The 287257-nt window shown below is 48.1% G+C and overlaps 3 protein-coding genes and 1 long non-coding RNA gene across 21 annotated transcripts; 1 reads left to right on the top strand and 3 right to left on the bottom strand.

Moving 5' to 3' along the window:
* The first annotated feature begins 2015 nt into the window (after positions 1 to 2015).
* Positions 2016 to 33533, top strand: C10H3orf14 (chromosome 10 C3orf14 homolog). 7 transcript variants are annotated; one of them, XM_040569347.1, is made up of 6 exons: positions 2029 to 2144; positions 2950 to 2953; positions 3332 to 3406; positions 4112 to 4235; positions 8834 to 8908; positions 11523 to 15968. In XM_040569347.1, exons 3-6 carry the CDS (start codon positions 3354 to 3356, stop codon positions 11664 to 11666), a joined length of 396 nt encoding a protein of 131 aa, XP_040425281.1. In that variant the 5' UTR covers positions 2029 to 2144; positions 2950 to 2953; positions 3332 to 3353; the 3' UTR covers positions 11667 to 15968. The 7 variants fall into 7 exon arrangements, 6 of the variants coding, with proteins under 6 accessions (XP_040425282.1, XP_040425281.1, XP_040425280.1 ...); XR_005823141.1 differs by lacking the exons at positions 2029 to 2144; positions 8834 to 8908; positions 11523 to 15968 and adding exons at positions 2328 to 2419; positions 28105 to 29101; positions 29946 to 33533; XM_040569346.1 differs by lacking the exon at positions 2029 to 2144 and adding an exon at positions 2328 to 2419.
* Positions 20046 to 23926, bottom strand: FEZF2 (FEZ family zinc finger 2). Its single transcript, XM_040569342.1, has 5 exons — positions 23657 to 23926; positions 22425 to 23266; positions 22148 to 22282; positions 21904 to 22036; positions 20046 to 21448 (listed from the first exon to the last, which is right to left on the bottom strand). Exons 2-5 carry the CDS (start codon positions 23208 to 23210, stop codon positions 21186 to 21188), a joined length of 1317 nt encoding a protein of 438 aa, XP_040425276.1. The 5' UTR covers positions 23211 to 23266; positions 23657 to 23926; the 3' UTR covers positions 20046 to 21185.
* A 138-nt stretch (positions 33534 to 33671) lies between the features above and the next one.
* On the bottom strand, positions 33672 to 236786 carry CADPS (calcium dependent secretion activator). 12 transcript variants are annotated; one of them, XM_040569328.1, is made up of 30 exons: positions 236257 to 236786; positions 200065 to 200178; positions 196386 to 196718; positions 166011 to 166091; positions 161840 to 162076; positions 159664 to 159785; positions 142538 to 142649; positions 137922 to 138061; positions 135615 to 135681; positions 127200 to 127308; positions 126135 to 126347; positions 122692 to 122703; positions 115518 to 115654; positions 110028 to 110215; positions 99697 to 99798; positions 98750 to 98813; positions 97987 to 98110; positions 95516 to 95584; positions 86419 to 86525; positions 85176 to 85184; positions 80732 to 80888; positions 79559 to 79700; positions 69765 to 69920; positions 66720 to 66867; positions 61561 to 61635; positions 60409 to 60492; positions 56229 to 56261; positions 53336 to 53443; positions 36592 to 36696; positions 33672 to 34938 (listed from the first exon to the last, which is right to left on the bottom strand). In XM_040569328.1, exons 1-30 carry the CDS (start codon positions 236674 to 236676, stop codon positions 34759 to 34761), a joined length of 3948 nt encoding a protein of 1315 aa, XP_040425262.1. In that variant the 5' UTR covers positions 236677 to 236786; the 3' UTR covers positions 33672 to 34758. The 12 variants fall into 12 exon arrangements, with proteins under 12 accessions (XP_040425262.1, XP_040425266.1, XP_040425270.1 ...); XM_040569332.1 differs by lacking the exon at positions 95516 to 95584 and adding an exon at positions 94640 to 94657 and having other exon boundaries at positions 236257 to 236785; XM_040569336.1 differs by lacking the exon at positions 95516 to 95584.
* A 17689-nt stretch (positions 236787 to 254475) lies between these two features.
* LOC121075560 lies at positions 254476 to 259341 on the bottom strand. Its single transcript, XR_005823022.1, has 2 exons — positions 259062 to 259341; positions 254476 to 255468 (listed from the first exon to the last, which is right to left on the bottom strand). It is a non-coding gene; the product is annotated as an uncharacterized LOC121075560 (long non-coding RNA).
* Between the last annotated feature and the right edge of the window lie 27916 nt (positions 259342 to 287257).

Genomic DNA, 287257 nt, shown 5'->3' on the forward strand with positions numbered 1-287257 from the left:
GTGTTTGACTGTTTTTGTGTGTTGCAAGATTGAAGACTTTGTTAGCTGTGTTTAAGTGCCACCTAGTGTTACAATTCACCAACTTCTCTCAGAAAAACCCTTCCTCCTCAATTTTTCAGAGCAAAACCAAATTGCGGGGGTTAAGAAAAACCTAGGGTAACAATGCCCACATTTCAGTACTAGCATTAAGTCCTGAATTCGTATTTAGGCACTCACAGACTATGGAGAAAAGCTCTCATGCCTAACCCTCCTACATAAGCCTGCTGCCAAGCGAGAGGTAGGTGCCAGCACGTTAAGATATTAAGATATCTTAATATTCCTTTTGTCAGTCCCTCCTGTCCATAAAGCCCCATTTCAGCAATGACCTCATGGCCTTCACTGTTGGTGCACTGTTGTTGGTGCTCCACCTATTCAAAACAGGCTGCTATGGGGATTCCTGATGGTTGCTACCATATATATATATTTTTAGTAAGTTTAGAGATTAGATTCTTGACAAGTTTGGAACTAAAACAGGCTAGGCTGCATTTCTAACGGAAAAAGAACATTAATACTGAAAAACTAAATACAAAGTTTATAGCTCTTTAGCTATTGATGACTTATTGTTTCATCCCCCAGTCACATAAAGTAGTCATTAAGAAATTATGTTTTCCATCCTGCCTCTATTTCCACAACGCTGAACAACTGATAGCAGCTGCAGCTTAACTAAAATGTTCTTTGCACTGTCTACAAGTGGCGTATGTAATGGTTTACGTAAACCAAACTTCAGTTTGTCTCTATTCTTTCTGAAATTCATTTAATGCTACAAGAAAGATCGCTCCCATTAAGGACAACTGGTGTAGCTCAACGTAGACCGTGCAGCACATTTAGGCTTGCCATTAAACTTAGTGAAACTGTAACTATTAGTTTTTCAAACCATTAGAAATGAGGAAAGGCTCCACTTCCCTATCTCATTTATTGGAAAGTCTTGTCTTCAAATCACAACCGTAAAAAAAATAAAATGAAGATTTTAAGTACTATTTATCCTGAATGCTGCAATAAGCAGGGTAAATTGACAAGTACATTAAAGAATTTCTACTTAATTATATGTCATACAGTGAAATAATGTGAATTTGTTCCAGAAATATAAAATTAGGGAATGAAAAAAGAGATAAAGAGCTGAAGGATCAGAACAAAAAGCTTCCGATTAGCAGTCAGAAAGGCCTGCTATGAGGCATCTTTTAAAAGGATTAGATAATATTTTAAAAGAAGGCAGTGAAGATGAGCGCTTTCAGAGCAACTTTTAGGTATAACCTGCACCTTCAAATGTGCATAGATCTATCAGGCAACAATGAAGAAAGTGAAGAAAAAAACGTACTTTCAAATGTACTTTGGCTTACAATTTTCTCATTTGTGTTTTCTTTAAAGACTTTCACAAGAAGTGGAATAATTGGGCCTTTTTAGAAAGTACATTTTGTCAGAAGTTTGAATAAAAGGACAAGTCTGCCTCAGCAATTCTCCGAGCTTTGAAGCGTGGAAGAAATCCTGCTCTCAGGCAGAGGGCAAGCTCTCACCACAGGATTTGAAATCCCATGCCAAGAATCTGGCTGTAATTTACAGTATGCTTTCTGTGCCAAAAATCTAATGTTATGCCTTGTGTAGTGAAGTAGTAATTTGCCTCAAATACACATGTACGTCGCTACAGATCCCAGCGCCGGGATGAGTAGACCCTGAGGAACAGGCAATGCTAAATCAAAGCAACCACTCAGTGCCACTTTTGGGCTCGCTCTTCCTTGCCATACTCGGACTGCTAAGTCTATAAAGTTTATTGAAACTGCTGCCGACTGTTTCACACAGCGGATATCGCCCGACACAACGCCAGACATACAACGACCCAACCTCTCCGCCCGCCCCCCTCAGCGTCCCCTCAGCAATAACGGCCGTGGCGCGAGACCGCTCGGAACCGCCCCCTCAGCCCGCCCGCCGGCCCTGATTGGTCCTCGCCCCCTGTCACTCCTCCGATCCCCGAGTCAAGGTGGGGGGGCCGAGCACCGAGGCGCGGCTCCGCCTTTCCGGCCGTTTCCATGGCAGCGGGAGGGGGGAGGCCGAGGCGTCGCGGAGGCCATGGTGGGTGGTTGCTTCGCTTTTGGAAGCCGCCAAAGCTGAAGGTAACCTAAGTTTGGGGCTCTTTTTTCTAATTTTCCCTTGTTTTTTGCCTTCCCCTCCCGCGGTTTTACGGAGTGGCACATTCCGACGGGCTCCCGGATCCTCCCCCCTACCTAATGGTAGGGGCGGCTCCCCCTGAGGCAGCGCCCTTCCCGCCAATTCTGGGCGCCCCTCCCCCCCCCCCCCGGGCAGCTCCTGAGGAGAGAGGGACATTGGGGGAGGGGAGGGGGGGCAGTCATCGTCACAAGGCGGTGTATGCTTAAGTTGCAGTCCTCATGTAAATAACTTGCTCCAAAGCTATGTGTAAACCTCTGGCAGAGTCCCCTAAGTGTTCAAATTTCTTGATCTTTTATTTCTCCCACCCTTCATTTGGTGGTTTCTTCTATTTTCTTTAGTTTAGGTTTATTTCCAGGGCAGAAATGCAGTTGCCTCTGAGGGGGAAATTATTAATAAGCTGTAAAACACTTCCAGCCCTCTGAAAAGTGCTGTAGGCTCTTGACTCGCGTGTGGGCTGGGCATGTGATCTCCTTTACACCTCAAAAATCATGAAGTTGTAAAGAATTTAACCTTATGTTCAGTCATCTACTGTACTATTACTGCTACATCTACTATATGGTCATCTACCTTACTGAAGAGCTGAGCTTGAGGTTTTCCCTATTTTTTTCAAGTGCTCAAAAATTAAACTGGTTTAGTAACTTCAGTTATTTAAGTATGTCAGTACTTATCCCTATTGCCCTATGAACAAGGCACTGAGTCTGTGAGAAGTTGCTATAAATGTTAATTAAAGCTCCAATTTTCTGTTTGGAGTGACATGACAGAAGCCAGAAATCGGTATTGTAAAGAGTAATACACAAATTACACAAGCATGTAGTTTGCGTGTGGTTGTAAGCAACTGAAACTTGAGACCGCTTAATGTTAAATGTGAAACCTGAAAGTCAAATTTGAGTTACCTCAAAGTGTTAGAATTCAGCAAGATTTTCCCAAAATGTGTTGTGGGCGCTAGCAGTGTGTGTATTCAAACCACAATGTCTTGCAGTGAGCATTAAAATTTATAAGCAGACTTTATTTACAGAGCTGATAAATTATATAAATATCGTGCATGCAACTGTTAACTTGGAATGCTTTGCTACTGAGAAGTAAATGTTCACGTTAAGTCTTCGGAAGACTAATTTTGCTTGGTTTTCCTTTAATACAGTGACAGACAACTGAAAATGTCATCCTATTTGGCTCAGGAGGTTCACCTTGCTAGAAGACACGAAGAGATGTAAGTAACGGCCTCAATGGCATAGCCTGCCTCACGGCAGTTTGCCTTGTGGTCTTGGGAGGTCTTGACCGGCCATCCTGCGAACATTGAATCGTACCTTTAGAGAGCACAGCGGTATTTAACAAGGGGTCGGTGTTCCAGGAGGTGGCACTCTTCCTTCATTAACTACTGGAATTAGCATCCTTGACTGCTGTTAGGAGTATTGAGATTGAGGTTTTTGAATTCCAGTGGTGGTACTGGTTTAAGATCTCTCTTTAACCTCCTATTGCCATTGAACTCTTATTTGGATTCTGTCACTCTCTGCCTCAGTTACAGAACTGCTTCTTTGTTGCCCTGTAAATTCAGATTGTGAAGCAAATACAGTAATGATTAAGGAAAATCTGCTTTTCTTATAACAATTAGTACTTGCCGATGAGCAAGAGTAGTACTGATCGAGTCACCCCAACCCACCCTGTCTTTCCTGTTCTGAGAGATTTGGTGCTCCTAAGCACCTTAGCATATGAGGACTGCTGGTTGCAATGTTATAGCTTCATGCAAGCACAGCAGGTGGTGTCTGCCTGTACCTTTTCCCTCCCCCAGCACACCCACCCTACAGCCGGCTTAATTAGCCCCATAGTTTTGAGAAAACTGGGTAAGGTAAAAAGGTTATTTTCTAGCTCCTGAGCAAAATGTTCTACCCACTTAGCAAAATGTTTTCCTTTGTAGACTGTCTCAGAGATCAGTGTTGCTACGGCAGATGGAGACTTATCTAGGAGACAAAAAGACTAAAAAGACATGGCAAACTCAAGCAGCTGATGCAGCTCGTAAAAGGAATGCAGCACTTTTAAATGTAAGTTTCTGCAACTGAATTGAAATGTCATAGTTTTGTAGCTCAGAGAACTGAAAAAAGAAAGTGTTTGCTCCATTGTTACCATTAGAGTTCCTTTTCTTGAACTTGACCCAAAGTACTAAATGACAAGTCTCTATTATCTGATGACACCACTACCTGTTTTACATGCTCTTCTTGTATGAGCCTCGCGGTGGCAGCTGCTGCTATTTTTTTTAAAGTACACGGAAAGATTAAGCACATGCGCTTATAGATGTCTGCCTAAGACAGCCTCTGAGGCTGACAAGACTCAGAGCACCTTTACACCCCAATCCCAGAGAGATGGGGGTAAGTTTGGGGTTAGGGGCTGACCAACCGAGCATGCTTTTAATCCAGAGTAGGAACTCTACCCACACTGATTGTGTGAAGTTGTGGAAGAAGTTCTCGGTTTTTTTTAAGGAGGTGTAGAGTGACTTCAAGAATCTTACTCGCAAGTCTGTAAAAGCAGTGTTTGGTGTTTCTGGCTCTTCCTAGTGGTGATACTGTTAGTAATACTCTGATACACTTCCTAGTGGTGATACTGTTCTACCTACCGGTTATCATGTTTAGGTAAGATCTGTTTCCTAGGTAAACTCAGTGGATGTTTGAGAACTAGCAATTAAAAAGATGTGAGTTTGATGGCAGGGCCTAGAATGCTGAAACCTCTTCTGGAGCACCTAGCTTAGGCATCTGAGTTGCGTGTATTTTATCTCTCGAAATTACAAGTTTTACTCTAGAAAATAAAAATACTTATTTGAACCCTCAAAGACTTTTTCTTCATGCAGAACCTAGTGAAGGTTAAAAACGTTCATGTTTCAGCTAGGTACAAGTCTGAAGCAAGCCCTCTTTGTATTTAAATGGCAGCTATATTTAGGGAGTGGCAGACGAGGCAGAACAGATAATGTGGGATTTCTTCTTACCAATTGTGTGATGAGGAGGATGTTGCAGCTTGGGCTCTGCGAAACTGCTGCAGACTGAGCTGGGGCAATCAAACTCCTCTGTGGGTATAGACAAGTGTGGGCGCTTCAGTAGGAGGCCGGGTAGAAGGAGATGGGTTGCTTATTTCTTTGTTCTGTAGTTGGTGTTTGACTGATTTAGTACTCTCACCTAGTATAACTAATGGTTTTCTATGTGCATTTTATAATTAAAATAGATTTATTTTTCACATATGTAGTTTTTCATAAACAAGTTGTATCTTACAAATGCAGTCTCAGCTCACATACACAGACAAACATAATAAAGGCAAGATATATTTCTGCATGCTGAAAGCTTGTTGTATTGGAAATGTTAACAATAGCTTAGACATATACAGAGTGTAAATATTTTTGCAGTTACACAGATATTTGCCATCTTCTGTCACATCCTCAAAATTGTTCCTTTCAAGTGTCAAAAATGTTGGTGTTTGTACAGGAAAAAAAAGCAAAAACATATGTATCAAAACAAATTCTGTTGCAGAATAAAGTAGCATAAATCAGTTTAAATCTATTAATTTTATACTGGTTTTAACAGGCATGCATTCCTGCAGATGCTTTCTGATAACAGAATAGAAAAGAAAAAAAAAATCTATGCAGAATAATATATGAGAAGCTTGAAAACAAGACTGATTAATGTGCCAGCTTCAGAATATTGTTCCTGATACCAGGCACTGTACATTTCACAGTTACCATGTGGAGAGTTGTTGATTTGGCCTACTCAAAAATACATGGACATGATGAAGTGTTATTTTTTTATTTGCATTTCTTTTTTTCTGCATGTAAGCAAAATCAGTTGTTTTCAATATGTGATCATAGCAAAAGACATTTTTGTTTCTCTGTGCTAGTTGGTATTTATGCACAGGAAAGCATTTCAAAATAAATTAATTTTCTAATCGGTAGGAAGCAGGGAACTAAACATTTTTTAATTAAAATTTTAGCATTATAAGCACTTGTTCAGCATTTTAACATAATTACCAGAATATTTTTACTTGATGCGATTAGGATGCTATAGATTAGAGAAATCTGTGTCACTTGGTGCCCATATAGTGTTATCATAAAAGCAGAAATTCAACCAGCATTTGTAATCTAACTTATGAGCTTTTTTTGTCAGTAACATTTCTTGCGTTTAGAATTTTTTTTTGGTATTACGGTGTACCATCTTATCGCATATTCATTTTCTATTTCATGTTATTTAGTGGTACTGACTATGTAGGTAACTTAAACTGAATTTGCTTTCCTGTACATCATGCAATTCTAGAATTAAAGTGGGATTCAGCCAGACTGTTATCAATATAAGTGACAGCTGAATTTGGTCCCCTAAAAGTGATGCATGTGTCATGCCTTCCATTTTACCTCTAGGGAAGGGTCTTGAACTGTTTTTGTTCCAGTCCTTGTAGTTTCAGGGAAGGCGCTGTAAGATGCTCTCTTTTTTTCCTCTATACTGTGACATACTAAATTTGCTGCTTTTATTTCCAAAGAAGTTTACACTGCTGACGTATTTATTTTTATATTGATGATGGGGATTTCTTTTCCCTACAAAGTTTACCAGTTGCAGAGACATGAAAGAAGTGCCATCTAATCTTGGTTATTTTCTAAAGCATACTACACCTTCCAGCAAAAATTTTGTTCACTGTCTGTCATTAAATCAGTATTCTGAATGACAATAGGCTGCACAACATACAAACTCGAGTGAGCAACAAAAAGACACGTCCAATATCTAGGCTATGCCAAAGTGACCTTTTCTACTAAACATATATGCACAACTGCTGTCTCCTATTTTTGCCTGAAATGCATTAATTTCCTGTCACCGTAAACATTCCAATGCCTTAACTGGGTGGATGAAGAAATAACAGTTTTAATTGATACTCTTCCTTCCTGTGAGAATTTCTACAGGAATTAGGAAGAAGGGATCAAAAGGGGGACAATCCTATAGAAGGATGTGAAATGAACATTAATGATCGATTCTGCTCTTCAGTATGGTGATAACTTCTCCAGGCTTGGTATGAGCCATGCTGATAAGAGCTTCACTTGGTGCTGTTGAGGATATATCTGCTCCAAGCACATGCAACAGAGAAATCCCTTACTTAGGTTAATGAATTTGGTATTGTCTTCTGTTATTTTGACATTATGACTCCAAATGGCTTCCCGGTCTGTTCCCATTTCCCCCCCCAGTTTATGTTTATTCCCTTTTACTTCTCTCTCACCTGAAAAGAGGCAGCCACTTGCTACTTGCCAGGATTTGGATAAATCCAAGACTGAGCTTGCTCTTTCTCAGGCATCCCTTAGCTTTTTACAAGGATGTGCGCTTCCCTGTAGGAAAGGAGAGAACAGTTTTACTCAGATAAGATTTGTAATAACGTACAAGAGAATATAGTCGCGGTGTAAAAAGAATTCACGAAATAGAATTAAGATGAACACCATAGAGTGAATGAACCAAGTGTATCTGTGTTACTAAACAGAACTTGAGCTAGCAGTAAGGGTGTGTTTTGCTTTTATTAATCATATCTGACTGAATTTGTGCCATATTTCTCCAACTAAACTGGAGTTGAGCACTGTTTACTTTTGATGTATTCAGATTGGCTATTATTCAATGCGAGTAATCATGTTTGGTCTCTCTTGTGGATATGCTCCTCCAGAATCTCACTCTTCTTTTCGGCGGCAGTGGTGGTGAATATTTGGGAAGTCCCTTTGGGGAATTTCCTCTCTCATTTAGTTTTTCTGTTGTACTCTTCACACCCGCTCTCTGCTCCCAACTCTGCCATCTGCTATACTTTCTTTCCCCCTCCACTCTGTTCAGCTTTGGCTTCTTCACACCCCACTCCCACGTCCCTTTCTGTCTCTCTTCATCTGCCCACCACTCAATCTCTTCAATGTTTGGGTATGGAACTAAGCCCACAAGAATGGGTCAGAACTTTAAACGGGGAGGGGGGCTAATTTGGGGTGGTGTTTTTATTTTTGTTGCTGCTGTCTGCGGTTTTTAAATTTATTTAGGCCTTTGTGAATCCAGCACACATCCACTGGACAAGCAGAAATATACCCAAATACTGATTTTTGTAAGAAAGCAATGTGAGGTGCATTGTCATCCAAGTTTGTCTGGTGAACAGCTTGCTGCAGCTCTACATTTTTGTGCACATGTTATGCATGCATATTAGCAAATCATCTTTGTCTTGAGGAGTAAAGATCTTGCACATAATTTGCCTAGTTACTTTACAGTTACAGTAGCTAAAGTACAGACTTCAGTTCCCATGCAGCACAGAGCAAACTATTGTCATCTCCCCCCCATTTTCATAAGTTAAAGAGAACAGAATATAACTGTAATTTAGCCCAGTGTCCAGGGAGAATAATAGTGTTTTACAGCAACAGACTTATGCAGTAATAAAATGTATTCCTGTATCAGAAACTTACAGCAAACATATTTAGAAACCGTAGGATATTATTCTTACAAGCTGGATTTCAGAATGACTAAAAGATTTGAACCTCCAGTGTTATTATATGAATGCTGTCTAGGCTTAATGTTCATTTAATTAACTTAAAAGCCTTTATGTGAGTGTGTATTGTCCTTTTAATATTCCCAGAGTGTTTTTAAAATGTGCTTTGCCTGTGTTTTAGGATATAGAAGCAGCAGAAAAAAAGCTGCAAGAACGAATGTGTTTACTTCCACATCCCGATACTGTTAACTTAGAAGTAAGTCCTAGAACTGTCTTTTTGTTTGCTGTTTATGAAACATTTTGCTTTTTTTCCCCCTGAAGCATGTTCTTAAAGTGAAAATAATTGATTTTAAAATCCAGTGACTGGTATAGCCAAAGGCCTGTGTACTGTGCAGCAAGCTGAACCTAACTTCAGGGGCAAGGTCCTTAGATTCTAGAGCATTCTCGTGGAAACATTTTGCAGCTTTCAGGTTCTTATAAACTTAAAATTCAAAACGAAAAACACTAAAAATCAAATATTGTGAATATAAAGACTACTCTGATTATGTCAGAGCTACTTTGTTTTATATGTTTTTGGGTATGCTGCAGGATGTCACCTTTACATTTCAGAATCAGCAGTTTACCAACTTGAACAGAGAAGTTCTTACTTCTCAGTTATTTTGTCAGGTAGTACGGGATCTCAGGGAAAGTAGTGCTAAACCAGGAATTCTACGTCTCACCTGTAGTCCCTGGAGCATTATTTAAAGATAGCAATCTTGAAGAATTGTTGCCTGAGAGCTAAGTATTGTCCTGATCCAACATACCAATTTCAGTTCCCTAATCTCAGGACTGTTTTCTCAATGTTATGCGGTGATGAATGAATAAAGAGGACAAAAGCAGTCCTGGGAGCGGGTGTAGGGACACAGCTCTGATACAGACTAAGCATCCACCCACAAGGCCACTGAATCAGATTCCCGCTTGTGTTTCTTGGACCAGCAGTTTGTGGGTTCAACATTGCACGGTGGTTTAGTTTCCCCAGGCAATACAGAATGCCCCACACTGATCGGGGTGCTAGGATGCTGTCAAAGGATGGAAAAGGCAGGAATTGTAGCAGATGAGGAGAGGTGTATTGTATGTTGTTCTCACACCTGCTGGGCAAGTGCTTTAATACTTAGGCTGTTACTTAAATGAGAGACATCACTTCTCCGTTTGGTTGCTGTTAAAAGTGTGTCGTATTTTGTAAATGGCTTCCTATCACCGTCACAGGGTACGTGCTCAGAATGCTGTCAGTGGTTTTTTTGAGGTCTTAGGAAAAAGCATACATTTTTCCTAGATACCTGTATGTCTTGAATCGTGCTGAGAAAGATGCCAAGCTACTTGGTTGAGCCTATACTGGCAGTGCTCAGAAACACTTCTAGGGACTTTCAAGTCACCTCTATAGATGCTTGGATCAGTTTTGGACTAGGCAATTTTGTTTCTATCTGTCCTGTGTTAGGTGGCTAAGCTGCTTACAGGACATACACCAAGTCCACGCACGCTGGAGAGCACAGAGCAATTGCTGATGGCTGCAGAGGTCTGTGCTCTTCAGCAGTGGTGGAATTTTAGAGAGAATGGAGTTACTATTTGAAGCAGAAGATCCTATTTCAGTCTTTTTTATACTTCTAGTGCAGAGTGCTATAAATAGTAGAAAAAAGAAAACTTTCTTTCATGGTACAAAATTCTGGTGCATGCTTTGCTCCAAAACACTTCTGAGCATATTTCACTCAGCCATCTATGTGTCTGTATTAATATACTTTGAAAGTTATGGCTATAATGGATCCCCAGCTTGCTAAGTCAGAGTAGTTTTGTGTGACAGCACATATGCTTGTCAAAAAAGATTCTTTGAGTAAATCTGTTGAAGAAAATATTTTTGTAAATCTGCAGGAGCTGTAATTATATCTGAGTTACATGTAAGGATCAGAATGATTAGCCAGGAATCTAATTCTCTGCAGGGAGATGTTCAGTTTTGTGGTACACTTCTTCTACGTTATATATTTAAACAAGTAAAAAAAAGTTTAATACATATGTACTGTACATCTTTTCTACTATAAATTACTCTTTTTCTGAATGAGCATAGGTATCTAAAAATACCTATACTTGGTTTAATCCAGTTCTTGATCACAGTATCTGGGGGGAAGGGGAGAGAGGAGGTGGCACTTACAATTTCTTCTTCAAAATTCTACAAACAACAAAGTTATGCTTAGGATACTGACACCAAACATGATGAATGGCATTTCCATTCCACAAATAAAATGGAAATCAAGTTTCTTACTCAGAGGTACAAAGTAATGCAAAGAGTTAGATAAACCAGATTTTTTTCTGACCACAAGATAACCGTATAGCCTTTCTTCCTTTTATGATTCAAATACTGGAGCTGATTACCTAGTGGGTTAGCACATAAATTTTACTCGAAACAATTGAATTGCCTTATTGCAAACTTTCCTGGGAAAAGCAATTTATGCAGCACTTCTTGTTTATAACATTAAACAGATTTTTTTTCCACTTCAGAATTTTAATGTCACTGACGTATATATTTAAATATGAAAGGTGATTTGGAAAAGCTTACAATCATAAAGTAAGTATTTTTATTAAAGGTTTGGTGGGGATTTAAACTAATCTGTTGCTTACCACAAGAGGGCATATTCAGTCACTTCACAGTTCATGATGCAGAATGAAATCCTTCCAGGCTGGTGTTCAGTGCTATATGAGAGACCTGAAATTTCATGCATAAGTCTGATCTTTTGTGGATTGCTTCACTCATAAGGCAAGACTTAATAATTCATTGTCTATCTATATTGTTTTTAAACATGCGGTGCAGATTTTGAAGTTAAGTTGATTTTTTTCTTTCTCAGACTCTCTATTGGGCATCAGTAAAAGAGTCTCTTCCCAAGTGGGAACAGTTCCTTTTAGGAAGAGCAGAAGCTCCTGTTGGTTTTAAGAAACTGAAAACTACAAAACAGAACCTAAGCTATCCAGAAGAAGATTCACAAAATTAAACACTCCGACTTTGTTTTGTAACTTCCTGCTTAAGTGGGCAAGATCGTCCAGGTCACGTAATAAAATATATCACTAAATTGTAATGTACATCACTTATGAAATGAAAATGAACTACATTGGAGAGCTTGCTTTTGTCTCATGCCTAACACTTTACATTTAAACAGTGTTATTTTTGCTTTAGGAGAGCTTAGACTAGCATTCCTTACAACGAGAGAAGCGATCCTTCACGAAGGGACTTTGAGAATCAAAAGTGAGAAACACTGGTGGATAGAAACCCACCAAAGTGATTACTTCTCAGTGTAAGAAGTCTTAGATTATTTGTAACCCTCTGCTTTTCCATGTAAGTGTGAGAAGTAAAGACAAATTCATGCATTATCTTTCTTCACTCTAGTCATCTGTGCTGTGTGCCTCTTTGTGGATCGAGGAGAAGGGAGGAATTTACTGTTAACAGGGAAGGCAGGCTCTTTGCGTCAGAGTAGTCCCAGTTTAGCACTAGAAATCTGTGTAAAAACCTTCATGGCAGCAGATGTAGAAAGAACACCTTGAATTTGTGCTTTTTGCTTTCCCTGATTTTTTTTGCAATTGCTACTTTCGTTGCTTCTACAGCTTGTTCCAGTAACCGTTTCTGCTTTTCCCAGCTTCTTGCTGCCTACTTTATATTTCCTGTCTAATGGGTGGTTAAAGACAAGAAAAAGTAAACAAATATCTAGGCTATTTTTGCTACTCCTAGGCTGTTCTTAGTGCTATTTTCTCTATGTTGACAGTCTACAAGTGAGATCTCTTACTTAGGCATGAAAAGTTTGAAAGAAGCGAGCAGAAAGGTAGCCTGCAGCAAGTGTCAAAAAACCCTAGCGTATAGAAGTCTCGAAGATAACACTTTCTTTCTCAGCCACTGAACTGCTCCTCAGCATCCTCCTACAGAGGTGCAATATTGGTGAGTTCTGACCGTACAGTCAGCTAACTCTCTATGCAGCTTTTACTACTCATGCACGTGTGCTTTTTAAAGTATCAGTTCAGTGGAAGATTCTTCTGGGTGTGTGACTTGGCCTGAAGAAATTGCACCCTTCTGAAGCAAAGGATGTCTAGAAAAAAAATATATATTTTCTTTACATTAAGAATTTCAACTGGAGTCAATATGTTAAATTTTAACAATCTTATACACAACAACATTTTCTTACCCCCCTGACCTGGAAAAGGAAGGGAACAAAAAAAAAATGACCTTTGCCAGTGTCTGAGGGTATGAACGTGTAGTAATTACTAATTTGACTAGGCTATTAGTGAACCGATCTGTGCATCTCCATGTTACAGAGATGCAGATTATTTTTATATTAGGGATGTTTGAAGGACTTTTATTGAAACTGAGGCAGTTTTTAGCAACATTAATAAGTGTCCAGATTGCTTCAGATCTATGCACTAAAAAGTACGTGTTCACTTAATTAAACATAATTTAATTATTCACTGATTAGCAGGTGGTGGGGAGTTCATGGTCCAGTCAGAGCTGGAGAACAGGCTTCTAGCTGGAAACGATAGGAAGTCTGGGTAGCCTCGAAGGACCAACATCTGCAGCCACTGATCTTCCTGAAAGTAGGCACTCACTTTTGTCTGAATTTAAATTAGCTGAAGTATCACTCACACAAAAATAAATAAATAAAAACTTCATCTCTGATATAAAAACAATTTTACATTTTCAACGGGAATATTAAGAGTTCATTTAAAACTTTTTCTGTTGAAGTGTCCATTAAACTGATAAGTTTTTACAGAAACTGCCATCTTAGAAATATCCTGTTGAGTGGGTGTTGGTGTTTGTAACAATAACGTTGTTTTCATAATATGTGATGGCAGATTAGCACGCTTCTCTGCAGTGTTGTTAACAGTTGTAATTAAGGAATAAACAGTAAAGGGTGTCAGTCCGATGACAATTTCATCTATAGTGTCACAATACAAAATGTCACAAAATATTAGAACTGTTATATAACTACAAAAATATCAAATTAGGCTTTCATCTTACAAGCAGAGAGCTTAAAAAAACCTGGCAGAGAGACCATTGCAATTTTATACCTACTCAGTGTTCTGTCACAAAGACAACTTGGTAATATTTTCTTCTGTAAGATCACAATGTGGTACTCGGTCTGATTTAGCGGGAATGTGTATGTATCTCAGACTTAGCTCAAATTTAAAAAGGAAATAATTGGAACCAGTTGAGCAGACAAGAAGGATAAAGCTATTACATGCAGTGCCCCCCTCCCGGAAAAGGGATGGGTGAGCAGTTACTTGCTGACAAAGACTGGGACTCATCCCGGTCTTTGCATCCAAAGGGAAATCACTTAAACTAAAATCTGGGCCCCTAAGCACTTTCCAGGTGTGAATAATCGGGGTCTTTATCTCTTTGGGCTCCGCCTAAACACTGGGACACAATGCAGATGCTCGCATAACCTTGCTTCTTTTGGTTTTCCCATGGAAGAAAAGTGAAGTGTGGGCTGTGGGGGCATGGCAGCTGTGTGCAGGAGGGTTTTGTGGCGTGCAGTGCAAGGTACCTGCAGGCAGCGTTGGTACGGCTGCTGTGCCTCCGTTTAACTGCTGTGGAAGTGAAGGCAGAAACACTTCCCTTAGTCACAAGTATGCTTTGACGGTAATTGTATCAAACATTATTAGATAATCGATACTGTATTTCTGATTTTTTTTGTTATATTGGGCTAAGAGGTGAAGATGAAAATCAAATTATCTTATTTTCAAAAAAGGAAATTATTGTTTTTTCCCTCTGTGCTAAAGCTGTAGGAGCAATAGGACAGGTAGTGCAATGAAAATTATATAGGAACATGCCCAGAAAAGTGGGGAAGAGGATGAAGAGAAACTTTTGAAGTGGGAGGTGTGTATAGGCAGCTGCTCTGGGAGACAAGGGTCGTCTTGTCGGCCTGTGGTCTGACAGAAATAAATGCAATTGCATATGACTAAAGCAGCAAAGTAGTAGGGCATGGAGGCATGCGGCAGGGCCACGAAGGTGGAAGCGCGTGTCCTGATTAGTCACAGACCTTGGGGCAAGCAGCGGCAGGGTGCATAATTATGTGGTGCCTCCTGTTACGTCTGTCAAGCGCACAACTTCTACTACAACTTCTACTGTGACTGAGCTAGCTTGCCACCTGCCTTTGTATAGATACAAAATTGAGAAAGCACCTTAATGTTAGCTTAAGTGTGTTTAAACTCAAACCAACCAAACAAAAAACGGCTACCAGTATGGTTTAATACTGGCATTAAATGAGATGTTGAATGGGTATTCTTCACTGAGTCAAAGCTGTTACTTCAAAAAGACAAATTCAGTGCAGTTATCCCCCACCTCATCCCAGTTTGTTTGTTTTTAATCGTATGTAGTTTCCTACCCATTCCTGGGTGCATGTTTTTTCCTTTATAACATAACCCGTTACTCTGTATTCTTGACTTGCTGCTTGCCCTTTTGTGCTAAAGTGTGTATGTATGCGTAAGCTGCAGTGGTCCTGCCTCTTGCTCCTCGTGCTCTCCTGGTGGGTGGGGGAAAGCAATTGAGAGAGGAGCAGTAGGGGAAATAAAGGGTTTTGCCTTTATGTAAGTTAATGCTCGAGTATCTTAGAAGAAGAGCTAATTAATCACCCTTTTTTAGGTTTATGCGCAGATGAGTAACCACCGTACTAGCCTAGGAGCACAGCCTGTTCACCCATCTTGTCACCTCTACCATCACATTCCCCAGCTTTTGCTTTCTCAGTTATTCTGGCTGTGGGGGCAGTAGCAGAAGGCATGTTAGTTTTCCCTAGGATAAGAAATTTCTTACTCCCCAGAATCTTTCTCCAGCCTATTAATTTCATTTGAGAGTATATATGAAATAATAGAAGGGCTTAGAGACACAATATTTGACACTTACTGGAGTGTCCTCTTGAATGCATTTATTCGAGGTCATGTTTTCATAGAAGTTGGGAGCTAGATTCTAGACGAGCTTATGGTTCCTCCTTCCTTTTTCATTCACATTGTGTAGTCAGGGATGTAGGTGCTTGGTTTGAGCTTGTTGATACTGAAAAATAAGACAAAATATTAAATGGAACATAGTTTGAGAGGTTATGTCTGAAAGAAAACATTATTTACTCCATAATGGTAAGTTTCATAATATTTTAATAGTTGTGTTCAGATACAACTTGACCTTAAATATCACCCCAAATGCAAGCTGTTTTAACATATTTGTAATGCTAAGATCTTCATTACTGTAATACTCTGTTTGCTCAAGGATTATTATCCATTGCTATAACGTGTTATGGCTGAAATAAAGCTTTGATCTCGTATTCACCGACTCTTGGATTTTGGTGTTAGATTGCACAGACAAGGTGCGTGTAAATTAGTGCTCACTGGAGCCAAGTGTGTGGACAGCGAGTCTGTCAGTGGTAGCTGCTTTGCTTAGGTGAGCTGTTTATTTTCCGTAATTTTCCTGTGACACTGATCTGAAATATTAATCTGCTGAGTGAAGATTAGAATCTCAGAAGTTCATCGCTTAAAACTGAAACGTAATAAATCCTCGGTGGATTATTTACGCGCTTCCTATTGTTTCACAATAACCGTGTGCTAAATTACTTCAAATATGTGATTACTAGCAAGATAAGGATAGAGAGAAATTCTAAGCCCTTGCAAAGGAAATATAGGTAGGGAGAAGGGGGCGTGGAAAAAGGTTATTTGGGGGATTCTCCTGCTGGGTGAGCTCTTTGTCTTTGCGGTAAATAGGGTGATTTAATTTGGGAATTTGCTGCTACTTTGAAACATGGCTGAAATGGCTCTTAAAAATGCCCTAAACTGCATCCGCGGTGTATGTATCCTCCCAGCTGTATCCTTTTCGTTTGAGTTACTTTGCATACGTTTGTCATTACTGCATACAAGTAGGACGTACGATCATTTCTTCCCATAAGTTTTATCACTAGTGATGATGATCTTAAAAATAAATGTGTGGTGTTCTTTCTCCTCTCAGTCGTATCACCTACCAGAAAGCCCTAATAGGCTACAGAACAGTGTGAGACGGTATTTACATCACACTTTTGAAACAGATTCAAGCAGAGCCAGCTGCCGTAAGATTATTTTACAAATATATTGCAAATTAATAAAAAGAAAATTTCACCGTCCTTTACGTAAATTACAGTCTCCTTGGCTAATACCTAGCTTGAAGCCCCGGTAAATTAGCACCTGCCTCACGGTGGTGCTGGGAAACGTAATTTCGGTTTCCAGCCTAGCATTTCTTTACCCGTTTATGTTGCAGGTGTCCCCGGTGGCTGCCAGGAGCCCCGGTGCTCCAAGCGGTGCCCGGCGGGAGCTGCCGGAGGCCGGGATGCTGCGGGGACAGAGCTGCTGCAGGTCGGGCTCTCGGCGTGAGGACAGCCCCAGGCTGTGTGGCAGGGAGGAAGGAGGGGGAAGAGCAGCCCTCTGTCGTTTTCTGGTTTTGGGATGGGGTCGCTCTGGAGGCACAAAGCCTCACCCGGCGGCAGGGGGACGCGGGGGTCGTTTTAGGGCGCTCGGGCTGGCGGCGTGAGCTGCAAACCCCACGGACTTGGAAGCGAAGTTGGGTTCCTGGGAAACATTCCTAGTAATAACCGGGAGGGTGGAAAACCTACCCGTAAATCCACAGGGGAAGGGGCGGCGTGTGAACGGGATGGTCGCATCCCCCCCGTCAGCTGGGAACGGGGTTTGGGGTGAGCTGAAACAGCTTGAGCTGCTTTGCCCGATTTCTCGGGCGTTTCTTTTTGTTAAGTTTCTGGGTGCGGGTGGCGTTTTCCTCTGTAATCCGCTTGCTTTTGCTGGATTCATTCAGTTACGCGACAATCCGATGTTGGTAATATCTCAATTCATTACCATAATGAATCAGAAGGAAGAGGCTGATTATAAACCAGAAAGCTTCTATTTATGTGAAAGGGCTCGGCAACTGGCGGCGGGAGGGCGCCGGGCACCTCGCGGGACTTGGGGACGGGGTTCGGCCGCTCCGTGCGCGTCCCCAAACCGAAACCCGGAGGGACAAACGGGCGAGATTTGGGGCCGTACCTGCTGCTCCCTTCCCCCCCGCCTCCGCCTGACAAAACTGGGCAGGAGAGAAGTCAAGTTTCGTGGCGGCTCGGGTTTGTCATCCCCGTGCTGGGCTCTGGGACCTGAGCTCTCTTTCTCCGCGCTTCGACGGCGTTTTGGTCCCGGCCCTGCCGGGGGAAAGGGAGGGAGCGGAGAGGTGCCAGGGGCTGCCGGAGGGGCGAGGGGCTGCGGGTGCAATGTAAAGGGCCGGGGGGCGACACGGGGGGGTGACACGCCCGAGGGGACCCCGGGGGGCGACCCACGGGGGTGACATCCCCGAGGAGCGCGGCTGGAAGCAGGAGGAGGGCACCTGGGCCGGGGCAGGCATGTGTCAATTCAGCCGGCGTGTTGACTTAAGCGAAAGTGCTAAGCCATTCCTAAGGCTAAGTCAATACAGACTTAAGCCAAAATTGTTATTAACGAGCTCTAAGCTGATTTAAGAGCCCCCGGGCCAGCCGTGTCTACGCCGGAGGGTCGGGGGCGCGGTGCCCCGGCAGGAGCCGGCCCCGCTGCGCTTCCTCCACGGGAAAACCCCCCAAAACCCGGTCCGGCTCGGCCGCCTCGGTGTCCCCAAGCCGGGACGGGGCCGGGACAGCCCCGGGCTGTGCAAACGGCCCCGGGGGGCCGCGGGGCCGGGCAGCCCCGCTCGGCGGCAGGGGGACACGGGCACGCCGCAGCGCCTGTCCCGTCCCGGCGGGGCAGTTGAGCCCCTCCGCTCCGCTCCCTCTCCCCCCCCCCCCCCCCGGCGGGGGCCTTTCTTTTCTTCCCCACCAGCTTTGAGCAGCCCTGTTTCAGATTGGCCTTTTTATGTTTGATATAAAGAATAGTTGTTGGCCAATTCCATCTTTTCAGCGCTGCTCTCCAGGCCCGGGTCCAAGCGGCTTGTCAGATGCTCATTAACTCCCCCTTTGGCTCTTTCCAGTGTGTCTCCTAAGCTCATTGTGCCAAGAACTAGCGCTTCTTTCTCTTTACACGGCTCCCTTTCTCTGCTCCATCAGGGAGACAAATTACTTTCCAAAAGGGATCGCCAGGGATGGTTTAATGAGAATTTCTCTAGGGCTGGCCGTGGAAATCAATGTAGTTAACATTCGGTGCACTTAATTGGACTTTTCTCTTCTGCCTCCTTCAAAAAAACTCTGAAGCTATCCTGTTAATCTCTCATTTGTAATCAATTGTGTTGACTAAACAAAAGTCTAGGTCGTCCTTTCTTCCTGTCCCAGACAATCCTTTGTTGCCTCTAAATGCCTCATTCTTGAGTGCTCCTGGTCGTGTAGATGGGTTCGATTGTTGACAGTTCATTATTGCGCTTTTGTCCATTTAATCTCCCTCGCTGTGTTTTGCATGTGCATGCCTTAATGAGCTCCGTTGGCAATTAACATGTTTCTAGCAGCAAACTGGTTGCTCAGACGTTTGGAGAGCGGAGTGCAGGGAAAAGGGCAACGCAGCTGCCTTTGGCTTGGTCGCTTCCCAGTGCCCGGCGCCGTGCCTGGCCCCGCCGGGACGCACCTGGGCGAGCCGGGCCGAGCCGGGCTGAGCCGCGCCGGGCTGAGCCGAGCCGTGCCGAGCCCCCGGCCCCCCCCTCGGCCCCCCCCGAGGCACCGGCACGGCTCAATCTGTCGTGTGCGCGGCTGCGGCGCCGGGAAGAGGGGCTGCGTGCGGGTTTTGTGCTCGCAGTGAGGCTTGCTGGCAAGAGTGCTGAAGTGTGAGCAGTCGTGGACAGCAGAAACATCTTGTGAGGGAGAGGATAATTGGAGTCTCTGGCGTGTGTGTGTGTGCGTGTGCGTGTGTGTCTGACAGAGCCACCCTCCCCCGCCATCCGCCGCCTGGGTGTGTGCGGGGAGCCGGGGGGGCGGGCAGGGCTCCCCCCTCCGCTCCCGGCCGGCCCGGGGAGCTCTGCCCGCCGCCCCCGGGAGGGCCGAGGGGACAAAAACCCCCCAGGACCGGCCGGGGCTGCCCTTCGGAGCTCCCCGAGACAGCGCCGAGCTGCGCCGAGGCTGCCGCTGCCCCTCCGACAGCTCCGCAAACATCAGCGAAAACCCCGAAAAAAAAGAAATCCCCACTCTTCCTCGGCTTTCGGCCCCGTCCCGCAGCCCCGGGGGCGGGGGACACCCCGCTGTCCCCGGGACCCTCCCGCACCCCCGGGGGTCCCTGGCGCTGCTGCCGCCCCCCGCACGCCCCGCTCCGTCCCGGCGGCCGCTTTTTGCTTGGGGTCGAGCTGCAGCCCCTTTCCTTGGGGACGGATCAGCCCCCTCCCAGGTCCCCAACCGCGGTGACTTACGGCGACGGGGCTTGCTTATATTTTTTTTTAATTCCTTTTTAACCCGAAACTCTCCCCGAATCTCATTTTTTTTCCCCCCCAACAAACGGTACCACGGTGCCGGGCTCGCTGCGCGTCGCTTCCCGCGCCTCACCCGGCCCCGAAGCGTCAAAACTCTAACTTTTGGCACCGCCAAAATCCCAAAGCCGAGCAAGGACGAAGCCCCGCGGCGGGCTGTGGGGCCAGCCAAGCCCTCTGGGCTCCAGCGTCGCCGCCCGGTAACGAATCCCAAAAGGCGGTGCGAGGGGTCGGCTCCCGTCCGTGCGCTCGGCGGCGGGCTGCGCTTGTCCTCGCCTCCTGCCGCGGAACGAAGCGGGGAGAGGTGAGCTCCCGGCACGGCGTCCCCGGGCACTTGGGGCTCGCTCCTTCCCCTCTTCATTGGCAGGCCCGGCCCCAGCAGCACGCACGCTCCCGGCCACCCCGGCCTCGTTTCTCCGCTAGGATAATATTGTTCCTAACGACGTGGCCGGAATAGACACTTGCATATTAAAGGCAGGGGAAGGGGGGAGCCGAGAAGGGGATATTTAGTGTAATCCAAGTGCTTGATTATCCATATTCTGATCAAAAAGAGTTTCTGAGGCCTGCTGGGAGTGATTAGATTAATGTAATGCGCTTTGAAGGGTCTGTGTTTTCGCTCTTAATTTGGGTCATTACTCGGAAAGCAAGCGTGAGATCGTTTCATCTGCATGCAGGGAAGGACGGGCACTCGGGAGCGGCCGAAACACGCCGGAACGAGCCGGGCCCTTCGGGGGGGCTCCGGGCCCTTCGGGGGGCGCCCCCGGCCCTCCCCGCCGCTCCTGGGGGGCCCGGGCAGCGCCGTGCCGCCCGCTCCCGGCTCGGAGCCGGGGCCGAGGAGGGAAATGAGACACCTACGAAGGGCCGGTTTATTGTCCCGGGCTAGGTTAGATATATAGATATATTCCTCACTTATTCGAGCGTACATTTAAAGTGGAGATTTACAGACACGTATAAAGAGCGCTGTCCTGGCGCCGGCCCCTCCTGCAGCTCGGGGGGCTCCTCGTATGTACAGCTGCGGCCCGGGGCCGATGGCTGCCGGCGGCTGAGCTCGCTGGGGAAGAGACAGAAGCAAAAGGCTGGCTCGGATAAATAGTGCTGGCCCGGGGAGCGGGGCCGAGAGGGGCCCTTAGCTCTGCCCGCTGCGCGCAGGGTCCCGGGGCGGCGGCGGCGGCGCGCTGGAGACGCTGTCGTGCAACTTTCGGACGTGCTTCTTTAAATCAAAGTTTCTGCAAAATCCTTTCCCGCAAGTGACGCACGTGAAGGGCTTCTTGTCGTTGTGGGTGTGCATGTGGAAAGTCAAGTTATAGATCTGGTGGAAGGCTTTGTTGCAAATCGTGCACTTGTACTGCTTCTCGCCGCTGTGGGTCAGCTTGTGGTTCTTGTAGTTGCCTGCGGGAGAGGAGAGAGGGGGACGAGGGGGTTACCCGAGGGTGCCCGGGCACACAGGTGAGGGGGGGCGGCAGGAAGCGGCCCCCCCCCCCCCCCCCCCCCGGCCCCCTGTCAAAGCCGCTCCGCATCACCGCGGGGCAGCGCGCAACCGGCACGGCACAAATGAGGGGCAGGGGCGGCGCGGTGACCCGCGGCAAATGGAGGGCCCGGGATTAGGGCCGGGGCCCGGCACCTCTCGTTTAAAAAGCATTTATAGGGCCGAGCCGCCGGCGGGCCCCGGCCACGAGGCCCGGGGCTCGGGGAGAAAGTAATTGGGAACGGCGGCGGCTCGGCCCGCGCCCCTCGCATCCCCCAGCCGGGCAGGGCTCGCCCCGCTTCGTCCCCATAAGGATGGGCGAGGGGCCCGCGGGGGGACCCGGCCCCGGCCCGGCCCGGCTCGGCTCGGCCCGGCTCACCTTTCTGGTGGAAGCCCTTGCCGCAGAACTCGCAGACGAAGGGCTTGTAGCCGGCGTGGATGCGGATGTGGGTGTTGAGCGTGGAGCTCCTGTTGAACGCCTTCCCGCACTGGTTGCACTTGTGGGGTTTCTCCTGCACCGGGGTGGGGGGGTGGGGGGGTGGGTGAGAGGCCCGTTAGGGGGCTGCGGGGAGGGGTAACCCCCCCCTCCTCCCCCCCCCGCGGCCCGGCCGCCCCCCACCTACCTGCGTGTGGATGATTTTGTGCCGGCACAGGGTGCTGGCCTGGCGGAAGCCCTTCCCGCACACCTTGCAGACGAACGGCCTGGCCCCCGTGTGCACCGGCATGTGGCGGGTGAGGTTGTAGTGCGCGTTGAACACCTGCGGGAAGCGCCGGCACGGCCAGGTTAGGACCTGGGGTGGGGGGGGGTGGGGGGAACCTCTCCCACCGCCCCGCATCCCCCCCCCCCAGAGCCTCGTACCCTCCCTGGAGCCTCGTCCCGCCCCCGGAGCCCCTTTTTACCTTGCCGCAGACCTCGCAGGTGAAGTTCTTGGGCTTGCCCTCCGCCGCCCCGCCGCCTCCCAGCTTGGCGTGGCCTTTGGGGGGGCCCCCGCGCTCCGCCGCCTCCTTCATCACCTGGTCCAGGTGGCCGGGCAGCCTCTCCTTGTGCGCCAGGGGGGGCGGCGGCGGCGGCAGCTTCTCGGCCGCCAGCCCCGCCAGCTTGGCGTTTTCCAGCAGGAAAAGCTTCTGGTGAGCGGAGAGCCCCCCCGGCGGCGGGGCGCCCAGCAGGCCGGCGGGGAAGAGCTGTCCGTGCAGCAGGTCGGCCGGGTGGTACGCGGCGTCCAGGTAATTGAAGTAGTAAAGGGAGCGGGGGGCGGCCGGCACGGCCCCCGCCTGGTGGATGACCTGCGGCTTGATGAGCCGGCCGCTGGGCTGGCCCAGGGCGAGCTCTGCCTTGCAGCACACGCCGCAGTTGGCTTTGCAGAGCCCCCCGCCGCCCCGCAGGCTGCTCTTCCACAGCTCCGAGTAGTTGAGGAGAGTCTTGGAGGGCACCTCGTAGCCCAGCGGCGGGATGGGGATCACGCAGGGCAGGGGCGAGCACAGGCTCAGCGGCTTCTTGCCCGGCTCCGGCTCCGGCCCCGGGCCGCCTTGCCTCTGCTCGAAGGCCGGCTTGGGCTCCGACGTCTTGGCCATGATCCGCTCGATGGAGAAGGCCAGGCTCTTGGAGGGGTTAGCGGCGGCGGCCCTGCCGTCGTGCCGGGGGCAGGAGGAAGGCATGACCGTCTCCAGCGACCCCGAGCTCGCCATGGCGCTGCGCCGCCCGGGGACTCGGGGTGAGCAGCCGCTCGCTCCTGCGCTCGGCTCTGCATTCCAGAAAAGCCAGGAGACAAATCAATTTAATAAGCACCTTGTTCTTCCCCCCCCCTCTCCCGCCCCCCCCCCCCCCCCCCCACCGGCACCCCCTCCCTATTTACATTCAAATGAACATATCCCAGAACAATGGCACGTAGGGTACCAGATTACTGCTCATTAGGCGGAACGCGCTAAAGTAACATGCGAGCTAGACCTTGTTAGTATTTAAAAGAAAAAAAAAAGGGGGGGGGGAAGGAAAGGGGAAAAAAAAAAAAAAAAAGAAAACCCACCCCCAGGCACTGCCACCCTGCCCAGCCCCGCCGATGGCTGCGGGAGACGCAGGGGCGGGGGGCACGGCGAGGGGCAGGGGGTCGCCGCGGGACCAGTGGCCACTCACCTACCTAGCCGTGGCTAGCGCCGGCGAGACGCATCCGAGCAGCGCGCTGCGGCCACAGTCACATTTTGACGGCAAACATCTTCCCGAGCGCCAGCTCCCCGGCTCGTACATTTAAGGCTGACATCACATGAAGTCACTCGGAGCGGAATGACACGGGGATGCCACCGTGGAGCTTCCCCGAGCCCCGGCGCCGGGCTGGAGCGCGGTGGGCTGGGGCAGGGAGAGGAAGAGGAGCCCCCCCCCGCCCCCTCCACGCACAATTTCCTTCCAGTTTAAGACGCACAAATCGCTCGTGTGCGAGCTGTTTTTTTTTTTTTTTTTTTTCTCTTCCCCTCTCTCTCTCTCCCTTCTTAAAAAGCAACTTGCAAAGCAGAGGAATCGTTTTGCATGTGGCAAATTAGAAGGCAAGTGCGATTCACAAGTTGGGTGGAAAAGAGTGCTCCAGTTCTTGCTGGGGTTAGAAGAGCCACTCGGAGTGAGCGTGAGGATTTTTTATTTTTTTTTTCAAGAAGGGGGAGAATGATTTTTTTTTTTTTTTTTTTCCTAAAGCAACTACCACGCAACCATGCTCGAGTTATTTTGGCAACCCATCTGCAATCAGCTCCGTTGCAACCGAGCTGGAAGATAATTAATAAATTGTCACTTATCTGCGAGCCTCCCCAGCATGTATAAATTAATAGCCAACCCATTAATTAGGACAGTGTATTAATGTTAATTAAACTAAGTTTAATTCCACCCCCCTCCCCTCGCAGGGTAGCTGGTGATTAGCCTTAAATAAACGCGGAGGGAGTCGAGTCCGGGGCTGGGTTTTCTCGGAAAAAAAGGAGGAAAAAAAAAAAGAAAAGGAAAGAAAATGGGGAGGGAAAAAAAAAAAAAAGGCAGCCGAGCGCTGCGATCGGGAGTTTTGCGGCTTGTCACCCCGCGAGCTGCCCGCTCCTCCGGCCGGCCGGCCGGGCGGATCTCCCCATCTCCCGTCCCCTTTTCATCCTTTTCGTGCCCCCCCGGCTCTCCCCCCCCCCCCCCCTTTCTCCAAACAGGAGGCTCCGCATTATCGCGCCCGGGTGCCGGGGTTTCTCCCCTGCCTGCCTCTAATTAAAACGCCTTGGTGCGGGAGGGGAGGCTTCGCAGGCGGCTCAGCTGCGGGGACGCGGTAATTGGGGGAGCCCCGTGCCCACCTGGGTTTTGGGGGGGCCCGGCCGCCGCCCCTCCCCTGGCCCCATTCACCCCGAGCAATTTTCCCCGGCGATTCAGGGCGCTCGCTCCTTTCACTCGGAGCCACTATAGCGCTGCGTGAACCTGGTTTTGTGCGTCCCTAAAATAAAGGGGAGGATTAGCCGGGGGAGGCGGGGGAGCGGAGGGTTTAAGACCGAGCCTGGCCAGAGGTAAAGCAAGCAATGAAAAGGCCCCTATATATTATTATTTCATTTTTTTTTTTCCGCCTCCCTAGCACGCCTAAGAAAAGTTTGGAGGAATTCGGCGGTTTTGTGCGGCGCTGACAAAGCCGCGCCTCCTCTCCCCGCCGGGGCAGCTCGCCGGCGGCTGTTTGCAGGCAGGCTTTGTCACCTGCGAACCACAACACGCTGCCGAAACTAATTTGGGAATTTGGGGGAGCCACGGAGAAGGGGGAGGGAGCAGCCCCCCTCCCCCTCCCCCTCCCCCTCCTGCCCGGGCTGCGCCGCGCTCCCACCGCGGGTGGGCTCCGGGGGAGGGGGGACCCCCGGCCCTCGCCATCCTCCCGGCGGGGCAGCGAGGGAACCCCTCCGGTTTTGGGGAGCTGGAGGGAGGCGATGCCGAGCGCACAGGCACGAAGCACACCCGGGGGTTTGGCTGCCGGAGAGCCCGGCCGAGCCGAGCCGAGCCGGGCAGCGGGCAGGCGGCTGCTGGGCTCCCCGCTCGCTCCCGGGGCTCGCCGGCTTTAGCAAAGTATTTAATTAGCCTCCACAAACTTCTTTTTCCTCGCCTGCAGATTATACTGAGTGGAGGGTTGGGAACTATTTTACACCTTGCCACTCACATGTTAATTAATCTCTATCTAACCCTAATTGCAGTTTATTCAAGCACCGCTCAACAGCTCACCCACACAATAAACACTGGGGCTGCTTTTATCCATATTACTCCCCGCTCACACGTTGAGTAATTAACTCCAGTACCAACTAATAGTGCAAACAAATATTTTCTGTAAACGAGATGATTTCGGGCGGGATAAAAGAGGGCTGCGGAGCCGGGGCCGGGAGCTCGCTGCCAGCATCCCCGCGCCGCCCTCGCCCTGCCCGGGCTGCCGATGCCTGGCCCGGCTGCTTTCTGGCCCGGACCGGGGGGGTCCTGCAGATGCCGGAGGGGGGGGGGCGGGCGAGGATCCTCGGGGGGGACCCCCCAGCAGCAGCCCCAGGGCCTCCTCCTTCCCACGGCCCCGCAGGGAGCCCCCCCCCCGTGCCCGGGTGCATCCGTGCTTTGGGCTGGCGGCTCCGAGCCGCCCGGCGGAGCTCAGGTTTTAATTGCAATCGCAGGTTTGGGCACAGCTGGAGGCTGTCTCTGGCGATCCCGCTTGTGCTGTGCCGGCAAGCGTGTTGGAAATGACTGACTTTGGGACGGCCGCCCCAGCCGCAGCACTGCCCTGCGAGCGCCGGGACGGGGCTCTGGGGGATTTTGGGGGGGATTGGGCTGGAAACCTTCGCCCCCCCCCCCCCCCCCCCCGGCTTTTGCAGCAGGGAGATGCTCCCCGGGCCGCTTTTCCGTGGCAGCACCGTGCCGCAGAGCCGCTGGCAGCGCACCCGTAATCACTTCTGCAGGTTTTTCTTCATTTTTCCCCCCCAAAAAAACGAGTCCGGGTGCCCGTCCCGACAGGACGCCCCGACCCCCGGCGCCCCCCGCGCTTCCTCCCCCCATTTTTTTACCCCAACGCCCACCTCCACCTTGGGCACAAGGCGCACCGGGCGACCCCAGCCCCAAATCCTCCCGGGGCGCTGACATCGAAAACCGGCCGGGGTTCCCCCTCCGTGACCCTACAACAGCACCCCCGGCCCGGGGGGCTCCCGGGGGCCGTACCGCAGCCCGGAGCGGGGCTGCGGGGCTGCGGGGAGGGGGCCCGGACCCGCTGCCCCCTGCCACCGGCCCCGACAGGGCGGCCGGGAGCTGGGCATCCCCCCGGTGCTCAACGAAATCCCGGTCCCGCACGGGTCCCCCCGTCCCCGGGTCCTCCCGGCCCGTGCAGGGGGCACTGGGCGGCTGTGGGCCGCCGGGAGATAACTTCGGGCTCCTCCTGGTCATTTAACGTGGCAGCTGCTTAAACTCCCCGGTGGAAGCTGCCGAAAGTTATTAGCGTTACGCTGCGGTCTCCCTCTGAAATGGTGGCTTTGATTTCTGTGCCGCTTTCCTTTGTATATCTGTGTGTGTATATAAAATGCATTATTATTATTATTTTTTTTAATAGCAGAAGGTGAGGTGAGCCCAGGCAGCGGGCTGAGCCCAGGCAGTCAGGATGGGGCTGCCTTTGCAGGGGCAGCTTCAGGAGTGTGGTTGTGATGCTGCCCGATCCCTTGCCTCGCCACGCTGGGCTCAGGGCTGTCTCAGGGCAAGGCAGCGGCTGGGGCAGCCCGAGGTGTGTCTCTGCAGCTCAGTTTGCAGCCCTCAGAAACGCTCTTTTTGGACAAAACGGTGAGCAACGAAAGGGGAAACCAAGAGAGGAATATCCGTGGTGAGGCAGGCTGTTACCTCTTTGCCTGCTTCCTCTCTGAAACCGCGGTACCTTGTGTAGCGGGCGCAGCACACAGCCTCCCCGGGCTGTCCTCCCATCCCATAGGGCCCTTAGGTCGGTGGGGTGACCCCCCAGAGCCCTTGGGTTGGTGGGGTGACCCCACAGGATCCTTGGGTCGGTGGGGTGACCCCGCTGCCACCACCGTGCCACTGCAGGCTGAGGCCACCTGGGCTGGAGCAGAGGCACCGAGTCCCTGCAGAGTGTTGTTTCAGCCCGTTCACTGACTCATGCACACATCACTGCGTATACGTAGGCAGATAATTTTTTTTCTTAATTTTTTAAAGAAAAATAAAAATTGGCATATCGAAACACTGTACCGTGGAGCTAGGTTTTGGAGCACTGAACGGGTCCCGGAGCAAACACAGCGGGATTTTGGGCACGCAGTGGCCCAGTGTCCCTGCATGGCTCCGCTGTGCGACTGTCAGTGATGGCAGGGGCAGCACTGACGTTTTTAACCCGTGTCTCATTTTAAGAGCCGGAAATGTTTGAAATGTAGCCGCACTGCAGAGCAACTGGTAAGGCACCGTGGCACGAGCTGCCCGACGAGTGCCTCGATGGCAACCAGGCTGGGTTCTGTAAGTCTGAAAACGGCACCTCCTTGCTTGCCACGTCCCTTTCTGTGCACGCAGAGTCCTGCCGAGCTGCCAAACAGAAGCAATTGAATGAACTCTTTTCTCTGCTCATTCTTCCTTCCGCAGCTCGGAGAAAGTGAGCCAGAGCCTATTCTAGTTCGCCTGTCAACAGGAATGGCAGCGGACGGCTCCATCCCCACCGGGCTTTGTGCCCCCGAAGCGCTGCCTGCCTGCGAGGCATGGCAACGTCGCGGGAGAGTCCAGGTCCTGCCGCTGGACTTCTCTGGTCCAGGAGCCAGTCGAGAGTCAGCGGGGTCCACATCTTACCCAAAGCCCCCCGGCCACCAAGGCAAGCAAGAAAATGATGAAGGGGCGGCTGCTGTTCTCCTGCCTCGCTGTCGATGGAGCGATGCGGTATTTCATTTCTGAAAACCAAGCCCAAGAGATGTCCCTTCTTCCTGGTTTGAAGTGGTGTACTTCTTCGTTTTGAAAGAGTGGGAGCTTTTTAATTTTTTCTGGTTTTGTTGTGTGTGTTTTTTTTTTTTTTTCTTTTCCCCCTTATTTTCTATTTAGGAGAAAAGGTGGGAGGAAGTAGAGAAGGAGAATATAATGGGGGGATGGCCTTGTTCTCACTTTCCTACTGAAAACATTTCAGAAAAAGGAGCAAAAAGCAGTGAAAATGGGTAGAAGCCCACTTCAGTTTTGCGTTCCCATTCCTTCCCTTTTTTGCTTGAAAGAAGGATGGCCAAAAAAAATAAGTGGGACAAACCCCACGTGTTTTGAATTATTCTCTTCTTAATGAGTTAGAAAAACATCTTGTTTTCAAAAGTACATGCTTTTTCCATGAAAAAAATCAAATAGAGGAAGAACCTTTCCAAAGCCAATAACAGTTGCCATTCCCAGTCATTTTGCAACTCCCCACTCAGTGTTTTGCCATTTTTCTGGCTATGCCACGGCTCATATTGTTTGATGTTTGCATTTATCTTTGCTCGAAGGACATAATTTTCGTAGACGTCCTTGTTCTCTGCTGAGCAGGACTCTGCGGCAGTCTGCAAGGTACCGTGGGAGCAGCGGACGGTAGCATGTCACCTCCTTCCATCAGGACAAACCAGAGCCCCTCAACGTAAGAATCTCTTTTTAATTTTTTAATTTTATTTTGTATTTTTATGATTTCAGCCCCAGAAGATGGGATATGAAAGAACCACTAAAAAATCCTCCCAACGATCAGAGCCCAAACTAAAAAGCCAGACCTAGTTCTTGCAGGAAAAAAACTTCCATGCGCGACCCAAGTATTCCCTGAATGTTCAAGAACACCCACAAATTCTATAAAAATAGCTGATAATTTATTTATTTGATTTAATTATGAGCCTAGCTTGTGATTTTGGGGTGGGGACGGGGGTGGGGCTGGAGTTAATGCTGAAAAAATGCTTTAGAGAAAAACCCAGGCAAGTCATCAGCTCTGCGGTGCCGGGGAGCTGCCCGGGCTCCTCCTGAAGGCCCGCAGAGCTTTGTGGTGCCCACTGAGGGCCCTCAAACCCCTCGGGTGAGGAGGTGGCCACTTCTCCTGGGTGAAGCTGCGGGTCTTTGGCCCCGCGGTCTGCGAACGAGGCTGGTGTCCTGTGGCCGGCATGCTTTTGAGGGACTGTCTCATCTGTCCTTGCTGGCTCACCTGGTTTGAGCAAGGGTTGCCCCTCATCACGTTGTCCTCCCGTTGAGACTGGGCTGTGCGGCTGGCTGAGCCCTGGCACTGGGAAGGGGGCTGTGGGACATGTTCCCGACCCTTATGGCAGGGTCTAGAGAGGGTCGGGGTGCCGTGTGCTGTGCCCCCAGCATGTCGTGGGACCAACCCCTCAGTCCTTGCTGGTTGAGCGGGATAGGAAGAAATATCAGGCTTCCCTCTCATCGGCGTTCCCAGCCCTGTTCACTTCAAGCCTCCGAGCTCCTTCTCTCCTCCTTCCTTCCCCCAGGCTCTCCTGTCCAGCTGAAAGCCATCGACAGGCCCCGAGATCAGCTGCTTTCGGAGCCCCCTCTCTGCCGAAAGCGCTCCTAAACGGTGCGGCCTTTGTTCCCCCCAGCTGTCGCATCCTCCGGGATCGGCAACAAGTCCTCGCTTTACAGACCCCGTCTTGTCAGTCCCCAAGCTGATCTGACCACCTGGTTTGTTTTTGAAGCGAGCGCTCGAGTCATAACATTTCTGTTTATTTCAACAACTGTATTCCTTGCATAGGAAATGAGCCAAGATGGTCTAAGGCGGGGAGAGCGAAGCATGTCGGGGTTGTAATTGCTTTTGCTCTCCCAATATCAAATTTTACAGTATAATCAAAATCTTATTTTTGTACTACTGGACTCTGTTATTGACTTAATCTTCTTAAGTGCTCCTATTATTCCAGTGATTTCATCGTTGCATGTTGATTTTAATCTTTTGATCTCCATATTAGCTACTGCCTGCAACTAATTTGTTGCTCAGTGTTTTTCTTTGTTTTGACCTGTGAGGCATTTTCCTCATGGCACACAACTCTGCTGGCAGATTGCATATAATCTCTGCACTTTTTTTCTCCCATATTTTGCATAGTTACAACAAATGCAGATTTACAACTTGAAACAGAATATGTATCTTCTGGGGAGGCTGGGCAAAATATCACTTAGCGCCTTTAGCTCGGGAGCCCGAATGCGCTCGAACGGAGGAAATGCCGCCGAATGCAGCTCACCGGAGAGAGGTGTCGCTCAGGCTCCTGAGCCAAACGAGTTCAGAATTGTTGGCAACCGCAGCGTTTGTAACTTAAATTACACGCAGTCAGGTACCAAACAGCTTCTGGAGGCACGGCTAGGGCGAAGAGGAGGAAGGCTGGTTTTTGTGAATGGCTTAGGGGACTCCTAGCTGGCCTCAGCTTGGCATTTGGGGGTTCTGCTGAGTCCCGACACCACGGAGCAGTTTTTTCAACAAAAACTGGTGGCAGTGGTGCTGGTGCAGAGTCTTGAACTTCACAAAGTGCAGAGGGTGAGATACGGCTCAGCTGTGTTTCGGTTGCCCGTTATACCAGCGCTTTTCCCCTTGGTAGCTGCTGGTTTAACCTGTGCTGGTTTACTGGGGCTTTGTTTGCTTTAGCTTCTTCTTTTAAAGCTTCGAGGAGTAATTTTTGCCTTAGGTTTGCCGTGACTTTTTTTTTTAAAAGAACACAGACTGAACATTGACAAAATCATCTTTGCTTTGCTGCATGCCTATTTATGCTTCTGAAACCAAATTGTCTTCTAATATTTTTGACGTTTTGGTCACCAGAGAGGCAGAAAAGCAATTTCTAAGATGCCTATGGGCCAGGAGACATGCTTTACAGCAGAGGGGAAAGAATCTGTTAGTTGCTGAGATATAAAACAAATTGGATGAACAGCTGCTGACACTTGTCAGTCAAATAGTTGATAGCATTTTCAGTCTCCATGCCACATGCTTTAAGTAAGTCTGTCAAAAAAAGGATATTTTCGCTGGACTTCCCTGTAAATATGAGAGAAGTTTTGGCCTGATCTATCATTTAAAATTTTGCTGGCAGAGGAATGAAATTTTCCTCTTTCCCCAAACTGATTGACATAACTGTACTGGCAGATCCTTCATCTAGGTGCAGTTGTACTGGCAGGAAGTCCTTTGACTGTTGGAGCTCATTCCACGGCAGCAGCGGGTTGAAGTGAAACCAGCAGCAGACCTTTCCGTCTCCTCGGCAGGGTTTGCCAGAGTGCTCCCAGCCATCAGCAAACCCTTTTAGAAGCTGCCCTAGGTGTAGCTTTGCCCTACACGAGCCTGAGCCCCATCCAAAGGATGTTACGTGGCCGAGGAGGCTTTAAACCCAGATTGTGTTGTTCAGACAGCACCAAACCATTTGGGGTGATTCCTGCAGGATTTAACCAAGAGGGCACTCGGTGCTCCCGGTGCCGCCGTGCAGCACCCACACGGGACAGGGTCAGGCTGCCAGCACCACGTCACCATCGGCAGGGGGGCTCGGGGTGCACCAGGCTCCTTCTCTTGCCTTCATGCTGCAGGACTGGGAGGTTAAATCCTGCCTTGCAGCATTGCTCGTACGTGAGTTCTTCACACCAAAATTTGTAACTTGACGCTCATTTGGGTCCAAACTCCCTAAAAGAAACGATCTGCCTAATGCTTCCTCTCTTAGGACATGCGGTCAGGCCTGGCATAGCCTCAGGGCTCTTACGGAGTCCCTGAGCTGCTTTGCTGGGGTCTGAGGCCACGTGAAAAGCTGTCACAGGCTGCAGGGGCGCTGCTGCTGACGGGGAAGCTCCGAGGAGGAGCGTGGCCACCACCACCGCTGCAGGGCGGCACCTCTGCGTGCTGGTGGTGCGCAGCCTGGGATCAGCTCCCGAAGGCTGCGCCCACACGGCTTCATTCAAAAAAACTGAGCAGGGCTCACTATTTTGAAAGGTGGCAGGTGGAAGTGGGCTGTGTTTTCACCCAATAAATATTTCATGTAAAAAAAAAAGGGGGAGCCTGTTCCAGAGCGGAGTCAAGCTGTTTCTCTAGCTCTGCTCTGCCTGACGGGGAGCGGAGCTACAAATTTGGTCTTCCCTGGAGCTTTTTGCTCCCAGCCTGGTGCCTGCCCCAGCTGAGGCTTTCCCGGTGCCTCCTCTTGGAGGTGTTGCAGGTTGTATCAGTGTCTGGGGCAGGAGAGGGAGAGGAAGACAAGGATGTGAGCATGCATACGCATAGCTCAGGAGCCTGGCTTCTGGACGTGGCTGCAGGCTCCAAGCACAGAGATGTCGGGATACAGGAATTTTTTTATATATGTCCCACTGGCAGGCCTGCAGAAGCACCTGCCCTGGCCTTGGAGGACGTAGGTCTGACTTAACCATTCAGTTGCTGCCTCCATTCCTCTGGGGCCCTAGGGTGGGGAAGAGCTGTGTCGGTGGCCACATTTCTGCTGAGGTCCCCAGAGGCTCCTCTCCCTGTCAGTGCTTCTGCCTACCAGCACCGTAGGGTGAGACAAGAACCAAAAGTGATCTGCAGGGTTACAGTAAGGGTTCATAGCTTGTCTGTGCCCGTGCATCAAGTGGCTTACAAAATGTAAAGGGTGCTAAATGTGCCCACCACCCGCCCCTAGAGCAGAACCTGCTGATGCCCCCGTCCCCGGGGTGGGCACGGCTCACCACGGGTACATGGCAGGGCTGCAGGGCACCTCCAGAGCCGGGGGGTGAACTGCCAGTGAGAGGAGGGTCCCCAAATCCGGCACTGCAGATGAATGAGCTCCCAGCTCCGTAGCCATCCCGGGACCCAGCACCCCACCCGGGCTGTTCCCAGAGCCCCCCTTCCTTCCATTCCTCCCTTGGCTTCTGTGGGAGAAGACAAAATAAAAACTGAAGCCTTTCTTGCGGAAGGCAAGTGTCGGGTAAGGCTAATTGCCGTGTAATAACGGGGGCTGTACCGGAGCAGACCATCGATTAGCCGCCCAAGGACAGCTGACAGGGCGCAGTGCCCAGATGATGGTGGAAACGAGCGGGGTGGTGGCAGCCCACGTGCCCTTGTACCTGGGGAATATATGGTCTGGGCCCAGCCTGACCTCTGGGAACAAATCGGGAAACCAGCTTCTAAATTAATAAACTGTAAAAACACCCATGAGAAAAGAAAAAGCCTTTATTCTGAGAGGTGGGGGCTCTTACATCTCAGCTTGTAATTTCTTTTTTTTTTTTTTTTTTTCCTAAGGCAGACATAAAAAGACTCCATAATTTATTCTTAGGACATCTGAATAGTTATTTATTGAGAAGCCACAGTTCTCACACTTTTACAACTGTCGGCTTGTATAAGGCAAAAAAAGCAAGATGGATCACTATTTTACACAGAAAGTAAAAGCTCTGGAAGGGGGAGTGATGGACATGCAGTTACCAGTCAAAATGCAATGTACATGACATATATAAAAACCATTGTGAAACAGAGGAATTGTAAATTATGGTTACAATCTACCGAAATAAATATTCAATATATTATTATAAACACATTTGTATAGTCTAAGATTGTAATTAAAGTTGTCTTTGTACATACACGGTTATTGGAAATTTAAACAAAAATGTAACATTTAGAGGAGCAAACGTCAACATAAAACAACTGCTTTGGACTTGTAATGTGGCATGATATATCCATAATGATAGGATTAATTTGGTGTGGCAATTAGAATGACTAATCCTCTGGGATGTAGCCTCTATGGAGTTAACTGCATATTGAAGGGAAGAGCCTGATACATTAACGAGGATGCAGAATGATTCAAACGGCTGTCTGGGTTTGTTTGTTTTCTGTTTTTTAAATGAACAGAGAGAACAAAAAAATCATTTGTAATTGCCTCGTTTTTCTTTTAAAAACAAAGCTGTTTTTAAATTAATTTTAAGCAGTTGGCATCCACAGAAGAGAAACAAAGAAATGAAAGGACTCGATTCACTCATCTTCACAACAATTTACCATCAATGTATATACAGTACATTAATGAAGCATTGTTTAAACTTTAATTATAACAGGGACACACCTAGTATGTTTTCTATGTAGTTCTCCAGTAACAGTATTAAACAACGGTGCTCCATATTGCTTATGAACATATAGATATGAAATCAGGAAACCAATGAATCAAAGAGAGGTGCTAACCTTATTACCACACAGCTAACATGGCATTGTATTGGTAAACTTCTCATGGGCGTTTAGAGCTGACAGAAAATTTCCTAATGTGGCTAACTGAGTTACAGACGAGGTACATGCACGGACACCAGGCGAGCCCCGGGCGGTCCTGCAGGCCAGCTCCCCTAGTCGTCCTCTTCGTCCTCCTCATCGCTGTCCTTCATGGTGATGCCTTGGAGCCCTCCGCCTTCGCTGACCGACGCCGTGGCCTCCTCTACCGTCAGCCGGTTCCGAATGGTCTCGTAGGTTTTGCTGTTCAGGGTGGAGTCCAGCACGCCTTGCAATCGGAAATCCCGGTACGTTTTCTAAAGCAGGGGGAAGAAGGAGACAGCAGAGAGGTCAAGGCCGGTTTGGGAGCCACTCACGGAAGAGGCTGGGATGCCAAGGAAATCCCAGCCCCATTGGGCATTGCCCTGCACAGCGCAGAGCCTCTGTGCAGTAGCAGGGGTCCCTAGGGTGACCACGAGCCCCCCTGGAGCGACAAACTGCATCTGTCTGACAGCCCTGCCTTCATGGGACCTGCAGGTGGGCCGGCTGCGGGGCTGCACAGGGGCTTCAGAGCAGTGAGGACCCCAGGTAGCTTTACAGAAGGTGCGCTGGGGTCTAAAAACACATCAGAGCAGCAGAGTAAGGCTCTGTTGGCCCCACTTTCCTGGCTTCTAGATGCATTCATCTGCCTGTAAGCGAAGTTATTTTTCTTCACGTAGCAGAACGCCTATCGCCTGTAGCTGTGGACATGATTACACGTTCCTGGAATGCTCTGTATTAAATAATCCTACCTACAATATTGGGATTAAATACGCTAAGTCCAGGATACGGGAGAAAATTGTTCATGTATAAAGATAAGCACATGGCATGTATTTCTTAAATCTCTTTTTCTTCACCTGATTCTGAAACTGGAGTTGCATTTCCACAGCTAGCTGTACTTCCCTTGTTATTATGGTTTATTTCCTTGTGTGTGATTTTATGTTTAAAAACTTCTCGACTCTGTGCGATAAAACTCTGGTCCTGTAGTTCATTTAATTGTGCTCTGTGCTCTGCATGGAAGCTATTTACTGTTCTACTGTTTCAGAAAGTCCTTGGATTTGTTGTAGCTGCTTCTGAAAGTAATATTGGTATAAATAAAGCACAAGGAAGAAAGCTTTCCTCAGCTAGCTGACAAGTAGCAATAATTTGCCTGTGCCTGTTGTTTTCAGTTATGAAAAGCACATTTAATACATTTCAGTTTTAATTTATTCATGCCTTCAATGTGTTCACTGCGCACAAGACCATAAACATTATAAAATACTAGACAAAAAAGCATTAGATAGAACCTAAAATGATCAAAAATATATTTACCCCCTTCTGTGATCTTATTATTTCATGTAAACCACTGTGATTTCACACTGAAATAATTATCATTAGTCCAAGGCACGCACACACACACACATATACACATACACGTACACTCGTGGAAAAAAATGTTACTTTCAGGGTATGTTATCTCACCTTTGGGATCTCTTAGAGTTGATTATATACACCCATTGTAAAGGAAACAACTTCAATTAACCATGAGAACAATCCTCATTTGCATTCTGATGATAATCACAAGCCATAGCTGGGCTTAGATATTTCTAGTAAAACAGTGTTAAAAAACTTCTGGTTTGATTTAACCCATTTTAACACGAGTTCTTGGGTGTGATCGACCATAAAAAGACTAATTTTGGCGTGCTTATTGTACAGGTAGGGCTGAATAAACAATATTTCCCCTTTTTTCATGCAGGTAGTTACTTTCTTATTTACACATGTATTTTGCACCTCTGTGCATTTTAAGTTCCTGTTTACCCATCTGATAAAAATCTTCATTTCTAAGCATCTCAGTGAAGGACTGAATTTATCTGCCTAAGAGGACACGCCGCACACATGCACTCGCCCCTTTCAGCAGCAAGACGTTCGCGAAAAACCCAGCGGGCGATTACCTTGACTATCCTAATGAGGGTTTTCAGCTGGTAGATGTGAAGTTGCAGGTCCATGCGGTCTGTCAGCCAGGTGCAGACGACATTCATCGAGCTGGTGTACCATTGCTGCAAGAGAGACAGGACTTCTCCAGCAACCACGTTACGTGCGCGCGCCATGCCCTGCACACGCCAGCTGCACGCGGGCAGGCAGCGGGACCAAGCTGTCCCCCTGGTAATGGGACGTGGCAGGCTTCGGGGGGGAGACCAGCACCCTCTTTTACGCCAAATTTCCATGCACGAGCCTCTAACTTTTCACAACGACAGCAATCTTACTCGGACGGGTCCCGGCCACCAGCGGTGCCGCCAGGTTTTTGTAATCCTGTTTTGCCATTGACTTGACTTGGCAGCCGTGGCGGGAGTTTTGGCCCGGTCCAGCTTTTAACCCGTTCCCCGCCCCAGCAAGAGCACAATCCTGCCTTTAGGACCACACTCGAGCTACTTACCGTCTTGAAATCAAACGCGAGTGGTCACGGGGCGAGTCTGCTTCGGGGCAAGGGTTGGCTGCGGGTGAGGATGCGCAGGCGTGAGCACCTACAGGCACCGCGCTGCACGGGAAACGCTTTGGTTTCAACCTCGCGGTTAGGAAAAAATGGAAAAGCAGCAAGCAAATGAGCTTGTTTCAAGCTGCCGAATTTGCAGGGCCCCTCCAGGGGCTGAAATTTTGCTGCTTGCCTGTGAAAACGGCTTGCAGCTGTGTGGCAGCAGACTGCCAGCCCTGCAGCGCAGGAAGGCTCTGGCGGGCTGCAGATCAGCGCCCTGCTCACGCAGGGCTGGCATTGCACGTCTGACGCCACAGAGCCGAGCAGCGAGCCCTCGAGAGAGGCAGAAGCAGGGGCTATGTGCGGCGGGGGAATCACAAAACCTCCCCACTGCACTCAGCACCACAGCTGATTCCCGAGAGGGTCCAGAACCTCATCGCGGGCTCAGGCTCTGTGCACAGGCACAGCATCTTGCTCTCATTTACTCTTACATGTGCACAGAGCAAAACCTGTGCTGCACAGCTGCAGAAATTTACCTAGAACCAGTTAAAGGGGAAAAAAAAAAATCAATTTATAAAAATGCTGATCAAGCCCCATCCAGGTTAGTCTGTAACACAGCTTCCTCCCAGCTAGCCTAAAACCTTGCATCAGTCTAACCCAGGTATTTTTCCTCTCTCCACCACTCCTGTTCCTGGGCACCGGTGTCTGCCAGCCAAGCACACGAGCTGAGGCGAGGCTGAGCGAGGCACACCCGCGTGTCCGAGCTAACGGCGCACCGCGTAACACAGACGGGGGATCGGCACAGGTTACCCGACCGTAAAGCAACGCAGCCAGGAGCTGCTGCCCTCCAGCAGGACCCAGCACGGTGTCTGGGGAAGGGTTTTCCCCCACCGTGGTACCTCTTTATGGTGTAACACTGCAGTGTGCCTTATCAGCCCGTAGGGTTACCAAGGGTATTGCAGTGGTATAGGACCTGGTCATCGTGAATGGTCACGATGAAAAATTAACCTCTTATTAACCTCTTATTGCTACAAATGCTGTTCTAGCTGTGCCCGGGCACACCAGGCCAAGTGAAACCTAAATAAAAGACGCGACCGGGAGACCTGGAGGAAGCAGCCGCTGCTGTTTGCTGCTTGGTGCCGTCAGTGGGGCTGCGGCCGGGCACAGTGGGATGGAGCGAGGCCACGCATCCCCGGAGGGAGAGCTGCAGGGCTGAGCTTGGGACCGGCCAGGGAGCAATGCCGAGGGCTCCTGCGTCCCACAGCCCCTTTCCAGAAGTCCACAGACTTCACTGTGTGGCTGCAGCCCAGCTGCGCTGGGGAGGGTGAGGAAGGCAGCTCCTCTCGCCCCCCAGCTGCTGGGAGGACGACAGCAGAAGGCCGGGGCGGCCTCTGCCAGTAATCACTGCAGCCAGTACTGGGCCAAGGAACGATTCAGTGAAGATGCCCCTCCACTTCTAGCTCTAGAATAAGTTCCACCTCTTAATAAAATGGAGGAAATACAGGGACGGAAGAGTCACCCGGTAAACGTCCAGTGGTGATCTCGTGCTTGATGCTTACACCTCGTGCAACTTGCGGCAGAGACTGGCCCCTCATCTCCAGAACGGAGATCTGGCAAGAGCTAAGAGCGCAAATAAAACTAATTTGGACAGGAAAGGAGCTCTGTCAGTGACAGAAATCAAGCTCGGCTATGGTTAGCTGTCCCAGGCCTAACCAGAAGAGCAGCCAGGAAGGCCCACTGGGACTTTGTGTCCCACAGTCTTCAGACAACTATGAGCAGCCGGGGCACCCCGTGCTGGTGGGCGCTGCGCTGACCACTCCAGATGGCCGGCGGGGGGGGGGGGCACAAAGCGACCGCCTGGGGTCTTTAAATCAAAACCCACAGAGGAACAAAGCAAAGGTATGTTGCAGGCCCTCTCCCTTCCACTGCTGCCTCTCTTTTTCCATGGAATGACCTGCTTCTGGGTGCCTCTGCCTCCCCCAGCTGAATGAGATGAGGGCAGGTCCTGCCATCCCTGCTTGCCCTGCGCCGTGCACACCTGCACTGCTGTACTACAGATACGAAATAAATAGAAATAATACTTTCTGCCCCGAGGTTATCAGCAAGGTGACAGCATCCATGGAAAAGGTCACGCCGCGGCCTGTGCCCACTTCAGCAGGGCCAAAGAAAAGCACCTGTGGGAGCTGCTCGCACACAGCACCGCCACAGCAGCACGGCCGGTAACTCCCATCAGCCCTAATAACGTCCAGCTGCCTTTTAATGAGCACACACAATTTCGCTGCTGTGAGACCTTCAGCTTGAGCTAAATTAAAACATTTGGTTATGTTTCTGGTAGCTGAACTGTGGGGAGATGTGAACTCCCCGGAGCTGGATCCTGCCGCCCCGGAGCGCCGGCTCACTGGGCTCAGCCGCTTTGGGACTGTGGAAGGAGCGCTCCTCCCCAGGGCTAAGTTACTCCAAAGACTTTCTGCTTCATGAAAAGAAAAAAAAAAAGACAAAGTGTAATTCATTGATCTTGATACACAAAACCGTCACGTCACTTCATAGAGCACACACCAACTGCTGAATTTCAGCCCTGCATATTCATAAAAATAAGTTAGCCCATAAATTAAATGTTCCCTTTAGCTAGCACTAGTGTTGATGTGCTATAAGACGCACAAGCCCTCTGATTCATGACTAACCCACCAAAGAGGATAACATTTGCATATGATTATATTATTAAAAAAAAACAACAACAAAGCCAAATGCTCCCAAATGGGAACGTGATCACTTCAGACAAAAGAGCGCGGCGCGGTCCTGGCGTGACACCGGGCGGCTCTGCCCTTGCTAGAAGGGACACGGGGCTCCTCGGGGCTTGTCCCCATGCACGAGGTGCAGCAGGCAGAGCCCAAACGTGCCCACAGGCCATCCCATGGGGCCACAGCACACTTCAGGCACATTTCTGAAGTCTGAGCACCAGCTGAGCTATGGCACGGGCACACCAAAGTAACTAATACAGGTTTATTTTCTCAAAACTCATCACACCTGGTTATAAAAAACGATTAGACCTCAGCGATGCTCCCAAGTCCACAGACCCCAACTTCACACAGAGCTCCCTGCCACACACACGTTACTGATGGCACCTGCCATCCCTCTTGGCCACCCATGGATAATTTGCACTCACTCAAAGGGCACAGGGCAAGGGATAGCACAGCATGACCTGGCTAACAGCACAGGAAATGCAAACAAATGCTCTTAGGATGGCATCAGAGCCCAGGAACAGCAAGTAGACAACCTATTTGGACAGCTAGGAATGAAATCCCTCTTTGCTGCTGCTCACCTGGCTGGATGAGGTGGCCATGGGCAGCTGGGATGCTCCTGGACAGGCATTAGAGGAGCAGAAGCACGACACAGGGCTGGTGAGGGCTGCCCATGCAACGCCCCAACCAGAGCAATAGGCTGGCTCATTCTTTTTTTCTTTTTTTTCCTTTCCCCTTTCTTGAATGCAAATGCATGATCAATAAGTTGCTGAAATAGCAAGTTTATCTCTGAATATATAAATTGCAAAAATTGATATGAATAAATCTGCAAGTAACACACTGAGTGTGGCACATTTCAAAGAAAAAAACACAAAACACCAAAAACCAAACCCACCAACAAAAAAAACCCCGTGCTGGGTTCCTGCGCTTTCCGGGAGGTGGTGTCATTACACATACCCAGGAACATCTGCAAACCCCCGTCTTCTTTGGTGTGAGCTGAATGGAAGCATGACCTCCTGTTCCTTGCCATGAACCTTGAGTTCACACTCATATTTTACATGTTACAGGAAGCCGCAGCTCACCCCAGGGGTGCTGCAAACAGAATCTCGTAAGCCAGATGCAACACTGCTTCTTAAGGCACCTGAAGGAGCTGTATTCTGCATTCAAAAGCTTACATACTAGTAGCTTAAGGTCACTTCAGCTTTTGTAAAGAGCGGGACAAAACCAGGAATGCTTATAGGGCTGGGTTGTCAGCAGGGTAGCAGAGGGATTACAAGGAACCTGTGACTCTGCCTCTTTCTGCCTTTACTGGTAGTTTTTTTGTGTGTGAACAAGTGCCATACAACAGATTGAGGCTGGTATAAAGGCCTGGGACTGTGCAAGAGCACCCCGCTGAGCCTCAGCTGTGCTTGCAATTAGCAATAGGCATGAAATGATTATTGTTGTGGTGGCTGATGGCAATCTGAAGTGACAAGTTTTATGGGGGAAGTTGTAGTAGGGATGTTCAGCAAGTTTCTGCAAACCATTAATCGAAGGCTGCTGCACGGTTTAGTCAAAGCTATTTTATGTCATTGCAAAGTTCTCCCAAGGATGCTGAAAGAATATTTTGCTGTTCTCAGTGCCTCGGAATGGAGTTTTTCTAGGTCAGGGATTCTTTACTGCCCTATTTAGTGTCAAAAATACCCATTTGCCTCAAATTAGCAGAAAGCTTGTAGTTAAGGGCTGGAGATTAGGCATACAAAATTACTCAGCAGGTGACTGCTGGGTGGATTTGGGGGTTGAGAAGTCTTTAAAACTGACTACAAGACATTATATACTTCTGACAAAAGAACATAGTAATCCTACCTGCTTGCTTTAACCACTGTTGTTTGTCTATTATGATGTGCTTTAATGCCCATAAGAGCAAAACTACTGGTGATACTACTCAATTACCATAGTAACTCTCCCCTGTGACCTCTCATTTCAGTCCTTGCTTTCCAACCAGAACCAATCCAGGCAGGGCAAATCTATTTAAAACTGTGACACACACGGCACAAGGGAACTCCGAACGCCGGCTGGCTCCCTCTCTTTGTCTGGGACACCGGCTTGTTTTGAAACGCTGAAAGGGAGCTTTGAAATGAAGCCTTGAATCCAAGGTGTTTCGGAGGTACGCGGCTCGGCGCTGGGAGGCCGCCTCTGCTGCAGCCCCGGTCCAGCCAGCACGGGGCAGGGGGAGGAGAGCGCGACCTACGTGCTGCCTATGGGCCTCATTTCCCCAAGGAAAGCTCAGTCTGCTCTCAGGCAAGAGCCTTCGAAGCGACTTGATGGGCCAGGAAAAAAAATAAACTACAAGTTACCAAACCCTCGTGCCTGGAGCTGGTGCCCCCAGCCCACGGGCCAGCAGCGCGGCTGGGACGCGCGGTGGGGCTGCTGCTGGCACACGACGGCTCACCGAGCCGTGTCCGTCCCGAGTCCAGGAGGCTCTGAGATCAAATTTGGGATTTGGTCATTTTGGATGATGGGATCAGCTTGCACACACGGTCATCAGCTTTGCAGTGCCCTGCATGCCTCACAGCCGGAGCTGCTCTGGCAAGGTCTGCCCCTCTAGCGTGTCCCCCTGCTCACACTCAGCCTTGCTGGCACGCACGGAGCTGCCCGCAGGCCTGACATCCAGAGCGCAGGCTGCTCGGCAGCAGCACCGAAAGACCTCTCTTGTCCCTCTGGACTTGTGTGACCACCAGGGCTTTCCTCTCCACCTTCCCTCAATGGCTTTGTGGCTGTTGCAGTCATTGTAATCCTAAAAACTTGGTAATGACAGCAAGGAAGAAGTGCAGAGACTCCTGGCCAATAGTTTCCTACTTTTTTCTTTAAAAACGGAGAGGCCAAACCTCACCATACACTACAGTGCACACAATCCAGACTTGAGAGCCTCCCGAAAACTCACTGAGATGCCACCAGAGGACAACAGCGGTAGCTAGCCCCGCGCTAACGAGGTCCGTGATGGCCCCGCAGGCACGGCCCCGCAGCTCGGAGACGGGCACAGCCCTTCTGCCACGCAAGAAAGGAGGGAGAGGCACACTTCTCCCCTGCAAACATATGTTTTCTGGATGGTAAGCTGAGACCTGCCCACACAGCGGTCCCCGCCACACTTGTTCACAAACTTCTCTTTCCACAGCTCAAGGAAAACCACGCTCTGCTCTGGGCATCGCTACACGCCGTCTGCGAGGGGACCCCTGAGCCTGCTCCTCTGAAGAGCCGCCGCGAGGCAGGCCGAAATTTCGGCCACAAAACCTGCTCAGGGGACCGAACCGGCCCCACAGGCTCAGACCATCCATCCGGGTCACATCCTGCCCGCGTCGGTAATAAACCAGGCACTGTCCTGACACGGAGGTGCTGAGGATTTGGCCCACTCTGCCACGTCTCGTAGGGCCAAGGCTCAGGGACCCCTCGCGACGCCACCGGGTGCGCCCGGCCTTCCCCGAGCGAGGGCATCGGCGCGCCGCGTTACGGGCACGAAGTTTGGCGGCACACAGCTAAACAGAAAATACGCCATGAGTTAATATCATGGGCATTGATCAGCTAGTCTTACAATTAATGCTTCCAATAAAAAAAAAAAAAAGCTCCCCGCTTTTATTCAACAGAATAAGAAATTAAACACTTGTGGGCTCATTCTAAAGAATGAATGAAATTGAATAAGCTACCTAGCACTTGAGATTCCCAGCGAGTGCTTGAATAGAGCAAACCTCCTGAGTTGAATGGATTGCCTTTTGGGACCAATTTGTCTCTTTTCACTCTTTATTCCTCCTTTTTTGCTGACAGATGTACAAAGGCGGAACTGCGCTGTGCAGCTTAGCTACATGCACCCACAGCAGCTGTCACTTTTGTCGAGCAAGTTAATCAAGCAAATGCCACCATATCCCACTTTCTATAAGGAACAACATGTTATAGACAGTAGTCTTGGGAGACGGGGAGGGAGGGAGAGAGACTTTATTTTAACTTTGAGTAGCTGTTTTTTTTTTTCCCCCCTCTGTGTGTAAAAAAAAAAAAGAAAAAAAAAGAAAAAAAAAAAAGGCAGCCAAACCCGGTAGCACAAGCTGACACTTTTGTTTTCCCGGAGAACAAATATTTAATATGATTTTAACTCTAATTTGTACTACGGGGAGAGCTGTCCGGTTTTAATTAAATTTAAGGGACTTAGGGGACGCGACTGAAAAAGAAATGGAAGCTTTTTGTTTGTGTTAATGCTTGTTGATAATAATATATTGATTGTCAATCGCTAAGCCCAAAAGATTAGTGGAGCAAATACTATTATCTGAATGCCACAAGTGAAGTGCGAGCTTCCCTTCCCTGCTTGTCCCTTTGTGCGGCAGTTTGAATCGCGGCTTGTTATTTATACATTTTCTTTGATAAAACCAACTTGTGTGGCTGATTTTTTTTTTGAAACCCTGCCTCATTAAGTGCATAATGGCATTTACGTGTGGGGCTTTCTGCTTTTTAGCCCGTCAGGCTTAAGCTGATATTCCTCTCTCGCAAGCGTGTTTCAAAACTTGGGATGCTCGCAAACAATCGGGGACGCAGCAACATTGCAGCTATCAGCTGCTCTCCTGCCACTGCCACGGGCTCCAAAAGAGCAGAACATTATCTGCAGGGCGTAAATAAACAAACAGGTACCTTCCCGCTACGCCTGACCGTAACGGGGCTGCTCGCCGGGTAGTTTTTCTGTCGCAGGCAAGGCTTTAAGTGGGCACACTTCGAGAAGTGTGTCTTTCCGTGCCGCTCTGCCGAAGGCACAAAGCAAAGCCCCGAGAGGTCTGCTGGCAGCCCGCTCTGCTCCCTCGAATCCACAGACTTCAGAAAGCATCTTTTCTTTCAGAAAATAAATCTAAGTTTTGGTAGTAGACTGCGTCATGCTGATTTAACGTCCCTGGAGCATCTTTGGTGGGGTTTGTTCGGATGCAGAGCGCACAGGTCAGAAGGGTTTGGGGTACGTGAGCTCCCCAACACACTCTGGACCCTGGGCTTGCCCCTGCCCCCCAGGAGCAGATCCTCTCATCGGCACTGCTCTGGCACGGCTCGGCATACGGGGGGCAAAAGGGCCTCATGGGGGCAACATGCCTCTTATCTTCTGCATCAGAGCTCTCTATATTAAACTCTACATTAAATTCTAGAGGTCTAGAAAAGTGCTAACAATTCAATAAAAATCCCTTGAAACCCCAGGGTCTTAAAAAAATAATATATATATATATACATATATATACATACATATATATATTACTTTATTCTATTAAAACCTCATGAATGTGTCTGGAGTGCCCCAGGTCAGGAGCACACTCAGCCGTTACCGAAATAAATGGCTGTACATTTTTTCCAACGTGACAGACTTCCACTTTGGCCCCGGATTTGTCGTATCCCTGTACTGGTATCAGTACGGGTGCACGCAGTGCACTGAGCATCCACCCAGCCCTGTGATTTCTGGATGCCTTTTACTCTCTACTATATTTGTTAACCGTGAAATTTCATTCACATTGACAACGTAGCTATACGAGGGAGTTACAAAGTCAAAGGGGCTCGATATTAAAATAATTTGTAGTATTATTTAATAATGTCACAGTCCCAGCGTTGCATAATAGGGTTAAGCTGCTAGCCAGAGCGCCTCATCATCTGTCTAGGATGCAAATGGCATCACCGAATTACATTATCTTTTTTTTTTTTTTCCTTCTCTTCCCAAAAATAAACCACAAAAAACTTTGAATCGCGTAAGAGCTCTGCCTTCAAACAGAGAAGAGAATTCAGAATGAAAGCAGACCCGGGCGCGCCAAAGTGCCGCACGCTTTTTGCAGTACATATGGTACCTGCGCTCACCCACTGCTCGGGGATGGCAGCCCCAGGCTGGCGCTTCACCCTCAGCTGGTGCCACGGCGGGTGCGAAGGGGCTCGGGCACGGCCGTGCCACGGGGGCTGGCGTGCGGGTCAGCCCCTCGTGGGTACGGTTTCAGACTGCACACAACTCAGCCTGCGCGCTCCTCGCCGCGAATTCCTAACCCCGAAGCATTTTATTCCTTTCTGGGGAGGAAAGGAGGATGGGGCATCTGTGGTGCCAGCGGGGCCAGGGTCTCCAGCAGAGAAACAAGCCCAGGGACATCACCTCTCGAGCTCCCTGCACTCGGTGCCGCGCGGCACCAGGTAGCACCCAGATGTGCTCTGTGCAGCCGCGACCCCACGCACCCGGCTGGCTGAGGGGCTGCTTGCTCTGAACACCAGCACTTCACACAAGGTTCCCCCACGGCAGCTCTGCAGCCAGCCAGAGCTACCAAGAGACCTGCAGACAGCTGCTGCCGGGGATATATCGCCTTGGGCCTGCAGCGCCCAGCCCTCGGGCACCGCATCACCCCCCTGCAGCAAGCGCCGCCTTTTGGGTGCTGCGTGACGCCCGTCCTGCCTACAGATATGAGATGGAGGAGCCTGCCGTCAGGGGTGTGCTCTTCCAGAGCAGCCCTGTGCCTGCATGCGTAGGACCGGCTCTAAGGGGACCCAGCTCCACCGGCTCCAGGTGTGGGGCTGGCGCTGGGGCCCTCGGCTCCTCCTCTGCAGCGGCATGCCCCGCACTCGCTGGGGAGCTGTCAGACAAAACCCCAAACCTGCTGCTGTGCAGGACTCTGCAAACCTCAGTTTTCCTAAATAAAAGAGCTTCTGCTGAAAAGCATCGAAAGCAATGCAAAACCACTTCTGTATGGATTACTGTCCTCAAATACTTTTTTTAACCTGTAAAATATTCTCTGCTTATTTCCATGTTTCAAAAAAGAAATGAAGTTGACATGTTAAAATCCAAGTTTCTATATAAAGAAGCTCGGTATAACACCGTATCCACACAGTGTGCTGCTTTTTTTCTGTCCTGATTGCAGGGCCTTGGGAGTGCAATGCAATCCCTGTACCGGTGCGTGCAGGGCTGATCAACAAGGTGCACTCCAGTCCTAAAATGGAATATTTTAATTACACCTGTTATTAGGTCGAATTGGAAGCCGTCCCAAAGTGGGAATTGGGAAACTTAAGCTGGCTCCTTTACAGCCTGCAAACTCCCCAGAGCAGCAAGTGGCTGCCCAGGTATCTCGGCCTTGGAGGTTTCGTGGGTGCAGGAGGGAGCAGCTCTGCTCCCCGCATTGCTCCCGATGGAGCGGACCTGCTCCCTCCCCAGGCCTTATGCTGACAGCCTAAGCCCCGGCTGAGGTTGAAACCAGCACAGGAAAAGGAAAAAGCTGCAGATCAGAAGCAGCAAAGCGACCTGTGACAGCGGCTAATCCCCCAGGCTCCTCTGCCTGGTGCAGCAACAGCAGGGGCTGTGTGGGGCTGGGCTGCAGAGCAAGGAAACGGGTGCACGGGGCTGTTCGTTCTCCCCTGTACACACGGCCAGTCCCTTTGGGCAAAGGGACAGAGGATGCCTTCTCCCTGCAACGCACCTCTTGCCCTAAATCTGCCTGGGGTACTCACTGCTGGGGGGAATAAATGCCTTTGCGCTCCGTGCCTGCCCCAGCACAAACAAGCCGAGCTCTCCGGCGCTCTGAAGTGCCGTGCGGATCATGTCAGCGAGCCTGTGCTGACCTTAGAGCAACGGAGCAATCAGTCTGCCTTCTTAGAATGATTAATGGAAAATCTCCTCTGGAAAAGAAATCAAATTAACTGTCTTCAACCAAATGTCTACTGGAACAGGAAAAGCTGTTCTGATAAAGACATTTAGGAGGAAAAAACCCTTACGAGCATTTAAAATCCAGTGACAGATCTAGGACTTATTTTATTAAGACTCTCCCTACAATAAATTAAACGGAGCCTACTTAAAGGAACACTTCATAAAGGAAATGCAGCTGACGGGGATGTAGGAGAGGCCACTCGCAGCGTGTGCCTGTGCCGGGAAGCTCTTGGATGGGACCACACGGGACGAGGGCGATGCAGATGGTGATGGCTGCGCTCAGCTCTGCTCCACCAGGGACAGGGGAAGAAAAAGAGGCAGCCAGAGCAAAAGGTGCAGGCTGTGCCTCCTCATGGCAAAGGGAGTTTGCCCCACTCCCTGAAAATACACGGAAAATTGCCATAATTTCAGACCCTTTTTTCTTCCAGCAGCACAGGTACAGGTCCCTGCCAAGACACGGCGAGACAAAACGCTGCGCTTCCTCGAGATCCCTCTGCCTAATTGTCTTCGTTTCACAACTCACTCGGGGGAAAGAAAAAAAAAAAGGCAAAAAACAGCGAAGAAGAAATAGCTCAGTGGAGGCCATATCAGGATGGGAGTGGGAGAGAGTTAGTGCCCTAATGAGCAGTCGAGCTGCGTAGGAGGGAAGCGGGTTGTTGTCTGTCTCAGAAAGCGCCGAGCGCGGCTGCAGGCAGCTCTCAGATGAGCCGAGCCCAGTGCGCAGCCTGATATCCGTTCTTCCCCTGATCCTGCAACCCGTCCTCCTATGAGTAATTCTAACTCACAGTGAGTAGCTCCGCTGACTCACGGCCAGGCTTTTGGGCTTGAGGACGGGAAGGCGAAGATGGGGTGAGAAGGGCGCTCTTCTGGCATGTGGCTGTGCAGCGCGAGGCTGACACGCGCCGAATAGATGCCACGATCCTGCAAGCACTCCCTGAAGGAGCTGCCAAAATTTGAGTGGGTAACCCCGCTGAAGTCAAAGCTTTGATTTTAAGACCAGGCTAATGCCTGGCTGCCTGCACAGGGCTCGCTGGATTAACTGATGTAGCTGTCAGCCTGTGTTGGGTAATTTTCCTGGATGCTCAGGTGTGATATCAGCCTCCAAACAGCAGGTACTGAAATGTACTGAGCTGCTGTGAATCCTCCAGTAAAGCAGCGAGAGGTGCCCAGCCAGCTCCCCGGACATCTGTATAAGGATTCTGTTGAAGACTGAGACTCACGGGGCTCTCTGCATCCTCACGGCCTCTGACATTCCCAAGTCAGCTACCAGCAGACAGCCTCGAGCACTGACTGCAGGACCAGCACTCCTGCTGGGCTCTTGGCTGGGGAAAAGCAACAGAAAAGCACTGGATGTGACCCTGGGATGTCACTGCTGCCTCCTGAACAACCCCGCTGAGCACAGCACCCGCCTGAGCCTCCGCCTGAGCCCTAGGGATGGGACCTGGCCAGTGCCCCGGCTGGATCCCGCTGATGCCACCCCGACGCCGAGCTAAAAAACCGCCTTCGTCTTGCAGACACAGAGGGACCTGCCTGCTTGTTTCATGCGAACTGCTCCGTCTGCTATCCCGGCTGTGACACAGACCTTCGAGGAAGCAGAACATACACAGTGACAGTGAAGTGGTAAAACCGCCTTCTGCAGAAAGCAGCGCGCTCAGCGCTGCAACTCCTGCCGCCTCCCCAGGCGGTATCAGTGCGTGATTAAGTTCTTACCAGACTTTTTGGTAAAGGCAACCTTCCTGATCTGATAACTGCCAAGGACAAGCCAAATACACAGGGTCAATCTATGCACGTTTAATCCTCAGAAGGCAGATTAAGTGTATAATTGACCCGTATAATCCATGTATCATCTCCAGTGAAATGTTTTCTACGTCCGGTTTAGGCAGACGTGAGGCCCATAAGAAAGCTATCAGAGGCACAGAATTACCATGGCAGTGGATTTCATCAAAGTTGGAGATGGCTTTTTAATCACTGATCTCAGAGACTGCTAGATTTAAGCAGATGAACTGGCACTAAGCACATCTGTTTTAATCCTTATCTTCTACTCAGGCTGGTGTCTTCAAGAAGTACAAGGAGGAGAGAAATAAATTAATTTTTTTTTTAGGTCCTTGCAATCTTAGGAGCTTCTCTTGGTGTTTTGATCTCTCATATCAAAAGCGTGTTTTTGTTTTTTTTTTCGGTAAGATATTGAATTAATCATCAGAGAGAAAAATGCCATCTGCGCTATTTCGGGACTGCCTCGGGATGCTGGAATTCGCAGGATCTCGGGCAGCTCGCTCAGCGCTCGGTAGCCTTTTGTGCACACGATACTCGCCTGCGACCGGGTAGGAAATATTCTGCTCTGGTTTACATTAGTGTTTACCAATTTATCAGGAAGAAAGGTTGGCATTCACCCTAACTACTAGTCAGTCATTCACTCTCTGGATCACATATGTTCTGGCGGGTTGAAATCCATCCTGCGTGCACCTCAGGGCATGTGTAAAGACACACACACGTACGCACATATAAATAACTTCCACTAAAGCGAGCCTTTACAAGTGAAACTCCTGCTGCCTTCAGCAAAAATTATGGATGCATAAACTCCGATCCTACCAAACGTGAGTGCCCAAGGGGAGCTGGATTTTGCAGGATTGGTCTGAAGACGCAAAATCCCTCTGCAGGCATTTTTCCAGGTTTAAAATACACCTGCCTGCCCCTGTCCGATCGTCCCTCTGAGCAGCCACATCCTGCATGTCAGCCCCCATCCTTCTGGGGAAAAAGGGATAAAATTGTGCTCTCCATCAGGCACTAAAGAGAGCTTGAGATCCGTCTGTGCCGCATGCAAAGCCTCGCAGTGGTTCAAATCACAAAGCACACAGACATGCACAGAACCACAGGGAAGGGACGCATGCCACGATGCTATTCTTAAACTCTTCTGTTACCAGTGCTCCGTACCAACAGGTCTTATTACAGTGTTTTAGCTTTAAATGTTATCAAATTAGTAAGCCAGGCCAAGTAAATAAGTCATGTTACTCTGCAGTAAACAGCACTGCCAAAAAGCTAGTTAGGTTTTGATTACCAGCAGAACTCCACGATCAATCTGTTCGTTCAATGATCCCAAGAATACAGATTTTTTAAAATTAAGATGATGACTCTATTTTGGGGGGATAAAAAAAAAAAACAACAACCCTGACTAATTTGCAGAATTAAGAGGATTAACACACAGACCACACAAAAATACTACAATAATCTTCCCCAAACACCGTTATCCTCCGAAGAGCACAGTCCTGTACGGCAGGTGCAAAAAGCGGAAGGGGTGTGGGGAAGGAGACAGAGTTTCTGAGCTAAGAAATATTATCAAATGCCAAAAAATATGCACTAAGCCAGCTTCTGTTGGGAAATGGCCTGACAAGCACCCTGCAGCCTCTGCTACGGGGAGGAAACAAAGAGGGGAAATGAATGGAAATGCTGAGCAGGGCTGTGGAGGGATGTTGGGGATCGGGAATAACCCAGGACTGCAAACCCCACCGAGCACGCAAGGGGCAACCTCACCCTGCACGACGCTGCTCTTCCACTACTCAGAGCAAAAAAAAAATCAGAATTCTTTCCCAGACGGCACAGAAAGGCGATTTAGCCCTACACTGCGACCAGAGGAGCTGCCTGGCGCTGTTCACCCGCTGCTGGAGCGCACATTGCCATAGGACATCCCGACAGGACTAACCTCCCGGCTGGGGTAAGCCAGCACCGCTGCACTAAGCCAGCTGGGGAGGCGCCCTCCGAAGTGCCAATAATCTCATCACCTGGAGAAACTCCTCAGCTAAGAGGATTGTTCCGAAGCTATGCAGGAAAGAGCGAGAAGAACCCCAACCCAAGTCTAATTCAGCGTCATAAATATTGCTTTTGGCCATTGCTCTGCTCTTTCTTATTAAATAGATAGCTAGCGCCTAAAACCCCCTTGGGAAAGGAGACAGAGCTTGAGGGCTCCTTGGCTGCATCCCCCTCCCTCCTACAAGCCAAGGGCCCCCAGCCCGCCCCGCTCGAGGGAGCACACTTTGTGGGTAAAACACCTGCAAAGAGGGAGGCTGGCGGCACCGGGTCCCACCTTGCCTTATCTCACTCCAGGGAAGTTTGTGGGAAGCAGCGAGGGAAGGAAAGATTTTGCACTTTTTGCTTTCCACCAAGGTAGCTGCTCTTTTTTTGTTGTTGTCAACCGTTAATTTGTTTAAAACGCGCCTTGGTAAAACTAAGAACTGATCAAACTGAAACCAATATTTGTGCTAATTACAGCTTTTGGAAAATCGGCAATAATGGCCCAAAGGGTATAAACACACCAACTGTGAATCACAGAAAACCGATGAGGGAAAAGGCAGTGTGGGCATTGAAAAGAACAGTCCAGATGAGCTCTGGAAATCTAACTGCTCGCGGAATAAATTTCCCCACAAACGAGCAGTGCACTTGCAGGCCCGCTGCAGATGGAAGCGACAGTCTTTTGTTTTGTGTTTTGTTTTGTGTTTTTTTTTTTTTGTTCCTCCCCGTGCCTGCTCGATGGGTGATGCGCGGCTGGTGCTCAGCGCTGCGAACTCTCCCGAGAGGGGCCCGGGGAGGCAGCGGCGTGCTCCGTGCATGAATGAGGCGTTCTCAGTGGATATGGGTCATGCTAGTAGATGTACACAGTAAGATTATTTGACTCTAATTCATGCCACTTGATATAATGTGATAAAACATTTGACATGAGAGATAAGTTCCATTTTAATCTGATAGGGTGCGGGGGAAAGAAAGAGTGGGAATTAAGAAGGAGGAAGAGGTTTCCGAGGGAAAGGGGATGCGCAGAAAGAGAGGTATTGAGTAAAAGAGAAGGTTGATTGGAAGGAAAGCAGCTTTCCCTACACACTGAGGAAGCAAACGAGCGAGTAGAGAAAGCGAGTCAGATTGTTACAGTGCCAGAGCTGGGAGCTGGAGATGGCACTGCTGAGAGATGAAAGGAAGGAGAGTGGGAACAGAAGCTGCTTCAAACAGAAATCGCTATATGGACAGATACCCTAAGAGAGACTGAGACACTAATGCTACAGGCTGGCCATTAGCAGAAAACCTTCGCTATAGAACAGCTACAAGGACAGAAAGGCTGTAACACAACAAGAGCAGCAGAAACAGATATACTGGTTAACATGCATCCAAATCCAAAACAAACGGGCAACACAGGTCACTGTTCTCCTAGAGTCCAATGAATTTATTTCATGCAAAAAACAAAAACAACAAAAAAAAACTTTGAACCTTTAGGTCAGCCTCCTGCCATGCCATTTTCGCAAAGACCATGTTTGAACTTGACCTTTGGTGTCAGGAATCATCGCATGGACCTCTGGAAATGTGAAAGTCCATTCCTAACCAGGTCTGTTTTGGTTAGCTTTTTAAATGAAAATTTACCACGCTTTAATTTGCTGTCAGTTTTGGAGTGCTTGTCAGTGACAAACATTGCAAAATGTGCAGAGGAGATGGTCCTTAGCAAATGCATCCGCCAGAAAACTGGCTCGGATTTCAACAACGAGAACAATGACCAAGATGTGTTGTTAACGAGAGATTTTCCACAAGCTTAAACATAGTAAGGGCTCTCTTAGAAGATGCTGTTTCCTTGAAATCCACACACAGACAGACCAAGACACAGTACACTAGAGTAGAGATTTAAAGCAGGCAGAGAGCAGATACGAGCCTTAGTCAGAAAGAAAGGAAAGATTTATTTATTTTTTAAAGCTAAAACCAATAAATTTTCTCAAAATGTGACTTATCCTCCTGTCTTATTTTGTCACATTTTGGGTCTCTCCTGCTTGGTGTCCAAGGAGGAGAAGGCATTTACTTACATCAAATAACCTTTCTATATACATCTCCTCATTGACCTTATCACGCAGGACATCCTGAGAGTGGCGGACAAATGTCACATAGGCATCAGCAACATCCATCCCCGGCTTCTGCATGGGGGGAGAGAAGAAGAAGAGAGAGAAAGAAACGTGAATACGCCGCAGGGGCAGCTCCTCCGTGTACCCTCAGCGCTGCTTCTCCTTTTCCTCCGTCTCTCTCCTGCCGCCCTCATGCAATTTGCCCCTTCCTTACCTGCCGTGGTGGGGACGGACACGGTGTGCCCCGCACAGCCCTGTGCCCAGCACAGGACCACGCAGAGACACCGGCTCCACCTCTTCTTTTGCCTAGAGCGCAGGCGGTCGGAGGAGCACAGCTCTCCCTCACCACACCGATGCCAAGAAGCTCTCCTGCTACGCTCGGTGCCGCTGACCTAACCAGCGAAACAGCGAGCCGGGCTGCGGATCTGCTGCTTGCTCGTGGCACCTGCCACATGTGAGCCCTCTGGGTTCTGAAGGCAGAAAGCCCAGAGCTGCCCTCTCCTTTCTTCTCCCGAGGCGTGGGGATGTGAGCAGCAAGCAGCTGGTGCTGCAGGAGGCATGCCAAAATCCCACCGCTTTGCCCGCTCGGACCTCTGCCCTTAGCTCACACTTACTGCTGCTCTTAGGGATAAATTGGGTAAATGGTAAGTCAGGGATTTTACAGGAATGGTCAGGACACTGCTAAATGCCAGGAATTCAGCTCTGCAAGATCCAGGGGATAGCAGCATATCTACATGGAAAGTGGGAACTGAGGCAGGCTGCGGGGAAAACACTTAAAAACAATTCCTGTTTGAGTTCATATCGCCTGTTACATTGAAATCCAACTTACCTCAAAGGAAACCCATTAAAATACTGTAACACGAGTCATTACAAGAGCTGCCACAAAATCTTAAATTTCCATGGCACATTGTAAGTTTGTTAATAACTAGTGTCATTAGTTTCCATTACTGTGATTTACCTCAGATCACAGAGTATCGTTTCTCTGCAAGATACGATTGTCAGCCACTGCAAATTGAAGTTAGTTAACACATCTGTGTAATTTCCAGGGTGAAAATGAGGACAGTTTGGAAAGCAGTAGGAAGGGAGTTTTTTAATACAAAGCAAACAATTATCAAGCAAAGGGCCAGTGCTTGGCCCTTGGGAAGCTAGTAACATTTCTTAACACCTACTGAAACAATGACAAGGTATTAATTTGAAAAACAATGAGGACAACACAAATGTGGCAGTAGTCAAGTGTTACACTTTCAAGCAATTTTCAGCACGCTGATCGTGCCCGTTGCGAGGTGGCATTGAAGGGATTGCTTTGTGTCAGGCAATTGCAGGAGTGCCTGGGGAATTAGATTTATCCGGTGGGCATCTGCTCAGCCACACCGTTTCCCCTCTTTCCTCTAAAACGGGAACCTAAAGCAGCATGACACAGCTTGCTGGCTGTGGGGTGGCCTCTTGCAAAAGCCTGGGAGTTGTGCGGGGCCAGCTGCTGATTTCGTTAAAAGCAGCATAAAAATACAGGAGAGCAAGTGGCAGAAAGGCGCTGTGAGTGCGAGAGGGGCCACGTGGATTTGGCATCACTTCCTGCAATAGATGCATCAGAGGAGGCCACGCTTTGGCACAAAAGTTCCTTAAAAATAGCTGTTCTGTGCTCAGGCTCCTGGTGATGAAATATTGAACAGTCACTCACATGACCAGGAATTTCAACTGAAGGCTCTCCACATTTTCTAGGGTGAAGAATGAATTCCGAGCCTCCCTCTCTTATGCTCTCAGTAACTTGTTTCTGCTGCTCAAAGACAATCTCTGCACTGGGATATTCCAAAGCAAACAACACCTCTCACTTTTCAAGAGTTTGCCCTCCCCAGGCTGGACTAAAGGTATTTTGTAGGAAAAGTCTGTCTTGGGAAACACTGGGCACAGATGACGTAGTCCATGATGTCCAGTACATTTGTCAGATTGTCATGTGGGAACATGCTGACCAATTGCATCCGCATTAAATGCCTGTACATTGCACATACAGGTCATCAAACACAACTCAGTTACTCTCGATTTACACTGCCCTGACTATCTGAATGCAGGATTCGGTGTGGGATATTAAGGACTACTCTTTTTTATTTGTAATTTATTTGTAATTGCCTCTCTGCCTGTAAATGTAACAGTAACTCCTTATTCCATCCAACACTCACATATTACATTTCAACTCCATTTAACTGTAAATTTCTGGCAAGTTAAGTGCTCTGTCTAAGGACATTAAGGGCTCTTTTCTCTGTGAATCAAGGTCTAATTAGAGGAGACGATGTACAATTTTCCTATACCAATTAGAGAAAAAAAGGGGAAAAAATTTTATTAACAATTTCCCAAACACATGTTGCTAACTCATCGCCATTTCCCGAAAGTAATGAAAAAGTCATTTTTCTGAAAGAGTAAAATAAACCAACAATTAGAAGAACAAAAATAAAATAGATTAGCTAATGTGTTAGATGTGTGTTGGCTCAGTTCTAACATGTCTGGACCTTTTTGTTTGGAAATTATTCTGTATTTGTACAAGTCCAAATGAAGAATTAACAGAATGAACTGCTCCTGTTTTTTTTTTTTTTTTTTTTTGATGTGATTCAAGCCAATTGCATAAATGTGGTACTTTTTTTGACACCATCTGCAAATTATTGCCTTAAGAGCCTCATAGGTCCCCGTAAGAGGGTAAGTGCTGATTATTAGCGTCATGGAGACATTCTTTCCAGTTCAAATGTTAGAAGTGCGAGGGCCCACGGTTCAATCTTGGCTGTTAATGCATAATGTGGGTTGCTACACATGCCATAAAACAAACCACGAAGCAAATTACTATGACAGAAGTTGTTTAAATTGAGCTTACGGGTACATCCACGTATTTAGAAGCAGCCTTCACCTGTAAAAGGAACAAGAACAGAGTTTCCACCATCAGTACGCTTTCAGGCTTTTTCTTTAAACATCAGCAGTAGCTTCTGCACCCGGACTCAGAGCAATGTAATGCTGAGAGGGGGAAAAAGGGCGACAAAAAGTAAGCATCTAAAAGAATAGGCAAGGGTGGTATTTTTGTTGTTGTTTTGGAGAGGTAACTTCGCTGCTGCTCAGGCTCTAATAGCAACAGATGATAGTGTGGGAGTTGCGCTTCTCCCTCTTCTCCTTAAGCGAGCGGGGGAAGACGGGGTTCGTCAGGAGACATCGCTACTTGCTTCGGAGGCCTCCTTCCCCACCTAACGCCACGTGTCGCCCAGGCAGCCCGTGTCTGTCCCCTGGGGAGCCACAGGCCAAGGCCCGCGGGGACGGCCCCACCAAGCACCCTGAGGACCACGCTTCCCTTTGAGGGGTGGCACCGGTGATGGGCTCAGGGCACCTGTGCTCATCCCAGCTTAAAGATGTTATTTTCGGGAGGGTACCAGGGGGCGGACGCAGCACACCGTGTGTCCTCACAAGCCCGTAAGGCCCCGAACTTACTTGGTCTCTGCTTTGCCCTGGGGCAGAGCCCGCTGCCTGGCACGGAGGCAGGCGGCCCTGCCGCCAGGTCCAACTTTTCCAACTGATCAGCTCCCAGCTGGCCAGAGAGACCCTTTTACCACTGCAGCATAAGGCACCGTGTCTAGAAAGTGTACGGCTGGGATTTTCCACAACGCTTCTGCTTTTAATTAGGGTAAGCGTTGCCGGCCATCTTTGTTTGGGTGTAAAAGCTCACCTGCTTTTAAATATTTCTAAAGCTACCATTAAAACAGCCTAAATATAACACGCACACAGTTGCATCTTGGGATGAATAAATTATGTGTCCCGAATGAGAGAATGAATGTATGTGTGAGACAGAATGTGAGAGTGGGTGGAAGTACTCATATGGTGTGTGTGGGGGGTGCATAATTAAGCACAATGAGGCGATACAAAAGACCAGACTGGTGGTAATTGCCGAGGTGAACGCTGCGAGTGTTCGCAGCGCCCAGGCTGGAGGAGCAGAGGGGAGGGCAGGAGGGCGGCGTGGTGCTGCCTGTGGGCACAAGGGGCCAGAGGGGGACAGGGCAGGTCCCCAGCCACGCGTTTATGAAGCAAATGGCAAAATCGATGCCGAGCCTTGGCTCCCCGCGAAGAAGCGGTGCTCATCTTGCTTCCTGGTACCCCCGTGCCCAGCTGGCTGGATGCCTTGCCCTGGCGATGCATTTATCCTCGCAACTCCTTGCCGGGCAGTGAAGTGCTGTCCTTGCTCCTGCAAAGCGGGAGCAGAGCAGCCCCGTCCTCCCTGCATGAAGGAGCCCAGCCAGCGGTGCCAGCTCTGCACCCACTGCCCCCAAAGGAACGAGCTCTTTCCCTCCCGGAGAGCACTGAGAGCACTGAAGCTCTGCAGCCTCAGCACCTCAAGTCTTGGACCACGATCGGGGCAAGCCACACAGCCCACAGCAGGCATCCTCAAGCATCAGCGTGTGAAACACCACGGCTGGACCCTCACTTGCCCAGCTCCTGCAGAGGAAACCAGGAACCCGAGAGCTCTTGGGTCCAGCTCGGTGCCACTGCCTCTTCTTCCCCTAAGCCAACAGGCAACAAGAATAACTCAGGCAACTTCCTGCCATCTCTTCCCCCCCTCCACCCACAAAAAAACTGAGCTTCTTCTCCTGCCCACTCCCCTTTAATCAGAATAATTACTTGTTTTTCTTTAAACTCAGATTTGGCTACATTCAGTGAAATTTCCAAACTGCCGGATGTTGTGTGATTTTTGCTAGGCTGCCGTTTTTCACAAATTATGTGACTTTGCCATGAAACGTCTCAGTTTACCATACAAATTTCGTGCAGAACAAAAATAAGATCTTTTACTTCTGTCTCCCTCGGGTAATATGCAGTCTTTAGTTTTAATTACCGTAGGTGTAATTCTCCGCCTACAGAGGCCATCCAGATTAAAGGGAATTTTAGCAGCTGTCATTCCTGTGACTCAGTGGAGCTTCACATGCAGACACCCATCCAGGGCCTGGGCTGCTGCTGCTGAGATGCACTTAAATGTAGCAACAAACAGAAAAAAAAAAAAAAAGTCTGGCCAAATTTAGAAGGGTATTTTCCTCCCAAAGTGCTCTGCAAGGAGAAGTGGCTAGTGAGAATTTATTAGGACAACAGATGCATTAATTTTATCTTGAATTTCGAGGCAAGAATTGGAAATGAGGATAGCCTACTAGGTGATAAAACTGTCTGTCACAAGACCCCCGATTACATGTCACTTGCCGAGAGCCTGGAAAACATGCGATGAAAGAAGTCGGTAGAAGGGGGTGGGAGACTAATGCTTTCTAGATCTCGGAGGCTTGGACCATAACACTTTGTTGTATTTGTTCAGACAGGGAAAACGTGGGAGGTGGTGCAAGCATGCTGTAACAAGAGAGAATTTCTCTATTTATCGCTGCAAAGACTAAACACAGCGAGTCGCATTACTCCCGCAGGGAACGGTGCTGCTCAGCAGAGGCTTTCTAAGCCCGGCACTGAACGGTTTGGGGCTGTTCCTCAGCTTCCTCCTGCCCAGTGCATCCCAGCTGCCCTCCCAGCAAACACAGGGACCAAGAGAGAGATGTGTCTTGCCTGGCAGGCAGCAGCCCTGCTCCTCTGCAGTGCGCCACGGCCCTTTGCAGGGGTGAGGGATCAGAACTGTGATGAGAGGGCAGGGCATCCTAAAGCTCACCCAAGCAGGAAAATGTGGTAAATACCATCCCCGCAGAGGGAGGATGAGTGACCCCCATGCACCCATGTGCTGTCTCCTCAGGGGTGCTCAGAGCCTGAGCACGGACACGAGGTTGGCAATCGAAGGGAGCGGCACGGGGCCGTGTACACAGCAGGGCGCGGTGGGAGCAGTGCAGCAGCAGCCGAGGAACAGCTTGGCTTCACCGAGAAGGAAGGGCTGCACATCACTGCCTGCCCGGGCTGATGCTGGTATTTCCAATGCCTGAAAAGCAGCCGCCTCCACATCCCCTGCTGCTGGCACTCGAGCACCTCCTAACCCCCCGTGGCACCGAAGCGAGGGAAGGCAGCCACCCCGAGGCCTGCCCCAAACCCCCAGGCGGCAATGCTGGGGTTATGCTGCAGAGGGGCTGTGCCGTGGGGCTGTGTGTGGGATCCCTCCCCTGCCTCCTGCTCCAGGAACAAAGTGCCTCCAGCACAGCTGAGCATTTGGGGTGCTTAGCTGGAACCCAGCACCCACGGCAGAGCAGGGACGCAGCCAGAGCCTGTGCGCAAAGTTTCTTGCCTCGGCTAGAAAGTCTTCCGACGTCTATCTTCACCACCCCTGCTTCCAAAAGGATGCTACAAAACTGCCTCAAACCCATCAGAAAGGGGCCAAGAGCAGCAAACAACAAACAACTGCAAGGAGGTATGAGTACTCCTGACAGGGATTTTGGAAAGCCTTTCGAGCTTGCAGAGCAGAGCCTTCTGCCTCCTGCCTGGTCTCTGAATGACTGAGCACACGACAAGGCTGCATGTGTGAGGCCAGGCCAGTCAACGAGTTTTTTAATGCAACTTTCCAAGCAACCCCAGACACGTGCATTTGGTTGCACACCTCTTTGTGAGCCCAGATGAGAGAAGTCGGGCCTGCAAACAGGTGCTCTGGTAAATTCTGGGGCATGCATTTTCAGAAGGCCTCTGGAAATCAGCTGCTGCGTGTTTGTCCTAAGAAACTGTCAGAAATATTTTCTGGAATACAGCTCAGATTGCTAAACTATGGGAATTGAATTTACAGTGCAGTGGTTCTTCTTCAGCTTCATATGCTTCCTCAACAGAATAAACTCCACCAACCCGAATGATGACTGACCACAGCTTTACCCCGTGCTACAGGATGACAGCCTATGCTTCTTGGGTGTCTAAGTACCGTGTATCTGTAAGCAGGATGTTTGCCTATTTGTGTGGGGGTTACAGTGTCATAGAAATCAAATCAAAATCAAATATCATAGAATGGCAGAATTAATATTATTATGTAGCTTCTCTAGTCCTGAGAGAGCAGGAGATTATAACTCAGGAAAAAAAAAAAGAAAAAAAGAAAACAAAGAAAGGAAGATATGGTCTGTACTTACAGTAAATGACAGGAAAGAAGAAAACAAAGTTCCTTCATCGTATCTAGATAGTTTGGCCAAGACTCCTTCCAAAATGGTGACAAACTACAAACACAAAAAACACTGCAATTATTTTTAGTAATTGAACAAGGGTATAAAAATCAGGCTTGGCTTCAGGAAGTGGAGCTCTCGGCATTGCCAGAGGAAGGGACAACATGCACCCAGCAGGCTGGGGAGCGGGGAGAAAGGAGTGTTGCCTTTTGGGTGCTGTGGGGCGCAGTGCTTGCTGGGTGAGAGTCACCCCTTGGTGTCTGGGGTGATGCTGGGGACGGGAGGTGGGTGCAGCGGGTGTGGAAGCCAGCACGGCCCCTCCAGTGGGGGAAGCCGGTGGTCCTTGCTCCAGCACGCAGTGTCAAGCACGCAGCTAGCTGGGTATTCTTGCAGAAGAATTGATCTGGCATATGTTGGCAGAGTATGTTTAAAGGTCTCCACTGTATAATAGGGATGACTTGTTCTCAGAAAGTTTGAAACTATAGGAAAAAACACCCCACCATCCTTCTCCCTACCTCCCAGTTCCCCGTGTGTTAGCACAACACACCAGACCTACACAACAACCCTTGGGAAATGCTGGCAGCTGAACTAGAGGAGCTGAGTCTGATTAAAAAAAAAACAAAAAAACAAAAAAACAACAATCTCCAAACAATTAAACCTGACATTTGGGAATGTACTTCCCACTACTGTCGCCTCTAAATTAATTTCTTAAGACGAGCATATGGTGATTTTGAGCAAGACAAGCTATTTTGTCCGCACAACCTTCGGCGTAGGAGGGGTGACCACCTCTGAGCGACACCCCAACGTCTACACAGCCGCGCTTTGTAGTGCCACCCCACTGCAGCGGGGTGATGCTGGCCACGGGGCTGTACCCCACAAACATAAACCCCATTCCTCAGAACCACTTCTGGCCCAGTATGTCAATCCTGCTAACAGCGTACTGCATAGCATGCAGTTCCTAATCATCAAAGAGTCACCATGAAAGAACGGGGAGATGTATGATCTTTCCTGTGAGAAACGAGAAGCCAATTCAACATCTTAATGTGTCACATTTTAATGGAAACGCACGTATTAAAAAAGCAATGTTAACAGTGAATCACTTCACCTGAAGCTGAAGGTTACCTTTGCCACTAGGAGTGTTATCATTTCTTTGACGGTTTCCTCAATTAGTTCATCTATTTTTGAATGGTACTGGTGCTAAAGAAAAATAAAAGGAGAGGCGGAGGAAAATATTAGCATTGATCACAGGCGAGAGCTCTACGGTTGTCAGCCTCTTCTCTGGCAAACTACGATATGCAGTAGTATTAATCTGAAGAATTACGCAGCTCGTTACCGTGTGCTCCACCACAGGGGCTGGAGATTACTTACACTCACAGGAGAAACCTCGAATTCGGGAGAATCCTCCATCAGTTGGCGGAGCATGGGCAAACCCTGCCCCTCTTCTGCATGGCTGCAGCTCCAGAAGCCACAGCCACACATCGGAGGGGAGGCTTTTGCCACGTCTGAGAGCAAGCCACAGGATGCTAAAGATCCTCAAGTCCTTGTGCTTCCCCATCCCTTGCCTAGGGCTCCGCAAAACACCCAGCCCTCAGAAAGGGAGCAGAGAGCATTTTCTGCACCGGGGGAGTTTGCAGTGGGCTGAACCCCTGGAGAAGGTGCTTGGCACTTCCAGTGTGCTTCAGCAGAGCACCCAAAGGTGGGTTACGCATCGGGTTCAGCGGGCACACGGTTAAAATTAAGCACGTGTTCAAACGCTTTGCTCAGTGACTATAAAATATATTTTAAAGAAACCCAGCAGACTTGGATCGGTCTTTTTCCTCGTGCAGAAGATGGCAGCCAGCACAGCCCCGAGCCCTGCACGTTAGCAGGCACCACGGCACGCGCTCAGCACCGCTCACCGCCGCCGCTGCCTGCAGCAGCAGCATTGCTTCTGTCTGCAACCCAATCTCTGCACATGCCAAACCTCCCTAAGCTTGGGAGCTCTGATGCAATCAGCTGCAATATGGCTAGAATAGGTACTAAAATACAGTCTTCCACTAATTTAGAAAAGACCTGTTTCCAATACAAGATTTAATTAGTGAAAACATACAGTATATTCTTATTTTCAATGGACTGAGAAAATACTGATTATGACTGCTTTCCAACACAAAACATTTGATTTTTCAGTCAAACATTTCAAGCACTGGTGCTAGTCACTATATTCATTACCACTTGGCATTAATATTGTTTTAAAATGTTAACATCAAATCACATTGAAAGAGACAAATCTGCTTTAAATACTAATCAGACTTTGGGAACGAAGACTGCGAGGGCTTTACAAATGCTAGACGTTGGTCTCAGTGTCTGATCAGCAGTCTGAGCTGCTCTCTGGTTTCTTTTTTTTTCCTATGACAACAACACATTAACACAGGAATTTGGAACAAAGAAAAAAAGTCGGACACACTTACCCACTCTTTAGCAAACTTTTCAGATGATTGGGGACAGAAATAAAGAGGAAAGTGCGAAAGACAGGAAAAAGAAAATATGAAGATAAACAATAAATAAAACAAAATCTTAAAGAAAAGGGGGGACCTTTTAACTGTGGTTATGATAACAGCATCACGCACAGAAACAATACGCAGGGGGAAATGAAACATGACCAAAACCTCCTCTCACTGTCACATCAGAGCTGGCTGCCCGTAGTATGTGCAGCAAGGAACACGGGGAAGGGGCAGGATGTTGGCTACCTGCTGGCAGTCCCCTGAGGCTTTCTCTTACTCCGAAGGGGAAGGAGCCAGGTGGGTCCTGCAGCAAGGCAGGGGCATGCGGTGCTGCCCCCACGTCCCCATGGGGCAGGACAGGAGTCCCTCTGGCCGGGCATGCACACCAACAATGTTTGCTTTTGGAGATCCCCTTTCAGTGTCCTGCTCTGCAGGTCCAGACATATACGAGCACCTTGCAGCAAGCGCAGTTATCTGTGATTGAGCTCTTTAATGTAGGGTTAGGCCTCATCAGCTTCCAGGATTGACCTGGCCCAGCTGGAAGTGTGACTCCGGGGTGAAAGGGACGGGTAACAGCTGGATATGGGGGGAGCTGCTGACGTTCTCAGCACACACGGCCAGGACCTCCTAAGGAAGATGATGAAGGAGATGCACGCGTTGGGGTTGTCTTTCCCACGAGGTTTTACTTGCTCTGCACGTGGGAGACCTTGGACTTGGCTAATTCCCTTTCCTGGGAAGGAGGCAGCGGGCAGGAAGACTGGGAAGGCAAGGAGGAGAGGAAGAGAAGAGCAGGGCAGCTGAGGGGCTGCTGGGGCTCTGGGATGGAGCAGAGAAACGCAGGAGGCGTGGGAGAGGGCTGTGAGGCAGCTGCACAGCCAGGGCGGGCTGGCAGCGCACGCGCTTTTGGAGATGGTTGCCCATTGTAAAGGATGATTTATCAAATTCAGAGCAAAATTCCCCCAATTCAATAGCAAGTTTCATATTTTACTCCAAAAGACATGCTTATTTCATTAGTGGGCATTGCTAACTGGGGTTTTTACATTGGGTAAATCATGAGTTTTAACTCAAAAATAGCTAGGTACATGCAAAACAGAGCGCGAAACGCCTTCACCAATGCGTTTTCAATTAAAAGCTAGTTTAAAAAGCAAATAAGAGCGCTGATGGAATAAGCAGGCATCTCTGAGAGCAGGAGAGGCCCTGTGCAAGCACCACGCTGGTGTCTGCAGGGCTCTGACCGCACCTTCCCACCAGGGTGCAAAGACCCCGGGGCAGCCCCGGGGCTGGGGACCCTGCAGGGTATGGCCCGGGCAGCCCCGGCTCCTCGCCCTGGGAAAAAGCAGTCCCTGCCAGGACGGGGCCGGGAGGACAGCGGGATGAAAAATGGTGCCCGGGGAGGCGTTCAGAGCTGGCTGGCTCCGAAACTAGTGGTTCTAGCAGCTCCCTCTGCGTCGCCTCGGAAAACGCCTGGGGTTAAAGATCGCGGAGCCGCTTTGCTTCGCTCGGCGCAGCAACCACTGCTGGTGGAGTTCATCGCAGCTTTCTATTAGCTCGATTATTACAATCCCTAATCAGTGCACTACAATGATTCAACTTGACTTTATGTGATGAGTATCTTGCCTTGTCATGTAACAGATTGTGTGTACGTTGTATTTCTCTAAGGACCATCTGACCTTAGATATTAAATAGAAACATACTAGACCAACTGAGAAACATTTAATACATACATTTATCCCCTAAGATGTATTAAAAATTCAGAGGAAAAATAAATATTTAAGATGGTAAAGTATGTTTACCAAATGTTTTAACAGCTGCCTTTAGAGACAACGAAATGGAAATGAAATGATGGGTGTTTGTTTCACAGGGTACTGCTCTCAAAATGCATTCAAGTGTCTGTTGAAGTGCGTGTAGCCGAAGGTAGGCTTCGGAGAAAGGCCACGGGGTGGGAGGGAGTCCCCGGGAGCGAGGTCAGATGGTGCGCCAAGTTTGTCTTTGCCCACGTACAGCCCTGACAGTGAGAAAAATCAGAGGCTTGTTTCCCATCAAAATGTCATCCTCGGCACGGTCTGGGCAAACTGTGACGTGGGAACGGCGCCGCGGACAATTTTAGCCCTTTTTGCTGCTTTTGAACTCTCTGCAAAGGGACCTTGCCTCGAGGGAGCGTAGCTGCGGATGGTGCTGGGTGAAGGGGTGCAAGGTGTGCAGCAGCCCTGGGGACACGGGCTGGTGGCTGCAGCTCTGATGGGGGCTCCTGGCAATGAGGAGCATCCCTGCCTTCCAGCCCTCCCTCACAACCCTGTCTCTCATCTATCTGCTGTCGATCTGTGCCATCGTTTCCACCGGGACTGGAAGAGTTGGGGTGGCATTCTGTCCTGTGCATAGGGAGAGCTCTCCTCCTTTACCACGACCCCCAGCCCGAGCATCTCATAGCATGAGCGAACAGAGGGGGAGGTAGGAACACTCATTAAAAGGAAGAAAAGAAAAAGGGAGGGTGTATAAAATGCTGCAGCCCTAAACGGTAACTTATGCACTGATAATTTACATCTGCTTTGCAGCTCTATTAGTTCAGCTATCTGTTAAAATCCTCGTACCCCAGCAAGTGCTGCTTGCCACGGGAGCTGCGCTCGCTCAGGGCTGCTGTACCAAACACCTCCTGGAAGCAGCCCAGGCAGATTTGCAGAGACGAGCACTCAGCCCTGGCACAACTGAGATGTGCCCGTGCTGCTGCCCGCTCTCCTCGTACTCGCCACCCAACTATGGCCCAACGTGCACGGTGACCGATGCTCAAAATTTGGAGGAAGCCGTGGCAACCACCGAGCACCACACGTTAGCATGGGAAGATGCAGCGAGTGCCTGGGCACACGATTTACAGATAGAGCTAACATCAGCCTCCTGCCATCCTAATACTTAACCTGGTCATTTTCTGAATGCAACAAGCTTGCTCTGTCACAATACTGGAGTTGGTTTGATCTCCAAAACGCCACCGTAAATAGCTAAAGAAAACAAGTAACTTGCAAGGGCTGACTGTAAAACCTGACCACTCAAAGTTGTATGAGAGGGCTTACCTAGGAAATGCTGACAAGCAGCAGGATAGGAGAGGCAGACAGTATTTGTGAAATTATTCTAGACTGGTTTATGAATATTTAATTTGGCTTTGAGCCACTATAACAAAATGATCATTATGATGCATTTAATCAAATCCAATTTAGCATGTCTTTCTAATTCACAGAAACTTCAACCTGCAGCTATGGCTTCAGAAGAAAAACTACAGCAGTGGTTAATTAAAACAGGTTTGTTGTGTGGAAACTTGAGTCATTAAGAACCTGGAAAGCCAGGATCATCAGGCTTGCTGATTTTAGCCCATATTCGAGGAAGTCAAATTTCAATCTACTTTTGTAAGTCTTTTCTTTTCCTTACAAGAATCTCAGCAACAACTTGGCACTTCTGTTTTCCGTGTGTTTGTCTCCAGAAAACAGTCATATACAAGAAGTCTGTTGCCTACACCTGGCTCCAAAATGCGGTTAATGACTTAATATATATGGGCAGCACACATCAAGCAAGCTTTAGAGGTACCTTATGCACACCACAGCCCTTGCAAAAAATCACTCCTAAGTGGCTGGGATTCTGAATGTTCATATTCATCGGGTTTGTTTGAGAGCAACACCCTGCATATTCATCTGCACACTCTATATGGAAGGCTAAATCCACAAGTGCTAACATGCCTCTTAACTTAGCACAGAGCAGGATAGGAAATTTCATTACATTGCCTTTAAAAGCTGTGAAAGGAAGAACCTGCATTTTTACCTCTTGGCCCATTTCCATGCTGCAAAGCTTTGTTGACTGAGCTTTGGCATCTACCATGACATTAAACATGGTGCATATTGATTGAGGGACTCGGAAATCTGTTGATCGGCTGGTTTTTTGCAGTTTTACTTCAAACGCAATCCTGGTTCTGTTAAGGGAAGTAGAAAAAGATGCTTCAGTTACTTTTTAAAATACTGAAGCTAATAATAATGTGAAACACACGGCTTCGAAGAGTTCAACAAAACAGAAAGCTGAGTGCTACTGGGAGCGTTCCAGTACAATTGTTACAAACGTGCTCTTACTAAAAATGATTTCCCAGTTTAAAAAGAAACGCGCTCCCCAGAATACACACTATTTATAAAGTGTGCAACGGTTTCAGAGAAACTATGACTTTCTCGTGCTTGATAAACAGTGTGATGATGTTGCAAACAGCAGTGTCAATGTACACCTATAATTTGGTTGCATTAGCTGATTTGTAACCACAGGCAAACAGCAAGGCTGGTGAGTTCAAAGAAGCTCCTATTACTCCATAATATCCACTACAAAAGCCAGGAACTCCTTCATTGCTCGACTGAAAGGACGCTGCCAGATCATTGTGGGTTTAGGTCTACACGACTTTCTTTGCTTGCCAAAACTTTCTGATTGTCTCGTAAGCTCACAGGAGTGTTTGTCCAAGGTGCACACACTCCCCACAATACATCTGCACCACGTGCACACGTCCAGTCGTGCATGGATGAACACACACGTTGCACGAGCCCACACAGAGCTTTTTTGGAGCAAAGGCTACAGAACGTGATCCCGTGTCGCATTTTAAAACACCGAGATGTTCGGAACCCTAGCGTTGGGAAGCCTTGCAGATCAGTGGGCACCGCCTTGCCTTTCTTGAGCCCCTCTGCAGATTCCTGAGGTACTTCACTAACCTAACCTATCACAGAACAATTATCATATCCAACAGAACCCGCCAACAAATTAACATAGGAGCTTCAATTTAGAAATAACAAATAATATCAGCTGCAGCTCAGGAATAACTTTGACCTTGAAAGATCCCCCAAGGGTTATGCAAATGGAAACTAATTTACAAATGTGAAACTCCCGTTCTTGGGCTCAGATCCGGGCTGGTGCAGAGGTCCTCCTGCCTGGATGTATTAGCAGAACAGGCCTGCCTTGCAAGGGCTGCTTTCCTGACAGCCCCGAAATACAACCAAGTGTGGAAGGCGGGGTGGCTCCTCCATGGCATTCAACAGTTCAGAGACAGACGCGAAGAAAAATGTTGTGTCAAACTGAAATTGCTAAAGAAACCTTAGCCAGGCCCTGTTTGCAGGTGATATAAATAGGGAAAGCAGCATATTGGTTTACATCAGCAGTGGCATTTGAACTGATTTAATTACCAGTGCCAGATTTAGCCTGGACTCGGGGACTAGAATCTTGATAATTACTGAAAGGACCAAAAGTGACTGGGATTTTCCATCTCCTCGCAGAGATGAGCATGTTCCTACTTACTTATGCTCAGAACCATTATATATAGTCACACCATTGCAAGCTAGGCCAGGTTTTTGTAGGGGGCAATATATTTGTAGAAAGGTTGGAGCAGTTGGGAAAAAAAGCCAGCTTTCAGGCACAAAAACCCTTCTTCAGATGTACCTGGAAAATGGCTTATTTTTCCCCGTTATCTCAGCCAACCTAACCCAGTCTTATTTCTGCAGATCATCGCAGCTACAACTGCACTGCAGGTGCAGCAAAGGTGTCCAGTTTCAAGTGTTTAAAAAAAGAAAAATCAGTATTTTGCTGGTGGTGTTGGGGGCACAGTGGAGAGCAGAGCTCCACTGAGCACACTGCTGGCCTTCAGTGAGGCTGGTGGAGGCAAAGCACGGAGGAGCAGAGCCCAAGAACTCCACCGATCACTTCAGATTGCAAACCAGTGCTTACACTGCTGCGGGAGGATCCCTGCACTGCCTCACCTGGAGCATTTGAAGCTTACAGCACTGCGTTTGTTTTTAAAGAATGGCCTGGCAACTGGAGCTCAGCTGCCGTGCCAGCCAAGGACATTACGGCCATTTCATTGTATTTCTAGTGCCCAGGGTTTTACTTCAAAAGGGTGCGAGAGCAAGCCTCGAGCTGCCCGCTGCCAGCAGGCGAGCCTGCTGCCTCCATCTCAGGGACCGAACGTGCCTCCTCGTGCAGTGACGTTGAATATCCAGCCTGCGAGGACGTGCGAACAACAAATCCCAGCTCGCGCTTGCAGAGCGGCCAGGCAACTGTGGTACAGAACAGCCACATCGCACATTGCGGCTATTATTAGCATGTACCAGCTGTATTTGGCACTCATTTTTCCTTTGGTCTGTCTCTTTGTCTATTAATTTTTGCACGATGGAATGCAAAGTTCATTTCTTCCTCCTGCCTGAACAGCTCTGACACCAAATGAACATGAATTGCTGTGGGAAGTTTGACAATTTAACCGTAACATTTTGTTTTCAAAGTGACGGCTGCCTGTATGTTTGCAAGTTTTTAAAGAAACCTCTCTCTTTTGTGAGATCTGCAGGTGAGTATGCTGTGATGATACGGTGCCTTTTCTTTTTCAACAGCAGATGTGAAGCCTGTGTGCCAAGCTACACTATTGACCTTTTTGGAATCGCTTTTTTGCTTGTTTATTTTTTTCCTGGATCTGTGTTTTCTGGGTGCTTGCTGGGATCTGCCTTGGGGCTGTGCCTTCAGCTCTTGGCCTCGCTGACAAGAAACTGATTTTACAGAGATTCGACCTCAGGTGCAGCATGAACAATAAGTTAACAGTCCATAAAGCTCAAAATAGTGGGTGATTTATTGCCTTATTGTGAATAGGCACTCCCCAGAGTCTCAACAGACAAACCCTTGTTTGGGGAGCCCACAGTTCACAGCAAGAAGGTGTCCCTCCACCCAGCCTGTGCTGAGCTGGGGCCACGAATAAATAACGGTGGGAGTGATGCTGAAAGGCAAAGCACAGCGCTGATACCGAGACAGAGACAAATGCTGCCCCCGGTGAGCTCCTGCCTCGCTCGCGCGCACACGTACCTCTTCACGCAGGACTCGATCATGTCACTTGCCATAAGCTTCAAGCGCTGCTCCAAGTGTTTCCCAAACTCCTCCTCAGGCCAGTGCAAATCCCGAATGAAAGTCTGTAGGGCGTCCAGTTTCCAGAACAGATCTTCCGAGGTGCCTGATCCATTGCTGGCAGGGCAGAATGAGAACAAAAGTCATAAGTGGCACCAGACTCTTTGCCACCTGATGTGGAGACCATTCCTGCAACAAGTGTGGAGCAGACAGTAGTTTCATACACAGGACAACGCTGGCAATCTCCACCATCAGGATTTTGAGTTTTACCATACAGTTGCCTAATCTACCTTGCTGTCATAACCCACGAAACTCTCCAGACCAGATGAGTAAGACAACATTATGAGTTACACATATTAACAGGAAGAACGTGTGTATGGTAAAAATCAGCCTTAGTTAATAACCACATTAACGTATGTGGTTATTAAAAATTAAGGCCAGGAATCGTGGTAGAAAATCCTCGATCGGTAATAACTACCATACTGGAATGTATGCAGTTATTAAGATTTGGTTTCATGCAATTCTCCCCCTTCCGAATTGTATCTTTAGGTGGCCTTGTCCCTCCCGCCGAGGCCCCGGTTCCAGGGAAGGGACAGTGCTAACAAGTGGTGAGCGAGGACACGCGTTAGCTCTTGAACAGCTGGAAAAAAATGGGGGTAAGTCAATTGAGCTAAGGGCACTGGGCATCTCACATCCAGACCTTCTGGCTGGATTGACTGCTGCACCTTTCCACAGATCTGCCTCTTGCAAAGGCATCTAGAGGATGACAGATTTCCATTTTTCAAAAAATTTATTTTGCAACTTCTTTGGTCTGTCACAAAACTCTGAATTTCTCTCCAAAGCTTGCGTTCTCGAACCCACACCCTTGCCCAGATGGAAGTCTTTGGTCCTGCAGTGCGTAGCTACACCGGCTCTTTTCACAGTATAATTATATCCCAAACCTCCACTGACGGAATAAAAATACAGAACTCGATTGTGCTCTGCTTGTGCAGAGAAATTTATGCATCCATAACCCTTTTCTCTCCCTCTCTCCTTCTCCCTCGCTTTTTTTTTTTTCAGAACAATTACCAAGGGAGCTTCAAGAGTTCCAACCCCCTCCTCGCGTACCACTAATGCTAACACGGTAATTTAGAAGATATTTAACACACCATGCATTACCACTTGTGCCGACATCATCTATAGAAACAGGTGAGGGAGGGTGTTTCTATTGCGACAGATGCCAGCTGCATTGAGTTAATGCTAGAGGAGACCGGAGCTAAATGCATACACGTGGGCTACTGCGAGGTGAAAACCATGTCCCCAACATGCCAGGGGCCCTGCGGGTCCTGTGCCAACGGGGAGGACGATATCAAGGATGGGTCATCTCCATTGTAAGAAAAACGAATCTGACACTAAGCGACAGGTAACACGTCCTCGATGGAGGGGAAGGGTGAGGAAAAGGAAACCAGGAAAGTGAAAAGATAAAGAATCAGGCATTTCCTCTGACCAGGGGACAAGCTGGCAGAAGTCTCCAGTGCTGCTCTAACCACCAGTTTGTAGCTTCTCCTGATTCAAACCTGTGCTTGGGTATAAGTAAGCTTTAACAGTCTAGTCTTTAACAGTTTTAGAAATGCAAGAATTTATGTCTGAAATAATAAATATGTGCAAATACAGTAATTGGTATTTACTACAGCAACATTATGACACCCATTTGGTTTCAAAATTTCAGAATTATTATTTTTGGTCTTTTTCTCACTTTTGATTAGGGCTTCGGGCGAGGTAAACAATATATTAGATTTACTTCCAAGTTGCACTGTTAATATTTTGCCTGTGAGCACTGCACTTAACTCTAATCACCAGGCAGCTTGCAATACACCATTTACGTTCAAGTTTTCAGAGGGATTATCCAATTTTCTGCCATGACATGATTCTTATCTTTTCAAGGGTAATACCACAAAGCATGCACAGAGAAAAAGATTAAAACTTTCAAGTACTCTTTACAGGCAACTGCCTAATCTAGCCTTTAATATAGCTATCTTAGCATGAATATGAGTTGTATAGCTTTGAAACACAAATGACCATGATAATATTTAAAGAGTTTAAAAACTCTAATAAAAAATTAAATATCGGTGTTTGCTTACTTGTGGTTCATAACCATTGCTCTGCAATAAAGCCTGTGCATGGCAGGGGCATTTTGGTGGACCCCAGGTGTAGATGCAATCGAGGGTGTTTCAGTAACAATGATGGGGAGAAAAAAAATGTGGGAGGCTTCTTCGGTTTTATCTTTTAGGAGAGAGGAGACGGTAGGGAAAAAGCAACACAAATGTGCAGAACTGGCTGAGACCATCCCAGAACAGCATAAGCTTAAATGGCCCAGGGGAACTGCGAAGATCTCAGGTCCTATGCTAGGACATCTTGTGAGACCAGCTGTCTCCAATGCAGATTTGGTATTTAGCCACCTGTACCTCTCTCTGCATTGCTTGGTGGCTGGGACTTGTAGGGGAAATCCGCTCAAAGAGCTGAAGCTGTCTGATGTGTGCTCAGCCGGGGATGTGCAGTTCCACCCTCCTGAGCACACACCTTGGTCTCACACGGGGAGCATGAGATAAGAGCCCGAGGCTCCTACAGTGACTGTGCTGACACAGTGTCTGATTTCTGCAGCCACAATCAAAAGCTCATGCTGAAAAGATCTTTCTTTAGCTGGTCATGGGATTACCCAGGCTGTAAAGATGGATGTGGAGTTTCAAATGGGCCTCCCACAACCTGAATAAGAATCCTTGCAGGGTGTTTCTCTGTGTTAAACTGGTTCAAAAAAAATCAAGACAAAATTATTATCTGAGGAATGCGGAGCTTGCATTAAAGAAAATTTACTTTTAGATCTACATCTGGTCCACAGAAATTGGTTTGACTGGCATTGAAATTGGTTCATCTTCTCTTTTGGACAGAAACTCTTTGCTGAGACACATCAGCTCACATTAAACGCTGTGGTTCGTATGTTGGCCAGACCGTGTCCTGTTGGTGACGGCTATTTTGTAAAGCAATATGCTTGCTCAAATTCTCAGTGGGAGAAAGAAAATTTTTCGAGATTTATACAAGACACCCTCAAAATGCACATGCCAGAAATTCACTAGTGTCTCATTCAGAAAATGTCTAATTAACTGTACCACTCTTTAAAGTTTTATATAATACAGAAACAAACAATACATATCCATGCCAAGATGACTTTAAATTTAAATGAGATCTAATTTGAACTGAATACACACTCAGAATCATAAATAGCAGCCATCCATGACGGTGCAGAAAAGCTAGGCATTTGTGGGATGCCTAGCGGGATGTTAACTGGTAGATTTGGTACTTTAGGGAGATTCACATTTGGTAGATTCACATTGGGCAGATTACTTGTTAAAACTCCTGTGGAAGAAACAGACAGAAAGAAAAAATACCATAACAGTGACAATGCAGATGTAGCAGAAGCACATGACACTCATAAACAAATCTGCAGAGTTCACAGCACGACAACAGTTAAAAAACTAAAGCAAAACATTTCAGAAAGAAGCATGGTATGGAAGCTTAAGTGTACTGTTTTGCAGTCTGCAATAAAAAGCAAGTTACTTAAAAAAAAAAAACAGAATGAAAGAAGAAGAATCACAAAGTAGCAAATTAGCAGAGTACTCAAACACCCACACAAAATAAGTTAACCTTCAAGTCCTGATACCATTTCAAAGTGCAGAGAGCAGCCTTTGCTTGGAAAAATCTACCTCATAAGGAAGCGAGTCTCGGTTCAGCATACTCAGGTTGGAGGGATACATGAAATCGCTAAGCTAAGCCAGCTACTGGAAAAGTCAGGGAGCTTTTCTTGGAATCAGGACTCAAAATAATACACATGGGTTGAAATTCTAGCTCTGCTCAAGTCCTCAACAGTATTTGCCACCAAATTCAATGGAGTCAGGATTTTACTCCCAAAACTCCGTTTATCTTGTGCTGTACAAATAATAAAAGTGTGCTAATCTGGATCAGCTGCTGGGTTCTTCCTAAATGAAGACTCGTGCCCTAAGCCTACCCTTGCGTTTCTGTATGAAGACAAAACGTGTCCCAGGTCTACATATGTGCAGTGAATGAGTTGCATTTAGTAAATCCAGGACTGGTATATGAATGTTGCTTAGCTGGAAATGGGCCGTGGAGTGATTAAGATATTTAAAGATTAATTTATGAAGCAGGTATACTTGTGCATCATGATGTTAATAAACATTTTCGGATATGCAACTGTTATGCAGAAAGAGATCTCTTAAAAATGGGCTAGTGTATTAATTTAATCCAAAATATTGTTTCTCCTGAAACAATGTGCGGTGTAGCAACACCACATGCTTGAAGTTTTCAAAACACCATCTTTACCGGATTATTATTTAGGCTTAGCAAAAACAGAATCAAGACTTCAGGATTTCAGCTTCATCCTGTACTGCTGAAGTTCCTGGAAGCTTCTCTGTTGATGTGCAAGGACTCAGCTTCAGCGTTTCAAACTTCCCTGGTCCTGGTGACCGTACCAGAAGATGCCACCTTAAAAGGTCTCCCCCATTCCCCTGGATGCAATTAGAAGGTGCTGTACAGGCAGCTTTATCAGGACTCTTGGAGAACTATCAAATTACACATTTTGTCTTTCAAGGAATGTTAAAATTTTAGCAGCTTTCTTGAGTCATATTTTGAGCTGCATTTCTTACTATAAGTTTTATGTATAAAAAATCCAAAGTAGTGGAATTGAGCTGGATATACTGAATGTTTCCTAATGCAATAGAAGATATGGACTCCGTCACTACAAGAGCTGTTTGTCATGGTGGCAACTCTTAGGGAATAGACTGGGACTTGGAACCTCATTCTCTCTTCGTGAATAAAATCCCATGTGTGGGGAAAAAAAAATCTATATACTTTTTCTAGTGAAAAAAATGTATGTTCTTGTTTTCTTTTGTTTCTATGCCTCTTAGTAGATTTGACTTCACTTTATCTGCTTGTTGTCTTTGTTAGGCAGCAAGGAGATAGGAGAATTTACTAATGTAACAAAGCCATCCATTGTTTCCATTCATACGGTGTCTGCCTATTAAGATGATATGATTACTGAATGAGACACAGACTCCACAGTGATTGAGAGAGTGTTAAATCTTCAGAAATGGCAGTGCATGTGGTTAAATACTGATATGGAATAAATAAAGAAATAGCAAGAGGTGGACAACATATAAATGTATAAGGAAAAGCAACTTAAATAACTTAGCCAGATGGTAAATACATAAATCAGAGGACCTTTGGTTTAATATTAAAATTCAAGAAGTGACAGTGTTATATTAATAAAAACACTGTATTAATAAAATATGACTTCTAGAGTAAACAGTATACTATATTCACACGGAAACATATTTCTTTTATACAACACATTATTTTGCTGATGCAAGGATATGTTGCAAAGAATAAGTTAGTACTCTTAAAAGAAAACAAAACAGCAAATAATGGAGTATAATATGTTAACATACAGTAACTAATTTTAAAAATATTCTCCTGAATTGACATGCACAGTTTTGCAGGTTCAACTGATCTAATTATCTGACTAACAGTTGCAGTGAGACCTGTAAAAAATGATTAATATTACCAACAAATGTTCCAGCCTGCAGTTGCTCAGACCATAAAAACTACAGGTCCAAGATGAGAAACTGTTTCTAAAAGCCAGCCGTGCCTATTTAATATAGACGGCTAAATATAACCTCAGCCATCAGGCAGGGAATGTGGGCATTTGATCAACAAGATGAGGGCTGTCTGATTAAGAAGCTTTGGGACTGGCTCCTGATACGTTTGATAAAGACGCACGCTCTGGAGCTGTACTGCTTGGTTTCTTGGTTTCTTCTCATTCCCCACCCATTTGTGTCTGTTGGCGATGCAAGTGCTCTCACCTGTACTGCCTGCTACCGAAATCCTCTGTGCAAGCAGACTGGCAACATCCAATGCTCACGCTGTACCGTGGGTACTGGTCAGAGTTGCCCCAGTACGGGAAGGAGGGCAGAAAAATCACCGTGTTTTTTACTGGGGAGTCTCTCCGGTTTCAGGACAGAGCTAACCGAGAGCCTTGTCTGTACTGAAGTGCTTGGTTCCTACGTGATCCCTGAGATGATTTACTGATGGGAGAGGCAGGACGCCTGTCTCTTCCATCACTAGAAATGCTCGCTACCTTACTGCCTAGGCTGAACGAATGCTCGAGAGCAAATCTTTTCACAAAAGCCCTCGATGGGAAGCAGAGAGCTTGATAGTGAAGTAGGCAGTCAAATCTGTGTTCTTCCTCTGACTGACACCCAGAATAGTAACAAAAATACTCATGTTCACTACAGCAGTGCTTCTTGTAAGGGGAAACGTTTTTCACTGGCATTTTATAGCAGTGCAACCTCTTCAAGTGGTTAATATAATCACACTGTTCAATTTCTTACATCTTAAATGAATGATACATTTATAAATAGTTTGCAAAGGGTTAGTGAGCAATCAATCGATGTTAAAGCCAGGACTACAGTGTGGTGGAGACAGCCATAGGTCAGTGAGTAACTTCCTAGTCAAGCAATTGAAACTGGTTGTCGCTGCACCGGCTTTAGCATTTGCTCAGAAAGATCTTTCACACAGACACACACAGAGAGACGCACACACCACACGTACGTGTCTGCTGGCTGCGAGATAAATCAGCGTTCTCTGAGAAGCTAGCATGAAAAAAAAAACACAACACACCACCATTGCACAACCCTACTTTTCAAGACCTCTCAACTCACAGAGAACAGACTGCTCTGTAGCCTCACGTACTTGGATGACTGTGCGAGGGACAAGTGTTCCACGCTTCTCGGCGTGGATTCATGCGAGCACACCAGCTGCTCTAGCGATAGGGCAAGGACCCCCTGCAAATTCAGAGCTCTGCAGAGGCAGCTTACAGAGCCCTCATGAGCACATTACCTCGGTGCTTTTTCCCCCATGTTTTCAATACTTAACAGTATCTCCCTCACTGTTTGCCGATTTCTATACCTAACTCCTCGTAGCATAAGGTGCAGAGTATTTAGCAATGAAAATAGAAGAAATACATGCTTGCAAACTGCCATCTGGTCAGGTTATGGAGGGCTACGTATTTTCAGCCTTGATTGCAAGCATGAGTGCAGAGAAACCCTTTCAAAAGACTCTGTACTGTGGAATAATTTCCTGCTTTACAGGAGATAATGAGACTTCTTCCTTCTTGCAGTGACTGTAATGATCCACAGTGGGACAGCAGCAGGCTCAGTGGAACAGACATCCACGACGATCTGCCTTTTCGGGGCCAAGCTGAGGGCCTTTCTTCAAAGCAGAGGAAAGCCCTGGAGCCACATGCTGCAGTGGTGTCCAGTTCCAGAAAAGCTCTGCTGGAGAGCCTGCAGAAAGGCCGTGACTTGGATAGGAATTGGTTGGTCCACGATATTTGGGATCAATGGCCTAAAAACTCAACTGTGCTGCAGTCGGACATGTAGGGGAAGAAGGAAGTAGATACAGGAGGGCAGATCAAACCGAATACGCCTCTGACCTGAGTTTTTCTGCAAGTTCACTGTAGATCAGCCAAAGAATCGCAGGGGTCTGCCCAGGAGGCAAAAAGATGAAGACGCTTAACATTTAGTTCTGAAAGTGCATCAACACCGTCATATGAACGACTCCCTCTTCTCCTTCACACAGCATGTGCCACCCTCTGTGCATTCGCCGGTACCTCCCTGTGCTGGGTCTGATCAAGTGAAGCCAGCATTTGCAACTCGCACTTCTGTGTGCGAGACACAAGAACAAAATACCGACTAGTGAAAAAAAAACCCAGAGTGCATCTTTTCAACAGATGGACCACAAGCTCTTGTGAAAAGCACCACTTTCCTGCTGGAACAAATTTTGTAAATTCTGGGTCTGACGACATCTAATCATCTAATCATAACCCACCCGGGCTTTCGCTTGAATCTGTGATGCTCAAAGTGTTCTGCAACTGAAGCTCCCCAAAGGGCAAAGACACTACAAGATCAACTAAGAAAAGACGTAGGCAAGTATCAAAGTAACTTGAAATGATAGGTTTTGGCATCACCCAGAAACAAGGCATTTTACAGGCAAGTACCACAGCCAAGTACTCATGTACATCTATAGTATGCCACGAAAGTCAATGAATGCCACAAATAATATCAGATCTGAAAAAAGATAAATCAGAATGAATTGATTATTGACTGCCCGACTGAGGTAGGCAGTTGCACTGAGTTCACTGCCTCTGTTTCATAACAACAAGGAAATACAAACAGATTCATTGCTAAGCAGAGCTCTGAAACTCAAGTTAATGCTAACTTCGAAGTGCAATTCTGCTTGAAGGAGTGGCTGTAAAAAATGGCATTTCTCCTACTCGAAAGAATCTATTTCTTCTATGTTTTCTGGGTCACATCGCTTATTTGAAACAAGATTTTTTAGGATTTTTAATCCTGTTAGCCTGCAGACCAAAGACAGCAAATGGAAAGTGAGAGAGACTCCTGAACGCCAGCCACTTAACCCCACTCAGAACAGAGGGGATGCTCAGGTGTCAAGAAAAGGCCCGCGATTTGGCAGGCAGAATCCTCATGGATGCTGCGGATGCACAAGAAAGAAAGGAAAAAACCTGGGTAATCAGATTCCAGGTTGCATATGGGAGGCTGGCTGCTGAACAAATCTCTTTTCCTTGTAAATTGAACATATTTGGTGTGAAAAGCCCTGAAAGACCACACGTTCTTTTACACAGCAACCTTGGAGTGCAGTGCCACTTAACTTTGCTTAGAGAATAAGAAAAAATGCAGGGAAAATAGTCTCTGTAGAAGTCATCCGGTCAAAATCCCTGGTCTGAGGCACTGTCAGGCTCACGGTGCTTGCACAGAGTCAACCCTTCTCTTTTAAGTCCTTTGTTAGAAGGAAAAGTCAGTTCTTTTCCTTCACAGGAACCGACTTGGGCTTTTACAGCAAGCACAGCAGGGTTCAGCAGTGCTTCAAAACCTGTCAAATAACAACAGCAATCTAAAGCAAATGTCATGGTTTCACCATTCACTAGCTCTTGGGTTCAGTTTGGGTTTCTCTCAGACTCCCTATTTCTCGCTGGCCAACCCCTAGACCTCCACATCTATACCTGATTCTGTTTCAATCACCTTCCCTAGGTCTCACTCAGGTTTCTGCATGCTGGCGGCCTGTTGGGTCACCATGTCCCGCTGGGCTGGTCCCTTCTGCATCTCCGTGAGCCGGTCAGGGCTGGGACCCCTCTGGGCTGCCCGGGGACACAGCCCACAGCCACCAGCCATGGGGACGATGTGCTATCCTTCCACGGGGTGGGTGGAAAAAAATGAGTATGGGGAAGAATAAATACATCAATGACTCACTCAGGTTACAGGGCTGGACTGAACGCAGTAAAGCAACGGTTTTGTTCTGAAAAGAAGCTGTTTGAGTTCAAAAGCAGCATCGGGGAAGGCCTTTTAGGATGGGATCCAAAAAGCCATGCCAGCTAAGAAGGTTTTCACATTTTCACGCTTCCATGTCCAAAGGCACACAGTTTGAACTGAGGCAGCAATGCATTTCAAAAAGCAAATACCATTTCCTTCATTAACTTGAAAACCCTGAAGAGATCAGGCCTATTTTTAGCATTCAACTAGAAAATATAAAGCACTTTCTGCACGTCCAATCTAACGTTTGCTAATCATCTCTGCATGAATCTCGATCCATTTGCACCCAAATTCCGATTGTATCAAAGGAGGTTTCCTTACTTTACTGGCTCCCATGACTCCCGCTCAAAGCCCCTGTGAATTGACTGTGCAATTGAGGACTCCATCAGATCGACATATCTAACAACAAGTGGAGCAAACAGGTCTTGGAGGTGTTTGTGGAATTTTCCATTGCACAAATTATCTAGAATAGATAAATAAAAGTATAGTAAGAAACTACTGTTACTAAAAGCTCTGTAACAAACCACAGCGTGGCACTTCATTACACAATGAATTTGTCAGCGCACAGAAAGAAACTCCGAGAACAAAACAGGAGCTGGCATCAGGCACTGATGCTCATGACAAAGACAGGAATGGCTTCTTAATCAAAACAAATAAACAAACAATGAATCTTCTTTTCCATTAATGTCAAACTTACAGGTTACAAATACATTATTACTTCCTGTGAATAAAATGGGTGTAAGAAATACAGCATGGCAAACATTAGGACTTTGGCAGGTAGGAGGATCGTTTTCTTATTCAGTTACTCACTACCATGACACTGGAAATTGCCCTCGGAGGATGAGTCCCGCTTTTTTATGTGGTGACAGAAAGCTGGTCGGGCCCTTGGCTGAGGACGTTAGTGAAGGACAGAGCCAGCTCAGCCACCAGCTCCCCGGCAGCAGTCACACCACCCTGGGGAGTGCCAAGTCCCCAAGGGTTTTGAAGGTGTGAGCCCATGTGTGCTTTGGAGAAGAGCCTTATTTCACAAAGCACTAGGCTTCTGAATTACTCTTGCTCTCATTTACTTTAATTTGAATCTTTTCCTCCCTTCAGTAAAGTCTTTTAAAGCAGGGACTGGTTTACTCCATGCTAAATAAATGCAGTACACACATATAAAACAACACACACATTTAATGACAGTGAGATAGGGTACAAAATTCCCTGCTTGTCAGGCAGCCATTACCAAGAGACTTGAGAAGATGAAGCAAAATAAAAGTTCAACTTCTCACCTTCGGCTGGGGCATTTGATTTAAGGGGTGTCTGTGTGTGCATCAGAGAATTGCTTTTTTTTTTTTTTCTAGTGGAAATGGAACAAAATCAAGCCGATGCTACAAGAGTCTGTACTGTGCATCTCTACCCATCTCAGTTCTCTGTGCAGTGCGGAGAGGCTGAAAGTGTTAGCAGTAACCTGAGCCGCCCACTGAAAAGAAACGATCAAAATACAATACATACAGTCACTACGGAGGAAATCGTTTAGAAGCTGAAAGAGCGGAAAGCTGTCCCATGTGTCTGGGGGTTGCACCTCTAACGCAGCATCCATATCCACTGCAAACAGTGACAGGAAGGTTTCCGCGTGCTCGACCATTAAGTCTGACCACCAAGCAAAGGCCTTCAGGGTTGGTAGAAAAAGATAACAGAGCAGTATGTTAGTTCTAATAAAGCACAGTCAAAGATGCTAGGCCACATACCTTAAAAAAATGTGCATCCCCTGGAAACTACCTTTATTGTAAAGAGAACAGTGCTTTGAAGTGCTGGCTGCACGTACAGCGCTAATCACGGGAATTAGGCACTGCTGTTTTCATACAAAGGTTTCTTGCAGAGGATCTATTCAGAGCTCCACCGTAAAGGCAGGCAGTTGTAACATGGCAGAGAAGGTTTTGTCTGTTCAATTTACAATAAATGACTTCACTCGTCTTTAGTTATGCTAATTATCAGAAAGATCAACTAATCATTATTCTGAAGTACAGAAACCGGGGACTTTCTTCACTACTTGTGGGTCTTCTGCTGTGTTTTTCAACAGTTTAAATTTTATTTGGATTCTCTACTTCTATTTGTCTTGAAAAACTAGAAGCCTAAGACATTAGAATCTGTCCTAAATCTTTCACACTCTTATCTGGAAATGTTTCAAGCATCACCTGTAAGAGTTATTAGAGCACTGTTCATTTTACATGGTCAGCTACACACATCCATCTAAACACACTACCACCTTCATTAATGCTACTTATCAGGAAACAAAGCTCTATCATCAACATGCCAAGATAAAAAAAAATCTACGACAAGCCTGTATTTTCACAGAGGCAGGAAAAAAATATATCTAATCTTGAAAGCCAAAAAATATCAGTGAAGTAACTCATTCTCATGCACACGGGTCCTTAAAATTCACTGGCCGGGCCCTGTGACGTGACATTCACATCGTACATGGCTCAGATGTGAATGTTCCCGACGCATGCATGCGTGTTTAGTAATCACTTCTGGCTGGGCACATGCAATGTGAGAAGTGCTGCCGTTAGGACCATGTGCTGTAATTTGTAAGGGAGAGGAAATTACTCAGTGACTTAAAGGATCTGAGAAATGTCTTTCCAGCACTCCGCAAGAGAATGAAACCTCTAGCATAGGGACAAGACTAGAGATGGAACAGAAAAGACCAAGAATAAAGAAATTGGTTCAAAGAGGAGTTGCCGGTCAGGGAGGGGTATTTTTTGCCTCCTGGAAGGAAGCTTTTGGCAGACTTGAATAAGCAAAATGGACTTTAGTTTTCTTAGGGTTCAGTTTTGATTCACTGATGTTTTCCTGCTGACACTGATGACAAAGCAGGATGCCTTTGACGAATCCTGTTCTACATGGCTGCAGAGAACAACGCCAGCTCTTGGTTCTCCTGGCCATGGAGAGGGATGCTGGCAGGAGGACTTTGGGACTATTTCCACTCCTTTGCTCCCCCAAAATGCAAAGCAGGCTGACATTACCCTGCTATTATTCCATGAGTTGATATAAACTGGTGTTGAGACATGCAGAGGTTGGATGTGACACAGGGCACTATGCATTCAGAGCACATCCAAGATGTAAAATCACCAAAATAACCAAATAACCCCCAAGAAGGCACAGCTTTGGAGTGCCCAGCCATGGAGGTGCAGGGGTGCCAGGGCAGGCTGGGCCATGCTCTGCCCGGAGTAGCAATGCCAGCAGGTTACAGCATCCATGTGGTCATGGCATGGGGAGGAGGTGCGTAAGTTGGGCTCCTTCATCTGCAAACCATCCCCAGCCCCACACACATGGAGGAAAGTGTCAGGCATCGCTGCAGCAATGCCTCCCCTGGGACACCTGGACAGCCCAGGCGCAGCTATGACAGAGAGTTTGTTATTCAGAAAAAGCCAAAATCGAACGCAAGGGAGTCTGACAGGGCTGAGGGCATGGCAATGCTCTTCAATGCTTCCTTCTGTGTCCAACCCAGCCCATGGACACCTGTGAGTGCTGCGACGAGAGGTGTGGTGTCTCTGCAAAATCACGCAGGAACCAAAACCATCAAGAATCAGGTCTGCTTCGGATGCCTGCCCAAACATCCTCCCAAAAAATGTTTGTGGGAAACGAGTGGACGCTGAGAAATGTGGCTGTTGAGGGTCCTCTTAAAATTAGCAGCGCTTGTCCATGCTTTTGAAGGAGGGTGATGAGGTTGTCCTTGCACAGACGTGGTTCTCTGGCTGCTCCTCTGCCTGCCAAGAGCCTGCCACGCTGCCTCCCCACATCTGTGCCCAAAAAGCGATCGCTACAAAGGGCCAGCAGCAGTCAGTATTTGGGGAGATGGGAAAGGGGAGGCCAAAGAGTATCTTCTGCAACAAATCCAACATAATCACTGCAGAGTCCTGCAATAAAAACCTGCTTCCATGAAAAAGCAAAAAAAAATGCTATTTTAAAAGAATGAGGAAGAAAAGAATACGATCATTTGTGGAAAAAAAAATGCCCAAACCAGTCATAGTTTCCCTTTTACCGGAAAAGTAAAATTTTAGCTCCACAAGTCTGTAACTTAATGCCAGACTCCTCAACCTCCTCCTCCCTACTCTCAGTGAACAGGACCTTCCTGCAGTGGAGCATAACACCACGCTTTGAGGAACTCCTTCAAGATGGTAACATTTCCTTTATTTACCATCTACTTACCTGCTTCACTCAGAACACGATGTAAAGGCAAAACAAAGTGTTCTTTCTAGCCAAACACACCTATTAGTGTATGTTTTACACATGGATACACATGTATATATGTATGACCTCAAGGAGTTAAAATACATATATACATATACACATACGTATACATAGAGAGAGAACATGGGTTCCAAAAGACTCGAAGGCCACGGTCTCTGGCGTGTGCCATCAGTCATCCAAGGGAAGGAAATCAGAGCTGGGAGACATCTGAGGAGCGAGGTGACACACGGCAGAGACCTCCTGCTCTACACAGTAGCTACCAAGGCACCACTGATTCTCCTGCATTTTTGTCTCTGCTGCTTTGCTTCTTTCTGATGGGTAAGGCAAACCCAGCTGACAAGGCACAATGCTCCTGCTCTAATGTTTTTTGAACATACTCCGTGCTCTGAGTTTTGGTTTCTGGGTTCCCATTTGTGTGTCTGCCTGGATGGCCATGTTGGGAAAAAAGGGATGTGTTTTAATCACAAAAACTGTTGGTTTTCAGAAAATAGGGCATTCCTTCAGTAACCGATGCCATTTAATTCTGCTGAACATCCAAAGCAGACCAAAGAGCTGCACCTTGCAGGCTGAACTTTCTCACCCTCAGGCGAATGGACAAGAAGACAAAAAATCTCACCTGGAATAATTTGGAAAAAAAAAAAAAAAAGGACAGTACCTCAGCAATTCTCATCGCACAGGAGCAGAATAATGTGGCCATGACGCATAATAAAAATGATGTGCTAAATCCGCCAGCCTCTTGCCTCTCTGCTCCTTTGGGTGCAATTCCAAGCGTGCAGAGAGCTGGCCAACTGCCTGAGCACTGCTGAAGTGCCACAGAAACCCTAGGGGCAGGAGTTCAGTAACGTTCTGACAGCATCCGGGGCTTCTGGACAGAGATGAATTTCACCCTTCCAGGTCACCATTCGGAACAAGGGACCAGGAAGCCTCCTATCCTTGTTGGCATTAACCTTCTGTCTCTAATCACAGCCTTGTGACACAGAAGATGCTGAAGTACGGCTTTGAACGTTTGTCCTTGTGAGGAGCAGCACAGCTGGCTGAACACCACGGGCCCTGTAACTGCCTGCTTCAGAAGGGTACTGTTTTCAAAATTACTTGTACTTTAAAATCAGCTCTTTCCAGGCTGGTTGCACAAACAGCCTGTGCTGGTGATGAGTGGAATAAAATATCGTTATCCTTGGGCAAGTTATCGCAGTGCTCTCAGGCACCTCCTCACTTTTGCGAAAAAAATGAAGTTTATTTCACTCTTCACCACGTATATTCTCTCTCTACATATAAATACTGTATATCCAGTACAAGGCACATACAGACAAAACCATAGGAAGAACACTACCATTCTAGTCACTTGTGTAGAACTCAGTCCATCTCCACCACAGTGTACTATAGATCGGGTGAATGCAAAACAACAGAGGTAACAACAGGCTGAGGAGAGATTCCAGGCAGGTAGGGTTGTGTTGGGATGTAACTGCAGCGCTCGTAAAAGATACCCATTGCTACATGCATGGACTGGACTGCTACGCCACATTGACCCTCCTGTGTAAGGCTACCAGCTCCACAAGCAGCCGACTGGGAGTTGCTGTTACATTCCTCGGTTAAAGTTACGGAAGCGAGGGCAACCCAGGTAAAATCCCAGGAGGAAACATGGCACTGAGAGGGCATGCACGAAATATGACAGGAGTGACTCGTGTCATTCAGTTTAGTCACATACCTCTTTCCCCTGCCAGGATCATCCAAGATTGAATGAACAGTAGAAAAACAGGGAGGAAATTTAAATATGCAATCAGGCATTAGTTGGGTGTTGTGGATTGTTGTGTATTATCAATAAGTTAAGTTATATTGCAAGTTTAATATACACTGGAATGATTTTTAGGTGATTGTGAAATTAGTTATCAAATGCTTTTAATGCAAAATATAGTGAGTATATCTAAAAATGGGAAGGAAAAGAGAAAAGAGCGCATGAGTGTTACAATACCTACAGTCATAAACAATAACTGTTCACTCTGATTTTTAGAAATGATTCACTTTCCAACACTTAGCCAAGAGCACCAGATTTACAGAGAACACCGGGCTCAATCCTGCAAACACTTACACGAGTGGGCAAGTCCTCATGGGCAGCCCTGTCCGGGCATGCTGACAGCGGGGCTACACCCAGCACTGCCAGCGGCCTCGGGATCAGTGTTTCCAGGATCGAGCCTCAGGATTTTCTGAAATATACCTGACTCTAACACAGTTTCAGTGTTTTAAAGCATAAATCTTTCCATTAAAGTGCTTTGAAGAGTTAAGAGTAGTTTATCAGGCATTAGGTACCTCAAATAATTAGTAACAGAGAATAATTTGTCCTGATCTCCACAGCTAGTAATTGAAGTTATTCCCAATAAACCAAGACAGAAGTGGCCAACAGAAAACCAAGCGAGCTAAAACAGCAGTTAATCATGTACCACAGGGGCGAAGGGAAACCCCTGGAAACGACCTGAATGCTCAGGAAGGGACCAAAAATCCTTGTTTTGTTTTGTGATGGTTTCACTTGCCACAGCTCTCAACAGCAGGAGCGGTTTGCTGCTGACAGTGACCGCCGCTAATGCTGTCTGGAGGTACAAACACAGGACATTTTGGGCAATACGACCTTTCTCAAAAGTGGACGGGCTTGGTCTTGCACGTAGCTGGTGGTGAATATATTGGGCTCTTGCTGGCGCTGCATGAAAGGCTGCAGACTGATGTAGACAACAGCAGGATTTAATTCATTCCTCCTTTAGCCCTCCCTCCCCTCTGAAAAGCAGTCTTCCTGACCTGTCCCATGCCTTCACCAACACTTTTATCGCCATTATTGGCTTCTAAAAAGATAACCCAGCACCTGTTTGGAAGACATCCCATAAGTACACAGAGCCACCAGCAACCGACCAGACCCTGCTCAAGACCTGCGGGGCACAAGCTCGCAGGGCGCCGCTGCTCACCTCTGCATGGTGTTCTTCGTTTTGTTGGAGGACTTCAATTACCAATTCTGCCAGACGTATTGTGTCTTCTAACTTTTTAGCTGGTGTGACTAACCGGCCTACATTTTCTGTAGTACAAGAACTTGAGTTAAAAGGCAGGCAGAGTGAAAAGCTAGATGCACAGTAAGTAATTTTAGAGGTTTAAGAAATCCCATAATATTCTACAGCTTTAAAGATCTTTTCATGCATATGTTAAATGCTTATATAATTAGTACTGAGCAAACCAGAAAGCCACATTCGTTATAATACTATGAAAATACAGTGCTCCAGCTCCAAATCTCACAATACTGTCAGAGTTGTTTTGCTTTATGGTGAGGTGGTGGCACTTTATTAGCTCAAATAGGAACATTACATTCCCTAAAGACAGCATCTGGCCACTAATGTATGAACAATATGTGTCCTTCAACGTAGATGATGCATTACAAATCACGTCTGTACGATTTTAACATTTTTTTAAGATCAATTTAAACAAATCTCTCTGCACTTTTACTAAATTGTCAAACGTGAGCAATTTAAATGTTCACCTGCTACTGAAAGCAAAAACGGCAGGTCTGACCTGCTCCAGGATTTAACTTCACAAAGGTCAAGGAGTTACGCATGCTGGAGGGAGTGGAAAGTGGTAAATCCCACTAGGTGTTCATACGTAAGATTTATATGGGAAAAGAGATGCAACTTTACAGCAAAAACCCCGCAAACAAACCAAGGAGTTTAAATCCTGGAGCTTGCTGTTTAGCTATATTGAGTTATTTTGCAGCATTTTCTGAAGATTTTTCAAAACAATCAAATCATATTCTTCCAGGTAACATATTACTATTAGCATATTAAACATCTGAGGTGCGAACAATCTGGGCCATTTAGAGTATTTCAACAGGAATAACAGAGAAAAAAACAAACTAGATGCATTTTTATCGAACGGCAGCTTCCACAGAGCTGGCTAGGTGCAACCAAGGAGGCTCCTGTGACCTGACCCCATGGCTCACCTGCTTTGGTCACCCTGTGGAGAAGCAGAGCAGCAGCCCTGCTCCCTGGGGATCCACCTGTGCTGCAGTGTGTCACCACCTGGAACTACAGACATGTCCCTCTGGCTAACGACTGGGTGCCAAACCTGGCTCTAGCATAGCTAGGGGGAAGGACAGCACTTTGGTGCTACATCAGCTGCTTCATACTTCTCCACCTACATGTATTTTGGTCTCTCCGTGATATTAAAGCTGGAGACTTTGCAAATAGGTGAAGTACCAAAAAAAAAAAAAAAACCACCACAAAAGCCAAATCAGTCTGCTGCAATTATACAGCATACAACAGACTGTTTGAGCTCAACAAAGCAAAATGCAAGACGTGCACGAATTAAAGCTCCTTTACTAGCAAGGATTTCATCCCAATTCACCTTGGGATGCCCAGAGCTAAGTCCAGCAGCTTGGGTTGTGCTGTGATGCAAGGCAGCTGCACACCTTGCTCCAGGCTCCTGCATGCATTAGCATTTTGTTAGTGCTTAGGTTTTGTTTTCTGACGGAGCAGAAACTTGGGGTTGCACAGAGATGTCACCACTCTGCTCTGCTGGGTCCCACGCTGAGTACTGGGGCAGAAATCCCTGCCTTGCTGAAGGCTCGCTGAAGTTTGAGGACTCGGCTCTTCGCCTCAACAGCATGCCTGCTCCTACTTTTCTCTGAATGTACGTCTACAGGCAGTGAATTTCCCATGAAAAGGAAAGGCATGCTTTTCGGAATGGCCACACTCAGGTGGCTGTGTGAGAGTACATGGTGCTGTTTTCAGAGGAGCTGAGCAGCCAGGCCAGCTGAAATCTGGCATTGCGGGTGCTTGGCTCAGCGGAGAGATGCAACATGGCAAATTCTTTCTCCATTTTTCCTGATTGATACCACAGACAGGGGCTCTGGGATTTCTTCTCAGGTTTCCCTTTCGTCTCTTCTATCACTGGAAACAAAAAGAAATCCAGGTTCCCCTTATCCTACTTTATTGGGCAAATACTGATACTGGTTAACTCGTCCTTCCTTCTCCTATTAAAACCAGCACCTCGCTGGGTACAACAAAAAGAAACTTGTTCCTCTTATGCAAAGAGAGTCCAAAGGAGTGTCCTTCAGTAAGCTCTGGTTGCTTCTGCACCTCCAAAGCCAGGGGGAAGCTTTTCCATTGATCAGAGCAGCATCAGACCCATTCTCATTTGCAACACTGATCTGCTCTCAAATACAACTAAAAGACAAAAGTGTTAATAAGAACAACTGCTCAGAGATGCTGTCTTTAAAGAAAATATTGATGCTTATACAACTTTGGCAGCCAGCAGATGTCAATCTTAATTTTTTTTCTTCTTATTTTAAATATTTCCCTGGTTAAGTTACTATACATCAGAATATTCTGCTAAGATAGCTGGAGCACTGACAGTTACATCAAACGTATACGATATACTTATCAAACATTTCATCCAACATCATGTAAAGCTCATACATATTTATAGTTTTCATGCAAAATGTTATGCAACAACAATGTTATTTTGTGCTGACGTTGATATTTGAAAATGTTGCATATGTCAGACATTGCTAGACAAAAAAATGTGGACATTTTGAAATAAACGCTACCTCTAAATCTCTAAAAACCTACCACGTCGCGCTAGGTGTTTCGTAAAGCTGCACACGAGAACTAGCTCCCTAACGCTAAACAAGCAACTGCTTAATACTAAACAAGCAACTGCTAGACTAGGAAAGCACTGAATAAAAGGAAGGAAGACTATTACAGTACTTGGCGTCTGTTTGGCCATGCCTTTGAGCATATGATTTATCATGTTAGTCTGCGTTTGAGGAGATGACGGTGGCCCAGCCGGTGGCTTAGGCTTGGATGGACGGGCTGCTTGTGCGTGACGGAGAGAGACGCCAAAAGTAAAGAGACAAGGGACGTCATAAACAGTGACAAAAAGATGAAAACTTTTGACAGGAACATAAGCAGGAATGGTCAAATACAAATGGAATAAGCTGCTGGGTTTTTGCTCGTTGGTACTCGAAGTATTACACGGGAATGACACCGTTTAACAACAAATATTCTAGAAGTCAGTAGGTTCTTACATCCTATGGCTGCGTGCAATCAGAAAGCTAAAAATTCAACCCCAGTATGGAACTGCCTTTCACGCAGCCACGTGACAAACCTGACTTTGAGTAATTCAGCTAAAACTCCGGAATTCAGAGCAGGTGACTAAAAACCATCACTTTAAGTCAGCGCTCCAGTGCTTAGGTACATTTAGCAATAGAATAACGAGCCACATGAATTAATTGCTTTACAAATATCAATTACACATTTTAGAATTAAACGTCACTGTTGGTTAAAGGGAGCTATAAAATATTCTTGTGCAATTTAAACATGTAAAAAAATCTGTCACTTAAAAATGTGTGGTTCCTGATCGTTTCCAGCTCATTTAATTATTTTCAACTTGGAATTCTAGTGGCTTTTATATTCTGGGTTGAATCATATATAAAAACTTGCCAGCTCTATCAAATATGTTACTTGCTATTCCAAATGTTAGAATACTGCAATCAGGACTTGACCCATCTGTCATATAGTTTACAATATCAGCATAGGAAAAATTCAAAGAAAATAGCCTTTCCTTTTACATACACTCAGAGAATAATTATATACTGTGCATATATTAACACAATAGTTTCTATTACATTTAATAACAGTTTTTAGCAGCATTGTGACTATTTTTAATAATGCCATTTGCAAGGATTCTGGCATATTTATCTGGACATTCTATTGCCAAAAGTCCTTGCCATTTTGATTGCATTTTCCAGTGGAAAAAAAAAAATCGGTTGGCTTGTGCAAAGTAGATTTCTGATTGCTTTTAATTCTCACAGAATTACAACACTTATCGGAGTATAATAAAGAATATTCGAGTAAACCCTTAGTTAAAGAGTATGAGTTAGGTTTGTTCCCTCTCTCCATACACAGAGGTACACACGTACACAAACACACACACAATGCACAACTGTGCACACGCACACGCACACACACACACATTTTTAGTCTTTTAAGCTGTAACGATTTAATTCAGACTCTTAGATTTGAGCCACTGGCTTCCGGCTTTCTTTTTTCGTTTGTTTTGTTTTGTTTTCCGCTAACAAGAAAAACAAATCTATTTGCTTATCTCTGGAGTTGCCCTGCTCCTTGTTCAATGTTTACCCAGGGTGGCTTTGTCCCCAGAAATCGTACCTCTCAGCCTCAAGTGACAAAAACACCAGCTTTTTGGGCATTGGCCTAATGACTTTCAGTCTCATTTAAAACATAAGCAAGAATTCAATCTGGCTACTCGCTGATGGCTCCTGAGCCCAGCATGTAATGGTTAGGAAGGATATTTTACTGCTCACCACTTGGACGAGCAGTTTGCGCCACGGTCCCGGCGCGGGCAGGGGTTGTGGCACGTCTCCTCCCACCTGCGTCTGGCAGCCAAGTGACAGGAATGCCTCGCCACAGGAATGTCAGTCCTGCTGGCTCCAATGTTGGGGAGTCCGAGAGAGAGAGCTCCTCCTAGCAGTGCCAGAGCCAAGGAAATCTGCACCCCATTGTGCCTCTGTGTGCTGCGACCCTAAATCACCCCTAAATGCGAGCCCAGCCTCTGCACCGCCAACCACAGAAATACTCATGCTAAGGAGGGGGGTGCCCACGCGGACCCCGGCAGAAAGCAGATTTCAGACCTCGCTGACATCCAGCTCCTGCAGTGGCCTGACTTGTGCAAATGTTTTCTGCCCTGGGGAAAAGCCATGAGCAGAGAAGGATGAGGAGGAAGCAGCAAGAGATGCAGCACCTCCGTAACTTCAAAATTCAAACAGGGACGGGGTGCTGGGGCAAAGGCACTCCTCTGGGAGTGATGCTGAGAGCTGTGGGCAGCACGCCCCGTCCTGCCTGGTGCTGTGGTGCCTGCTTGAGATTTATGTGTGTCTGGAAGGGACTTCAGTGAGGATAACACTTTTTCTCCCAAACCAAGATGCATTATCTTCAAACTAAGAAAAATTCACGGAAATGGTTTTTTATCAACTCAGGAGACTCAACTTCAGCTCTCAAAAATTCAATATTCTGCAAAGAAAACTGATCTCCTGACTTTCTGGCGGTTATTTAGCCTCGCGAAGAATTTTTGCACATCTGAATTATATGTCATGCCTCAGGCAGCAAGTTGCTTTGGTAAGAGCTCTGTAGAAGGATAATGCCACAGTGCAGAGCATCGTGTAACAACTTCAACACTGCCCTAAACACGGGCTTTTAAAGGACAACAGAAAATCTAGGAAGCTGCGTAATGACTCCTTGTCAAATGCAACCGAATGCCACTTCAAGGAACGAAACAAGTAAAGCAGCAGTTCAGCAAGCAAACAAACACGGGTTGCATTTACGTCTGAGTTACAGTCATGGTTAAATATATGATTTATTAATGACTTCAGTCTCTGTTCCTGCCTCAAAGTCTGATGGTATCATATATTTTGCATCCGTATTTATTTGGGGAATATCATTTGATTTTCTTGATGAGCTCTGTGCTTTATCACAGATGCTGGGGGTGATTCCCTAGTGGTGGCTGGGCTAATAAATCCCAGGGGACCTCTTCTTGTCTCAGGTTGGGTTAATAAACAAGCAGCTGAGCCCCTATGGCTTCAGTGCGCTCTGTAAAGATTACGGGTACGTGCACGGAGCTTCCCAGGCTGAGATCCAGAAATAGGCAACGCGAGTGACGTAAAGTGAGCGCAGGGACTGTGACAAGGGCCAGTACGAGTGCCTTGACAAATACCACTGCTTGTCAGCAACCTGCTGCATCGCTCCACTCAGACACCGACCTCTCCCGCACCCGCTCCCCCAGCCCAGCACGCTTTCCACGCCTGCCGGGGTGAGCGCCTTGCTCAAGAAGCTCCGCGGCCGATGCCAGCCAAGGCTGACGCAGCCGAGGCCGCCGTGCTCGGTGCCTCTCCTGCCGGCGTGCCCGGGTCCCCAGCCTGACGTGGGAAGGGACAGGCACCAGGGCTTGGGAACTGCACCCGCCCTGGCCAGGATGGGTAGCTCAGGGTTGGACGGTACACCCAGCGGTGCTGCTATTTCTTGGGCAGGGGATGAGGAAAAATTGCATTTTTGGTCCCCCAATGGCCCAAAACAAGCTGATTTCCCCTAGGGACAGAGCAATGGGACGTCACTGGGTCTATCTCAAGCTGCTTTCTGTCTGCAGAGCTGCCCTGCTGGTGGTCCTTGCCCCGTGCACCGAGGCACCAGCTGTCCCCAGCCCTACATCTCCTTCACTTCTCATCTTCATGCATCAGCTCGGGGGACCACAGGAAGCCTCTTTTTTACAGAGGCCAAAACCAAATTCACTACATTTCACTACATGAAATATAATCTAAAACCTAAAGACCAAAACTCTTACACTAAGCACCAGGAATGACCGAACTGACAGCTATCACTGTGGCTGGCACCAGCTCTAAAGCTGCCTGTACTCAACTCCAGCAGAGCGAAGTGGCATTCGTGTTCATGGGAACGGGATCCCTTAATGCCACTGCACTCCAGCACAGTGCAGTGCATTTCTCAAATCCTGTGCATAAGGGACAGGGAAATTCTTTTCTAAAGGAAGGATGGACTCCCAACTTATATAGATATGCCTTCAAACCCTTATTAAAAGGTTGCAATTATTAATGTGAGTGTTAGTAGTTTTGTCTGATTAATAATTAAAACAAGCCATTAATCTTTAATTATTGTAATGTTCTGTTTAGCATTCTATTTTAAGTCCATATTTTTATGAGACTACAAGCAGGAGACTACAAACTTTTCAGGGGAAAGGAGAACGAGGGGTGACATTTGTGTGTTTAAGAAGTTGTTTTCAGTATCTTATTTTTATTCTTGCTTTTGGCAAAATAAATAAAAAGTCAGGCCAAAACCCAGTCACTTTTGACTCCACTTAAGCTGAGGAACTGATTTCAAGTTGAGTCCTGCTGACCTTGCCTGAAAATTTTTCATTTAAGACAGTGGTAGAGTTGTGGGCATGAAGCAGGGCAGTCGCAGCTCGCTTTGTCCTCTCACTCGCTCCGAGCATCAAGAAGCAGTTTTATTTTTAAACGAGCTGGGCCAAAGAAAGGTCCTTCTGAATTCCCAAACTTGCAACACGTGACAAGCCTTTGACAGCAAGAGCGATGCCCAGTGCTTGCGCTGTGCTTAACACACAACAGCCCGCTGTGGCCATCGGAAATAGCTCACTTGCCATGGTTATATTTGCAGTTTGTGTACCTGCACCTCTCGCAGATGTAGGGAAGAATTAATCTCTGTTGCCTGAATATTGCTAGTCAAAATTGGGTTTAGTGCCATGCTGTAGATCCTGGGCCAAATGTGAACTGCGGAGGCCTGGGGAAGCCTGGGCAGAACTAGCCCAGTCCCTTTTCTGCTTTATAAAAGCAATTTCCCTTTGCAAACAGCTGAAATCAACCGAATCCTGTTATTATTTTTTTTTCCACAAAACATAACAATCTACTCACAAAAAGAGATGAACAGTTCAGGTTTCAAGGACTTTCAAACCAGGACTCTGGTGTACAACAGAAACGAGAACAGGGGGCTGCAGACCTCCAAAACCCCTTCTGAAGAGACAGGCACTTCGGGCATTTTGGTCTGCGCTGAACCTTTGCCTCATCACATGTCACCACAGGTTATAAACGAGAGACAAACACGACTTCTGTCTGACCGGATTGTTTGTCACACATTAACGAAAAAAATTGAAAAACAAAATAAAAAAATAAAAAACCAGTCCTCCCAATAGGGCATAAAACAGAAGATATGAAAAACAAAAATGAACGTTAGTTTCGTCATTAATGTGCTTGTTGGGTGTGTTAAATTAATGGCCAGATCACCAACATTTCTGTGCCAAAAATGAGCTGCAGTTCTTTTGGAAAACAAGAAACTTTCTCTTTACAAAGGCCAGGTTCTCCATTAAAACTGTCTCTTAAGAAGACACTCGATTTCTATGAGGTATTTCTAATCTACACTCTATTCTAAGGAAGGAGGCAAAAGAGGTTACGTAGACAGCACAAATTAACTCCTTAAGTATCAATGCATCTCCATTTTCAGCCTGAAGGAGTACATATCTTAAGGAGCTATGAAAAAAAATAATAAACAAAATAAATATAACTCAACAGTCCTAGTAATTTATAATGCATATACAATAGTTCACCTGCATCCTTTTGATTCTCTATATGAAAGAGAGAAAGCGACAAGGAGAGAAAAGAGAGAAACAAGAACAGATAGGCAGGATTAATGAGCAAGTGGACCGCACAGCCCCCCAGTTATGCGTGATATATGACATTTGAAAAGAAGAAAAGTTGCCCCGTCTCGCCCCCCCGCCCAGCAGCATGGTGTTACCAAAAGAAGCTCCTTTCAAAGAGGTGAAAGAAAGTGCTGCACAAATAGAAAATCGGAGAGCGCGAGCTCTGCGAACGTGCAGGGGCTCCCCAAGCGGCACCTGGGCTCGTGTGTCCCCTCCGGAGCTCGGCGGAGAGGAGCAAACCAAAAAATCCAGGAGGAGAGCAAGTACAGCGCTTCCGCTCGAGAGAACGGACAGGAGACATGTAAGATCTGATGTACAGAGGAAGGACAGCCTCACAGGGTCTTATACACAGGATTGGTTACAGATCGTGTACGCAGGAGAAGGGACGGCTTTTCCCCACGTCCTTTATCTGACCGCTAGCTCGTTTCTCCCCGGTGTAGCTGCTGCCCTTTGATTGTGTACCAGTGACAAGCACTTTACAAATTGGGGTTACACGGAAGCAAAGTAAAAATGCATTCAGGTCACAGACATAAAGAGTAACTGAAAAAACTTACAGACAGTCTGAGTTTATCACAAACAAATGGCTAAATTGTCTAACCTGTTTTAGGCTGATAAAAAGTGACTGGACTTCTCACACTGGGTTTCACAGACAGAAGCAACAGACAAGCCAATGCTAAAAGACTTGAAGCAAGGAGAGTGAGTTGGTTTGGATCTGGACTTTCTTGAGGTAATGAGAACAGAAAGAGTGAGGACAGCATGGAGAGGAGGGTGGTAGGTACTCACGAATGGTTAAATCCATCACTTGAGAGGCCAAGCAGAAGACAGGATGCTCATACATTTCTCTCTTTTTCCCTATAAAAGAGGATTTGGGCATGCAAGAGGCTTAGGTCAGAGGTAAAGAGGTTATAGGTTATAGGTCAGAGGAAAACTTTATATTAGGTTAAAAGGAAAATAGCCGTAGAGTATTTTGGGATACACACAGGATAAAAGGAAAAAAAAAAGGGGGGGGGGGGAAAGGAGGGTTCAAATCGGAGGTCTACTGGATTAACCATTCAGCATGCCCATGAGTCACAAGAGAGGTTGTGACCATGACTCTAGAGGTTTGTTCGGAACTGTTTGCAAGAATATGGTCAAAACGTCATGAATAGAGGAAAATAGATTTTCATTAGTTTAAGGCTCCAAGATACTAAGGATTTCAGCCTTCAGTATCTAAGGCTCTCGCAGGTATTTCTTCATAAACATAGCCGCAAGCACTGCCGCCACTGATTTTGTTTTGCATCTCTGAGAAAACTCTTTTAAACGTGGCTATTCAGATGTCAGCGTTTGAGAGCAGGATTTCAAAACCATGCACGGCACGCAGAGATGCACCTCGCCAAGGCAAATTTGTCCTTTGCTCTTCCAAGGAGCTATTTGAACACGTAGTGGACTATGCTCATGAGAGAAAACCTGATGCATGCAGCTGGCGGATGTTGGGTTGTTTGAACTAACAAGCCCAGCATGCTTCGAAATTGGTGTTACAACCACTTTTACAGAGATAGGATAAAAAAGTGGCTGTGGCCAATCACGGATAAAGGAGGAGAAAAGCAGAAGAGAGCAGGTAGTGTGGAATGAACTATTTCTCTGAAAAGGTAGCTGGAAAAAAAGTTTGTTGCTTCAAAGTATTCCCAGACCTACAAGTCACAGTGCAAAAAGAGGGCAGATAATTAACACAACCAAGAAGAATTGAGGCACAAAAGGAAAAGTACACACTAACTGTTCTACTTTGGAAATGAATGCATTTTTACTTACAGATCATAAAGTTTGTTTTTGCATAGATTTATCTGAAAGAAGAGAGCAAATCTTACCAACGAGTTAGTGATATTTACACAGAGAACCTAAGGGAGCCAGCACTGGGTAGAAGCATCCATCACAGAAAAGCTGCTTTTGATTCTCAGTCCTTCTCCAGCCTTGTCAAGTATATTTAAACATTGCATTTTACAGAATACACCAATTAAAATATCCTGTGAAGTTGAGTACTTCGATAAATTGCCTGATAATACAGTGCTTATGAAACCTTCGTTCCTTCTCTATTTTTGTCACTCATTACCAAGTCAAGAGTTGATAAACATCCTTTTAGTGCCCAATTCTTAAGTGTTTCTCACTGGATGCATAACAATGAATTCATTACCACTGGTACACAATTTGCATCGTTAGACAGAAAAAAATGGAAAAAGAGAGGACATGTCATGTACAGAACCTGGACAATTTGTCATATAACAACCCAATTTTTCATGTAAACAAGAACTAAGAAAAGATCAGAGGGAGCAGTTTTTTTTTCTCCTCTCAATATTGTCCTAGAGGCATACAATGATAATCTCAGCTGTAGGAAAGCTTCACATCACACATGACAGAAACCCAAACTCTGGAGCAGAACATACCATTCATCTGGAACATACGGGTTTAAGCAATTGCAAACTTGGATACAGTTGGGTAGGAGTTTCCAGTTGGGAACAGCAGCCCACAAGGTAGCAACATAAACTGATCAACATGTAAAGAGCTACTGGATCAGAGAGCTTCAGCTAACACGTATCCTCCAGCAAGCTTTAAAATGTCTTTTTGATGGCTACATGTGTCTCTGGTCACTGGTTATTATTCTCCCATAACTTAAAAGGTCAATAATATCAGCTGTGCCGGATTTAGAGTGACAAGAAAGAAATCTGATGCAAGTATGGGACCGACTGATCAATGCCTGCTATGCAAAGTGCAAAGACAATGAAACACTCCCAGAAAAAGACATTTTAAATTGGTTACAAATGATTAAGCATAGATTAAACAGTTTTTCAGCTTCTTATTTTTCATTTGTTTCCTGAACTCCACTGTCACAAGCAATTAGCTGCACTATACCTTCAGCTGCAAAGATGACATCCCAAGTATTTCTCAATTTGTTTTTTAAAACCACGACATGAGTCTGAATACTACACCACTGGCCAAATGCACTAACGATCAAAGAAAAAAAAAAAAAAGAGAGAGAAAAAAAAAAGAAAAGCTACAGTTCTTTTTAACTGTTTCCTCTCTCTTTTCCAGAAAAAGAAACATTTTACATAGCTTCCACTCTTTACTGCTTCAAAAGCCAACACTACAAAAATGATTCATAATCACATCAATTTTATTGACAAGTGAATAAATAGTAAATGAATTTCTCTCAAATAGCTCCCAGCCACAGTTGCCACCTAGAAATATAACAAAACTGTAATTTCACAAAGAAAGAGCCTTACCTTCAATTTTGGCATACTCTGATAGTCGAGTATAATTGACTAGAGCTGCCTGCTCCAAGCATTTACGGATGACTGTTTTTACCTCCTCTTGAGGGACTGGAGTAACTATGTCTTTCATCAGGACCTTGACACAAGAAAATCTGATTTGTTGTGGCATCAGGCGCACATAACCGTTTTTTTTTCTCCAAGCCCAACAAACACATCCATTCCTACTCTAGCGCTGCATGGCTCTCGGGGTAAGCATGCAATAGGCAGGATTCACAACAGGGTCACCTTGGCCAGCCTGAGACGTGGGACCTACCCCTTCCCTAGTGTTCTCTGTCTCTATCCATGCCCTATGGCATGCCCCAAAATCTGTGCTTCCTGTTCCTTAGGGCAAGACACTAAGACCTCCTGCAACTTCCCCAGGGCTGGGTAAAGTTATGCCATTCCCAGGCTCTGCTGATGACTTGGGTTTGCGTCCAGGTTCGGCTGTGCTGCAGGTTAGCAGCAAGGTATCACTTTAGGAAGGGTCTGCAGTGCCAACGCTTGTCAGCGAGGTAGCTGGCCCGTAACTATCGACACACAGATAGGCTGTGCTGCTGTTTGTGCCAGGCTGCGCCTGGCCTCCAGGCTGAAGCAGGAGTAATCAACAGCCCCAGTTAATATTCCAATATTAACTACCACTAATTACACATAAAACAGTAGTTCTTTAAGCTCTTCTGGATGGAAAGACACATGAATGCAGGTAATTTCAACAACTCTTTGTTATTCTTATGCTTACCCTTTCCAGCAGTGAGAGAGTAGCTTTTAGAGCACCTTCTGGACGGCCAAATGGAAAGCAGTACCTAGAAAAAACACATCACATTAACATCAGGTGCTTGTCAATATGACTTTCCAGTGCTATAAAGATCCTTTCCTGAACAGGACCAAGCAATTCTCTGTTCCCTCTGTCTGGTATTAGCATTCTTTCCATGGGGCAATTTTCAGAAAGGCTCTGATGGTGTGGATGCTAAGACAGCAGAGCAGAATAAGGGGCGGTTGGGAAGGTCAGCCAGTTTTAGCTTACTAAATCTGGGTGTCACCTGGGGAGCTTTTAGGTCTCCTGGTAAAGAATTAACCATCCTCTCCTCGCAAAAATGAAACAAAGCCCCCTGGAGAGGACAGCACCAGTTACCTCCAGCCAGGGACCTGGTGATGCACAGGGCTGAAGCAGCCACTGTCCCAGCAGGGTGCAGGTCCGAGGCCCACAGACCCTACATACAAACCCACGTCACCCACTCGTGTGCACATGTGTGTGATCCATGCAGGGCCAGGCTGGTGTGCTGTGAGCAGCTCATCCCTTTTTATGGGGGCAACATCCATTATTTCTGTAGTTATGACATCCCCCCAGAAAATGCTGCCTATCTGTATGCTAGGAAGCATTAAACATAAATGGGTAATAACTGAGCAGAAAAATAATAAGGGATTTTTTTGGGGGGCGGGGAAGTTAAATTTCAGAAAAAAATCACAGCATTACCATGAGTATGGAAGCAGGAGTTCTGCAATACCCTTTAAAGGTTATTTCTTTCAAATCCCTCTCCAGCTACAAACACTGCCCTGCTTAGGTCTGTGCCACTCATGCAGGATTCCCTCATGCATTCAAAACCTGCCTTTTGGCTTTACTGTTTACAGGAGGGAGTTTGGAGGAAATCAGTCCTCTCCCTTTCAGCCTGGGGTCTCTGCCTTTACCTAAAATGCGTGATCTGATTCTCCAGAAGCAAACGCAGCCGCTCCTTGATCTCTTCAAATCGCTCTTTCTCATCTACGGTTACCGTTCCTATCCCGTCCGGCCTGAAGGAGAAATGCCGTGAATGACTCAGGCTCCACCTCACGACCCTGGGAAATCATCTGCGCAGCAAAGCACATGCTGCAGGTTGGGACACAGATGTCACCAGCCATTAGACCCAGGACAGGGCATGTGCCAAGCCGAGACACGGCGGTCACGGCAGCACGACCGCAAAGGTATCAGAAAGCAAGAAAGCAAGAAATATCCCCCCTCTCAGAATGATAATCTGCACATGGACTTCCCCCCACACCCTCCTCTTTCTTTTTTTTTTCCTTTTTTTTTTTTTTTTCTGTGACAGGAAAACCTTAAAAAACAGAATCCCCTCTTAAATGTAGGTATATAACAAGGAGCACAATGCCAGCTTTCACGCAGGATTGGGCCCACTGCTGGCAAAATATGGACTTCATTTCTGCAGAAAAATTCAGCTGCTAATTTAACACAATTCACAGTGTAAAGAATATCGACAACAGCCTTGTATACGAACAGAATGTAAAATCCTGCACTCCTTCAGAACCACTGAATCACCTTATTACAATAATTTCTCGAAGTGAACCATCTTCAGTATATTCTGCTGAAATGCACCTAGAGAGTGGTAAGTATTTTATACCTGAAAATGCAAAGCCTTTTCATTCATTTCAGTCTGAGTGACAAAAATCAACACGCGTTATCACCGAATTTTAGGGAGTATGAGTTACTACTCTCTGGCATTTGGTGCGTGCACAGGAGTGCATTGTAAGACCCCAGGCTCCGCTGCCTCGGGTGCTCCTCGTCCGTCACCGAGCACAGTGTGCAGTGGGCGCTGCCGCGGCGCTGCCGGGGCTGTGACGGGTGTCCCCGTGCTCCCGCGCCCCGTCCCACTGCCGACGCAGCCCCAGCCGGGAGCTGAAAGCAGCCGTGCCCTCCTTCCCCCCGCAGCCCCACGGCAAAGCTCGCTGCAGAGGAAGGCAGGGAGAGGAGCTCGCCTAATCCATCCGCCAAAGGGATCGGCGAGCCAGACAATCGGCAGCGCCGCTCCCCATTACCGACGAGCAAAGTCTACGGATTTGTGTACTCCTGGGCAACTCTGCTGGCATAGGCTCTCTGTAGGTAATGTAAGGCATCTTAAAATTGAACAAATGTTCTTACTTAAAGGCCTCCTCCAGTGTTCAGCCTAAGCTGCATAAATCCTCAGCACTAGACTGGTTTGGTTATACAAAAGACTTGGCAAGGGATTACAAAGCTTCTAATGAACCTCCTGTCAGGGGTTAATTGGTTGGCTTTATTTTCCTCTTAAAGAATCAAAGGCCCTAAACTTAGGAGAAAAAAAAAAAAAAAAAGACTATAAAAATGAAAAGCAATAAAATCTGTACAATCACTTCTCCTTGACCCTGTATTTAGTAAGCTCTCAATATCATAAATACAAACTCTGATATTCCAGTACAGGTGAATAAATGATTAAAACATTTCAGGAGAGTAACTAGCAAACCTTACACGATATTCACGGCATATTCTTAAATCTAAATATACATTAAATAAAACTTACAATATGGACATAAAAAATACTTGAATATCAGGGGATGTATTTAAATTTAAATAGCATTTCATCAGAAATTGTTATTTGACTGTTTGCCAAATTCAGTTGTGCATTAAGGAAAAAAAAAGGAAAAAGATTTAGGCTAAAACTTAGATAAAATGTCTTATCTGGGGAATACATTTCATAAACATTTTTGGAAGTATGGATCTGGTCTCATTAGTACCTAATTAGGACTGGTTATTTTGAAGAAATGAGCAAGCCACAAAAAAAAAAAAAAAAAAAGAAATTATATATTGAGCAAAATTTAATGTCTGAAGATGCTTAATATATTTTTATTCTAAAATTCCATAAAATATTTAACACTCAGATAGATACGTCCCTGCCTTTTGTTATGCTGTGCACCTCGTAGTGCCGGGTTTGCTGCCAAGCAGATGAGCAGGTAATTCAGGACAGACAGCGATAAATGCTGTACATGAAGGGGCAAGGTTGAAACCCTCATTTGACTTTTGGCACCCAGTTCTCGCCCTATACCCGTAACAACTCACGGTGTCACTGGGTTAATTGTGTCAGCGCTGACAAACGAGGCAGTGAAAGCCGCCTGCCCTGGCAGTGATTTGCTGGTGGACTGGAAATGGTCTGAAAGTTGTGTTACCCTTTGCAGGGTCAGTAACCTCCGACAGCAAGATTTACTGACAGGCTGGAGGGAGCTGCGGTTACCTACGTGGATCTGGATGATGTCTTCTCCCAGAGAGGACAGTAAGCATCCAGACTGCCTTTAAAATCATCGTCAGCTTTAAAAATATATATTCAAGGGATTTAATCGAAAGCAGAGTGCAGTGGTGTGTGAAAAAAAAGCTGGCTCCGTATGCAAAGATCTGGGCGACTCACTGCTGATGCTGATGAAGGCAGGATCAGGCCCGTGTCTGACAGCTCAGGTTGGGTCGCAGCCCGTCTACCCAAATCATAGCTTCTCACTGTATTTAAGGGCTTCGGTTTTGTCAGAACCGGCTATTAGCACGTTAACGAGTGGTGTGGGACACGTGCTGACATACCACCATGGGCCGCGTGCAGGTTGCGCGGTGTAGCTCTGGAAGCACTGGTTTTAAAGCACTGACCCACACGAAGAGGAAGGAAGGGTTTGGAGCATGAAGTCCTGGCCAAAACAGCTCTGTCACCACAACCCTCCACCTTCACAGAGATGCAAACCCAGCCCAGGCAGGCGAGCGGCCTGCTCCCCCCGCGCTCAGCCCATGGCCGCCGGCTTGCCGTGAGGCAGTGAGATGTCCAGCCCGGTGGCCCTGGCCACCACTCTGTCACACAGGGCCTGCCGTGCGGTGTAAGTGGCACACCGCCCTCCTGTATCATGCTCCTGCAAACTTGAGACAATCTACAGGTCAGCTGTAGCCACTTTTGGAGCAGCGCGGATGTCTGGAAGGGCCTGCCAACCGAGAGCCATCACCACTGCAAGGACTCCCTTTCTCACCCAGCTGTGGACTATATTGCATCTGACATGATGAGCATCTCTTGAATCTACCTTTCAAATTTTCGGCAAACCATTTTCTCACTGTCCTTCACAAAGTTGACATTTTCGGCAGCATGATAGGAAAGATGTCATGTCGGCTGCTTTTCAAGTTGTTGTCACAGTGGTTAGCACCAGTTCTGTCATCTTCGCTTTCCTCACAATCCCCCATCTTGAGCCATGTCACAAATAATAATACTTCCCATGTTTTTGTCAAATTTCAAATACTATAACCCAGCTGCACATCTTCGGATTTACTAGTTATGTTAATCTTTGTTGCTCATCTTCCCAGAAGCTGAAGCATTAGGGACTCATTAATTAGTGACAAATGCAGGATATACATAGAACTGGAAAAACACCACCAAAAGCCTTGCACTTAATTTATTAGCTGGATAATTTTGAAACCTAATTAAATATGCAAGTCAAATATACTTTGAAAATGCAATCTTTTTGAGGGAACATATTTATTTTCCCTTCGCAAGAACACAAAGGGTATATAGCTTAGCATTGCGATAATTTAAGATTCACTTCTGTGCTCTAGACAATTCGAGTACATGGCTGATGGGGCTGAAAAAAATCTGCAAGAGAAGTTTAGGTCTCACCAGCTCGTCCTGATGCTTACTGGTAATTTTCTTTTCAACAAAGATCTCCAGCTCAACTTTTATATTTGATACTTTATCTGGTGGACAGCCTCACCAACTCCTCCAGCACGCAGCATTTCTGCAGCAAGGCTAGCTCGAATGCAGCCAAGGGAAACGAATGTGCTCACACACAGTGCACAACCACCTCCTCCTAACACTGGGCTAAGCAGTGACGGGCACCGAGAGAAGAGCAAAATGGTGAAAAATAGCTCTGCTTGTACATGGTATGTGCAGAGGCACAAATGGGTCTGAGTCTGTGAGTTCAGGTCCACAAACAGAACGAACGTCTCCATCTGAGTGGAGACACCATTTCGTCTGGTTATCTACAGCTCCTGTTCACGGACACTGGAGGTGCACGGCATAAGTTGTGGGCAGAGAGGAAAGCAGAAGGGCAAAAAAGGCAAGAAAAATAAATAAGGAAAAATTAAATTATAAGTAAACAAGTTTCAGATCACTCCTTCTGCTACAGATTCATTATGTTGGCTCAAACCTAGTCAACTCACAATGTAAATATTTCATATGAAAACTTTTAAATGCTGCTTTCCTAATCCCTCCTTGTTTTTAAGTTTTAAGCCACAAAAACAACAACGTCAACAAAGCAGGTGGTGAAATTAGAAAAGGGGTTGCAATTTAAACAGCGAAAACGATAGTCCTTGTTTAGCTTGGATGGTTTGTGCAAATTCCAGGGTTAATTATAAATTATAATTAGGACCTGTGATCCTAAGGCCACTGCTTTATTCTACAAGCCCCGCCTCCCCCCATGCCCTTTTCTAATTATACCCAGTGCCCCCAGGGCTAGTTATGCTGCTAAAACAAATATATCAAAATGATTTTTAACAAAGACTAATCTATGAAGCAATAGCATGCATTTGTATGCAATTATAAATATACAGTATAGCTCCAGTGGGTTAATCTCTTTGACATAAGCCTGCATGAAATACCATGGCGGCTTACAACTGAAAAGACAGATCATCTTTTACACCTTTTATGTTTAACTTGTCTACACTTTTTCTACTGGGGAAAATATTGCTTACACGTAGCAAACAGATCTTTGCATGCACTGTGAGCCCTGGCATTCAGAGCCAACGAAAAAAAAAACAATGTCAAAAACTGATGCAAATAATTTGATTTTTTAAGTAACAACTCAAATATAAAACACGTGCTGCCTTCAGCTCCCTTGCCGCTTGCCAGGTGCAGCACATATGAGCTATACAGTAAACATGGATGATTAGTGCCTTGGACGGCGTGTGTCAGGAATGGCTTTCGGAGGCTGCCTCGTGGGAGGACTCGCCCGCGCCAGCCCCACCGGCCGCACGGGGACCAGTCCAGCCGCAGCACTGGCCACACTGGGATGTGGGCGGGAGCACTCTGCCTGTCCTGCCCTCCTTCATCACCCCGTGCAAAGCTGATCTGAAAGAATCCACCTGGTTAGACCCCTTGAAAACGCTTATTCAGCGAACACCAGTTTTGCCCGACGTCCCTTTCTTCTGGGAATTCACGCCGCGCACCCAACGCCGGTTGAAAGCCCTTTGTTTGGCTCAGCCCTCCGCCTGCTCTCCTCGGGGCTTCCCTCGACGCTGCCCAAGGTGCGAGCCGCTTCGTCCTCCCAGCCCTGCCTTCGTCCTGCTCCCGCTCCCCTCCACGCCAGCGCCGAGTCACGGCTCATCGCTCCTCATGTGCGATCCACAGCCCTGACGCCGCGCGGCTGAACCGAATGGCTTCTGAGCACTGCCATCCTACACCTATTGCAACGAATCACGTCAGCTCGAGCCGGTTGTCTGCCGGTCGCGGGCGATGCCGGATTGTATCCGACAGACGGCCGCAACGCACGCCGTGTCATCACGGGTCTGGCTGCGATACGGAGCCGGCACCTAACGAGGGGTTACGGCGCTACGCCCCGCGAGGTCTGCAGTCAGGGCTGCTCATCTGAGCGCAGGGACGTGTTGATGGATTTATCACTTCTTTTATAGGACCAAAAATACGCCCCCCCCCCCCCCCCTTTTTTTTTAAAGTAGCTGTGTGGAAATCTTGCCTTTATGTGAAATAGCCAGATATGCAATTAGAATATAAAAGAAAACATTATGAATACGTTATGCAGACTTTTCAATTCCTCGAGGTCTATGACAATAATATTATTTCTGGTGGCTTACAGCTGATAAAGACTAAGGGGAGCTAATGCTAATGCTCGCTAATGAGAGCGCTATTTCTTGAAAACAAGTTTTATGCTGCAAAGCATAAAACAGCTCAGAGGGCAAAGGGCAGGTCACTGACATACCAAGACACTTAACAGAGAGATCGTAGTTGTTCGCACTTTGGGCAAAAGTCACCGAACAACTCACAAAGAATAACGCTATCAGACTACAGGGGATCCAGGCTGGCATCCTGATTTTGATAAGCTCCATGTCTGCTAATACTGCACATTCTGCACATTCAATATTTTAGATTTATTTTTAAAAGATTGAAATTAGCAAAGATGGAAAGAGTCTCTTTTGGTGCCAACTTAAACTTTTAAAGAGAAAGCTAAGACACGGCTACATCCAAACAAGCCACATGTGGAACCAAGGTCACCCCCAGATGACATTTCCTTCCAAAGGGACAGAAACGGAGGTTGGAGGGCTCAGCACCGACTTGGCCCTGGGAAAGCTGAGCTCAGTTCTCTGCTCTGCAATGCCTCTTGTGCACAGACGCGGAGGAGCGAGGCTCCTCCACCACACTGGCTCCCTGCGTGTCAGACGGCGCTGGAGCACTGCCGTCCCCCTCGAAAGTCAGGGAGGAGACGAACATGGAAACAGAAGGCAGGAGAAGACCTTGGGGTCATGTAAACCCTTTCATTATTTTAGCTAAAGCTATGCCTTCTTAAAACTGTGCCTGTTTTTGCCTCCGCTACTTTTTTGAGGACTGTTGATAAAGGCAAGCGACAGCCTCAATACTGTCGTAATGGTACCAAAAGCACACAGACATCAATAAACACACAGCCGGTGTTGTCGGGTGTCTGAATGCTACGTGTTTCTTGCCTTTCGTGTAGGTACAGACATCAGAAATCCTAACAGTGTAACAGCAGAACTTTAAAAAAGGCAGCCAGTGATACCTAGCTGAGAAAACCCTTCTATGAAATCGCCGGTGGCCACAATAGCGAAAAGCCTCCAGTTCTTCAGCTTTGGCGAGTAGCAAGGAACTGGGGGCCAGCAAATTGTTCAGGTTTTAGCAGTCTTGGCTTGCTCACTGCTTGCCCCTGCCCTTCCGACAGCCTGTGCATAGCACATGCAGGTACCTGCGGGAGGTAAGACTCAGGACAAGCAATTTCCATTTAACCACATTTTTTACTCCAAAAAGGATGAAATGAACAGAAAAAATAAGGGGACTGTGATGCAAATGGCAGTGATTTACAGCCTTTTTTTTTTTTTTGGAGAGATTATGTCAGGCTTTCAGGGGTCTGAATAAGCTACAGGAGCCCAAAGGGAGGGAAAAAAAAAGAAAAAAGAAACCCTTATATCTAAAGCACCAGGGCTCCAAACCAGCCCCAAAATCTTGCTTTGACCGCGTCACCTGCCTCGGCGGCGGGGTCAGCCCGAAGCTGGAGGTGCATTTCCACCAGCAGCCGCCCCGCTCCCGTCCTGGGCGCGCCGTGGTGCCGGACAGGCGAGGCAGCGTCCCCGCGCTGACGCCTGTCATCCTGTCAGCCCCGACCTCCGGGCTGTCCCCTGCATCCGAGCGCAGCCTCCCCGCACCTCCCCGCTGACTGCGAGCGACTGGTGTCTGGCCGCCTGACCTTACACAAACGCGATGCAAACAGACAGCCCACCTCAGCTCCATCACTGTCTGCCGCTAATACCGGAGATTGATAGCCACATGGAGTTATCTCCCTGCTCGACCTTCGTTACTGGGTGGCATATTCTGACTGACAGCCAACCTCCTTCTGGAGAAAGCTAAACTACCCAACGTTGGTGGTTTTTTTTTTTTTTTTTTTTTTTCTTTTTTTTCTGTCGAAAAGTGGATTAACTTCCTCCTATAGAGAAAATCAAATCAACACTTTCTTGGGTTGGACAGAAAAAAAAAGAAGCCTTTGTTAAACAGAAAGACATCTCCTGACTTGAATCTGCTGGAAGATGCTGTCGGGCGCGGTGCTGGGTGCTGTGCCATCCCATGCAAGGGCACGTTCCTGCCTCTACAAAACACACACGGGAAGTTTTCTGCTCTGCAGTGAGCTATAGGTCTGCGGGGCAGAGTATGGCCCCCGGCTAGCCCTAAGGTGATGAGCAATGCGTGGACGTGGGAGGTGCGAGGAAGGGATGCAGTGAAAGCGAACCCAGCTTTACGCACAGCACTGCACGGATAAATACTGGCTTCCCTGCGTGCTCTGCCACCCAGCTCTCCAGTGCATGATGCAAGTGGCCTAAGCAGCTTTCCGAAAAGAAATCACGACTCTTCCACTTCGCTATTCAGATTTCTATTAGTAGAAACAGAAGACACGGAGTCACATTTTCTCCCGCGGACCCCCTGCGGTTCTTTATGGCTTCCTGATGGCAGAGGCCAGGAAACGCAGCACCCCGCAGTCTCCACACCAAACTCTTGCCGTGTGTGCTCGCAGTCCCGGGGACAAGCGTGATGCTGCAGCCCCGCAATGCCCAGGTCCCGACCGAGAGAGAGCACGTCCCTTCGGCTTTCTGGCCTGGAGTCAGCCGTCGGCTAAAGACAGCTAAGTCAGGGTGAAGCACATCGTTCCCTTTTTGGAATATTTTAACCAAATTTAACAGCCCAGCTGTCCATTTGGAAGCACCTGGCTGTGTCCCAGTGAGGCACAGCCGCCACCCGCAGCTCCAGGGACCAGCATGGGCACGGCACTGGGCTCTGCGCATCCCATGAGGCTTGAAGCACGATGGATTTGCCAAGCCCTCAGCTCTCCAGCCCCAGCGGGAGGGCATCCCCACGGCACCATCAGATACCTCCTGCCACTGACCCGATGAAGAGGAGGCTGTGGCTGTGGTTGTGCTGGACCCTGTGAAGAGGCACACGGGGTAGCCGTGACCAGCAGCCACCCTCCTCTCTGTTACACGCTCCCGGAAAACAGGCTTCGAACCAGGTGGCGTCCCCAAACAAGCCTCCTTCCTCACAAGGATAGGAGCTTTATGGGCGGCCAGGTCTGCACGCAGTCCCCTGAACACGCCGGGAACACAACGGTCCCTGATGCCCAGGGGACAGGGGCACCCAAAGGCGTCCCAGCAGAGGCCAACCCCGGCTGCCGCAGCCCCGCAGCCTGCCCAGTGTGCTCGGTGACCGAGGAGCCCGCCAGCTACAACGCACTGCTGTGCACTGCGCGCTTCGCTTACCTTTTCGGCTCTGGATTCGGCTGGGATTTGGAATCTTTCCTTTTTTTGGACTCCTTTTTGGAATCCTTTTTTGTCTCCACTTCAGCGGCAGAGGCATGAGACACTTTGCCCCCCTCGCCGTCTGCGCTTGGCTGTGACCCGCCAAGCAACTCTGCCATGTGGTGGCTTTGGGGAGTGATTGGGACACGTGGGGGGAGGCCAGCAGCAAACGTGGAAGAAACAGAAAAAAGCATGAAATAAAAAGCACAAGACAAAAGGAAACTAAACCAAAGGCAAACAACTGAAATCAAAGAACAATTGGCAAGGAAGGAACAAACGAGCGAAAGAAAGTCGTAACTAAAAAAGAAACTAAGGAAGCAAGGACTCGGTTTCCATGACAAGATGTATGAAACTAACTGCAAAGCAAGCGGCAGCCTTGCAACGTGAAACCTGGGCAATGTGTGCCATAATTCAGGATGCTATTTACCAGAGGGCTTATGAAAACACATAATTATAACACTCCTTTCTTCAGAAGCGTTTGCAGGATAGAGAGCAATATCTCCAAGTATATAATGCAACTTAGCAGAAAAAAACAACAAAACCAAACCAGAAAAAGAAGCTGCAATACATACCACAGCTGTCAACGAAATAAATAGAAAAGGAAAAAGCATAGCTCCGCTCCCTACCATCAAAGATTTGCCACATTTGAGAGAAAGGAATGGGCTGCTTCTGGAACTGGAATTCCTTTGCAACAGCAGCAAGACAAAATTTCCAATTATGCCTAAGCAATTCCAAGGCTGACGTCACGCCGCCTGCCGAAGAGACAGAGGTGCCCGAGGGCTTCGAGCACTTCTGTGCACTGAAGTTTGATCCTGCTGAAAATTTCACTGCTGCAACTTGTCAGATCCTCTCACGCAGCAATTAAATCAGCCCAGTATATTGTTTACTTCCATTATATTCAACCCATGACAGTCACATGTAAGTCAACTCTAGTTTGCCCAGAACTGCATCTAGCAGGTGCCTGGGTAAGAAAGTTAAAAACCCTGATTTCTGGATCCCCTACGTGCATTTTTATTGCTTACATTAAACAAGCAATGAAACAAACAAACAAACTGACTATGCCACTAGAAGCGCTGCTGCCAAACATCCAATGTGAAAACAAATTGGGGACTGTTGTGCATTATCCAAGGAAACCTATATCTGACAAAGTCATCCCTTGCTGGCAGGGAGCTGCTAGCCAAAAATAATTCCTTACCTGTTGCCATGAACATGTGATGCACAAAAGGCAAAGCTGTAGTGAAGTAAGGTGGGGTCAATCATAGCTCCATTTTCTGCGCGCTCTAGCAAATCTCTGAGGTAGCAGAGATGTCTGTGACAGCCTCTCACTCCATTACGTGCACAATACTCATCTAGCACAAAGACCTGGCCAGGACTAAACCAGCCCTGTTTAGAAATAAAGAGACTTGATTTTAAATATAGGTTATTAAATACAAATGCTATCAGATTTGGAGGTGTAGTGGTCAACTGTTCTAATAAAGAAATACAAACCTAAGGCTACATTAAGAAAAAAGGAGAGAGGTCACTCTTAAACAATACAGTCTGCATATCATCACCTAATGACAGCATATACTCAGTGCAACTGTTAACAAAAATACATTATGCTACCATTAACAGAAAATGTCATTTAAAATGCTGAAAAGTGAGGCCAGTTCATGTCAGTGTCTAGCAAAAAAAAAAAGAAAAAAAAAGAAAAAAAAAAGATTCACACCTTTAAAGAGATGACAAAGATTTGATTATTTAAGCAACATGAAACAGTGATCTCATTCTGGGGAAGGGACTGCACATTTGGCCAGGAGCGAGAAGAGTGATCTGGGGGAGAACAGGGAGGATTACACTGAACAACGGTTTCTCTTGCATCTGGCACGTAGGAACATCCTGAAGATGGAGGAAGGCAGCTCCCCAGCATCACACGGGGACGTTTCACATCGTCCTTGTTGTGTACCCTCGGCGATGCGCTCTGAGATCGCCCACCAGCCGGCAGGCCAGCGCTCCTCGGCATCGTAGCAAGCATGAGCTCGGCTCACGGGCACGGTTTCTTTATACGTCCAGAAACCTCCAACGACTGCTGTCTGTCAGTCCTAAAGGCCTGGTGACACACGGCTGGCGGTGCAACGACCATGCTCCCGAGGAGGACGTGGTGCCCTGCGAGGGGATGGCACAGCGCTCCGGCGAGCATCCCAGGACAGCCGGAGCCGAGCGCGCCTCTGCCTTCAGCGAAGGCGCTAGTGAGAACGAGAATATTCTTGTAGATCGTAGATTTTCAAAATGCTGCAAAACCGTCAATATTTACATGGAAATTTGGGTGCTAAACAATTGCTAAGACGCAGCTCTGGAATGCATCAAGCTGCAAAATCTTTCATCGTTTAATTGAAAAGTTCCTGCAGCGGGCGGGAGAGTAGTTGAGGCAGAGCACTGCCCCTATAGGCAACTTCTTTGCCACCCCATCTGTTACCCCAAATGCTACATCTTAGAAACAACACTGCTGTGAAAGATTAAAATATATTTTCTACCACTCAGATGACACCAAATCTTTTCTAGATGCCAAAATAGCTGCTTTGAAAAGAGTTGAAGAAATATCAATTAAGAGCTCAAAGACATAGAGAAGGATTTGCTCATCCTTATTGGGCCAACTCCAAAACAGATTGAGAAAAGAATTAAAATAATGAGGGGAAAATGATAGATATAGGGAGTAGCTACAGTTCTGGGATCACTGGAAGTGCACATTTCAAAATGAAGACACAGAACAATGCAGATGGGACAGCACTCTGGAAGGCTATTTTTTGGGAGGGGTATATTTGCTTTCACTGCTTTTAGTGATATTTTTGTTTGCTTTTTGGTTAGCGGTATTGTGCTTGATTCTGGACTTCTTTATGTTGCCTGTTTGCTACATCCTTGGACCTTCTCTTCACCTTGTGTCTTTTCACACAAGTCTTTGCTGATTTCGTATGATAAAAATATAGAAATGCTGCAACTGCTCTGAAATAAAAAGATGTGTGCGTTTGGTTACTGGGGTAGAAATGGGGTTTAAATTCTTATATTCACATACTATATATACAAAGGACTTAGTCCTTCCTACGGGGTGAAATCTTGGCACCACTGACATCAGTGGGAAGGCTGGCACTAATTTCCCTGGAGTCAGGTATCAAGCCTGGAGTTTGGGCTGAAGGAAATAGGAGGCTAGACCTGGTGAGCAGGAGTGCATCACATCGCTCCCTTGCACCAGGGTCTGAGAAGTGCTGCTCCTTGGTCAGACAGAAAAGATGGGCGCAAACACTTAAGATCACTCCCATGGCTCAACAAAGGGAAGCCTGAGCAGAAGCTCAGAGGTTCAGTAACAAACCTCATACCTTGACACCTCACGAGAGCATGCCCAAGGAAACTACAGGTAGAGAGATCCAGAGCCCAGGAAGACCAGGAGGTTTCCTTTTGCATGGCAGAGGTATGAAATAAAAATCCTGAACAGAGCTACAAAGGGGCATTAAAGGCTGTTCCCAAGGCCCCAGAAAAAAATCTAAGGTTTGAATAAAAGGCTGTATTCAGACAAATCCCCCACATCTTTAGGCAGATCCTGGCTCTTGATTAAGATTTGCCTGGCACAACCAACTGACAACCAGCCAGTCTGGCAAACGCAACTGATAGTGACGCACGGGGTGTTTCAACCCAACACAGCTAGGTGTAGCTCAGTTTGGTCTCCCAGATGGTCTTCAGTGGCATGGAGAAACATAGAGGGGACATTGGAAGAAGGCTGTAGAGTGCAGGGAGCTCAACTGTGTTTGAGAAGCTGATCTGCATTGAGACAATGCCACATGTTCCTGGCCCCAGTAGGGAGTGCAATGGGAGCTTTTCAACTAGGTAAGGCAAGGCTTGATCAATCATTGGAGATTCTTCCAATGCAAAATGCAGTTTCTGTGAAAACCAGGATTTTTGAGGGAAAATATTCACTTGTCAATACCTGTATTTTCTCATTTACCACGGGAAAAAAACAGACAATATAATTTTGGTGGCCTGCTTTCTGGGCCTTTTCATGTGATCCCTTCACACATCATCTCTGCTAGACCGGGCCCTCCAGAAGACCACCTCTGGGTAAATGTGATGCGGTGTGGTGTGACTCCCATGAATGCTGACACAACGTGGGAAATACTGCTCCAGTAGGGATCTTGTTGCATGAGCCAGACGCTGGCAGTAGGTTGGGAAGTCTTGGGAAGAGTTGAAGGGCAGTCTCAGAAATAACACGTGTCCAAGCAGAAAGGAATGAAGATCCACGCACATGTGGGATTGATATTAAGCTGGAAGAGCTGCACTCTCTTTCCCTATCAGAAAGTCCAGGAAGAGCTGTGAAAGCAATTGTGCATTCAGCTTGAGGACGATGGACAAGAGCCTCGGAAAGCAATGCCGACGACGCTCTTCCCCTTTCCCAGCACGGTCCTCTCTGCCAGCAAACATCACTTCTGCAATAGCTGAGATTAGTCAGACAGCCTGTTTGTTTTCATAGGGATGCCTGGCTCAGCCAGCGAGTGGGCTCACAATAACATTGTTTAACCTGGTTCTGCGGAAAGGAGGCAAAGCTGAGCTATTCTCTGTGTCAGGGTAAGCCACCGTGTCTGCCTAAGTCTTCCCTGGCACCTCCATGTCCACAACAGAAAACAAGACATGCAACAAGACAAAACTCTTCGCGACCTTGCATGTGAACATCCTGTAGGAAGAATAACAATCGCCCAGCAGCACAGAGGGGACAGGGCAGGCTTACCACAGGCTCACAGCTCCCACAGGCAAGCCAGCACAAGGGTATCACCAGGTTCCCACAAACACCTCAAGAGCAAAGGGAGCTCCTTGCAGTTGAACTCAAATTTTGCGGTCAGTCTGATTTAACTTCAAAATTAGGACAAACCCATACTAAAATAGAGTAAAGAAGCAGTTGAGATCCAAGAGGAGGTGAACACAGCCCATTATTCTCTTCTTGACAACACTGTAATGGGTGATTTGAAAGAAGACGGTTAATTGGTGATGCTCTACTCTGAGGAGGCACAAGTCTTGGTGCTGAGGGGAGCTCCATCATTCCAGTAGTTTCTAGCAAGGGTCTAAACATCTTGATAATAAGCAGAAGTATGGCTGGTGAGTGTCTTGAAGAGAAACATTATTAATAATTTCCAGTGACGGCCTCGTGACTCTCCTTCAGCCGTGACTTTAATTCAAAGGCCTCAGCTCTCTCACCAGGCCCGAGGCTGCACAGAGACACACCAGCTGCAAGCCAACCTGTCAGACATGCATGGATGGGGATGGTCTTCCTAGTGCCAGCCATGCGTGGAGAGCAGAAGCCGCATGCCAAACCCACTGCCTGCCGGAGCAAAGACCTCGGTGGAACTGGTGAGAAACCCACGGCAGGTCAGCTGACGCTCCCACCGAGCCTACATGTACCACCTGGGGATCTGCAGGTCAGGTGCACACTGCAACCTTCCCCCAGCCCATCCTTACCTCAGGGGACGTCCACAACCGCTCCTCCTAGCCCTGCCTCTCACTAGGAAGGTGGTAACTCACTGCTGCTGCTGGCATTTACGGGATCTTGGTCTTTCTGAGATCAACCTTTGTGTGCGGTGCAAGGAGCTGAGCAGATGGGAGGAGCACCCTGATGCAGGGCACTTGGAGGACAAGGTTAGAGCCTGACAGGCTTACTGGCTCAGCTGTGTTCTCATTTTGCCACTTTTAACAGAAAGCCACTCGATAGTGCCAGCTCCAGGAACTGCACAGCTGGCTAAAGGTGGAGACTACTGTCACAGGGTGGTCCTTCTGCTGAAGAAGTCAGTGATGACACCCCAGTGTGGAGATTTCTGTGCAGCATGAGGAGGACAGCAGGTCGGGATCTGTCCCTTGCCTTTCAGGACAGGACATATATTTCAGGCCTCATCCAACCCCTCTAGAAAGGTTTCATCCTGTTATTTTCTCAAAAACTAAGTCTCTTCATCCTTCTCACCAAAACCGCTGGAAATTCATTGTTCAAGTTGTACTGGTAAAGGTTATTTGTCATGTAAATCCTCACACTGCCTTGCAGCCCCCAAGCACTGCACTCCAGCCAAAGACTACAAGCTGTCCTGGAGCACCTCGGAGCCACCGCCATACAGAGCACGTTGTACGGCAGTGGCCTGAGAGCTGCGACCTGTGCTCATGGAATAATCAGGATGGGCATGCGACTGCGTGAGCAAGGACTGACCGCAGGATGCCTGCAGTTATCCATCTAGTCCCACCTGTTACCTGTTTGGGATCCCTGCCCATACACAGACACAAAACTGGGCCATGGTTATTCCTGTAGTAATTCCATTGTCATGGGAAGTGGTACCAGACCTTCACCTTTCCCCTGCAATTTCATCCAAAAGACTCTGGAAGGCAGCGTAGGAAGCTGCAAAACACTGCTTATGCTCTCTACTGCACATCCCCACATAGGAGTTTGTCTTTGGAGGAAGAAACATTTTAAACATTGCAAACAGAAACGATAAAGACAGTGCTACTGGAGAAGAACAGCAGTCAGATCACTGGAGGTAGCCTCTCAAAAAGAAAATACCTCTGGCCCAAATTCAAACCTGGTGTAAACAGAAGTCAATCTTCCAGCAACAGGGGGATTAGCCCCCACTCGCACTAGCTTTGACTTTGCTGCTTGGTGTTTATATCACTAGAGACCAAAGAATATACTTGCCAGACAAGAATAGGAATCATTAAGTCTGTGGTCCAAAGTGAGGCGCTGAACCATCTCAAAGAGTGAAGCGTGGTCAAAGTTACAGGGATTGGAAGAGATAAATTCATCCATGCCATGCTTTTGAGCTCTATCTGCATCTGTTCATTTATACATATAGAGAAAGACACCATTTAGAGAGATATAACATATTTTAGTTGACAAATACAACAGAAAAATATACAGTATGAAGCATGAAAGCTAAATATCTCCTCTTCCCTACATTGCCATTAACTTTTCTCTTTGCAGGCTACATATACAATCTTCACCTCCCATTGTCAACTTGCATCAGTTATGGACGATCTTATTGCATTTAGGCAAAAGATTTTAGAATTAACATCGTGTCAACGGCTCGTTATAGTGCATTTATTCTGTACTTAAAAACAGAACACAAACCAAATAACTTACTCTGTATCTTACAATACACTATCATTTAACGGAGTTTTGGCTCACAGAAGTAAATTAGCTCCTATTTAGTTAGTTGTGGTTAATTATAATAGATTCTGCCATTCTAATGAAGTTATAGCTGTAGCATTTTTCTCTAAATTTACTAGCTTTTCTAGGTATCAAATCATTTACATTGTTCTTTATCCAAATGCCAATTTCTGCCTCCGAGGGCAATTTTTTTCTAACGGCGACTTTAAATGCTACCTCCAAGAAATAAAAAGACGCTCTTTTAAGCATTGCTAATAAGCTAAATTGATGTGTAGTTCGTTATCACTGAGGAGGTAACCTGATAGCACGCTGGAGCTGCCAGTCATCCTGACAGGGACACAATTTCCTCTGCTTGGATTACGAGCTGCCATTTTTTTTGTGAATTAACAGCCTCACCGTATTCACACATCTCTGCTTTGGGTGACGTTTACAGGCACTAACTCCTAGGGGCTAATTAATTAATCTCAACATGGTTAACTAAAAATACACCAAATTCACCGGTTGAAATGAAGCCGCTGATGCAGCCTGGGTGCGGCCAGCCGGGACCCTGCTGGGAGCAGGCTTTGTTCCACCAGCAACCGGGGAATTAAAAGACACCTTTCACTCGGTTTTGTCCGTGCTCAGCTTCCTACTATATGGGTTCTTGCCAAATCCTCGACAAATAGAATGGGATTTAAATCCTTCCCCTGTTTATAGCCTCCTAGGGGAACTGGGTGGCCTTGAAACAATGTGGCTGAAAGGACACAAAAATGCAGTTTTCCGCAGTAGTACTAAAAGGTAACTGTATTTGTTTTAAAACAAAATCGCTCTTTACCAGAAGAAACAGAAATCCTTAATTAAAAAGAAAAGAATAAAAGGAGCTTTAAATGATAATGAGATAGCATTCTTTTATGTATGTTTTATTTAACTATTTATATTAATCTGTGAAGGATGGCATGGCTTCCTAAATACTTCGTTCATGTCTGTGCTCTCACATATTGCTGATCATTGAAAGCAATCTTTGCATTTTCTGTATAGTCTGTCGTTAGCTATATACAAACTATATAAATAACATCACCCACTGGAAGGAAATCAGACAAATTAAAACATGTAACATTTCAATTAGCTGCTAGCAATACTTAATTCAGCAGTGGCTGGCAATCTTCCTCATTAAAACCCTGCTGAATAAACGCTGTGTATTTTATTTTTTTTAAGCGGGTTCTACACTTTTTGAGGGTCTGTTCCTCTATGTCACTTCATGCACTGACTCCTGCCCTCCTCCCCTCTGCCTCTCCCTCCAGTCCCAAATCCCCCCCTCTGCCTCTGCCGGCGGCTCCGTGCATTCTGCGCGGGGACAGGAAAGCAGCCGGCGGTGCCGAGCGAGATGGCGGCACCAGGGCTGGCTCTGGGGATGGGGACAAGCTCCCTGGCCAGAGCATCACCTCTACGGCACAGACAGTCTCCGGCATCCTTGGGTGGAAGGCATGAAGCCCACCCAGCCCCGGGTCTCACAGCAGCAGGCCAGATCCCGCCCATTTCGACAGCTCTCTGCCCCGTTATCTCTGTCCCTTTGGGCCAGGATCGATCTGATAGAGCTTCCTCCCAAAGAGTTCGCCTCTGCTGCTTCTGACTCCATCCCTAGCGCCCACAAAATGCTTTAGCAGATATTAAAAATAGTCTGATAATGGATTGTTGCTCTCCCGGGTTCCTCTGAGTTGACTGCAAGCTGACAAATTGGCTGGAGGCCTTAATTTGCCAGCTTCACTCAGAGATTTTATTACTTTTCAATTAAGAGCCCTGATACACTGTCAATCCTCTTGCTCTGCAAGCAAGGCTCTGCGATTTGAGTAAATCAGCTGGAAACGTGAAGAGTCCCCTAGCCCTTTAGCTGGTGAACTTCTCTGAGCAGATGTGTGAGAAAGCATGTTGGAAATTATTTTTTTTTTTACTCCAAACTAATCAACTTTCCCCATCTCGTGTTCTCTGAAGAAGGCGGACACGGAGCACACCTCTGGGTGGTGTGAGCAGGCCGAAGCTCTGTGGTGCTGGCCGAGCAGAGGCTCTGGCTCGTGCTCGCTAAGATCTCTCTGCCCAGGGCAGGAGCACGGACAATTTCTGGCAATTGCTGAGAACTACAGGGCACTTGAATGGCCTTCACGACTGCCCATGCTCAGGGGAAATTTTGCTTGTGGGCATCACTGTGTTGGGTGCCTGCTGGCAAACCCATTTCCCCAAACCTCCCCATCTCAGAACAACCACCGAAGAGGGAGGAAGCGGGCATGGCACCGCATGAGCCTGCAAGACCAAAATGCTTTTCAAGGAAATATGAGCATGAGTTCTGCTCAGTCGGTGATTTGAAGTGTGGTTTTCTGACATGAAAAGGAAGACAAACAGCTGCAGTTCCTCCCGCACCAGCCCAGTGCTGCAGATCCCACACCTCCAAATCAGCTGGGATAAAGCAGGTGTGGCTGGAACTGGAGCTGTCCCTGCGGGATGATGACACACACACATGTATTTCTCTTAAATGTCACACCTGCACAGGTTTAGAGGCTTAAAATTTTTAAAAATAACTAGGAGCAGGTTAAAAAGGACAGTCCTATGCTAAACTTAGCTTCCCTTAATTATCAGAAGATAAACACATAATTTGTAATTTATTTTTGCATTTTGATTTTTCTAAGGGACTCACTTTTTAGAATGAAATTTAGGTATCAAATAGGTACCAAATTAGGTACCAAAAATAGGTATCAATTTAGGTACCAAAAACATTTAATTTCCTAGAAAATACGAAAAGACAAGGATAGTTCTAAATATATTGTTCCTCCACTCCAGACAGCTGACCTGTGATTTAAAATACTCCTGACATCCGCATATAAAGTTTTATATATAATCTTCCTCTTTCAAAATGGTTTGCCCAGTCTGATGAGATTTTAAATAAAGTACAAAGTGCGAGTGGCTAAGATTCGTACCCAAACTGTACAGCTAATTTGTAAGTACTTTAAATTAATTGTTTCAGTCAAATACAGCTGCTTTTTTGACCCTGTTCTGTTATTCCAGTCAAAAAGAAAGGAGAGACCAAAGAAAGAAAGTTATATGATGCTCCAGTAACTTACAATCCCTTTCCAAGGTGCCGTGCCAAGCTAGCTGGTGCTTCTTTGTTCAGGCCCCAGACAAAATGCTGCTGCAGGCCTCCAGAAGTTATCTTACATATTTAGACAAGCTGCACACAAGCGCAGCTGAAAGGTGTTCGATGGTGGTCTCAGAAGGGAGGCTGCGAGGAGAGGTAAATTGGCAGCACAGACTCCACAAACCTTTCTTCTTGAAAACTACAGACTCCGGCCTTTTGTGCTACACTCGGGGGCTCACATTATTGTCTGCTCTTAACTACTGCCTTTTTCATTTTGTTCATCTTTATCCAGTTTGCATTTTCCACTGACTCCATTAACTAGCCCTCCGTCAAACACGCACCCTGTGCAAGTGTTTGAAATCAGACCCTTCAAGGTTTGCCAGTGTCGGGAACACAAAGACTTCAACAACAACAACAACAACAATGAAAAACAAAGGACTGTCCCACCATTTTGTCCTATGTCCTCTCTTCCTCTTTATCTGGCTGTTGTTTAAAAAGGAAGAGACAAAACGGTCAAATATCTCATTCTTGCTTTTTTTGTTTGTTTGTTTGCTAGTTTGTTTTTTAAATGTATTTCACTGCTCTCTGCATTTCTTTGGCTAGAGTAATGATTTTGGCAGATTTTGCTCTGCGAGTGATGAAGTTAATATTGGGGGACAAGCTCCATAAAAGAATTCTTGTTATAAAAGGCTGTAGGTAGCCATTTTATTGTAAGAATTTTTTACTCCAGATTTCTTTCTTTTCATTAATGAATGACTTTTAGTACCAAAGGCAACTTAAAAATCCAGTAAATTTTACGACATGTTTGTTTATTAAAACAAAAAACAAAACCAAAAAAAAAAACCAAAAAACAAAACCAAACAAGTGTAAATTAAAAGGTGACTTTGTATCTTACTCATCTGGAAAATGTGTGCTTGTCATATCTGCTTGACATTACAAGAATGAAGATGTGGTTTGGACAGTAACAAACAATGACACTAGTCAACCTCATCAGGAGACACGAAATAAAGGAATGACAATGATTGATGGCAGCTATTCATTTACAGATACGTCTAGAAAAGTCTTCACTGGCACGGTCGGGCAAGTGGGAGAAGTCCTCCCGTCCCGGGGGCGAGGGGCGGCGGTGTGCCCACCCTCGACTGGGCGCTCTAAGGGGCGGCGAGGTCCCCTCGTGCTCTGGCTGACTGCGCAGGGCTAGCTACACGCTCGGGCTGCAACTTGTGAAAGACGTACAGAGGGGAAGAGCCTGGAACCTCATTTTGTTTGGCCGCATGGAGCGAGAGGCTTTACAAGCAGATAGCGGTGTTCTGGGGGAAAGATAACGTGCCAGGCTTAAAAATGCCAAGAGCGCTGCTTACGGGCGAGCTGCTGGCAACGACGGCTTGTGACTTACCCGTCCCCTTCTCGGGTGCACCATGGCACTGCCACCGCCGAAAGGGGACCGTGCGTGTCCCAGGCTGCGCCCCCTGTGCACAGCGCAGCGAGCGGCATCGCGGCAAGAGGCATCGCGGCGAGCAGCATCGCGGTGAGCTGCATCCCACTGCTGCCGCCCTGCCAGCAGTCCCGGCGCTCAGCCGGCTCAGCTCGCCCCTCAGCTGGGTGCCTACGGCCTCCTCTTTCATTTTGTTCCGTCCTAGAAGGTAGCTTGAAATTTAATCGGCTGCTTGTTCCTTTGTTTTATTGCTTTTCCCTTGCTGCAAACAAATTCCTTCCTGCTCGAGTTGCAATTTTAAGAAATGGTTAAGAATTTTCCTGTACATCACCAGACACACTGTGCACTGAATTGAAACCTACATTACCTGACGTTTGGTAGTTAAATGAAGAAGAATTTGTACTACGCACTTATGTAATTCCTCGTGTAGTAAGGTAAAAGCACATTTTTAGAACAGCTATTTATAATAGAGAGCATTGTTTTGCAGCTTTTTTATAGCTATTTAAAGATATTTTGAATTGGATGACTGTGGAACCCTGCGAATTTATATTTCATAAGTTAGAGCCCCATGCTTCTTAAAGCACGTTGAAGTGATTTACAGGCTATATTTCAAATTCATGCAAGTTGTGTGAGAACTGAATTAACATTTTAATTCTGCATTCCTGCAATGAAGCATCTGCAAGTTGACAATACAGAAGACACAGCAGCGTTCTCATGATATCTCTATCTATCTAACAAAAATAAAGCAACTAAAGCACAAAACCAATAAAAAAATCTAACAGGATAGCAATGCATTGTAGTGCAAATACACGTAATGTTGCCAGACCCAAGTTCATTCATTCGTTCACTCTTTCTTTCTTTCTTTCAAAGTGGCAAAAATCTGTATTTCCATCAAATTAAACTTTTTGCGGTAAAGTCTGGTAAGAATCCTCTTTGGAAATCCAAACATTTAGAAAAGAAAAAAGAAAGAAAAAAGGAAGTGTCTGCTGAGAAGGAATTCTGCCTGCTACCCAGGGGTATAGTTACACACACGTACATACTCACACACAGAAAAAAAAAGAAGAAAAAGAAACAAAAGGCGAAAGGAGAAAAAAGGAGTCTCCATTGATGGCCAGGAGGGATGACACCACCTGTTCCTTCTCATAATTGCATTCAGATACTCTGGATACATATTTGCCAGCTCTCATGACCCACTGATGCTATTCCCTCCTAAGGAAAGCAGGCACTCACCAGGTATTAGAGAAGCAAGCTTTTGGCACCAATAGAGGATTTGTGTATTTAAGTATGTGTTTATGCCTGAACAAAGACTAAAGGGAAGCTCTTTTACAGCATGAGTTTGTGCTTTTATCTTTTTGAAAGCAGATGTCCCAGTAGGAAAAGGTAACGATACAGGACAAAATAATAATTCCTCTGCTTTATCCTTTAGCAAGCATTGCTTTGATTGGTGGCTGAGACCCCCACTAAAAGATGTTTTTACAATTATTTGGGGGAACAGCAGCAGCCCCTCTGTGCCTGATGTATTTCGCTGCCAAAATCATCCCCTGCTGTGTTGACTTCAGAGGAAACTACCAAACCTGGATGACTCAGGCTTGCTCTCACAAGGCATGCGTGCAGGTGGAGGGGCATTTTTTGGCTTCTGTGGAGTCCTGCACCTCGTCTAGACCTCGTCGGGTCTCCTGCCCTACCTTGCTAGGCTTTGAGGAGTCCGTGGTTAGCCCCGCACGCTGGTGCACTGCACCAAGCTTGGCATCGGAACGGAAGGAAAGGATATTGTGAGAGTGCAAAATGATCTGTTTTCAGGCAGTAAGCAGTCAACTAGATGTAAATTCCATGAAACAAAAGAAGGTATTATTTACAGTTTTATTGTGATGTTAATTAATATTTACATCTTGGAATGAAAAATAGAAATGTTAATGATTGGCTTTACTAAGAGGATCACTTGATGCCAATGTGAAAGCCAGGGAGAGAAGGCAATTATGCAAACATCACATGCATCCTAATTTCAGTATGGAAACTTACATTTCAAACCTAAATTCAGGAAAATAACATGGAAAGTTTGTACTACAAAATCTAAACATGAGAAATTTAAGAGAAGAAAAAGCACATTGCATATGTCAGATAATCTAGTCTGATTATCTGAGCTGTGCTAGCTACAGGGAAGCACTTACCCTTGAGTCCAGCTAGAAGTTAGCAGGGTAAGAAGGAACAAACCAGAATAACATAAAGACTAGCAACAAGGCTCAGGAAAGCAGACAGGAGCCCTAACCTAGCAGCTAAATATTTGGGTTCAAGCAAAGAATGAAAAAGAAACTTAAAGAAAACCAAACCAACCAAAAATAAAAAAACACAGCTGAAAAATTTCTTATGAAGCTCAATAAACCTAGCTACTTATTATGGGGGAACAAATCATTACAAATTCGCAAAACAACCAACTCTTTGTATATGGTGTGATTAACAGTCATTAAATATAAACAGACATTGAAAATAAAATATAACCACAAGTGATACGTAAGACAATTACTGACCAATCTTTCATGTTAAAAAGAAAACGGTTTCAAAAAAAATGAATGCTGAGCATGTTTGGGAATTTTGTTCAATGCATCACTAACACAGAACGAACAAAGGTTGGTGCTTTCAGACAAGTGACCACTTTTATGAAGCTTAAATATTGCCAAAAGGTGTAGTATGTATTGGCAGCATTATTGACCATAATACTGTGCATGATTTCAACAGTAAACAAGAACAGTTTTGTTTTTTTTTCTTTTATAATGCAAATATTGGAGAAAAGCACAACTTTGAGGTAATGAATTTTTTCTTTCAAATTGTAGCAAAATAAAAAAGCAAAACTTTTCACTCTAACAGGGATTGTTCACCCACATAAAAAGGACTGTACTCATACAAAAATTAATGAATAGCAGGATCTATTTTTTCCGTACTTCAAATGCAAATAAAATATATTCCACCCTTGTTCGGAGCTGTCTGCTTACTTCCAAGACAAGTGTTGCTAATGAAAGCCCGATGAGAATTTCAGTAGTGCTCTGAGTTTGTATTTATTAATTCAAATGAGGCGGGAACCAAATGAATTCACTATTGCTCCCAAGTTTCTCAAACAGCAAAATATGTTCTTCTCAAGTTTGTTTAACAGGCAGCTCCGTTACAGGAGTGGAAGGCTCGATTTTCTCTGCATGTGCATGCATGCGCATGTGCCATCTCGGACTGCTACAACATGAATGCTAGAACGACGGTTACTCATCAAACTGCTTAACATTTACTTCTTTGCAAACCCTTCATTTACCATAGCCTCTAATAAGCACAAAAATATGACACGTATAAAGATAAATAAAATGTCTTGCAAAAGTCCTTACCTTTCTGCAGGTCAAAAAATAAAAATAATTAAAAAACAACAACAACAACAACAAAAAACAGTAACAAACCAAGACCCTTTAAAAATGCAATACTTGATACGATTGAATTTAAAGACTGAAGGAGCTGAGAAGTGTATTTGTGTATTTAAGACTCGTGATAAGCCATCATGTGTGGCATGCATGATTCACTTCTGCTGCTTCTTATTAAACTGCTGTGCCCAATGACTTTTTTCAATGAGCATCGCTGCATACATACATTAAAATATGAAAAACGAGCAGGCCTTGCTGCTGAGATGACGGGATACTGCGGCATGCATCCCTCCTCCTCCTGCACGATGAAGACTCGGTGCACCAAGAGGTTCCACAGGGATCCAGATCCAAAGCAGGAGGAGGAAGGAATACTGAGGAACAAACACTATTTGCGCAGCCTGGGGGATGCTGAAGAAGCAAGTCATGACCAGGGTGAGGAGCCGAGCGGTTTCCACGCTTTGGCACAACACATCTGGAAGGATTTCCCAGCAAAAAGGGGAGCCTGAAGCTGCCCAGCTTGTGAGGAAGACACATTGCTGATGGAAAGAGGGTGGTGGCATGAAGAGGCTGAATGATCTGGATTTGGAGCTGGCATCGAGTGAGGGAAACAGGTCAGATCCTGACACCCAGATGCCCTGCAGGTCCTGGGGTGAAATTTTGGGTTTGGCTCTCCTCACTCACACAGCACTTGGCTGTGCAGGGTGACAACACCTCATGGCCCTGAGCACCTCCTTTCCTTCCCCAAAATCCTGGCAGGCTTTTTGCTGCAGGTGCTGCCAGGCAATTACGATGTGTCTGAGAAAAAGATCTCCCCTCCTTCTCCAGGAGACCCCATGTACGGGTCTGGCAAAATTAAGACTCCATAAACTCCAGCAGAAAGTGCCTGGTATTTCCTACAACTTTTTGACTCAACATTTTGGGTAGAGGTAAACACAACCCACTTGTAGGAAGCCAATGCCTACCTCCCATCTTGGCTTTCTAAGATGTGTTCTTCCCTCCAGACCCCAATCCTTTACACCTTTTGCCCCCCCAAATCAGTTACTTGAATGGGATGAACAGGATGAGGGGCACTGAAATGGAAATACTGCCTATGTGTCTACCAAGCTGCATCATGCTACATCCTCATTCACAGCAGCAGCAACGCGAGGCAGACAGGAGTCCAAAATAAGCAGAAATGTGGAGGACACACACACAAAAACGGCAAACAGCGGTTTTCTGCTCTAAAATTGATTGTACAGATGTATGTCTTGCACTGTTATTTTTTATAAATATTGCCATGAAGAAGTTAAACCCATAAAAAAGGTGTGCAGATGATATTTGTAAGTCGGGGTAGATTTTCTGAGTTCCTTATAACAAGGGATTAAAAATCATAACAGCCTCCTAGAGACTATTTTAACTGTTAAAATCTGATAAAATTATAATTTACTAATATTTACACTTTTCCTTATTTTAGTTCTATTTTATCATACTAATTCCTCACTTTTGCTGAAATGAACGAGAACTGCTGTATGTTACACCACAAAGGGATTTGAGATGTGCTACCGAGGTTCCATCAAAAAAATGAGCGAAGAGAATTTGTCTGGTTCAGAATCAAACTACATTTTCAAGACAAAAGAAATTGCTCTAAATTTGAAATTAACAGAACTGGGTATAACTGCACAGGACATGCTGCAAAACTACAACTTAAAAGATGATTGCTTTAAATTCACATCTAACTGGCCTGCAAAGCAACCTGTTAAAAATACCATATGTTTTCCTACAGTTGAATATTCAACAGTAGACCTCTTTTTTTGTGTGCATTTCATACTTGCAAGATTTGCACCTGTAGTTCTGAGCACGTGATACATTTGATAGACAACTAATGGCACTAATGAATTGCTCTGATCTCGGTCTGCAGTTTATTGTGTGGGGGTAAAACAGGTGTCTGCAGAAAGCAAGTCAGGTCTTGGGCTCTCAGATCCCAGTCTCTTATATATCAAGTATTGCACTTTCAAATAATCATTGACAATTTCCCCAAGGAATTTTGTTTCTTGGGCTTGGTTGTGTTAAACACACACATTAACTGGTTCTGGATCCATTGATGTAAAAAGCAGCTTAATGATAATGAAAAAGAACTGTTTGGGAATCAAAAACATGTGCGTGAATATTGATTCATATCAGTGCAGAAAATCTTTTCATCAAAGACTTCTGCCCTCTAGGAGAACTTATTTACTTACAAAATTGAGAGATTGGGGCGTCTAGCTGGGGAACATTTCCTCCTTTAGCATTTAGCTTTTGCACTTGGGTAGGCGGCACAGGTTTGTGAGACTGGCCGGTGGCTCGGTACATGGCTTGGACCCACAGGATGCGGTCCTGCTCATCGTCACTTGCAAAAATCACCGTGTCTCCTTCCTTCACGGCGTTGAAGAATGCTCTGCCACCTTCCAAACCTGCCAGGAGAGGAAGGCAGGCTTAGAAAGTGGCACCGGATTTCCACAGACTTTGAGGCTGGCAATGGGCATTCCCCGGCCACCCACAGCCCCAACGCTCTGGGTGCCCCCCAGCGAACCCAGGGCTCGCCCTGCACAAAAGCTGCTTGGCTGGATGCTCGTTTCCATCTCTGCCCCAATTCAGCGCCCTTCTTCCCATCTCCCCACCATCAGAATAAAGCTGGAATCAAGTTCTTGATGACAAACCTACTATGTCTTTCATCGTCTCCTCTGGGGGACACCGTTATCCAGGGCATGGGGAGGATCAACACGCTCAGTGTGTTGCCCCTCTGAAATAAAAGAAAGGTGGTGCTCCTCCACTTGAAGGAGTGTCCCAGCACCATGTACACAAGCAGGCACCTCCTGGTACCTGGGGCCTTCCTGCCCCTTCCCCTCACATACATCTACCAGAGAGAAAATGGGAGAGGCAAAAATGCTGGGTCGGTCCCATAAATATTTTCTACAATAAGGACAGGCACAGCTGCTAACCTTTTATTTAGAGAATATAATCTGGAGGCAGAGGTTAGGATTATCACTCAATCTGTGCATTCAGTTCCCAGCCAAATTGCACTGGGATGTACGCATCTAATTCACTCAGGCTCCCCAAAAAAGACGAGTCTTTCCCTCCTCTTGTGCAACTCCTTCCATCTATTTATAGTAAAGTCATGCATAGCTAATGATCAGTCTAAACACAAACATATTTACAATAAATGCTGATCACAGTTCAGCTGCAAGCAGGGAGGGAGGATCCCAGCTGGGGAGCTGCGTTCAGCGCCGCGAGCACGAGCGGCAGCAAGCAGCCGGCTGCCCTACCTGGCTGCGGGTCGGTGTAGTCCACAGTGTATCCGTCGAGCTGCAGCAGCTCTTGAGGTTCGGCTTTTTTCTCCCGGTAGCTGCACATAGCAAACGTATATTGACTAACCTGAAGGAAATCACAAAGCTAAGATGGCACCGGGTGACCACGACAAGGCATTTCCGAGCTGCTTACGAATGTGGTTTACAGGGACTGGGGTGTGTGGGGTCATTTTGATAGTCATTGCTTATGAGACACACTAAACTTTTACCACGCTTTCTCAAAGCACTCTCTTAACATCCCCTACCGAGGCAGGCACCTAATTCCCCGCATCGGTACATACAGGGGTTTAATTTCCTCCCGACGAGGGAGCGCCACGCTTTAAAAAACTCTATCACTCATCCCCAGACAAGTGCAAGAGTGACACCCTGTCACAAACAATGCGAGCTAAATTGCTAGGTGCCAGTCATATTAAAGCAATCTTAAGATCCCACTGATCTCGGCAGTTGTTGTCATCAGTGCTGTAAATGGCAGCTCTCACTCCTCTGAGGTACCATCTGCATGACATGATGCATTCAATGTCAAGCTCTTGACGGAAGCTGACTCGGCTGCGGGGGCTCTGCCAGGCCCTCCCATCGCCGTCGGGAGGCCATCAGCCCGCATCAAGGCCCCGCTCACGCTCCCCGCGCCGCGATCTGGATGGGCGGCGAGGAGCCCGGCCGGAGAGGAGAGGGGAGGAGAAGGGAGGATTCTCCGTGCTCCAGGCTAGGAACTCACGGGGGAATTTACTGTCAAATGATTTCAAGTGACTTTGGGAAGGTTGTGTCACATCTCGGACGCCTTACGTAATTTTATTAGGGTGGACATCTTCTTGACCTCTGGAGGAAACTTTGACTTCCGAGGGATCTTTAAAACTCTTGTGGGTGGCAGAGGATCGTACTCGTCATTTTTTGGGAGTTGGGAAAGATCCTGAAAGATGGGCTTCACGCGAGCAGCTGCTCCCTCTGCATCAAGCAAGCAGCTGGGGGATTTTGCCTCCAAACTCCAGAGAAACCGTTCTGTTATAAATACACACCCAGCATATATTTTGGTGGCATCTATCACTAATAAAATGTCATTTATTTAAATCGGGGGAGCCGTCTATTGGCTCAGCATCCCCAGCTGGCGCTCGGTATCTTGCTGCCCTCTATGGGCCTCCGCTAGCTGCCAGCCTGCGCTCAGCAGCCCCTGCCTGTGCTGAGCCTTCCTCCAGGAACAGCTCCAGAAACCACCTAAGAATAAACCCTATCATTAACACGTTTGTGGGAGTAGGACTAAAAGTGATGCTTTCAGCATCTTGCATCTTCCTTCGAGCTACCAGCTCGGATGAAAGATTGACACGTAACAGACCAATAGCAGGAGCACACCGGTGCACATTGCATGCTGAATGCGTACCCTCGTACCGGCAACACAAAAATTAAAAAGATTAACGCAAAGAAATCTAAAAATAACCCAGTGCCCCTCAGCACAACATTCAGGCGACTCCTGCTCATTCAGTCAGACTTGCAGTGTGTTGCTGCCATCTCCTGGACAAACTCCTGAATGAGCTTTATTTACGATAAGATCCTGCTGCTTTCGTCCAAATGGCAGGGGTTTGGTTTCTCTGCCTTAGACAGCCTGAACTTAGGGACTGCAAGATAAATTCAATTCCTGAAATGATTCGCTGCTAATCTACGCTGACATTGATGGAAAACATTGATACAAGTAATGCTTTTTTAATCCTGTAAACTTTTAGCAACAGGTAAAATCCTTTCAGTAGGTCAGAGTTTCTTCTGCTCTGGCTCTGAAGATGAGGTCTGAATTTCCAGCTCCTCCTCATGTACAAATAACTCATCTCATCTTTGGACCCAGTAAATATTATTCATCTCTATCGATAAGGCAACCACACCAACACAACCATAACAGACGGAAACACATAGAGGCTTTTCAAAGCTTACACCTCTCATGTTAAAAGTTACAGAAGAGATGTGGATGAAAGACTTTGGCGGAGCCATGCTGGGATAGGTGCAAAGCAAGCTGCTCTCTCCTGTTAGCATTCACATGGTTCCCTTGGAAGAAGCTGGTCTACATCATTACTACAAGAAATCTCCAACAGACACCTACAGGCCAGTCTACAACGTGTGGGGCCAGCTCTCCTCTGGGATCACGTCCAACTGCTGCTCCACTAATGCAGCTCGAGCCCAAAGCCCAAGACCCAGGTTGACCAAGAGGTCGCTCACGAGCCTGGCAGTAGGCAAGCTCGGATCAGGCTGGAAGGAGGAGACAGCTATTTGCTGCTGATGTCCTCCGGAAAAGGAGCCAACAGTGCTGTGCAGAGTGCCCGCACCGAAACAACTCGAGCTAGCAGCTTCAAGGGCTGACATGCCACATCTTGCAGCCTAGAGCTTTACTGCTTGGGGTCAGAAATAAACTGATGCCCTGGCTACCAGTGAGATGTGGCTCCTTCCATTTATGAGTGATGTTAAAGAAAAATCCTACAAAATGAGATCCTAGGAAGCGTGGTATGTCCCAATCTCGCATTGCTGCTGAGCAGTGCTGCAGGGTCAAGTGGAGATGGCAGCTTGCCTCTCATCAGTCCTCTAACGGCGTGTTACAGAGCCTGCCTTCTGCAGCAGCTTAGAAGTGGCCAGACAAGTGAAACAGTTAATAGCAGAAATTAATCTTACAGCCTGCTGAGTTCACACTGAACCGTAGCTGAGTATGAGGGCGACCAGATGGGATGGGCGAGATGAATGGTTTGAGTAATTGAAAAAAACTCGGGTAGAGAGGAAACCGAAGGAAGACAGAGGAGAAATCTCTGCCCAGGAAGGGACAAACTCTCAGAGCAACTGGGACTTCATCCAGGGACTAGATGAGGGCCAGGAAAGGAGCATCTAGGGAAGCTGAACTGAGTGAAACTAAAAGAAGGGAAATAATCCAAGGCTGCCCTGGCTGGTTCCTTACAAAAAAGGGAAAACGCTTTGAAAAATAATTTGAGACAGAAGAACAGGAGAAACAAAGTAGGAGAAAAAAAAGAGAAAAAGACAAAGAAATTGAGAAAAGGGGAAACAGACAGCTGTAGACAAATGCCAAAGTTCACTATTCCCAGACTGCTAAATTAGATGTGACTTTCTTGGCACTTGACCATATTCTGTCACCAGCTATATAACCCGACTGATTAATACATACAGAAGATCTGTATTAACCAGTACTGACTTCATCCCTGTTTTTCCACCAAGTACTCCTGCCCTAGCCAGCACCACGTGCCCGAGAATCCTGCTCAAACCTGTTAATTGTCATCCCTCGCACTCCGAGCACCACACAGCTCAGTCATTCGCTTCCCCCTTTCCCCGTGTTGACATAACACCGCCCCGCTTGGGTTAAATTCTTAAATGGACCTTTCCTAGATTAACGGCATGCATTTTGTCCCAAGGGAGAGAAACTGTGCTAAGATACTGCCAGTTGTAATACAGCTTTCCACTTTGATGGGAGACTCTTGTCCTCTGGTTGCAGCTGTATGTTGCCTCCCGAGCCCTTTACTGACACAAATGAGCAGAGGAGATGATCTGGCTTAAAGAAACAAATGTGAAAACAACGGTTTTCACATCTCAGCACATCCGTTCATCCCTAAACAATTGCACATAGCAGTTGTCCTAGCCTCCAAGCGGGAGGTGTGCGTGTTTTCTCCTCGGGCAGGTCTGCGGGATGGGAAGCCGTGCCCGCTACAGCAGCTCGCCCCGTGCAGACAGGACAGCAGGCTCTGCTTCAGTCAGGTGGAGCCAGCTGTGCGGCTGTTCAACCAGCAGTTCCCAAACGTTTTGTATCATCAACACCCAAGGGTTTCTCAGGAATCACCACCTATGCCCAGTTTTCAGCGAGGGCCTAACTGAAAACATGATTTAATACGATGACAGGGACCAGCTATGGGTCATTCACCTTGACCTGAGGACTACCATCTAGGACTGCTGGTGTAGTATACTGCAATTCTGCCAAATTATTTTCCAGTTCTGCTGGTTATCTGGAGTTACTGAATACTTACTTCATTTCATTTTATCCCGAGTCGGCTGAGTTTTGCTAAAAGCAGGAGCTGTCACCATTAGTCTAAACTATAATGAGCGCAGGGAGTCTGTCACTAGAACAATAGATCCAGGCGAAGACACTGCAACTGGTTTTAATCTGCAGAGAGCTGATCTGCTTCCAACAGCATTCTGCAAACACCATCAGACACACTCAGCTGAAAACTGCTTCAAGCTACTCAGCAGACATGTCATCCAGGTACCACGGAGTGTTACTTCCCATATGCTGCCAGAGCACAGAAATGGGGTTATGACAAGAGTAAAACAGATTCAGTCTGAAATCTCGATGTAATTAATTCATTTGCCCTTAAGAATCATTAGAGATTTCCTATTGCAAAGCTGGCAAGCCCACCAAAAGCAGCAATAGTGTTGTTGCCAGTAGAGGACATCAGACCTTGCAAAGAATTAATACAGGCTCTGTCAGCTCCCAGAAATCCCAGCTTTCGTGTGAGCAAGGGTCCAATTGACAAACTGGCTGAAAATTGTATTTTGTGCTCAGGCAGCCGATATAGCAACTTAGGAAACAATTATAACATCTGTGCTGGATGTACAATTTCTTTCCTAACCAGTCACAGAGAACGCTGCCCTAAATTGTCCCACTGCTTTCGCTTACCACCGCCACTGGCATGACTACTGCCTTTACGAAGCATTTTCCTCACTTGCGATGCTGCGGACCATTTCCATCCAAGCTCAGGGCCATATTCTGCCATCGCTTTCACGCTGCATATCTCAGGATTTAAAATTAGGCAAGTAACGAGTCTCTGCCATGTAATTTACATCTAATCAGTATTCTGCTCTTCTGCTGCTCATCTCAAAGGGTGTCTACGAGAAGGGTGGGCAGCGTGCAGAGAGGACTGCGATTCATTCGAAAGAGGAAACTATCCCCTCCGTCGCATGGGTGCACACTGGAGGAGTGCATGCACTGGCTCTGCAAGCTGCTCCGCGCTGCCCACCCTTACCGAGGGGCGAACGAAGCCCCCCCAGCAAGGCATGTGCTGAAGAGGTAGGGCCCAGCTCCAGGAGTGGCACAAAGGAACTGCTCTCACCCACTACACCCAAACAAACCATCTCCTGTACTGCCTTCGCAGCTACACAGACACAGAAGGTGCGAGGGATTATTCCACCCAAATTACAAGTGAGTTATTGCTCCTTTCCCCTTCTCTCCAGGGCTTACAGAAGCCAAGCCGCAGTGGGAATGCTCCCTGTAGAGCTCCTTTTTCCATGTACGTGTGCAAAGCCCCCGTTCATCCCGGCGAGGCATCGCTGACAGAAAAGAGCCAAACTGCCATCAGCACCTTCCTCCACGGTGCCGCCTATGCAGCTTGGCACCTTTGAGCCTTGTTTAGATGGCTAGGAAGAGTCTGAGTATTTATTACCGTGAATTTCTTAACCTCTGGCACAAGACACCACTGCACAGCACTGAAGGAACCGAGGCTGGACCAGCTGCCTCCACCTGAAATGGGGAAAGAGGGGCAGGAGAGGACACAGGACCTGGAGGATGAGGTTACTCCGCGAGGGAGGGGAGAGGAGATGGAGTTACAGCAGAAGATGCTACAGGTAAGGGACAGAGACAAGGGATAGGAAAGAAAACATTCATTCATCCAGACTTAGATCCCTGTCCTCTTAGCTGTGTCACGCACTGACCACAATACCCCACAGGAACTTTATGGGCTCTAACTCTTGGCTCCGGTGCCAGCAGGAGCCTGGCGTTGATGCCTGAGCTCCTGACACGCAGGCTGCTCCTCGTCCATTCTTTCTGTGAGTAAGCCAGCTCACCTTCCTGCCAGGGTTATTCCCTGTCTGTGCTTCCGCAGAGTTCAGAGCATTCTGGACATCAACACCTTTGCTGCCAATCCCTGTTCGTATCAGCACCCATCCTTTGCATTGCATGAAAAGCAAATGACAAACATACGGACAGCAAAGTATTTTTATTCCATCTTTATTGCCTGCTGACATGTTCAATATGCTCAAACTACATCCGAGGGACTGCATAGAGAGTGTTTCTTGTTTATATTTGATGTACGGCAGAACACTTTACATTGCACCAAATGTTGAGCAAACGGTAACATAACAGAGAAGCTGCAGCGGCAGCTGGAATTTCTGAGGTGGGCTACAGAGACTCTCTGGGGGCAAAAGTCTGCTCATCTTATTCAAATGAACTGCTTTTCTGGCCAAACTCTGCTCGTATATGCCAACTGACGAATACAGACCTAGTAACAGGAGAAAACATGGAATAACTGAGCAGTTCAATTCCACTGCAAGCTGAGAAATATATGGCAGCTAAAAATGAGAGCTGTAACTGCAGCCCCACAGAAAGGCTGGACTAACGGCTCCTGAGAGAGACATGGGGATTAATGCCCAAACCTGCAAACCCTCGCACACAAGAATACTGATATATTTATTTATGGGAGAAGCTATTTGAGGAAAGAGGAATTGTCCTGTCACACACAGGCCCTCTCTGAAGAAGGAAGGGCCCTTGGAGAACCCCTGCTCAAAGGGGAAAAGGCCCTGAGAGCCTGGTTCAAAGGAGACGAGTTATCTGTCAGGGACAAGCCATACCAGCTGCTTTACAGGTGATCACACATCGTCACAGCATTTTTAACTTCAGCACAGACCTTAATAAAGAGAAGCAATCCCTCAGCTCCTGCACAAGAACAGGGTTATTGTACAAGACCCCAAAGGCTTCTCCTAAATTATGGCTTCTGCCAGCTCTTTGGGATCCCCTTCCAGCAGCCTAGCCCTGCAAGATGTTGGGTTCCCCCATGAGGTGCCAAGCACCCACCCAGGACCTAGCTGGTCCCTGCATGGAGACCATTTGCAAACCAGGTGTCGCTGGGAATGGATTACAACAACCCTACACCCATCATTTTTACCTAAATCTAAATATACTTCCTGGGCAGATATAGGCATCTCCTGTGGCTCTCTACACTAACTCCCTCCCTTTTGTGGCCATCTCGACCCCACCTGGAGTACAAAACAAGCACTTCAACTGTCCCTGCTGATTGAACTTGGTTGTTGGACTACGTATGCAGCTGGTCGGTCCAAACGGGCTTCTGTTTGCATGGGTCATGCAGTCATAAATCCCTTTTGCCACCCCAGGATGGACTTCCTTATCTGCCACATGGATTAGGGCTATGGAAGCCAGCAGTGATGGAGAAACTGCAATTGAGCTTCCTACTGAGACAACTGAACTTGGAGTTAAAACTAACTCCAACCAAACTCACCAGTTTGCACCGGGTGATTCGGGACCAGAGAAGTGAGAAGCCAGCTGTGTAACGGGGAAGATGGACTACATGGATTCCTGCCTTTACCCGCACAGGAAAATCAGCACACAAGCACACTTCATGCAAAACGTGGAGCCTGGTGCCTCTGGTTTGCATCTTCCCTGATCTTATGCATGGATCCCATGTTATTCCATCTCAGCATCTCTGTGGTACTTGCACCACAAGACCCTGCACAAAATTTTTATTTCACGTACTTGGAGACGACACGCCCTGGGGAACTCAGAGAGGAGGGAGGGAAGAGAAGGACCCCAGAGTACCCCCTGCGTGGTTTATCAGGCTGCTGTGAAGATGGAGCCACCCAAACCAGGACCCCACACTTCTGTGATTTACGCAGTGCTTTCAGCTGCCCTTGGGAAGGTGAGGGAAGATTCAACATGCCAAGTACTGACCAGATCCTTTTAGCTCGTATAAGACATCTTCTGCCTGTTTACTTGAAATTATTAACCAGGGTCAAATATACAGGTCTACTGGAACTGGGAGGGAAGAAAGTAAAAATCAAAAAAAAAAAAAAAAACAACCCACACCCAAAATCCCAAAAAACAGCGAAGAGAGAAAAAAGGGAGAAAGACATTGCAAAATGATCAATGACAGCTGCAGACAATGAGAGGCATCAATGAATATATGAGTATGAAGACGAGATAACCATCAAGAATGAAATACTGACTTCCGACATAGTCAATGATAAAATTTCTGTAGACTACAAGGGACTTGAAATTTTACCTGGAGGCTCAAACGAGAGCATTCACACCCAAGTACCTCCAGCCAAGACATAGTTTCCTCCTCGTCTCACTAAATTTCTCACTAAAATTGTTCCTCCATTTCACTGAGTGTTGCATTGCATCAAGAAACTCCTAAATAGAGACTGCAACTGGGTTGTCCTTGAGATGTACGTATTTAAAAGAAAAAAGATCTATGAATTAACAAAGAACCTATGCTAAACCACAGTTCTGCATCAGTAACACAGCAGTGAAAATGGTCAGGATAAACAAACAACAAACAAATAAGAATTAACTATTTCTTGTTGTAATTTAAGATCACTTCTAGTTAAATCTGTTACCTGGACCAGGACAAAGAAGCGTTTCTTCCATCTCTTCCAAACGTTTTTACCAATGGCCCATAAATATCTAGGAGAAAAGAATCAGTGAATTCAGTACACAAGTGACAAGATGTTGTTTACGGTATCTTTTCTTTATAGCTCGAAACTGAAGTTAATGCAGAAGCAGGAGTAATTACAAGACTCTCAAGCTTGGCAGCATTACTGAATGCGTTTCTAGCCTGAACGAATAACCTGTAAAGAGAGAGACGTAAAAAACTCCCAGAGTCTTGATGTTACACAGTATTATTTTTCTCTTCTTTTTTGTCTCTTACAGCTTGCTCAGAATTCAGAAGCCCTTTAATGCCAGTGAATAGCCACTATGTGGTCAGATGGGCGCAGAATACATTTTCAATGGAAGAATTGAGTGAAGGAAGCCCAAGTGTTGCTTTAAGCCTTCACAAAACCATTTGGCTGAGGGGAGGTGTCAAACAGAGGGCACCTTACTGCAGCAAAACCAGCGCCAAGGACCCCAGCACACACCAGACTGACTAAAGCAGGTCACTTCGCTGAACAGCTGAAGATGAATTCCTTGAAATCGCTTGGCTACGAGCAAACTGAATAATTTCTAAGGAGGAGTGAATTTACTGTGTTTTACAAAGGAAGAATTAACTTTTAAAATTAATGTCAAAATTAGCATTTAATCTCTGTGATGAAGCAGCTGCTGTGACACTGTAATACAAACACTGGCAAAAACAGCAGCAGCACCAGACTCATAGTAATTACAAAGACATTGTTCAACACTAATACGTTTTATGTATCATTATAATTACTTTGGTTCTGGCTCAATAAATAGAAAAACAATTCCTTTTTGGTTATGCTCGTGTTTTTTATGCAGGAAGAGATCCAACATATGTACATAGTCTTAGTGAATGTTCAAGCCACAAAACTCCAAGTATTGTGCTGATGTGGGCACTGAGTCCTTGGCTTAGAGTTCAAGAACAGGGAAATAATTGTCTGTCTTACTATTGCCACTAAACCCGGCAGAAAAATAACTTCAGTTACAAAAGCAAGCTAATAGTACAACCCATGTAGCTTTCAGCACCATCTTGTTAATTAAATGTTAGTTGAAAACAGGATGAGAAAAGTCAGGAGTGCTCAGCCCTATTGCTATCAGATATGCTCAAAGAAACAGGTATGATGGGTGAACTGTTCTTTTTTGCTTTTGGCGCCTGTGTTCACGGTGGAAAAATTAAATTGGCCAAATCTGGCTCTTGGCTCTGATCTCATTAGCAGAGAAGACAGGAAGATGAGGAAAAGGAACTAAAAGAAAGATGAGTGTTTTAATCCATCTAATAATGGATTGAACCTAACAAAACATTCTGAAAACAAAAACGAAGTAGTTACTTTTATAGCACCAAAAACATACTGGAGAAAGAGTTAATCAAAGCAGTGACTTTCCTAGATAGTTTCTATTTTTTATCACATCCTCAGCTCTGAAGAGTAAACAGAGAAAAGCCTTGCCAATGGCATTAGCTAGATCTTCCCAAGGATGATCTAATTTGTAATTGCATTACCAGTGAAAAGCGTATATCAGCATTTGCTTCTGGGCACCAGGAAAAGATAGGAATGATTCCCTTTTGGCCAACTCAGGACACGTTAAAGTGCACAGGAATTACATAATCCTGAATTTAAAAATTTCCTTTCTGCTCTACAATGTCACAACCTCTTCTGCCCCTGCGTGGAATGAAGGGGGAGGCCAGGGGAGGCAGTTCGGGATCCCCTGGCCCCAAATCCTCTGATACTGACATATGAAGGGGAGAGGTTTCCCTTTTAACATCCCACTTCATTAGTCCTACTTACACTCTCTTGACCTGCTGCAGGCAACCGCTGTTCAGTTGTACTGTGCATCTCTGTATAAATAATGATGATCACTTTGGAGTTTATTTCAAGCGGAAGGTGCACTGATTTTTTAGTTCTGAGAAGTCAATACAGGGAAACACAGAATAACTTAGGAAATTATACCAACCTATCAATAAGAGAGGCAGGCAGTTTGCTTCTTATTTCCTTACAGGAAGAAAATAAACCAGCAATTTCCTGGGGAATGCTGTTTAAAATTTAAATTGTTTGACTGACATGCATTAAAAAGACTAGCTAAGAATATGGAAAATGAATTAAAAATGACTGAACTAATGCCGATTCTATATTTAAATTTCTTTTGACCTCCTGTTATCTTGAGAAAAAAATAGAGTTCCTCTTCCAGAATCTTAAAAAAAGAGAAATTTTCTAATGCACATGCAAAACAAATTGAGTTCAGATCAAGACACTTACCCAGAGTGCTTCATGTTTTGAGGTTTATCCATTCGTACGGCAAGCTTGATCTTCAGATCCTGATCCGGGCAGTTTTTGGAAACTGTCATTTTGTGCCACTCTGATTGCTTTGGGCTGTTGGGAGTAGGGTGGAGAACAACCTGCAAGCATCAAAATCAACAATGTTAAAAATTGTTCATAAAGTGGGTTTTACTGAGTAACAAAAACACAGGAGATGAGCTACCTTTCTCCTAAAAGTCAGTGTGGAAATGACTACACACATCACTGAGATTAGCTTTTCTTTATTGTTTTAAAGTTCAGCTTATTATTTTGAGATGAGTTCATATATTCTCTCTGCTGTGCTGTTTTTCATGGGGTTGTGCAGAACAGAACTGCATTATCAGTTCCCATCTTGCAGTCATTTAAGGAAAGAGAGCAATAAACAAGCTTGCAGCTGTGCAGGTAAACCAGCTTAGAAGTGTTGGTGGACTGATCTGATGAGCAAACCAGCAACAAGTTTTTGCTGAGGTTACCCCCTACAATACTCTGCTTTCAGAGCCATACCGTCGGCCGCTAGGCTTCCTGACATTTCCACGTGAGGTGTGCTGTTTGAAGGCTTCGGAAAGTTTTACCTAAAACGGTTCATCAATTGCTACCATCAGGCTGTGGTAAATATGGTCTGTTTTTTTGCTTATTGGTAAGACTGTATGCAGTAGGCAGCACTGCAGATAGGTCAGTTTGTCTGACTGTGCTAAGACAACAGATCAAACGTGCATCACATATCACGACAGTGATCGTTGCAGGACTTTCTGCTTCCATTTCGTGCAGAGAGGAAATGATGGGGCAGTCTCCAGCTGAGGTAAATCAATGCGACAGCAGTGACTTCAGTGGAGCTGTGCAGATGAATACCAATGGAAGTGCTTGGCAAATCAAAGAAACTAAAAGGCTCCAAGAGGCAAGTAATCCCTTCCGATCATAGCTGTGCTTTTCCTCTCACTCATTACCCCCCAAAGCAGGGCATCCCCCTCAGCCAGCGAGCCACAGAACATTCTTCAAGAACTATACAGCATTCACAGTTTTCTCCTCGTGCTTCCACATGTGTCCTCTGACGTGGCTTACCCCTGTGACTGTGGGACGTGTGTCCATGTGCGAAGGAAAGCACACCAGAGCCGTAGCTGTCCTCACACCAGAATGATGCCCTCTCCCTTCTACGCCCATTCCTCTTCCAACACTTTCTCTCTCAGAGGTGACTTTGCCTGGAGCAAATTTATTAGTCTCCACTGTCCTGCAGTGAGATGAATCTCCTTTAAATCCATTAACCTTTACGCAAGCACGCTCTTTTACAAATGGCAGCATTCATCCTTGTTATTTGCTGTGCTTCCATCGCTCCGTGCTCCTGCCAAACGCCAGCCAGACTATAATGTTATATTCCAGATACTCAACTTCACTGCAGAGTCAACAAAGTAGTTTGTTGTTTTTTTCCTGCCACCAAAATATTCTTGACAGCATTACCCTCTGATGAAGGATTTTAAAAATTATTTCATTGTCTCCTCCAAAGCCTGAGGTTATCATCAGTAGATTTTGGAGTTTGTCCTTATTCATCAACATTATTTAAAGCATCGTTTATTGGGTTACATTCATGCTTTCTCTGGCAGGAATCTGTTATTAGTTACCTAGATTAACTGAGCAATGCTGGTCTCTAACGCTTGGAAAAAAATGTATTTAAGCAAAACCTGAAGAAAAGAAACAAGTCCTGCACATGGGGTGTTGTTAGAGAAGTGGATGATGAAGTTGGATGCCCAAGCTCTGTGCATCATACAGGCATCCCCATTGCAAGGCAGGCCGGGCAAGCACACAGACCATGGCCTTGCACTAAACCTCATCTCTCTGCGAGGCAGCAGCCACTCAGGGTGTTTGGGATACTTTGTATTTTGATTTCTAACTCTTTTTCATCGAAAGGCGCATAAACTTTGTGCGGTGCTGTTGTAATTCATGGCTCTTCCCCTCCTTGCTCTCAGTGGATGAAGCCTTGGCTTGGCTGAAGTCCACGGGCACTTTGCCACTGGCTTCAATAGGGCCAGGATGGATTCCCATGGCTTCAGCTGCCCATCCAGCAGTTTGGGGCTTGGGAGCGATTTCCAGCTCTCCCTTCGACACAAGTGGTGCAATGAGGAGTGCCGGCCGGCTGCCAGCTCAACACTTGCAATAGAAAGTGAGCATTGTGTGCGCCTGGCAGCGCACAAAGCTGCTTCTCAAAAGGGCGGCTAAGCATGGGTGTTTTTGTGTAGAAATGCTCCTCAGAGACTTACTTCTCTCTCCGCAGACAGGTTTGCACCCATTTGAACAGCTAAATCAGGGGCTTAACGCGCTCCTGATTTCTTTATTTCGTTAAAAAGAAATCCCGATGCGGCCCGATCGGACACGCGTCATCTCGGCCGCTCCAGGCACCCCGAGCGTCCCTTTGAAGTTCGGCCGCCTCAAAGCGCCGGTGGCCGCTGGCCAGAGGAAATTGCCGCCCCGCGCCCGCTGCTGCTGGCCTGCATTCCTGGGATTTCAGGAGCTTACCCTGGGTGATGGCTTCCCGCTGGACTGGGAATTCAAGCGCGTTGGCACGGCCGGCTTTTTGGCATCTCAGGGCCAGGGGGGTTGCGTTGGGGCCTGACGTCTTTCTCAGAACAAGGCGCGAGGCTAATTGCTTCCCCGGAGCAGCAAAGTCAGCGCTGCTCATGGCTGCCAGTGGGAACAAGGCCTACAAAGCAAGTGGGTCCTCCAGCGAGCGCAACCACTCAGGGGAAAAAGGCCTGAATGGCATTGTGGGCGGCTGGGTGAAAAGCTCCGCTCAGCATGCTGCAGTGGATAAAGGGAGGTACCGGGCCGTCTGAAGAATGTGGGTTTGAAAATAATCCTGAAAATATTATGATGCTGTGCGGCAAAGCAAATGGAGGCCTTCGGCTGGAGTGCTGCAGCCTGGTGAGGTCACCCTCCTTTTGAAAAAGAGATGGGACAGGGAGAAAGGCAGGATCGTGTTGTGGATGAGGGAAGTCTGAAGGGGCTGTGACTCTCTTTGAAGAGAAAACTGAGATGAGGAAAACTGAGATGAGGAATGGAGGGATAACTCTGCTTTTCTCTCTCTCAAATACAAGAACGAATGATGTTATGTGAATGTGAAAAGACAAACAGTCAAAATGAACGTAAATTATATGAGACAAAAACACCTGTGGTGCTCTCCACCATAAAGATATAAATTAGATCAACAACTCAGTAGGACCTAAAAGAATGTTTGGCATTTGCATGAACAACATGAGTTAAAAATCACGTTAATTAGGACAAACTTTGTTTTACAGAGGCAAACTCTTCTGTGTCAAGGCCCAAAAAGCTGTGGACTGCAGGGGTCAGCAAAAAACATCCCAACAAGAGGTTAGTCCGTAACTGGAAATGTCACACTTGCACTTCTTGGGGTCTTCACCATGCAGTTCAGAAGAACAGATCTGCTATCTACTCCCTTGCTGATTAAACACCATTTGCTCTTCATTTGCTGGTTCGTGGTCTTTTTAATAATGTTATGAAGCCACAATGTGGCTGTGGAGCCTCCCTCATGACACCAGCCCTGGGAAACCCAAATCAGACTCGGTGTGGTTTCTGTCAGCCACAGGTTCCTTCACAGCTTTGCATACCCAGTTTGCGGGTTGTCTCTGGACTTGGGCTTTTCTCCCTAGGTAGGATTAAAAGGCTGCACTCTGCATGTGTTGTACAGGCTCCTAGATGCTGCTGGGGACACCAGCCCAGGCCACTGAGGCCTCCCTTGCTGAGAGAGCTGAGGAAGGCCTGGCAGAGAGCTTCCTGCTGCTTAGGCCTGGGGCTAAGACAAACTTACGGCTGCACGATGCAAATGTCCACAGAGATGAGCTGAAGTGTCCTAACATCCCAGGAAAGCTGTTGTCCACAGATGCTGTGGAGCTGTGGGCTGCAGTCCTGGAGGGCCACCAGCTCCAGGGCCTGGGACTGCAGGCAAGGGGCAGGGACAGGGCAGGAAGGTTGGCTCTGATGCTCCATGGCCGGTCCCAGGGCAATCTGAGCTCTTTGCTATTAACACCACTGCTGGAGGCAGTGGAGCCCCCCATTTCACCCCCTAGCCCAGCCCCACTGAAGCCACGGCTCAGCCACAGTTCCTGGGGGAGCGAGGATTTCAAGCCTTTTGCCATGAGAACTGCTGTCAGCACTTTCAAATGCTCAAGCCGTGCACTGGCTGTTCAGCAGATATGAGAGCAGCTTAACACACTCCTGCCAAACTTAAATCCTCTCTTTTTGCTTCAGCATAATCCCCTTTTCTGCCTCAGGAATGTCCATTTCCGTAAGCAACTTCTAAAGCTTTCCGGACTGCCAATATCGCACACAAGATCCTCTGCCTTTGCTCAGTGCAGGCACAGCCAGCTGAAATGCTGCCATTAAAAACTAACAACAAAGACAGCATGCGAGGTGCATTACTTTCCAGCAGTGGAGAGCTTGCTTTCTTTCCCTCCTGAAGCTTGGCAAAAAAGCAGAGCACGTTGTGCTCCAAAGATATTTCCGTACAGGAGAGATTTCTCTAGAAAAGCAGGGCCAGAAGGAAAAAATTACCGAACTCAAAATCTCCTTACCCTCCCAAGCTCTTTGTCCTCCAGCGCCAGCACGCCTGTGCTCTCCGTGAACAGCTTCACCTTCACTGCAGGAAGCGCGTGTGTTGTCGTGAAGTCTCCTTGGGTGCCCCAGCTGCAAAAACAGAGACACGCTCAGCTCCAGCAGCAGCCCAGCAGCGCTACTGCTCGGGTGAGCAATGGTTAACAGAAAATGTCGTGCCTGGCACAGGCTGAAGTGGCTGGGCTGAGTGACAAGGGCATTAATTATCTTCTTAGGGAAATGCAGGACAGATGTTTGGAAAAATCATGATGTCTCTTTGGGGAGAAAAGAGGATATTTGGGAGCAGCATGAAACCAAATTTAAGGGAACTTATTTAGAAGGAAAGAACAATACATCTCCAGCAGTGACAGCCTGTGTAGTTACAACAGAATCTGAGGATCGAGAACACCTGCACGTAGGACATCTGTGATCGCTTGTGCCTCTGCTTTTCTCCTGGCTAGTTAACCTCTCCTTTCCAGGTTTATAGTGAGGTTTGTTCTCTCTAAAGAAACCCCACATTTAACCTGAGTCCACTTCTGAGTCTCAACCCGGTCCTCCAGCCCAGGTTGAGGTTCAAGCCATGATGTCTGCAGTAAGCCTAGCTGGGTGGATCTGCAGAGCAGGACACCAGCTCCTTGGGGATGGGATGGCAGCGGCCATGAAATGTCCACCTCTCCAGCCCCGCAATGAACAGGAACTGCCATCTACTATTTGTACACCATGAGTCATCTCCCTGGCTGGTACTGTGGCTTGGAAAGCAGTGCTATGGAAGCTGAATGAACCACATGGTAAGGCAAACTAGAGCAACCTACGACCCGTTCCTGAAAAGTCTGGTACACTTCAGGCTATTTGCCTCAAGCTACAGTACTGTAGGAAGATGTTAGCAGCCAGCAGTTCCTTGGGGAGTACAACCCCATGAGCTCCAGTGAGGCTGCAGGCACAGGGTCCAACCCGCAGCCTGGTGACATGGATGGCCTAATTTGCCATTTCGAGCCTTATACGGGGAGCCCCCCCTGCAGCCGACCTTCGTCAAATCCTCAGCAAAGAAACCTGCACACGCTGTGGGACTGAGGGGTCACTTGTGCTGGGCACACGGAGGGTGCTGGAGGTGCCCTGCACAGAGCGGTGCCGCTGGAGCCACAGCCCTGCACCTCACGGTGCCGCTGCGCTGGGCAAGTGGGAGAGCGGCCGGGGCCCTCCGTGCCGACCCGTAAGCGCAGCGTGTGGCACGGAAAGGTCGCCCCTTTCTGCCCTGCCCGGATTAGCAGCTTTCCTGCTATGATTTCTAAACGGATCCCTCTAGTTCACTTACTCCCTTTCTTCAGCTAATCAGCAGTGACAACCTGCCGGGCTCTAGGGAGCCTTGCCAGACTCTGGACCCACTGCTAATCCTTCTCGCAACTTCTGGGGTTTCCATGTGCCCAGCACTCCCCCAGACCTGCAGAACACGAACACTGAGTGAACTTCAGAGGCCTCGTCCCCTCCTCTCACGAAGCAATATATTAATTTAGTCTCGGGTTGCTTCTATTCGTTACCACCCCCAGTTCTGCTCTATTTCAGTTACAAGAGGACTTTTCTTTTAAAGGTACCCAGAACAGTCAGCTTTGATTTAGAAAGATCATAGGCAAAGGAAATCTGTGAAACGCCAAGTCTCTTCAACATCCTAAAGGCCGCAGCTTTTCAAACAGGCTCACTAGTGGTACCACTCACACCAACAAATCAAATTATTCACCTGTGCTAAGGTTTTTGAGATACAGGAAAACTCCCCTCTGGTAAACAAGAACAGACTGAAGAGGGTCATGGAACAAAAATTAAGTGGAACTTGAACTAATGCCTATTTGCAAGCTTTAGACAAGTTTGAAAGGAGTGGAGAAAAGAAAAAAGAAACTTTCTACACTAAGAGGTAAAATAACACGGTGCTTTTATGTTTGAAAGTTTGCAGTTATGTTTCAAGATTTGTTTCTACTTCTTAGAGAGTTAGAAACTTATTAAAATAAAGTGAGACACAAACTTCCAGACAAAGCTGAGCAAAGCACTCCTAAAATGGCACTTGCTCTCATTAGCAGGCAGCAGCTCAGCTGAAGATGAAGGGCATACGGAGGGCTGAGGAAGAAGGCACTGCTGCAAGGAGGACACTGCTGAACATTTGACCATGCAGAAGCCTGTTGTGAAGCTAGTAGATAAGATCTGCTTGGTTTTGTTGTTGGTGGTGGTGGTTTTTTTTTTGTTTTGTTTTTAATTCATTGTCAACCAGATTTCCATGTTGTTTCCGGAGACCCTGAATATTCATCACACTTCAAAGCTCATGCAAAGCGTACGAGCAAGCTTGAAGGATAATCACAGAGAAGGTGCTTTCTACAAACTAAAAGAAACAAACAGCATGCCACGAGCAACACATCAGGGTGACATGACAGAATACACAATGCAACCTAAAATACTGCAAGTCAGATGAGAGGTTATGCCGTATCTCACTAACCACTTGTATTCCTCCTCACTCTGTAAATGACTTTCTCTTTCACACTGACCTCAAACTAGATCCTCTGCTGAAGAAGGGCAGTACCCTTGAAGTGACTGGGAAAGGCTCAGACTATATGTGTCCAGAACATGCATGTTCTTCAAACATAAATACCAAAGAGCAGGTTTTATGTTTGGAAATTTATTGGGAAAAATACTTTACCCCTTTTATGCATGAGGAGTATGGTTTATGCTTTGCTCTCTGAGCAAATCTAGTCCAACTGAGCTTAGCAGATGAGCACGTTCAGCACGGAGCTGATTAACTGGGTTTCTTCATCGGTTTTGCTCCGATAGCCTCCCTTCCCGTGTCCCTATTCCACATGTTTCATCTTTTATGATGATGCATCCAACTGCCACCAGCGCAGGGAGCAGAGGTTTGGTGTGAATTACCTACAGCCCTGCAGTTCAGTCAGATGCCCCAACGTTACATCTTTTTCATGTCTGATCCCTCAGCTTCCTAATAAATGTTTTAAACATGAGAACCAAGAAAGAGCCTTATTTTCTAATTACAGATTCAGGTCACAGATTATGTTTTCTCTCTTAAAAAAACCTGCATTGTCACCAGCAGGGAAAATTAGAAAGATAATCTTGCTTTGGATAAGAGGAGAAAGTAAGAAAATATCGAACCTTACGCTGTGTATTTTGACAGCATCTGCTTTATAGAACTCATATCTCTGTTTACTATTAAAAAGCTCTTATTTGCTGAAGCATTCCCAGACCATATGTTATCAACAAATGTTACTAACCAAATACAAACAGTAATTTTCATTAGGTTTCCTTCATGAGAACAACATTAGCCACAAAGGGAATAAATGTTTCAAATGACAGTAAACATACATAGCAAACCCTTGACAACACCGTGATGCTTGCTTATTTATCCCCCCAAAAGCCACGAAAAGATCCATGCCAACGAGCAGAGACCCTCCGAAGTTGGGTTTTGTGCAGGTTGGAGCCTGCGGTGATGTCATTAGTTGCCATAGAGATGCTCAGCATAAGGCCATAATTCATGGCACTGAAACATCATTTGTATTCAATCTAAGTAGGCAGTTTATCTGTGCCGCGTATTAAATTATCGGTCATAAAATTAGCTCTGGACAGTAGTCAGGTATTCGGATCTTTTGAGGGAATAGCAATGTAGCGGTTTCATTTCCGTGTTTAATAATTAAGCACGTTATCACTGCAGGAGTTGATTTGCTGGGAAAGTGCCCTGGGATCCATTCTGGGCAAATGCTCTCATGAACTAGCCACACCGTCTTGTCCCCATGCCACACAGCCCATGCGTACACTTCAAAGCAATAATTCACCTGCAAACCAGGAGAAATAATATTATAGCCAAAAGGATATATATATATACGTTTGTACCCATATGCACACATACACACACACCACAGAAAAGAAGTATTACAAGCAGAAAATCCTGACAGTACTTTCTCAGTTAGGACCATATTCATTATCCGAATCCCACCTGAAACCCTCAGCCCAGCATTTCTTACTGCCTAATGCATCCCAAAGCCTGAAGCTAGCCAGGAAATCATGCTATGCCTCAGGACTCTGCTAGAATTACAGCCCGATTTATGCCATCTCTGCTGCTCCGGTAATATAATTTGGATCTACTCGTGTCTCCAGGGTTTCTCGTTAGGCATCAAACTCAGGATCAAACTCTTCTGGCTGCAAAGAGCCAGAGGATGATGCATGCCCCAGGTGCTAGCCTGAGAACTTGTTTTACCTTCTATGAGCTTAACTTAACTTGTTTTACTTTTTACAAGCAAAATAAGCAGATCAGCACTGTCGGCTGTGTGCAAGCTTTAGGAACAGAAATTTATTGAAAGGTACCATTGCGATAGTTAACCGAACAGCCTAGAGCACTGAGAGTCACTTTTGTGAACCAAACACAAGATGACACATACCCAGAAGTGACCAGACTACAAGGGAGGGAGGTTCTCCCTGGTCCCCCAGCCTCTGTGGGCTCATGTAACACGGAGCACTTGCAGGACAGGCTCACCTCTCTCGTTTCAAGGAGCAGCCAGAAACTCTCGCGGGTGCTGTCCTGCCTGGCACCCGAAGGGAAAGCATTGCCATTGCTGATGCAGATGCCAAGCTGCTCAGACCAAGCTGCTGGGAGGTGTTTCAAGCTACACACTGGCAATCATCTGGCAAACCCTCAGTGTGATGTTACCCAGCCCTTCCCAACTTACAGACGGAACAAGATCACTTGGTCTCCTCACCTTGCCCTGCACCATGCTCTTACCCATTCCTGCCATAAACTCTCTGCAAAAAACACTTCTCCCCAGCAAACCACTTACGTGGCCTAATCTAGAAATTTCTCAGCTGTTTTCGAGAGACATTGACTTTGCCATTGTACCAATGACCTTACAAGCACTGAACATACATACAAATACCCAGGGGTATTCAGTTCTTCAGCTGAGAAATTTCTAGATTAGGCTGTGTAAGTGGTTTTTTGGGGAGAGTTGTTTCCCATTCAATTCTTTCATTCATGTCCTGTTGTCTCCAGCAAGCCCACTTAGCCCCTGCCTAATTTAAAACAGAGAGCCTTCCTCCATCCTCGGCCTTGTAACTAGATCTAGCAGAACATCGATGCCTGTGATTTCTCTACACAATGAACAAGTGCAACTGAATTATATCGCCGGGCCATGAATCAGCCCTGCTAAGCAGCTCAGCCTGTCCGTAGGCTAACATGGGAGCAGCTGGAGAGTGATGTGCTTTAGACAGGGCTGACATTTAAATATGATCTACGACCAGTTTTCATGGGCTTCAAAACTGCCAGAGGACACCTTTTCTCTCTCTCCAGATATATTCGCTGAAAGAAGTTTGCCTGGCAGCTTGCATGGAGCAAACGTGAAACATATAAAAGTAAAAATGTGTCTGAGAGGAGAGCTACATTCACTGTGTTCGCTCCAGAGGTGCGTTATGCTCAACACACACAGCAGCAGCCTGGGGCACGGCCCCTCGCTGGGGTAGATGTCACCCTTCTGCCTCCTTCCCGTAAGTTTACAGCTTCAGTAACGTCTTGCCGAATGAGCAGCCCTGCATCTTGGCCAGATTTGCATTAGTTCATTGAACCACCTGCCCGGCATCGTTTTTTAAACGTAACTAGAACAGCACTGAACTGTGCTGGGATGCAAAATGCCGCATGCAGCTGCCTCCTGCTGCGTGCTGCCACTGCCACCAAATGCCACCTGCCTGTGTACAGAGGCTAGGCAGTCCCTCTGAAAGGCCTTCAACAGATGTGGTCATGTCTGGGACAGAATCTGGAAGGCCGGCTGTGTGGTGGGATGTTTTTAAGTGGTTTCTCTGCTTACCACTGTGTCTGGCCTGGGCGCTTGCTGGAGCCCATCTCACTCTGAGGATGGAGAGGTCCGATTGTGCATCACTGAAATGCCACAGGCAGTCTTGATTTACTTCTTCCAAAAATCCTGCCTAACAAACGATGGTTTTCCTTCTTCAGCCCGCTCCCCACCTCCCAGCGGAGACCTTGCTGGGCAGCAGCCTTAACTCTGGGGCCATAAATCACGTGTGTCCACAGCTCCAGCACTGGGAAAGCAGCACTGGACAAGAGGCCCACCAGGCAGAGCTAACTTTCATGCGGCTGATGGAACGGGCAACACCCGCTTCCCTACCTGTGATGCTAAGGCTTGTTTTTACATATTTCTTGAGACAGCAGCAAGAAATAAAATGAACAGTTCTTAGAAGTTTTTAACGGTGTTTAACTGTTACCTGTATGCGAAGAAGCCTGCAGTAAAGCTTTTTGTTACATTCTCTAACGCATTACATATACCGGTTATTTGAAACCAGCAAGTAGAGGCCAGTGACCAAGGTTATGGCTATTGGTGATCTCCCTGGGCTCCCCTCCCACGTCTCTCTGAAGCAGCAGCTCATTACAGCACAGATTTACTCAGCTCAGCAGGAAAACCTGGCGCAGCGATGGCATTAATTCCACCAGGCTGAAAATGCTAATTTCATTTTCAGAAACGAGTCTTTGTGAATTTCTAGGAAGGACGGAGATCAGCCAGCAGTGCCCAGCAATGCCAGGGGAGCAGAGAGCTCGCTCCTCTTCGGGAGAGGTGTCAGCGGGGCAGGGCAGGGGACGTGGCATCATGGACACGTCTGCAACACCTGGCAGAGGCTGGCGCCCACACCTTCAGCAGCTGGCTCACAAAGAAGTGATAAAAAGAAGTCGGGCATTCTGACAGAGAAGCCTTCCAGCCCCCTTGCCACGGAACAAGCTACAAACTCCTAGGTTTTCCTGATGAGCCGAAACCTTCTGCCTCTGTAAACGACAAAGTGAACACCCCGGTACGCCCAGAGGCTGGGGCCGTGCCTGCCCTGAGCTCTGCTGTGTCAGGCCAAGCAGGGCCAATTCTCTGCCTGGAGCACTGAGACCTGAGACCTGCCCTGCCCGACAACTCAATGGCTCAATGAGGGAATCCACGGTTTCCTGGGACATCCTAATTCCAGCACTTCAGGGACTGCCCAGTTTTTGTTCCCACAGCTCTGAGACACGATTAAAGCGTCATGCACACAGACATCATCCTGCAGAACATCCCGCAGCCAGCAGTGCCGGGCAGCTGATAAAAGGCACCATCTCTCCCTCCGGGACCTGCAGCTCCCACCACTGGCTACCGCAACGCTGCTGCCAGCTGAGAAATGCATCTGTGAGAGCACCACGTCTGCATCTCAGTGTGCAAGGTGCAGAAGGGACAGGATAAAGCTGGCGGAGACTGCAGCAAGGCAGAGCCTGGGAAGGTCTGCTCTGCTCTCAGCCTCCTGGGGGCTCATGAGCAGGTCCCACAGACCACGCTCCTGTGCCAGCACCGCATCAGACGGCTGCTGGGGCACAGCAGCCAAGAGGAGCTGACGAGGCTGATGGCACGACTTCAGCAGCCCAGGAAAGGATGGTCTTCATTATACAGAAAATAAAGTGCTTGGTTTCAGCACAAAGTGCTTCCCGAGCGCAGCTGATAGGCACAGTTATGGGGAAGCTGTAAGAAGGGATGGGAGATGGATTTAATCACATAATAGCTATTTACGGCCACGAGATGGCATTCCTGCCCCAGCGATGTCCCTCTGACATGCCTATGCACGGCACAGCATCACCCGGCGTGCCCAGGACCTCGCCGTCCTGCAGCCGGCTTCACCCCAGGCTCTGCTTTACTGCAGGAACGCTGCGGCTGGTTTGGAGGAGGATTTACGGCAAGGCTATTCACCACGATCTTCGGGGTATTTGCAGGAAAAATAAGCAGCACGATTACTTAGCGTGATTTAAATGATGACTGCTTTTAAAATGCCCGGTGCTTTCGCTTAATACTATGATTTTACAATTAGAGGCAAACTGCTCAGCAGGAGGACATGGAAATGTAAGCCCAGCAACCTTTTACTGGGAGGTCTGAACTGAAAGAATAATTGCTTTACAAGGGCTGCCTAGCATATGTACTTTACAATACTTCATCAGTGTGTCAGCTACGGATACAGCAGGAATGAAAGTTTCATTCATGAAATCGGCCTGCGTGCATTTACTGCCTGCGGTTATTAGCACTGCCTGTGGAAGTCCATTGCAGCGCCACTCATGGTCTGGCTGCAGCGCCACACACCTGCTAACCAAAGATTCCTCGTGCCAAACCAGAGCAAAGATGCCCCACCGAATCAGCCACAAAACCACCCTTCCCACACAACAACTATTTAATAGAGATGCGGCTAATCGCTTCTATCAAATCTTACCACCCCAAAAGAAAGCCAAACTGCAGAGGGGAGCCCTGCAGATAGCTCAGGCCTGGTGAGGAGTTAACACTGCCAGCTCTGCAGAAACTCAGTGTCTCACAAGCACAGACAAGGTACCCTTCCAAAATCAGCTACAAAACGGAACAAGAGGTGTGATGCTGTCCCTTGTTTCTGTGCCACCACTCACATTTTTGCTCTCCTGTGTTGCTCCAAGCCAGGCTCCAGGACAAGAAGCCCAGACCCAGGCACCCGGGCACCTCCAGACTCAGTGGGGAGGAGATGATGCCCACCTGGCCATCTCGGTCATCCCCCGGTGATGGGATGAGCTGCCTTGAAGGTGAGCCCTTTCTCTACATTGATTATTGAGGAACTTTCTTGAGCAACCGGCTTGTCCTTAAGCAGCTCCTTTCTAAGGGATGCTGCTGGAGGTGTCTCATTAAGCAGCTGTTAGGTGAGCATTTTCTCTGCTGTGAAACACAAGTGTTTGACCCAGTTTTATGGAGAGCAAGCCCGACGTAAGGATACACAGCCACTGGGAATAGCTAGAGCAAACATGCTAACACCGCATCCTTCATTTCCCTCTGAGATCTGTCCCAAGACAGGCATTTTGCTTGTCTGGTCAGACAGAGAGGAGGGCTCAGCAACCCCTGGCTGCAGGAGTTTGTCCTTCTGCACCCACCACAAGGGGCTGTTGAGCTCTCTTCTCACCTCTGGAGGGGTCCCACAGCTGCTGGAATCCTCTTCTCTAAGCCAGGGAGAGAAAGTTGCTCCAGATGCTCTCAGCTGTGTTTGTCTACAAGATCTTTTGGGAAAAGTGAGAAATACCAGCAAGCCAGGCAAGGTGCTCCTGTGTGCTGCATCCCACCCTTCATGGACTTCTTCGATCTGGAACACCTTGGAGTTGCTGTGGAAAGGGTTCAAGAAAATGCTGCTGCATCCTTCTGGCCTCCTTTGCAAGCTCCTCTTTCCATGAGCATGCCTTGCAGTCTTTGCCCATGTAGCAACAATAGTGCACAGCTCCCTTTGAGTGCTTGCTGTTCATTGGGAAACCTCAGCATGTTCATAAAAAGAATGGGACCCTACCTTCATTTCACAGAAAAGACAACTAAAACGTTGAGAAATGCTAGCCGAGGTTAGCCGGCCCATGAAACCATTCCCTCCTCTGGAGCTCTGTCCAGGCAAGAGTGGGCACAGCAGCAAAATTGCTCTGTATCTCCCTACAATGCTCTGCAACAGCAGTAGCAGTCCCCCTCGTTAAATGATAATGTGCTCTACTTGTACACAGCACTTAATAAATAAACCAACAGCTGGGCACTTCTACATGTCTGCTCCCTGCCTTTCGCCTGGTGGGTGACGTGCAGAACTTGGGCGAAGGCATGGCTCGAGTTTTTGGTTTTTTGTAGAACGCCAACCACGGATATTAAATAGGAAGACTGCATGTACTCCAGGACTTTTGTTAATTTATAATGTCTTCTTAATTTAGCAATTATTTCACCTCACTGGATCGCAGTCTCGTTCCAATGTCCTTTTGGTCTTTGCTGGCCCACCTTAAGGTTGGTTGCACACATGGGAGTGATGCAGCAGACGGGTGTAGATGAAAATTGCCTTGGGCATCATCACACCTTCTGGACTACTTAAATTTGAATGTATGTGCTATCACAGGAATACATAATTCCCAAATGCATAGGAACATTTGAGAATTCAGACAGTTGGCTAGAAAAGGGAGACTTCTTCTGTGAAAGAAAAGGTGCAGGAGCGCAACCCTTCGTAGACACCCGAGCATCCATGTGAAATCAATGCTACGTACATCCCAAAGGTCAGGGAAAACAGCCAGAGCTCGCACTGACTTGCTACCACAGGTAAGCGTATAGAAATAACTACAAGAGGTACGTCTGTAGGAACAAGACTTTGTTATTCTTCAACACAGATTCTAGTGTAACAGCTACTGATAGCACATAGATGGGACCACGAGTTCACTTTGCAGGAAACAGCCATGGAAGAGAGATGGATGTCTTATAGGTGGTGCCTGGTGTGGGTATGACTTCCCCTTGTTGCCCCAGAATGAACAAAAAAATAACCAAACCCAAACTGAAACCAGGACTAAATCATGGAGGCCACCTGCACGTCTGCCACACAGCCAGCTGGTGCTGGGAGGGAGGACAGAGACACGGGCAGGACTAAGCCTTTGAGCTTCCCACGTGGCAAACACCCCCACGCTCCTCTCAAAAACCCTGCGCAGAGGGAGGAGGCACACTAGAAGGAGCAGTGGTTAACAACACGGGGGCACCAGGAGGGAAAAAAGAGGGCAAGAAAGCCTCCCAGGACTTACACCACGCCACTGTGTCTGTCTGAGTGATGCTCAGTGTCAGGGAATTGCGGTGAAGGCTCGTGTTTATTCTGGGAAAAAACTAAAGTGCTTAAACTGAACCAGTTTCTTCCATCCTCCCGTGAGCCATATAAATACCACTGGCTCCTCAAATGCTGCAAACCTAGGAGAGAAATGGAATTTCCCCATCCAGAGCTTGTGGGAAGAGGCAGCGCTTCCTGTAGGAGACTCAGGCAGATGGAAACAATTCCCCAAAATGACAGCTTGGTAAATTTACCTGGCTAATAACCTCTTAGTGCATTTTTTTGCTGTGTTTAATGACTTGTCCACAGCCTCCATTTTCAAAACTGGGAACGTCATAACAAACCTCGGGAGCATTATGGAAATGCGATCATGCACCCAGGTGTTTGAAAAGCAGCTGATACAGAACTAACAGCAGGATCCTACAGGAGCAAAGCCACGCACGGTCTCATTGGAAAACAAAAAAAAAAAAGGGGCTCCTAGGCATCCTAAATAATTGTATATGAAGAAACCATGTGCAGGGACTTGGATGCTACTTTATACACTTCAGTCCTAGACGGAGGTGGCTTAAAAACAAACCACCTGATGGCGTTTGTGTCCCTGCCACTGTCACCTCTTAGCCCAGCAGCAGCAGGACGGGCTCAGAGCACCTGCACAGAGCAAAGCTGAAGATGTCTTCTGGAAGACATTTCCCCCTGGGGCAGCCTGACTCTGCTCAGCACCTCACCCACGGGGCCAGGCATGTGGCTCAGAAGCAGTGGTGTCTGACATTAGCGGTACCCAGGGCTCCATCACCTACTTTTACACATTCGTAAGGCTCCTGGTGGTTTCCTGAGGGAAAAAGAGCTGTAAACATCTGCACAGCTATGAAACAAAACCATGCAAGTGGAAAGGGAAGCCAATCAGTCTGGGTAATTACGGCAGCTTATATTTAATGCTGAAGCAAACTCAAAGAGGGAGGGGAGAAGAAAAATAGCAACGCAGCCTCCGTCTAAATTTTCCTATTGCTTTTTTTTTTTTTTTTTTACCCAGCATCATGAATTTTGCTTACGCAGGGCTTAGCTAGGGATGAAAACTTAAAAGTGGATGACTGCTTAAACCCACGTAACCACACAGGTCCTACTGAGCGTTGGCAATACCTCTGCAACACCGCGATAGATGTGGATGTAGCATGGACTGGGAGCACACGGGTTATGCAGGCGAGCATCCAGCAGCTGATCCTCCTGCCCGGCCGTGCCATCCCAGCAGCAAGGCAGCGAAGCCACGAGCTGCACAGCCCCTGGGCTGCAGGACTGCACCCGTCTGAGAGCCACCCACTGCATGGGGGATACACAACGGGAATTAGGGGCTCCGCTCTGCTCCTGCCCACGTTGGTATAAACCCCTTTAGTTTAGCAGAGTTAAATTTGTTCTACAGCGCACAGAATGCTTATTTGTCATTTATACATGAGAGCTCATCTCAAAAGGACCGTTCTGATTTCACCACGGGGAAGTGCTCACGGCATCTCCCAGCTGGCCGTGGCGACAAAACACCGACTGCAGCACAATGCTCTTATCACGCTCCTACTCCACGCAAAGCCACTGAGCCTCCCTTCAAACGGCGGGGCCTGAGGCAGGGGATTCCTGCAACAAAAGCCCCAATTTTCCCCCACTGCAGAGAGAGGGCATCCCTGCTCTGCAGCCTCCCTTCCCGCAGGACTTCTCACTTGGCTGCCCAGCGCCCATCTCCCAGAAGGGGACCGGCACCGAATGGCACCGCGGGAGATGCGCTGTGGTCCTGCCCCTGCTCGCCATCAGACAGCAAACTCTGCTGGATGCTGCACACCGAGCTGAGGCTAAGACATTGATCAAGTGATCAGCTTGGTGTAGGGACCCAAAGCAGGGCAGCTTCCTGCAGCAGAGATAAGCAGCCAAGCCATCAGGGCACCCTGAAAGCAAATCGGGGAGCAGCATCGGGAGCAAGGACAAAGGTAAAGCAGGGCTCCTGTCTCCTGACAAAATAGCCGAGGGAAGGGAAGGGGACAGAGATTGAGAGGTTTAAAAATTTACCAAAGACATTGCTTTATCAAGAGTAAATTTCCGAAGAGGGAATGAGGCCCAAGCCCTTGGCTGTGATGAACAAATGTAAGAGCAGACATGGAGTCAGCTGAGAGCTGCGTCCTCTCTCCAGCACTGCCCCACAGCACATGCATAAGAAAAATGCATGAAATAAACACGAGGCAATGAAGAGTGATCTTTTTTCCTTCCAAAACACAGAATCACAGAATCATCTAGGTTGGAAGAGACCTCCAAGATCACCGAGTCCAACCCCTTTACTAAGCTCCACACAAAATAATAAGCTTCTCATGCTCTGAGCACAGCTCTTGCACTAGTCCTGAAGAGGCCACTCAGCAAGGAGGAAGATTTAAGCTCAAAATGAGACCAGTCCCAGAGCCAGGGGAGCAGCACCCACCTCAGCCCCTTCCTGGGCACGCAACAGGCACAAAGAGGTTTCCCCCAACCACTTTGCTTTTAACCCAAACAGTTCAGATGAGTTCCAAGCAGGTGCACCTGAGTTTCACCACTGTAAACATGGGGAGAACGCGACTTACCTCTGTGCTGAAGTATGCCCAGGTGACCACGCAGCCTTTATTTACAAGGCACGTAGGACCTTGTTGTTGTTGTGGTCTCTGTTTTGTTTTGTTCTGCTCACATCAGAGAATTGCGGTACCGTAAGATGAATCACTGGTCCAGCCCGTGAGCACTGCTACGGGCACAGGTCAGTGTTTAAATATATCCAGCAGCCTCGCTGGGACCGCAGGACAGGGGTGCTGTCAGCGGACCTTGTGTGCAGTTCCCAGCCCCTCGGCCACCTCGCTCTCTGCCCGCAGAAACAGCAGCATTAAAATCGCTGCTGGAGATGTGCAGGAGCCACTTCACCCTCTGGGCTTTGCAGAGGGCAGCCATCAAGATAACGGGCAGGGAAGTAAAACCCTCCAATATCTGCAAGGATAAAGATCCAGCACAAAAAGCAATAAAATGCTGCTTGGCCTGGGATTTCAGATATTTTGTAGAGGCATTTGTGGGATAGGGCATAATACAAAGGCTTTTTCTTACACAACTTATTAAAAGCGCTACTAATAATACACTGCAAGCCTGATCTGAAATAACCTTTGCTATTTCAGGTCTGGCTCTCTCTAGAACTGTGCCATCCTCAGTACCCGTGCTGAGGCAGATAATCCTTACATGAAGGGATTGTGCTTAAAATGTCGGGAATCCAACGTGGAGTCTAAGAAGGAAAAAAGGACAAGCAGTTAATGCCAGGCCGAGAGCCAAACCCCTCGCACACGGCCGATCTGACTGCTTGGTACACTTCACTGCCCACCCCGCCTCTTTCAAGATCCACAAGCACGATTCGAGCTCCAAAGGCACTACGATGCTTTTGAACATCTTATTCTCAAAAACTGCTGGTTTTGCAGCAGCAAAGGCAAATCTCTCACAGAACTGGATGGCAGATAAGCTGGACTGGTGCTGTTGGAAATCCTTCCCTGGTTGGAAAATCGTCTTTCTCCCCGAGGCGTGTGGGTGCCAGCCCGAGGCATGGAGCCCAGCAGCGAGGTGGAGAGCAGCCCCTGCCACCAGTGTCTGCAGCCCGGGCGTCTTAGCTGAGGGCTGGCACTTCAAGCACACAGGGGAATACAGGGAACAACTCCAGGAGTCACTCTTAAGCAAAAAGGAGGTGTCTGACATGGTTCCCCGGCCCTGCGATGCTCTCCTTTCCAGCTCCCCAGGACATAGGGTTGTCACAAAGAATGGAAGTTTTCCAGTCAATCTTGCTATTCAAATGTAATGTGTTTTTTTTTTCCTTTTTTTTTCCCTTGAGAGTAAGTATGAGAAATTTAGTCTTCCGTACCTCAGGCAGCCTCCAGAATGATGGCAAAACAGAATTTGGAGCAGTTTGAAGAGCTACAATTTAACCTAAGACAACACTGCCTGTTTTCAGGACTGCATTCAGCTTTTTCACTGACCGCAGACACTTAGAGCTGCAATTCTATTTTTAGAGCCTCTGAGATACAGAAGTGTTAGGATACACAGGGGTAAACCTCCCTGCTACAACACCCACACTTTCGTAGCACTGAGGCTCAACATACCCCAGGGTTGCTCGGCAGCACCCAGTGCAAAAGCACCCAAAAACTTCAGGTCTGCGGGACACTTTGGGGAGCAGCCTTAGCATGCTTTGGCTGACCTAGTTCCTTTACCAATGGGTGTTTTTCTCACAACAAAAAGTACCCGAGCAGATGTGCTGTGAATGACCTCAGTGAGAGCGACGTTGGCATCTGAGAGACACTTCTCAAGCCTGCAACACAGCGCAGCTCCAAAATGCACCAAGGACTTTTCTGAGCTGCTTCTATCACTGCCTCATCACCGCAACACCTGAGGGCCTCCAAGTCACGTATTAAGCAACATGACAAACGTGTCACATCTCGTTCGTTCTCTCCTTCCGTCTTGTCAGAAGAGGAGAAGGTAAGTGCAATAAATTGCTTTCACGAGGCCTTGGTGCTCCCCGTCTGGGCTGTTGTGTCTGGCAGAGGACACGTACTTCTGATGCAGACAAGAAAAAAGTCAAGGTTTTCTGTGATGGTCTCTGGTTTCCGTGGAAGGTTTTTCCAGAATTTTTGGCTTGGGTGGCCTTTAATTTTGGAAGTAAAACGTCCCAGAACCTTCAAGGAATGGAACCGTCAAGCCCTTTCGAGGATTTTTCTTATATATTGGCCCAAGTGTGGGGCAACCTAGAAGACTTCAGACCTGACTCGCACCTCTGTGGGAAGCCAGCGCTAAGAGGATGAGTGTGATACACTGACGTAACTTGTACCACGCCGTAGTATGTTGGCTGCATGTTCCTCAGGGCTGATGGCTTTCTGCCCAGACACTGTACATTTCATTATGATAAGAAGAGCCATTCAATTAAAGAGCTCACTCCTGCATCCCTTATTTTCCAAACAACACTTGTGTATACAGATCTATCGCTTACAGCAAGAAGGCTTGAGTAAGGACGGATCCTTTGAGCAAAAGTAGAATGAGCACACCAGGCTAAACAAGTGCACGTAACCCAGCAGAAGTACACTATTCAATATGGGTAACAGTAATTTCCCCTAAATAGAGCCCAACTTTCCCTACTGAAGCAATAAAAATACCTAAAATAGTGACAACTGCAGGTTCTTATGGAAATTTTCTTCCATGTACAGCTCTCCTACTTCCTTCTCCGAAGCAGATTTTAGAGCATTTTGAAAAGTAAGGCAGGCTGCAGCACTTCCCCTGATTGGGAATATTGTTTTTAAATTGCTTACAGCAGATTCCTATTCTGCCGGTGCAGTGCAGGGTGCAAGGCATCAGCATTTTGTGTGCCTCCGCGGGAGGACAGCAGCTGATGGAAGACGTTAGCTGACACCTCCTTGAGAGCACTGGTCTCGAGCCATTCGCATGCAGCGCTCGTGCACTTGCACATGATGCAACTGTGCAGGTTCAGCCGGTTCTCAGCTTCCCTCCCACAAGCTTGGGAAGCTCCTGGGGAAACGCCGCTTGGGGACTTGTCCCTCAGAGGAGATGGGACATGGGACCAGAGAGGGAACATCCCAACAGCAGCCCCGCTGCACCACTTGGCATCTCTGGAAGATGCTTTATGTCACCCCAGGAGTTATACGCTGTGAGGATGTGCACTGAGAATTTCATTAGGGTGTGAAATCTTTGCAGTGAACCAGAGGAAAATGGTCTCACATCCATGTGAAGAGTGCTGCAAGTCACTAATCTACCAAACCAGAAAGGAAATAAGCCGTTCATGATCTTCTCCTTCCAAACTAACAAAGATTAATGACCACTAGCAGTCTAATGCAACAACTGGAGAAGACAGGAAAAGCAACGTGTTGGGCTGCAGCAGGGCATTTGGGGTCCAAGTCAAAGAGGACAGAACAACACTCTACCCTTGAACTGAACCCAGACAACGTGGCCTCAGATAAAGCTTTGACCAAGCAACTTGGAGCCTTCCCCTCCTCTTCTGTCCCACCTCTGGCTGGGGCTACCAGAGCATGTCTCTGCCAGCCGTTCCCCCTCCTTGTAGGACTGCTAAAACCCTGCCAGGGAGGAGGAGATTATGTACCCACACCTGACGGCACCAGTTCAGATGGACACTCAGACAAGCATTTATCTAAGCAGCTGCTTAACTCCATCCCTATTTAGCAAAGTACTTACGTATAGGCACAAATTTATGTCTCTATGGCTACAAGGAGACATAAGCCTGTCATTAACACTTTTTTTCCCCTCTCAATCAGGGCTTATGTGCCATTCTTAGTCGCGGGGTGATGCTCTGTGTATGTGGAAGGCGTTTCTCCTCCGCAGGAGGAAGCCCTCACCACAAGTTCTCACAGACCACTCTGGCCTCACCAAGCAGGAGCCAGTTATCTGTAGCTACTCAAAGCAGCAGTAACTTGGTTGAGAAGAGCATGGTGGAGAGAGCAAAAGGCAAAACGAGACTTACGTCGGCTTTGAGGCTTCAGCCTGGTCAGTCTGCAGCTTCTCCCCACCTTCCACTTCCATGGTGCAGTACACGATACGGTTGGGGGCCAGCGACTTCAGCCCCTGCACCTCCATGATGACGACCTGCGGGGCAAAAAAAGGCGGTGGAAGAGGAGCAGCCTCCTTCAGACCCCGCTCTGGCTGCTGATCCCGAGGGGTTGGCCAGTGCTGGGGTCCTCCAAGTGCTGCCGGGTGGGCAGGATGGTGACCATGGCCACCAGGGAGACCAGCAGGACTCCTGCTCCCTGCACATGGCCCTGATAAAGCCCTCGGGTACCCAGGGCTGTACTGGGAGATGGGCCTCATAGACATGGTCCTGAACCACCTGAAAGTGCCTTAATACGTGAAATCCAGAAAAACAAACCACCGAAACATACAGCCACCCACTCTGTTCCAAAAGCCTACTTTCAAGATTAAGAAATTGCCATCAAAGTTCTTGCAGGAAATTACCTTCTCTACTTTAAAGGTGGTTAACCTTGTTAACCACGTACCTTAAACATTTCTTCAGGAAACACTGTGGGAGTTGCTGTTCATGCATTATTACAGCTATCTATGAAATACATACACAGGATTTAAAACTCCTCTCCTCAGGTTGTCTGATGTGCCCTGGCACCGAACAGAACACAGAACTCCACCAACCATCTGATGAGCAAAAACTCTTGCAGCAAGAGTTTCGTGCACAGAGCAGTGAAGAGACCTGCCAGCTCCTGAAGTCAGTGCTTCACTGAGCTCCTGCTTCCCACCAGATGGGGTTCGGCTGGAGCAAAGTGTTTCAGACATCCCATTGCAAGGACAAGTCCCTTTTTGTATGGCTATACGCACTGCACAGGCTTTTCGTACAGAGAGGTCTAGGGCTTTGTGATCGTTCCCTCCGTATGGAGACACTCAGAAGTCAGGCTTTATTTGATGCTGCCACTGAAGGCACTGTCTCTGGGTTCACAGCTCTATTTATAGTGAGACTGAGCTGAGTATTATAGGGATGGTTTCAGACATCTACCGAGTTAAACTGAATCTGGACAACCAGCATTATAAGTTTTGCATTGGCACAATATATATAACAAGAGACTTCTTAGGGAGGGAAATAAACAGGAAACTACACAAAAATAGAATTTTCTGACTTCCCTGCATCCTACATTTTTGACCCCATCCTAATAGTTGTTTTGACAACGTAACAAACCCACTCATTGACAGTCAACAACTCTGTATGGGTGTGTCTGAAACGCTGATGACTCCATGGAGTAAATGGCTTTCCTAGACTACCAAGATGTTTGCAGAGAACAATTAACCCAGCTGAAAAGAGCCACGGCAGCAGCAGGGCTTCCAGGGCTGACACAGCCTGTTTGGATGTAACGTGGGTCCCTGCAGCACCCTGCCTTCCCCTGGGTGCACGGACAAACCCCTGAAAGCAGGAACTCAGTGCTCGACACAAAGCAAACAGCGAGCCAGCAAAGCCCAGCACTTCCCCACAATCTGTTGGGTGCATTCAAAGCCCAGCAATTTTTAACAATTCTCCAAAGAGAAAGCACGGCGTGCAGAGAAATAAAGTGACACCTCTAAGTGGCAATAATTAAACACTGACATTTACAGTGCGTTTCAGTACATCGGGAACTAGACGTGCCAATGAGGAACCTCTGTAATGTTATGCAGGCAGACTTGCCAGCCTGAAGGTCTGGTTTTGTTCCCTTAGTGTTGCAGAAAACAAACTGTGAAGTAGCCAGGCAAGTGTGAGCACATAAAAATTAGAGTCCAGACCAAACCTTGCATTACTGTGGTGGTTTCAGAGGCAATACAGGAGATGGGTTTTGTGGTACGCTCAGAATCAAGCCTTAAGAAGAGGCTGGTTAAATACACAGATTTCCAAGCCACCTGATGTACATCAATAGGAAATTCCAGATGGTTTATCTTACACTGTTTTTTCCAACAAGATGGTAAGAAAACAGAAAGGACATAGTGCTTGACCACAGGCAAAGCTTCTGGTAACTCAGAGAGGAGCTGTTCCTCACGGAGATCAGAATAAGACTTCTACTGACCTCTCTCCACCTAACTGTTATGCTTGAACCCAGCAGAAGCTTGCTGCTGAGATTTTTATTCCCAGCTCTGCACGCTGTCTGCTGGAGCAGAGACAGCACAAAGCTTACCTCCAGGGAGAACGACAACACCACGTCCGACTTGGAAAGCTGGTTCTCGTTTTCTTCTCCCATGTCAATTATTGAGGTGTTGTGGCTACGTTTCAGCTTCTGCAGCTTGAACTCGGAGCCTCCTTTAGACACAGGCATGCTCTCTAAGTTTGCCATCAGGAGATTGACGGACGACTTCAGCTCCTCGATGTACATGTTCTCCATTTCTTTGGACACAAACTTTGGAAACTTGCGCTCCTTGGATTCAAAAACAGAAGCAAGAGAATGAGTTGTGGTGACGAGCAGCAACCACTTGCTGCACTGGGAGAATCCCCCAGGAGCATCTGCAGAGAGGTCTGCGGGCAGGGAACGCCCACAAACCAGCTGAGAAATTGCAGCTTCCCCCTGTGTAATGCAGAACCATTATTGTCAGCTTCCCAAAGAATTACTGCTTGGTACTTGTCCAACTTTACTGTTTCTTGCATGCACTTGCATTTCATTTCTTTTCTGTCTGCATGTGGCCTCCTTCATATAAGTTAATTCACAATCATGAAAACCCCAGGTTTCTCAGCTGGGCTTTGTGACCAACAGCAATTTACTAACGAGTCAAAGAGTGCTGGTGTTCTGGGACTTGTTTCCCAGTCTCTCAGATGCCCCAGCTCTTTGTAAAAACATTTCTGAGCAGTTGTTCCATTGGTTTTCTAGAGGTGAGAGGAGCCTAAGAAGGCAAAATCGACAATGTGTGGGCTGGAAGGCATAGTCCCAACTGCAAGGAGGGGTAAAACACCCTCCAAACGTCACTAATAGGACTACACTGGATGTTTAAACATTAGAACCAGGCTGACACTGAGAGCAAAATGTGATGTTCCTCAAAACATGTTCTCAGCTTTGAATTGCTTCCTGTGCTCCAGCTCCATTAGGAGCACTGGTCTAAGCCCTACGCCATCTGACAGGTCTGCCCATCCCTGAGCCTCCCCAGGCTCTGAACACCTCGCAGCGGGTGACGACAGACTGCACCAGGTGTACGACAGCGAAGCAGCATCTGCAGCCTCAGAACTTGATGCGACATGCAAAGTATCTTCTCAGTGGCAATTCATAAAAAAAGCAGTTCGTAAAGTGTATGCTAGAGAAGAAAACAAGGTCACGTTTTTTCCACAAGACTGTCATAAGGCTGCTGAAAAAAATACTCCACGGCACTGGTCCTTGCATCAACCCTCAGCAGCTTACCCGTTAGAAGCCCCACTCACGGCTGCACTCCCACCAAGCAGTTAAAATACAGTCTCACGCTTCAAGCCTCAATCTCAGGAAGCAATTCTCTCATGTAAATTAGACCTTGTGTAAGAGACTACCTGATCGGTCTGTGTTACTGCATATGCATTACAAAAGGTGCAAGCCACTTCTAGGAAAAGAAAAAACAAAGCAAACACACCACTGGTTTAGGTTTTGAGGACTACTGCTGAAGCAATGATGTTCAAACATGATTGCTTTCTCACCCTGCTGCTACCAGTCTCTCCAGGGACTCAGTTTTGGCACAGCCCCCACAAACCTCTTCACCAATGCAGCAAGGACTGACATTTCTCTGCGTGCTACCAGCAGCTTCTCGTACCAAGGCTAAAACCAGGTAGCTTGAAGTGGTGCCTAACAGTTCACCGGGGATTGGGTCTGATGAGGGAAATGCAGAGATGCAGGGGTGGTACCAAGTTACGCAGCTAACCAGGGGTGGAGCTGAGGGAAGTCTGGAAGAAGGTATGATCAAGGGATGCAGACAAAGGCAAAAAAAGAACGTCAGTCACCTCTACACGTACTTGGAGAAGGGAGAGGCCCAGAAATGGGGACGAATGTGGGTGAAAGAGTTAAGATAGTGCAAGGAATAACCAGTCCAGCAGGCTGCAGCAGAGTGGGTCCAGCCACAGATGGACATATTGCTCAGGTGCCATCACAAGGTCTCATTTAGTTGCCCCAACATGTGCTCCTTCTTGCCCTCGAGGCCAGGTGGCTGGGTGGGAAAGGCACCACAGGACAGTGGCGCACAGGAGGCTGCAGAGAAAAAGGAACCTCGTCCTTGGCATCACTGAGCTGTCAGCTGCAAGTCTGCTTCCGTTTAGCTACTGGAACAGTACAACACGCAGAGTGAAAAGCCTGTCCGGATTCAGCTTTACAACATCTGCTTAGCTTCGGGCACGATCCTCAAGCTCTCAGGCTCACGGCTGTGTGTGTGTGTGTGCGCGCACGTGTGTGTGGGCCACCTCAGTGTCGGTTCAGTGAGCCCTGCAAGTCTCCCCGTGCAGCAAACCTGCAGTAAAAGCTGTGAAGTGGAGATAAAATTGCAAATGCTGTCCTTTCGCAGAACCGAACTGAGAGCCTACCCTCTGCTAGAAAGAAAGCTGCCCGGCCCAGGGAGGAGGATACAGAGAAGGACTCAAAGGTCATTTGGATGCCTCTGAAAGGCAGCGTCCGTGGGTCTGAAAGAACAAGGATTCTCGTAGGCAGGTGCTGGCGGGATCTGACATTCGGGAGAGAGGGCCCGCAGCAGCAATGTGAATGAGAATAAATACCATTACCTGCCAAATGGATGAGAGGTAGGCTGTGTTTACCTCAAACCTCCCCCCAGGCGGCACCGCTGTATTTTGAAGGTTGAGTTCTGCACTGGGAAATGTCAGGTTGTGTTCAGGACTTTCTCGTGACTGCCTCTCGCAAGGCCAGCAGTGGCATGGTTTGTTCTCAGCATCCTTGGGGGAGAGTGGAAATGGCAAATCCTTGTTTGCAAAAATAATTCACGAAGCTGCAGCCCTTGCTGGCTGCTGCTGAACCATACGTACTGTCGTCCCACATGCCATAAAGAGAAAATCAAACAACAAAATCAGGAGATCTCATTTTGGCACCCGGTGCCTGGCCGCCCATCTCAGAATCAGAGCAGTAGTGCACCACGCGGGGGCTTTACATTTCACTGCAAATAAAAAATCCTGTAGATTTTCTTGAAAATAAAATGGCAGGGGGCCAAGTGCCGAACAAAGGAAAGGAGCTGCAGTTACTTTGCTTCTTTGCCGTGCCATCATTTGGCTGCCTTGCTGCATTTATCAGTGAGGTGGGGATAAACCAGAACCCGCCTCCCCAGCAGCTCTCTAAGTGTCAGTGGGGAGTGAGCAAGCAGGTGCCACGGGCATCCTTGCTAACACCTGGCCGTAAATGAATGCGCTGTGCTTTTTACACTCGGTGATTTCAGTGAGGTCGCAAACAGCTCTGATATTACTTTGCCCATAAAAGCCTCAGCACTTGGGCTCAGCTCCTCACAGAGTGTGCAGGGAGGCTGCCTGCTGGAAAGCAGGTCCCCAGCCTGGGTTAGACCTTTTTTGCTTTCCTTCTGGGAATAGTTTCTCAATTATCAAGAAGCCAGATAGATCACTCCCAACGTCTTCAGCCCCATTAGGGCTTTATCTGTGACTCAGAGCATCTGATTAGAGGCGAGGATAAAATCTTGGCCATGCTGATGTCAACAGGATCCAGGATTTCTCTCTGCATGTGGTCTATCGGAGGCCAGGTAAATCTGCGCCATGTGAGGGTGCAATTTGCTACAAGGGAGATGTCTCCTTACAGAAGGGTCCCTGGGCAGTTTTGCTGAGTGCTTGGTTACAAAAACTGTTTGGAGCTCCCCCGTCTGCTGCTCTAGGTGACAGTGATGCCCATAGGGGGGCAATGCTGGCCTGAATGTTCTCATGCAAAACGTGCACACCTCTGGGACAGCAAACCTGGCGTGAGGCAGTATCTACCCGCAGGCAGGGGACCGTGGCTCCCAGCAGCCCACTGAACAGCACAAACCCCTGTAGTGCAGTTCCTGGCTTCCCGTTGCATGCCATCACCATCCTTGTTGCTCAGCAGATAAATTCGACAAACAGGGCTCAGACGTGCACTTGCAGATCTAGCTGCCGCAGTTAAGGACGTTTTCTTCCCCACTGCTGAGGACTCATCAGGCACCTAAACATTTTGCAGACACCTGAACCGGCCCAGCTCATCAGGGACATTCCGGCAAAGTCACAGAACAGCAGCATCTGCAATTGTTCTTTCTTTACAGTTAAGGAAATGCTCATATTGAACTGGTGACTATTGGGAAAAGAAACGTGAGGGAACGACAGGACCTGGAAACTAACAACAGATGACTTGTGTGCTCGTTAGTAGAGAAGATTTTTTATTTTACCTTGGCAATTTGCTCTGCCATTTGAAGACGCCCATCTAACTCGCGTCTGATCTGTGCCGCTTGCTCGTCCGGGTTGTCCAGCTGTACAAAAACAACAAAAAACAAATCAAGGTTAGAAAGTCAACCCATGCAGCACCTTCAGGAGCTGCTCAGTGTCTCCCGTTACTTGTGGTGCTGTGAATGCCTCGAGGTGCCCCCTGTGAGCTGGTTCACCAGAGCTGGGAATTACGCAGTGGTGACCGAGGGGTGGAAGCCCTCGACCACGAGACCAGCCCTTCAGCCAGGAAGCCCCCAGCCTACCTGAGTGAGGACTTACCTTTTTTTCTTCTTCAAGGTTAATTCCCCTCATTTCTTCCCTTTCTTACTAAGGATTACACGAAGCAACTGTGATAAAGTACTCTGGCTAGGAATCGGGACCGAGGAGCAGTCTCGCAGCGACTCAGCAGCGATGCCCTGGTGCTGGGGCAGCTGCAGCCCCTGGGGACAGGACACACCACAACAACCAGACCCCCTCCTGCCCCCGCCTAGCATCCAGAAAAAGACAGAAACAGCCAGAAAAAACTGAGCGTGAAATGAACAGCATTTGCTTGTCTTCTTTCCCCTTTCCTCCCCGTTGCTACAGCCACGCGCCAGCAGCCGATTCATGCACCCAGCCTTCAGCAGAGACCTTCGCAACGCCGCACACAGCCCCGTGGTTTGGTGTTTGGCATCTGCCTGGCCCTGAGACGTCCTCTAAGGGCAAGAAGTTGTTTCTGCCCGCTAAGCTGGCAATTGCAGCACACGGGTAAGGCACAGGTGACTGCGGCAAGCAGCTTGCCACTGGTAGGACTCGCTGATAGGTACGTTATTTTTAGTGGGAACGCACAGACATAAATTACAGAACAACAAAAATGCACAAAATCAAAACCAAACCCCAAAGAAGACGAGAGCTGTTGTAATGAAGCAGCAATTTTATAGCGGCTTTCCACTCCAAGCAGTCTCTAGACCCCTTCAGGGTAATTTTGGCCACAGCACAGGGCTAGAAAAGTACAGCAGCAGCTGGCAGCAGGGCAGTCACGGCACTGCTCCACCCGGGAGCTGCAAAACCACGCTCAGCTTGGTGCGAAACCTCACCGATTTGGTTCACCTCTTCTTGCAAACCACGACTCCACGAGGGAGGGCTGGCTCCCAAACCAAGCGCCGCTTGCTGGCTCCTTCTGGAGGAGACAGGCCACTCACAGACCCAAGGTCAGCCCCCACGAATCACTTTCTGAAAGCTCCAAGTTCATCTCTGCCCCTTTTTAAAATCCTGCCTACAGACAGCGGCCTCCTGACCTGTGCCTGGAGCAGCCGCGGGCTTTGAGGGGATCCCCCCGTGGTTTCACAGGACTGACCCTTTCTGGCTACCGGCACACAAAACAGCCACAGGCTGCTGTGTGCTGGCTCTCCAGTGACGGCCACACATACACGAGGTTTATACACTGGCCTGGGGTCGCTCTCACCACCTCCCTGCATTTTATCTTCCTCCGGAGACAAGCTGCTTGACAGAACAGACGCCGGGCTGCTGCAGTGCAGTCTGCAAAGTTACGGCCACAGCAATGACAGAAGTTTCGGTTCTCGGCCTGGCGAGTTACGAGCTCTTCCGTCTGAGGTTCCCAAGCACGTGCCAAAATACCTCGATTCCCCCCAGACCCGCAGCTGTCCACGGCACTTCTCGGCTGTCTGTGGAGACCTGCATGTCTGCAGGAGGACATTCGCATGCTGCTTCACCACAGCTGATTTTCCAGAGAGCTGACATTCGTTATGGCTGAGAGTGAGGGAAAATATATTTTTGATTAGTTGTTGAAAGCCTCTGTTACAGCTTTAATTCGAGCTGGAAAGCTACATGGTTTTAGACCCTGATCCAAATTCCACCGAAGCTTCAATGATCTCTGGCTTGGCCACCCAGATCTCGCTCACTCCAGCTGCACTGTATGCACTTCCTAACCTGCTGTCTTCATCTTTATACTCCTGATCCCAAGAGCAGCATGGAGCCAGGAACTACCAGCACCTTTTGGGATTAATTCCGCCAGTAATTCCTCCACGAGCAAAAGCATCACGCAACTGACTTCCCCTGATGTGCGAGCATCTCAGAGCTGCTTAATGAAGGGTAGGAAATGCACAATCCCAGATTTCCATGGCTCTGCAGCTCTGAAAAAGGGGGCACTATTTGAATTCCATCTGAGCCGCAGTAATTGAGGCTAATCGCACATTACCCAAAATAACTCCCAGGCTAAATTTAGAAACCAAGGATGCTGCAGGAGGAGAGATGTTGTTGCGGTATGCTAATGAGCCAGCACACTGTCTCACACTTCCCGCACTATCTTGGTCTTGCAGATGTTTTCTAGCGATGCTACAGGTGTCAAAAACTGTGTCGTGGAGAGATCTGACTGCAGAAGATTATTTTTCCTGGGAGGCAACAAACAGCCCTGGCACCTGCTCAGCGGTGGTCCAGAGGAGAAGGCGTTCCTCTCCAGAGCTGCACGCTGCCGAGCTTCCCAACGCACTGATGCAGCCAAGCCCGCTAACCCAGTGCTTAAAAGAAACAAAGAGCATTGCCAGGCTGCGTTTTCGATGGCTCCTCGTAACAGCTCCACGGCAAAAACTCATCAGAGCATCTCCTCCTTGTTACACAACGAGCGGGACTAACGAGACAGCCCCCGCCTGCAGTCGGCGTGTATGGTCCTGGCAAGTTCGAGCAGACCTCTCGTGACGAGGAGCAGCAGAGGCAGCAGCTCAGTCACTCGCTGCTCCTGCTGACATCAAAGCAAGCTGAGGAGGTTTTATGCAGTCATAACGCTACGTAGGGCCATTAAGAGAGCAGGGCTGGTGCCCATAAAACATGCTCTGCTTGTGAAATAAGGCAAGGGGCAAATGTAATCCAGGCTATCTAAGCAATACCAAACGTCCAAGGAGGGCAACGTCGACCCTAACATCATTAAAACTCAGTTTCTTAACTAGAGAATCAGCTATTTATTTTCTGCCGTATGCATGCCCACTTCATATTCAAATACTTGACAGCCAAATATATAAATGATTTACAAAGTCAAGGAGAAATTGAATTAGTTTCGTTCCGCATTATGACTATGTTATGGGTATGCTATGAATAAAGCAAAGATATAAATCATAAGGTTGCCCCAGTCAATTAAATGTGAAAAGTGTTATAAATTTCAGTATACATATGATTTGTCATATGCACCGGGCTTTTCTTCAGCAGCATGTCACAAATATATGACGTACATAATTTGCAATTCTCAACTGATCATTACCCAACTGCCTGCTGGTAAATTAGATGTTTTCATACGTCTACCCGCATACAATATTATTTCTCTCTGCTTGCCCTGCAGAGATTATCTACGTTGGTGTAACAGTTGTTAAAGTAAAACAATAAAAATAAAATAAAATTATGCAGATTAGATTCTGAGCGGAGCCCAAAACCTCCCAGAATCACAGCTAGTCTGTCACTGAACGCATCGCAGGGCATATGCCTGCTTTTAACCACACGATGACTGCTCAACTGCAAGAAAAAGATCTTGCAAAAGACAATTTCTTACATATAAACTGCTAATCGGGAATAAATTTTAATGGGCACTAGTAACATGAAACAAGTTGAAGATGCTCATGATGTGATTTTGAATGCATGGCAGTAAAACCAGGCGTCCGTATGTACCCCTAGGCTTCCTCCCCTCTGAAACAAAGACTTCTCCTCGCGGTACCCTGAAGGGACAGCAGGTAACCTCTCTGCTCCTTTTAAAGGTGGAGAAGGGAAACCAAACAGCCTAACCAAGACGTAAGATCTGCAATAAGATGCACCACCCCTACCCCATCCCTGCCTAAACCGTGTGCTTCCCCTCACCTCCCTGGAGCACTGAGCCCCGGGAGTTTTAAAGCCACGGCCCTGGCTCGCCCCCAAAAAAGCCTTCGAATTACTGCTCCTTAAAGCCGAGCCACTACAAACCCCTGGCTCCAAAAGTGATGCTGGGGCAGCGGAACGGGTCCATGCCCCCGAGTGTGCACTGGTGGGGCTCTCACCCAACACTTTTAACACAGCGTGCGAGTTTTACAAGCATTAGGGGAGCAGACCAAAACACTGCGCTCTCAGCACCACGAAGCTTCTGAGTTTTAAGCCATCGCAGTGAACAGCGCCGACGGAAAGAAGTTTGTTGTAAGCTACAAGGACTGATAAGGACGGGATGCAGCGCGCAGGCACGACGCGCAGCGATTAGCCTGGCATTTACACCACGCGCCGCCCGAGTGACAGGCATTGTCGGCGTCATTGTCACCAGCCACGGGAGAGGAGCCAGAAACCACCGGGACCACTCAACGGTCTAATCCCTCCCTGCCAGTCACTGCTAATGCTAACACCAGTTCCCGGCACCGGGGGCAAATGTCACCAAGTCCCGATTGCTGGGGCCCGTTGGAAAGTATTTCCCCTCCCTTAGAGGCAGTTACGCTGCCTCTGCAGAGCACAAACCAGTTGCAACACTGTGATGGAAAACCACGCTTTAAATCCACTGGCAACACATACGTCGAGTTGTAGGAACCTGCTCTGCGCCACTTGGGGAACAGAAATAAATCCACCTCAATTTTCTAGGTGCCTGACCCGTCTGTGTCCTGGCCAAGCCCTGCTGGCACCCAGCACTGCCCTGGTGCTGGTGCGGAGTTGGGCTTTGCCAAACCCGGTCCAGCTGAAATAAGTGAAGGTTACTGACACAGAGAGCTGAACCTGCAGCTTAAGTCCTCCTAAAATAATAAACTAAAACTGGCTCAGTGGTCGCGCTGATTTTCCAGTGCGTTGATTTAATAACCCCAAAAATGCATCCCCTAAGATGCTGAGCTCCTGGAAAGCCTCTGAAGCACTGGTGTGGTCACCCACCCACCCGAAACACAGCCCGATAGCTGTGTTGTGCATGGCTACTGGTGCCAAAAGCCACCAGGAGAAAGCTTCAGGGCTCTCGTCCTTTGACACGCCGGGAGCTATGTAGCTCAGCAAACGGTAGATTAAATATTTCAAAGCAAACACGCCGGATGTGAAGGCTGAACAAGATCACAATACGGGTGACAACTTTGCAGCTTTGATGCAGGGCTTTAGGAGAGATCTTTGTCTAAGGAAAGATGGTTTCACTTTGTAATGCACAATCAGAGAAAATACTGAAAAATTCATAAGACCCCTTCAATTAATAATTAATCTCTCAGTCAAGGCGTGCTAGTAACTGTGGTATCCGGCACCACCGAGTGCTCCAGCTGGAAAACATGTGGCCCCCAAAGTGATTCACTGCATGGAGGCCCTCCACTTCTTATCAGAAAACCACTGCTCTAGGAGAGAGCGACACGAGGCAGGACAAACCCGCACCCTGAACAGCCCTGATCGACCCGTAGCATCCTTTTCCCACAAACGATGCTGATGCTTGAGGAAGTATTCTTCTGTACGAGCAAGGAAGGGAAGCTGGTCCTGAAAGCCCCCAGCTCTGGTGGTGTCTCTGAACCACAGCTGAAGGCTCTGTCCCTGCATGAAGGCAGGATGCCGAGCTCCCTGTTCAATTGGGAACGTGAAGGACATTAAGCCGTCTGCGTAGCTTAAGTCACTAATACCCCAGGCATCATGCTAATCCTCTCTGCAGCAAATTACAACTCGAGGACCGCCAGCTGTCTTGGGATTTGAAATGAGAGGAAAAGGAAGCAAGGACAGTGTCCCAGGGGGTACCCACCTCTTGGGGCTGCCTGTAAGGGGCTGGGCAGCATCAGCACGGCCCCAGCATGGACGGGAGCATGTTTTCCTTCCTGCAATTTTGTTAGTTTTACAATGCTGTTGGTTTCCAGCTTGTGGTGAGGCAGGGGGGTCATTACAGGGCTGTCTCCTATTTGGAAGGGCTCTGCAATGGCCGTGCCTCGCCCTGCCCTGCTCACTGCACGCTCTTACTGCAGGGGGGGGGGCACTTGATGCGCACAGGCAATCCCTTCTTTCAGGGACTGCAGCCAAAAAACGGATTGCCAGAAAGCAGCTGAGCCTCACTTACCCTCTCCAGGCCGATGGATTAAAATGAAAAGAGAGGTTTTTGTGGTGGGGCCTCTCCAAAACCCTCTGGATGCACCAATCTAACAGCAAAGGAGATGCCGGCCTTCCCTGCGGCTCACTCAGCAGGATGCTCAGGGAGGATGCTCAGGCATCAGCGTTTGCTCCAACCCATCCAAGCCCTGCCTGGCCCACCGGGACAGCTCCAGGGATGTCAAATGATTGTCATCCAGAAGGGAAGAAATCAGGGGGCAGAGCCAGAGACACCTTTCCCTGCAGCAAACCCCTCCACTGAAAGCAGAGGCCAAGTGCAACACGAACAAGGCTGGTTGCAAGGAATGCCTGAGGAGGGGTTTCTCTTCAAATCGGTCCGTGTGACCCTGACTGTTAAATGGACAGAAGGAGGAGCTGGGCACAGCTGCTGCCAAGGGGGAGAGGCTTTTAACAAAGCAGCAGCCTTCTGCAAGCTGTTTTAAGGAGGATGTGATTACGTACCAGCACACATCCCAGCAGCAGGGCGCTCCAAGTGCCACCGCGTGACAGAGATGCTCTGGGCTGCCTCTCCTCTGGCCCGGCAGACTTCCTAAAATCAGTCCTTCAGCCTAAGAGTCACGCTGAATATTTCTAGTACAACGTAAAATTTCCATTAATTCAATGAATTACTCTCTGTACCTATTACCATGCCAAAATTTTCCTCTTCTAAGGCACACAGTATTTTTGATCAGCAACAGTAGCAGAAACAAGATTTCAAGCAGAAAAGCTCAAGTTTCTTGAGTGGTGTACCTTTTTTTTTTTTTTTTTAAACACAAAAGTATAACAGCTCTGTTAAGAGCATACACGTTTTCTTATCAGCTAGAAAGCAATTTTCAAAAACTTTGGGAAAGGTGAAAAAAAAAATCCATCAACCCCATGAAAAATTCCAATAAACTCATTGGATATTTGAGAGCAGGAGAGGCTTAACATTGATTTAATTCTTGGCCAGGCTGTGTGGCGATGTAACTGCCAAGTGCCCAACCGGCCTTATGTTGGGCAAAAGCCATTCAGTGTTGGTTTTTCTCTATCTGTAAATGTTATAACATTCATCAAGTAATCCAGCATGCAGGCTCCCGCAAGTGACAAACGCCCTTGTCTTTGCTGAAAAAGAGCTCTGCACCATTTTGCTCTTACGTACGCAAACCCGATCTTCGGCAGGACGCCCATCGTGTCCAAACGTGCGGTCATTTGCTGAGCAGCTGCGGATCAGTGCCTGCTCCCTTCATCCCAGCAAGCTCCTGCTTTACCCAATGAGCCTCTGCTGCCATAAGACAGCAGTCAGAGTGTCCTGGGGGGGAGTGATTTAAAGCTGCACAAAGGACTTGGACAATTCGGTTAGGGCTGGCGCTTCCTTCCCTACGAGAAATCTTATTTCACAGTTCATAAGCTTTGGGGCTGTGCTAGATCTGTCGGTAAAAATATTCCCTGGGATGTACGAGTGGCCCCTCCCTGCCCGAGTGTTGTCTCTCCTAACGGAGCCGTAAAGTGCTGTGTTTTAGCAGCTGCCCGGCTGCCCGGGCTCTCACACATCACACAAGCACACAGCAGCTGGGGCCGAGCGTGTTTCACCCAGCAAGGTCAAAAGGTCTACCCTCCGACTAACTCCAGCCTAAAGGCTGCCTTGTTGGTAAATGCTTACCACACGAGCTGAGCAGGTTTCCAAAACATTTAGGGGGAGCACAGCATCGCTGTGTGCCCACACGTGGAGAGCTGCTGGCACCGAGCAGAGATTTTTTATGCCGTCCATTGTGCTTGGCAGCAGCACCCATGGGTGCCCGCTGCTCGCCTGCAGAGCTCTGCAGGATGAATCAGTCCTTGTGGCTGTGTAAGGGGAGGTGGCAGCCAGGCTACCCACACAGTAGGGGTTTGAAATGTGGAAATCCCCCCCTGCTATCTCAGCTACCGATCCATGTACCAGCACACCCTGCTCACAGTTTTGCAAGGATGCACTGAGCTGCAGGGCTGGGGAGAGCTGAGGCAAGCACACCCATCGTGCAGCTTTCCAGCAGGTTGTGCAAAGATACCTACAGATTTACGAGTGGTGATAAATCAACATAAATGAAAAACAGATGAAGCAGAACAGAGAGGGGAAGAAAAAGCACCGTCTGCCTTTGCAAACGCTTTGCAGGCTATGAAAAGGACAGCAAAACACTTCATCCAAAAGGCACTTTCTTTCAATTTGTCTCCGGAGAACTCCTGAACCCCACAAATCCCTCTGCAAGATCATCCATGAGAGATGTGCGACACCAAAAGGGCTTAAAAACTAAGCTGTCCACAATCTCCTGATCTCTGAGCACGCCTTCACACTCGCTGCTTATGGCATTGCATAAGGATGCTTTAAGGTGTGCGTGCAGCATACACTGAGCTACGGCACCACGAAAGAAACCAGGGCTCTGACTAGTTCATGTGGCCCAAGGCAGATCACTACACTTAGCTTGCTCCTGTTTCTTTAGAGTTTATCATATCCCGATCTTCAATTGGGAAGTAAATCACCTGTATTTCCAACACATGACACAGTACTATTGACTTCCAAATAATTTGTATGGCTAGAATTAGCTGCATTAGCTCATCTCAAACTACATGGAAGAAAGATCTACATATCCTCAAATCCCAATCCCTTGATTAAAAGCTTAATGATAAATACATTGGTCACATAACTTGAAATGGGCTTCAGTCCATATCCAACTGGCATAAGGACCTGCTGTAGCAAAGCCACAGTATGTTGTCACTCTGTGGGATTAAAAGTGACAGAATAAGACATGGGAACATTTCCAGAGGTGTCTACACAACCTGCAAGGCCAGGCTATGGGCCCTGCATAGGAATTCAGGCCTCCTTCAAAAGTTTCTCCCTCCCTGCTGGAATGTGCTTGGGGCCCGGGTTTCGATTCCTATTGATTCAAGGGTTTCAATTCCCATTGATTCAAGCAGAGACCTCCAAGTTTTCCTGCTCCTTCATCATCAACTGAGAGATCTTAGACTCAGCTGTGGGACAGAAGCACCTGAAAGCCTTCTACACACAGGATAAGGCAGTTCCTGACAGGCTTTTTCCAGTCACAGCACATTAATGCATTTCAAGCCAAAACCTCTACTTGCTGACGCTTGGCAGAGGTGGGGATGTGGGGACAGAAAGGTGTCCTGGCAGGAGCTCCCGTGGGAGAAGTCTTTCTGAAGTGCAGGTCCACGTTCCCTGAGGTTAAAGTTCCCTGACCCTGCCGTGCAGCCCTCCCCATGGAGATCTTTGCACCACTGCTTCCTCTGGCCGAAAACCTTTTGTGCCCAGCTCTGACAGGCTTCTGGGCTCTGTCGTGATGGCTCAGTGATCAAGCCTGAGCTATGACTTTTACATTCTGAAGCTGGCCTCCCTGTTGACACGAAATCAGACATCCTGCAAAGGCTGGGACCAGGCCTCTCCCAGGACAGTGCAACCAGCACAGAGCTTGTGAGGGGTGATGGTAGGACCAACCAACACATCGATAGCTACAAATCACGGGAATGAGGATCATTTTTAGTCTTTGAAAATAATTACGATAAAATGGAAAGAAAAACCATATTCAGAACAGAAACTTGCCTGCCACAGAGGCACAGCTTGGAACTGGGCAGCCATTCTTCAAAATAATGCTCGCGGTCTGTGGGTACATGCCTTGGAATGTGAATTATGACATTGGCTCCTGAAGTAGCATGACAATGACTGAGTGCATTTCTCTTCTGCAGAAGCTTGGAGCAAAACACAGAATTTGTTCATTGAGAGCAAGGTTTTGGTTCCCTTTCAGGGCCAAACAACTGTGTATCAGCAGAAAAGAAAGGAAGGAAACGTAGAGGGAAGGTTACATCTCCCACTTTTTCAAGGACTAAGATTAGCAAAAAATGCCATGCTGCCCGTTATAGTTCGTTTTGGTATCCATGAAGTTTAAATTATTACAGTCCTGCTGAATATTACAGGCCGTCCTGCTGAACAAGCTGATGTCTTCCACATTGGTTTGACAGAACAAACCGACTGCTTCAAGGGCACTGACGGAGCAGATGTCTTTCTGATGACGAGTTGCTGGTCACGCCTGTGACTTGGACCACCAGAAACCTGTGTGTGTGTTGCCTTCAGACCCCTTCCTATAGGGATGGGGCATCCCCATGTATCAGAAGGGAGGTGACTTCCATGGCACTCGCCTATTTTTAGTCCCTCAGAGTTGCATCTAACAGTCCACTAAATTGTGCCAATTTATCAAAGTCCAAAACAGAAACACCACATTTGTAAGACCCTTCAGTCAGTATATAATAATAACAACAAGACTAATAGTTATTAATGATCAATATAATAAGCATCGCTATGCTAAATTATTATTACTAGGCTAATAAAAAAAATCAGTTCCTTGCCCTAACATGCTGTGCTCTGACTCATCCAAAGGTTCCAGGGAAATTTGCATCTGGGGGAATTTCCTCTTCTTAAACAGAAGCACCACTATTAGCCATGCAATAACCTCTAAATTAGTATTGCATTCCAGAAAAGCCACCTCTTAGAAATAATTAGTAGTCAACAACATGATGAGAAATGCCTGTGATACAGATGCTCCCCTTCCACCTCTCTGGAAACACCCTGGTGGGGGTGCTAAGACTGTACTTATGTAGGAAATACGCCCATCCTTGGGAAGCCAGCACTGCAACAAGAGCAGTGCTTTGGACAAATCACCTCCTGCTATGCCAACACTGACGTCAAAGCATGTAACATTTAAAAAATAAACATGGAGAAAAAAGCCAACGCTTCTTAATAAAGGCAGGATATATTACTCTTGGTGGGAAAGAAGGATACTGAGAACCATAAAATAAACAAAAACATAGAAAACCCCATCTTATCCCAAACCAGGGCTGATCCAAGTCACAAGCCAGGAAAAGCAACCAGCCTTCTCTCTGCCTGATCACCCACAGCAGAGCCCGTTCCAGCCCGAAGAACCGGTGGATGAACAAAATGGATGACAGGACCTGTGAGAAAGGTCGAGCGGAGCCCTGAGGGCTGTGGGGGCACCTTAAGGACCAAGCCAAGCAGCTACAGAGCACTTGGCTGGTTAAAGAGCTTGCTGAGATGTTCAGTCTTTATCCATCACTACGTAAACCCTGCAGGAGCCCTGCCAAGACAAATATCCCTATTGCTGGGCGCGGCCTGCCCACAGCCCCGCCTGGGCACTGGGCACCCCCCTGTGAGAAGAGGAGACGGGCTTCAGGGTCCCGGGCTTCAACACCCCAGAGAGCAGCACGGAAGATTTCAGCAGCTCCTCTATAATTCCTCCTGGGCTAGGAGCCCTAGGTTGCCCTCCACGTCTCATGTTTATGTTCGGAGCGTGCGGCAGGAGCGGGCAGTACAGTGGCATCACGAGAGCTGAGCCTTCGCTGCGTCACCCACCACGCTGCGGACGATAAACGTCTGCTTTCCTGTTTGTCAGGCAGCCAAGCGCATCCTAATGGCTTCCCTGGCTGGAGCACGCAGGCAGCCCCAGCTCCACGCGGCGCTGCACCCAGGCGCGGGGCCGACCTTGGTTTCTGACGCACCCGCCGTCAAAGGCAGAGGCCCCGAGATAAGGGGGCGCCGGGGCTTGGGCTTTTTGTATGCCTCGCCTAATAGAAAGCATTAACTCCCTTTACAAATATTTATAAAAAGTGAGATGCGATTAAGTGATTCGCAATTGAAAATTAACAACCTAAAAATTCAGCCACGTAGACAGCGTTAAATATAACTGCGGTTAATGCACGCTAATTTAAATCGAGATGATACAGCAGCACCGGCAAAAAGGCAGGCAATTGCGTTCCCCATCATTAGCATCCATCCCCACGTGGGCCATTGCTCCCGGGGGGCACAGGGCTGGGTGCTGCAGCAGGAACCAGGGACCAGGGACCACCGCCTGCCCCCCACATGGCCCCTAGGCTCACCTCACCACCACAGGATGGCGGATGGAATCAGCACGCAGCACCCAAAGTATTGGGCGGTACCGCAAAATATTGCCTGTGAGCCCCGCAGCCCCCTCCGAGGCTCTTTGCGGATGCTGTGCAACACAGCTGGGGGGTGGCACGGACCCCGTCGCCCCCTCCTGAAGAAGGGAGGACCACGGTGGAAAAGAGACCGGTGCCTCCCCGAGGTCCTGCAGTGCTCAGGATCGCACTACTAACTCTACCCTGGCTCCCCATCCAACTTCCCCCCCTGCCTGTAAATTATTTTCCCCTAACTTAGCACAGACAGAGCCCCCAGGCAAAGCCTTTCCATCCCCGCAGGGTGGAGAGCTGTTTTTCGCACTGTTAAACGAATTATCCTTTTAATGAAAACGAAACCAAACACTAGCTGCTCAACACCTTCACCACAACCCAGGTTGGACTTCGGGACGTGCCAGGATGCAGCAGTGCTGGAGAAGAGGGAGAAGCACCCACCTGGCACGAGCTCTGGAGCCCACCTCCAAGTTTTACTGAGCAGTGCCAGCCCGAATGGCACGTCTTTGCAGACGGACAGGCTCAGGAGACACTCCAGAGCCCCTCCTCACCGAAGAGAGCTCCGTGAACAGAAGAAGATTGATATAAGGATGGGACATGAGCTGGGCGGTGGGTCACGCCTCACCGTCACTCTTCCAGACATCTCGTCTGCAAGGAGCACTCTCATCTCCTGCTTTTTGAGGCAACGCCGCTTATTTCAAACTACATTCAGCAAGGCGTGACCTCTTCCCTTTGAAAATGTTACCAGGGCAGGAGGCTTTTTGCTTACTGAGTTAGGGAAAATATATTGGACATTGAGAGTATGGCATGATAGTCCCTGCTGCTGCTGAGGTCTCCTGGTGCCTTCCGAATGGCAGTGCACGGCGAAAAGAAGGAGACGACCTGCTCTCTGATCCCACCTCATCTGTATTCCACCCTCAGCCTTCCCCTCTAAGCTTCCACCGAGGGCAGTGCACTTCGCATGCAGGAAGGGCGTGCAGGAGTGCAGAACATGCAGCTGGAGGCTGGAGGTACGAGTGCACAGCATTTGTACCTGCCCATCTCCAGTGGCAGATGGAGCTCTTCTCAGAAAGAAAAAATAAATAAATAACCAATGAAGAGATTAAAGAGAAATGCTTGGAGCACTCTCAGGGGATTCAGCGCTTTTTGCATTCTGCTCTGTAACCGCATCAAAATTGTGCTGCTAGAGCCAACCTGCTCCTCCAGCTGAAGGTGCCATCGGCTGCTACAGGCTCTGAAGCTACGGGAACGTACACACACACAGAGCCTGCAGCTGAAATCCCTTCCCTCCACATCTCACTATTAATCAAGTTGTTTGCTACAGCAGATTTATGGAAACCAAGGGACTGCAACCAGTGCCCAGGGCATCGGAAAAAATATTGAGTGTGTGCAAGGACCTGTGGGGTCAGCTTGCTCCCCTTGCCACATTGCCATGCAGAAAAGCAGCTCCCTCGCTGTCCTTCTCTCCCTCCACCTGGAGCTGTGGGGAAAAACAACTGGAAAAAGCAGCCTCAGAGGGGAGTGACAGCCCAAATGCTGCGAGCTGTTAAGGGCTGAGGGCAGGGAGAGAACTCTAGCTGAGAGCTGGCACAGCTGGGAAAGGCTCCGGCACCTGCCCCTGCTGCCCCTCAGACGCAAGGGAACAAAGTGAGGCTCACCCCGTGACCCTGCATGGAAGCCGAGGGAAGGACTGAATCACTTGGCTTAAAGGCTGAGCAAAATCCAAAACCGTTCCCACCCCCTCAAAAGGCATTCGTTTTCAGACAGTTTTCCTTACTATATTTTCTGCAATCTAAAAAAACTAATCTGGTCTGTTCCTAAAATGTTTAGATCAGTCCCTGGTTCACTTTTTTTTCTTTTTTTTTTTTTGTCTTTAGAGTGGCAGTGAAATATTCCTGAAAAAAATTCAACCAGTTCCTTGAGAATCTGCGAAGTGCTTAATTCATCCCAAGACTGCATGAGCTGCTACAAAGAAACCGTGCCTCCAGGGACCATTCCTCCCAGCTCTGCCCTCTGCATTTTAATGTCTCTGGATGCGCCGCTTTCCCCTCTTCTCCTCCTGCTTTCCCCGCTAAGCTGCTGAAAGGTCTACACGGGCTGTCCCTGCACGGGCAACCCGCCCCGGGGATGCAGGTGAGCGATGGGGAGCCGAAAGGCTTGCAATGCTGCGGAGATGTCCCTGGGCACCGGCGGTCCCCAGGGGCACAGAAACGCCCCCGGGGCTGGCAGGGAACAGAGGCTGCCTACCTTACAAACCACTCGTGTGCCTGCTCTGCAGGATGTGCTGCTGAAAGCAGAGAGATGCAAGACATTCCTCCAAGACCAGCACGGGGACACGCATCACGCCGTGGCTGTGCTGGTAAGCACCTCCCGTCCCCACCCCGCGCATCGCGCAGAACTGCTGCCAGCTTCCTCGGCTGCACAGCGACACACGCTAGAAATACGTGTGCTTGGGCCGGATTGCGTGTTTTAAAACGTGTAACAAATAATTATTTGCGCGGCACAAACCGTATAGGCTCTGCTTCCGAGCAGATGGGAATTTGTAACAAACTTTGGCAAAGCAGGGTCCCCTCGCGTGCCGTCACCTCATCTGCACCACGCGAGGCTGTGTGCGCCCCGCGGAGCTGCCCGGTCCCCTGCACGTCCCCGTCCTGCCCCATCCCCTGTGTGTCCCCGTGCCAAAGGCTGCAGGTGACCAGGGAATGGCACAAACCTGCCTGGCTGCAGGGCCGGTTCTCGGAGCCCACCTCATTGAAATAATCGTCCTGGACAAAGTTCAGCTAAAGAACTGGACTGTTCCAACGCTGTGCTCAGCACGTATGCTGATGCTTTCACACAGGTGTCCGAAACCTGCCCAGCACTCAAGGCTCATGAGACTGAGCACGAAATGTACGGCTAGCACCTTCCAGCACAACCTCCTGCATGCCGCTAGTAAAACAGTCTATGTCTGCGATGTCAAGGCCATCCCCTCCGTTCAAACGTGAGCTTATCTGCCAGAAAAACATACGGCGTGTGCTTCAGGAGAGGGGAACACTGTGACAGCCTTTGCCCGGTTCCCCCAGCACTGCCGTATCAGGAGCACGGCTGGCACCTGCCTGCCTTCACCCTGCAGCATCACTGCTGGGTGGTACTGCACTCGTACGCCCCGAGTTAAAGAGTGCTCCAACACATCTGCAAACAGGTCAAATCACCTTGAACCATTTCCCCAGGTAAGCCAAATTATCAAAGGAGGGACTTCCTTGTCCCTCCATGCAACTGCTAAGATCTTTCCAACACATTTCTATAGCATGGATCCCACACCTGGATGTAGTAGAGGTCTTTCTACTGCCTTACAGATGGACAACGGTATCCCCCAACGTTACCTAGGGCTCCTCTGTGTATCTAGCCAAGAACTGAGCAGCTATCACAGCTGCAGCATTGCCCACGAGTTCAACCCTCTTCATGCACAGTTAGCCTCACAGTTTTTTCAGACGCTCTGAAAGTTAAATTCTCCCTGGTCCATCCAGCAACCCACGTGTGGTCAATACCTTACACTCACCAGACCCCAAAACATTCTCTCCATCCTCATCCCTCCTTCAGCACGCTTCCCCATCTCCAAAGACATATTCTCTTCCAACGAGTTGTTCAGTCTTTCCATCCTCGGCCCTGCCTTCCTCCTGGACCCATGCAGAGTTCAAAGCCTGGTGCTTCTTGCCTGCAAAAGCCAAGGCTTCGTGCATCCTGGGGGCTTGGCAGCAGGGCCTGAGACCTCAGCACGCCCACCGTGGCTGTACTCCGTGCTCCTTGCTTGCGCCAACGCTCTGGAATCACTCGGCTGACGGCCCTCAAGCGTCACACACAAGCACCTTGAAAGCCCTTCACAACTCGGTCACCACCTCTCCTTGCATCTTGTTGCCCTACTCCAAGTCTGACTCTTGCCTGAACAGCACTCAGGACAGGCCGTACATCCCCCTCACCGCACCTGCACGTCCCCTCCAGACTGTGATATCTCTTTTGAAGCAGACAAAAAAGAAAAGGAAAAAAGAAAGGAGGAGAAAAAAAAAATAAAAGAGTATCTTCCTCTAAAGTTTGTTAGAAATTATCTTGGGGATTACAGACTTGCATCTGGAGAAAAGCAGGGATGCCACGGTTGCTTCAGACACAAAGTAGGCAGACCGCTGTAGCAGCACAGGACCGGCCCCATCTCCAGCTCACCTGTGCCCACACGTGCTCCAGGAGAGGCAGATGGGGTTTGGGATTTCTTCACATTAAGCGCAGATGGAAAAGTGTCCCCACGGATCAGTGCCATCAGACCAGAGGGAATGGCTTTTGGTCAGTCTCAAGGCAGGAACGCAGGAAGCATTACACTCCTGGACAGCTCTCCAGCAGACAGCTCATGTCATTTTTGAAAAGCAACCTTCTCATTTCACGCTGAACTTTTTTTTTTTTTTTTTTTGCTTGGTGAACTTCTCTGAGCCCTGCCCTTGCATTTGCTGCTGCAGGAGCACTGCCGCTGCCTTCTGCAGGGGCCGTGCTGGGCACAAGCCAATTCCCGTCCAGCAGAGCTTACAATCACAATCACAGAACGGCTCGGGTTGGAAGGGACCTCAAAGATCACCTAGTTCCAACCCCCTGCCAGGGAGTTTGTCCCTGTTGGTTTCCAGTTACATCTGATTTAATGCTATCTGTGGGCATTTACTCCTTCTCCAGCAGGACTTTATTTGACCCATTTATTTTTCCTCTGCTCACCCTGCTAGCAGGCCTACGTAACCCTTCTGAGCAGCCTCCTCGAGTCTGCCCAGGACTTGACCCACACCGACAGTTTTATCATTAACGATTCTTATGAACTCTCCGTCTTTGAACAGCGGCGATTTGCTCCTGATTCGTGTCTGGCATCCAGCAATTTCACGCAACAGCGGGGAGAGATCCCCTTCTGCTGTGGCAGGTTGGTGCAGCACGGAGCCCGTCAGAGACAGCCGCGCTTGCCTGGCTGCCCTTGCACCCTTCACCACCCCGCCCTGAGCCAGCAAGTGCCTCTGTCGCTACCCCGGCTCCCCAAGACCACTCACTGGAGGGCTACAGCCTCAGCCTGGGCCTGTACATTACAATTACAGTGTTTTTGCTGGTATACTTGGGATAAATATAGTATTTTTTGTTGTTGCTCATTGATACTGCTTACGGTTTTTGACATCCAAGGGATGAAACTGCGACTGGCATTACGATAGGGAAGTTTAATGATCCCATTTATCTCCTTGAATGTGTCTTTGGCTCTTTGCAGCCACAAAAATAAAATTTGTACCAGCTGCCAGGCACTCTCGGCTGTTTTGCAATCGCCATACATGACGGCGGAACAGACTGCCCAGGCAGTGACCCTGAACAGCCGCCGATGTCAGTGGTAAGGAAGAGGACCGGGAGGCGCAGGGCTCCGGGAGGCGCGGGGCTGGCAGCAGGGAAGCAGGGAAGGGGCAGGGCTGCGTGCCGGCGGGCGGCAGCAGGCTCCGGCGGTGCACGGGGGACAGCCCCAGCGCATCCATCCCTTTCGAGGATCGTGCTGCCAGCAGGACTTCCCGAGGGAAGCCGTCGTACCCACCTCGATGAAACTGCGCAGGCCTCCTCGTGATACTGCAGATGTTAACGGGACCAGATGCTGCTGTGTACTTGCAAGCCACCACCATCATTTATTATGGATCTTTGATAGCGTATAACCCTGTATTTATAGTGTTTTGCTCTTCTGCTAATCTAACCTGTATTGCCCTCTCCAGCTCCGTTGACCCGAAGCAGGTCTGAAACATGCTGCTCTCCCCTGCCCTGACAGCCGCTCTCCTCCACGAAGTTATTCTGGATTCATTTAGGCAGTGGCGGGCACAGCTCCTTCAGCTAATTTACGCTTGGTTGCTATTTAACCATCTGAGCATGACTGTCCCCAGCCAAAACCTACTGTTAGGAAGAAAAAGGCCAATGGAAGAGAAAATACACAAGCGGAAAGGTGAATGAAGAACTGAGTTACAAAGTGACAGAAAAGGCCGCTTCATTTTAGGCATTTTTGAGAATCTGGATATGCACAGGGAAGAAATGTGGGGAACGAGACTCCGAGCCACAAGGAGACGGCAGGTACAGTGATGAAGAAGTGTTGCTGATATGCTCCACATATCAGAAATAAAGAAGACTGGGTTTTAAACTGATTTTAAAACACAATAAAATGCTGTGATTGGCAAATAATATTCTCATCCAACAGCCCTCACCGATTTAATTAACGTGTCAATAATTTCTCCATGAAACTGCATCTCGGTTTTGCAGCTATTTTTCATCAGTTCTGGTCTCAGCTCTGCACACAGGCATGCAAGACTCCTGGAAATGGAAGTCAAGCTCACTGCCTGCAGTTATTTCACCAATGTTACAAAGCGTGAGCCTGCCAGCAAACCAGCAGAAATACCAGCAGGATAAATGACTGGTGTCAAGAACAAAAAAGAGACAATTTCATTGCTCTACCGCTACAACTTTGTATGTTAAGCCACGCACGAGACTTTCTCACTGCCGGCTCTGAACTTAGCGAGGTCACTAACGAAGCCGGTTAGGTTTGAAAAGACTTCCCCAGAAGCCAATGGCTCACGGTCCTTAGCCTGGGAACGAGGAACCTCTTCACTGATGCTCCCCTGCAGTGGAACAACAGCCGAGGCGCGCACACAGCCTGCGGTTAATGCCTCCCTCCGGCATCCTGCCGGCAAGCCGCTACCTGCCAAGATCCCCCAGCCTTGTTCGTGACCCTGCGTTTTGTTTTCTGTGCCCTGTGTTTTACCTTTTTCACATTGATGCTCTGAGCAAAATACTGACACCATAGATCTTGCCTGGTTTCCTTTCCTAAGGACTGACGACGACTGGAGACCACCGACCTGCAGAATTGCTGCTGTTCTCAGCACAGCTGCAAGCAAGGCGGAAGTCGGTCGGGATGCAGAAAAGAGCATGGGACACGCTCAGCACATGCCAGAACAAGCAGACACATTTAACCAGACTCAGCGGGGCTTTGGACAAAGTCTGCGTGCTTCTCGATGGGTCATTGTCTTTCCACTGTCATTGCTTCCTCCCCAACACCTTTCTTCATTGCAAGCCTCGCTCACCGGGCAGCGTGCAGAAAAGGACAGCAAAATTACACATCTGCACCGCGATCCCGTTTGTTGGGGGACATGCCTCTAGTTTGTGCTGGCCCGCTGCAGGTTAAGGTGGGAGCCCACACAGGCGAGCACTGCAGCTCAGTGCCCAGGAGCTCGGAAAGCGCCCGAGCCTAATTGTGGTGGCAGCTCGGTCACCCAGAGGCACCAGAGGGCCTGACACAAGGTGTCACACCGTGCTCTTCTGTGCCACCAACGCTTAGGGCTCATGTACAGCCACGCTGTGAAACTCAGCTTGCTTCCCTGCCTAGCATCCACAGCCCCTGGTTTTACAGCATCCGTGGCACGGGCAAAACACACAGGCCCCCGAAGTCCAGCTTTAGGCTGGCTGCTTAACCCCCAGAGATGCACACATCCCTCTCTTGCCTTCTGACTCTTCTGTGTTCCACAAACGCCAGCTCAGTGCTGCCTCTGATAGCACAGTGCTCTGGGAGGAGCAGATGCTCTGCCACCATACCTCTGTGACAAGCGGGATGCAATTGCTTTCCCTCTTCCACTGCCGACTGCGGTGCCTTTTGTACAAAGGCTTCACAGCTGAATGACGAAGAAGATCGTGCCATCACCACGGCCCTCCCCAGCCCCTTATTGCCATCTGTTTCCGAGATGAAAGAACTGGACCAAAGGCTACAGCACACGAAAAACCCATGACCGTGCTGGCTAGGAGGCATCACTGCCCTGCATTATGCAGCAAAGTCTGCGCCATGGAGGCCTGCAGAGTTTTATAGGGCATTATCAGGGCTGTGTTTTCAATGCGTGAGAGGCTGTATTTTAATGTCTTGCATCCAATTCCCCATTGAGCTCGCACTCTATTTTCTCTCAAAATGAGCAAAATGAGATGTTCCAGAAAAACATAGTATATTGAGTTTGAAAACTCAGCACTGAAAGAGAGGTAAAGAAAAGCTTATATAAGTCACAGTCCCTGTGGGTAGGGATATTGACAGTGAGCCTTTGAAATGCATGAAATCTAGTTTGTTGATCATTTCCCAATTTGTAGTCAGCTCACTGGGAACAAATATAAGCCTATTTAGATATCTTTTTGAAGAAATCCTTGGCATCTCATTTCTCTTAAGCAATATACCTATCCCCTATTTTTAACTCGGTCCTTTTGTTGGAAGCAGAGGGGTAGATTAACCTCGCAGTGTTTTATATTCATGCAGTTCTTTCTGTGGCCGGATCCGTCTGATTTCCAAAGTTTCCCTTGAATTAAAATGACATCGACTATCGCATCCCAAGTTGTGTCGTCAAGTGTTTGTCAAGTAGCACGGACACACTGGTAGTCTGAAGACTGAAATGCAGCGAGGGGAGGAAAGGACTGGTGACTAACTGTTTTTTAATAATTCTCTTGTCTGGAACACTGAACACAAAATGGATTGCAAAGTGGAAGAGGCAGCCATGGAGAAACTATTTCTTCCAGAAATGAGGATTAGAGAAAACTCAGTAAAATATTAATACGGAACTTTCAAAATATTCACTTAGGAGATGATGTATGTCACAAGAATGATCGCTCTATTTAAGACAATAAAAAGAACAGGATTTCAGTGACAAAAATACACGCACGAGGGCTGAAAGAGCTGCAAAGCACTGAGGTTTTCATGGGGAATTCAAATTAAAGTCCTGTGAGCAAAATTAAATTCCAGCCGCTGCATTGTATTTCAGTTAAAGGGAAGAGAAAGAGGCATTAACACGGTGCCGGGTCGTGCACCAGTTATGTCTTATTAAGTATTCCTGCCTTCCTCGAGATAAGCATCACATATGGGTTCTTTTGCAGTTAGCAGTTAGTTGCTTAAAGAGAGAGAGGTCTGGATAACACCCCTTCTGTCTCCGAGGGCCTCCTGGGCTGATTGACAGCAACATGTACTGCAGGCAACAGATCCTGCTAAAATAAAAAACAAGATTACTTTCTCTGAAGGGGGCCAGTGGGGTCACTTCTTTGTCACGTCTTCTGCTCGCCATCTCTGGTGGAGGGAAAGACAAAGAGGAGGGGTGACGTTTTCCTTTCCTAATAAAACACAGGACTTGCTGAGGAACTGGATTTTATTTCTGATGGCTTGCACTGAATTCAAAGTTAGGGCAACAAGAGATTGCTTGAAATAAACGTGGTATTTTGAGAGTTGAATCCCACCTCCGGGAACCACATGGAAGCCTAGCTCAGAATCTGCCCTACAGCTACTCTCAGTTAAAGTTTAGGCTGCTTTCTGAGAGATCAGCAATAAAATGTCTACTTTCTATGAATCACCTTTGGCTACCATACCCCAGCGATGGACAGCACTTGGCTTGGCTTCACCGTGAGCAGACCCACCAGGTGTTTTGCGGCTGTGCAGTGGCAGTGTGTCCCGTGAGATCATTGGGGTTTTCAGTGCAAAGAGCCTTCCCTGAATTCAGAATTTCTCCATTTGCTTCCCCACTTCTCATCAGTAGTTTCCTCTCTGCCTATACAAAGGGAACACCTCTGCAATTTCTATTTTGTGCCATTCCAAATCTCCTCTCCAATGAAATGCTCTCAAGCTGTATTTCCCTTACATTGCCGCATTTAATGATGCTCAAGAACTTTTCTTATTTCATTAGCTCCTGCAAAACTTTCCCCAATGCTTCAGCATCACCGTCTCCCTAGCTGTGCCACGGACGGTCCGTGCATCTCGCTGACCGCTGGCAGGCTTTGATCCGCTCCCGTAACAAAGCTGAGAGCGGAAGCAGCCAGGCACCAGCAGAGGCAGAAGACACCAGAAATGCCCTCCCAGTCAAAAATCTGAGGACGACTGTTTCCCGTCCCAGAGCCCTCTGCTAGTCTGCCAACGCCAGCATCAGCAGATCAGCACACCGTCAGCTACCGGGTGCTCTCGGTTCAGCCCTTTGGGCTTTTTCCCAGTTGGTCCTACCTGGTGCCAGGAATCTGCCGCTCAGCTTACTCCTTCCCAAGCGCAAGGTGGTGGCAGGGACTCAGAACTGTATTAACAAATATCCATGTGAAATGAGGCTCCTGATCCAACGAAATAAATAAATCTGGCTGAGAAGCAGGAAAGTCATGCCAACAACTAGATTTTCGGTGAAAGAAGAGAATTAGCAGTGCCTAAACAGAGGGGTTAAGGTAGATTGAAAATGTCAAGTCATTGATATTTTATAAGGTAACCATGGTTATTTTTTACTCATTCCTTTGCAACATGAATGCAGATGATGAAAAGTATTCATGGGCCAACTGAAAGAAAAAACTGAAGAGATATCTTGATGGTAATTTAAACCTTAAAATGCGGAAATTAATCAGTCCACAAAGACAATGAAGAGCACTCAGCTGACACTGCACCACAAAACCCCCCTCACTGAACAGAATAAGAACCATTTCACAAAGGATGAACATCTTGAAAATCATCCTGGCTTTAGCCCTAACGTACCTGCAGGGATCAATATTGCTGAGCAAGATAGAGCTGGTCTGATGCGTGAAGTTGCCCGCGCAGCCCTCTGGATAAAGCACAACAGTTTCTAATTTAATTTGTAGAGGCTGCAGGAAATGCAGAGCACCCCTGGTCGTGGCCTGCTGCAGCCCCTCAGTGGGGGGGACGGGAAATGGCAAGGATGCCCAATTAACCGAGTGCTCTATTAAGCAAACCTAAAGAGAACTTGGGCTCAAATGAGTCCCTGTGGGTTTCTTCAGCAAATCGGGAATTAAATTAATCTCCAGAACCCCACGGTGGAGGGGTTCCCAGCAGCCAAAACGTTTTGCATGACAGCAGAGAGCAGAAACGAGAGGCTGTTCCTCCAGCCCAGAACCTGCCTGGATGCTGAAACCTTTCCCTTCCCTTAAGCAACATGCCCTAGCAAGCCGCCCCTGACTGCTGCTGCCAGTGGAACGAGTGACACTTGGCTAAGCTGCGGAGAGGCATCCTCCCCCCGAAGAGGAGGGAAGGCTGGCGGGAGGTAGCATGGGAAGGACTGGGTGCGGGAGTGAGTCTCCAGTCTGATACACATCTCTGGTCAGTGTCAGAAGCAAGTGACTTTACTCCTCGTCTGCACGTCTTCTCTGCTGTTGCATGACGTTATAATTTCTCTGCTAAACATCTGCTCTTTGGATGCACACTCTAGTCTGGCTTCTGTAAAGGGGCTGTAAAACCAGAAGATGTCCACAGTAGGGCCAGAACTTTAAGTTCCTAGTGCATGAAAACATACATTCCCAACTGGCAGCTAACAGGGTTAAAACACCCTCTGATTAAATGAAAGCATCTTTAATTAGTTTAATTGACCATGCCTCAGCCAAGACCATCTGCTCAGCAGCATTTGCCTGCTCTTTGCAGGAGCGATTGATCAGCCATAGCTACAGAATACGGCATTCGGCTCCATCAGATTTATTTTGTTTAATAGAAGAGCTAATTTGCTTTAAATTTAATTACAGGGGCCAAGATTGCTCTCTAAGTCCATACCAGCACAGCACATAAGCTGGCCCTACAGCTAGTGAACGCACACAAGCGTCCTTACACGTCCTGCACAAACCCGACACCCGGTGCCGAAAGCTCGGCGGCGCGGTTCCGCCCTGACAAAGACTGATTTCTGCATTTTCCTCCCCAAAATGCAGGGGCAATGTGGCACACACCAGCGGGCTGGCAGCGTTGCCCCTGCTGCCACCACGTGCCTCCCCAGCCTGCATTACCCCTTCCTCCCAGCATCTTTTCCCTCCTGTGCAAAATACCACTGAGCTGATGAAGAAGGGCAATTCCCCCCTCCCTGAATCTCTGCATGGATCTGCATGGCGTTATTGTGAAGGGGGGAAATAGCACTCACTTCCCAGCCCTTTTTCCTTCCTCAATATCCCGCCCGGCGCTAAATCCCGGCCGTCTTTAGGAGACACTCGAGCGCTGACAGGCATGCTGCGGCTGCCACGGGCTGCTACAAGAGTAATTACAACCCTGCAGAAGGCTCCGGGCTGCCATTTCCGTTTCCATGGAAATAAATACTGAATTACTGAAAACAGAGTATGATGCTTTATGGATTTGGAGGCTTTTGATCATCCTGAAACCACCTCGGCCCGTTTTTGTTGGCGGTGGCTTTGTTCTAGGGGAGGGGTGGGTAACGTTCTCAGCGTGGAAATTGGCGGAGAGACCAAAAGGTGTTTTGGAGGAGAGAAAGGGTGGGAAATAAAAAAGCAAGGAGCTCCGGACGATGCTCTGGGGCTGGCACAGAGCACGGTGGTGCTGGACAAAGCCTCCCTTCACCCGCAGCACCCAGGTCCCCAGCCCGGGCAGCCCTCGGGGGCTGGTGGCCTTGCATCAGCATTTAAATGCCCACAACTGCCGGTGGCCATTTCACCGGCTTGGAGCTTCAGGGTGAAGCTGGAATCAAACAGAATTGCTTTTTGGTCTTCAAAAATGATACACAGGGAGCAGAAGAGAATGATCTGATTCTAAAAATCCCCGAACTAAAGAGGCAGCTGCGCAAGGACAGGTGACTCCATGCTGGGTGCGATGACCCTGGGCTCGGTTCTCATCGCAAGGCGCAGCTGGGAATTTTTCATCAGAGAAAAAAAACCACAACCTTGGTTTCGGGAGGAGCCACACAAACCAAACTTTGATTTTGAGGTCAGCTTAACCTTCATCCCGCTGTCCGAGCCGTTACGGTGCCTCACGGGAGTTTCTGTCCTTGCTTGTTCCAGCCCTGGACCAAACCGGACCGCGTCCCCCAAGTACCACCAGAGCATCTCTGCAAACAATTACAGCCTCCGGGTCTCAACACACCACAGTGAATCGGGATCAGGAAAGCCACCTGAACTGCAGAGACGGGCAGCAGGTGAGATGCCACCGTAGCGAATTACCTTTAATACTGACCTGAGCTAAAATCAAACATTTGATTCAGGACAAAAATTGTAAACATCTTTTCTATTAGCAGCTCTGAAACCGTTTTTTTTGGCAAGGGAGCTTTCCCCGTTGTGAGAAATGTCAGCCTTTGGACACAGCATCCTAAGTCAGCTGCAAAAATAAATGTCAATACAGTGAATTCCAGTTTTAAACCGGCTCTGGTTGGCGAGATTTGGGTTGAAGAGTTTCCTAGCTCAAACCACAGGTCCTCAGAACTTGCAAAAACAATCGCAGCGACCAGTGGCTTTGATCCCTCTAGGTGTTATTGGGCCTCGGTCTGTACTGTACCACACACACGTGCATACACCTCGGATGTGTTACCTACAGCCCAGGTGGACAGGGATACATGCTGAAAAACGTGACCTTCAGCCACGTGTTACTATGTCCTACCCAGCAGCTTTGACACGCTCAGATGTAAAAACAAGCAGCTAAATCTAAGGGAATTGGATGAAATTGGGAGTTTAGCACAGACATTTTTCACACTTAACAGGAACGCCACAGTACGTGGGACACTTCAGGCCCAGGAAGAGGGAAGGCTGAATTTGCAGCCTGTGAATTGAGACAACCCTGCAGGGACAGCCTGCGGGTGCAGCGCTTCCTCCCAAGTGGGAGGGCGGACACAACTGCTGCAGCTGGGTCAACGGCACCGCACCTTCCCTGACAGTACGCCTAAAAGTGACTTTCAAAGACGGTATGAGCTAGAAAAGTGCATCACTGCCCTACAGATGGGGAATAATGAGACCACGGCCTGACTTTCAGAGACGCTGCTGCAATTCAGCCATCAGTGGGAAAGAGGGCTGTGCCCAGGGAAAAGCTGACTGCAAGGACTAAAGTCGGGAATTGCCCAGCACCTTAAAAAAAAATAAAAAATCTCTCCTGCATTACTATTCCATGGTCACACGCTCATTGCGGAGCGGAAAAGCTAAACCCAAGCCTTGTCAGTGGGTTCTGGGACCAGAAACCCAAGACTCAACACCCTTCTCCCTCCAGGGATGCCTCTCGCACAGCAGAGGGGCTGGCGGGCACAGCCAGGGATGCTCAGCTCCCTCGCTGCCTCCAGCGGAGCAGAAACACCCATCCACATGGTGCGTATTGTGCAAAAGTCAAAAACACGACGACGACTAAAACCACGTTAGTATCTCCGCATTATTTAAAATGCTCCAGTCATAGGCTGTGCATCACAGCACCGTAATCTCCCACACCATCCTAGTACAGCACCAGTCGCATCTTTGCTTCCTAAAGGCCTTTCCAGGCACATCAATCCCTTCTGCTATCTCAGATCCTGCTGCATCACCACTATCGCATTAACGATACACTTATCTCATTCCACCTGAGGATACTGTATTAAAAAAAAAAATCCCTTTATAAATCATCATCCTCCTGCACAAGTAGAATATTATTTCAGAAAGGGATGAGAACACAGCCCCGGTGACGCAATCGTTATGCAATTACTGGGTGTGATGTAACGGGAGGGAGAAAAGCTCCCTCCTCCAGGCTGCAGGAGAAGTTCAAGCAAGCGTTCAGGGCTCCATTCCTTGCTTTGGAAGAGCAATAACTGGGCAAGGTGTTCTTACCCCTTGCCTTCTTGCTCAGCCTCTGGGGCAGTCTCGCTGCACACCACGCCAAGGGAGAGGCACCCAGCCAGCCGGCGCCCGCTCCCACCTCCCTCTGCTGCACGTGCTGCCGAGGGGGCTCCGGGTCCATCCAGGGCACCCTTTGTGTGGCACAGTCTGGGGAAAACATACTGCTCCATTTCGCTTTAAAAGCTGCACCCCAACAGCCAGCAATCTGGAGCCCACACCCAAAGAAGCTGCTGGATGGTGCGCGCTGGGGCTCACCCTGCCTGGGAGCAGGACTCTGCATCGCCCCAAAGCCAGCACCCGCCAGCGGGATAACGGCACAGAGCAGGGGTTCTGCTGAGCCTCAAAGCCAACAGCGAGGGGCTCTGGCTGCGGCCCCTCTGCTCCCAGATGGCTGGGGCAACACGAGGCCGATCTGCTTTGCTTTTCCAGGCCTGGGACTGATAAACTGCACTCACAGCGACGCGCCAACGCCTGCGACGAGCAGCAGCGCTCAGACAGCCTGGCAGGGGAAACACGCCCTCTGCTAATTCTTCCCGTAGACAGCAGATAAGCAGAGGGCAAAAAGAAGCACAGCTTACACTGCACTGAACCACTGCGGAAAAGTTCGTTATTGCCCCCAGATTTGTTTGCAAAGTTTGCTCAGCCTGGGTGCAAAGCCTGCGGCTGGCAGGGGCTGCAGCAGAGGCTGCTGGTGCCCTGCTTGGGGGAGGAAAGCAAATGCATCCATCCCAAGGTGTGTGCAGCGTGCCGCATGGCTGGGGACGTTATAATGCCATCATGTCCAGGGAAACACCAGCCAACGTCTTCCTTTCAGTTATAGCTTATCCACAACCAGAATATACGACGTATTTTGTTCTTAGGGAACAGGTGACGGAAGCATCAGTCAAGTTATTAAGAAAAGGATTCAAGTTTTACTTCTAATTAACTGTGATGAGACAAGAGTCAGACCACAGTAATTTCACTCATTAGCCCAACAGTTTTACCCAGCCCGTGTCAGTGTGTCTTCACGGGGAAGCAAACGAACACTGACGGGCTGAAGCAGACCATCGCGCTGGAAATCAATGCCGCTTTCAGGTGTTGTGGGCCAGTGCCACGAAGGGCAAAGTGTGGGCTCCGTGCTGCCAGTACCGCTGTAAATGCAGGCTGAGAGGTGTTTGCAAACCCACCTGGAAAGGGAGCTCGCTGCTGATTTTCAGGACAGGCTGACGGGCTGGCAGAGGTGCTTACAAAAGAGTGCTTGTCACACAGATAAGGCAAATGAAAATTTATGAAAATTCAAAGCTGGTGGGGAGACGGAGAGAAGCTGGAAGGGAGCCATGCAGAAGCATTTCCCAGTCCTGCCACAGCCACAGCACACACGGTGCAAAACCTGGACCCGTTCCTCTGCTCCCAGCCAAAGCGCAGAGCAGCTGCTGGTGCTCTCCTAAGGCTGGGGATGGAGATCTCAGAGGTCCTTGTGGTCACAGCACGGGTTGAGCGTCGTGGAAACCTGCTGCAGGTAACAGCAGGCTCCAGATTTTGCTGGATGCAAAGCCAGACACAAAGATATCATCAGCTTTTTAGCACAAGCTTAGCTGACTAGCAAAGCACAGTGGCCTTATCAGGGGGAAGGGGATTTTACAACACCAGAAGCTTCCTCTGATAGGTATAGTTGGCCCAGATGACATGGCCACAGGTAGCACTGAAATAGGGGTCCCCATGGCAGAGCCTGTAGTTTCCCCGGGTGCTCACTGCTCCTGCATTCGCTTTTATTTCACCAAAGGGAAATGCCCTAGTTCTCCCCAGGCTGAACAGCTGTGCAAACCAGCCTGAGCTCCAAAAAGGCTCCGCATGAGGTTTTGAAGGACTTTTCTCCCTGGTGATGGAGGCAGAGGTTGAGCACCACATTCCCACAGGGAGAGCAGGACGAGGTCCGAGCCGTGCGAGGGGAGCGAGGCCCTGGGGGCCCCCATCCCAAAAAACGCCTCCTCCATCTGCTGGCACTGCCTCCCCTGCAGCCTTACGGAGAGCGAGGGGGAGGTTTGCTGAGCCCTGCCTTGTGCAAAGAGCTTCCCCTTCCGCATAGCTAATCCTGCTAGCCAGGTATTGAAAACAGAGCGACTTCCATGCTAATACTCACTCCCAACAGAAATTATGTCATTCTCCAGAAGCTTAAATTACAGGTTTGCTGCCTCTAAGCATTAGAAAAGCCCCAGAATTAAATCCTTTGCTACCAGAGTACAACTAGGACCTACGGCAGGGAACATGTTGCTTGATGCAACAGGGCAATCTGTGGGGAGCAGCCAGTACAAATTGCCACTGGGTTCAGGGTGGCAGCCAGAAAGGCTTTCATAAGCAGAGATCATCTACAGAGCAGCGCAGCAGTGATTAAAGACTGGTTTCTGCATCCCTGGGAACCATAAAGTGAGAGGGTAGGATCACATGGGCTCATACAAAACCGTCTGAGTTCCTTAGCTGAGCGTAGGTCAAGGGAGGATGAGGGGCCAAGGGCTCGGGTGGGTATCAGTTAAAAGGAAACAACAGCTGCAGAACTGACTCAGCCCTCGATCCACGCTTTGGGTTTTAAAGAAGTCCTCCATCATGGGAGGGAGGCACGAAATCTGGTTTGTAAACAGAATTTATGAGGACTGATGCAGTCCTCGCTGCCGCCTTTGCCACGAAGATGCCTTAGTCAGGGACGTTTATTATCCTCTCCCCACTCTGCCATAAAGGACTGCCATGAAGAAGAACAAATACAAGATAATGAAGCTCTTTACAGGATAAAAAACAAATCCAAAATAATTTTGTATCTCTTGAAAAAAATTGGAGGTGTCTAGACAGAAGAAAGACAGAATTGGTCTTGAATGTATTAATTCCAATAAGAAGCTGAACCCCTTAATTAAGGGGAAGAGATTGAAGCCTGTTCCTCCTCAGGAGACTTTCCCCAGCATTACCTCACCCTCCCTGCGACTCTGGCATCCTTTATCCCGCCTGCGATATTTATAACCGAGAGCAGGGGACTGAGATCTGGGTCACAGACAGCCTGGGCAGCCTCGGCCAGAGCTGCTGGCACTGCAAGGTGCCCCAGCCCAGTGCCCCTGGGGAACTGGGTCTCACCGGGGGAAAAGAAGAGAGGAACGGGAGAGGTTTTCATCAGTTTGGGAACTCTGCAACCAGAGCAGAACTGAGGCGATGGAGATTTGGGATGCTCTCTGCTTTGAGAAGTGACAGCCATAGGAACCAAGATGCCGGCCTGCAGGCCCTCTCTGCTTCCCCTCTCCCCTAAAAAAGCAAGTTTGCATAAGACATTCACCCTCAGGGCAGCTGGGCTTCAAACACTAGTGAGGTTATTGCAGGCTGCAATAAAGTGTTTCTGTCCTTTAGGCGGGTGATGTGACAGCGTAAAGGCAAGCAAGGCACAACAAAATGGCGCCCCTCGGCACCTGCTCGACCAGACACAGAGCTAAGGGAATGAAACTCTCCCATCTCAACCATTCTATGGGATTTCAGGAAAGAAAACTTTATAAAGACTCTCTGAAATAGCTACAGAAAACCCCAAGCAGCCAACCAAGAGAAAAACACAAGAGAAAGCAGCTCACTTGGGTAGCCAGAATAGAACTGACAGTGCACAAAAATCCCACTGTGAACCCAAACGCTCTTCTCCTTGATAGACCTTGGGGAAGATCCCTCAAAAACCACCGGGTCAGACCCAGAGTTTCCAGTCTGTAACAGCAGTATTTTCCAGCAGCAACTGCCCCAGGAAGGCCCCTTCTATTCCCACCCAGCCTGGGGGAGGACCTTACCTGACAAGCGTTGTACAGCAGCTGATGTTCGAACTTCTTGATCCCCAGAATGTTCTGGAACATCTCGTAGAGCTGCTCCTTGCTGAGGATGAGTTCAGAGGCCGCGCTCGCTGTCATCCTGGCCTGCTGCTTGCGGGGATCCTCCTCGCCACGGTAAATGGCGTCAAACTTGGCCATCCAAGAGCTCAGGACCGTCTCCTTGCTGAGGCCGTCGATTTCGGGCAGGCTGCGCACTCTCTTCTCGATGTGCTTCTTGAAGACCTCTCGGGAGTCGTTCGCTGAGCACCCTCCGCTCTGCACCATCCTTGCAACGCGGTCGCTTTTCAAGAACACCTGCGACAAAAGGGTGACTTAAAATGGTGTCACTTAAAAAAAATAAATCTCCCTCCTCACTCCAGAAGCAGCACAAACAGGGTTTCACTGCCGGGAAAGCCACAACCTCATCGCCAGTGCGCTTTCCCAGTCAGCAACCAGATGTTGCCAGGCTGACAGAGGTTTCATCTGCACTTTGGGAAGCGTAATGAAATCAGGTGAAGCTTCTGCTTTGTGTCTGCTAAAATGGACACGCTGTGATGCAATTAAGACTTCGCACAACGTTATGGTCACACTTTGCCAGATACATAAATGCCCTTTGGGAAAGCAGTATTATATTTTGTTCTATCAAATGTTTTAATAAGAAAGTTACTGTATAACAACATCCACCTGACCAAATGCTGCCTTGTCAGAGGGAGCCCTGTCATCCTACTCAAGCTAACAGCATCGCATTGATCCACGTAGCCAGGCACTGGAGGAACCTCTGACATAAGGACCAGACTTCTATTTAACTACTAAACTGGAGGAGATCTTTGCAGGCTGCCTGGTTGTTACAAGATGAGAGGAATAAATTTATTAGTCTAATGCCAATGTTACCTTCAGTTAAATAACACGTCCCAAAACTTCTCTCATTCCCTGGTCTTTCCAAGACGTGCAATCAGCACTGGAAGAGCACCAACAAGCCCACAGAAAGACAGGGATGAACTGCCCTGTCTCTGCACGCTGCAGGTGAACATCAAGACAACTCAGATCATTAGAAGGCACACAGCATGTGGCACGGCCACAGGTGGAGGAGGCCAAATCCATCCCAGTGCTGCTGAAGCAGCACAGGATGGGTCAGGGCAGCTGCAGGCTCCCTGGGGAGGCTGTGCAGAGGGAACAGCCCGCGAGGCACAGGATGCTGACAGCAGGAGGGAGGGAGAAGGCATTCGAGGGAGGTGCTCTTTCTGCTGCAAGAACAGCAGAAGGGTCGAGACATAAAAGGGCCCTGCAGAGCAGGTGATCCCACGGGAACAACAGAGAGCCAAAGGATGAGAGAGGGACAGCGGGATATTGTGTTGGCTCTCCTCTCCCAAGCCCTGAACAGAGAAGAGCAATCAATGCCTAGCAAGAAGCGCTGTTTTATTAATGATGCTGAGAACTGATCAATGCTGCTGGCTGGAAGAAGCTGTGCCAGCACAGGGGTGGATCCGTCGGCTCTCGATAATTAAAGAGCTCAAGGATGACCTAAGGACATGGTAGATTTTTACACCACTCAACAACATGGCACTCCATGTTCGCAGATGCTTTCTGGGAACTCACCTAAGACCAACAATCCTACGTTTACCCCTTGATAGCTGACTTAACAGGGGAACATGGCCATGCAAACATGTTCAGGGCAAGAGCGTCAAACACATCCCTGACCTGGCACATCATCTTTGCCTCTTTCTCCAACAACAACAACAAAAAAATAAATCCCTAGGCAATATTTGAAGAGAAGAGATCCTATTCTGCACTGATATCCTGAACAGAGATGTTCAGTTTCAGCTGAGAAAAAAACAAAACCTAAACCAAGTTCTAGTCTTTTCCAAGCCCAAAGCTCATCATGCAGCTTTGTAAGTCTGTACCTAAATGCAGATTTCTAGATAGTGTCAATCCAAGGGACAGGTACTTGCACAGAGCCCTGAGACTTGCAGGAGTTAAGATGAAGCAGGATCTGCTCTGACTGCACCATGGCTTGATCAAGGATGAGCACCTACACACGCAAGGGAAGGAGGGCACCATCAGAAAACGCTGCTCCTGCATCCAGAGAGGGCAAAGGCTTTCTGCTGCCAGGCTTTCCTTGTGCCACCACAGATGGTGCTGAGGAAGACATATGCAGCCATGCTACAACTGCACGGAAGCTGGAAGTAAGCTGTTGTAAATGAAAGGAAACTGACAGCTAAAAAGAAGCAAAAGAAAGTTGCACTAAGGGACAGAGTGATGCATCATGCTTTCTGCGGCCTGCATTAAGTAGGACAATGCCTGTGAAGTGTCCTGTTGAGCTGAAAATGGACAGTTTACAGACATCTAGTTCTGATCAGCTGTTCTTTTTAAGTTTGATTACTTGATGTAATTACATAGCATAGGACTTCTGGAGCTGGTCAGGACATGCTTTTAGCCAGAGCCACCGGGGAAATGGAACGTATTTTGTCTGTTTTTAAGCAGTTTCATTTTCCTGCCCAATAATCTTATCTATACAGATTATGCTGCTCTTATATCCTAAAGTGCAGCTCACGCCATCTTCAAAACTTTCTCTAAGAGCATCTGCTCAGTGAAGCCGTGATAAACTGATGATCCCTTGGCAATTTCTTTTCTGATAAGAGATGTAAATTACTCGCAGCTTCCTTCCTGTACAGAGAATGATGGAGCAGTAACTATTAGGCCAGTTTAATAGAGTTAATCCAGGGATAATTTGTGCTTTCCTAAGACAGAAGCAGCTGTTACCATTTTTCTGTTGTTGTTTTAGAGAGTTAAAATTCTCTTCAGTTTCAGTATCTGATTTTGGTCTTCTCTTAGATCACACTTCCACGGAAATATTTTATATAGACAATTCAAAATCTTCACCTTTTATAACAGAATAGCTCTAGGGAGAAAGAAAAATGGTTTGCAGAAAGGCTAGCAAAAAAAATAAGCGGTGCTTCTCATACAAATTACAAGCACTGATTTCCTTCAAAAACAGAAGCTCTTTCCTTCTGAGAAAAGATATGAAAGGCAGCATTAAGGGCTGCACACAAAGAGGTGAAAAAAGAAAGACATACATAATTATTCTTTTGCACAATTATGAAGGATGTTTCACATTATTTAGTACCATCTAGTTTTTGTAGGTGTACATTCCTCTTTCTCCCCCTTTGCTTTAGAGCACTTGTATGTGCATGCAAAGACTTACCAAAAAGAAAAGACTTTTGCTGAAAATCCCAAAATCTATTAGACACAACACAAAAGATTCAGCAAGAACTGAATACGCTGCCCATTTTTAATTGGTGTTTTTCACACAGAGCACACGACATTTATTTCATATTGCACTATCTTTCCTGTTTTTAAGTAGGCTGTTTAAAACATCAGGAAGGTATTTTTCAGCTTAAAAGAAGGACGATCTTCTCCATAATCAAGCTATGGGATACAACACAGAGAATGGGGTTGCCACTGTTGCCTTATGGATGACGCATCTCCAAACGCTGAACCTTACAAACCTTGTGATGTGTCAGACATCAAACAGGAGAAGCCTTGCACTTGCCTTTTATTTGTGCTTTGTTGACAAAGAATCCATTAGTTCAACATTTGACCCAGTCTGTGAGTGGAGGCGAGACCAGTGATTCACATGAATAGTGAAATCATCTCTCCTTACCTCATAGTAGCTCTGGACAGCGTTTATAAATGCTTCATCTGCCACAATCTGGGTTTCTCCATTGAGAAAGGCCTGGAAACGATCTTTGATTGTCTGGAGCTGCTGCTTACTTATCTGCAAAACATGCCAAAAGGACAAAATTAGTCGAGAAAGGTTTATGTATGAGGAAAGAACAAATGAGTTCTTCTACAATATCTTATCAGCATGCTTATGATGTGCATTTTTGCTCTCCTTTGAGGACAGCAGCAATAGGTGAGGAATAACCCGTGTGTTCATACACACGTGTACTCTTCATCCTGTTCATCTAAGAATCATGAGCACCAAAATCGTCCCGAACATCATTTCTAAACAACTCTGCCACCACAAAATGCATGCAAGACTTCTACTACTTCAGGTTCTCTAAAGTCAAAAGCAGACCATCGTGTGTGTGCTTCCAAAGGCATAAATATTTCAGGGCAGTATTTTCCCCAGTTACCATCTCCTCGCCTTTCAGAAGATGAGGTTTAATGTCTGACCTGGAAGCCCTGCGATTTGGCTGCAAAAGACAGCAGTCATCAGCACTCTGGGGTCCCGGCCTTTACTCTTGTTTTTTTTTGTTTGCTCATTTCTATGGGCTTGTCACGTAGGAAACCCCATTCAAAACCAATGGTTAAAGAATTTAATGCCATTTAATGCCAATTCAAGGGCAAGCCTGTTCTTATCCAAGCAAGGACTTTCTTTGCTGTGTCTTTGCTGCTCAGAACAGTTTCTGTCCAGCACGCAGCTGGTACAACTTACAAGACAGTTCTAATTTTGGCACAACGACACCAACAGAAGGTTTACAGAGGTTTTTTTCCAGCCTTGTAAGATAACATGCTATTATTTTGCCAATTTATCTGTCGGTTTAAAAACAGATATGGCTTTAAAAAAAAAAAAAAGGAAAAAAAAGCCTTTTCAGCTTGTTGCACAGACAAAGCCACAGCAGGTATGTAAGCCACGTACCAGCATTCCCAGTATAACATCTTAAGATGCAGCTAACGCTCATGCTGAAGGGCTGCAGGGATTTAGCTGTAGTTGCATCAGGTTTACTACGTGGCTACTTCAGGTTTGACAATAAGAATTAATTTAGGCAAAAGAGAAGGAACCAAACAAGATAAAGGTCTAGAAAAGGGTAAAAGGAGTGTTTTTTTCCCTCAGTTGTATGCCAGCAGGAGAAACAAGCCCATTAAAATAAAAGAAAAAAAAATGGCTTTAAGTGTCCAAATGGCTTTGAATAAAGTATTAAAAACTACAGAGCTCTAAATGACTAAAGCATAATGAAGCCTGGTAAACACCGCTAGTGATGAAAAGCAGGAGAGGGACCACTTGGCAAATGCAACGATAAATATCACTACATCTAGACGATGCGCCATGCGGGGCATTTAGGGACCGTGGCAACGAACACCACGAATGCTGATAATTAATTCTGCAACACCACGCTGAGGAGGGTTAGCGAGCAATAGCAATTTGATGTGATAATCTGGGATTAGTTTATCCTGGTGCTTATGGAGAGGTGTTCATCAAAGTGACATAAAGCTATGCTCTGCTGCAGAAAACATGGAACAGCTGGAACTAAGGGTCATTCCTACCCACAAAACAGCAGCCCAGGAAGCACCTGGACTTCATAGGGTCTGACAAACGCAACAAGGCTCAGCAGCACTAGGGCTTGGGCAAGCATCATCCCTCTGAACCGACCCACCTCGGTCTTGGCCACGGTCTGCAACAAGCCCTGCAGAAAAGCACTGCCGAAAGCCTCTGGCTTTAAGGCTGGCAGGATTTAATTTTTGTATATAAGAACATAGCTGCCATGTCAGGCACCTAAAACCCTTTGTGGTGTTTGCCAGGAGCATGATAGACACCACGAGCTCTTGAGCAATGCACACAGCGTCAGATGTAAAACAGGCTCCAAACCCATCTGAGCTGATGGAATTGAAAAGAAAATCGGGCCAGCAATAAGACAAGCCATAAACAATGTAGTGATCAAGTGGGAGATACCTGTGGGAAGGAGTTAGGTCTGTTTTTATTAAGCATTTAATTATCTGGAAGAGGAGAAAATCAGAATGTTAATTAAATGTATTGATGATATTGCATTAGCAACCGTTGTGAATGTCAAGCAGAAAGGATGAAAGAAGAGAGGCCATAAGAAACTAAGAAAAATAGGAAAACTGCAGGTAACATTGAAGTCAGTGTGTTGAGGCACAAGGGAAGACATTCTAAGAGCAAAGATTTCCTGAGCTAAGGCTTTTCGTAAGAGAATTTTTGATGATGTGCATGACATTTTTATTATTTTTTCCAGGTTATTTCTCAGGACAACCTCCACAAGACCTTGCGTGTTCAGTTTCCATAATAATACGCAGCAGCAATACTTTCTGCTCCTTCCTCAGTATTGAATGGGCTACCTTCAAAACAAACGATGCTTCTTGAAATTCCTAGAAGCTCCCAATACTCATCTCGCACATGAACTCCCGGGGGTGTGGAAATGAATCACCAGGTTTTTCTCTATCAGAGTGTCATTTGCCTCCCCCTCATCCCAAGCTCTAGGCAGATATTTTCCACATCCGTGGCAAAGAAAACCCTCTCCAATCACACCTTGCATGCAGCATGGACCAGTCCATGGCTAACGGGACCCTTGGATGTCCATCCCCGCCAGACTCTGAAACAGCACTCATGTATCGATCTATGTCCGCGTCACTGTTAGGGATGTCAGCGAGAAAGTCAATTTCAGCCAGAATTAAATTGCTCTCATGCTAAATTTAGTTTCTGCAGCACTTTCTGTTGCAGAAAGTCAGCACAGGAGTGGATGGCGGTAAGACCTGCAGGAAAACGAGCCCCGTCTGACATGTTCCACATTCAATTTTCTGCCCACGCTCCCCAAATCCTCCTGCATGGGCTGGCAGATTCTCTGTGCAAGAGTTGGTGGAAACCCTTGAACAGCCCTCCGGAGGTGCCACACGCCAGTGCCCCCTGCCTGGACCATGCATCTGGTGCTGGGGGAGCTGCTCCGCGGCTAGATGCTCCCCTGCACGGGCACAGCCCCAGCACCACACCTCAAAGCCCTTGAGTAGGGCCTTTAGGCACGAGCTGTGCCACCAGCCCATCCGCAGACTTACAAAGGCACATCCCTTGAACACTCACCTTGAGGCTTAAGTGCTTTTCAGAAGGGTAGTATTTTAATTCTTACTATTAGAAGCCAACGACCAGTTAGAAATGCATATAAATGAAGTCAACAGCTTCCACAGATCCAGTAAGACCATGAAGGGGCCCGTACAAACCCCTTCTCACCTGGTTACCTTCCGTAGCGTGCTTGCAAATAGCAGAAAGGAACAGAACAACATTCCCATCGAAGCACAACAATACGACATCACAGCCACCTGCACCACCTGAGCCACGAGGTCAAACGCTGCTTGGCTGTAGCCTCAACACGTGCAGGGCAGAGCCTCCCTGCAGCCGAAGCAAATACAAACCCACGTGCCTTCACCCAGGGGAGACAGAACCAGCAGTAAGCAGGAGCACCATAGTGGCCAGCAGAGATCTATTCTAATCGCCCTCCCTCTCTTTTCCAGCCCTTGCTGCTTTCCCCACACACTTGCAGTGTGTGACAGCCATCGAAGAAGGACTATCAGTCATTTCTGCTCTTGTCAGAAATTGCAGGGTGCCCTGCTTGCATATATTGACTCTGGACCCAAGCGAACTCTCCCAGGTTACTGCTGCGGCGTGTTTATGCAGTACAGGATCTCACAGCCCTTATCTGTCTAAAGCACACAAGTACTTCGGTTGCCAGCCACACACGTGCATATTAAAAATGCAACGAGTTGAGCCAGTGATGGTGCACTACTGGTGCTGCGATCCGGCAGGGCACCCATGGAGCTCTGGCATCAGCAGGCAATTGCAGGGCTTTTACGAAAACACTCAGCAGAGATGTGCCCTGTAACAGCATCTGTTCTTGGGAAGAGCTCATCAAACACTAGATGACCCGGGCACCCAAATGCTTCCCACCTTCTTGGTCTGGCTTTAAAGAAAGAGACACTGTGTGCCCAGCACAACCTGGTGACCTCAGACACGGGGAGGAACAAATCTGGCACATGCCGTGTCCCTACCGTGGTCTCAAGCAAATCATGGAGACAACTTCTTGAATTTACTTGGTGCAGACCTCAGCAAACGGCACACCAGCCTCCTCAGGGCAAGCGACGAGCAGCAGCTTGCTTTCTACGCGTTATTTTTGCACACACTCCATCTGACTGAGAGCTGAGCACAAACCTGAACGCAGGGAGCCAGGGCACCTTCTCCAGAGCTGTTGCAGCCAGCGAACAGCTGGCATTCAGCGCCGCACGTTGTCTCCAGCCTCCTTCGCCTACACCGTGGGAGCGCGAGCCTTGCAAAGAGGAGCTGTTTGCAACGGAAAAGTTCCCTGACAAGGAAGTTGCACGTGGCAACATGCCTCCCGAATGCATACCCTCTCCAAAAGGCTTTGCTGTTTGAGCGCACACGAATGGCGCACAGCGGTACAGCTCACCAAAGGTCTACGACACACAATAACACATTACACCTGGATTTTGGTTTCGTACCTCACACTGTGTCAAGGATGGGTTCGAATCAGTCTGAGAGTTGCACGCCTTTGCGCTTTGAAAAGGCTCTGCGCTACAACAAGTTCTGCAGATTTTCAGGTTTTTTAAGTGGATTTTCAAATCTGCACGTGCGCAGGAACAGTGACTTGCACTCATGGGGCAGTTGTCTTGCCAGGCTTTGCATGATAAACATCAACGGTATAAAGCATCCAAGAACCACAGCCAGCACGCCTTGAAAGCTAATGTAAAGGAGAGTATAATAAGGATTCATAAAAATTCACCAGAACTGTACGCCGTGAGCTAGGCACCTACCCGATGAACTCGATGGCTTTGTACAAGCGCCTCTGAAACGAGCGTGCCACAGCCCCTGCTGCTGCCCTGCTGCACAGCAAGGAGTCGCCAGCTCGCCACAGCACACGGCTTCAACACCGGCTGGGGTAAGCATCAAACCACACAGTATAACTCCTCGCTAATGTCGGTGAAGTGAGATGTGGCCAGTCCCAATCACCCCGAGGACTCGAACCAGCCCCTGTGGACCTGGGAGTTCCTGCATTTACCCGCAGGGTTTTACAGCCCGGAGCCTGGGAGCCCTGTGTTCTGCAGGCAGTGTCGGGGTTGGCATCACCCGCACCTCACGAGAAGCAGCTCAGCTGAAGACTGCAGGTAATTCCCACTGGAAGCATCTCTGCCTTTTGTCTCAGAGAGATCAGCTTGCAGCACACGACCAAGAGCAGCATAAAACTTTCTCCTCAGGACGCCTGCTGTTTGGGTACCACTGCAAGGAGGAATAGTTAGCTGCTCAGCATGCTGTTGTTCTGGGTTTGGTTTTGTAACATCTAATAAATATTTTATTACTCCTCAGCACCAGGTAATTTAGGAAAGAGCTAAAGCAAGCTTTTGAATGAGCATCCCTCAGCATTGCTGTTTCCACAGTCAGACAAGTGGCCGTGGCATGAACTCCAGGGTGGGAAGGAACGTGCTGGGGGGAACCTGTTTGGGGACAGCCCTGTCCTTCTTGCAGGGCATCCCCCGAAGGGGCCAGACCAGCCACTTACCTGGCTGAACAGAAGGAAGATGCTCAAGAACACATCTGCCACCTCTCTTTTATCACATTTAGACATGCCACTAAATCTCCAAACGCCTCCACTGACACGTTGCCTCCAGCCTCTCCACCTGCACTGCACCGATGGTGCCAGCACATCCACACAGCCCAGGAGAGCAGAGTCTGAGCCCTGCTTCTGCGCCCCCTTCCTCCTCAGAAGGCCCTTTCGACATGCTGTATTGTCATTTCAGTTCTGATCCCTTTAGAATTAGTTCACTATTAGGAGCAACACATTCTCTAAACGATTTCTGCTTGCACACCGATGAGGAGAAGCATCACTCTGAGCTGTAGGTGCTTTACGATTTTGCCAAGCTTTGCACAGTCGACTCCGAATCCCACCGGCACCCCAAAAGGCACCCAGGGGCCCAGCAACGGGCACGACAACGCAGGAACAACCCCAGCAGGCTGCTCTGCAGCAGGAAGCCGCAGCACGTTCCCCTGGCACCGGTGCTGCTCCCCCTCCGACGGGAGAGGGGACCCCAGGGGGGTGACTCACGTCCCCAGCATTTGTCTCCTTAATTGCAAACCCTCCTGGGCAGCCGTGGCTGCTCTGCGAACTGCTGAACGTCGACGGCTTTCTGCCGGCACCGTAAGCGAGCAGTATTAACTGTCGGTCTCGGGGAACTGTTCCCAGCTGCCCAACGATGTATTTTCCCGTTGTTTCAGAGAAGTTTAATATTTGTTGCCGGAGAGCTCGTTGTGCTTTGCCTCCTGACAGCCACAATACATCTTCCCAGGGACGCCAGGCTGGCACGTCTTCTTCCCTTGCAGGCTGGCTGTGCGTGGAGCACCGTGCATATGCCTGGCTGGCTGTACAATTCCCTGCTCACGGTCGCTTGATTTATCGGCTCCCCAACACTGTGGTGTAGAGGGGTTCTGGAGCACCGTTCCCAGGTGACACCCACTCACTTCTCCAGGCCCTTTCCCTTCTCTGAGATGAGTGCCTGGAGCCGGCTGTGGGGCAGGGGTGCTACGGGAGGGAACTGCATCAGTCCGCTCCCCTCGGCGCCCACGCGATGCCGCTCACTGCATCGCAAACAGCCCAAAACACTCCTCCGCAGGGGCACGAATGCTCACATTTGCAAGTGCCTACTCCAGTCGCTCCGATGTGCCTCTAGGAGCATCCCAGGAGACCACTTTGGCCTCTCAGCAAGCTGTAGGTGGGCAGCCCTTCATCTCCAGAGCAGAGAGGGCTCACCCAGCTGGTGCATCCTTTCTTGTCACAGCCTTTGAGGCACAGGAGCAGGCAGGACCCCGGGAGGCTACCACGTGTTTGTGTCCCCTCCTGCCCCAGGAACCCACCCTGGGTCCATCCGTGCTGCCTGCCCCCTCTCCATCCCTCCAGATGGATACACCAGCCAGAGACTGCAGCAACCCCTTACGTAAGGCAGCCCAGCAATATAAATATCTTTCTTCCCAGCCCAACCATAAATGTTCACTTCAGCAACTCGACTGCAGGGGTGAGAAAATCCACCAGCTGCCCCACGGAGCGCCCACCCAGCCACTGCCCTAGCACAGCATCTCCTTTGATCCTTGCCCTGAACCTCTCACCGCCTCCTATTACAGGCAAACTCCGTCAGCTTTTCAGCACAAGCAAAGAGCTAAATGATTTCTGCCCTTGCTGGAACATTCTTTTTTGAAGAGGTATTGCTGGGTAAGCAGTGGGCAGGCAGGAGACCCATCCCTTTGGCTGGGCCGGCTGCAGACGGAGCCCCCAGAGCCAGCAGCGCACGTCCCCTTTCCATCCCACCAGACTATGCCCAGCAGCAGTGCCTCCCCTGCGCGGGGCAGCCACGGCTTACAACGGCTTATCAGAGGAGATAAAGCACGGGCTCTGAGCAGCTCTTTGAAACGCGTGGACACTTTTTCATTCTCTCAAAGCCATTTCTTTTCTGTGATTCCCCGTGCCAGCTAGGCATGCTCCTCAGACCCGTATGAATGGCATCAAACATTATTACAACTGCTCCTACTTCCTGAAGGACAACGATGTGCAATGCTGTAAGGGGAAAGCAAAGCCGGGATTTGGGGCTTGCCCCGCTGACCTTCTCCCTGATGCTTTCCAAGCTACGCCTTCCATCTGCAGCCTGCCGCCACAGGGAAGGCTGGACGTAGACAGGCCAGAAGATGCCTGCAGCCCCTTCCCACTGCCTGCTTCGGTTCCTACCTCTGTTTCCATCTGTTGTGCCCATCCAACACTCACAGCAAACCCTGAGACGACCCCCTAAGGGCTCCCTTTTCCATTAAGGCTCATTGGGAAAAGCAGCTCTGGCAGCCTCAGGAGCTCCTGCCTCCAAGTCTCCTTCCCCCGCTGCCTCCCCCTCTGGCCTGCTGTGCTGGTGCCTCCTCTGCGCCCGGTGTGCGAGCAACCCCGAGCTGAAGCCGTCCAGAGCACGGCGAACCCGGATCCTCTCCCAGTCGGACCGTATTTTACCTCAGCAAGCCATCAGCAGAGCGAGCCTGCAGCAGATCCAGCAGACCACGCTAGCCCTGCTGGGTATTTTCCTTTATACGATCAAACAGATACATGCCCCTGTTTTTCATTGATTAAGAAAAATATGACTTTGATCTCAGAAGAATTGAGAAGCCAGCGCAAAATACAAGCAAGAAATAGCAAAGATAAAGCACTCGGCAGTGACTGAGCAGAGGCTGAGGAGCGGTTGCTGCTCCGGGGAACCTCTGTGGCGACTCCTGCTGCGACAGGGCCTCGCCTGGTGAGCTCCGCTGGGTGAAACGCATCATCCCGGAGTCAGTCCTCAGCAGAAAGCCCGGCTTCATCCTGCTGGTGGTAAAAATGTAGCTGCTCTGTTAATAAATCAGGAAAAATAACAGAAATACAGCTGGCAAACATAACCGGGAGGCAAAGAGAACAGAGGCTATCTGGGACGGGCGGAGAGACGTGCAAAGGCTTCCCATGCTGGTCCCTCTGGGTGACCTAAAGGCAGAAGGCAAATCCCTTTATTCCCGTGAGGTCTCTTCCGCGCTGGACACTGCGGCTGGCTTCTCTCCTCCCCTCTACTGCCCCAAGTCCTTCCTCACTCCCTCCCAAGCCCCATTCATTCTGGTTTACCCCAAGTTTTAAGGGATGTTTATGCAGCATCCTCTGGAAAATCCTACCAGCAAGGACCTTGGTCAGAGGTGCCGGGCAAGTCATGCTTGCTTTGGCTGCTGTAGGAGCTCTCCACAAAGGCAGAGCTGCCTTAGTCTGCCCTTTTACTCCTCCAGCACAGAGTGTGGCAGGCGTGGCCCACTGCTGCTCCGAGACCTCAGCAAAACAAAACACCTTAGACCAGGAAAGGAAGATCTTTGCTCTCCTCTGGAGCCTTCCAGGCAGCCTTGCCAAGTAATGTTTTCACTCCTTCTCTTTCTCCTCTGGATGTAGAGCAGTACACTGTCTTCTGCAGCTTATGAGTGCTGACACGACACAGCTCCTGAGACAGCGCATTGCATTTCGTGCCTAGAGACCACAGCGTGCTGCACGGCGAACGGGGACAGTGTGGAGCTGGAGAACATCACGGTCACCTCCCCTCAGCTACCCGTGCTGCATCCCTTGAAAAAATCCGAGACAGGCTGAGATACAGAGCTGCTGGCATTTATGCTTCTTTCTGAATGCTCTGAGGACAACTTGCAGAACTTGGATGCTTTACAGCCTTATTGACAAAGAAAGTGAAAAAAGTCAGTTTGGATGGATGCTGCACTTCATTGCCCAATGGTCGCACAATCCTAGCACTGGTTCGCTGAGAAAGGCATTTCACCTTTCAGTTCCGTCACTTGCAATAGATAGATTCTGTATTTATTTTAAAGAGTTTCGTGCAAAATAACCTACGACCTCTACAAAGGTACTCACAAATGATGCCCAGGTGCCCAGTGAGAAGAATTGTGTAAAAGTGAATGGTTTTACTCAGCTGATGAGCGTGGCCGGAGTCCCTTTGCCCAGGGACAACCTTGCAGCCCCTCCTGATGGGTAACTAACACAGGACCATCTCTTCCCCCATCTGGGCAGTGTTATATGGGCAGCACAGTGTGCAGGAGATCAGTAACCTGTATTGCTGCAGACACCACCCTGAGCACCTCACTTCTTGGACTGCTGTAGTGACTATTCAAGGTTTGGTACAACCGATGTTTGGACTGAAGGCAACCAGCAGATCCAGGACAGCTCAATATCCATAAATTACAGGAGCTTCCCAAAAACGGGGGGAAGGATGGGGTGGGAACACAGCCTGGCCCATGCTGGCAGGTCCCTCTGAGCGAGCAGCATCCCAGGACTCAGGCGAGTCCTCGCTCTCCAACAGCCCAACTGTGTCTTTTGTGCCTCGTCTCCCATTTGTGAAAGGGGACCAGCAGCACTTCACCTTCCTCCAGAAGTGGCTACACGCATGAGAAGACTGAGAGCCTCTTGCAGACTAGGTATGGCTATGCAAGAAGAAAAGCCAGCTACTTTTAGAGAGACGCTTTCAAATCACTATTTGAACTATTTTCATCTCAATGTTCCCACTCCAGGCAGACCTTCCGTACTGCAGAAGCTAATCGTCCTTCCTGGTTAACGTATACAGCAGCTCACGCTGACTTGAAAACGTTAAACAACGTGAGCTAGAGGTTTCCTACTGGCACTTCAGATCCGCAAACAAAAAACACAGTCTTGTCCCTTAAAAAAAATAAAATGTCCGTCCACCATCACTAGAGTTATTTTCGTACCATTTTCATCATTAGGCTCTGACTCCTCCATGTCACAAGCTATTTTAAACCTACTTCTCGCCGAGCGGAAGAGACAGACAAATGAATGGAGGCTGAAGGACTCCTGGCGTGTCCCAGCCTCTGTGGAAGTGCCGTTTGCAGCTCGGCACAGCTAGCAGGGGAGGCGATACCTTTGATACGACTGAACAATACAGCAAGAAACGGCGAGAAGCTTCCAGGCACACAAGGCAGAAGTGCCGAGAGCTGCCTGCGCTCCCACGGAGAGGTGGGGAAACTATCAATGCCCAAATCAGAGCGCTGCCACCTACAGCAGCCTGGGACAGAGGTGGAAGGGGAAGCCCAGGCAGGACGGCCCAAGGCTTCTTTCCCAAAGGCAGCCAGTTTTCAAAGCACATCATCAAGAGACCTGACCTACTACGTGCTGGGGCTCCGGCTAAGTACAACTTGTTGTGCTTGAAATTTTCCCTTATTCCGTGCATGTGCTCTGATTTCCTGGAAGCAAACACAAAGAAAGAAAACATCCCCGGTTTTATGAAAATCTACGAGCCAAACAACATCTCTGATCCAGTAAAAGAGAACTTGTCTCCTTCAGACAACACTTGAAAAAGGTTCAATCAATCACTCAAGCCAGAACAGAACTTGTTTCTAGATGAAAAAAGAGAAAAGGTGTGAAACTGGAGCGTACCTCCTCCTCCTCCTCACATTTCCTGCTAAAGTGAGTAATCTCAGACTTTACAAGGGCACGTTGTTTGGAGCTGGAAGAAAAAGTTTGGTAAAAGGTAGTTTGTTCTGAGGCAGCAAGCTGCTGCTAGAAAACAGAGCACTTCAGCTTCGCGTCCTCATCACTGTGCAAAAACATGGGGCACGGGAACGTACATTTGCATGGCTGCTGCTGTGTGCCCAAACAGCTGAGCAAATGTCTGCGCCTCCAAAGACATCAGGATACGTTATTTGTAATAATGATCACTTCCACTGGGAAGATTTATTATTATAATTGTTAATTACTTTCAGGAAAGGCACTGTTAAAAATTATCCAATTTTTCCAAGCCCTGCTCTTTGGCACAGTTTATAAGAGGAGGCTGGGAAATGAAAGGAACAAGTTCTGCGACTCTTCCCAGAGATGGGGCAAGACTCCCACGGGGATATACCCCCACGCCTGGTTTACCTCAAACAAGTTCCCAGCTTTCCAGGCTCAGAGCACACTCACCCAAGATGGGAGGCTGGAGGAAGCAGTGGCTGCTCCTCAGTTTTGTGCTGTAAATAAGAACAAAACGTAGTTATGGCAAATGGCACTGCGGTGCACGCAAAGAGCGCGTGCAGCTCATGTGGGGCGCTTGCAAAGAGGGCAATTAGCTGCCTGCATGCAACCAGTGGAGCTCAGTAATGGTCTTTAAGATAAGAGAAAGGCCATTTGCTGGCTGGCTGGCTTTGCAGCAACGGTCTGAGCCCTGCTTGAACCGTCCCTGGGGGCATCTGGCAAGGACAAGAGGGACGTGACAGCGCCCCGAGTGAACATCCCTCTTCCTTTGGTGCCTCTAGCTGGCATGCTGGCTTCCTTCTGCCTTTCAGCTCCTGCCCAGCCCAGTCAGAGCTAAGTAACACCCCTCAGTGCCGCTTTCCGTTACCCAGAACCAGAAATCCAGCCTCATGTGGCAAGACCCAGCTGCAAAAATACTTCACGCTGGCCCCGTGGCACAAAGACCTACACGAGTAAATGCATCCTACCCTGGTCCGGCGCAATCAGCCTCCACCATCCATAGCTCGGCCTGGAGACAAACAATCCTGGTAAGCTGGAAGTCAAAAACCACAAAGTGAGCCTTTTGGGGTGACTTTGGTGGCGTGCAGTGCCTTTTCAGACCAAAGGTGAGATACTAGTTGGAAAACCCCAGCTTTCCCAACAAACCCAGCAAAAAGCAAGTTTGGTGTAATTATTATTCATTAAGTACATTATTATTCATTAAGTACCTTAAGTACGGCAATTTTCAGCCTAGCAGTTGTTCATAAAGATCCTTTACAAAAGCACAGCTAGGCATTAAAGACTTTCAGTTAAGGCAACAAAAGCTGTTTTAAGGATTCCTCTGGAGTGGAGTATAATGAGGGTCATCTGAAAACGAGAAGAGACTCCTTTTTCTTCTTTGGGCTTGAGGTGGGGTATTTCTAAGGGCTTTGAGCTCTCGTCACCTCTCCTGGGAGGTTACTGTCCCCTGCTACCACCTCGTTGGTGGCTGGAAGAGCCCAGGAGGAGGGATGAGGGCAGGTTGCACGCGGAGCTGCCGGAGCACAGCCCTAGGGGGCTGGAGGAAGAAGTGCCTGTTGTTACATCTGGTAAGGAGCGTGTCTGCATTGCCAGAGTACGAGCTGAAACCCCCACAAAAAGCAACAGAGCTGCTGCGGGTTTGAAGCATATAATTTCAGAGGAGGGATGGTAGGAGCAGAAAACACGTGGGCATAGAGAAGGAGGAAAAAAACAAAATCGGATTATTCTTCGCGAAAGGCAGCTGTGCTAGAATTTGCCTACAGCGTTCTCCATCCTCGAGCTGCCCTTCTGTTCGCAAGTTCCCTGCAAGAGGTGTTGGAAACCGTAAGAGTGAAAATCATGACAAAGGGGAAAAACAAAGCCTAAAAAATGAACACAGCGCATCCAATTGCTGTTCTGTCGCTTTCCTCCTCCCAGCAAGCACAAGGAAGGGCTATGCCTTGGAAGCAGGCTGGGGCAGGTCCCCGAGCACGGTGGCAGCTCCTGGGACAGGACCTTGTGTGCCGTGACCCCACCGCCAGCAGAACAGATCCCACGTTGTGTGTGTGTGCGCGTGGTTCCCAGCAGCTCCGCTCACCTCACCTCCCTCTGTGCTTGAGCACTCCTAATAGAAGGCTCAGCCCACGCCAAACAATTAGAGATAACTGTTACCTGTGGAAGCTGGGAGGGAAAACACTAATCTTAAACGTTGCTCAGATGACTGAGCTGCGAGTGGGGCCGTTCACCTGAGAGTGCCCTTTCCGGACGAGCTGGGAGCCCGGCTGCGGGCGCTGAGCGCCGCGGTGCGCAGCCAGCATCGCCTGTGCCATATTGCAGGAGTGGCCCACACAGGCGCCGCGGGAGGAGGCGGCGCTGACTGACAGCTGTCTCCAAGGCAAATGCCTCCTCGGCCGGCTCGGGTGGCAGTGCCAGGCTCCCCTGGCAGCTGGCAGAGGGCCCAGCACGGCCGCGGCTGAACGGTTCGGGCACGGAGCGGCACGACGGGGCCGTGCCTCTTTCACCGCGGCCAGCCCCGCTTTGCTGCTCAGCCCCAAAGCTCAGGGAACGGCACAAGATGGCGAGGTGAGTGGGCAAGCATCCTGCCCACGCTGACAGGGGAAGGACAGACTGGTGCGAAACTTTTGTTCCACCTCCGAGTTGTTCCCTACCAGCCTTCAGCGCCTGGCTTGACACGCGCGGGAGAGGGAAAGCTGCCGGCTCCAACCCAAACCCTGGCTGCAGGGAGAAAGGCAGGGCGGGTGGCAGTGAAGGCACCTGGGATCCTCAGTCCCACTGCCAGTGGGGAAGCGAACCCCAGTCCTGGTGCAGAGACTTGTTCCTTCGCTGGGGAAAAAGCCAAAATCTTTGCTGGCCAGGCCCAGATGCAGAGCTCCTGGGCACGCTTCACTTTCAGTCTCCTAAACCTTGCCATTTCACCTCTCTCCTCCATGCTATCCTCCAGGGCGTGCCTAAGCTCCTCCGAAATTTAGGGGGCAGAGAGAATTTCTCACTTCCTCTTCTACGCTATGACCATTTCTTTTCAAGCCATGTACTACTTCATTAAGCTTTGTGATTGATTTCTAAGAGTTTTCACAGAAATGTGATTTTAATGAGCAAAACTGATCTCAACTCATCCAGATACACCTGGGAACCAAAGAAACTGAAATGGCACCAGGAAAATAAAACCAAACCAAACGATGTGAGATCAGAAAGCCTGCAACGTGGCAAAGGCATCTATCAGCTAACAGATCTACGCAGAAAATGCAGGAGAGAATAAAGACATTTATCTTGAGCAACCCAGAGTCTGCGAGGAGTCAGTGAGAGCAAGGCACAACAATCCAACAGAAATAAGACTTTCCTCCCCTTATTCTTGGTGCCTGCAGAACAAGGATCGGCCCCTACCTCGCTCTTCAATTCTATGGGCTCTTCCCGAGACTGGGAATAGCAGAACATTAAGGCAGCACAGTAGGCACGGCGTGACAGCGAGACCCCTGGCAGTAAAACCTCGGCGTGATGCCCGAAGAAATACCTCCGTGCCGCCGCGCCCGCGGGTCCTGCAGCCTCACGAGCAGGGGGTGTCGTGCTGCCGGTGCCAGAACGGGATCTCCATTAGTGTTAATAGGAACTACTGACAGCAGCGGCAGACGAGAAGCCAAAAAGCCTCCCATCTCGATGATCGCCTTCGATAACGGCAGGACCGCATTAAGTCGGGCGCAGCAGCTGTGCTGTGCAAAACGCTGGCTGCTGCAGGGTGAGGAGATACCCAGGGCTCTCGGGGAGCTCAGCAGGCTCTGAAGAAGGGCTGGGATGGGTGGTCGGAGCCAGAGCAGTAAAAATGGCCAGCGAAATAACAGCCACAGCGTCAGCAGAAGGAAAAGCCCAGCATTATAACCCTAACCTAAGTCATTTGGCACTCCTGCTCTTACAAATAGATGCTCAAAAGCAGGGCCCCCACCCATAGCAGTGTGATTGTACAAGCTACAATCCACCCTTTTTGCCCACAGAGGGAACGTAGCAGGCACGTCTCAACCTCGTGTCTGCTCTTCTCCATGTGGAAAGAGACCAGGGTGGTGGTGAGACCACTGCTGTGGCCTTTGGCACATACAGGAGCCGGTTGAGAGCACGGAGTAAAGAGTAGGGTTTGCAGGGGACAAGGGGAATGTCTTGGGTTTGCAACTGAAGCTGTAGGTTAAGGCTCCACCTCTGAAGCACTCATGCATCTTGTTGACCCTTGCCATTTCTGGGATTTATTTCCTTCCAGCATTCATCCCAGCTGCCCTTTCTAATTTAAAAGGTTATAAAACAGTGTTCAAGAGGAGGCCAGTCTCTTCGAGCCACTTTCCTTCAGCAACAGCACGGGGAGCAGGAGGGGTTCACTGCACACGGACTGGGGATGGACACCAAGACTGACCGGCACGCACGAAAGCAGCGTGGGCAGCTACAGCATCTTCTCCAAGTCACACGTTTTGGGGCATCAACTGATCGTGATCAGGGTCAGGGAGAATTTTCAATCCTTCAGATACAACACAGCTTGACTTCCCAGCTCTGCAGTGAAAACATTTCCTTCACCAGGGCTAGACTCCTCACAACCACGGGCTTCTGTAGATTTCGAGCATCCTTAAAGAACAGGCTGCTCTTCATGCAGCACTGCCTTTTCTGACACACACTGCCAGCCTCTCCATCTTCTTAAACCTCACCAGGCTGGTCTCATATAGAAGTTCGCTTGTCAGCTTTCTGCAGATGGCGCCTTTATCAGAGGAATAATTTGGGGCGTGCAAAAGCCTAGATAAAATTCAGCCCCAAGATATAAACACAGCCTTCGTTCTTTGCAGAAAGAGCCAGGTACAAAACAACAGTCCTACAAGAGTGGATAAACCAGGTGTCAAAGTTATTTTCTTTAAAAAAGTTCAGCAAGCGGCTGTTGAGCCTGCCGTGGCTGTTTATCGGGTGTGTCACACGAGGCGAGTCGCTGGCACGTCCTGGGCCCGTGCAATTTGCAGCAAATACCAGGTCCTGCAGCAGGTTGCTGCCAGCTGCGAGCGTCTCCTCACCACCCCCAGCACTCATTTCTCATCCGACATTTCTCATCAGACAGCAGCAGATCATTTCATCCTGCTACCTGTGCCTTCGAAATTCAGACTGGAGGAAAAACAGGTGAAACAGCATCGCGTCACTTCAGCAGCTGGCGGAGCCGACTGCATGCAGCTCTGCCTCGGCTGCCGGCGGCTCAGGCAAAGCAGCAGACCTTTCATCGATCTCAGGAGCCCTGGGCTAGAAAAACTTTCTCAAACCCAATTCATTTGGTACTAGGAGACAGCGCTGAGACCACCTGCACGACGCAAAGCACCACTGAACGCTCCCTGCAGCTCCCTCCCTTTCCAACACCCCTGCCTCCTCCTAGGCCAGCTCTGGGGTTTGCTGCTTGAAACCGTTTGATTTTGCTGTCAATAACGGGACTGTCACAGCTTCAATGACCAAAAAGCAAGCCCCCCAACCACAACACCCCACCAGCTCATGCCCCAGGGTGCTCGCAGCTCAGGTAATTTCCCATTAGTGTCTGTGGGAGCCCAGCAGCGCGCAGCCCCTGCACAAGCACTGTCCTCGCCCACCGCGCAATATCTTTTACTACACACTTAACCCGGCTGCCTTTTTTTACTGCCTTTTATTTTTTCCCTCTCTCTCCTCCTAGAAAGGAGCTAATTAGAGTGGAAAAGGCTCTCTGTGACTCTCACACGTATGACTTCTGCACTTCAGAGATTTTTATTTGTGTTATGCGGCTGCCACGCACACGCAGTATGTGGAATTACAGAGCCCACAACCCAATCAAACCCCATTAACAGCGCCAGGTAGTTAAATCACGCTGTGATAAGCAAGGAAAATGACTTCGTGTAGGCATGGCAAATTCTCCCTCGTACCTCGGTCAGAGTGGCATCTAGTACCAATTATGGGGTTGGCGCAAACTCCCCATTAGTAAGGGTAATGGTTTAACTTCACACTTGGAGCGCGTAGCTGGGGATGCATTAAGTCATTTGCACAGCGTTACTCAGCCGTCAGGAGGGGGAATACAAGCTGAACACAACCAAACGCAGCTGTACTGTGTCGTAAGGGGGAAAAAACTAAAAAGCAGAAGCATCAGATAGACGGGTAGACAGGGGAGCAGGCAGAGGGGCCACTGCCTGCCCTGGGCAGGGAAGGGACTCTGGGATGGGGAGCGGGAGCAGCACGAGAAATGTGGGCACTGGGAAGGGCCGGGGACCTGCAGAAGACGGGGGAGCCTGAGAACACCCCCAGAAGTCCTCCAAGAACAGGGAAATCTGCCGCAAAGAAGAGAATAATGTACTCCCCGTGTCCACAACAGGAAATTAAAGATGTCCATTAGAGCGAAGAAGCCAGGAGTGACCTGGGTGCCCCCCAGTCCTGTGCTGAGGATGATGATCAGGCAGCTGCTGCTCCCTCCAGCCCTACTTTAGTAGGGCTCCTACTCCGGACCCCAGGCCAGCCACATCAGGGCAGCTCAGGCCACGCTCTCGGCTTCAAAACTGCTTTCTTCTCCAGGCGTCCGAGCAGAGCTCCTGCTCCAAGCGAGCTGACAACTTCACTGGCTTGCAAGGGGCTGCCCTGCCAGCACGCTCCTTGGGCAGGCAAGAAGCCAGTGCCACGGTGAGCTCGTGCTGCAGATGTTCCTGCTTTTAAAAAGCCCAGCACATGGGAAAACGCTGTCCAATACTGAATTATTTTGCATTCCCGGTCCTGTGACATATTGCGAACTGCCCAGCAAACCCCTAGCCCGGTGACGATGTCGTGACATTGCCTGACATCGTGAGGTCAGCCGCGGCATGCAGCCAGCACCACTTCTCCCGCCGAGGCCACGCTGCAGCCGGGCGCTGCGCTGCAGCGGTCCCCGCGAGAGGCACAGACTGTATTTATTCTGGTACATTTCAGTGGGAAGCTTTAATCTGCGTAATCGCCTCAGAGGAGATTTCGTTCAGCGAGGGGAAAGCAATTACCATTTCATCTGCAACCGGTTGCCTTCCCGGGGTCTCCACCCGTCAGAGCTGGAGGGTCCGGGCAGCCCCCGTGCACCTGCCTGGACGTTTCTGCGAGACGGGTTCGTGCCTCTGCCAAATGCATCTGCAGATGCTCGAGGTTTTCCAGCCGCTGTTCAAAGACATTTCTCTCCTCCCAGCTGCTTTTGCTTTTATCTGACAGTCTGCATCCCGCATGAAGAAAGCGGCTGGATATAATCCTAGATTAAAGGGATTGTAACGCAGAATTAAATACAAGCCATACCCTTGATAGAGCCTGCTGGCGTCATTCACCGGGCGCAGGGCTCGGCCGGCTGGGAGGTGTGCAGATGGTGGCATTTCGGGTACTCCCTGCAGCTGCCGATTTTCCTAGACAGGCATTTATGTCTCCCCACATAGGTGAGGGGGAAAAAAAAAAAAAAAAAATCAATCCTTCGTGTTTTCATGTGATGCTGCATTATAATCCCACGGGGATTTCATTCTGAAAACTGGAAATTAAAATCCTGGTAGCTCCAAACCCTCAGCAGTGCCAGCCCCGCTGGAGCTCTGCGCCTCGGTGCAAGGAGGGTCCCCAGCCCCAGGCAGCACTGCAGAAAGGTGCCTGTGCCTTGCACCAGCCAAGGGGTCCTGAGGACAAAACACATTGTCTGCCGCAGCAAGGACCACAGGAGCTGAGCAATGGCAAAAGCCCACCAGGAAATCTTTGTGACTTGATCTTACCTCAGGAAAGCCACAATATTCTTCTAGGCACGGCTGCGTATCTTCAAAAAATAAAAAGCACTTTAATCTTCTGCTCTTTCCAGCCTGGCAGCCAAAGCAGCTTGACTTGATAAAGAAACTTGAGAGCTATGAAAACTACTTATTAAAGGAGGAAATTTCCAACTGTCTCTCTCTCGTAAATTGTGGCAGCCAAAAAACCCAACCCTAAAATAAAGATGTGCCTGAAGGTAGCAATTTTACAATCAGCAACATAATGATTTATATCACTGCTGTCATCTTTGTTGGGGAAAAGTAAGCCAGGTATTGTGATCATTAGCTTTTTGATACAGATGATCATTTTAAATGAGGAAAAACACATGCATTTTAATAAGGAGCTGAAGGAAATAGCCCCAAAATACTAACAGCGGAATCCGCAGCTGGTGCCAAGATCGAGGAACACGGGGGATGGCTGTGATGCCAGCTCCTCGCCGCACGTCTCGCCAGCGGCGTACGCACAGTGCGGGGGGAGCCCAGCCCCACGGCACGGATCCGCACTGCCCCACACGAGTCTTTGTGGCGGGGCTGAGGCTGCCCTCCCTCTTTTTTTTCCCCCCCAAAAAATCCCAGAGGCAAAACCCAGCCTCGCCGATGTCGGATCCGCCGGCTCCTGCCTGCTTCTTGGTGGAGACACATGCAGGAGCACGAGATGGGAGGCTGCTGCTGCTGTCAAAGGATTAAAAATCAGCGGAACTTGACCTTTAATGCTAAAATTTAAAGCAATGACCTGGCTTCTCATGCTTCCATTCCCTAAAGTAACCATAATCAGATTTGCGGCTGAGACCAGAAAACTGTTTCCAGCGACCAATTTACATGCAGCCTTCAACGAGGCTGGGTGACACGACGGAAAGGACACGAGCGCAGGCTTCTCCGAGTCCCTGACCGAGCAGGTTTGAAGCTGGGATGCATTTTAAGGTCAGGGAACAGGATCTTCTGCAGGTGACAGCAGCAGTACATCACCCTGCTGAACGCTCACAGAGAGAAATAGCACAGGAGTCAGCGAGGGCTCGGCTGGGATGGGAAGCCCTGGTACGAGAACTCCAACCAAACAGCACATCTCGGCTCGCTAAGCAGCCAGAAGCATCCAGCCCTCGAAACGGGTAATGTAATGAGGGTAGGGATCAAGTCTAAAAGGCTACGTCCCCCCTGTATTTTAACGGGATGAAGGGAGAGCTCAGACCACGCCGGAGTACGTGGTTTGTAAATCCTGGGAGATGCAAAGACCCCTCCTACAGAGAAAAGCCGCGCTGCCTCCCAGCGCATGGCTTGCATTGACGGCCATGAAAGAAACACTGCTTCTTTCCTTGCAGGTCTGCAATGCCTGCCGAGAGGACGAAGCCTGGACGCACAAGGACGTGTACCACCCATGTCTCCTTTCTGAGGCTTCTGCGGGAAGCTGGGGGTGAGCAAAGCGGAGTCAGGGCTAGAGCACCCCAGCGGCAGCACCTTCCCCAGCTGGGTACCGACACCTTCCCTGCTTTAACGTTTCAACAACAGCGCTCCCCAGATCTCAGGTATTCACCCGGGCGCCCATCCTGCTCTGCGCAGGGCTGCTAATGACCAAAGCTAGCAGCAAAACCTCCAGCGAGGCAACGAGAGCCACAACACAGCCCCAAAACATTCGTCACGACCAACGCTCCGTGTAACCTCCACCTGAGCACACTCGGGGTGTGTTTTAATTTACCTTTAATTATAAACAAATGGGGTTTTATCTGGCGCTTATTCCAGAACAACAAACCGAGGCAAAATTATAAATCCCCCCACAAAGGGGCATCACCAGCGGACACCCACCTTGCGAGCAACCACTGCGGCTGGCTCAAGCAAGCAGAGAGACCTCTGAATGCCAGGGGCTGACTCTTTTCACGCATCAAAAGGGGACTTTCCTTACATGATATCCTTACGTGCTGCTGTGTGAACTGCCGGGAGATGCCCACATACATCACCTTCGTTTACTCAGTCTTTTGTGCAATGTATTTATTAAACCAGACGTTGGAAAGAAGGAAAAGGAAAGAGCTGTGCTGGAGAGGCGCAGGAGCAGCCCCCAGAAGCAGGGCAGAGCACTCACGGCTCTCCAGAAGATGACCCGAAGTGCCCGCTCTAACAGGAGATCGCTTTCTCCTGCTCACACCGGACAGAAGGGCAAACGCTATCATTAAAGCCCACATTGCATCTCCAAAGTCCTCGGAGGGAAGGGAAAGCGGTACTTCATATTTCTATAAAACAATTAGTATTGACAGAACGGACTGTAATCCCGCACTCAGCCCAGCAGAGTAATTAACTATCGCTGCTGCTTGCTCGCTGGATGCAGATAGGAGGCAGGGAGGAGGCAATTAGAGCGCGAGGAGGCAGGCCAGACGCACAGATCTGCTCTAACTGGATACCGACCCGCGAGCTCTCCGTGCAGGTGTCTGACGCAGCGCCAGCGCCGAGCCCCGGGGAGAAGAGAAGGGAGAAGGGCAGCGGCCGCCCGCGGTCCCAGCATCGCCTCCCCGGCACGCAGGGGAGGCACGGCCCTGTCCCCGTCCCCAGCAGGGACGGCCGCAGCGCAGCACGTTCCCCATACGGGTTGTGCCCGGCCTCTGCCACCTGCCTCGGTCCCTGGGCCTTAGGTAAGAGGATGGCTGGAAGCCAAGCAGAGCCACCAAGAGCATCGGCGGTGGAAAAATACCCCACGCAAGCCGTGTAAGGTAGCGTCTGGGAAGCTGTCTGCACCATACCATACACCATCAAACACTTCTTCACTGAAGCTCAAAGCAACCGGTTTCAGCACCCTTCGAATTCGCCCATCTCCAAACCACCCTGGCGAGAGAAGCTTCAGAGCTAGGCACCCAGGGCTCCCTGCACGCAGCCTCACGACGCTTGGCTTTAAATAGCCTTCGAGGGAAAAGATCTCCGTCTCAGTTCGGGGTCCAGAAAATAAGGACACGAAGTGCCAAAACGTTCAGCGTTTCTTCCCCCGATACATACAGGTACTGCGAATCCATCTCTAAAAGGCTTAGGGAAACCCACCTAGCAAATGGGCATTTCAATACAAACTTGGTAATAGCCCTCTAAGCCTGTTCCTCCACGGAGGCATTAATAAGATCACTGGTGCTCTCTAAGAAAGGAGGGCAGACAATTATGGTGCTGTTTTCAGCGTGGACTGAAGAACGCTTCCTTTCCCGACTGGTTTCTCTCCGAGATAAAAGCCAAACCCCCAAGGACAACATGGCACAAGGGCTCCGGAGAGGAGAGCCCAGCGCTGATGCTGAGCCCATGGGCAGCCTCGGCAGAAGCTCAGGGCCCTTTCCCAAACCAAACCAGAGGGGCTCGCTCACCAGCATCGTGCCCTGAGTGATGGGTTTACTGCCAGGCCAAGACCACAGCAGCCTCCCCTTCCCAACCCACGTCCTTCCACACCAGCATCGTGGCACAGGAGCACCGGGGACAAGACACCGCTCCCCAATGCCTTCCCCATCCATGGGATGTGCCGGTCCCTCACCATCCCCATCTCCGCAAACAGGCAAAGCGGAGTGAGTAGGGCTCATCCCTCAACACTCCCACCTCTCCGTGGCTCCCCCAGTCCCCTTCTCCCCATTCCTGCTCTACCCGCAGGCACCTCACCATTTTTCAGCCCGTGCCCCCCCGCAGGGCAGCCCTCGGCTCAGGAAAACCAGCCCGTGCGAAGCTGCTGCGTTCAGACCCACGTGTGTGCTGCCGGTGCGCAGCTCACGGGCTGCGCTGGCGAAGCCGACAGCCTACAAGAAACAAAGCTCTTTCCTGCTGTGAAGTTTCAAAACAATCCGGCAGGCTTTCTGCATGCCCTGGATGATGCGAGGAAAGAGCCGGCGCTACGCGAGCTGCGAGGGATGAATGAGCACGGCTCCACGCAGCGCCCGTGGCAGGAAACCATATCCTGCAGGGAGGCCAGGACCGTCTCCTTCGAGATATCCCTGTGGGGAGGGCAAAGGGAGAAACTCGCCTAGCGAGGCTTTCACAGGGACGCAGCGCTCACCTGGATGTGCCAGTGCACTGTGGTGGCAAAGGGCAGCCAAGGAAGCCGGAAGACATCAGGCATCGCGTGGCCAGAACGAGCACCAGAATGACTAAGGCGTTCTCTCCGGCCAGCCCGAACTCTTACAGCACGGTTGATGGTTATTCGGGAAGCAGGCTGGGTGAGGCAAGGTGATAGAAGTTACCGTGAAGGGGAGCCGTGAGGTGAGGGAAGCAGGACAGCTGCAGGTCTGCTGGGGGCCGGCAGCTCAGCCACGAGACTGCCCAGAAATTGAGGCTCCACAGACCTCTCCTCCAGGGTCCTGTAAGACACAGACCCACGCGTTCACAGCACGGGCTTCACGACCGTTTCTGCCTTGCTTCCCTCTCTCTGAGGACTTCTGACCCCAAGGACTTCTTACCTGGAGGCACCCCAAGCCCTCCACAAGCATTTTCCTCCTTTCTGCTGCATGCGCGCTGCTACCCCGGAGAGCGTCAGCAGAGCTGGGGGTGAAAGGCCGTGTGCGTTGTTCCTTCACGTGGACAGCCCATCCAAATGGTATAAATCTGACCAGGTCTGCACGGGAATTTAACACCAACAAACCGAGGAAGGTGAAACAGCCTCCAAGGAGCAGTGAGAGTGAACGTGGTCGTACCACACCGCTCAACCCACAGGGCAGGAGCACCCCAGCCCCTGCTTTCACAGCGCCATCAGCCGCAGCAGCGGGCAACAGCCAACACACGGCTCCTGCTAAAACAAAGGTGCTGGCTTCACCTCAGGACCTATTCCTTCGCTGGTATTGCTTGACACTGCTCTACCAGCATCGATGCATAACGAGACAGACGAGGGCGATGGCAGGCGAGCCCGAGCTGCCGGCACCAAAGCAGAGCTACGAGGCACCGCGGTCCTGCCGCAGCTGCTGCTCAGGTCACGCCTGGGTAACACGTCGGCTCTGAAGGGGAAGGCAAAGGAAGGCAGCAGGACACGGAATAAAGCCTGGCAGCTGCGATCCTGGTGCAGCAGGGGCAGGATTGCTGCCGGGCTGGGAGCATTCAGGCGCTCAGCTCCGCGCGGCTTTACTCCCGCACCCGGCTCCTCACCATGCTCCTCGCCCAGGCGATGCTCACAAGTGCAAAGACTGTGCCACGGCTCTGGAATACTTCCCCCATGCAGACAAGGAACTACTCCCGTCACAGAAAGCCTGATTTCGGTGTGTGTGTGTGCATGAATGCACAAGGTAAGGACTATAAATAGAAGTACCCTATTTTCATGCATCCAGTCAGCAGGTACAGAACCGGCGTAAACAGTGATTCAGCAGCAGCCCGCGTGATGCACAAGGTTGGCCCTCGCTCTGCCTCCCTGTCTGCAGCCCTTCCCTCCCCAGCTTGCTCCTGCACTTCAGCAGCTGCGATGCCAGCCCCACGGTGACACCCCGACCTCAGGGCAGGATGATACGGGGTGCTGAGCACCCTCCAGGGAACGCGGACATTTGCAGAGCGTCTCCACATACAGCGGTTATCGCAGCGCTGAGTCCATACTCGACCCTAATTAAGTGTTCTGCTATGAAAACAGCTGCATAACTCACATTTTTGCTATTTTTTCTTTCAGCTTGTGAGCCTCGTATCTACAAATCTTAGTCATCCATGCTGGGGAAAAAAAAGAGGCATGATGTATGATCACAGCGTATGCTTGCCATCCCTGGTGCAAAGCAGTGCTGCGACTCCACAAGCACCATTGACGAATTGCACAGGACGACACCAAGGACCCTTTTCAAGTCCTGTGAGATTTGCTACATAAACAGCTATGACCTTGTACGCATGGTTTCAACAAAGAAGAGTTGTTGTGTTTTGTTTTTTTTACTGGTTCACACCCCCAACTTTTTCATTAATGTTTGCTGAGCAGCAGACACATGAAACGGAGAAAGACCAAAGAGCAGAAATACCATCTTTCATTTACCTTACGCTTACTAAAACCGTAGCTTAGCTCCACGAGCAGAGGGTGAGGAAACATTTCACAGCCTTCCCACCACTTGAGCTCTTTCATTCAACCTTTCAAAGCCAAAGGGAAGAGCAGCTTCTGAAGCACGAACCCACTCCGCATGAGCGATTCCTCCCTGCAGCTCCCCACGTCTCGGGACTGACGTTCTCCTTTCTTTTTCAGCGAGCTGTGCTCTGGCTCCGGGCTCTGCCTCCCGAGGGCACGAGGGGCAGTGGGAGAACCCTCAGTCCCACTGTTTAGTGATGCTCAGCCACCTGGGGAGCCGTCACTGCAGCTGCAAGTCTCCGAGTCTCTTCTGTTTGAGGGGTGAGAGCCCTCAGCACGAACAGGTTCTACACGGGGACAAGTGCTGCAAGCCTTTGAACACACGATAAAAACATCAGAAGGCTTTCCTGTACAACTTTGACTAGCCACCAGGCAACTCCTAGCAAGCTTAATTGACTGGGAATAATTAAAGCACCCAAAGGATTTCAGCTTAATCTCAGACCGGATTGAAGTCCCCTCTAGCCTCACCTTGACAGGCTCTGAAGTCTGAGTGATTTGCATGTTGACATCTAATTGCAACGTGCGTTGCTGTCTCACAGGCCCTGATCTTCTCAAAACCCCGGTCGTGCCTCCCTTCCCCAAGCAAGTATTTATTGCAAGTTTCACCTTGGATATAGGTCACAGCATTGCAATGCGAGTAATCGGAGCTGTGAAAAAGTAAATCAAAGGAGGTTCTGCCTAGGTAAAAAATAAAAAATAATCCAAAAGCCACATCTGTTCTCCTGAGCCAGAGCAAGGAAAGATTATGACCATTAGCACGAGGGTTATGCAGCAAATGAAACAATTGGTTAAAGCAGAAAAAAATCACTTAGAGTGCCATCTTTCATCATTAAATTTTCATGGAAAAAACACTGCGATTTGCTTAGTCTGAACGTATACAAAATGTAAGGAGACCATCTGACATCACCGAGGCGTAACAGCACAAGACAAATGGAGATGATTTGCCACACTACTGGAGCAGCTGTAACTCCCTCCCAGACCCGCAGTAATAAAACCAAAGGACACAGAAATAGCAAGCCATCTGCTTCTGGCCGGCCACCGAGTCTCAGCTGATGGGCTCTTGCTCTCCTCCTGCTCACACGGGTTTAAAGCACCTTTCGGAGCAGGAGCCTCGCTTCGCAGCCTCCCGGCGATGCAAAAGCAGGCTGGGTGCTCCGGAGGCTGGCTGGGAGCAGGGAGGGGTGCGTGGGACAGCTCAGGACCCTTGGGTGTCACCCCCAGGACACACACAGCACCCCCAAGTTGAGGGACCGGGGCCCCAGGACCTGTCCTTCGCACCTCGCTGCCATCTCCCCTCCCGCTGCCTTTCATCTCAGCCACGGCTCGTGGAGCTGCAAGGTCTATACGAAGCCCCACGTGTGTAAATTAAACATCGGCTTCTTTTATCAGCAAGTGCATACAACTTGTCAGCATGAATTATGCAGGACTATTAACTGCCTTCGTAATAAGCAGCGGTGGAGGCTGCTGGGAGGACAGACACAGGACAGACAGACACAGGAGGGGCAGCCCACGGACGTTCGGTGCCTGGACCACAGCTCTGGGCCCAGTCCTAGTGCTCCCGGTGACCCACACACCCTGCACTAAACAATTAACACAGCCGCTCATAAGCCCTCGCCACCTTCCAGCATTCGACACAGGAGAAAAACGTTTTCATCACCTTGTTATCGATGGCAGCCTGAGAAAGATCCAGAGAACTGCGCAGGCTTGTGAAGGAGCTGGCAGGGAGCAGAACCTGTCATCAAGCCCAAATGCAGGTCCCCAGCCAGCACCCAAGCTGCAGGGCTCCCTGTCTGTGATCCACAGGATCACAGGTGCTAGGACCGGACCCATCAGCCTGTTATTGCAAGGTTCACAGCTCCTCACACCCCAAGAAATAGAGGTAACCCTCTCGAAACCTCGCAGACACAGCTAAGTGGTACAGGGGCTGTTGGAGCCCGTGGTACAGCCAGCCCAGTGCGTTCCCAGTCGTGTCACCGCCTGTGCTGGTGTCCAACTGGTGCCAAACGCTGCCAGCCGGGCACCTCGGGGGTGCTGTGCAGGGGCTGCAGCGAGGGTCCTCATCCCTGCCGAGCCGGAGGGAGTTGCAGGCTGGTGACCCGAGCCCAGCCACCGAGCCTTCGCCGAGCTGGCATCGTGCTTAATAGATGTGCTGGACATAAAGTACCTGTAGGCTGCGAGAGCTTGCGATACAATCCCGTATGAAATATTAATCTCTCTAGTCAATATGAATGCTATTAGGATGGAGCGGCTGGGCTGAACGCGGCTAGGAAGCGTTTAGGAACAAAACGGGTGCCTACCGGGCAGGCACAGATTGGTATTAAGGCCGGTTTCATTTATTGTACATATCAGGGACTTGGAAGAGCAAACATCAAACACCGTGATCACATTTACTGATGATTCAGAGTTGTGTGGGCTCCTCGATACACAAGAGGAGGGCAATAAAGTCCCGGACAACTGTGAGCAAGCAAGCACCTCGGGGGATAATTAAATTAATTCAAGCTATGGAAATGCCACACAACAAGGCTGAAACATAAAGCAAATAACGTTGGAAAGGACTTTGCACTCGCAGACCACACGAGACAAAGCCAGGCCGCTGCCTGCTCCCCGTTACCCACGCGGCGTGCCCCGTGCTGCACAAGCACAAAGCCCACCCCGTCGCGGCCTTTTGGGGGATGAACATTAGGGACGTCCCACAGCAGCCAGGGGAGGCTGGCAAGGGTTTTCGCTGTGCACGGGGCCCCTTCCAGGAGACAGCCCCGATGGCGTGCCGGAGAGAGGCCGGGAGCACGGAGCACGAGAAAGGACACGGGGGAACACGGGGGAAGTGGCAGAGCCGCACGAGGCCCCGAAGGCAAGGAGAAGATGCTAAACGTGATGAGGTTGAGGAAGGGAGCCAAAGGAGGAATAAATAGAGCTAATGAGAAAACAAGGCACGAGCATGCAGGAACCTTTAACACACTGCTCCACAGCAATAAAAAGGCAATTAGAGTTCCGAGAAGCAGGGAGGGTAATTGCACGCACTAAAAATAGGTGGTGGGAAGACTGTCCCACTCAGCAGGGTCTGATTCACATTTGGGGTGACTTCTGCACAGACAGGAATATTCTGGTGCGAGACACTCTGAGAGAAGAGAGTTTACAGGGAAATGTGATTACAGAAGGAATTTCTATCACACATCTCTGTGTGAAACAAGCACCGAGCGCGAGCTTTGCAGCGGGGGCTCTGGAGGTCTGAGCTTGAGGAACTCCGAAGGAAAGTTCAGCACCAGAGATGCAAAACAGCCGTAGAAAAGACCATCCATTTTATGCCAGCCAGCAACCTGCAAGCCTCCAGAGTGCGGGCAGCAGCTGTCACTGATGCACGGAGAGAGAAATGTCCTGAGCACGCTGCCCTCCAGCGCCCAAGGAGAGCTGGGCTGGAGCAAAAGCACCGATGCGCCCGGCCTGCCCCACATGCTGTGTGGGGTGCTGGGGACACCCCGTGCTGGGGAAGAGGGAGCACCCCACGAGAGCCCCACTGAGGGCAGCAGCAGCCTCCTTGCAGCGTTGTGACCAACACCTCTAAGAGCAGAAGGCAGCACTGAAGGCCAGGGAACCTGCCAACGCACAGACGCAGTGCCGGGAAGAACCCTGGCCAACATAAACCATGAGTACACGATCGATCTGGGTGTTTGTAGGACAGCAGTTCAGCCTCGGGGAGGGGAGAGGTGTGTGATCCTCTCCTTTTCTCTCTGGAGACTGCTGGAGGCCAGAAAAGGACAATTCAGGAGCGCAAAGCACAGCTGTGACCCCAGGTGACTTGACAGCCCCTCTAACATCGGAGCCCCACTCCATCCCAGGCCACCTCCACCGCTCCCAGACCTGAGCGCCCAGGGCTGAAGCCTGCCCCGTGGCGTGGAGGGGGGAGGCAGGCTGCCACATCCCAGCCCTCCCCAGCTCCCCTCTCCTTCCCGCAGAGCTCAGGCATCGATTCCCACCCGAGAGCCTCATGAACACGAAGTCTCCGCAGTCCTAACTCCAGCTAGGTCTTGGCTGAAAACCAAAACGAGCCCTTGCAGCTCCGACGGCCGCACGTCCCCAGATAACAGCAGCAGATGGCCCCTGCCCGGGGGTCTTGCCGGCAAAGGGTGGGTGGGCTGCGGTGCTGGGGGCTCAGCGCTGCCTTTTGTGCCACGGAGCACGCGCCGCCGGCGGGTCACGCAGCCCGGCCCGTGGCTGGAGCAGCGCTCGCCGTGTCCTTCCTTCATCCTTGCATCGTCACCGTGCAGGTAGCGAGGCAGCTGGCTCCTGCTGCGTCACCCCATTAGCTTCCTTCCGAGGCAGTGATGAGTCTGTAATCTCTGATTACAAGGGTGGGAGCAGTCAGCTAAGATGGAAGGTAAAGCTCGAGGTCTAGACAATAAACGCGAGCTCCACGCTTGCAATACGCAAACCATTTGTGCCCTCTCGCTGTACCAGGAAAGGACATTTAGCATCTTAGAGAAATTTCTCTTCTGGTCCGTTTTCACTGCGTGTGACGCCCACGTCACCTCCCAGCGCCTAAACCCTCTGGTACCCAGCTGCGAGAGCAGCAAACCCTCCTGCCTGCTCACCTCTCCATAGCACAGGGGCAACCAAAATGTCTTTGGCCTCCCTGGGAGGGGAGCTTGCTTCCAAGCAAAGCTGCGGGCTGGCTGGACATGAGATGGGGGCAGAAGGAACAATGAGGACACTTGCAGAAAGTCGCATTCAGTGCACGCAGAGCGTTGCATCTCACACTAGCGAGCACCAGCTAATATTCCCTCTGACCCGTGCTCTCCAGTGCCAGACTAGCATCACCTGGACTTGCAAAATGGAAAATTCCCTGGGGAAGGGAGATTCCTACAGGAGCCAGCACGCCTTATACACCTAGTTGATTGCAAACCAAATAAATATCTGCACTTACTACCAGCTTTCAGAATCTGCAGGCTCCCAGTGCCATCCTCTCCAGCCCAGTGTGCACCTGGAATCAAATTCTGAAGCTACAGCAGCCAAAACTAATGCAGTTCACAAGGCAACAGTACAGACAGCCAGAGACCGGGTATATTTCAATAAGCCATTTCTTAACTAATAGCTTTGAGGGCTGCTTCTTTACTGCCAAGAATTTAACCAAGTTCTGCCCCAAGATCCTCCCGCAGGCAGAAGGAAAACAGCCCGGGACGGGCTTGCAGGGATGGGGTTGCTCTGCTCCACGCCTGTACAGGACCAGATCCAGGTCATACCCAGTGACAGGAGATGCCTGCCCTAAATCATCGAGTAAATCCCACATTAAAAGGGAGTGGAGGTGGAAACAGGGGTCTAACTACTGCAGACCGCAGTACCATAAAATAAACGCTGCAAAAAATAAAAAAGCAACGCCCTTTGGACTAGGCAACAATAATCCCCAAACACAACTGAATCCAGGTTTCATTCAGTTTCCCCACCAGACAGCAACATCTGGGTGTGCCAGCCGAATTACACAGCTCAGGTGCAGTCTGTAATGATGGGTCACAACTGCCTGAGCTGATGCGCTCTTGCAGGGGTCCCTGTATTCGTCACACCCCTGAAGTCCAGGCTCTCACCCTTACTCTGAGACGGGCAGGTTTTGAACGATGATGCCTGAACGCTGCGCAGCTTACCCCAAGCTGAATAAACATTTACATGACATTTTGACTCAGGTGTTTAAGTTCTAGAAAAGGTCTAACAGTTTATCAGCCTGAATCACAGGCAAATAATGCAAAACATTGTCACTAAAAGCACCTTCTCAAACAAGAAGTGCACACACATCAAGCCCACAGACTGCGCTTGCACCCAGTTTTAAGAATTATGTCCACCCAATCCAGAAGAAAAGGCAGTCAAAGCAGCCTGAGCATCCCATACCCACAAACAGCTGTATTGATTATTACACTATATTGATCAGACTTGGCATATTAATCACGTTTACATCCCTGTACCCCCCCAGACTAAAGCACTGGCAGGAGCTAGCAGGGGTTTGCGTACATTGCATGGACCAGCATTGCGATGGCTGGGTTCCTACTGCTAAACCGCACTGCAAAACAAATTAAATACTTCTTCAGCTAACAAAAAATTACACAGGGAAATGACTTGCTGACCGCTTCCCGCTTAGGTGAACTGCGAGCGAGTGACTCATAACTCATCAGGAGGAATTAGAAGTTGTGCACAAGGCAAAGTGCTTCGGGGAGAGCGTCTAGACTACGCAAAGCGAGGCCATAAATAATACTTCTTGCAACCATCGGGCTTTAGCAGAGGTTGCATCTGCGTGATCTGATGAGTCTTCTCCACTGCTAGTTCATAACATCTCTGACCTGAGAGGTGCCACCCACAATAACTGAATCATTGGTACAGATCAGGAGCTGCAAAGTTTTACAACAGCCGAAGACCGAGCTTACAGCCTATTTAATTACCTGCTTCCCAATTCAATAAGCTGCAAGCATATAAATAGCCCAACTATGACAAATATTTAATATCTGCTGGAATTAAATTAAGATAAGGCACTGGCAAAATAAATGATAAGTGTTTTAACTGAAAATAACCATTTTCTGTGGATTCCAGACAACTCACTGAACACGACGCTCATGTTCTGTCCTCCGCGCTGCATCTTGGATGTGCCGTACTTCCCCAGGGCAAAGCTCCCTGGGCAGCAGCAAAGGGCTTGTTCTCACCGCAGGGCCAGCACAGCTCTGCCCCAGGACCGGCCCTCGCCGAGCCCAGCCACACACCCAGCTCTCACGGCTGGTGGCCGTGGCCACACTGAGCCAGCAGCTCAGGACAGCCCCAGCTGCTCTGCCAGGTTTCTGTGGGCACAGAGCTAATTGTGACCTCGCTGCATCGTGGTGAGCTCTCCTGCAGCTACCGAGCTACGCGTGGGGTCCAGCTCGCGCTTTAGACCCACTTCTCCTTCTTCAGCAGCACTGGAGAGCAGCCAAGGAACAGAAGAAAAATGAGCCCATCGCCTGCTTTCCTCTCCTGGCCTGAGGAGCTGAGAAACACAAAGCCCCAAGGGCTTCTTGGGTCCAGGAAAGCAGAATTTGCCCATAAAATCACAGGTCCTCCAACAAGTCCCAAAGCCACCTGAGTCACAGTCAGTCCCAGAAGAACCCAGTTGTTTTAAGAGAGAACTCGTGGAAATATAGTTTGAGAGTAGCAGCTCAGCCCTGGGTAGTGAAGAAACACGTGATTATTTGGAAGGCTGTGCTAGCTTTATTACATTTCTAACTGTTGTAGCACCTGCACGCATGCCAAAATGGCAGAAACATTATATTTCAAGACCCATTGTAACTGATTTAACAGAGTTTCTGATCCCCCACACCTGCCCTGCATTAAGCATGGTGCTTCAATCAATCACCATTCAGCAAAGCACAGGCTTAAGCCCTTTGCTGAATTTGACCGAGGGTTTTGCTAATGCACCCGACGTCACCCCGCAGGCTTACACAAGGGCCCAAATCCCAAGCTGTTTCTCCCAGGACTGGCTCCAGCAACCCGCAGCGAAGCTGGATGTTCCCCTCCCGGTCACCCTGCTGGGACCCACTCCCTCCCTCCACGGGGCAGAAAGCGGTGCTGGAAAACCAGCGGTGACCACAGCTAGCGTGCTCTCCAGGTTTCATCACCTAGCCAGTCCTCCACACCACCCCCTTCCCAACACATATGCTCACAGGGATGCCGACAGCCTGGAGCCGATCTTTCAGGTGATGCCACCTGGAAGGCACGGACACCCAACCCTGTGGGGCACCTCACAGCCCTCCTGCCCCAGCAGCATCCAGCACAGCCCGTGCCTGCCCGGCAGCGGGGCTTTCACATGAAGAAAGAGATAAATATGTGGGAAGGGGCGCTGGGTCTGCCTCGGTACAAAGAGAGGCGCGTTGCCCGGCCAGTCCGCGCCACCGGCACAGCTCTGCTCTCACAGGCTTCACACAGCGGGGCTCAAGCAGGGAGACACGCAGACCATGGTCTGTCATCTCAACTCTAGCTCATACTGGCCTGTTGGAAGTAGAGAGAAGACCAAAACCATCCCAGGCATGCAATTACTGAGCTAAGCACTGTCTGTGGTATTCGGCCACGTTGCTCTGAACCCACAGAGCCAACCAGGCCCGCTTCCCTCATCATCTGCATCACAATGCCAGAGCCTCGGTGGCCGCAGCCTCCAGGGCCCCGCACTCGATGGGGACCGTGCCCAGGTTCTCCAGCGCCTGGTAGGGCTGCCTGCCCGCTGCCAAACCCTCCCTGCTGGGGTACTTCTTTGCTGATCTCCCTGCTTTCACCCAGCCTCACGGACTGGCATCTTGCAGACCACTGTGTGCCTGCCAAGTGTGCTCGGAATTCATAAGTGGCTTAAAAAAGAAATCCAGGAGGGAAGTAAGACAGCAGAGGCAGGTATCTAACAAGCCTTTTTCCTCAGGAAGCGAGGCGAGTGAGATGTAAATAAAGAAGCGTACAGGTAGACATCACAGATGTGCAGTTACTCAAGTGAAGCCTTACCACCCAAACACCATGGTAAATCTGTAGCAGAGGTGTAAGCTTGAACATGCTGATCTAAAGAACACTTCTTACTGCACTTCTGAAATTTCTGGCGTGTCAGGATCAGGAAAAATACCAGCTCTGAGCGGCAAGAGCTTGAATTGTTCTTGAAATTTGAAACAGAGTTTGACATGACTGTGCAGTGCTATTGTGCCCATGTGCAGCACCCCCAGCTAAGCTGTCCATTCACACATTTCCCCTCTCCTCTTCACTCTCACATATGTTAAAACTTATCAGATGGCACGCAATTATCTCTCTGCTGTGACCCTACACCGAGTGCACACCTCCCGTCATCCCAAGGCACTGATGAGCGCGGGGGAACAGCAGGCTGCCTGCTCCAGCCACCACGCATCACACAGCGCCTGCGGCACAACCCTGCGCCCTTGTCTCCATTGCTGAGGCAATCGCAGAGAATCAAACGAGGCTACAGAAGCAGACTTGGCAGGGTGTGCTCCTCAGGCCTCACATTCCTCCCATCAGGTTTATCACCTCCCTGTCAGGGGGAAACTGAGGCAAGAGCTCCCACCAGGGCACGACCAAAGCTCTGCTTTCTCACATGTTCTCTCTGAGAACCAAAATGCATTTGCTCCACCCTGATGAGTCTTGAAGCATCTGGTATTTTCATCACCACAGAAAACGCACCAATACATGGAGTTCCCATAAAGATTATTAAATCCAGCAGAGCCTTGGTGACAACATCTCCGTGCCCATGAGGTAGCAAAACCCAGAGGCATCACACTTGGGTCTCCCACAAGCCAGGAAAGGAGGGGTGGGTTTTTCCCACAGTGATCCGAGAGGAAAGCAGTGGTCATGTGCAGTCCAACAACAAGCTCTGGCAGGGCTTTAATTGACTTTAATAGGAGCCTAGGCTGAGGAAAACGGGCAAGGATTTACTCCCAGAAACCTCTGTGACAACTGAGTATGGGAATACACAGATGAAGAAAACCCACAGTGAATTCACCTTTAAAAGGGTGAATTCAATTTGACACGTTGTCAGGTTGAATTTAGCTTTCCAAATTCCATTTCACTGCTAACTTTGTGGGGAGATGCTAAGCCCCGAGAGACACCTATTTTAGCTATTTGTATAAACAAGCCAGGCATATTTCCCAACATTACTCATTTCACACAGAAGGGATTATTTTCTCCCCGGGTCCTGTGTAACTTCCCCATTCCCTCGAGTACTGCTGCCAGTTTATCGGTGTTCTCATTACTCCTCGTTTCTTTGTTTCACCTGCAGTTTGCTGCCTCCTTTTCTCGTCCCCCTCCCTCCCTGTTTTGTCACAGGGCAGTACCTGGATTTCACGGACCATAAATTGCCCTTCTTCCCAGCCACCCATCTCCAGACCACGCAGATGCTGCCTGCGCCTTTGGAAAAACTCCCTCCTGTTCTGTTTGTTTGCTTGAATTCCTTCAAAACAAGGAATTATGTAAATTCCATTAGCTTTTCCTAACACGAAGAAGTTGGGGAGGGAACAAAAGCCAAGATGACTTTGAAAATCCACAGTCTGCTGAAAAGGTTTATAGGTGAACAATATAAAAAAAAAACAACCAACTCTCCAAACCCTCAGTCATGAACTTCACTCACACAAAAGCAGACTGTTCAACCTTCCAGCAACAGCAGATTGTCCTACATTGCCTTTAAACTGCGCGCAGAATTGATGCACTTTCCTACCTCCGTATGTTGCAATGACTAATAATAGTCCCGGGGTGTAGCAGAACTGAATGAACGCCGTTTGCAGCAGTACACCCAGGAGCCTTCCTGGCTTATAAAGGTCATTTGTGAACAAAGAATGGTACTAAGGCTAAAATCGCCATATGCGAAACTCAACTAAAACCAGGGGAAAACACCAGCCAGCCATCCCAGAGAGCTACGTCCCACCACGGAGCTACTCTGAGTGCCACAGGGAGCGAGTTGGCTGTGTTTGGCTGACGTGTGCCTGCGTCCCCGTGCTGGAGGGACTGGATTTCTGCTCCGGGCCACCAGCTCACGCCTTGGCGCAGGGCAGACGGCCCAGTGCCAGACCCAGCATCGCCGCAGCACCCCGGCGAGGTGCTGCTCCCCAGCCCGTGTCTGGAGCAGCTCGCTGCCGTGCCCTGGTGACGCATTTGGGAGGAAGAGTGAGGAGCGTGTCAGCCGCTTCATGGCAAAGCGCCGCTGCCACGTTCTGCGGAGGAACTGGGGGAGCTCGCCACGCGCTAACATTTGGGAGAAGTTGGAAGGAGGCTCGGCAACTCCCTAAGCCAGCGCTGGCACTCCCGGCGAAGCGAACTTTGCAGCGAGCGTGAAGTTGCAAACTCCCTTAGCAGGAGGACAGAGTGCACGCCTGCTGCTTCCCAGCAACGCAACCCATCTCTCTCCTTCAGACGGCCAAAATCCCAAACTTCCCCAATGCCGACCTTGCATAACCAGGAGCGACGATGCCCCACGCCAGCACCGGCTCCGCCTGGGCGGCAGCACGGCGAGGAGCGAGGCCAACGGCAGGGCCGTGCACCGGGACAGGGCTGCTGCCGCTGCAACCCCTGCGGTGCGGGGCCAAGGTGCCCTGCGCCCAGGTTGCCCTTGGGGTGCCCGGCGAGCGGCCACCGGGCAGGAGGAGAGGCTGGGGAGCGGGCGGGCGAGTGCGCGAGCGAGAGGGCAGTTCGGGGAGATGGCAGGGGAGCAGGAGGGCAGGTTGGCGGGGTGCTGGAAGGGGATGGGGCGGCGGGGACAGGCACGGGGGCACCGGGGGAAGGTGCCGGGGTAGCGGCGGTACCTTCTGCTGCCGGCGGGCCATGTCGGTGGGCTGCTTGGCGTTGAAGGGGTAGGCGATGCAGCGCATGACGAAGACGTAGAGCTGCAGCTTCCTCTTCCTCTCCTCCTCCTCGCGCTGCAGCCGCTCCAGCTCGTCCTTCTCCTTCTCGCTGGCCACCGAGGGGCTGGGGCTGGCGGGCCGAGCCGCACCGCCAGCTCGCCCGCCCGGCTGCAGCCCACCGCTGCCGCTGCTTCCTCCTCCTCCACCTCCTCCTCCTCCTCCGCCGCCGCCGCCTCCGCCACCACCGCCGCCGGGGCCGGGGCCCTCTCCGGGGCGGCTGGGCGAGAGCCGGGCGGCGGCGGCGGGCGCCAGCGCCTCCTTGCCGCTCTCCTCCTCCACCAGCTCCTCCGACTCCTCCTCGCTGGAAGACGGGTCCAGCATCGCGGCGGCCGGGCTGGGCTCGGCCGGGGCTGAGCCGCTGCTGGGGCTGCCTGGGCTGGGCTGGGCTGGGCTGGGCTCGGCTCGCTTCGGCTCCGCTCGGCTCTGCCCGGCTCCGCTCGCCGCCGCGCCCGCGCGCGCCCCCGCGCCGCCCCGCCCTCGCCCCGCCCCGCGCGGCCCCGCCCAACGCGCGCCCCCGGCCGGGCGCTGGCCGCGGTGCTGCACGGCGGGAAGCGGGCGCGCCCCCGGCCCCGCTGCGCATGCCCGCTGGGGGCCGCCGCCATGGCCGGCGCCTCAGGAGGGTTGCGAAGGGGGGGGCGGGGGCCGTGTCCACACAGCGGTGTCACTGAACACCCTCGGCGCCGCTGAAAGCCTGAATGTTGCTAATAAATATTTCACCTGAGTCACTAATGAGTGCGTGTGTAATGAGTCCGTGGGGACACCTAGACCAAGCAGTGTGTGTGTGGCGATACGAGCGGCGGCTTCGTGAGCTGCTCTGAGGGGCCATCAGGGAAGATGCCACGTGTTCGATGTGCTGATTTTTGGTGATGAATCGGTGAAGACGCCACCTGTGTTTGATGTGCTGATTTTTGGGTATTTCCAGATCGGATTGAGGCTTCGGTTGTGTGTACGTGGTGTATTTGCGGTGGGCGGGTGTCTGTTTGCAAGGTTTCTTTCTGCTTAATTAATAGTGCTGCTGTTGTAAACCTCAAAATACTGTCGCCTGTTCGGTGTGTTGACAAACTTTTTTTTTTTTTTTTACTTTTTTTTTCCATTTTTCGGAGGGGGCAAGCACCGATTCCTGGTGGTGGGGCACAAGGCAAGGTTTGGGTGCTGCCACAGACCACGTTTTGGGATTTTCACATCATCTGAGCTCCCATGGCAACCTGATGACAAGCCTGGCACAACACAAGAGTCTGGAAAAACTTCTGCAGCTCTTTTAGGGCCCCGTGGTCCCGAAAGAGGCTGATAAGTTGATGCAGATGGAAAAATGGGAAAAAGTCACCAAGTTCCTACACGCCAAGTTGTCGCCGCGCTCCCTGTCAGTAATCCTCCTTCCCAAGGCCTCCCAAGGCCTCCCAGGGCTCTTCCCAAGGATTCAGAGCCTGGTGCCACCAGCCCAACGCCACAACTAACCCACCCCATCCACGTGGCACGTCACAAAGTTGTGCTGCCTACCCCTTGAGGTGGGGACAGGTCATACAGCACCTCCCGGTGCCATTTTGCCAGGCCCAAGGCTCTTACATGACTAACGCAACGATGGCTGCCACCGCGATGATGGGAACGTCTCAAGGATCTCCTCCTCAGCAAAGTTATATGTCCCTCTCTCTCTCTCTTTTAAATTATGCTGGTTTTATATTATTCACCCAAAAACCTCATTGCCCTGAGTCCACTTGTGCCAGCTGTGAAGGCAGAAAAAATATAATTAATTACACCAGCGTCTGTAATGGTATTATCTATACATAATCCCCCAACAAGCCTTTGGGATTTTCTAGAAGGAAATGCTGTTTATTGTATTGGAGAATGGAGAAATTTCTTTCTGCGGGTGCTCTCTCCCAGAGATGTTTGAAAGCTACATCTCTATGTCCTCCCCGTCCCAGACATGACAGCAATAAAACTCTCTGAGATGATCAGAAGAAAATTGAGCCATTTTTTTATGAAAGGTTTTCTTTCAGCAGTGATTGCTCTGAACTGGTTTAGTGGTTGGAAGTGCTACAGATAACCCCGCAGAGGTGGATTCGCTGGGAAAAAATAATAAAAAAAAGCAGCTGGGGATGACAGAAGCAACTTTTGCTGGTAGGAACATCACAGACATTGCGTGTCTATCTATAGAGACAGATTGACTTCTCTGACAGATTGTCAGAAAAGATTTCTTAAATTAATTGATGCAAAATAGATACACACAATCACCCCCCCCCCCCAAAAAAAAAAAAAAAAAAAAAAGTGTTCTTCTTTAGGAGCTTTCAGAAATATATTTATCCTTCAGTGGGTGAGATTTTGCTCACTGGAGAATTTTGAAAAAATTGGATGTGCTTGATAGGGCCTGACTAGACGTTCAGGCAAGGATTAAGCGAGGTTCGTCGGGAAGCGCTGCTGGTCCAGAGAAGCAGGGACACCTCCTCCTCAGAGCGAGACGCCTTCTCCCTCCTGATATCACACAGCCACCTTTTCCTGGTTATGTCTGAACACACAGCTACATCATCAGTGATTCTTCCTGAAAAAAGGAAAGAACAGTCAGAAACTCTCAGGCCTCTTGCTTTCTGTTTCCAAATGCACACTGTTATAAACACGAATGGCATGCAAACCCTAAATTTTTCATCGAAGAATATGGCCCAAAAGATGGCTGGGTGAGCCAGCCCAGCAGCCTCACAGCAGCACGACTGCCCTGCATGACGTGGGAAGGGAAGCAGCACGAGTGGAGCCGTGCAAATTGTGTGTGTGCAACTTCCAGGGGTAATATTTCATTGTGGGTAATTGTGTAATCACCTATAATGAGTGGGTAAATGTAGACAAATGGAAGCATTAGCTAAGTCATTTTTGATATTATATTGGTGTGCATTTCTGTTTGCCCGGGATAGTGTTTGGGTTAAAAGGATGCAGAACGCTGGGCAGTTCCTTTTCAAGGTGCAACAGAGCTGCAAAACCCACAGCCGTTTCTGGCTTAGCGCTTTGGAGCAGCCTCCAGGAGGCTTCAAGATCTACCCCTACCTATTTGTTCCCAGCGTCGTGAATCTTCCAAATTGTGCTTCTTCTAAAACACTTTCCACGATAATTACCTAATGAGTTCCAAAGTGTCTGCATTTCCATCTCTCGCGTGTTCCAGTAAGAGGAAAGGTGCGCTGTGTGGGATTACTTGACCTCCGTGCCTCCTTGTATGTACACGGCAAACAAGGAGCAGCAAATGCACATGTGCTTGGGAGCACTTGCACCATCCCTCTCACCTCTCCTGGCTGGACACAGCGAGACAGAGATCTCAGGTGGCCTCTGATGTTGGAAGCAGCACAGGTTAAGGAATATTCAAAGTATTTCATGAAATGTTTCAAATTTATTTCCATTTCGTACAGTGTCAAATGAAAGAGCCTGCTGCTATTAGAAGAAATCACTGCTGTAATATTTGTATCCCTCTCCATTATTCCCATTAGACAGGGGAAATCAGTGTAAGTAATGATTTGTGGAAATGACTGTAAAGAAAAGCAGAGCTGAAGCTGAGGCCACAGCTTTGGAAACAAGGTGCCCGTGCATGAGGCACCGGAGCAGCGCTGCCTCTGCAAGCAGGCTGGCAGGACCGAATGGTGTGGAAGAAACCCTCAGAAAGAGTAAACTCCATTTATAGCAGCTATTTGGGAGAGCTTAACTGAATAGCTCCCACAGGGAGGCTCACATTTGCATGAAAAACAAACAAACCCGCGCTCCTTTTATTAATCCTGGTTAAAGGCCTAAACCGGAATATTTATGGCAGCTGGAAGCAGTTAGCGCCTTTGTAAAATCTGCACGTGGCAGTGGCAGCGAGTCACGGAGGTGGCCTGGAAGGGAAAAGAGAGGAAAGCGAATGTGCTGTTTAGCCTCACCTGAGCTCCCCCTCGGCCACGTGAAGTCCCTTACACTGCACATAGCCATGGGGTCAGGAAGGCGAGGTGGGCTGCTCATGCTGGGGGTCCTCGCCGATTCTCCCAGCCTTGTCACTTAATGCACCGCTGACTCCTGCCCTCAGCCCGGCTCTGGTTTTGGTTAAACCCAACGGAAGATTTGCCTTATGCCTGCAGTTCACCGGCAGCTGATCTGAAAATGCTGGAGCGTGCGCAGTGTCCTCAGCTGGGATTCACCCTCGTCTCAAGACGAGCTGGGGGAGCTGCCCTGCAGGCGGAGCAGCTCCTGGTTTCGGGTGGTGGAGACATGGGCACGGTGCTGCCCGGTGGCAGCCGCCAAGCAATCAGCCGTTGCCTGCTGGCTGCTGCTCCCGGCACGTCGAGAAGTCAAACATCTGCGAGCATTTGTTCTTCTGGCTGTTACCACAACCCCGGACCTTTGGCTCCGTGCCGCTGAAATGTGAAATAAATGTTTGCTCAGCTGTACCTCTCATCTTCGAATTGCAACTTTGCAAAACAAGTCTGGATTTTGTACAGTAGTAGGCGACACGGGAAGGCAAACAGAGAGCCAAAGTAGGTGTCAAAAACCTACTTAAAACCAGAAAGATCTTCCAGTTCGTACAAATGAGAAATTTCAGCAGTGACTGAAAGAGGGGCTGCTGAGGGCCAGCCTTGCTTTCGCTGTGCAACAAGCAGTAAGTGATGCCTCCTCCCTGGGAGTCACTGTGATCTCCTTGGGCACACGCGGCGAGGGACCGGACGGTTTGCACCTTGCAGGCAGATAGATTAAAGAGCAGCCGTCACGGCTCTGAATAACGGGCAGGTTCGAGCAGCACGTCCGTGCTTTTAGGAATAAACAGAGCCTGGTCTGCGGCTGCAGAGTGCCGCTGTGAAACGGTGCCGCTTGGCGATAACCCCAATTTACCGAAGGGAAATAGAAATCCTGGTGTGTCCGAGGCTCCGTGCAACGTTTCACCGTCTCCTAAAATAGAGCAGCAAACAATCCCCGTCTCTTGGTAACACCGGGATATAGATTGCTGCGTCTTCCAAACAGAAGGGCTTAGAGCCCTTCCCGCCCATCCACGCGCGCTCAGCTAATATTTGCATTGGGCTGCTGGCTGCCTCAGGAGCAAGCGAGGAGCGGGGAGGGCTGCTGGCCTTGCTCAACCCCTCAGCAACGCGGTGGGGGACGTGGGACGGGGAAGGTGGCGGAGGAGACCCGGAGACCCAGCTGCAGCAGCGGCACCCCCGGCTCTTGCACCGGCCACAGCTGCGGCTCAGCGTTTCTCCTGCTGCTGCGTTTGCTCTGCTCCCTCCCCGCCCTGCACACGAATAGTTACAGCCAAGGGCTCGCTGATTTACAGCTCAGGCAATAAATGTTGCTTTCTTCAGCGAGCTGCCGTCTCAAAGGTCGGCCTCCGGTCTCCTTCCTGCTGCGCCCAGGTGGCCAGCAGGGGAGCAGGGCAGTGACACCTCCTTCACCGCAGCCAGCCCCCCGGCCCCCTGCGCTGGAAGGGGACCTCGGGGACAGAGCTCGTGGCTCTAGGTGGCCAGGGAGCGGCCACCACAAGCCACCTGCCCCCGATTTCTGGTCTAGCTGATGCCGAACGCTCTCAATATGCCGCAACACGCCCGCAGCCCAAAAGCACTTGAGCGACATCATAAATTTCCCTTGCAAAGCCTCTGGATGCGAGGCCAAGCAGCAGCACGGCTCGGCGGTGCTGTTTCCTACGATCAGGAGGCAGGGGAGGTTATCTGCATCCTGCTCCGCCGGGGAGGGGAGGTGGCGTGCCCCACGCCGCACGCTGCCAGAAATCTGGGGCTTGCAATGAGGTCGCCTCCTAATCTATTTCTGGGTAGCGTGTTCAAAGATGCTTTGGGAAAGCATGTCAGTCTCCCCAAAATGCCTGCTGAGCTGCTGTTTTCCCTTGCCTCTCCCCACTGAGACCTCCCCCTTGGTGGGTGCTGGGTGCTGCTCTCTAGACCCGAGGAGCATCTGCAAGGAAACGAGAGCTCCCGCAGCAGCCAGAGGCAGAAGCAGCCGCGTGTGCCGAGGTAGGAGCGCTCGTTCCACCGTGGGACTGCGTTTGGAGGCGCCGCAGCCGCTGCTGTGCGGGTGCTGGTGGCTGCTCCCCGGAGTCAGCGATGCCGCTGCCCAGTCCTCTGCCTTCTGCTGGCCTGCGGGAAGGGGCAGCCGGGGCAGGCAGCAAGCACATCCTCACATGAGGAATAAAAAGGTGATGGCTTTCGTTCCTCCTGTGCCTGAAGGCAGGTGCTCGCGAGGATCACCCGCTGGGTTTCTCCCAGGCACCTCGTTTTGCTCCGAGGTGCTGGGAGAGCAAACAGTGCAGGGAGAGAGGGGATGGAGCATGACGAGAGGCACGTCAGGGCCGAGGAGAAGAGGTTCTCCGATAGCACAAGGCACGAGGTAGGGAAGTTTGGCCACTGCACGGTGGGAAATGTGCTGCGTGCCCTGGCCGCCTGCCCCAGTGCTGCCTCGCTGCCTCCGTGGGCTGGGGCAGAGCCCGCTCCCCGCCGGGATGCAGCGGGTCCAAGGCGCTCAGCCCTGGCACTGGCTCGGGTCTTTGCAGCCTCTTCATAGGGTTTGTTACAGCAGGTGTTAAAATAGATAACACCGAATTAGCCTCACCCAGCAGGCTCTGAGCGAGGGCAGACCCGCTGTCTGCGGCTACCCGGCAAAATCCACAAACGAGCTGTTCGTCTCCGCTCTCTGGCCGGACTGGCAGCATCACGTCCGTGGCGGGTTCAGCACCGAAATCCTTTCCGAACGCCAGCGAGAGGATCGGAGCAATATTTTGCTGCCCTATCAGCGCTGGCTCTCAGCTTCCGAGTCGGCTATAATTAAAAATGACTGAGTCTTATTGCAGGAGGAGGAACAAGGGGCTCTATTAAATGCGCCCTACTCTGCTAGCCCAGAGCCTGGAAATAATTGCAGCTGAGCTATTCCAGCATGCACAGGGCTCCTACAAAACCCGGGGTGGATCGCTGCTGCCACGCGGTGCCTGACTGCGATCCCCAGGGTCGCTGCGAGTCAAGTCAAGGTGTGTTTACTATTTTTTAACTTTCTCGGGGTAGTTTTTCTGCTGCTCCTCGCGTTTCAGGAAAGCACCTGGAGAAGGTAGTAATCGATTTGGAGCAATTATGCTCCGGCTGAGTGATTGCTTCTCTGAATGTACATCCTCCCACTGCTAGGGAAATAACTCGTAATTTCTGCTAGGCTTTGAAGTGCCTTTATTCTGGAAAGGCTGATTTTACTGGTCTGCAACGGATCACTAAAAACTTCCCGCTAGTGCTTTTTTCCCCCCAGTAAATACGAACCCTTGAATTTCCCTTTGCACAAGCCACTTCCTTGGGTTTACAGATCTGACGAGATGGGGTTCCTCTGGGGACACGAATCTCGCTTTTTATTAAACAGCACAATCGTAATGAATGCCTTGGAGTCACCACTTCTAAATAAACGCATTATCAGTTCGGCGAAATCTACGTGAATTAATATGCAATATCAGTAAGTAGGGCGCTCGCGCGGTATTTTAGGCTCACAATAAATATTTAATGCTTTCTGTTCCAAATTTAGTGTGAAAGTGATGTAAATGTACGGCAGGCTCCCTGCTTACACATCGACAATCGGATACAAATACCAGCCGGCTGCTCGCGTGCGGCACGGAGACGCCGCTGGTGCTGCCGAGCATCCTCGCCGCTGGCACGGCCGCGGCTCGCAGCACTCGGAAATTTCTCTGCTATTCGTTCAGCAAAGGGTCAGGCGTGGCAAGCAGACTCGGTGCTGTTTGCAAGGACTTTGCTGTTGCCATCAGGCAGGACGCGAGTAACATCCAGCCCGTTCACGCCCCACCCAGGAGCTTGGCTGGGGCTGGCTGGAGCCGAGGAGACTGTAGAGGGAAGTTCTTCCAGCTGCAAGTTCGCGTGCTTTGAGAGGGGCTGTTTCTCCTCTCCTCTGGTTATTTTGGACGTGCTGGTGAACATCTTGACCCACCAGTGCTCATTGAGAGGAGAGCCCGTGGGTTCCCTCTGGAGCCGCTTAGCAATTGCTCGCTTTGGCTGAGTTTCCCCGCAGGACTTCCCTGGTGACAGCTCCAGGGGATCGTTTTCCAGTTATGCACGCGTGGACAGCCCGCCTCGGGGGAGCCCTCCCTCTGTCCTGCTGGGGCTGAGCGCAGGCCCCGCAGCCCCTGCTCAGACCCCCAGCCTGCGCATTTCCGCGACAAGTCCCAGCCACGGGCGTGATTTTATGGATGAGTTCGGAAAGGCAGCGCTGGGGAATGTCAGGCGGAACAAGCACACAGCGCTGGTGGCACTGGTAGGGGCTGCTGCAAGCGGGGGCCCTGGGGCGACGTTGAAAACTCAGTGTCGAGCCATGCTTGACTTTTTCCTCTCCCTTTGCTGCAGGCAGACAGCTGTGATGGGGGCTGCCACCACCAGGTCAGGCTCTCCTAAAGCCCAGCTCTCTCTCAACACCTCACCCATCCTGCTGAGGGCTCTGGCTTCTCAGACAGGGAAAAGGAGAAAGCTCTGTCCGATTAAATATCCCTTTGCAGTCCCCTGCCCTGAGCTGGGGATGTGCTTACCAGGATGAGAAGCTGCTGATCCGGGCTCGTGGAGAGAGACAGCCCCAAGCAGAGCCCTGGTGACATTACAGAGTGATAGCTGCTGAAGTCGGCACAGAGAAAGTGGATATTGTGAGCAACGAGGTGCAGGTCTTCACAGCCTGTGTGCTGGCTGTGCTTGCTCTGCACATTTTACAGGCTGGTAAAACACATGCTGGATGATTTTGTCTCTTAAAAGCGTTTTAATAGGGGGGAAATATTTCACTTTATGCCATGAAAATCTTCTTTAAGAGTTTGATTCCACTTTGATTCTCTAATTTACTGACAAAAACGGTGCTGAGCTGCACGGATTTCAGCCTTCTGAGTAATTTGACATCTCCGTACATGCTATCACACAGCAGCGGCAACAGGACTGCCAGTTCTGATCTAAGTTTTGAAAGCATTGGCTTGGATCTCTTCCAAGTGTTTGTGCAGTGTTAGCACTTCCCATTACTTCCCAAATATTCTTGTTGCGAGCAGTACCTTTCAGGTTTGCTGCAAAATTTTCTCCTTCAGTAAGAAATGTGATGCTAGGATGATGTCAAACACTGTGTATACGTGTGTATATACGTGTGTAAACACGTACGCATGTACATAAACGAGTATTTCTACATGTAAGTGGTGGTTAAGAGGGTAAAAATAGCAGGTGATCCTAGGAGACTACTAATTTTAAATAACTTAGATTCTACCTCTAAATAATGTGAACGGTCAGATCGCTTAACCGAAGTCGTTCTCCTGGGCATTGGTTTCTGGGGTTCACGGGAGCATCTTGCTGCCGTGCTCTTGGGTGGTGCTCTGAACTGCACGCTGCTTGCACAGATACTACACAGAAACAGCAAAGATCACGTTTATCAGCAAATAAAGCTGCAACAGGCGGTCAAAATCACAGGGCATAATTTTTTCAGATTGTGGACATGCTGAGCTGCTTCCACCACCACCCGTGGCCGGGGCACGGCACGTCCTACACAAAAATCCCATTTCAGCAGGTGGTACGCAGCAGCTGGTCTGTGATACTAGCAGAAAAGCCTTAGCATCAAACAGATGCAGCAGCTCTGCTCTCCCAGGGATAACGCACTTCTCCCCGTCTGGTATTGCCCCAGGGATCAGACATTTTGGGTGCGGGGTCACCCAGCTTGCAGCCACGTGGGTGCTGGGTCACCCGGATGCCCACCAGCCCCCCACCAGTCTCAGTGGGATTTTCCCCACCCGGACCCTCTTTGCCCTCTGCGTATCAATCACTCGGTCACAGCTTTAGGACACGTCCCGAACTTCAGCAGCAGTTTCGCAGAGCCAGGCTTCATTTCTCCAGCAGGATCACGCCTACCGAGACAGAGCTTATTTCCTCTAAGCAGCGGGTTTCAGAGAGCGGGGCTGCAAGGCTGTTTGAACACTCCTTGCTTTATTGGCCTCTCCGGCATAATCTCTGGCAAGCTGATTTACTGCAACCATTTTACCATGTGTAGAGCAGAGGGACCAGGCCTGTATGCCTCCCTTGGCAGCTCTTCAGGCTGCACAGGTAGCAGAGAATGGCTCCAGTAGCTCCGCGTTATCCCAGTGCAGCTGGGGGGGAAGGAGGAACTGGGAACGTGGTCCTGGGTGGGCTGGGAGTGAGTTGGGGACATCCCAGCGCCCTGGGCAGCCTGACTCCATCAGCACTGAGTCTGCTGGGGAGTTCTGCTCCTTCAGAGCCTCTCCGGTGCCTCCTCACCAGGCTCTCAAGGGGGCCGATGGAGGCTGGTGACCTTGGGGGCTGTGCTGTGCGTGCTCCGTGCAGGGTGTGCTCGGTGCTGTCTGCGCACCGTGCGGTACGGGTAGCACGCTGGACGTGCACAGTGCTGTCTGCACCCTGTCATTCACGCGCTTTATTTTACATACCCTGGGCTATATGTGCACCGTGCTGCACGCACACACCCCGTGCTGTACAGGTCCCACGCTGTGCATGTGCTGAGCAGCTCGCACCGTGCACAATTACATGCACAGCAGCACGCTCTGGGTGCCCGGGCAGTGCACCACGGGCCAGCGAGCCTCTGGGAGCATTCATGGAAGCAGGGCTGGCTAAACACTACGTGAAAAACACAAGCAGCTCCTCATCCTAATGAGGACCGGCCACAGGAGGGTTAGCACCACCGGGGAGGGCAGGGCAGTGTTTTGCCAGCAGTACACGGAGATGGAAATAGCTGTGAAGCCAAATGACTTTAGTGGCATTTACAGTGAGAGTAAAAGAGTGAATTTACTCCCTAGATTCATCCAGATTTCCAAACACATCTTCAGAGGCTAAAGCAGCCAAAATGTTCCCCCCAAGGAGGCCAGCAATGGCAGGGGGGAGCAGCAACCAGCGCTGCTTGCTGGATTTCAAATGGCTGAAAAAAAAAAAAAAGGCTAGTATCAGCTAAAGCCCTGTGGGTCGAAGTGCAGTGGGAGGCGAGGAGCTCTTCCCTGGAAAAAAAAAAACATAACTGCAGAAATTTGCCAGCGGATTCCCCAGTCCCCACAGGAGCCAGCACTCATGTCACCAGGGCAAGCTGTCCCCGAGCAGGCTTTGCTCTGCGCCTTTTCCCTGCAGGATCCCAGTGACGCTTGGCAGCGCTCTGCGCGTGCAGGAGCGTGGCAGTCACCACACAGAAGGGACGAGCCACAGAAGGCTTCATGGTTCTGCAGGATGTGCCAGGCTGGTACACACCTGCGTGGTCAGACAAGCAGGGTAGGTAGGCAGGGACAGCCCCCTGCAGAGGAAGAGGAAGATGCCTGACCTCTCCTGCCCTGTGCCGACACTGCCCAAGCTGAAAACGAAGGATGCAATCAAATATTTTTTGGCCACAAGTGATGGGAATGGGTTTTCGAGGCTGACGGCAGCTTGTTGCTGAATCTCGCCCAGTAATTCCATGCCTGTGCTTCAGGATCCCCACTCCTGATGCAAAGAGGGGGAAGGAAGCTGGTGTATGCACGTAGCTTATTAAATATTGTCTCTATTTAACGTTTTGTGCTGTCTTTTCAGCCTTCTGTCTGGGCTCAGCTCCCATTTCACTGCACCTTTCCCTGCTAGGTGACAGCATTGTATACTCCCCCTGCGCAGACTCAGGTAGGCTTTGGTTGAGCCACCTCTTAAGAAGCAATAAATTATACCAAGGTACCAAAGGAGCTAAGCTCAGGATTGTTCATTGAATGCTTGCATGGCTTCCTTGTGCTGTTTTATGTGAAGCTCTACAGCAGTGCCAGTGCACCTTTCTTTTATATAATTCTGCCTATATCTGAGATAGTATGTTTCTCTGTCTAAAAATATATAAGCCAATAAAGGTGTCATGCTTATTTCTAGCCTTCCTACTGTCCCTCGTCTCTTAAAATTCCTGCAGTTGTGGAGGAGTGAGAGAAAGAAAGCTCTCACAGGACCACTTTGCTTAATATTTGCTGCCCTTTTTCCCTCTGAAATAGAAAGTGGGTGACTAGGTAAATACTGCTGCAGTTTAGCAAGTCCTCCAAGAGCGTGTGTCACAGCATCCATAAGCTGAGTGCCTCTTGCTGTCCAACATCCCACAATAATCCATGTCGGAGGAGCTGCTGCCCCTGCTCCTGGTGGCAGAGCATCATCCCCTCACAATGTCACTGCCACAAGAAGGGTTTGGCTGGGGGAAGGCTCCAAAATGTCACCAACCCCGGCATTTACTGGGATTTACTGCCTTGTGTTCATGCATATATTGCCCATAACACGGATATTTACAACCTTTTTTCTTCTCAGAACATGTATCTCCTCGTACTTTGATAGGATCCCCAGTTTCTGAGCGCTTTCCTGCTTTGCTCCAGTCAAAGAACAGCACCGGGCCATTTTTCTTGCCATTTCTCTAACTCAGCTCATGGATTTTTATTTGTTCTCGTTTTGCCCACAGACCGCACGGAGTGCAGCTTGCTGTGCCTCGCCACGCTGTGCTGAGACAGCTGCCTCTGCCGCGCGGGACTGGTCGTGGGGCTTGGAAATGGTGACTTGGCACTTGACAAGTCACGGACACAGCTGAGACCACAAACATTTCTGAGGCCCATGGGGGGGGGGGGGGGGGGGGGGGCGGGGAAAGCAGTTGCTTCTGACTGTGATTTACAGGTAAAAAGGAGCACGTTTAGCCTGTCTGTAGGGGTAGCGCCGTGACACAGTAATCACAGAATGAGCCAAGCTCTGAAAACGCAAGCACAACCCATAGTCTTCAAAGACACGGCACCACTCTCTACTTGTTGTTCTTTAAACATAAATCCCAGCACTTCTGTATATTAACAAAAAGTGGTTTGATTGCAGCCCATTAGAGGTTTCATTAGTGTTGCTGGTACAGAAAAGCTCTGGCTAATTGACCTATGAAAAACTGGTACTAAGAAGGTATGAGATACAAGTTTAATAACACTACAAACATAATAAATCTCCCCCTAGAGATATACTGAACTTGTTCAATATTTTTAAAATATTTTCAAGCATAATTTAATCTGATAGGGATGAATATAAGTAAAGAAAACAAGAAACGTTGGGAGCAGTTGCCAGTCATACAAACACACGGTAGTAGCTTCATGCCTCAGTGGTGTCACCGCTTTCAGCAGGCGCTTGAGCTGTCTGGGGATTGCACGGACTTGGATTCACACTGCCTGGGTGACGCTGGGGCACGAGAGGACAGGACCACTGAAGCACTCACTTTTTCCCTTTAATTTCCATCTTATTCCATAACACCCCACTATTTGAAGCTGTGTATTTGAATGTGTGCAGCGTCCTTAATATACTGCACTGCAAGCCGTAAAATCTCAGGATTTTTTTTTCAGGTTTTTGGGTATGGAAATCAAGCCCATAGGCTGGTTTGGGGCACCAAAGCACAGCAGAAGAAATCCCTGAGCTTTCACACTTCCAGATCTCCAGCCCACATATGCGTGATGGAAAACCACAGTGACAGCAATCCTGGCACTGGGGACACGTTGGGACAAGGAAGCAGTGGAGGAAGCGGGGGACTGACCTGTGAACATGAGTCTGCAAAGGGAGAAAGAGTGAAAGGGCTCACAGGCCACGGGCATGTCTCTAACACTGCAGCAAGCAGCCTCTAAGACATCAATCACCAAAACAGCTGAATCCTTAAGAACAAGGTCCATCTTTTGGAGAGATCACAGCCTGACAGGCACTTTCAGGTTATGGTCCAACCCATTTTATGTTAGGTGTCTTAAATGCGTCTGCCATCTTGTGCCCTGGCAGTATTGAGCAGCCTCCTGAGCTACGGAAAGGAACCCGTGCCCCTAATGGAGACGGAGATGTTTATAATAATGTCTCTAACGTCAGCGGAGATGGATTGCATCCCAACAGACACTGCATTTCACTCCCTTCTGCGTTGTGCTCAGACGCTCTATCTGACAAAACATTTCTGCTAATCACCGAGCACATCCTGTATTGCATCCATAGCTTGAGGTGCCTTGGGAGGAATATCAATGGCAAGAGCTTCGTAAAACCACAAGATATGATCCATTTATGTTTGACTTCTCCAGTGACTCTAGATTTTTGGACTGCAGCCATGCTGACATTTATTTCTGCAAGAAATCTCCAGTAAAATAGAGTATCTGATATTAATGTGATTGACCTGCTGGCCTTGCTGAAACTGCAGGGAAGTAGGTGTACATTTAATCAATTTTGCTGTCTATTGTAGAGGTCATCGCTGTGAGTGGGCTCCTAGAGATGCTATTCAGTTACTTCTTCTCTATAGAAAAGCAGATTTTAGATCCCAAGATCATTCGAAGAATGTAAAATGTCCGGGCAACTTGATGCAGCAGTGCCCTGTGCTTTGGAAACGAGGCTGCTTCCCTGCCCCTGGGTACCACGAGCATCCCTTGATCTGGCAGTCGGTCACTGGAGACAGCACACCTAATGCTGCTGGCTGCAGAGCAAGCTATGGCTGGCCATAGCAATGGTTTGGTCTAAATAAAGCAGAGCAGAATCCCCAAGAAGCTCAAAGGTTGGGAAACGCATGGACTGGTGTAAAAGAGGAAGATGCTAGCAAGATTTTACTTTAATAGAACACTTCTGTATTTTGCAAAAAAGTAAAATTAACACAGTGGGGTTTTTTTTCCCTTAATTAAATGTGACTCTCTGTAACAATTTTAATGTGAGCGGAGTTGATATGAAGTAATTTTATCTAATATCAGTCTGATCTGACAGCTGACTATGAATAGATAAGGCCCACCATCGTCCTATGGTTGTTCATATGGCACTGCTTTCTGTGTCATTCAAGCTGAAAGTTCCTAGCACAGGGGCTATTTTTGTTCTGTATTTATACAGAGCCTCACACAAGAGAATTACTAGAAACTAATTACAACCTAGTGACGTAAATTAGCAGAGAACTACTTATTTGGTGGCTGTGCAGAACATGAAGTTATTAAAGCGGGTAGCCAGATCCTGGAAGACTGAAGCTTCCCAGGAATATATAACAATTTATTTTCAATTTATTCATACCTCAGTGTGCTAGTTTTTAAGATTCAGACTGCACGGTGTGAAGGAAATTGATACAATTTGTTTTAAACAATCTGATCAAAATGCAAAGAAAGGCATCTCCGTCAGAGAGATGCTGTCTTCACAGCTTGCTGGCCTTCATCTTCCCAAGAAATCATCCACAGGGTGTGTGACCAACCTGTGCGCTTTTCAGGTGTGCTGGATTTTGCTTTGGGAGCTCATTATTTGAGAAATGCACAGTAACTCGACATACCTACATTTAGGGAGGTGGTTAAAAGGGAGATCCCTCGATGCGGGCACCTCATTGACCACATGTCCCTGGAGCGGGGCTGAGGTGGGTGGCACCCACTGAGGCTCTAGAGCTTATTTCAGTCCCCCTCATGCAAAAACAAGCGCCATCCAGCAGGCTAGCCTTTGCTCTCAGACCTCATCCCGACAGGCAGAGAGGAATCAATTCCAGGACAGAGCAGGAGCCGTTCCTCTGGGAGCACAAGATCAAGTGTTGGTAATAACTCATGGAAATCCGGAGAAAATCTCAGCTAACCATATATCCATTGGGTTTCACTCTGTGAAACAATTATGTGGCAGGGCGAAATGTGAAACAGAACTCGAAAATTCCGGAAAAGCCTTCGTAGGGTATTACACTAACACTTCTGAAAGCCCCAGTCTCTCAGCTGGTGAAGGCTCGCTAAAATGGTTACAGAAGTCAGATGTGTCTCAGAGGAACAATGAAAGAAGCACTGTTTGCATCCGAAGAGAAAACAAACAGAAAAGGGGAAAGTTGCAATTAATGTAATTTGGAAACCAGAAATTGGATAAATTAGGTATGGGAAGCAAAAAAAAAAACAAAACAAGAGAGACTACAGCTACAGAGAAAACAGCAATAAGAAAAGGTCTTTAAAATATATTAGGAATGAAGAGAAACCAAACAATGTCTCTGGACTATTACCAAATTGAAATTATAGAAATGGCAATAATTATGCAGAAAGGCAAATGTTTTTTAATGAACAAATATTCCTGTTCCGAACCTGTGGAGAAAAACAAACACAAATGATGCATTCCCATCAGATGATGATGATACAACAATTTGCATAACAGCAGAAGTTCAGGGGGGCAGTAAGCAATAGTTATAACAGCTTAAGCATCTTCAAATTAGCAGGCTAAATAATTTGCTGGATGGCTAATGCTGTTTTTACAAGGATCATGGTGCACAGGCGAAATTACAGCAGGAGAAGAAAAGCTGCTATTTAAGGGAAAGTTGAATGATTTGGATATCAATAGGCCTGCTGAGCTTTGATCCTGGGGAGATAATGGATCCTAGGCAATGAGAAACAACTGCAGAAATTAAAAAATAGTAAGCGATAATATCATTAGTCCCATTAACAGGGGCTGATGAGGAATAGATCTTCTAAAACTAACTGGATTTTTTTGTAATGAGATTACAATTTTGCTTAATAAAGGAAATAATGTTGATTTAAGCTTCTGTAAAATATTTGACTTGGTATCCCACAATGTAATGTTCAAGCAGCAAAATCAGTGCAAAATCAACATAGCGCACAGTGAATTAAACGCGAGCTAAAAGATTTGGCTGCCAAAGATTAGGTGGTGCAGGTATGCTTCAGGTAGGACCTCCACAGAAATCGCTCCTAGGACCTGCACCAGGTGATGTTTTGCTGGTCACCTGGAGAAAAAAAAAATGAAATCCCATCTGATCTGGCCTGCTGCTGACCCACACAGGGGCCTGATGCAGAGCGAGCATCCTGCTGAGCTGAACGCAATGAAACAGCTCACATTTTCTTTTAGTTATAGGCAAGGTCACGCGCTGAAAGAGATTGTGACATTTGTGCTTGCAAGAGCGGAGACGTGGAGGAGCTGTGACCTGGGATCAGCCTCTGAGAGAGATTTGGGTCCGATGTCGGGTAATTAGGTATAAGATGGCCAAAGGGCGAATGCAGGGGGGTCCTGAAGCAATTATTTCTGAAAGACTCTGCAGTGGGGGAGGCCACTGGCCACAGCAGCGCGTTTGTAAGTGCTGAGGTGGGTCCCCTCGTAGTGGGAAAGGGGAAATCAGGCTTTGCAGTGAAAAACGGTATCTTTTAATAGTGATGGCACAGCTGGAAACTGCAGTCGCTGCTGTCAGGACTCTACCCATTGAACCAAGATCTCTATTTCTCAAAAGATCAAGTTCAATGATTTTCAACCTTTCCTGATTCACCCGAGTACATTTTCTTGCTGGGTTGCAGATTAAGGCAGAGTGCACAGAAACCTACCGATCAGAGGCTGGCTTTTCCTTGCCACTGCCTGGGGACTCTCAAGAAGAGCCCTGAGGACAGACAGACCCTCTTAGCTTGATATGATGCTCTGAGGGCTGTGCACATCCTCTCTTTTCTGCAGTCACGAGCGTTCAGAGGCCCAAGCAGATGCTGAGTTGGTGGTTCCTGAAACCCCACCCTGCTCAGCAGATGCTGCAGGTTGCCAGACCACATGGAGCTGCTTTGGCTTCGCATTAGATTTTGCTGTAATCCTTAGTCATGTGGATTTGTGGAGGTCTGAGAATGGTATTAGCAGCTCCTTCAGTGCAACAAAACTGGTGTCTCATCCCTTGGAGAGGGCTCAGTTTAGCTCCTTGGTGTGGGCAGATTCTTCCGTCTTCCCCCTTTCCCTCTGTTTGTCATAGAGTGGCTTCAGCTCTTGCATGATGGATTTTTGACTCTTTTTCATTTTAGTAGCTGATGATGGCTAAAGTGCTTTAGGGTATATTTGCCTCCAAGCAGCACATTTTGGTTCACTAACCAGTCGTTGGTGCAGACAAGAAGAACAGCCTGCTCTCCACACCCACTGGGCACTTCACTCCTTTGGGAGCATGAAATATTTGTACCTCCTGGATCCATATATAAATATATTTAAGTCTTTTCTCTTAAGCTAGCAAGAGCTGTGAAGAATTGGTAAAAATCAAATGTTCTGAGCTCAGATCTCATGAAGGTCTGGGTGTCGCTGACCTATCCTGAAGCCAGAGGATCATCCGCCATATAACTGAGGTAATGCTGCCTGTTTTCTGAATTGAACGTGTTAGCTGTAGGGTGAAAGTATTCTCCAGCTTTTTTCTCCCGTCCTTTTGCCACTCATCCAACAAAGCCACACTAACACACCGAGGTGGTCTCTGTGTTCACGTTGGGCAGCAGCTTCGAGGTGCCTGTTTTCACCCTTTTTTGCTGGGGTGGCCAGAGCAAGCATTTGTGCTCTGGCAGATTGAACCACCCCATAAAGTCTGCTGGACCTCCAGATTTCAAACCAGCAAGGGAAGCAGCTGTCCTGGTCTTTCCCTTTGAGAGAAGCAGTGCTAGAGCTGTCTTGACCAAGCTGGCTGTGCACTCTGCACACTTGGCTTCTTCATTCAGAAGCCCAAATGCCCAAATACAAGTATTTATCGCCTTTCTCACGCATACAGACAGCCTTAATACCAGCATCAAGCTTTTTGGGGTGAGGGCCTGTTAACTAAAATTAAAGAATAAATGAACCTGCACTGCTGCTGACAAATAAACCACCTTGGAGCTCAGCACCGACCCAGAGCTCTGAAATACACCAGGATGCTCCTCTCCTCTGGCGAGGGGACGAGCCGACCGCTCCTGTGTCAGATCTACACAGCTGCCTCTGCCAGCAGGAGGGTGGAGGAGTAGAAAGGCAATTAGAGCCATTATTAATTACTTGTGGACTGACTGATTACACAGCATTAATAAGGAGGGAGTAGTGGTGGGAAATGTGCTGCTGCCATCGCCCCACCGCTCTCTGCGTAGCAGGGCTGGTGGGGAGCAGCTCTGGGGCATGGGGACAGCAGCCCTGGCACAGCCCAAATGCACAGACCTGCACACGTCTGGGGAATTAGGGCTGTAGCAAAGGAAAGCAAGGATGCCACCGAGCTCCCAAAGTGAAAAATCTCCTTGGAGAGATGATAAACTGCTTTCTCAAATGTTTATTCCCAGCTGAAGGTAACAGAGAGATCAGAGTGTAGAAGAGGAGAGCGCTCTTAAACAGCGGATCTCCCAATGACAGGGAGGGCTGCACAAGTGTTTGATAGTTGTTGTGACTGAAGATTAAAGCTTCGCATTGCTGAACCACACGGGAGGCCACGATCCTGTGATGGAAACAGTTACTTCAGAAAGGAGGAAAACCTAAATATTTGATATTGTTGCTTGGAAGTAATGATCAGAGACTTTATTTATATTTTTAAAGATGCTAAATTATTTACTTTGCAATAAATACTGCTTAAAAAAATTGGCGGAACAAATGACTTCAAGATCCCCAAAAGCTTTCCTGTACAGCCATTATTTTATATCCTCTTTGTGATGAAAAAAACTACTTAAAGTTTCTATTTATGACAGCATTCAGGCAGTTTTATCTGAGCACGTGAAGCATTTCTTAGCATCGTCTGTCAGCAGCTGCCACCGAAATCAAAGACTTAACCGGGGGGCCCAACCTGTTGTGCTGCTGCACTCCACATTAGTCATCCCCAGCTCCCTCCAGCAGCTGGAGATCACGGTGTGACTTGTCCCCAGCACTGTACTGCTCATCCCACGCCTTGCCAAAGGGGGATTTCCTTTCAATTAGGTATTAGCTGAAAGCAGCTTGTCTGTGGGCTCCTCCTCAACAGGAGCGTGCACAGCACAGGGTCTGCAAGAGCATCCCAGACCTCACAGGATGGTGTCTGATGCATAATAACGTATAGAGTCCCCAGCCAGCCTGGTGCTGTCTGATCTTTAAGGTGTTCATCTCAAAACTCATTTCTGCTTCTAATCTTGCTCTTCTTTCTTGTGGGAAGCTTTCTGCTGCTGAGCTTTTGTGCATGAACAAGAGGCCCCTTCCCACAGGGCCACGTCCCCAGGGCAGGCAGCGCTGTCACCTCAAGCTGGAAGCACACAGGATGCCACCTCAACCCTGGAGCTTCACTCCTCCAGTATATCAGTTAATGCAAATCCATTTTATTATCCCACACAACTACAAGCATCGCAGGAGACCACCTTCTACTCCTCTTCCTTCCCCACAGAGAAGGGCCAAAGCCACTGCACCGCTGAGCTGCTCTGGAGGTGTCTCTGCTCTCCTCTAGCCCAGGATAAGCATCCTGACCATGGAGGTGGGGGATATGCCTTGTGGTAGAAACTTTGCACAGATACCTAGTACCTAGAGATGTGCTGGGAACAGATCAAATCTCAGCCTCTGCAGGAGGCTCTGCCACTGGTGTACGAGGAGTGAGCAACATTAAAACATCAGTCTCACTACCCCTGTACTCACGCTCCTTGGACACAACCTGAAGATAACCTCAGGTCCTTATCAACCCTTTCTTTTCATGTAGGGTTTATTAAAATATTTATCACAATCTCAGTGCCATTTTCAGGGATGAGGCTTACTGCCAACCCAAGCGGAAATCAGAAATATTTGTGCTCACAGGCAGTGCCCAGCAACCCCAGAGGAACCTGGCTCTCAGATACTGCACCAACAGGGCAGCCAGCACAGGGAAGCAGCACTGACCTCCTTGAGAAGTTAGTTAATGGTCATCAGTAACAAAGAAACAACATTGCAGTTGTCCACTCGCATCTAAAATTTGTCATAAACAGGAGTACACGAAGACATTTTCTGGCTGCCTTTGTATATTAAGCTTTTTTGAAGTTGCTCCTTCTTTAGTTTAACAATTTAGGTTGTTCTTAGAATGCATATTTCATTTTCTAGTTTGCTGAAAATGCCCCCGCTCTGTTTGTTGCATTGCAAGGGAAAATATGAAAGCAAAAAAAAAAAAAAAGGATTCTGAACCCACATTTTTGGAGCTATTCAAAGTAATTGTAACACTTCAAATTTTCAAGAGCGCTTTGGGTTTCTGAGCTTGTCCAGTTCAGAGCAATTTAAAATTAATGGAGTACTTAAAGTTTTTAAGAGCTCTTCAATTTGTGAGTGATCAGAGTTCAGGGATGCAGAGAATAAAGCAATTTAAAATAACTGGAAGTGCTTTTCAGAATGTTTATCGTAAGTCTGGTGTAAGTGGCACCATGTTCCCAGGCTGCCAGCAGTTCCATTGTGTCCTGCCTGCCACAGTGTTTAGTGACAACCAGCTCATCAGGAAAATGTCACCTGGCTGATCATGATCTCAAGAAAACCATCAGTTTTTAAACAGCCAATGGGTACCACTCGGGTATAAATCCTACGTTGAAGGCTTCTTTCCACTTTGTGGAAAGGACAGCTATATAAAATTAGGGAAAGCCTGAAGGTCCAAACTGAAATCTGCACTACAATGGAAATACAGGAGGAAATGCATTTTCTCCTTTTAATAAGTGTCTCTGTGGTTAATCTATAGAGAAGCCTAAAGGGATGCAGAGACAGACTAAAAAAACACTTTCTAAACACAGTAATTTAACCTAAAAAAAAAGTGAAGCAAATTCTACAGCACTGAAACCAAACAAGATCCTCTGAGCTTTCCTGGAAAAGCATGTTTGCGCAGGCACCATTTCATGCTATGAAGAAGGTAGACAGACTATTGAGAGCACTTCCACAAATTATGTGTAATGTAGCTCCTCAGTGGACTATCACAGCATTTCCTCATGTACCTATTGAAACTTGTGACTAAGAAATTACTTCTCAGTTGTTCCATTCATCTGCAATAAATCTCATGACTGTAAAGGGAAAGATGCCATCCTGAAATTACAGCTTTCCTGTCAACGTGCTTGAACAGGTTAGCCAGGAATTGTCATTTTTCATTTGAAAGCAGACAGAGTTCCTTTTTCAAAGCATTATTTGAAGTAGTAAATGATGTGGAGAAGAGAGCTGACAGAAGAAAGGAAAATAACATTTGCACATCTTGCACAGCACTCAGACACCGCGGGTGCCAGAGGAGGAGCTGAGCTGCAGGGAGGTTTTGCCAAGCTGCAGGAGGGGAGTTACCTGGGCTTGAACCCCAACTCGACATTGCTCTAAAGGTTCAGAGCTCTTGCTGTTTGCTTTCTTTAAGCAGGCACTTAACAAATCTTGTCAGGAAGAGACAATAAGCTCATTAGTCTCAGAAATAACTCAGACCACAGAAAGCACCCACAAAGCTCAGCACAGCTAGTCCTTCTGCCCATAGCTGTGGTTTCTGAGCACTGCAAGAAGAGAGGAGGAGGATTTCCCTACTAAGAAAGCACTGGAGTGCCAGAAGGGATCAGCTAGTAAAAGTAAAATATTGAGTAGATTTGCCTGATCTTGGAAATGGGGAAGGGAAAAGACAAAGAGAGGTAAAAATTTCAGTGAGAAATTTTACAGAATTCCTCATCATTGAGCCATACATGGACTAGCTCTTAAGACAAAGAAAAAGCGTAGCAAATAACGCAGAGAGGACCTCTAAGACTAAGATATATTATTACAGCTTTTCCACTCCTCCAGCAGTTCTATCATTACACTCTGCCTTTGAGATAGAGCCTGATTTATATGAAAGCAACTACCTCGGTTATTCTGAGCCACCTGATTCAGCAAGACAAGCATAAGTGAAAGCTTACTTCCTCAGGAGGTATTCAATAGCCCACCAAAGGCATGCAGACAAATGATTAAAAAACAGTGATTTCCCTCTTGAGCAGCTCATACAACCTGACCACAAGTGAATTCCTGTATAGAAAAAGCAACAAGGTTGGAGCAGACCCTCCCACCACCTTGCACCAGGAGCCCTGCCATCAGGCTCTACATAGACCCAGACTCTCGTGGAGCACATACCTGAGAGGTGCTGGCCTTCAGGAGCAAGCCAAAACCACATCTCAAGACCTGAAAGGATGAATGTCTTGGTATTCAGCTTGGCAAAGGAGCCTTCGCCTGTGCAAGCCATAACTTGTGACTGCTGCAGCCCGACATGAGGAGATGAAGAACACCAAGCAGAGTCAGAAGGGACCATTCCTCTGTGACTGCTGTTTCCTTGCCATACCTTATCCACTCTCCAAATACACAGCATGGTCAGCCACATGAGAAGACCATTCATTAGGGGACCCACCTCTGGGAAAAAGATTAGAATTGGAGATCATCTGACCTTTTAATGATTCCTACATCCCAGTTCCACCCCTTCCTAATTTGCACCTGATTATCAAGCTGTTCAGAGTTAATCACTCATTGCAAAACTCTGTGCAGTATCAGGTAGCTACTGTGTCTTCTGTTAATTAGCATTCTTCATAGATGGATGATATGCGTATGCTTGTAGGAAACTGCTGTCTGCTGGAAGAAAGGTTATAATCAGGCCTGTTTATTTCCCCTGAGCTTAAGAAATAGTTTAAATTCAGTAGTGCTCCTTCTAGAGAGCCCCAGGTAGCTGCAATCTAATTTGCCTAGCCCACGGCCTGAGTTATGAAAACATTGGAACCTAGATACTGGGCCTAACAACGTGAGATACAAAGGGTGTAAATTTCAGTGTATGATACATAAATCTATATATCCACTTTTAAGATATTTGTAGTTATGTTTTAGAAAAAAAAAAAAACGTGCCTGAGATGCAAATAGACAATTTGTGGGATTTTGCAAATTGCTTCTGTATCTAGAAGTTTTGAGTAAGAAAGGATAATGCAAATGACTGCTTTGTACATGGGCTGTTGTTACAATTAACAAGTACCTTCAGTTTTAAATAACTCAATGGAAAGCCTCTATAGGATAAACAATGCAATTATGTGTGGAAAAAGCAATCATATCTGCAGAATGATTTACAAGGATATTAACTCAATAGGAAAATCATAATTAAGAAGCTTAATGTGTTGACTTTTTAATGTCTAATTATACCTCCATTTATATCACTTACAGGTAAGAGTGGAAGAGGAGGCAGAATGCTTTTTAAAGAGTTTTCCTTGTTAAAACACACGCACACAAAACAAACAATAACAACAACAAAAAAAAACACACAACAAAAGTATTTCTCAGAGGAATGTGAGATGAAAGCTTGAATTATGAAAGGGAAAAAAGAAATGAGTTGGTGGTGAAGCAAGAGCCTCATAAATCAAAAGTTAAGCATATTATGTAATAAAATGTATTCATCATTCCATTTTTTGAGTGTAACGTTAACTTCCCTATTGAAAAAAAGGATGTAGCTCTCTGCCTTTCCAAACACAAACATTAAGCGATTTTGTTTTAAATTTAAAGTAGTTCTTGTGTGGTAGACCTGGGCTTTCTGCTCCTCAGGATGGTGCACGAAGGCAGTGCTTATCAGTCAGAAATGCTGCTGCCTTTTTCTATCACAAACTCTGATGGAGATGAAAACTGTTGCGGAGATGATATTTTTTATTTTTAGTTTAGTTTAGTTTCAATCTCCAGTGAAAGCATCCCTTGGGGTTTTCCCAGCCTTGCCAGGATGGGAATGAAGAGGGCGGTGGTGTTTCCCGGGAGCAGTAAAGGGGATGCTCTTCTCCGTCCCTTCCTTCTTCCCACGTGCTCCCCTTGAGGGGGTGACCTGTGCCCAGCCCTTGTCCTCCCAGGGGGCAAACGCACTCCACATCTTGCTACTGGTGAAGAGCAGAAGACCTGAGGCCTGGACGTATCAGGTCTCAGTGACAGACCAATCTACTGGGTGATAGCTCGAGCTTAGTTTTTGGTGAGCACAGAGCTTCGGTCCCATGCTACAGACTTTCTAATGGCCACCAACAAAGACGGAAGTATGCATCGCACACCTTCAATGGGCTTTGCCAGGCTTCATCTCTGCTTTTCACCTTTCTGCATGGTTTTAAAGCCCTCTGAGCAACCCTTTATTTAGCTCACAGGCTGCACAGAGATCAGGTGCTGCCTGGGACCTGCCCGAAGAGAAGGCAGCTGGCACGAGCCTGCGGCATGCTGCCTGCAGGTATAAAACCTCTGCGTGCAGCTGGATCAGAGCCAAGTTCTTGTTCTTCCCCTCCCTGAGCCCCTGTACTGCAGCATCCAGGGGTGGCACGTCCCTGCTGCCACGCGGAGCTCAGCACAGCCGGGCTGGCCTCCTGCTCCCTGATTAACACCCGAATCCAGCACATCCCCGCTGGGTCCTCAACGCCAGGACCACAGCGTGCTGGTTTTAAGTACATGCTGTGGTGTCCTGTGTGCATGTGGGTCCGGCTAGCTATCTGTTTTATAGAAAAAATGCAAAATTATGAAGAATAATTTGCCTAAAGCCTGCTAAACAATGTTTGTTTGTTTGTTTGTTTCACCGTGTGCAATTTCCTAATTGCAGCGGATTTTTACATCAGTTTTATTCTGTGGCCCACAGATTCATAAAGCTGCTTGTCATTATAAACCAGTACAAAGCACAGAATACGAAACTTTATGTTCAGAGAAAAAAAAAAATGTTGCAAATTGTAAGAAGAGGTGTTGCTTTTTTTTTTTTTCATTTTTTTTTTCCAAAAAGCAGGGTTTTGTATCTATTTTATGATGTACAACATAGAACAGGAAAAAGGGAGGAAGGGAGGGAGAGAAGAGTGAAAATATGAAGAAGGAAATTAAAAAAATTAAGACACAAAATATGACTTGCAGGAGAAAATATATGAGTTACTTCCTAGCCTGCTTGCTTTCCCTACCAGGGGCTGGTGTCCCATCTCCAGTCTTAATTTTGGGCTAACCTGCTAGACTTCTCATGGCAGGAGGAGAGGGAGGCACAGACGCACTCACCACATCCCAGCTCTCTGGTGATTTTCGTTCAGGGTTTAAATCAGTAACCTGCTCTGGTTCACAAACCCTGCTGGATTTAGCTGTGGCTGCCAGCTTGAAGCTCTCTGCCCTGCCACGACCCTCCAGGTCCGTCCCCCCGCCTTCACCACCACGGGCAGAAGAGTTAGGCTGGCTTCAGGATACACAGCCCTGTCTGCTGAAATATATCACCACCGGTTTCAATATGCATGATTTCTCTGGATATTATTAATTCTTTGCTTTCCCAAGGACAGGACTGCTCTGGAGTCTGCGCTATAAATCGGAGGTCTTCTTCATAAATTCTTTTTGTCATCCGTGGGAAGCACTGATTGAAGTTCACTTTTGCAGACCTGATGTGATGTCTCTCGTAGCTCAAGTTCTCCATGTACTCAACATCGGTAGAAATGACAGCAATAAAAATGCTTCCCAGAAAACCATAAAACAGAGAACCCTCGACAAATTCAGCTGAAGCCTTTGCCTGCAGGAGTCTTGCCGGCTTCCCCCTTTCCCCTGCTTGTGGAGGAGGTGATTCATAGCGACACAAATAATGCTAAGTGCAAAATGGAGGAATGTGAATAGTTTTATCATCACTCCCACCACGATATTTTTCAGAGAGTGAGTAAGTCTTCATCTATTAAACTATGTGTGTTTTATTAGTTCTAGTAAGAATGTATTAAACTGACAAGGATCTTAGAGGTATTTGTCTTTTTTTAATACCCAGGCTGCTATTGTAATGAGAGCTCCAGAGCCAGGCGGTCCAGAAACCATTGTGCTTCATCTGGTTAGGAAATTAAGTGATCGACGCAGGGTGCATTCAAATGAGGAGTGCCGCAGTAGGCCCGGAGACCTGAGGGGAAGATTAGCTATAGCTTACTCTCATCTTAGAGCTTTATCTGTCCAGTCAAACATGGAAAAGAGTCGCATGAAAGAAGGCTTCCCTTAAAATTGTTGCTGGACTGTGATAGTGGTAAGAGCAAAGAGGGCACGTTACCAGCAACATCCCTTGGATCCTGAGGTTTATTTACTGGGAACAGCTCATTGTGCAAATGTCACGCTCCGAAGCTGGCACCACGATGCTGTGGGAGGTGGCAGCAGCTCCACGGATGTGGGGTAGCACAGGGGAGAATCTCCTGGAGAAGAAAAGGCCAAGCAGACTGGAGGGGTGAGAAAATTCAGGATGTCCCAGGCAAGGCAGGTTTTCTCTCTGAAGAAAGGGATGGTATAATACTAAAGTTGGTTGTTTCCAGTAAAGTCACCTAAGCCAGTGACTTGGGTTAGTCAAAATGAAGGTCTGAGAAGGATTTTAAGTTTTCTCTTAATTGATGACTCCTGAAAGGTATCTGCAAGCCAGTCACAAAAGGCGTTTTCACACCTGGTGATGTGGCCAAAGCACTCAGCAGCTTGTTTTCCTCACTGCCCAGAGGTATCCTTCATGCATATGAATTCCCTGTGTTTGAAGAAAGCCGGTTAGAATAAATAGACTTAATTATCAAGCAGAATGAACCAGAACAAAGATGATTAATTAAGTGAACCCAGAAACCTTGATGAAAGGAAAAAACCTATAAAATGTGTGGAGGTGGCCAGGTTTGTCAGTAGTGGTGCACGGGCTTGGAAGTCCCTAACAATGGTGCTCTTACAAAGAGAGAAGGACGACAACATTTTTGCTCAGCCAAGCCTGCAAGGAACAAAAATTACTGAATGGAAAGCCAGCCTGTGCTGCTCCTACATGGCCACCCATTTCCAAGGAAAACTTTCAGCAACCTCTGCCAATGGGTTGTGATGAGCCACCCGTTAATGAAGATCTCCAGTTAACGGAAACCTCCAGTTAAAGACGATCCTAATGTCAGATGAAAGCTGGCTCCCTAGGCATGTAACTCACCCGTACCTGGAAGCTAAATCCTGTTGTTGAATGGACCTCCGGGCTGTGGGTGTGTAATCGATGGCTATTAGTGCCCGTTGATAGGATGCAATATCGGGAACTATAAACTTTGATTTTAGAAAAAGTTTGGGAGCTGTTAAACTCTGTCAGTTTGAAAAATTGGTTGATTAACCATTTATAAAGTAGCAGCTGGTTCTTTATAGCCCCCCTGCACTCATCTCTCACGAGGAAAATATCTCTGAGTAGCACCTTTCAAATCCTGCCATGTTGAGAAGCATCATGTCTGTTGCTCCAACCTACAGCTAAGAGCTGCTTACGTTGCTGCCACAAACACTATTTCTCCCCATTGACTGAAGATGTATCACTGAATTTAGCTTATTTTCCAAAAGCAATCCCACTAATTATTCATGTAGAGTGAAAACCAGAGACCTCTTAAATTTTTTACTGCCTCTCTGTAGCTGGCAAATTGGTTACTGGTTCAGCTCCGTTGAAAGCACCAGCCAAGGACAGCCAAATTACTTTTACAGCATGAAAAGCAGAAAACAAAAAGTCCCTGTTAATTTAATTGGGTCCTTTCAAGTGCTTCAGAGATTTTGTTAGCAGAGGTGCTAACATTATCATCTTGTGCTACTTAAAACCCAACACATTTCTCACTATGTTTTCAAACATAACACTCGATTTTATTTTTAAATATTGATGTGGCCTGTGAAAATTTCTTAGAAATCTTTTATGGAAAGGGCAATTCTGTGCAATTTTGGGTTTAACTTTAAGGGACCTTTCAAGCACTGTGTCTGTTTTCCTCTTCTTGGGAGAATGATAGGCAAACACTTTTCTTAATTAGCAAATGCTTATATAACTTGCCTAAATATAAAATTAGACTTTATTTTCAAGCTGCTGACCTACTAGATTTCTTTGTGTCATGTGGAGCTCTGGCACAATAGCAGCTGTGAAAATACTGCTAAAATTGGAGCTGCAAAAATCGGCTGCTTTATTTTTTGCTTTCCTATGTACACAACAGAAACGGAGGGTCTAGCGACGCCGACAGCACAGGGGAAAGCGAAGTGGGATGTATCGAGCAGGGAGCAGGAGGGTTTGGGCCCTCTCTGAACAGACTGAAATCTGTCTCCATTACAGCAAGGAGGTGTTTTGCACCTCTTTAATTTTCCACTTTAATTTTCTCCACTTTAATTTTCAGCAGGGCTGAGCATCTGCTACTTTTAACTCCAGTTCTCATTACTCCTGCAAGTTCTGAGGGGCTGCTAGCACACAAGGCACTATCTGGGAGATTTTATTCAGCCAAACCCCAGCCAGACCCAGCGTCTGCATCCTTGCATGTGGCGGGCTGACCCCTTGTTGTATGCCCTCTGGGAATATCCCAATCCCAGCTTTCTAGCAGGTCCCAGTCCTACACGGGCTCTGAAGCCCTGAGCACTGAACTTTGGGGACATCTGGTCCAGAAGATCCCAAGCTGCAGCTCTCCAGAGCCTGAGCCACAGCCCATGCAAATGACAGTTTAACTGGGACTTGCGGGAGGCTAAATTAACTGCAATTCAAGCTTTCCTTTGAATAATTCACTGCCCTGTGAAGTATGTGACTAGCCTATCCAATTTAATATCTCAGTCAAAGAAATCAAATGAAAGAACCCCATACATCCATTCCAACCTCATTTGGAACGCGCTGTTATTTTAATTTGTCTTCTAACCTTAAGCACTGAGTGAAAATAATACACCTTCACTGTTTCAGCAGCCTTAAGGAAGGAAAGAAGCTGGAACAAAATGTTTTCCACTCTGAAATTAAATGAAAGATCTGTTTATTCTTCCGTGTATTGATCACAGAAAAGATACAATTATGGTACAAGTGGCACGCACACGTCTGACCATAAGCTGTAGATAAACAACCTCACTAGTATGTGCCGAGTGGGTGACAGACCATGGCCATCCCAATGATGAGCCAAACATCCCCAAAGAGCCAGCAAAGAGCCCCAGACCAAACCCTGCCCATCTGATAAGGAAGAGGGGAAAAGGAGAACAAATGTCAGAGCTCAATTCTGTCAGTCTCCTCATAAGGAAATTTAATTTGCTGGTCTAATATGTTTTGCTTGACCTAGCTTTCAATAAGTTTGAGTGACACTGTCAAGATCATTTATTGCAGTGAAGACCGGAAAATCATTATAGTTGAAAGCTATCAAACACTCTATTTTTTTTATTTTTTATTTTTATTTTTTGTAACTTCAGACCAGGGAGTGCTTTCATCCTTTCTTCTTGCAAGCAGAACTTTCCCTGGCTTTGGTGGGTTGCAATAAGGACTCAGCATTTACCAGAACATCTCCCTGTCAATTTTTCCTGTAGGACAACTATGAATAAAGATATTTCTAAATTTTTATAAGACACAGATATATGAGGTAATAAGGAATTGTCTTTATGGTGTTGCCTTGATAGTTTACAGCAGGATATATCAATATAATTTTAACTAACTCCAGATATCGAAGTAGCTACATGCAAGTGAAGAACCTTGTTGCCTAAGCCACAAATGAACATGGTGAATGCTTTCACCCATTTCCTAAACCCATTGTCCATCCCTCTTGCCCTCCTCTGCACCCTGTCCTCCCCCTCGGTTTGTTGTAGGCTCTGAACCTGCTCGAGGGTCACTGGCAGCCTGGGATGCTGAGAAATTAGGCTGAGAAGAGCTGATAGCAGCTCCTCCTGCTGATCTGCAGCCAGGCTTCTCCAGCAGCATCTAGAAACACCTTTTTGATTGTTTTTGAAAGGAACGTGCACCAGGAAAGTGGTATCATGGCAAGCATGCAGAGACTTCCCAGCAAATACAAACAGGTGTTTAAAACAAAATAATTTAAAATTAAATTTTCTGTTAAGAATAATTGCAAAGTAAGGCCCCTGTTCGGCTGGGTCTGTTGGGCTGCCACGTGTCACGGCGTCAGCTCAGCATCACGGGCTCTGCAGCAGGCTGGGCTGAAGCAGCAGTGAGCGAAGAGCCAAGAATCAATTACGGAGTGCTAATTGATCAGCAGCCCGGATGCGACGAGTTACAGTTCAGTTGTCTGTGGGCAGGTGTGGTGTGGTGTTGCTCTGAATAATGCAGCCACGGACGGGCAGCTCCGTGCTCTTTTCTGGCTGAATGCTGGCGAGCTCTTTGAAAGGAGCCTGATCCCAGGGGCAGTCTGAGGGCACCCTCTGCCCACCCAAGGGCTCAACATCTGTGCAAAACGGGGTACTTTGCCCTCCGGACAGGCAGCACTTAGAAAACCTGCTGCTCACAGTCATTTCGTGCTAGACCTTGCCAGGTCCTACCACAGACGCTAATGTACTGAAGTTCATGATACACAAAATAAACAGGACAATATACATAACCATTAGAATGATAATAAACAGGGCAATAACAGTAAATATTAATCCAGAGCAGTACCTAATAAGTGACAGCATTGCAAAGATATCGGGTAACCTAATGCACAACTAATGGCTTCTCATGGTAACACAATTACAAATAAATTACAACCGATTAGAGCCCTATCTCTGCTTGCCTATCTTGATAGAGCTGGGAGCTTTGGGAGCTGCTCTCGGGGCAGCGTGGGGCCACCATGGTCCCTGCCTGAGCCACCCCAGGCCCTGCACACCCCAGGGGGTCACTGAATTCATGTATCTATATCCTGCTTGCTCAGTTTCTGCTCCCTGTAGCCAAGTTCCCAAATTTTGCCACACCAGATGCTTGCAGAAATTCATGGCTGTAGGTTCTGACCCATTTTTTGGTGTGTTTTTGTTTAGCACAAAATTTATTAAAATGAATAACCTAACCATGTTATAAACCAGTCAATGCAAATGAGAGAGAAGTGCCCCCAGACTCATGGAGCTGTACGTGGACAAGGGCACGGGGAGATGCTTCCATTGCAACAGGTTGGGGAATTTTGTCGCAGCTCTCCGGAGAGAAGGCTGGGATTAGGCAGATTAAAATGGGCAGGCTGGCAGAACAAAGGCCTCAGCTCCGCTTCCCACCTAGAACAAAACACCACTTGAAGCAATCGGATGTTAACGAAGGAGCAGCAACAACAGCCTGATTCATATGCTTCCAGTTTGTAAATGTTTACAATGTAATTAAATAGCTGAAATATGCTGCTTAGCCCAGACATAAGCGATGCCTCAAAAAGTTAAAGCAAACAAGAATTATGCATTACAATACTTAAATTTCCCATTTTCATCAGCAATTTTCATTTTCTAATTTCAGCGTGTGGAGAGTACTTAGGAGTCTTGCTGCAAAAATGCTTCACTGGTTGCTCAAGATTGCCTTCTTGATCCAATATTGAAAGGGAAACAAAATCCCTCCCCCATTAGGGCTACTCAGGCAGGGATGAATTGGGGTGTACTTTGAGAGATTTTTCTTTAAGGGCCCAGCCACAAATAAATGAACAGTTTTAAACCTACATAATGAACTCTGTGTTGTTTAAGAGCTTTACATTATTTAAGGTATTTCAGCTGGCTTAGGTCTGCAATTTCTTTCAAAGCATTTTCTTTTGGATACAATGATATCTGAAGATGGATGTAAAGGTTAAAATGCAAAATATTAATCTGCTGAGCAAGAGGAAATTGCATGGACTGAGGGTGCCAAAGCTAAAATAATTCCTCCTTGGAATTATCAGTCACTCTGCTTTTTCCATGGAAGTAATTTCAAGCACATTGCAGTGGTGTCAAGCCAACACATTAGCATGGCAGCACGAATAAAGTAGCTACTGAACTTCCCATGTGGCTGCAGATCCATCACGGATCTGGTGTACAGCAGAGCAGGCGTGGGGCCAGAGGAGCCTTTCTCTTTTCCATAAGTGATGGAGACGTGCAGAACTTTGCCATAGCCATTAGCTCTCCCAGAGCACTTCAGTCCCACCAGCTGCCTGGTGAACACAAGGTTACCTAACAGAAGCTCCTCAGAGAAAATAGGAAGGAAGAATGTGAAAGACCCCATAAAATCCACATGGACTTTAAAGGCTTCCCATGGGGTTGAAGTTGCAGGAACGGAGCTTAAGTATCTCAATGTATGGCTTAAGCTTTTTACTATTTTTTTTCCTGGATAAATGTTTTTATTTGACTCTATTCTGATTTAAAAAAAAAAAAAAAAAAAAAAGAAAAGAAAGGAAAAAAAAAAGTAGGTTCAATGAGACTGCAATAAGCCATGAATTTTCTCATTTTAAAAGTCAAACAGTGCTATCATCTCCTTTCACTCACATAGTACTGGTCATAAGACTAGAATTGAAGCTGATATTTAGTCCCATCCCTTCCTCAGCTGCAAGATTATTCTCTTGCTAACGAGGGATACTCAAATGGTTATCTTTTGATGAAAAACAAGGAAAAAAGATTTATTACTGTGTTTCCACCCCAAGCCTGGAGCAATGATTGATTAAGCTGCAAGGAAGTCTAATTAATACAGCAGCTTTCCTTGAACTCCCCTGTGACATGATGAAACACAATATTCTAGCTTTTCAAGGAGTAAAAAAAAGAGTCCTTCAGACCTGACTGTGCAGAATGAAAGCGACATAACTGAATTATTGCCAGGGAGTGTCAGATAATGTTTCACAAACATGTCTGGCTGATTTTCTGATTCCTGGAGTTTCTGGACGGAGTCCTAGACTTGGTGCAGAGGCTGGAGAGCCCCTTGCAGTGCCTGTGCTGGCTGGCATCCTGCCACCCCAATGAGTTATCGCCCTGGTCCAAGGTCTTGCTGGGACCAACACCACTGGCCACCCTCTGCCAGTGGCACCCACGTCCTGCTCCACCACCCTCCCCTCTTCTCCAGCCATGGAGCATGAGCCCTGTGCAAGGATGTTGACGTCTTTTGGTGGCTGTCAGCTTGCAATTCTGCAAAAAGACATCTAATTTCCAAAGTCACAAGCAAATACATGATCCAGCTGTTTTGGCTTCATGTGGTAGGGCTGGTCAACTGGGTCTCTGTAATTTTTCACACAGGCAAAACATCAGACCAAAGGCATAATCTGCGCATCACCTTTGTGCCCAGTGGCTTCAGAGCTTTCTTCTCCTCCCTGTCAGCTGGTGTTCCCTTGCCTTGATCCCTAGGAAACAGAGTGAGCAAGAAGACTATGACCTTTTTTTTTTTTTTTTAATATTTTTATTTTTTTGCATGGGAATAAATTGGAGGCCATGTCTAAAGATCTGCTGCTTACGGGCAGATTGAGAAGCTCAAGTAATTTTTTTGATTCAAGAATCTGAATGAAATTGAAAGTGTTTCTATGCATAAAAATTCACAGTGACACCATTTATTATGATATCGGAAAACAAGAATGTGAAAGAATATATTTTCTGGTAATGCAATTATGCAAAAAGCATAATTGCCAGTCATCCTTATCTGCAGTGCTAATGTCACTAGCTAAGAGACCTGAATATGACCTAAGCAGTAGTACATTATATGGTCATTTAGACCAGAAGTTTTTGTTGTCCATGTAGGGATTTCCTTTCCACATAGCAGAGCCAGACCTTGTGTATTTATCTATGTCTAAGAAGATCTGTCCTAAGGGTATGGATGGTCTGTTATACTCTTAAGATAACAGGATCAGAAGTCATTACTTAGGATGAGAAATAACTTACAATGAGATGAGGAACTGGAGCTGGTGATAACGTAATTTCCTTAAAAATAATTTGTACCTTTAGCTATGCCAGAGACCTAACAAACAGCAAAAATACTTGTTTGCATTATGCAGTGGCATGGTGGAGTTAATCATGGCAGGATATTTTCAGGCTGGATTTATATTTCTTCTAATATTCTCATTAGCAGACTTATTCTGATATCCATCAGACTTGCCACAGAGGTTCATTTATGGCCTGTTTCGAAGCCTATCCAGTGAATCAGTAAGAAGACTCATTGATTACAAGTAAGCTCTGGACTGACTTGCAATTTTATTGGCTCATGTGGCAGCTTATTCTAACATTTCTTCTGCTTATGCATTACACTTCAAAGATTATTTCTTCCTGGATCATTCATTGTTCTGTACATCTAATGCCTGAATTGCCAAATGCCTTGGGATACATATGTCACAACTGCTGATATTTTCTTACTGTTATTTCTAGTTTGCTTTGGATTGGTTTCCATACGTGGTGGCAAAAGCAGAATCCTCCCTCATAAGTGAAAAGAAGAAGCGAGCCCTGTGAGCGCTTTGATGTGGACTTTGTGGGGAGAGCCCCACTGTCACCATTTTAAATCAATGACTGAGCAATTTTCCTGATCGAGTCCCAGCGACTGTCTCTGCAGGGTAATGCCTTCAGTCACTGAAGTGCTGCAGTTTTCAACTTTCTTCTTAATTACACGAATATAGTTTGTGAAGCAGCACGACACAGCAACAGGAATTCCTTCCCCCCACCAGCTCAGGGCTGTGTGCAGGGATTGCTCTGAGCTCCCCTCTTAGCACGGAGCTGGCGAGGCTTTTTAAGAAGTAAGCAAAAGCATTTCCGACTGTCATCAGCACAACTTCTCCTTTCATGTGACACATCTGGGTTACGGTGAGCCTTCCCGAGGCAGACGGCTGCTGGTGGTTGTGTAACATTGCATTTCAACAGCCTGGTGCCAGGCGCAAAGGAGCAAAGGAAGAAAAATATATAGATAAAAAAATCGTTTAGCAATTAAAAAATAACGATGCCGGGGATAGGGAGGATGAAGGGCGGTGTTCATCCTGCAGTGGGTCTCATTACCAGAGGAAATTTGTTGATGCTTTTCTGAGCCAAGGCATTATTTTTGGCAGGGCTGGGGCTGCCGAGCTGCTGCGGAGGAGATGCGCGGTGCTGCCGGCGGGGTTGCTCAGAGCCACGGCACCCAGCCTGCTGCCCCAGGGGTCTCTTGGCTGTCGGGGAGAATGCAGAGAGCAGAGGCTGAAATCTCCTGCTGGAGGTTTTTCAGGCTCAGAGCAGCAACACGGGAAGGGAAATAACTGCTGCTGCCTCCCCCTTGCAGCTCATGCCATTGGGAAAAAAATGTGCTCTTTTCGGGTGTCTGTATTCACTCCACACTGGGCAATTCCCTGTTATCCAGGCCTCTGCTCTCAGCCCAGGGTAGGCAGCACATGACTGTAAAAAAAAATGCAGGAAATGCATTTTTTTTCACAGTTTTAAATTAACATAAAAACAAAGCCATCAAGCAACAGCTGTACCATGAGCTGGGCATTCAGAGAGGCATACCTGCCTCTGCATTTCCACCTTCCCCGCAGTGCTCTGCTCGTGCCTGGCACCAGCGCCACTGCAGGCTCGGAGGAGGCCAGGCAGGTGCCCCGTTCCCCGTACAGACCAGACACCAAAGAGCAGTGTGTGTTAGCCAAGTGGCCCTTGTGGCCATGAAATGTTGGGCTACGGCTGTCCCGAGCTTGCAGCTGCAGCCTTCCTGCGACAGCAGCAAACCATAGAGGCAATGATTGTTATTCGCTGCTCAGAAATGTCATCCCCTAATAACGCGCTCGCTTTCTGTGCTTGGGTTCCTTTAATGCTTTTATCTTAGCAAAGAAAGAACATGAGTTACTTTTCAGTTTAAATAGCCTCCTCTGGTAATTCTATTAAAATGCAAACTGAGGAACGATGGAGTGGACAAATGCTAAATACGACTGGAAATGCCAGTTAGCTTGGAAGCAGTCATAGCTTTCGAGAAAGGCAAAATTAAATAGAAAAATCATTCTGGTTATGCTTACGATTTTACAGAAAACAACATGCAGAAAATACATGGTCATTTCTGACATCGAGGCTCCCCCGGCCTATAACTTCATTAACTTAAACATCAAATCTTGCACTGCAATGGTATTTATATAGTCTTGAGAAGGGAACAACATTTCAGTTGCTGAAGCCTGAGAAAGGAAACTGCAGACATGCAATTCTCTGCAAGATCCCTTACAGCCTCCCATCCTAGCCTGGTAGTGCCGTTGCTATTTTTAACCGATTCTTGAAGAATTGCCACCAAACGTCCTCGTCTGTAACCATTAGGAATATCAATAAAAGCGCTATCATTAGATAACCTTGTGGAAGGACAGGTGACAAACGGCGTCACTGGGATGTGGGACACGATGGCTGACTGCAAAGCAACCTCTACAGTCCGTTTGGAGGATACGAAACTCTGCCTGGGCCCTGCTGCAGAGGATTTGTCACCATCAGAGTCTTGAGGCTCTCCAGCAGCCCCCAGCAGCTTCCCCTCCAGCTTCTGTGTCCCCCAGCACAGGGGTTGTTCCCATCACTCGCTGCATCTGCTTCCCAGCATATCAGTAATAAATATGCAGCACTCCGAAAGAAACAGCCATACATGGCTGGGATCACTAGAGTGAACACGAAAATATTTACACTTCAGAGCCAGAAAAGCAATTTCAGTGCTATAGGACATCATCTGTATGAATTTATTCATATTATGACTTTCCAGAGAGAGAAAATGCCTCTGAGGCTTCCCCACTACTAAAAAATACTGTAGATTGCTTGCCATCAACTTTCCATGTGATTCTAGGCTATTTCCCTTTATTTTCACAGATTTTTACAAAGCAAGCAAGTTATTTGATGTTTTAAGTGCTATGGTGAAGTTTTTGGGTACGTTTTACCCAAAACCTTGATTTGTACTTTGGAAAGGGAGGTAAAGAGAAAGAGGAGAATTGGGAGATATTCTCTGGCTGGCTGGAGGAAAGAGCTGGTCGTGGTTTTGTAACCGGACAGTAAAAAAGTAAAAACACAAGAAAAATGCAGTGGGTCCTTGGGACACGCAGGGACAGGGAGAACCTCCCCAAACACAGTTCCTCCCCATGCTCATCATTGCAGCGAATTTCCCATGCAGCTCCGAGAGGCTGCAGGTGCTGTGTTTCGGATGACTTATTTTAATGCAAATTGACCATTCAAATGCTTTTTGCAGTATAAAAATTACAGCCAAGATTAAAGTGCCTTTTAATGATGACTGCTCTGGTTTACAACCCTGAGACAGCCAGGAGCCGGGGCTTTGGAGAGTGTGTCTGGGATCTGCAGAAAGTCTGCTGGTGTGCTGGTAGGGATACAGGACCGACAGATGCTTCAGGGATAAGGCTCTTTGCTGCCTATCCACCCCAATAGTTTCTGTGGCATCCGAGAGCACACAAGGATGCCTGTTGTTGGGGGAAATCAATTTTCTTGAGCTTTTCTTTCATCTCATCAATATCATGTCACTAAGAGACGTTAGAAAAGAATGGGATCTGGAATTTGTGCCCTTTCTTACTACCAACAGGAGGCGTTTGACTAATTCAGCTGCGCACGGGAGGTTTAGATGTCAAGCTTTTTGCCCTACTAAGGTGTGTGTTTGCTGATGAAAACCTAGGAAAAGGATTAAATGGGAGTTCTGCCTGGCTGGGCATGGCCCGTGCAGACAAGGCCCCTGCAGGCCATTTGTCTCCTTCTCTGGAGCATTAACCCTGTGGTCCTATAGCCCTCTGTCATTTCTTTCACCTTTGATCATTCCCATCAGCATCAGCCGGTGCTGACAGCAGGCAAGTGTGTGAGCGCAGCCCTGTCTACCTTTCCTTCTAATCCTTTGCGTTTTCTTCTGGCTCTCCTTAGCCAGAGCTAATTCTGATCCTCCCTTCCTACTACTGGGAAATGACATAGCTATTTATTGGTTATCTCCTTTCATATTTTAATGAAAGCTAATGACTGAATTTGTGCAGCGGCAAAAGAAAGGGTTGGTAGATGATGCTATTGTCTGCAGACACGCTGGGTCTCTATAAATACAGAAAGTCTGTAATTATCATCAGAAGGTTTGTTAAAATTGAAAAGTAGAGGAATGCCAGTTATCCATTAATGAAAATATCTCCCTTCCCCTGTTACCCTCAGAGGAAGCTGGCAAGCTGCTCCCTATTCTGAACATTGTTCCCCTACCGCCATCCTTTTTCCTCCCTTCCTCTCATTTCCATTCCTGTCAAAGCCTGCAATGCCTTCAGCATGACAAACACGCTGCTCCAGCTCCTCCGCTCCTATCTCACAGAAAAAGACGAGGCTCATTAAGTGTTAGCACTTTTATTTAACACAGACGTGTTGTTTCGGTACCATTTGATTTCCCGTGCTTACCCCAGTGACCAGGTACTGGGAGGTAAATGTCTGAGGACAGGGCATGACCTTGTCCCCTCTGCTGCACCCGTGCTGTCTGCATCCAGGTGTGCATCCCTGTGTTTCTCCAGCAGACTGCATCTGCTCACAGAGCACTTTTCTATACATATATACACATAAACAGCTCCACACGTATATGAAGTTTATCTGCAAAGCTTGGGGCTAAATGTCAAAACCTGGACAAAATTATGGGTGAAGCTGGGCAAATTATTTTGGTCGGTAATTTAGATTATTGAAAGCACCCCTTGTCAGTATCAACTACTTTAACATTTTTTATTTCTAAAACCAGCTTCCCAGCTGACATTAATATTGCTCGGAAGATGAAGAGCGGGATTTTGTACTATGTGATAAACATCAGTGCCAAAACATTCAGACAGTTTCAGAGACTTTTCCCTCTATTTTCGAGCTAAGGAATGCAGCAAAATGAGTCCACTCCCATGAAGAGTTTCATTTGTGAAGACCTACTGTTTTCAGCGAATATACATTTAATCAAAACCCATAATTCATGCTCAGCTCTAGCTTTAATCTAAAATTTGAAACATCAGACAAAAAATCAAACCAGTTTTCCCCTACACTTATCAGTAGGACATCTGCAAAGCAAAAACTTCTCTCTTTGTGTTTCTCAAGCCCCTTCCTGACCCAGGAGTAAAGAAATGAGCAAATATATGCAGACTCATCCCTGCCCCACGGAGGAGCATTGCTGGGCCACGATCCCAGTGCTGGGAGCAGAAATCCTTGTGCTGCTGCCACCTTTGCCCCGTCAATGGGATGGTACAGGTCATGGGGAGGTAATTTCCCTAAGGTTTCTCCATTATTCAATAACGCTGTTTATCCAATTCTGAATAAGTGCCTGCTCTGTTTTGGGGCACTTAGCTGAAACATTACAAGACTTTCAAAAACATGCAATTTAAAATACAGTTTTGGTGAGTCAGTGTTAGACCTCTTCCACGGAGGCTACAATAATGCCTCTTATCTCATATTTTCTTTGTGCTATGAGCACACCAGCAATTACCATGGCTCAGAAGCTGGGGGTAACACGTGGTGTCGCAAGGTCCCAAGCACAGAGAGAATAACACAACAAAATACAACAGACACACAGACTCCCCATTTAATTTATACTGTGTGTATATTTAAAGCACCTTCTCTTTAACAACCTTGACTTATGCATTGTGGATGACACACAAATGCCCCAGATCTGTCTGACATTTAGACTGGAGCCACAGACCACAGATAATCACGTAGCCACATGCAAAAATATCTGCAGCGTTGAATATACAGCATTTACGCTCACTGATCTTTGGGGCTGTAATCAGTCAGCTGGGGACAATCTGCTCTGCTTGTTGCTATTTGCATCCCTTGCTGTTATTTAGCATCTAGACCAGGAGCTGCGGAGGTGCATGAGGCTCGTGTGGCTTCTGGTGGCTGCAAGTGTGTCACCTCCACCAGTGCAGCCCATTCTGCCTGGCGGGGGCCCAGCTGTGCCCCCACTGCCTGGGGGATGCTGCAGCAAGGGTGGCAGAGGCAGAGGCAAAGGATGCCGAGACCTAGTAGGCAGCTCTGGGAATGAATGTGTACAGCACTTGTATTTGTTCTCACCCAAACTCTTAGCCGGATGCCCATACTTCTGTTTAGGAGCTAAAATGTAAACATCATTTTTTAAAAATATCCTTCTAACTCCTTGCACAGAAAGGTCACCGGGCTGCTTGGTGTGTCACCAGCTCTGAGGATGCCACAGCTGCTGGACGAGGCAGCAGCCTCACTTGCAGACGTGGACAGAGAGCATTTGTACTGCTGGGCTTAATTTCTCATTGTCCTTGTATTTATGGACAGTGTATTTTTTCCTTTCATCTGAACTGGGACGTTTATCTTCAGGGTTTTCCAGGAAACGTAATATATTCATGAGCTGCTGTGTCTCAAAAATAAAGTAGAAAGGATAAAATTCAGAGAAATATCAGTAATGCAATAATTCATACATATATATATATGTAGTTTTTTCTCTTAACACTTGCTGTTGGTATCTATAATAAAGCTGTTGGTTCTTTCTTTTTTCCTTTCAATATACCATGCATTTGAGATAATGTAATTATACAGAATTAAAATAAATATAATTCCAGCTCTGAAGCGTATTTAGCATTGCAGAGGTGAATCTCATTTGGGTATTGTTATGCATTTCATTTCATCCGAAGCTTTGCTGCCCAAGGCCAGAAACATTTAAATAGGTCAGGGATAACTGCCCTTATCACACTGCATTTAGACACTCCTTTTATAAGAGAGCACTTGTTTCACTTTGATCACCAACTTGTCCCAATGTGCATTTCAATATTTGATTTATCCCCTAGAATTAACCCGTAATCCCCCCTTTTAAAAAAATACTGCATGTGAGGGGTGAGGAGATGCAGCAGAATGACTTAGCAATCCTTGCTGGTCCCAAACTTGATTTCTCTGTCCTGACTTTTTCATAACGAGGAGGTTTTAGTGGAAGGGGAGTAAGGGATTGCTCTCGGTGCCAAGCTGCAGGAAAGCATAGCTTCTTACTACCTCAGGATGCAAAGCTCCAAAGGTGTTGCTTAAAACTGAATGTATTTACTGAAAACCAAATAATAATGATAATAATAACAATAGTAGTAGTAATAATTGTGAGCTCCCCATCACCAAATCCTGCCCAGCACCTCACCAGCCTGGCAGAGCCCTGCACCCCCCAGAACATGACAGGAACCCCTTCCACATTCCCTGTTTTGCTGGGGCAGATTTGCCCTTGTCCTTGCTTGTGAAGTACTCGTATCACTGCATTCGGGTGTGCGTGGCAGCAATTAGATCCTCTGGTGCTCATCCAGCGCCGGTTCAAGTCAACCAAAAGACTTTCCCCGACAGCACTGGGAGCTGACTTGGCCCACATAATGGCTCTAATGTGCTTCCAACATGCAGGTATAAGACTTAATTTTAGGAGATATATGCCTGTAGTTACTTACACAGATGCTCATTTCTGTAAGCATTACAAACTTTTCTTACTACTTTCCAAGACAAGGCACCTTTGGATTTATGTTATTAACCAGGGGTAGAAGAAACTCAAGATCATTCAGGGTTAGGCTGGAAATGCAAAGAATTCCCCAAAGATCTGGAGGAGCTGTGGGTCCCTGGGGCAGCACTTGGGAGGTTAGGTGCTGCCCGTAAATGTTAACCTGCCCGTTGTCCAAAATAGCCACTTCCAGACAAAAACAGGAGGGTGAGATTTCTGGGAAAACGGATGGGGAGTTACCAAAGGAACATCGCAGAAATCAACATTGAAATGAAATGTTTCTTGGAAAAGGTTTGAAATTCAGTACTGGAGAAATGGAATCAAATAAAAATCGACCACTGGAGCAGCCCCATCTCTGCTCGTCTCCTGCCCTGCTCCGTGGCTGGCAAAGCACAGTTGCTTGTAAAAGTAAGGCTCCTGCAGGCTGGTGATGCCAGCAGCAGGACTTGGTCCAGCAGCATGCACTGAAGAAGGATGTTTACATCCCTTCAGTTGTGATGAATTGGCTAGCAAAAGATAGCACCAGAAGCGAGACCAAAACATTGTGGATATATTCAAAATTAACACTATGAGTTACTTCCTATTTGTCTCATTTAGCCATTCATGTCTGTGGACTTTCAGCTCCCTGGGGGCCTGTTACCCTCGTTTTTGCAAGCTTGGGAGGTTTATGGCCTGACACCCCATGAGCTCTCTCTGACAGCCATGGGCCCCTGCCAGGAACACACAGGCATGTCCGATCTGCATTGTTTGTCTCATCCAGCATCTGTGGACACATGAATTTTTAACCCATTTTAAATTGAGTTACAAGACCACGGCTGTTTTACAGCAAATAACCCCGAAGTGAGTGGCTGCTGTGTATGATGTGTGATACACTCCACTAGCTCCTGCAACTGTGCTGGGGAAAGCTGGTGCGCAGCTGACCTTTTCTGCAATAATTTGGGGAATGACTCAGCTGACATAATATTCCCAGGGACAAAATGCCCAGTGCAGCTTCAGCAAGAAGAGACAGACACATTGGGAAGTTGGAGGTCTGATGGCCATCACACACTGACTGCTTCATTTGTGGGTGATGATTCACTGATGGGCAGTGGCTGGGGCCATAGAAGCAGAGGATGAAATCTTTCCTCCTTTCCTAGGCTGTAGGCAAGGCCTGAACTCTTTTCTACTTCTCCATGTGAATGCTGCCCTTCCTAAATTTTTCATTTCATTGTCTGACTTGGCAAAAACCAGGTGCGTGCCTTTCTTCTAAGTGATCGTTTCAGTTCTGGTAGTTTACCACAAATTTGAACGATCCATTCTGTTTAACAGTGCTCTTGATACTCACCTTTGCTTTATGGTGGAGGCAGCCAAAGCCATTATGCACAGTAAGTATTCCCTTTTGTAGCTGGATTTAAAGGAACTTACAACACAAGATGCAAGCATTGCTTTTACAAGTAAATCTGAGCTTTCACAGCATCCCTGTAAATGCATGTGGAATTGTCCAGAAATTGTCTGTAAGGGTCTTTTCCTAGGTGACAGCAACTCCTTTTGTCCCAAGACCCCAAAGCGTATGATAAGCAAGAGCTTGTACCAGCTGCACACAGCGTCTGAGAGTTACCCACTCCTCCCTTTCTGATTAATTAGAAATTAAAAATAATTTGCTTACCCTCTACCATTCGTTGTCTGTCATACTGTCATGCACTTGCAAAGTTAGAATGAAATAGTACTTTTCATTAAAGCTAAACAATTTATTGGCTATCTAGTTAATAATCCTCTAAAATCCTCAGCTTCTCTGAAGCCAGTTGACAAGTTAGAGTAGTGCAATGTACATCTCAGCAGTTTGATTTCCCCACAAAGGTTTACCTTGCTCATGGGATCCTACTGGCCTCTTGTTCTGAGGCTTAAAATAGAGCTGTCAATACCAGTTTTCTTGGAAGAATGTGGTGCTGCAAAGCCGTTATTCAGTATAAAATGAGTAGAGACTCCAAAGAAAACTTTTTGTTTAATACAGAAAAAAATTACTAGTGAATCAACAACAGTACATCTCTCCTTCTTGGTCTAGGCTCCTGCTATGAGATATCCTGAGGGAATCAAAGGTTTTCCAAAGTCAAAAAAAAGAAAGTAATGTTATTCTTCTTGCTCATTTCCCCCCTCCTTGACCTCACCAGGCAAACATGATTTGATTCCAGAGAAGGGCGACCAAGCTGGTGAGGGGTCTGGAGAACAAGTCTTACGAGGAGCGGCTGAGGGAGCTGGGATTGTTCAGCCTGGAGAAGAGGAGGCTCAGGGGAGACCTTATCGCTCTCTACAGTTACCTTAAAGGAGGCTGTAGAGAGGTGGGGGTTGGTCTGTTCTCCCACGTGCCTGGTGACAGGACGAGGGGGAATGGGCGAAAGTTGCGACAGGGGAGTTTTAGGTTGGATGTTAGGAAGTACTTCTTTACCGAAAGGGTTATTAAGCATTGGAACGGGCTGCCCAGGGAGGTGGTGGAGTCACCATCCCTGGAGGTCTTTAAAAGATGTTTAGATATAGAGCTTAGCGATATGGTTTAGTGGAGTACTTAGTGTTAGGTCGGAGGTTGGACTCGATGATCTTGAGGTCTCTTCCAACCTAGAAATCTGTGTCTGTGTGTCTGTGTGTCTGATATGAAATTTGTTTGGTGGATAAGACAAATACCCTACTCAAATATCCCTGAAAGCAGTGTTGTTAAAGCATATGAATACCTTTAGATATTTTGCCATCAAACAAGACTCAGGTTTGGGCCAGGCTACTAGTTTATTTCTGAGGCTTGTCAAGATGTAAGTAAGCAAAAAGGACTTGAAAAAAAAAACATTCCTTTTCTCCTCTCCCCTACTCTCCCATGTCCTCTTTTGGGTGAACTGCCTAGCTTCATTGAGCGTTAGGGGTGCATTTCATTCCCCTATGGAAATCCTATGTAAGCAATTTGGAAAACTGAAATATAATCCTTTAAAAGACTTATTTAGTAACAATATTCATGGGGAACAGACATGTATAACTTTTATGATGTCACTAGGAATTTGTCAAGAGATAAGTGATTAGCATAAGTGATTAGCAAATGATTAGTCATGTCCATATTAAATTTTTTTCAGTGCTTACCAAATACAAAGGAAGTAGGACCTACCATTAAGATGCTTATGCACAAGATAAAGGGGAATTAAAGGCTTTTATAAATATTGCTCTTAACACATTTAATATCACTAAGACCTTAAAGACCAGCTCATTTCTCTGTCAAAAAAAAAAAAAAGAAAAGAACCAATTTGTTGACTATGTCTTTTGAGATTTTAGGTATGACCTTGAAGGGTTTCTCATGAGCAACAGAAAAAGAGCTAAAAACCCACCATTTCTTCCCAGTTGCCAGAATCCATACAGGGCTTTTAGGACATCTTCCGTTTGTCTGCCCTCTGGTACCAGAGGTAACACCAGTAAATAATGATCACTTCCCCAGCAGAGATGAGGAGGCCAAAAGAGCAAGCTCATGTGCTTGAATTCAAGGAGGAAAGGAAGAAAATGACACTTTTCTCTGGCCAAATTCCCCTCCCCTTCAGCCTCCAGCACTTTCCCCTCTTATATCACATTAGTAGTATGTCAGATTTTGCCAGACAAGAGGCATTTTAAGCTGATATTCGTGTCTCTACCTTTCCACTCCTCGAGGCATATTGCTTAATTGACACAAGCAGTCACACAGCCGCAGCAAACCCAACCATGTCTGTTCTCCTGCACGTCTGTGCCTCCCTGAAGCTCTCCCACGTGCCGTCCCTGCTCTGCCACAGCTTGGTGGTCAGGAAAAGCCTTTCCTGAGTGCAGGCATAATTCCTCCAATTGCCTCCAGGAATTACCAGGGGATTGAAGGAGATGATCTAGAAGATGAGCATGCACACAGTGCATGTGCCTCCAGCACACAGTGCTCACACCCACAACATCACCACTCATGAAAATCTAAGTTAAGGAGGTTTTAAATAACCCTTCTGTACAAATAGTATTATTGACTGAAATAGGTTCAGAAGGCTTTTTTGCTGCCTTGGAAAGCCCAGCCACATGGGTGTTTAGACAGATAATTACAAATCAGATTTCTTGGGACAAGATATTAAATTCAGCCACAGCTGCCCTACTGGCATCTCATGACTTTGTTTAAATTTTTATGAGCTGTTCAATGGTTATTAAACTCAGCGTACTTGCTATTCAGTGCAAAATTGTCATAATATGCCACAAGGAGAGAGTGCATAAGAACAGACTCCTGAGAGGTGGGGGAGTTCAGACTACCCTAACCCCGAGCCCAACCCTGGCAATCTGGGGTTCTTCAACCTGACTGACTTTAAGTGAATTAATTCCTCATGTAACGAGCTTTTTGTTGTGCATTGCAGTTCTGTCCAATATGTTGTCAGCCACTTTACATCGTCTCCTTTTGTTAGAGTCCATTTCTTCTCATCTTTCCTTTTCATTGAATCTGAGACATTTCTGCTACTGATGTTTCTGTCTGGGCATGGGACTGTGTTGCCTTTACTCACTTTTAAGGTAATATTTTCAGGCCAGTTTGGAAATAGACTTTCTACATTTCACATCCCAAATTTATTTTAGTTGTTTGTGAGTTCCTGTATAGATTTCCTCTGTAACAAGTCAGCTCTGCCATTAATTTTGTGCTTGAATGTTGGCTTTATTCCTGTGTCTTGCTTAGCTTGGCTCTTCTGCCCAACAGTATCTTCAAAGTCTTCCTCACCACTGCCTTCCTCAGTTGTTATGTGGCCATCAGAAAATCACCAGCTGGGATTTTTCTTCAAGGATTTGTATTTGATTTTCAGAAGGTTGGGATGAGGTGACAGGAATTGGGATGTCACCAAAATGTCTCTTCAGGCCTTTGATCCAGAGGTGGGACAATATTACTTTGCATGCTACAAACTGCTGACTTTAAATAAAAAGATGTTTTGTAAGCTTTAACAAATTTATGAAAGCAAATGTCCTTTGGCAAGGAGGAGGTAAATAACTTTCTACATAAGCAGTTAAATGTCCCATTTTAAAATCTTACACCCAAATGTCTTCAGTAAGAGCCTGCTTGAGCCAACAAGTGGTTTTGAAATCCCAGTCTCAATATTGCTCTGGACATGGGTAATGAACCTATTTCCTAATATTGCTTTTTCAGCGTTGTAAATACTTGAGACAGACACCAGAGAAAAGGAAATCAATCCAACAGGGACAGATGAGAAGATGAAACCTTCTCACTGCAACTAGTAAAAGGTTGGAGATGAGTTTGGTCTTGCTGGTGGGTCCCACGAAGTTCTGTACTTTATTTATAGCAGAGAAACTTTCCATGAACCCAAATAAATTGGTAGCGATAGACACAGCATGGGGAGCCTATTCAAATATTCTCTTCCATGTATCCTTTGCTGACATCCATCATCATTTAGCAGAGAGAAGATTAAAATTCCCATTAGACCTCTTTGTTTAATTGCTCTTATTGCTTCTGTCACTCGACGCGAGCTTGAGCGGTGTGTGCGCTGATCCGAGCCGTGCGGGATCCATCCGGCTGTGCTCCTCCTCTCCCACCCCAGCCCCTGGCACAGCCTGCCCGTGCTCTGGGACAGCTCACTGAGGGCTTAGGGTGGCCATGGGATGATGGATAGTCACGGTGCAGTCTGAAGGGTGGTAAAGGGAGCAAAAGCCCTAGGTATGGTGAGGGGCTGTTGGTGGTCCTGGTTGGCATGGCACGATGGAGCAAAAATGGGAATATTTATGGGGAGGGAGTACGAAACGCAGAGCTGTTCCTTGGTGATCAGACAGTTTAATGCAGAGGATCAACAAGCATTTATTTATAGGGTCAAGAGCCTGTTTGTGAGACTACTGATGCAGAGACAAAGCTCACCATTTGTTTGCCATTAAAATTCAATTTGTAATCTGTCATTAAAGTACTCTTCCGCTCCCGAAACAACTGCTCCCAGGAGCTATGTGAAGGCACCCATTCCATACATTAATTTGTGTGCCATGGTGGATGTCTGCAAGGCCTGTGGGCAAGGCTGTGTGTCAGGGGCAGCAAAGCAGCTGTGCTGTCTGAGCCACGGGGGCACAACTGCTTTTCTGAGGTTGGGCAGGGAGCAGAGCATCTGTCCCTGTGCCACCAGAGGGATGCTGCTCTGGCACTGGTCCCCACGTGAGCCAATCTCAGCCACATCTCATTTTCTTCACTTTCTGGATGCTGACTTCCAGGCAAAACACACATGAAAAATAATGGGTAGCTTGGAGGCTGGGCAGTCCCACGTATACCTGATCTATGTCTGAAGCTCTTTTAGGCGTGCTGTGCTGCATGCTAAGAGCTTCTTTTGAAAGTCACCGTAGGCATCATGAATGCTGGCAGAGTATTTTTCCATCAGGGTGGAGGGCCCTGTTATATATTTATTTGCTTCAAATAAAAGTAATACTGGACTTGACAGGCAGTTGGTGTGGTTTGTGCTACCATATGTCTCTTCTGCCTTGTGTTTGCTGGAGGCAAAGATCAGATGGGTGACGACCCAAACCCTCTTTTGTCGGCAGGAATACCCAGGAACTCTTTCTGGTGGAGCCAGCAAACCCACCGCGGAGGACACATCTCTGAGTGAAGATGTCTCCACTGTGCCCTCCTGCCACAGCTGGGAGGGAAGGCACTGCCATTTCCCTCTCTGGACGATCAGAGGTGATCCTTTCTCCTGCTAAGCACCAGCTGAGGTTTCCAGGGAAGCTACAATGAATATGTGGCTTTGATTTTATTTGACCTTGTTCTACCTAATCAGCTAACCCAACCTGCTGAAGAAATGAAGGTGGGACTGGCAGGTAGGAGAAGGGGCACTGGCTGTTATTTTTTAGTATAATTTTGGATTTGCAGTATGCTGGATCCATATTGTGCAGTATGCTGGATCCATATTGTGATCTCTGAGAGTGGGTAATCTCCTTCCTCTAGGAGGGAAAAGGAACAGAAAAACAATGTGAAGCTGAATTTCTACCCAGATTTCCAGAACAGCTTAGGTAAGCATTTCTGGGGAGTGACAACGACCTAAGTGACACGGATAGCTGCATGTGGGACAGACTGACGAGGGACAGTTGTCACACGAGGACACAGACGGCACTGCTACTGTCTGCAGTGTCTTCTATGTGCAAATGCATCATCACTCACAGCGTAACCTACCCAGCCGTATGAGGAGACAACATATGCCAGCCTACATATTGCAGGGCTTTTGAGGCTTTCCAGCCCCGCTGTTTGTCAGATTAGAGCTGCTCCCTCTTAACCCCTTCCCTGCTGGTCTCCTACAAGCTCAGCATCAGGATCTCCTGGCAGGCTGAGGTCCAGACCAGAGCACTGTGGGGGACTCGTCCAACCAAAGGGGGACTCGTCCAACCAAAGAAGTGCCTTCTCACACCAAATTGCTGGCATTTCCTAGGTGTTACACACTTTCTGGGGAACACATTGCCTCTAGTACTCATGAGATGTTCAGGTACTGTTCTTCTAGGTCAAAAAGACAGTTTGGGAGACAGGAATGGTAATTTGTCTATGCTGGAAATAAGAAAAAAACAGTGTTTGACACCTGAGAGTTTGTCCTTGTTTCTTTTGTAAAGAATCCTGTCCTTCTGTGTACGTGTCCCTGTCTGATTTCTCACTGTCTGAGAAATGGAGCCCCATGCAAAGATACATAACAGACACCAGAAACAGAGCGGGTTTGCAGCAGAATTGATGTCTTCCAAGCCTGGAGCAGATATCGCCAGGACCTGCTGAGTGACTGCTGCATTCATGTGGGAAGGCTTGTGCCTGACAAATGTGTTTGAATTCTCTGAGTACATCAGGGCATTGCTAGATAAGTATGTAATAGAGGACATCATCTATCATGATTTCAGGGAAGCGTTTGACAGTATGCCACAAAGGGAATATGATTTACAAAGTAAGACAAAAATGGTATAAGGAAACTATTGATATCACTTACAAATCAGATTGGCAGTTCGAGGGAGAGGACAGGAATGGGACACGTCGTAGCAGCAGAAGGCTGGGCAAAGGCTGGATTTCTCTGAATAATCCTCAAAGTAACCCTAATCTAATCACCCTGAGTACTTGGGACAGGGAGGAAAGAGAAAACAAATGCACAGAAGCCAAGCATGCTGGCCTGAAATGAAATTGTGTTCCAACGTTCAACAAGGCAAGAGAACATTAGGCAAAAGCAGCTGGGAACCATACCCCACACGCCACCAGTAAAAACTAATTTGGAGGGCGACTCAGCACAGCAGACTGCCCCAGGACTCTTCAGTCACTCCGCATCCGAGGCAGGATGCTCTGACCCTGCTGGGAGCAGGCTGACCAGCAGCTCTGAGCAGGGAGGGTACATCGTGATGGCAAAATAATCTGTCACTGCGTTACTCAGAGGTACATACAAAATCTTGTTATAAGTGGGCTTTGCCAAAATATCTGACTGTCAGCATCACGTCCATGCTGGTCCAGGTTTTTTGTCAGGATCACTGGGAAGAAGGAGGCAGAGAACTGCCCATTTCCTAGGGCACTCTCTATCAGGGCAGGATGCTCTTTGGAGTGGGACCAGCTCCTTCTGGGGGGGTGTGCAGCAGTTTTGCAAGTGGTCCTCATGGCCCTCGTGGCTACTGAGCTGCTACCAAGTAATGCCTTCCCTGATGGGCTTGGGAAGGTCCCTTCTGGCTCTTTCGTAGCTGGCTGGTTGGGAGAGATGCTCCTCACCTCTGCACAGGCTGCTCTTGCTGCTTGGGCAGACAGCAAATGTCAGCCCATACCAGCAGCATGCAGCCCAAAATGGCAGAGGGAAAGAAGCAAAAAAAAAATTAAAAAAAAAAATCTCATTTTCACTCCTGCAAGGCTGGGGGTGCAAAGCCTACAATTTGTGCTTGTTTTCTGTTTTTTTCCACTGCCTGATTATTGCCAAGTATTTCATATAGACACAGCAATTTAGTTAGATTGATGGCCCTTGTCTCCCTAGTGACAAATGCAATGCCTGCCAAACGCTTGGCTCAAAACTGTCTTTACAATCATTCTGCTTTTTTAAAAGTTTAAATGCCCACTAGAGAAAAACTTAGTTTGTCATTTAGATTGGCCTTGGCTAAATTAGTTCATTCCTGATCAACCATAAGGCTCAAAATGAGTACAGTACTCCTAGAAGCAAGGGGGTTCCTCATAAAAAGCAGCAACAGGGTGGATTTAAATTTCCATCAGGGAGAGCCATCAGAGAAGAATATGGGGCAGGAAGATAATATTGAGATGCAGATATATACCCCACAGGTGTATCACAGGATCACAGGCTGGATCACAAGGACAGGAGAGACA

Source organism: Cygnus olor, chromosome 10, assembly GCF_009769625.2.
Source record: "Cygnus olor isolate bCygOlo1 chromosome 10, bCygOlo1.pri.v2, whole genome shotgun sequence".
Lineage (NCBI taxonomy): Eukaryota > Metazoa > Chordata > Aves > Anseriformes > Anatidae > Cygnus > Cygnus olor.

Bases quoted from the DNA above. Each gene is read 5' to 3' on its own strand.
- CADPS (XM_040569341.1), bottom strand. From the start codon at position 236,676: ATGCTGGACCCGTCTTCCAGCGAGGAGGAGTCGGAGGAGCTGGTGGAG. The intron at 166,092-196,385 runs GTAAGGTCCTCC...GTTTTTGTACAG, and splicing joins TGCTGTACAACGCTTGTCAG to CTGGACAACCCGGACGAGCA. The intron at 34,939-36,591 runs GTAATCGCCCGC...CCCCTGCTTTAG, and splicing joins CCCTCATTAGGATAGTCAAG to AAAACGTACCGGGATTTCCG.
- FEZF2 (XM_040569342.1), bottom strand. From the start codon at position 23,210: ATGGCGAGCTCGGGGTCGCTGGAGACGGTCATGCCTTCCTCCTGCCCC. The intron at 22,037-22,147 runs GTAGGTGGGGGG...ACCCCGGTGCAG, and splicing joins ACAAAATCATCCACACGCAG to GAGAAACCCCACAAGTGCAA. The intron at 21,449-21,903 runs GTGAGCCGGGCC...CCTCTCCCGCAG, and splicing joins CAAGGGCTTCCACCAGAAAG to GCAACTACAAGAACCACAAG.
- C10H3orf14 (XM_040569344.1), top strand. From the start codon at position 2,398: ATGCTTAAGTTGCAGTCCTCAT. The intron at 3,407-4,111 runs GTAAGTAACGGC...TTTCCTTTGTAG, and splicing joins GCTAGAAGACACGAAGAGAT to ACTGTCTCAGAGATCAGTGT. The intron at 4,236-28,104 runs GTAAGTTTCTGC...TTCCTTCCGCAG, and splicing joins GGAATGCAGCACTTTTAAAT to CTCGGAGAAAGTGAGCCAGA.